Source organism: Carcharhinus amblyrhynchos, chromosome 8 (assembly GCF_965287045.1).
Source record: "Carcharhinus amblyrhynchos chromosome 8, sCarAmb.v2.hapA, whole genome shotgun sequence".
Taxonomy (NCBI): Eukaryota; Metazoa; Chordata; class Chondrichthyes; order Carcharhiniformes; family Carcharhinidae; genus Carcharhinus; species Carcharhinus amblyrhynchos.
Genome location: NC_137331.1, coordinates 33,236,818 through 33,525,175, shown reverse-complemented (window position 1 = coordinate 33,525,175; position 288,358 = coordinate 33,236,818). Strand labels below are relative to the sequence as shown.

At 43.9% G+C, this 288,358-nt stretch overlaps 3 protein-coding genes and 1 non-coding gene across 6 annotated transcripts; 1 reads left to right on the top strand and 3 right to left on the bottom strand.

Moving 5' to 3' along the window:
• Positions 1–16,966: 16,966 nt before the first annotated feature.
• LOC145346936 (uncharacterized) lies at positions 16,967–109,283 on the bottom strand. The gene is made up of 20 exons (XM_080194812.1): positions 109,269–109,283; positions 105,645–105,777; positions 98,887–99,071; positions 93,639–93,725; positions 90,860–91,010; positions 86,543–86,704; positions 83,086–83,195; positions 81,901–81,991; positions 74,393–74,421; positions 72,042–72,133; positions 71,096–71,210; positions 63,612–63,782; positions 60,904–60,974; positions 51,155–51,322; positions 42,667–42,785; positions 37,683–37,881; positions 34,653–34,854; positions 29,418–29,557; positions 23,966–24,126; positions 16,967–17,034 (listed from the first exon to the last, which is right to left on the bottom strand). The coding sequence occupies exons 1-20, from the start codon at positions 109,281–109,283 to the stop codon at positions 16,967–16,969; spliced, it is 2,469 nt and encodes an 822-aa protein (XP_080050938.1).
• Positions 109,284–137,258: 27,975 nt separating this feature from the next.
• trnag-gcc (transfer RNA glycine (anticodon GCC)) lies at positions 137,259–137,329 on the bottom strand. The gene has a single exon. It is a non-coding gene; the product is annotated as a tRNA-Gly (tRNA).
• Positions 137,330–155,273: 17,944 nt separating this feature from the next.
• sqlea (squalene epoxidase a) lies at positions 155,274–189,342 on the bottom strand. Of its 2 annotated transcripts, none has more exons than XM_080193853.1 (12): positions 189,205–189,342; positions 188,432–188,936; positions 184,449–184,704; positions 178,161–178,341; positions 176,897–176,993; positions 170,112–170,225; positions 166,319–166,490; positions 165,279–165,374; positions 163,054–163,196; positions 161,545–161,641; positions 160,167–160,254; positions 155,274–157,496 (listed from the first exon to the last, which is right to left on the bottom strand). In XM_080193853.1, the coding sequence occupies exons 2-12, from the start codon at positions 188,705–188,707 to the stop codon at positions 157,304–157,306; spliced, it is 1,713 nt and encodes a 570-aa protein (XP_080049979.1). In that variant the 5' UTR covers positions 188,708–188,936; positions 189,205–189,342; the 3' UTR covers positions 155,274–157,303. The 2 variants fall into 2 exon arrangements, with proteins under 2 accessions (XP_080049979.1, XP_080049980.1); XM_080193854.1 differs by having other exon boundaries at positions 189,243–189,342.
• A 17,217-nt stretch (positions 189,343–206,559) lies between these two features.
• Positions 206,560–288,140, top strand: washc5 (WASH complex subunit 5). Of its 2 annotated transcripts, XM_080193851.1 has the most exons (28): positions 206,560–207,079; positions 212,294–212,439; positions 213,143–213,227; positions 215,896–215,996; positions 218,670–218,862; positions 225,147–225,299; positions 226,920–227,033; positions 227,515–227,686; positions 230,558–230,685; positions 234,925–235,054; positions 237,081–237,193; positions 242,856–243,022; positions 246,529–246,604; positions 247,891–248,001; positions 251,434–251,574; positions 253,085–253,165; positions 254,982–255,083; positions 255,708–255,887; positions 261,336–261,460; positions 264,272–264,434; positions 269,285–269,387; positions 272,651–272,730; positions 276,951–277,054; positions 278,968–279,097; positions 280,564–280,660; positions 282,596–282,752; positions 283,832–283,919; positions 287,528–288,140. In XM_080193851.1, the coding sequence occupies exons 1-28, from the start codon at positions 206,894–206,896 to the stop codon at positions 287,582–287,584; spliced, it is 3,483 nt and encodes a 1,160-aa protein (XP_080049977.1). In that variant the 5' UTR covers positions 206,560–206,893; the 3' UTR covers positions 287,585–288,140. The 2 variants fall into 2 exon arrangements, with proteins under 2 accessions (XP_080049977.1, XP_080049978.1); XM_080193852.1 differs by lacking the exons at positions 206,560–207,079; positions 212,294–212,439; positions 213,143–213,227; positions 215,896–215,996; positions 218,670–218,862 and adding an exon at positions 223,841–224,042.
• The last annotated feature ends 218 nt before the right edge of the window (positions 288,141–288,358 follow it).

Sequence of the window (288,358 nt, the reverse complement as noted above, 5' to 3'; positions counted from 1 at the left end):
AGAATACATTTTAGAACTGTTTTTCTCTTGGTCAGACATCTGATTCCTTGATTTGCACTTCTGGCAGCAGAGGCTCCCTACAGCAGAGCAAGGATTCAGAATGGTACTCCAGCCAATTTTCCCATTAAAGTCACTTGAGGTCATCTATTTTGTCAATGCACAAAATTACGGGGATAGAGAAAGTGATAAACGTTGATGAAAAAATCAATGTGATTAAAACTACAAGTCTCAGTAAAACTGATGGTGTCACCACAAGCAATGACATCAGCAACATTGATGTCATCACTTATTCCTCTAGTTGGTAAAGGAAATGGATTTGGAAGTTCTTCTTAAAGGAGCTTTGGTGAGTCACTGTAGTGCATCTTGTAGATGGCACGTACTGCTGCCACTGTGCATTGGTGGTGGAGGGAGTGAACACTTAGGGTGGTGGATCGAATGCTAATTAAGCAGGTTATGTTGTCTTGGCTGGTGTTGAGCTTCTTGAGTTTGGAACTGCACTCACCCAAACAAGTGGAGAATATTCCGTCAGACTCTTGAACATTGATGTCGTCAATATTAAACTCTTTAAACAATAGATTGGAAAATTTACAATAGTCACAGTCGGACCTAAAGAACATACATGGTTTGCTGTAATTCAACAGGGAGGTTTATTCCATAGCTATGCATTCCCTAAGGCTCAGTGCAAAACTGAACATAACACCTGCGAACCTGGCCGATAATGTCACCAGTGTTCACATGCCTCACCTCTTAAAGGGATACTGTCCCAACATAACATACACTAACTGTAGCACATACTAACCCCTTCTCCATACTTTGAAACTTCCTCTTATGTAAACAACCCCATAGTTCCAAAAGCATCATGTATGTACAAACAGCAAAACTATTTACACAGACATGATACACATTCCATGAGATACACAAACATGATGCACATTTAATAAGAGTCCATTTAGTGGATGCCTGGTTCACACCAGCTCTTTTCTTATTTCTGGTTCAGAATTGTTTCCCACATTATGGATACTGGAAACTTTAGGTGAAGAGTGTTCATCCCGAGGGAGTGTACAGAAAGATTCTTTCACAGGGACAGTATCCTCAGTGACTGGATCCAGGAACAGTGTGCTGACCTCAGGTGGTAAGTCCAAGGCACCTTCCTGAGGCTCTGTGGTCACAGTTGGGAATGTGCTGGTAATGGTTGGTCAGCATGATTTTGCCACACAATCGAAATTGTGATTTCCTGGTCAGGACCATGTATAATATGGGACCTGTCTGGACCAGTTCAGTGGCAGCTACCCACATGTCAGTCACATTGTAGCTCTGGGCCAGTACTTGATCTCTTGATGGAAAGAGTGCCTCGTGGGTTTGTTTTCCTTCTTGACATCTGGCTTTATTGGCTCTTATTGACAGTCTGATGAGTTTCTTTGGGTAGCAAGAGGACAAATGTGGTCTGTGGCTTCCTTTTCACAGCAGAAATGCTAGTGAGTTTTGGGTGGAGGCATGAGGTGTCTTTCAGCCTGGAAGCTGTTGACCGTTGGTTGAGGGATGATAGAGCACTGCCTTAATATGCTGAAAGCCACTCTGTTTCATGTAGTCTGTAAAATCCTGCATGAGGAACTGAGAACCATTGTTGCTGACAGTCTGTTCAAGGTTACCGAACCTCACAAACATTTCATCTGTGGTCAGCTCAGCTGAAGTGGACTTCATTACTGCCATTACATCATAGAATCATAGAACCCTACAGTGCAGAAGCAGGCCCTTCGGCCCAATGAGTCTGCACCGACCACAATCCCACCCCAGCCTTATCCCCATATCTCTACACATTTACCCGCTAATCCCTCTAACCTCATCTCAGCTTCTGGGCATCAGTAGTTTCAGGAATAAGTGTAACTATCCCAGTATATACCTTCAATTTAATGGGTTGTCTGTCCAATTTGGGCACTACCCAAAATCTATGCACTTCGTCCTGGATTGCCAGGCTGTACAATTTAAATTCCTGATTGGGGGTGTTTGATTCACTGACTGCATCCGCATTTTCCTGTGGCCCACAGCATGGACTTTCTTCCTCAGTTTGATTTTTCTCTGACAGAGATTTTTCTACACTGCTCTGTTCCTCCAACTGGCCACAGCTATATGGCCAACTCACTTACAGTTCTTGCAATGGAGATCTCTGCACCAGCAGTCAGTTTCAGAATGTCCAGATCTGCTGCACCTGCTGCACTGGTTTCTTTTGTGTGGCCACCATTTTATGTACTCAAGTGCTAGCCCCTAGCTGTGCAACTTCTTTGGCTCCAATTCCATTGACACAGCAATTTCTAATGTGGCTTTAAAATTTAGATTTCTCTCAGTCAGTCGCCTTCATTGAATGTTTCATTTCATAGATTGCATAGAAGCCTATCTCTTAAGGTATCATCTGAAACATTTCCAAGCACAGTGTTCTGCGAGGCACTTAAGGGCCATGATAACTTGAGCCACAGATTCCCCTTCCAGTTGATTCCTTTTGTGGAATCTGGACTTCTCTGCAATTAGTAAGCATTTGGAGGCATAATGCTCCACCAAAGTACCAATTAATTCCTAGTTTTGTTTGTAGGTTTGTCTGATTTGACAATTATTTGAGGTGTGTAACAATGTCCTTCTTACATTCAAAATCTTCTTAAATTTGATAGTTTCTCTTTAGATTTGCCTCCTGAGAAAATTACAGGATCTTTCCTTTAATTTGTAACTCTGAATATGGAACTTGCCATCCTTTCTCTGACTCCATGCATGAGACTGCTCACTCAGGATAGTACATCGTGTGCTCTGCTGTCCAGGCACTCTAGATTTCTCCCATTTCAATTTTGTATTTTCTTGTTTAGGAGCAAAGGAATCCAACATCCTTCCCCTTCACTCTCTTTTCCCAGGTCTGAAGTCAAGTGCAGTTCTTTCCTTTTTCTCCCTTTTACCTCATCGCCAGTTATTCTCTACTGGGCAATTTACTTGGCTGCAGTCGGACCCAAAGAACATACAAACACATTATTTGCTGTTATTCTCTATTTTATTCAATAACTATGCAATCCATAAGGCTCAATACAAAACTGAACATAAAGCCCATGAACCTGGCTGATGATATCACCAGAGTTCTCATGATTCATTTGTTAAATTGACACTGTCCCAACAGAGCATACACCAGCTATAATGCATACTAAACATAAACAAACTCCAAATAATCAATTGAAAAACTAAGTAATTATTTGCAAATATAGATTAAAGTGGTAAATTTGGGTGAGACATCCCCATGTTTTATTTCTTTTTTTTATTTCTTCTTTTTATTTCTTCATGGCATGTGGGTGCCGCTGGCTGGACCAGCATTTATTGCCCATCCCCGAGGTCAACCACATAAGAGTCAACCACATAAACTTAAGAACATAAGAAATAGGAGCAGGAGTAGGCCATCTAGCCCCTCGAGCCTGCCCTGCCATTCAATAGGATCATGGCTGATCTGATAGTGGTTCAGTTCCACTTACCCGCCTGCTCCCCATAACCCTTAATTCCCTTATTGGTCAGAAATCTATCTACCTGTGACTTAAACACATTTTACGAGGTAGCCTCCACTGCTTCAATGGGCAATGAATTCCAAAGATTCACTACCCTCTGGGAGAAGAAGTTCCTCCTCAACTCTGTTCTAAATTGACTCCCCCTTATTTTGAAGCTGTGCCCTCTAGTTCTTGCTTCCTTTCTAAGTGGAAATAATCTCTCTGCTTCTACCCTGTCTAGCCCCTTCATTATCGTATATGTCTCTATAAGATCTCCCCTCAGCCTTCTAAACTCAACGAGTACAGGCCCAATCCACTCAATCTCTCCTCATCCAGATCGTCTATGTATATGGTAAACACTTGAGGCCCAAGCAGTGATCCCTGCAGCACGCCACTAGTCACCACTGCCAACCGGAAAAGCACCCATTTATTCCAACTCTCTGCTTCCTGTTAGATAGCCAATCCTCAATCCACGTTGACACTTTACCCCCAACTCCGTGTACCTTAATCTTATACAGCAACCTTTTGTAAGGCACCTTATCGAATGCCTTCTGGAAATCTAAAAACACCACATCCACCGGTTCCCCTCTGTCAACCGCACTTGTTACATCTTCATAAAAATCCAGTAAATTCATCAAACACGACTTTCCCTTCATGAATCCATGCTGCGTCTGCTTGATTGAACCATTCTTTTCCAGGTGTCCTGCTATTTCTTCTTTAATGATGGATTCCAGCATTTTCCCAACTACAGACATTAAGCTAACCAACCTGTAGTTATCTGCCTTTTGTCTACCTCCTTTTTTAAACAGTGGCGTCACATTAGCTGTTTTCCTATCAGCTGGCACTCTCCAGAGTCCAGCGAATTTTGATAAATTACAACTAACGCATCTGCTATTGCTTCTGCCATTTCTTTTAGTACCCTGGGATGTATTCCATCCGGGCTCGGGGACTTGTCTACCTTTAGTCCCATTAGCCTACCAAGCACTACTTCTTTAATAATAGTAATCGTTTTAAGGTCCTAGTCCCACAACCATCAATTTTCGGTAAGCTATTTGTGTCCTCTACTGTGAAGACTGACACAAAAAACTTGTTTAGGGCCTTGGCCATTTCCTCGTTTCCCATTATTGATTCCCCTTCTCGTCTTCTAAGGGTTCAACATTTACTTTAGCCACTCTTTTCCTTTTTATATATTTGTAAAAACTTTTACTATCAGTTTTTATATTTTGTGCGAGTTTAGTTTCATAATCTATCTTTCCTTTCTTTATCGCTTTCTTAGTAGTTCTTTGTTTTTTTTTAAAGCTTTCCCAATCTTCTAGTTCCCCACTAGTTTTGCCCACTCTGTACACATTGGTTTTTAATTTGATACTCTTTTTTATTTCCTTAGTTATCCACAGCTGGTTATCCCTTTTCTTACATTCCTTCTTTATCACTGGAATATAGTTCTGCTGAGTACTGAGAAAAATTTCCATAAAAATCCTCCACTGTTCCTCAGCTGTCCTACCAACTAGTCTGCACTCCCAGTCTACATTAGCCAATTCTGCCCTCATCCTTTTGTACTCCCCTTTGTTCAAGCAGAGGACACTGGTTTGGGACCCTACTTTCTCACCCTCCATCTGTATTAGAAATTCAACCATATTGTGATCACTCATTCCAAGAGGTTCCCTCACAAGAAGATCTTTAATTTTACCTGTCTCATTACAGAGGACCAGATCCAAGATAGCTCGCTCCCTCATAGGTCCTGTAACATATTGTTCGAGGAAACTATCCCGACAGCATTCTAAGAACTCTTCCTCAAGTCCACCATGTCCGACTTGAGTCAACCAATCAATATGCAGGTTATTATTGCTGTTCCATTTTTGCATGCATCCATTATTTGCTTGTTTATAGCCCGCCCCACCTCGAAGTTATTATTTGGGAGCCTATAGAACATGCCCACCAGTGACTTTCTCCCCTTACTATACTTACTGGGTAGCACAGTGGTTAGCACTGCTGCTTCATAGCTCCAGGGACTTGGGTTCGATTCCCGGCTCGGGTCACTGTCTGTGTGGAGTTTGCATATTCCCCTCATGTCTGCATGGGTTTCCTCTGGGTGCTCTGGTTTCATCCCACAGTCGAAAGATGTGTGGGTTAGGTTGATTGGCCACGCTAAAATTGCCCCTTAGTGTCCTAGGATGCATAGGTTAGATGGATTAGTGAGTAAATGTGTAGGGATATGGGGTAGGGCCTGTGTGGGATTGTGGTTGGTGCAGACTCAATGGGCCGAAGGGCCTCTTTCTGCACTGTAGGGTTCTATGATTCCTTATCTCCACCCACATCGATTCCACATTTTGCTCCTTAGAGCCTATATTGCCTCTCACTACCACCCTGATGTTATCCTTAATTAACAGACCTACCCCTTCTCCTTTTCCTTCCTGTCTATCCTTCCGAAATGTCTGATACCCCAGGATATTCAGATGCCAGTCCTGGTTGACCTGCAACCACATTTCTGTAATGGCCACTAGCTTATACTCATTTGTACTGATTTGTTCCATCAACTCATTCTCTTTGTTTCGAATGCTACATGCATTCAGGTAAAGTGTCTTTATGCTAGCCTTTATCTGGACCCGATTTATTAGTGCATTCTTTTGTTTGCATGCTCTGTCCCTACCTGTCGCAAACTGGTTATCCTTCCCCAGACCATCTCCCCGCGCTGCGTTGACCACCTCCCTTCTCGTGCTTGTCACCTTTTTTACTCTGCCTGAGGTTAGATTCCTGCCACCTTCTTTACTCTCTGTCCTATTACTTGGTCTGGAAACATTACTAACCTCTCCTGAGCCCTCGACTCCTTTTAACTAGTTGAATGTCCTCATCATTAACCTGTGCTCGTACCCTCTCCTTTACCTTTTGATTTTGTAATTCCCCATACCTTTGAACCCTCCCCCCCACTATTTAGTTTAAAGCCCTATCTACAGCCCTAGCTATACGATTTGCCAGGACTCTGGTCCCAGCACGATTCAGACGAAGACCATCCCATTTAACAGGTCCCATCATCCCCAGTACTGGTGCCAATGTCCCATGAATTCAAACCCATTCCTCCCACAATCTTTGAGCCACGCATTTTCCTCCTTAATCTTATTGACCCTGCTCCAATTTGCTCATGGCTCAGGTAGTAATCCAGAGATTACCACCTTGTTAGTTCTGCTTTTCAATTTAGCTCCTAGCTTTTCCTATTCCCTTTGCAGAACCTTTGTTCCTGTTCTACCTACGTTGTTGGCACCAACCTACCAACCACATTGCTGTGGATTTGGAGTCACATGTCAGCCTTCCCTAAAGAACATTAGTGAACCAGATGGGTTTTTACAACAATTCACAATAGCTTCATGGTCATCATTAGACCTTCAATCCCAGATTTTTATTGAATTCAAATTTTATCACTTGCCATGGTAGGATTCAAACTCAGGTCACCCATCATAATAGCTAGATTCCACAAGGAATCATGTACAAACTTTATCTCCACTATTTATGCAGCTCTTCCACTGAGGATTTGGTGAACACGAGGCCTCTTACAAATGTATCTCTGTTTCGTGGTGGTAGCTGCAGAAAGTTGAGGTAAGTGTGGGAGTTTGAGACGAAGGCTGTGATTTTTCCAAATTGTCCCATGCCAGCGGAAACATAAGAACATAAGAACATAAGAAATAGGAGCAGGAGTAGGCCATCCAGCCCTTCGAGCCTGCCCTGCCATTCAATAAGATAATGGCTGATCTGTCGTGGCTCAGTTCCACCTTCCTGCCCTCTCCCCATAACCCTTAATCCCCTCGCTTATCAAAAACCCATCAACCCCCATCTTAAAAATATTTAGTGAGGCAGCCTCCACCACCTCAAGGGGCAGAGAATTCCAGAGATTCACCACCCTTTGAGTGAAGAAGTTCCTCCTCAACTCCGTTCTAAACCGCCCCCCCTTTATCTCGAGGCTGTGCCCCCCAGTCCTACTGTCCTTTCTGAGCGGAAAGAGTCTCTCCACCTCTATCCTACCCATCCCATTCATCATCCTACATGTCTCAATGAGATCTCCCCTCATTCCTCTAAACTCTAACAAGTACAAGCCTAGTTTATTCAGCCTCTCCTCATAGCTCAACCCCCTCAACTCCGGTATCAGCCTAGTAAACCTCCTCTGCACTTCCCCCAAGGCCAAAATATCCCTGCATAAGTACGGCGACCAAAACTGCACACAGCACTCCAGCCGCGGCCCCACCAATGCCCTATACAGCCGCAGCAAGAATTATGCACAAAAACTTTAAAAAGATGCAGGAAAATCGCAGTACCAACAGCAATTTCCATACCTTTGTAAGGCATTCAAAATTTTAAGGGTAAAAAAGCAAGATTGATCAAAACAATTTAAGACATTTGATGAAGGACTTGGGGAGAGGGAACGCAGAGAGATGAGAGTTTATTTCTAAAATGCAGAAAACCATTATTATCTGGAATTCCTTGCAAATGGAGACAGATTCAATACTGACTCTCAAAAAACTGGATAAAAACTTGAAAAGGAAAGAAAATGCAGGGCTATGGACAAAGAGTGAGATTGTGTGACTAATTGGATAGTTCTTTCAAAATGCTGGCACAGGAAGGATAGGTTGAATGGCTTCCTATTGAGCTATAAGATTCTATGATTCCAATCTACGTGCATGGATCCCTGAAAGTTGGCACCCAGGTTGACAGGGTTGTTAAGAAGGTATACGGTGTGTTCACTGACGTTAGCAGCATCTATCAGCTGTGATTCTCCCACCTGAAAGCGGGCCACCATTTTAAAAGGGCAATCTGATCTCTGTGCTCAGTGACAGGCACCGCCCCCCCCCCAACAAAAAAATAGATGATGCCCCCACCTCCCCCCCCCCCCCCCAATGACCAGGGAGCACCAGCACTCCTCACCAAAGAGGGGGCATCCTTACCCCCCACCACCCACAAATAGTGGATAACCCACCTCCCCAATATAATGCAGACATGAGGGTGACCCAGTCCCCCAACTCAGTACTGCTTCCCCCTCAGACTTCTCCAATGCCCCCACAATCCCCTGCCCCTTTAGATGCCCCAGGAGGAAATAGACAGGTTTTTAATTAGTAATGGGTTGAAGGGTCTTGGAGAATGGGCAAGAAAGTGGAGTTGAGGCCACACTAGATCAGCCATGGTTATATTGAATAGCAGGGCAGGCTAGGGGGCTGAATTGCCTACTCCTGCTCCTAGCTCTTATGTTTTCATGTTATTTCCTCCTTTTCCCTAGCTGTCCCTCGGTGCGGACTGGATGGGTCAAACGGCCTCTTCTGCGCTGCATGATTCTATGACACAGCATGAAACTAGGGCTCAAAGCTGGGCCTTCCTAGAATGGTTCATTCATAACAAGTACATTTATCTATTGCAGGAACTGGGGAATTCAGAGATCTTCTATGTGAAACATCCATGTATGATATTAATATTTGTCTCCCTTATAACTTTCCTTAAAATGACTAAAGTCAATCCACTCTTCAAAGGTACTAACATACTATGAATCCAAGGTGATATAGACTTTATTGGTCAATAAATTAATTACATTTTGCACATTCTTTCATACAACAAAGTTGATTTCTATAATCACAAATGGAGATTAGCAAAATTTTGAAAGGGGAGGGGACCCAGGCAGAGGTAATAATACACATAGGGGAGGGGGACATAGGAAGGAAGAGTAGGGTAGATGTCCGTAGGCAATTTAGGGAGTTGGGGTCCAAACTGAAGAGCAGGACCTCCAGGGTGGCATTCTCTGGGTTGCTGCCTAGTACCAGCAGGGCTAGGAATGACAAGGTTATGCAGCTGAATGCATGGTTGAGGGATTGGTGTAGGGTAGAGGGCTTTACTTTTATAGACCACTGGGAGGTATTTATGAGAGAAGGGCAACTGTTCAGGAGGGGTGGGGAGAATTTGAATGGGAGGGGAACTAGTGTCTTAGCAGGGAGGTTAGCTGGTGTGTTTAGGAATGGTTTAAACTAGGGAGGGGGGGGTGGGGATGTGGCTGGGAGAGAGTTGGGTGAAAGGAAAATTATCAGGGAGAAGGAGGTTCCGAGGGACACTGGTGGGTTGAACTGTGTCTGTTTCAATGCGAGGAGTGTGACAGGAAAAACGGATGAGCTTAGGGCTTTGATGTTTGTGAGGAAGTTAGATGTGGTGGCTGTAACAGAGACATGGTTACGTGAAGGGCAGGACTGGCAGCTGAATGTTCCTGGGTATAAGTGTTTTAGGTGTGACAGAGGAGGGTTGAAGAGAGGTGGCGGGGAGGCACTGTTAGTAAAGGAGAACATCACAGTAGTGCAGAGGGAGGACAATATGGAGGAGTTAGGGATTGAGTCGCTGTGGGTGGAGTTGAGGAATAAAAAGGGAGAGATTACGATGCTAGGGGTATACGATAGGCCACCCAACAGCCCGAGGTCAGTGGAGGAAGGCATTTGCAGGGGCATTTTGGATAGGTGCAGGAAGAATAGGGTGGTTGTAGTGGGTGACTTTAATCTTCCTGGAGTGGATTGGAGGGAGCCTAGAGCTGGGGGTACGGAGGGAGAGGAGTTTGTAAAATGTGTTATGGAAGGGTCCCTAGAGCAGTATGTAACTAGCCTGACTAGGGAAGGGGCTTTACTGGATTTAGTGTTGGGTAATGAGCCGGGGCAGGTGGTTGTGGTTGAGGTTGAGGTAGGTGAACATGTGGCTAACAGTGACCACAAGTCCGTCTACTTTAGGATAAAAATGGAAAGGGATGAGTGCCGGCCAAACGGGAGGGTGCTGAACTGGGGGAAGGCGCGCTATAGCTGGATTAGGAGGGAGCTGAAGGACACTGATCGGGGGGGACTGTTAGCTGGCAAGTCCACTGTTGACAAGTGGGAGGCTTTTAAGGGCAAACTGAAAATGTTGCAGGAAAGGCATGTTCTGGTTAAGCGTAAGGATGGGAAAGGTAGGATTAGAGAGCTGTGGATTACAGGGGGTATCGAAGACTTGGTAAGGAAGAAGAGGGAGGTGTATGTTAGGTCGAAACAACTGGGTACGGAGAGTGCGCTGGAGGAATATAGAGAGAGTAGGAGGGAGCTAAAAAGGGGAGTTAGAAGGGCGAAGAGAGGGCATGAAATGGCTTTGGCTGATAGGATTAAGGAAAATCCAAAGGCATTTTATTCCTATATTAGGAGCAAGGGAGTAGTTAGAGGGAAAATTGGTCCTCTTAGGGACAGAAGTGGGGAGTTATGTATTGAGTCAGAGGGAATGGGGGAGATCCTGAATGAATACTTTGCGTCGGTATTCACGAAGGAGAGGAGTTCGGTGTCGTGCAGTGTCTTGGAGGGAGCTGTGGATCAGTGGCAGGAAATATCTATTACGAGGGAGGAAGTGCTAGGGCTTTTAGGTAGCGTAAGGACGGATAAAGCTCCGGGGCCTGATGGTATTTATCCCAGGCTGCTTAGGGAGGTGAAAGATGAAATTGCTGGGCCTCTGGCGCAAATCTTTGTCTCTTCTTTGGACACAGGTGAGGTCCCAGAAGACTGGAGGGTAGCTAATGTGGTACCGCTGTTTAAAAAAGGTAGTAGGGATAACTCTGGAAATTATATACCGGTGAGTTTGACATCGGTGGTAGGGAAATTAATGGAAAAAATACTTAGGGGTAGGATGTATGAGCATTTGGAGTGCTGCGATCTGATTAGGGATACGCAACATGGCTTTGTTACAGGGAGGTCTTGCCTTACGAATCTGGTAGAATTCTTTGAGGAGGTGACAAAAACGGTTGACGATGGGAGAGCCGTTGATGTCATCTATATGGATTTCAGTAAGGCGTTTGACAAAGTCCCTCATGGTAGGCTGGTAGAAAAGGTTAAGGCGCATGGGATACAAGGACAGGTAGCTAGGTGGATTGAGAACTGGCTGGGCAATAGGAGATAGAGGGTAGTTGTTGAGGGGACCTTTTCGGGCTGGAGGCCAGTGACCAGTGGTGTGCCGCAGGGCTCAGTACTGGGACCTCTCCTCTTTGTAGTATACATAACGACTTGGAAGAGAGCGTACGTGGTGTGATCAGCAAGTTTGCGGATGACACCAAGATGGCAGGATTGGCGGATAGTGAGATGGAATGTCAGGTGATACAGCAGGATATAGATAGGTTGGTACATTGGGCAGATAGGTGGCAGATGGAATTTAATCCTGACAAATGTGAGGTGATGCATTTTGGAAGGAGTAATGCAGAGAGGAGCTACGTGATAAAAGGTAGACCGATGAGGAGTATAGAAATACAGAGGGACCTGGGAGTGCAGGTTCACAAGTCTATGAAGGTTGCGACACAAGTGGAGAAGGTTGTGAGGAAAGCTTATGGAATGCTAGCCTTTATAGGAAGGGGTATAGAGTACAGGAGCTGCCGTCTAATGCTTCAGTTGTACAGAACGTTGGTTAGACCGCATTTGGAGTACTGCGTCCAGTTCTGGTCACCTTACTACCGGAAGGACGTGGAGACTCTGGAGAGGGTGCAGAGGAGGTTTACCAGGATGTTGCCTGGCATGGAAGGACTGAGTTACGAGAAAAGGTTGGAGAAACTGGGGCTTTTCTCCTTGGAAAGACGGAGATTGAGGGGAGACATGATAGAAGTATATAAGATACTGAAGGGAATAGATAGAGTCAATAGTGAGAGGCTGCTCCCTAGACTGGGTACAATTACGAGAGGTCATGATCTAAAGGTGAGGGGGGAGAAGTATAATTTGGATGTGAGAGGAAGGTTCTTCACGCAGAGGGTCGTGGGGGAATGGAATGCGCTACCGAGTAGGGTGGTGGAGGCAGGCACGTTGGACTTGTTTAAGGTTTACTTAGATAGACACATGAGCGAAACAAGGATGGAGGGTTATAGAGGGGGTATGAAATAGGGTCAGGGCCTCGGGAGACACCGGAATTGCAGACTTATATGTTAATGTTTTTGTCTTTTTATTCCACGGGTGGAGGTCCACCTTGTTGTCAAACAAGGGGCATGCACACGGTGGGTCATGCGTGGGCTGCTCTTGGAGGTTCCGGGAGTGGCCTAGTACTTCGTGTCGGTGTGTGTGCTTGATCCTGGACCGGTAGACGGGCGCCGCAACAGCTCAGTGACTAGCACTGCTAGCTGTGCAGATACATGGATTTGGGCCTGTGTCTGTGGGAGTTTGCGCATTCTCCTTGTGGTTGCGTGGGTTTCCTCCGGGCGCTCCGGTTTCCTCCCACACCCCAAAGATGTGCTGTTAGGCTGATTGGTATACCAAATTGACACTATTCTCCCCTGAATCTGGCTAAGTTAGGGGTTTCACTCGCATACACGCAGGGCAGGGTAGGTGTAGGAGGATGCGGCAGCGCGGGCTCATTGGGCCGAAGGGCCTCTTTCCTGTGCTGGGTTGTTCTTTGTTCTTAAAACAAAGTTTGGAGGCTTCAAGTGACATTGTACAAATCGCCTCACAGCATCTTACAAATAAACAACAACTTGCATTTACAGAGTGCCTTCAACAAAGTACAATGTCCCAAGATGCATACAAAAGTGTAATCAAAGAAAAAAATTCACGCTCAGCCAATAATGAAGATAGTAGAAAAGGTGAACAGAAGTTTGGCGAAAGAAGTAGATTTTAAAGAGCTTCTTGAAGGGAGAGATGAAAAGGTAGAGATGTTTATCATCTAGGCAGCTGAAGGCACAGCCATCAATGCACTCATGAAAATTGGCATGTGGAAGAGGCCGGCATATCTTTTTTTTTAAGTTAAGCATTTGGTTAATAATGATTTGCAATATCTAAAAATCTACTCACCTGGGAAGGCAACTTTATCCTAATTTCGCAGCCACTTTCCAATAGGTGATTTAATAATTGCAAGTTTTACACTAAGGAGGCCACAAGCGATGCAAATCAGTTCTGACTTTCATTTTTCTCAAGCATGGAATAAATATCCCAACGAAACATCCACAGTCTCTACTGTTTTGCGACTTCCCTCTCAACTGAACACACAGCAAGCTGAGTTTTATGGGTTCTTCTCAGGGTACCTCAATCGTCTTAACCCTAACAGGACTAAAGCCAAGCTACTCTTCAGAAGTAATGGCATGACAGGGCCATAAACAATCTTAATTTATAGACAAAATAATCATTGAGTTGATGAAAACCAAGGCTAGCAATCAAAGGAACACCAGTGAGATTATAATTTTGCCTTTCTGCTATGAAATCTGGGAATGTTTCATCGTGGGAGATCTCTTGGAACTTTCCGTGCTTGTAGTGTGGTATTATACAATTATCACTCTCACATCAAAGTGGTACTAATGGACAGAGCTCTCCTTGTGTAATAATACACAAAAAGGCAGACACTCTGTTGTGTGGTTTCCCTGAGGAAGTATGATTGGTGAGCAACATTTTTTAGACATTTTCATAGTGAGGCTTCTTCTGAGAAAACCATCTAATGTGTGGGACTCTTGAGTAACAGGAATTTTCATTTTCAACAAAAGAGCCTTGCACACTAAGTTCACACCCTCCTCTAAGAGCAGCTAATGGACAGGAATCAATGGCAAGAAATATTGGGAGGGGTGTAAAATGACTTGGTGATTCAATATTATTCGCTTTAGATTAACACATCAAGCCAAAGTTAGCATCAACCACTTTGGAAGCTGTAATTCTCTTGCAAAAATATGACTAATTATTTTGGTGTAGTGCGTGAGCGTAGTCCATAGCTTAAACTAGATCAAAGTCATGTACCTAAAATCAAAAGATGTTTATAAACCTGAAAAGGTAATAATAAAAGCTTAATGTGATAAATTATGATGCTGTGATTGGTATATCTTTTAAGATATCCTTTCATCCCTGAATACACTGGTGTCAACATTTGCATCCGTCCATCAGAAATAAAACGTTTCGTCTTGCAAAATGTCTCTATTTGTGTTGACAATAGCGCTTTTTCACCAGGCATCTTGTTCAGTTTCCACTTTAGATAGAATGTCACAATGCTCATTTCCCATCACATTGAGGAATTAATGGTGTACTTGCCAATGGATCTCTAGAAAAAGGAAAAAGATGCAGTCAGGCACATAAAAATGGAGTGTTACTTCAGGTGATATAAGGAGATACATTGACCTGCTTATAGAGGCAAGTGAGCATAAAATAAGATCAAGTCTAAATTATAATTTGATTACCTTACAGATAGTGCATGACGGATAATGGATTAAATATTATCCCTTCTTGCAGTGCGGTTTAACATTCTGCAGCACACTCAATAGTCATAAAATCTGCACTGCCAGTTAAACATATTAGAATATATATAAAATATAGATACATGGATAGGTAGGAAGATATATAGGGGGTGATTTTACTGGCTTGTCCTGCCAGTTGATCAGGCTGGCAAGCCAGTAAGAGAAAACCAACTTAAAATCTTGTTTCTCACTCTTTGCATTACTATCAGCATTGTGAAGCCAGAGTGAATAGTCTCATGCCCAGGAAGGATGTAAGGCTGATTTAAAAGTTAAAATCTGAATTTAAACATTATTGGCGAGACAGGGACAGAATCGTCCGGGCTCAGTTGCCTCAACTGCCTCACCGGTGGAAGTTCTCACCAGCGAGGAACACGTCTGGTCCCCAGCAATGGTGAGCTGATGTGATGGACTCACTAGTGGGACTGGAGGCCATTGAGACCCCCAGGTGGATGAGGTGGGGGGGGCAGTTCGCCTTGGGCAGTGCCAGACTGGTGCTGCCTGCCTGAGATCCTGGCAATGCTAGCCTGACACCCTGGCACTGCCCACCAGGCACACTAGCACTACTCACCGGGGACCACAAAGGGGCAGGCCTAAGGGAGGTAGGGGGGGATTGTGCACTCTGCAATTGTCTGGAGGGGGCAGAATGGAGGTGATGGTTCAGCCATGGGAGTGGGGAATGTGGCTGGCGATCAGCAGTGGGGAGATGGGGATTGGCTGGGTGGGAGGGTGGGGAACAGGTCAGTGATTGTCCGGGGGGGTTAGCAATTAGCCAAGGGGAGGAAGTACAATCAAGGGGTTGGGGATGTGATGTCTGGGAGAGTTGGCAGAATGAGATATCTCCCAATACATTTAACTGTGTATTCTTGTAAACAGCTAGTGCACTGGGAGATCGGCACATGTGCAGTGATGCCCTCTAGCTGTCAGAAGCCAGCTTCCCTGCAAGAACAGATTCCCTCCAATCCTCTTACTGGTACAAATCACACAATGCCTCATTTTTTGCAAAGCGGCATAAGATCATATCTAGGGGTTCACCCAAAAGTTGGTGGGATTCTCTCCTGTTTTCATGCTTGTTTGACAGTTAGAGTTGTTTTGGTAAGATTGCTCCCCTATTCTTTGGTCATTGTATGGTATTGGAGATTCTGAGCAGTGACAATCTTACCAGAGTTCAGGGCATTTTGTTGGCAACACTGACAGGTTCAGAATATTTTCCTTGATACAGGGAAACTTGGATTTTTTGATGGTGATGAACCAGAAACTTGGTTAAATCCTGGGTTAGGCCAAGGTTTGGAAACTGTGCAGCAACGGGGGGTGTTTCTGTGGACAGTGGGAGGCCGGTTTCTCTTTAGTGAACCAATGCTTTTATGCCCTCTTAGTTGAATGAAGTCAGCTAGCTCAATGGTGGGGTGGGGCTTGCAGTAATGGGACTCGCACCTTGTATCGTTTCCCCTGTTCTACATGCAGCCTGTGTATTAATTGTTTGGACTGGCAAATGTTCAATTGTTCCTTCATATATGTGTTTGTTGCGTCATGTTGCATTATGTAAGTAGATATACTCTGTGCCACTGAAAGCAAGAATGAGGCAGTTTGGTTGGCTGTGGGGGATTTCTGTCAGGAGCAGGACATGTAGACCCGGGTGAGATCTGGAGAACAGTTAAAACCATCAAAGAGATTCCAGACTGCATCCAAATGAAATGAAAGAGATGATATGATGAGAATAGATGCAATAGAGCATCTGTTTGGCTGCAGTCCTTCCTCTAGTTGGCTGTCACATTGGATAGAATTTGTGGAAACATTTCTTTGGGATATGGTCCCAGGAATGATAGAGGATTTTAGTTCAGTGCAGGCTTGGAGGACCGAAGGGCCTGTTTCTGTGCTGTAATTTTCTCTGTTCTTTGTTCTTTATTACAAGCATTCCCTACTGAAGTAGATGCCTTGGTCTTAGTGATTAGGGGCTGCACTTTCTACTAAAGCAGATTGCAGACTTTTAAGCACACATTAGCCCCAATTGTTGGAATACGCATGAATTTTTTAAAAAATCTGCAGAGTATTTACATTAGAGAGGGTATCATCTATGCTGTTCTGAACTCAGAAAGCTGGACCCTACACATGAGATCATGATGTTCAAATAGGAGGACAAGAGATTGTGATCTCTTGATGACATTTCAGTTGGATACTGGAGAATTGGCAGTCAACCACAATGCAACTCTATGCAGCTCAGTAGAACACAAAACAGTGCAAAACACCAAATAAACATCGGCTACCATTGGTCACCACGACCCTGGGTATCCCCTTGTGGCTGTTCAGATGAATGGCTCCCACTGGTGCCTAAAAGATTATTTAGAAGACAGAAAGGATAACAAGTCATTTTTATTGTTGGAGAAGATTAACAAACTGATTTGTAATATGCTGCAACTAGTGGTGAATATATTCTTAGGTACATAAAATACTCAATATTACTTTAATTACCCATCATCGCTGCAGCACAGTGTTTGAGATTGGATTAACAAAATCGGTGCTTAGACAATTAACTGTGCCTCCTAGTAAGTGGTAAGATTTGGGACTTTCATTTGTTGCCACACTAGCCTGGAATTCTTGCAAGACTTCCTCCAACTGCATTCCGTGGCTGGAATTCTCCAATTTTGCTCACCACTGCCAGTGAGAATGGAGAATTTGGCCCTCGACCAAACTCCAGTCACTGCAGCAGCCATGGATGAGGTTACAGAATTTCGGTTCTAACTTTGCTGAAAAAGTTGAAGAAACTGCATAAATTATCTCTTATGCTACTTCTCCTGGAATCCTGCTGGGAATATCCTGGAAGGTGGGCAGAAACCCCAAGGAAATTCCAGGCAAATTTTAGGCTGGGATTCAATCAGGCCAATGGGTATCTCACCCAGAAAACTGGCAAGGAATCTCCCTCAATTCCATGGCCAATGGAATCAAATGTCCTTCAGTCAACTTTATGGCCACTAATGAGCCTTCCCTGCGGTTGAAGTCTCTGGTGGTCAAAGCTCCGCTGCCATGAGCTGCAAATCAATCAAAGGCCAGCAGCAACTCATGCTGTCAGTGTCAGAATGATGACAACTGATGAAAATACACCCACCAGAGGCCAGCATCATTGTGGGACCCCAGACCAAAGGGGAGTAAAATCAGGATTGGGAATTTGGAGTATGGATCACAGGAGAAGGCAACAAGGGCAGTGAGGTAGCTTTCAATGGTCCCCTCCCTTTCCAATGCTGAGGTTTCTCAATGAGGCACAGAATACCTGACTTAGGGACCCCACCTGGAACCTGATGGCGAGCCCCACAGGGTTTGTTGGGCGCCTTTTGCGAGGGACAGGAAGTCCCCTGAACCATCAATAAATTGTTGTGGGCTCATGAATAATGGATGCCAATTGGCTCATCAATGAGCCTTATTGACATCCTGCCATTGACTGGGGTGATGGTGGCACAGTGGTATTGTCAATGGACTAATGATCCAGAGCAAGACCTGGGGACTTGAGTTCAAATCCCACCATGGCAGGTGATTAAATTTGACTTCACCCTCCTGCCAATTAATCCTGTCAACATTACAGTGTGAAACTGGGAGAAGTCAAAAGAATATCCAATTGAAGCTAATAGAAAAGCCGATGAGCTGTCAGTCAATAAATTCAGAGCAAAGTGCATATATAAAGCTGTTTCTGAATGGAAAGGTAACAGTCTGCAATGAGAGCTGCTATTGAATAGCGAAAGACAACAAAATGTGTGAATGGTGAGATAAAAGCAAATTACTGCAGATGCTGGAATTTGTAACAAAAACTGAAAATGCTGGAAAATATCAGCAAGTCTGACAGCCTCAGAAAAAATAGAGCTGACATTTTGAGTCTGGATGACCCTTTGTCAGGGCTAAGGGCAAAGAAAATCAGAAGAGATGTATAGTATGAGGGTGGGGAGGGCAAGGGGAATATAAATGAGGATGAAAAAGACAGAGAAAGGTACTAAAGTTCTCCATTAAGTGATCGGAATGTGTGTATATTGTTGCAAAGTTGAGTACAGTAATTGTAGATGTTTGTAAAATTTTAAAATTTTGGGAAAAAACATTGCATGCTACCTTTAAAAGGTACTTATTCTGTGTTTAGAAAGTTAAAAAAATGCAAATACAAGTATCCAAAATGAAACATTTATATTGAAAGACCAAGCAGCAGGGTTACCAAGGCAACTGCCTTTTAGGCTTTTAATTCTTTTTTTAATTCAGCCAATCAATTTGAAATAGACACTTAGATACCAATAACCTATTAAATTTAAATCTGGCAAAGTAGGACCAATCCTATTGTCGGGGATATTGATATGCCAGGTATAAAAAAAGGGAAGCAGTGGGACAAAAGCAGAGAGCAACTGCCAACTGCCAGAGTAACAGCTCTTAGTTCAGCTCTGAGCTCTAGAGACAGAGAGAGAAAGAGAACTGCTGGCTCTCATAGCCTCATTTATGTCTTAAGAGAAAGCACCATCTTAAAAGCAAAGGTACCAAAGAAGAAAAAACACAAGAATCAACAGAGAAGGCCCAGAATATTCTGAAAGACAAAACCTTGTTGTAATTTAGAAACTGTCTAAAATTCTTTTTTTTGTTATTGGGTGGGAATTGTATTTGAACAGCATTCCATTAGAATTATGTTTTCTTTGATTTGTTAATAGCTTAGTTAACTTGTTCACTGTTAGTTAGATAAATAAATTGTTATTTGTTGATTTAATGAGTGTGTCAGGGAGTTATTTTGATTTAACCACTGAGGGTTGCTAAAGCGCAGATTGTACCAACTCATAATCACTTTAATAGATTATAGGGCAAGGTACTCCTCTTTGAGTGGTTAGGTGTTAGTTCTCAGAGGTGGGGGGGGAGTCCATCTCCACTTTGTAACAATATATATGTGCTGAATATGTGTATGAACTACTGGCGAATGAGCAAAGCAATAACAATGCCTCAGAATTTCGCATGGTGTCATAATTGCTACTCATTGCATATGCACAATAGGCCCCTGTACAGAGGAAGTTCACCACCACAAAGGAGTAAATTTCAAACTGCTGTAGCAGCCGAAGATTGAGTGAGGTCCATTAATAGGGAAGTTTCAATCAATGAATGGGAATCAGAAAGCTATCAAATCAAATCTAGGGTTGTCAGGGCTGTCCACTCTCTCCTGTCCTGTTTGTGTGATATATGGAACCTTTTGCTAAGTCCGTCAGGAAGAATTCGGGCTTAAGAGGAGTGACGATTCCAGGAGCAGAGCCACTCATATCAAAGCCATGTAACATTGTCGCACTATAGACACACCTCCCCTACCGGAGAAATAACAGCAATATTCCATGGCATAAGGATGTGATTGCAGGAAGAGAAAGACTGTTTCTAACAAAAATATAGACAAAAGAAATTGTAACAAAAGTATGAAAATAAGAACAGAAAGTTTGACCTTGAGTGAGGGTTTGACTTATGTCGGCTCAGCTGGTCCAAGTATTATCTCTCAACACTCTGTAACCTAATTTCAGCTGCGAGCTATACTTCATCTTCATGTGCATCACTGCAGGACATTGTTTTTTTAGAAAAATAAATTTTATACTTTCTTTGGTCTGACTGATAGAACATCTACTCCAAGAGGGACAAAATTAGTATTTCAAGAGAACCAACAAAAAATAAGGCCATGATCGAAGGTGACAAGAAGACAGGGGAAAAGTAAGCTCTTAGCCATCTATTCCAATGGGGAAAAAAAAATACTTCAAAAAAAAGGACATAAAAAAGCCAGGGTTGAAGGGTGGCACAATGGTTAGCGCTGCTGCCTCACAGCGCCAGGGATCCGGGTTCAATTCCAGCTTCGGGTCATTGTTGGTCTGGAATTTGCACATTCCCCTTGTGTCTGCGTGGCTTTCTTCCCACAGCCTAAAGATGTGTGGGTTATGTTGATTGGCCATGCTAAATTGCCCCTAGCATCGGGGAGTTTAGCAGGGTAAATATGTGGGGTTACAGGAATAGAACCTGTGGTCAGTGCAGACTCAATGGGCTGAATGGCCTCCTTCTACACTGTAGGGATTCTATGATTCTAAGGTGACAAATAGAGAGAGGTAAAAACCAGCACTGTTATGGCTTTTGGTCAATAGACATCCCCAATCAATTTGTTCTCTCTATGGCCAGCAGCTCATGACTATTGATCTTCAGTATGATCTAGGAACACAAGAAATAGAAGCAGCCGTAGACCACATGGCCCATCAAACCTAATCAATACTGTCATGGCTGATCTTGGGCTTCAACTCCAATTTCCTTCCTGATTCCCATTTCCTTTGATTCTCAGAGAGACCAGAAGTATTCAATGTATTCAATGATGGAACATCTGCAACCTACTGGAGTAGAGAATTCCACAGATTCACAATGCTTTGAGTGAAGTCATCTCTCTTCCACTCTAAATGATCAGCCCACATCCTGAGACTGTACCTTAGTGTTTTAGATTCACTAATATCCCTATTAGGGTCCTTCAGGAATACAGGAAAGAGAGCAGGCAGTCTAGCCCTTGAACTGTTCCACTATTCAATGAGATAATTAATATGTGACTTATCTCCACATTTCCCCCTTTGCTCTAACAAAAATCCATCAATCTCAAATTTTAAAAATAACAAATTACCTTGCATCATTTGTCATTTGCAAAGAGTTCTAAACTTCTGCCACCCTTTCCATTAAAAAATACTTTGCTAATTTCAGTCCTAAAAGCTATCGTTCTACATTTTTAACTATGTCCCTAGTCCCGTATTCCTCAACTGGCTGAAATGATTTCTCCCAGTCTACCCTATCTGTTCCTCATAATATCTTGACATTTTACTATTTTCATCATTTGCTAACTGCATGGAACATCCTCATGTCAAAACCTACCATGACACCTACTGGTGCCAAAACTGATGCAGCAAAATGCTCCAAATAACCCCACAATACTTTTATAATAACATTTTTCTCATTGTGGGCATTCTATCTGTCATCTGCAATGTGACCATTGTGTTTGTTGACTTGCGCCACTCCAAATTCACTGGGCCCAATTTTACCATCACGTTTTCGGACGTGAAAACTTGGTGAAGTAGGGCGTGAGGCAATTAGCGCGATCCGCACTAGTTCCCCCTTTACCAAGGCCCGAAAATGGCCACGATTGGGACTGCACCCAATCCATTTGCATGCATTTAAATTGATTTAATAGGCTGCACACCCAACTTTACCAGCACTTCCCCCTTTATCACTGTGTTCATCTATCCAGAATCAGATGTACACCACAAAAGTCCAATTCGGGTGCTCCAATTAGCGAGGAGGTAAGTGCCAAGCGTCCAAAGGCTCTTTGCTTGAGATCAGTTGGGGAGGGGTGAGATGGGCTTGACAGCTCTTTGCTTGCGATCTGTGGGGGGTGGAGGGAGAGGGGTCCACTACCACTCTGCCTGAGATCAGTGAGGGGGGGGGGGGGGAGTCTGCTGCCGCACTGCCTGAGATCAGTGAAGGGAATGTGGGGGGAGGGGCCTGTGATCGGCCTGGATGGCGGGAGGGAGTGTGGGAATAAAAGGATCAGCAATGTTGTGGAGGTAGGGGGAGGCATTATCCGCCCAGGAGCAACGTGGCAGGGGAGCTGCATCCTATCATTTTTTTTGTCTGTGCATGCGCAGTTCAAGGCGCCGATTGGAGCTGCAGGATTTTGGGCATGTTAAGCCCCACCCACAGGCTTATGCAGCATGATTCGGAATCGCTGATATTTTTACAGGCAGAGTGTGTACGGGAGCGTCTGAAAATGGTCTAAAAGTCAGATCTGAAACACTCTCAGTTTCAAGTCCACCCAGCACTTAGAATTAAAATGGTAAAGTTGGATCCAGTTTTTTTCTCTCCTTGTGAACTTGTTATTTCTGCTTTGTTACATACATTTACTGTAATATGAAAAACTTTCTGCCTCACCTTTATTTTCTCCCCATTATTTTTAATCTAAAATAATTTTTACACATATTCCAGCAAAAGAAAATTGATTTAATAGGCTGCACACCCAACTTTACCGGCACTTCCCCCTTTATCACTGTGTTCATCTATCCAGAATCAGATGTACACCACAAAAGTCCAATGGCTGTCCAATTACCATGGCTGTTCCTCATCTGGCCACATGTTCTCCTAAAATATGTTTCATATCGCTGACATTTTAAAAAAGCAGAACCATGCAAACATACTCTAATATGCGTGCATAAGTCCAGTGGAAAGAAAAGACCAATTTTCAGGAGCTGGTGAATAGTTTGGTTTCTTTCTCCAAATAACCTTCAGCACCTTCAATATGTAAATATGCTGGAGTTAACAATCAGATTTCAAATCTTTTTCTCAATGCCGCAACAGGGAAGACAGAGAGACACACATGCATGCACAGATGCACAGAAGATGCAAAAAAAGAATTAGAATGACTTAAAGAGAATCGGAGCGTGAGGAAGACTCCATTGGAGAATGGAAAGAGGAAGCGAAAAACAATTGAAAGGAAAATGTCCAATGAGAAAGGGGACCCAGAAGAGCAAGTAAATGTGAAGAAGAGGGAGATGTGGATGAAGGGAACCCTTTAGAATTTGCTTGACTTGAGAGAATTTTTGTTGGTGCTTAGCAAACTAGTCAACTAACTCATCAGAATCAATACTATAGGATATCCACCAGTACATTGCCAAAAATCTTGTGTTCCTAGCCATGCTAAAGATCAACAATTTCCTTAGCAGTCTTCTTATTTTGTGATTCAGTTAACTATTATGGATGCCTTGGAGTTCCCCCTTAGTCCAAATAATACAATCTAAAGCCCAAATAAGGTTATGCAAAAGCAAAATATTGCAGATGCTGGAAACCTGAAATTAAAATCACAAGATATGGAAACACTCACAAGGTCCAGCAGTATTTGTGAATACAAACAAAATTAATGAACAGATAAAATAATGGGCAGGATCTTACGGCATTGCTCATCCCAAAACTGTAAAATCCCGCCTGAGGTCAATGGACCTTTCTGTGTTCCGCCCCTCGCCCGCTCCAATTCCTGTGGAGGACGGGGCACTAAAATTCCTGTTTTTTAAACTCTGTTTCTCTCTGCACAGACATTGCTGAATTGCTAAGTGTTTTCAAATAAGGTTATGGCTTGTGATCACCTCAGATGTCCCATTATTCACCCTAAAATCATTTAAACCCTGTATGTTTGGTAGTCAGAGCAATCATCGCTAATAAATGAACAGCATCTTTCTTTTCTATAATTGTATTAATTTATTACCAGGTGCAATGTGTCTTAGAATTTCATTAACTAAGTCTTGTGTTCTCTGCAATTCATTGGTGAGCTTTGAAGTAGCATTTTCCTGTTGCTGATAAAGGGCTGACACCTTCAACTGCAGGTTCATAATCTCTTCATGCATTGCTATATTTAGTGTTGTGCCTCTGAAAAAGAAAAGAAACATCATGGCTTTCTTTAAATTACACTGTTTCACTCAAAAGCAAGCCTATTTCCATGTACACGCAACAAAATAGATGAAGCATTGTATGTTAATGAGATAATCAAAAGTTAATGAGATGGTACAAAGTAAGTAAAATGGCGTATAAGTAATTGAATTAATGTAAAGTAAATGAGGTGATGGAACATAGATGAAGATACAACTTAAATAAAGTGTTGCAATTCAAATGAAGCACCGCAATGTTAATAATGTAACGTAAATTAGTTTGTGTAATGGTAATGAAGCCATATACTGCTAATGGGGTGACATCATGTAAATGAGGTAACCCAGTGTTAGGAAGCAGCGTAATGCAAATGAGTGTGTGCTGCAATTTGAACGTAAGGGAAAAACAGAGTTGTTTTCATGGTTTCTCTATAATGTGATGGACACTGGGCTTCTGGTCATGGGCTTGTTGAGTAGCTACTGTCTGTAAAAGTCACCAACGTTGTTCCCCAAGTAGTAATTTGCACAGATCTTCCCAAACATCAGAAACAAAGTCCTCAATATTCAATTTCCCCTGGAGGGCAAGCGATAGATGGGTTGGAATGCACAAGACTGATTATTAAGGATCATAAGTGCAAGGATTATGTCCACAACTTGTCGCAAGTGCACTTGGCAGGTACTGGGGTGTCCAAATATCCTGTGTGGATCCACCAGAAAGGATTCTTTCATTGCAGGTAATAAAATAAAACAAAATTTACTCCAACTTATAAATCAAAGGAAAAGGTTTAATAAAAAAAATTGTTACTCCAACACATGAGGTCTCGTCCTGGGCCATTCCAAACTCCCCACAATTCCCAACAGATTCTTATGTATACTGAGTCAGCTGGTCAGCTGACCACCGCATCATTTTGTCATCGGTTACATAGTTTACTGGGTCAGCTGACCCTTACAGCTTGTTACTATTGATCACACTACAACAAATCCAATGTTTTCATTGGTCACATTCTAACACCCTGCCAAAGAGAGATGGAGAACCTACTTAACATATTTAAACTGGGCATCCACACTCTAATTGGATGTCCAAATAAAAATTCACTGCTGCCTTGTAGCTTTCCCTGAGGTCTGAAAAACCAGCAGTGAAAGTGAGGCAGGGACTGCCAGCTCTATGAAGATAAAGTTTAAACTTTATTTATTATTGTCACAAGTAGGCTTACACTAACACTGCAATAAAGTTACTGTGAAAATCCTCTAGTCACCACACTCCAGTGCCTGTTTGGGTACACTGAGGGAGAATTTAGCATGGCCAATGCACATAACCAGCATAACTTTCAGACTGTGGGAGGAAACCGGAGCACTCGAAGGAAACTCACGCAGACACGGGGAGAACATGCAGACTCCGCACAGACAGTGACCCAAGCTGGGAATTGAACCTAAATTGCTGGCACTATGAGGCAGCATGTTACTCACTGCTTCACCGTGCTGCCTCAATCAGATCTATGTGTTTTATAGAACTCTTCGTGGCTCTCCCACTCAGCCTCTCAAGGCAGTCTTCAGCTTCCCCTTTGTGGCATCTCTGTCCTGTATACTGCTTGTCCTGCTTTCCAATTCCAATTACAGAATTGGATTCCAAAAAAAAATGGTACCTTGTAGAAAAGTTTGCACTAAATCCAACTATATAGGCAGAAATAACATTTATGTAGCATGTTTAACACAGAAAAAGATCCCAAAGCACTCCATATAGTTCTGGATAGGCTAAGCGAGTGGGCGAGGACCTGGCAGTTGGAGTATAATGTTAGCAAGTGTGAGGTTATCCACTTTGACAGAAATAATAGTAGGAGGGATTACTATTTAAAGGGCAAAAAGCTGCAGCATGCTACGGTGCAGAGGACCTGGGGGTCCTTGTGCATGAGTCGCAAAAACCCAGTCTGCAGGTGCAGCAGGTGATCAAGAAGGCGAATGGGATGCTGGCCTTTATAGCGAGGGGGATAGAATATAAAAGCAGGGAGGTCTTGCTGCAACTGTACAGGGCACTGGTGAGGCCGCAGCTGGAATACTGTGTGCAGTTTTGGTCGCCGCACTTGCGCAAGGATATATTGGCCTTGGAGGGAGTGCAGAGGAAGTTCACTAGGCTGATACCGGAGATGAGGGGGTTGGACTATGAAGAGAGACTAAATAGACTGGATCCGTACTCGTTGGAGTTTAGAAGGATGAGGGGGGATCATAAGATAATGAAGGGGATGGATAGGGTAGAGGTAGAGAGATTCTTCCCGCTTAGAAAGGATAGCAGGACTAGAGGGCACAGCCTCAAGATAAGGGGGGGTGCAGTTTAGATCAGAGTTGAGGAGGAACTTCTTCACTCAAAGGGTGGTGAATCTCTGGAACTCTCTGTCCGTTGAAGTGGTGGAGGCTACCTCGCTAAATATATTTAAGTCACGGGTAGATAGGTTTTTGATAGACAGGGGAATTAAGGGTTTTGGGGAGAAAGCGGGAAAGTGGAACTGATCCACTTCAGATCAGCCATGATCTTATTGAATGGTGGGGCAGGCTCAAAGGGCTAGATAGCCTACTCCTGCTCCTATTTCTGATGTTCTTATGTTCTTATAGGAATCCTGTCAAGCAAAAATTGACAAAGAATCATACAATGGGATATGACAACAAGCAACCAAAAGTTGGATCAAAGAGGTAGGTTTTAAGGAGCTTCTTGAAGAATGAGAGCAAGATAGAAAAGCAGAAATGTATAGGGAGGGAATTCCAGGGAATTCCATCTCAGCAACTAGCCACCAATGGTGGAGTCATTAAACTCAGTGATGCAGAAGAAGCCATTATTGGAGGAATACAGATATAATTTACAGCCATCAGCAAATGTAAAAATAAATACTTCACTAAAAGAAATAATTACGGACAACATTTTGTACACATAAGCCTCATCTGTCACAGTTAAATTGTCTGGTGGATCCTGCATTAATTTAATTGTTTAGAACATAAAAACATAAGAAATAGGAGCAGGAGTAGGCCATCTAGCCCTTCGAGCCTGCCCCGCCATTCAATAAGATCATGGCTGATCTGTCGCTGCTCAGTTCCACTTTCCCGCTTTCTCCCCATAACCCTTAATCCCCTCTCTTATCAAAAACCCATCAACCCGCTTCTTAAAAATATTTAGCGAGGCAGCCTCCACCACTTCAACGGGCAGAGAATTCCAGAGATTCACCACCCTTTGAGTGAAGAAGTTCCTCCTCAACTCCGTTCTAAACCGCCCCCCTTTTATCTTGAGGCTGAGCCCCCTAGTCCTACTGTCTTTTTTGAGCGGGAAGAGTCTCTCCACCTCTATCCTATCCATCCCATTCATCATCTTATACGTCTCAATGAGATCTCCCCTCATTCTTCTAAACTCTAACGAGTACAAGCCCAGTTTATTCAGCCTCTCCTCATAGCTCAACCCCCTCAACTCCGGTATCAGCCTAGTAAACCTCCTCTGCACTCCCTCCAAGGCCAAAATATCTTTGCGCAGGTGCGGCGCCCAAAACTGCACACAGTACTCCAGCTGCGGCCTCACCAATGCCCTATACAGCTGCAGCAAGACCTCCCTACTTTTATATTCAATCCCCCTCGCTATGAAGGCCAGCATCCCATTTGCCTTCCTGACCACCTGCTGCACCTGCAGGCTGGGTTTTTGCGACTCATGCACAAGGACCCCGAGGTCCCTCTGCACCGTCGCCTGCTGCAGTTTTTCGCCCTGTAAGTAATAGTCCTTCCTACCATTCTTCCTACCAAAGTGGACCACCTCACACTTGCCAACATTAAATTCCATTTGCCATTTCCTGGCCCATTCGCCCAGCCTATCTAGATCCTTCTGCAGACTCTCCACACCCTCCGCACAATTTGCCGTTCCCCCAATCTTGGTGTCATCAGCAAATTTCGACACCCTACACTCGGTTCCCTCCTCCAGATCATCTATATAAATGGTAAAAAGCTGAGGCCCCAGCACCGACCCCTGGGGCACTCCACTAGTCACCATCCACCAATCCGAATAGCACCCGTTGACCCCCACTCTCTGCCTCCTATTTGACAACCAATCCTCTATCCATGCTAACACCCTACCCCCAACTCCATGTCCCTCGACCTTCTGCAATAACCTCTTGTGAGGTACTTTGTCAAACGCCTTCTGAAAATCAAGAAAGACCACATCCACCGGCTCTCCTCTATCCACCGCCCTAGACACATCCTCATAGAACTCCAGTAAATTTGTCAGACACAACTTCCCTTTAATGAAACCGTGCTGCGTCTGCTCTATCAAGCAATTCCCTTCAAGATGCCTCGCAATTTCCTCCTTAATGACAGATTCTAACATTTTACCTACCACAGACGTTAAACTAACCGGCCTATAATTCCCCGCCTTTTGCCTGGCACCCTTCTTAAACAACGGCGTAACATTAGCTGTTTTCCAATCATCCGGCACTTCCCCAGAATCCAGCGACGTCTGGAAAATAACCACCAAGCATCCACTATCACCTCCGCCATTTCTTTCAGAACCCTCGGATGCATTCCATCCGGTCCTGGGGACTTGTCCACAATCAGCCCCTCCAGTCTGTCGAGCACCGCCTCTCTAGTAACAGTAATGTCATTAAGACCCTCCAGTCCTACCACCTTTCCATCGCTAACACCTGGCAAATTATTCATGTCCTCCTCCGTGAAGACAGAAACAAAAAAGTTATTCAATACCTTAGCCATATCCTCATCCCCTACCACTAGGTCCCCTTTCTCATCCTCTAAAGGACCAACATTCACCCTAGCCAGCCTCTTCCTTTTTATATATTTATAAAAACTCTTGCTATCCTTTTTTATATTAAGCGCTAGCCCAGCTTCATAGTTTCTCCTACCCTTCTTTATCAACTTCTTTGTCAATCTTTGTTGACATTTAAGCCTCTCCCAATCCTCTTCTCGCCCACTACTCTTAGCTACTCTAAATTCCTCCGCGTTTACCCTGATGTAGAATGATAAATTGTTTTCCAATATAACAACCGTGGCAGAGATTGGGTATGGCCAATAAAAAAAAACACAACAGAAAAATCGAGATGCCTGCAACTCTTTTAAATACAACAAAACATTAAAAACTGTCCTAATTATGCAATTATCATTTGAGCTTGTATGGATTAACTACAATCTAGACAATTTCTTGCTGCGTTGCTAGACAATAATATTTGATGTTAAATTCAAAACAGGCAAACACGAACTCAACAATTGTGCATTAACATGAGCAATATAGAAGAGGTTGAAAATATAGGACCAGTTACTTACTCTTCTGAATCATCATCTTGACTTTGGCTACGACTGTTGGCCCAAGATCTTCTGGAAAATTTGCTTCTTGGACTCTGCTCATAGTCAGCTCTCTCCCATTCTTCCACTTTTATTAAATTTGTGAGATTATCGATATCTTCCTGAGCAGGGACACATTTCAGAGTTTGAGTTCAAAATGAAAGAAATTTCTAGCAATCAATAATTGTGAGCAATTAACCTCAGATCAGTTTTGTTCTACTTAGAAAGAAAACATTGAAGATATTGGCTGGTGCAATGGATTAGAGTAGCCTTTCTCAGAAACAGAGACTGGTTGAGCAGTTTAGCAATCTAAGGTGGTGATCTTCACAGGTTGGGACTGAAGAACATTACTGGATCACATATATATCCTGCATTTAGTCATTGAATCAATTATGTGAGCGGTCAGTATTGTGACTGGGTGCCCAACATCAAAACCATTTCATGTTGTGGTACCAACATCCCATAACTTGCTAAGCACAAAGGTGGTGAAATTCAATATTGCTGCTAATGTAAAAGAAAATGAATTGATAGCCTGTTTTACATCCAGCTCGATTCTCCTACACACTGAAATCAATACAGCCAAATTTAAGGTAAAAAAATCTTGTTTTGGTACTTGTTAGAAAAATAACCCAACACTGATCACTGCTAGGTCAAGTATGCACTGTCCAGTGTACATTGTGCCCAACCTCTTAACGGCGCCAATATTTTTCATTTTCCTTATCAGCTTTCATAGCAACATAGAAGGTAGGAGCAGGAGGAGGCCATTTGGCCCTTTTAGCCTGCTCTGCAATTTATTACAATCATAGCTGATCATCCAACTCAATAGCCTAATCCTGCTTTTTCCCCGTAACCTTTGATCACATTTGACCCAAGTGCTATATCTAGTTGCCTCTTGAATGCATTCAATATTTTGGCATCAATTACTTCCTGTGGTAATGAATTCCACAGGCTCACCAGTCTTTGGGTGAAGAAATGTCTCCTCACCTCTGTCCTAAATGGAATCCTCAGACTGTGACCCCTGGTTCTTGACTCCCCCAATATCAGGAATATCCTCCCTGCATCTACCCTGTCTAGACCTGTTAGAATTTTATAAGTCTCTATGAGATCCCCATCATTCATCTGAACTCCAGTGAAAACAATCCTAATCTTGTCAATCTTTCCTCATACATTGTTTTGGCTTCTCAGTAAAATTGCCAAGCTAATACAAAATGGTAACAGTAATGTGATGTGGACCTGTGATCATTATGAACTTGGTTAGAACTAAGAATATCAAAATGATTTTGATGTTGAACCAAGGTCCAGCAAGACTCATTCTTTTTTACTAATCTCAAGCCAATTTATTTGCCTTCTTACCCTTTCCCTGAATTTTGTTCTGCTCCAAGAGCATATTTGCTTTTTAATTGGTACTCGGGAGCTGGGAATCATAGGAAAGACAAATATTATTTGCCCATCCCTTACAAGCTTGATATGCTGTTCGTTGGCCTTCATCCTTGAACTGCAGTGTGTGGTAATTTTTAAATTGAATTGCTTGAGAGGCCAACTGATAGGGCAGCTAAGAGTCAACTAGACAGCTACATATATAGGCCGGGCTGGAAAGTAATCCTACAGCTTCATGGTTACTTTTATCAGTGTTAGTTTTGAATCTCTAAGATTTTTAACAAGCCCATTCCAATTCTCAAACTGCTTATTTCAGATGAAATACATGTAAGCCCCTCAAATAAAGTCAATCTTCACTCCCTTAGGTAGTCAGTTTGGACTGAATGCAAATTTCAAAGGTCAATCTTGTTAACCCACTGCAGCATCAAATTACCCTTTACTCCCTTAGCGCCAGAGATTTGGATGGGCAGCAATATGTGAGGTGTGCCTAAGAGGGTTTTTGAAACAGTATGTGGATATTCTAATTCTGGGGGGCCTACTAGACCTGGTATTGGGGAATGAGCCTGGCCAGATGATCAAAGTTTCAGTGGGTGAGCATTTTGGAAATAGTGACCATAATTCGGTAAGTTTTTGGATACTTGCATAAGAACATAACATAAGAACATAAGAAATAGGAGCAGGAGTAGGCCATCTAGCCCTTCGAGCCTGCCCCGCCATTCAATAAGATCATGGTTGATCTGTCGTGGCTCAGTTCCACTTTCCCACCCTCTCCCCATAACCCTTAATCCCCTCGCTTATCAAAAACCCATCAACCCACGTCTTAAAAATATTTAGCGAGGCAGCCTCCACCACTTCAACGGGCAGAGAATTCCAGAGATTCACCACCCTTTGAGTGAAGAAGTTCCTCCTCAACTCCGTTCTAAACCACCCCCCCCTTTATCTTGAGGCTGTGCCCCCTAATCCTACTGTCCTTTCTGAGCGGGAAGAGTCTCTCCACCTCTATCCTATCCATCCCATTCATCATCTTATATGTCTCAATGAGATCTCCCCTCATTCTTCTAAACTCTAACGAGTACAAGCCTAGTTTATTCAGCCTCTCCTCATAGCTCAACCCCCTCAACTCCGGCATCAGCCTAGTAAACCTCCTCTGCACTCCCTCCAAGGCCAAAATATCCTTGCGTAAGTGCAGCGACCAAAACTGCACACAGTACTCCAGCTGCGGCCTCACCAGAGCCCTATACAGCTGCAGCAAGACCTCCCTACTTTTATATTCAATCCCCCTCGCTATGAAGGCCAGCATCCCATTAGCCTTCCTGACCACCTGCTGCACCTGCAGGCTGGGTTTTTGCGACTCATGCACAAGGACCCCGAGGTCCCTCTGCACCGTCGCCTGCTGCAGTTTTTCGCCCTGTAAGTAATAGTCCTTCCTACCATTCTTCCTACCAAAGTGGACCACCTCACACTTGCCAACATTAAATTCCATTTGCCATTTCCTGGCCCATTCGCCCAGCCTATCTAGATCCTTCTGCAGACTCTCCACACCCTCCGAGCAATTTGCCGTTCCACCAATCTTGCTGTCATCAGCAAATTTCGACACCTTACACTCGGTTCCCTCCTCCAGATCATTTATATAACGGATAAACATAAGAGAAGTCCTTGGATAAAGGTGTTATATTTAAGCGAAGGCCAACTATAACCAACATAGGCAAGAATTGGAGAGCGTGGATTGGGAGTGTCTGTTTGAGGGAATATGAAATCTGATGTGAGAGTCTTTTAAAGACCAGTTAATTAGAGTGCAGAACAGGCACGTTCCTGTGAAAATGAAGGTCAGGAATGGCAGGTATCGGGAATCTTGGATGACCTGGGAAATTGTCAACATGATCAAAAAAAAGGAAGTGAAGATAAGGTGTAGGCAACTAAAAATAGATAAAGCCCTTGAAGAATATAGAGAAAGTAGGAAAGAGTTCAAATGGAGTTAGGAGAGCTAAAAGAGGCATGAAATGTCTTTGGCCAGCAAGGTTAAGGAGAATCCAAGGCATTTTATATATATATAAGGAGCAAGAGGGTAGCTGGGATAAAGTTTATGGATGGAGCCAGAGGAAGTCAGTGAGGTCTTTATTGAATACTTTGCATCTGTATTCACGAAAGAGAGGGACATGGGGGATGTTGAGGTTAGGGAAGGGTGTGTGAATACTCTCTGGCAGGTAAGCATAATGAAGGAGAGAGTTTTGATTGTCTTGAAATGCATTAAGGTAGACATGTCCCCAGGGCTAGATGGGATCTAACGCAGGATACTGTAGGAGGCAAGAGAGAAAATAGCTCGGGTTGTAACAGATATCTCTGTATCCTCTTTGGCCACAGGTGAGAACTGGAGAATTGCCAACATTGCTTCTTTGTTTAAGAAATGAAACAGAGATAATCCAGGTAATTACAGGCTGATGAGCCTGATGTAAGTGGTGGGGAAGCTGTTGGAGAAGATAATGAAAGACAGGATTTATTTGCATTTAGAAGTGAATGGACTTGTTAGTGATAGCGTGGTTTTGTGCAGGGAAAGTCATGTCTTACCAACTTCATTGAATTTTTTGAGGAGGTAAGAAGAATGATTAATGACAGAAAAACATTGGATGATATCTACATAGACTTTAGTAAGACATTTGACAAGGTCCCTTATGGCAGGCTGGTACAAAAGGTAAAGTCTCATGGGATCCAGGGTATAGAACTAGCTTGGTTATAGATGACAGAGAGTAGAGGCAGAAGGATACTTTTCAGAATGAAGATCAGTAACTAGTGGTGTTCCACAGGGATCAGTGCTGGGACCTTTGTTGCTTGTAATATATATAAATGATCTGGAGGAAAAGGTAGGTGGTCTGATTAGTAAGTTTGCAGATGACACAAAAATTGGAGCAGTTGCAGATAGTGATGAGGATTGTCTAAAGATACAGCAGGGTATAGATAGATTGCAGGCTTGGGCAGAGAAATGGCAAATGGCATTTAATCAGGAAAAATGTGAAATGATGCATCGGAAGATCAAATTCAAGTGCAAATTATATAGTAAATTGCAGAACCCTTAGGAGCATTGATATACAGAGGGATCTGGGCGTATAGGTCCACAGATCCCTGAAAGTGACAACACAGCTGGATAAGGTGGTCACGAAGGCATGCAGCATACTTGCCTTCACTGGTTGCGACCCTGAGTATAAAAGTTGGCAAGTCATGTTACAGCCATGTAGAACTTTGGTTAAACCACATTTGGAATATTGCTTGCAGTTCTGGTCACCACTTACCAGAAGGATGTGGGCGCTTTGGAGAGGGTTCAAAGAAGGTTTACCGGATTGATGGTAGGTTTGGAAAATTTTAGGTATGAAGAGAGGTTGAATAAACTTGGATTGTTTTCAGTGAAAGATGGAGGCTGAGGGACGACCTGATTGAGGTCTGCAAAATATTGAGAAACATAGATAGGATGGATAGTCAGAGGTCAGAGGCTTTTCCCAGGGTGAAAATGTCAACTACAAGAGGGCACAAGTTCAAGGTCAGAGCGGAATGTTTAGGGGTGACGAGAGGGGAACGTTTTTCACACAGAGAGTGGTGGACGCCTAGAATATGCTGCCAGTGGAGGTGGCGGAAGCAGGCATGTCAGCAAAGTTCCAAGGTTTATTTTAATAGACGCATGAATAGGAGGCAAACAGAGGGATAGTAACCACGTATTGGTGCAGGCTTGGTGGGCCGAAGGGCCTGTTCCTGTGCTGCATTGTTCTTCGTTCAAATTTACAGTGCAGTTGTTTCAAATTTTTGATGCAGCTGATTTAACCAAATATAACTTCATCAGAAGATTCACACTACCTTTATTTGGATGGTGACTTTTTTGAGATCATCTTCTTGATCTACTGTCAGGTCATCGTCGAAGAATATTTCCAAAGGCGCACATGATTTATGAATAAATTCTTTAAAGGTATTCTTTCTGCTGTGACTGAGATGGTCTTCAAGGTATAGTACAATGCTAGCCTGCTGCATGGCTGCATTTGCATTTGCATTGTCATAAACTCTGAAAGAAGAAGCTTCAACAATTAACAAAGCATATCACAAACTTCAATTACAAATGTAGACATATAAGAAAACCTTGGATAGAAGACTTTACTTCTTCCACAGAACAAGTATACTGTATCATATCATGGACTGTATTTTAGCACCACTGATAAACCCCCCACGCTCCCCCCAACCACTGCCCTATCAATCCCTTGAGGAAAATTATTGATATTCACCATGCAGTTGGCATATATCTTTCCCTCTTCTTATTATGCCTCCTGGGCTGTTTTTTGTACCATATTGTGATGATGAACTGACTGCCTAATGGGGGTTCCCAAACTGTGTATTAGACCCCACAAATAATCAAGGTTGCGAGTTCCTTTCTCTCCCAAAACCATATTGTTCTCACAATGTATTCTGTTCTCTTAGCTCTCTCCCCTGCTGTGACAACTCCTCACAGCTCACACAACACCCCAGTGATACCCCTTCTACTCCCATTACATGCAACGTCTTCCCTGTGTCATACTCTCACAACATCCACACCCCTTCCCCAACACACCCACTCTCGCATCTGTACCCTCCCTGTCTGACCTCCCCCTACCCCTCTCCTGCCACTTATAGGCAAAAATTCTCAGAATGCTTCAATATTGCAATTTACTCTCACTATTTTTCTGGTAATTGACTTTCAGCCCTAAACCCTGAAGGTAATCAAACTTAGCATCTCATATGTCTATTCATCCCTCTATTTTTCAATCCTGCCCTCCAACAACAATGTATACAATGCTTTAAACATAATAAAACGTCTCCAAGGTATTTCACACAAGTATTATCAAACACAGAGAATCCGAAGAACACACCCACCAAGATATCCTACGGCATATTTAATTCATTAATGCATTCACTATAATCTTCAAACTCATTCAGAAACATTCCTCATATGTACATGTCCTCAAACCAATAATCATCAACCAGTGTAACAAAGAAGACAGTAAACATCACCTGGGGCAAAGTTAACAAATATTACTTCAGATCTTTTTCAAAAGAGCCAATTGCCACAGATGAAATAACACACTGTGCAATGCTTAGAAAATACTCATCTAATTTGCTAATTGATTTTGAAACTGTTGTCTTAATTTAAATGCATGTTTTACTTTTCCATTACCTATTCCTCAACAATTTGAAGTCCTGAATATTGTCCTCCCTCAATCCCCTTTACTCCACTGAAAAGGTCAACTCTTGAAGAATTATGAATTGCCTAGAGTGCTACGCTCGGAGCTTAACTCATTTTCCTTTGAAATCCATTGAAAACATCAATGCTCTTTTGAAGATAAGCTAAATCAGTTCTTGGCGGCTGTAATTATCCAAGGCTCCACAAGATTACAGATTATGCAGTCAGGGGAGAAAGTTGAACAGACAGCTTCATGAACTCAATTTATTCACATCTAAGATGTTGGGCAAGCAATGAGGCAGGAAGGCGGAGGATTTTCCCACAAATTCTGCAATCTGTATTGCACTAGCATTGCCCCCAAGATCTGTATCCGTAACTGCAAAAAAATTCAGTCAATGACCTAGCAAGGGAAGTCACATTAAATGCTATGGTTTTTTTTTGTTCTTGGGATTTGGGCATCACTGGCTGGGCCAACATTTATTGCCCATCCCTAATTGCCCTTGAATTGATTGCTTGTCTATTTCAGAGGGCATTTGAGAGTCAACCACATTTCTATGGATCTGGAATCACATGTACGCCAGACCAGGTAAGGACAGCAGATTTCCTTCCTTAAAGGACATTAGTAAAGCAGATGGATTTTTATTGACAGTTGACAATGGTTTCATGATCATCATTAGACTTTTGCTGCGGTGGGATTCGAATCCAGGCCCCCAGAGTATTACAAAAACAGAAAATGCTGGAAAATCGTAGCAGGTCTGACAGCATCTGTGGGGAGAGAATAGGCCTGACATTTCGAAACTAGATGGCCCTTCGTCAGAGCTGAGAGCAAAGAGAATCAGCAGAAATCAGCAAAGCGCAGTCTGGGTGACTGCTTTGCTGAATACCTTCTGTCTGTCTGCCTGCAAGCAGCACCCAGACCTTCCTGCTGCTTGCCACTTCAACACACGACCCTGCTCTCCTGTCCACATGTCTGTCCTTGGCCTTTTGCAACATTCCAACAAATCCCAACACAAACTGGAGGAACAGCACCTTATCTTCTGAATGGGCACTTCACAGCCTTCTGGACTGAACATTGAGTTCAACAACTTTAGAGCATGAAATCTCCCCTCCACCTTCATCCCATTTCCATTTATTTTATTTCATTTTGTTTCATCCTATTCATCCATTTTATCATCATTCTTTCTCACTTCCATTTTTCCACTTTCCATTCCAGCTCTCCTTTTTCTCCTCTTTCCCCCCTCTGCCCACCTTCAGGGCACACGCCTTACGCGATTCTTTAAAAATCTGTACCTCTGTTCCGTCATTCATCATTCTGATCACTAAATGGACACTTTTAGCACTGTTCTCAGCCTTCTGTATCCTCATTTACATTCCCTTTGTCCCATTCCACCACCCCTGCCTCCCCACCCTCATTGTATAAACCCTAGCTGATTCTCTTTGCTAACAGCTCTGATGAAGGGCCTTCTAGACTTGAAACGTTGGCTCTATTCCCTCCCCACAGATGCTGTCAGACCTGCTGAGATTTTACAGCATTTTCTGTTTCAGATTCCGGCATCCGCAGTATTTTGCTTTCCCCAGAGCATTATTACACTGCGTCTCTGGGTTACTAGTCCAGTGACGATACCACTACGCCACTGCCTCCCCCTAAAATGTCTTAAATAGTTTTTGTGAAGTCTTACCTTTGGAACGTGTCTGAAAGCAGTGCAATGAGGAGATTGATACAAAGAATGCTCGAAATCCCAAGGAATGTTCCACAGAGAAAGTAGGCCATTACTGGGTCCTTTGCGTACATGTCGTCAAACCGATAATCATCAACCAGTGTGATACGAAAGACAGTAAACATCATCTGGGGCAGAGTTGTCATATTTCTTACTAACCCTAGAAGCATGAAAATGATGGAAGATAATAGATCATACAATACAGCAAAGAAGGAGGCCATGTGGTTCATCAACTCCATGTCAGCTTTCTGCAAGACCAGCTCACTTAGTCTCACTCTCCCATCTTTTCCCTGCAACCTTACAAATTGTTTAACTTCAGCTAATTACCTAATTCTCTTTTGAAAGCAATGATTTAATCTGCCTCCACTTAGCTAATGAATTTGAGATCCGAACCTCTCCCTGCATAAAAAAAGTTTTTCCTCGTGTTGCTTATTTTGTCAGTTACCTTAAATTGGTGTCCTCTGGTTCTTGGATTCTTCCACCAATGGAAATAAACTCTCCTACCTACTCTTTCAGGACCCTTCATGATTTTGAACCATTTTATCAAATGTCTTAATATTGTCTTAATATTATCTTCCCCAAGGAAAACATCCCCAGCTTTTCCAATCTATCTACGTCATTTAAGTTTTTCATCCATGCTGCACTTTTTCCAATGTCTTCACATCCTTCCTAAAATGAGCTGCCTAGGACTGAACACAGTACTAAATTTATGGTGTTTTACAGATTTTTTTAAAATTCCTTGCTTTTTTACTAATGCTGAAACTTTGTTGGCAAGTCTCATAGGTGGCACTTTATCAAATGCTTTTTGGGGGCAGCACGGTGGCACAGTGGTCAGCACTGCTGCCTCACAGCGCTGGGGACCTGGATTTGATTCCAGGCTTCAGGTCACTGTCTGTGTGGAGTTTGCCCATTCTCCCCATGTCTGTGTGGGTTTCCTCCACGTGCTCTGGTTTCCGCCCTCAGTCCGAAAAATGTGCAAGTTAGGTTGATTGGCCTTGCTAAATTGATCCTAGTGTTAGGGGAATTAGCAGAGTAAATGTGTGGTGGCACAGTAGTTAGCGCTGCTGCTCACAATGCCATAGACCTAGGTTCGATTCCCACCTTCGGTCACTGTGGAGTCTGCATGTTCTCCCAGTGTTTGAATGGGTTTCTTCCGGGTGCTCCAGTTTCTTCCCACAGTCCAAAAGATGTGCTGGTTAGGTGCATTGGCCATGCTAAATTCTCCCTCAGTGTACCCAAACAGGTGTCGGAGTGTGGAGACTAGGGGATTTTCACAGTAACTTCATTGCAGTGTTAATGTCAGCCTACTTGTGACTAAAAAATAAATAAACCATGAAGGAAGTCCATGTACATCGTATCAACAGCATTGCTCTCATCAACCAGTTCTACAACCTCATCAAAAAAAATCAAACAAATTTTGGTTAAACACAATTTTCCCTTAACAAATCCATGCTACCTTCCCTTCATTTATCTATATTTATCCAAGTGACTTTTACTTTTGTCCAGAATTACTGGACAGAATTCTCCAATGGTCCTGCAAGTGTTAGAAGCGGGTGGCGTGGGAATTTGGCGGCAGTGCAAAAATCATGAACTTTCCATGCTATCTTCTGCTGGTGCCGCCATGGCGGATTGAGCAATCTACTAGAGGTCAGTGTGAAATTGACTTGCATTCTGCGAATGGGATGCATAAAAAGGCCTGACCAGAAGCCTTTCACCCACACCTGATTCTCCCTGATGGCAGCAGAAAAACATACCAAACACATCTGGAACAACGTGACATGCAAATGTCAGGAGTCACCTCAACAAGGCCTGGGGCTGCCTCCAGAGTTTGGAATGGAGGCTGTCAGCAATCCTGGAACCCAGTAAATCACAGCGCTGGTGGGAAGAGCATCTACACGTGGATCATTCAGAATGTTCCGAGAGATCCACCTCCTTTCTCAGGAGGTCCATCTTCCAGCCTCAGAGTGCTCCTGGAAATCCATCTTCAGTTTCGGGAGGTCAATCCTATTTCTTCGGTGGTGGGCCAGTTATGTTGGGAGCCTTTATAACATGGTACGATGGTAGACTATGCATCATCAGCCCTGCCCCACCACAGGACTTTCTCAGATGATAGAATTACACCTATTTTTTCAACACGTTTTCCCTCCACGTGTGGGGAGAGAAACAGAGTTAACGCTTCAGATCTATATGACACTTCCTAAGAGTCATGCAGACTTGAAATGTTAACTTTGTTTTTCTCTCCGCAGATGTGGCAGACCTGCTGAATTTTTGCAACATTACCATAAGACCATAAGATATAGGAGCAGAATTAGGCCATTCAGCCCATTGAGTCTGCTCTGCCATTCAATGATGGCTGATATGATTCTCATCCCTATTCTCCTGCCTTCTCCCCATAACCCTTGATTCCCTTATTAATCAAGAACTTATCTATCTCTGTCTTAAAGACACTCAATGGTCTGGCATCCACAGACTTCTGTGACAATGAGTTCCACAGATTCACCATTCTCTGGCTGAAGAAATTCCTCCTCGTCTCAGTTTTAAAGGAGCATCCCTTCACTCTGAGGTTGTGCCCTTGAGTTCTAGTCTCTCCCAGTGGTGGAAACATCTCCTCCACATCCACTCTATCCAGGCTCTCAGTTTTCCGTAAGTTTCAGTTAGATCCCCCTCATCCTTCTAAACTCCATTGAGTATAGACCCAGACTCCTCAATCTCTGCTCATATGACAGACCTTTCATTCCTGGGATCATTCTTGTGAACCTTCTCTGGACTCTCTCCAAGGCCAGCACATCCTTCCTTAAGTATAGGTCCCAAAACTGTTCACAATATTTCAAATGGTGTCTGTCTGACCAGAGCCTTATACAGCCTCAGCAGTGCATCCCTGCTCTTGTATTCTAGTCCTCTAGAAATGAATGCTAACATTGAATTTGCCTTCCTAACTGCCAACTGAACCCGCACGTTAACCTTAAAAGAAACCTGAACCAGGGCTCCCGAGTCCCTTTGTGCTTCAGATTTCTGAAACCTTTCCCCATTTAGAAAATAGTCTATGCCTCTATTCTTCCTATCAAAGTGCATAACCTCATGCTTTCCCACATTGTATTCCATCTGCTACTTCTTTGCTCACTGTTTTTATTATCACCATCTATGGTATTTTGCATTTATTATACTGATGTTAAGCTGACCAGCCTTTAGTTACTGGGTTTATTCTTACACCCTTTGTTAGCCCTTGTTCAGGGGTATAACATATGCAATTCTTCAGCACTCTGGCAATACCCCTGTACCTAAGGAGAATTGCAAGAGTATAGACAGTGCATCTACAATTACCATCTTTCTCAGTGTCCTTCAATGCATTCTTTTAAGTTTATGCTTTCATCCTGTCAAAGCTTTGACAAAGGGTCATCTGAGCTCAAAACATCAGCCCTTTTCTATTCTTTCAGATACTGCCAGACCTGCTGAGATTTTCCAGCATTTTCTCTTTTGTTTCAGATTCCAACATCCATAGTAATTTGCTTTTATCCAGTGAGCAACACAAATGGTCATTGACTTTGGCAGGACTTGAAGATCTGAGCTGCTCTGCTGCCACAAAACCTACTATGGCGGGTGGAGGGTGTGAGCGGTGTAGGTGCTGGGAAATCACTGCCAGTGATCTTGAAATCTGGAGTGGAATCATTAGCATGGTTGGGACAGCCACAGTGAACCTGCAATCAGGTGCCGACTCTCACCGAGACCCAGAACTTCGGACTGTTACCAACAATATAGTGAGGTCAAATGGGTCTTGATGGGATAGAGTTACCTTATGGATAATCCATTCTCTCCAGGATTGCTACCTGCTCTCATCAAGTTGGAGTCTCTATAAGACACATGATGGAATCCACATCTGTTCTCAGCAAGCATGGTTTCTTTCGGTTGTTGAGGTGGCAGACTGGGGAAACACTGAAACTCTCCAAGGTATGCTCCTTTGATGCAAAGAGGACCAAAAATAAACCCAACTCTCCCCAACCCCATCCCCATCTTCTACAATATACCCACACTATATCCTGCAGTCTGTAGCTACTCAAAGGGAAAGTGATGAAGGTGCTTGTTTTAGAAAACATGGCATTAGTCACAGTGAGCATGTACTGCCAACACACTGACATCTTCCCTCCTCTTATCTCATTCTGTAATCTACTGTCATCACACTACCTAGAGGCCGGTATTTTCATCACCACAGCCTGCCATGGGAATCAGAACGGGTGCAGGGCGGACCATGGATAGGTCCGTTGACTTCAGATGAGATTTTATGGTTTCAGAATGGGTGGTGTAAAATCCGGCCCATAGTGTTTGCAACACATTCATATTTTTTAATGCTGTTCCCCATCTGCTTGATGAGTCAAGACAGATTATTTAGCTTTCTGTCTACTGTCTTGAATATCAAATGAATCTCCCTGAATTCCCAAATGATCCGGCCAGATGAAACAGCTCCTGTCACTTCTATTCTTTGGGTTATCTTTACGTTTTGAAATAATTCCTACTTTGTAGGTGATTCATAATTCTGTAATCCTTAAAACATCAGCAGCTTTCAGTGTTCTGCTGATAAGGTTGAAATTCGTCTTTGAATGAGGAATAGGAGAACTTTATTTATGGCCCACTAACTCTATTGGCAGAAATCACTCCTTTTATAGCCACACACTCCTGAAATCTCATCAATAGTTCATTTTTATCGAGAAATATGGGAGTTTACTAATCTTTTGTCCAGAAGAGATGGGTGCGATTTTATAGCCTCGCTCATCTCTAAACTGTAAAATCCGGCCCAAAGTCAGCAGACCTTTCCATTGTCTACTCCTCTCCTGCTCCAATTCCTGTGGTGGGCGGTGCAGTAAAATTCTGGCCCATATAATGTCCTTTTGCCTCAACAAAATGCTGCAACTCAATTTCCGTCTATTGATCTGCAGGTAAACACAAGACTTACCACCAAATATGATCCAAAATGCACATGCAAAAGGAATGTAAAACTCTCCATAAAGAAAGAGGAATTTCAAGAGATCGATGATAATCTTCCCAAGCATTACAATGAACGGTCCCAGAGCCCTAAACGAGAAAAAAAATAACAATACTATACAAATAAATGAACAGAATAGGGAGGTGTTACAATTTGGTTGGGGCCACACACTGCTTGGATATTAAGAATCTAAATGTGATAAAGAAGTAAAGGAACCTAGGGGTATAGGTACACAAAACACCAGAAATAGTGATGCAGGTTAATAAGCCCAAAAGAAAGCAAGCCATGGGTGGGTCCATTTCTAGAGGGATAGACATGAAAAGCTGAGATGTTATATTAAATGTTACGATAATGTTTATGTCCATGTTAACGCTGGTCAGACCACACTTAGAATACCTTGTACAGTTCTGTTTCCATGCTGTAGAAGGGACGATGGAGCCAAGGATTTGGAAGGATGACAGCAGAAGTATTTGGTGAGGACATATTGATCTGCAATGGCTGAACTGAGCAGGTGTCTTTTTGTTTTGAAAGGGAAGCTAATTAGTAACCTGATGACCTTTAAATTTATGAAGGGATTTGATGAGGCAGATGTGGAGATGTTTCCACCTAAGGGCCATAAATATATGACACTCACTGAATTATTAATAAATTAATAATTGAAAATTCAGCAGAATCGTCCATAACAAAAGGTTTCTAAGAATGTGAAACATGCTACCACAAGGAATAGATGAGGTGAATAGCATAGATGCATTTAGAGGGGAGAAAGGATATATTGATACAGTTGGATGAAAAGTAGCTCTGTTGGCTTGTGTGGAGCATAATTTCCAGTAAAGATCAGTTCAGCTACAAAGAGACTCAATGCAATTTCATGTAACTTTTAAAATAGGAACTCTAAATATGATGCTCCTATTGTCAAAAATTATATTTACATAAAATATATACATGAAGAATGCCAAGAGGTTAGTGCCCAACTCTAATCTGCCATTCTGAGAGAGTGGGAATTCAGACTGCCTTTACAATCTAATGGAAAATATTCTTAAACTTTACTCCTTGAATCCTTGTTCTCAGACGGGGCAGAGTGACCGCATTTTCTTGTGGACCTGGGAGAAGCACCCTTTTTTTTGAGCAGCCTCATGTGATCCCTTTGAGGCTCACTGATTAGGTCTGATGCAGCAAGGTGAAGCATATATGGCACAAAACCTACCCGCTTCTATGTGAATTTCACATTCAGGACCCTACAAAAGGCACAGGACCTCAAACTACATACTTTGGGAGCCTGGTGCTTATTTAGGCAGGCACCTGGATAAGCCACCCAAGCCAATATGAGCACCTGGCACACTTTTGTTCTGATAAGCTGCAACAGATGGTAGTGCAAACTTTGGCGATCTAATACCCATTATAAAAGCACAAAATGCGTGGTTGTAAATTTAATTATTTCCTCTATTCTTATTAAACACAAACAACGCTCCAGGAGTTTAACTCTTTCTTATGTGTGTAGGGTGCTGGAACTCTCAAATAAAATCAGGAAATTGGGGGGATCACATGATGGAAGGAGGGGAATGGCTGCGTTTTCACGAGCTCTGGTGCTACTCATCTTTGAATCTGTTTTTTATCTTGATGTATGACCTATAATTATCTGATCATGATGTACATAATCCATGCTGCATTCCTGGAAGATCTTTGCTAGATTTTAGCAAAGGGAATTGAGCTAAATAAAGAAAATCCTCATTTGACCGAACAATAAGAGATGGCTGGGGTATTTCATTGGTGAGTGGGCGTGCGCTTCGGTGATGCTGTAGGCATTAAGGTGATAGCCGCCATTATGCGTGAAGTTGTGGATGACGGTCTCAGCTCCCCGGCACAGATTTGTGCTGCTCATATTGATGAATTGCAAGATATTCTAAAAAGAATGGATTGAGCAAGAAGAGAATCCTGTCAGTCGAGAGGGCAGTTCCCTGGTGAAGGTTCACCTCCAGTTCTTGGGAATCCTGCTACCTGGTATGTCGAACATCCTGGTTGATTTATGGAGATGGGGCTGGAAGGAGTATCTGTGTGGCCAGTCTCCCGCAGGGCAGTGGGAGGTGAATTCCTGGCCAAATTTTGAGATTCGGCTGACATGCCATGATTTGGTGGCTGGGCATTTCAAGTTCGATGGAGCACCTTATATCCAATCATCAAGGCCTAAGGTTGATCGAGACTGACCACCGGTCATACATTGTTTTATCCTAGGTGTTTGTCGAGAAAGGTTGGAGATGGATGCTCGTTGTGTCCTTACCACCTGCTGTGGCTGATGTTTTTCTTCTCCGGGGCTTTGGGATGATGATATGGTGAAGCTACAGAGGCTTCAGTGAAACCCTGGGTGGATCCTGGATGGTGCTCCATGGTCCTGTCATATCTCTGTCCTTTTCCAGCTCTGTGGATGGTCATGTTATTCTGTAGTTTATCACTAATCCTGAACCTTGTTCCCTTGTGGTTATACTTTTGCGATATTGTCCACTGTGTGAGATATAAGCACAGAGACATTTATCACCTTGTACTGTGAAAATCAGAATTGTCTAATTTTTATTTTGGATGGTATTCATCCACAGTGTGCTCCAACGGTGGAACAAGGGAGACCGTAGTCTCATGTGCATTATTCTTTGCATTCAATCTTGGTTTTGATCATTGGTAGCGGGGGAACAGGGTGGATAGGAGGGTCTGCCTGCCCAGCTTCGGCCCTGTGTCAAGTGCTAAATTTTGGGGTTCAGTGTTTGCAGTGTGGAGATATTTTCTTGTTTGGGGTTGTTTGTGGGTCCTCTTCTTTCTATTGGGGAACATATTGAGTAGGTTGTATGACGGGAGGATTGTGCGGTATTTACCTGTTGTTCTGTATGCTGTAATCCTTCCATTTACATCAAGGGACTGCAACTTTTAGAACCCTTCCCTTTATTTTTTAGGTAAGATGTGCAGCACCAAAGCAGGGTGGCTGATAGGTGGTTTGGTGTAAAGATGGCTGGTGTGGCCTTGTAAATCATTGTGGGTGAGGAAAATCCACATTAAAACTATTGGGTTCATGTATTTCTTTTGTATTTTTGTTATTTTAGGATTAAGGAATCCTTGCTTGTTTCCTACAAAAGTACAGGCAGATCATATATTTTGGCAAAGACTGGGTGCCTTTTTTTGTCACTGTCTTCTTTGGTGCTGTTAGAGTGAGGGAGTTATGCAGTGGTGCACACCCGGGAGTGGTTGGCTAATCCTTTGATACCTTCCCTTGTTAGGTTTGTCTTCTATTTTGAGTTGGCTGCATGGTCATGAGAGTGGTTACCTGATTACTAGGCTCATGGAATGTATAGTATCCTTTGTTAGGGTTTCCCTGATGAGGGGAAATGGGTCAAATGGTTCTCAGTGGAGTCTAAATGGCACTTCAGAGGTATCTGGAAACAGGGATGGTTTGTTTTGTTCAATGTTTAAGAGTAATGTGAGTATTCTTGGCTTGTTAGTCCTTATTCTGGTGTGTCGTTGAGTAGCTTAAGGCAATAGTGACTGTGTTTATTGGTCAGATGGAGGGTATGTTGAGTAGAGAAGTAGGTTGCCCTGTGCCAAGGCATCCCTTTTGGGGACTTTTGGACTGCTCTCCTTCTTGCGACTGGGTTTCTGGGGAAGTAGTACCCTGTTGGCTGCAAGGCCTGAGTTGGAGTCTGGGTGCTCTAGCTCAACGCTGTTGCTGTCTTCCTTTCGGTTGGAGGTTAGGCTGATTGAAGGAATAGGTTGCCTCCTCCAAGTGGTCTGATATGTAGACTTCCAGCCTGTCCACCTTCTTGAGGTTTGGGCTCCCCTAAGGGGTTGTATCCTGTTTATTGGGAGGTCATACTGTCCTGTTCCTGGCATCCTTCCTGTGAAAGTCTACACTAAAAGATCACGTCTGTCATCTATTGGATGAACCTGATGCTCCTGTCTCTTTGGGGCTTCCTTTCTTTATCCTGGTAGGCGAGGTGCTGATATAGGCTCTGATTTGTTACAGATAATCCTTGAAGGTTTCCCTTATCTTGTCAGGTAGACTCACATCTGTCCCTGAGATATCCTATGTCTTGATGATTCTTCTTCTCCTTTTTGGTAGAATTTCCCTGGTGGAAATGTTTTAAGTTTTCTGGTGATGGGGAACCTGATTGCTGCTTCTGATATGGTTGGAGAGGAGGGAGGTTTGTAGAGTTGCGAACCTAGGTGAGATGTAGGAACCCTTGGCTTACTGTTTCCTGTATACGAAAGCATACATTGTTATGCCATGTCTTACACTAATGGCATGTCTTACACTAATGTTCCCCCTTTTCTGGGTTATCCGTTCATTGCTTGAAGGTCCTGAGATGTTGAGTTATGTCCCAGTTGGTTGCATATCATTCCGTTAGGGATTCCATGTATATTTTTTTTACATTCATTTATCACCAGCATTTATTGCCCATCCGAGTTGCCCTTGAACTGAGTGGCTTGCTAGACCATTTCAGAGTGGCAGTTGAGAATCATTGCTGTGGGACTGGACTCACATGTAGGCCAGACCAGGCAAGGGTGGCAGATTTCCTTCCCTAAAGGACATTAGTGAACCAGTTGGGTTTTTTCTGACAATCATCATTGGTTTCATGGTCAAAAGTAGATTCTTAATTCCAGATACTTTTTAATTGAATTCAAATTTTACTGTCTGCTGTGACAGGATTTGAACCCAGATCCCCAGATGTTAGCTGAGATTCTGGATTAACAGTCTAGCAATAATATCACCAGGTCATCACCTTCTCACAGCCCATTGCCTTCCCATATTGTGTAGCTCTATCCCTGTTATCGTGTGGAGAAGGGCGTGCACCATGAGGCCATTTGCTTATGGTTTTATCATGTTTCCTGTATACGAAAGCATACGCTGCCATGCCACATTTTACACTGATGGCAGTATCCTGATGTTCTCCCTTTTCTGGGTTATCCTTTCATTGCTTGAAGGTCCTGGGATGTTGAATTATGCCCCATTTGGTTGCACATTACTCCATTAGAGATTCCATCTATTTTTTTTTACATTCATTTATCGCCAGCATTTACTGCCCATCCTGAGTTGCTCTTGAATTGAGTGGCTTGTTAGGCCATTTCAGAGGGGCAGTTGAGAGTCAACCACATTGCTATGGGTCTGGAGTCACATGTAGGCCAGACCGGGTAAGGATGGCAGATTTCCTGAGATCCTGAGATCCTATACTCTTTCTGGTATCCTTTCTTTATCCGTAAGAGAGGAGATGCCAACTACAACTATTGATAATATGAATCATTTGTATGAATATTCGCTTTTTTTTCATGTTTATGTGGAATGATTACTCTGTATTGTACTGGATTTTGAGGATCTGTTACATTCCATGGTAAAATGTAAAACTTTCAATAAAAACATTCTTAAAATTAAAACCAGGAACTGCTGGGAATATGAAACAGCTAACGAGTTGGGTCGACAACTTTTCGCATCTTCACTCAAGGGGTGGTGAGTCTCTGGAATTCTCTGCCCATTGAAGTGGTGGAGGCTGCCTCGCTAAATATTTTTAAGACGCGGGTTGATGGGTTTTTGATAAGAGAGGGGATTAAGGGTTATGGGGAGAGGGCGGGAATGTGGAACTGAGCCACGACAGATCAGCCATGATCTTATTGAATGGCGGGGCAGGCTCAAAGGGCTAGATGGCCTACTCCTGCTCCTATTTCTTATGTTCTTCACTCAGATGCTGGTGTAACAGCGATCTCAGGCAAACAACACTGGAGTTCTTTCTTTGCAATGATATCAGCACACAGATAATTGTACCAAACTTACACATTTGGCCTGAATTAAATTTTCATGATCAGCCATGCTGTCACATGGAGGTACTTTTCTGTCAGTGAAAGAAAAATATCAGACGATGCATCGCCTGGGATTGTTTTGGCATATCCATTACCTCCTGACTCAATGGCAGCAGCTGATGAAGGCCAGGGACAAGTCATGTTGCCGGGAACAGTACATGACAACAGATAAATTGCCCTGCTCCTTATTTAAAACCAATGATGCTTGCTATGGGATGGTTTAGAGGCACTGATAATGCCCCACTATCTTTTCAAAGTGTTCTAAATCATTCATGTATTGGAAAGCAACATAACAATTGCAAAGGCGACACTACGTAATTAAATCCCATCTAATTTCTCACATGCATTTTCCTGAGCCCGGGGGGGGTCGGGGGGAGAGAAAGTAAGAGCAGTAAATGTGAAAAAAAACACAATTTCTTATCAACATTGCCTTCACTCTGTGAATAATGTGGATGTAGTTTTTAATGGGCTGAATTTTATTGGGCACCATAATTCCTGCCTCCTACACTTCCACACTCCTGGTTATGATTCTGCTGGCTGCCTTGCAACAACTTATCGCTGGGAACAGGTGGGATTTTCTGCTCAGTCTCGGGAGGAAATCCCTGATTGGCTGACAGTGCTTTAATCCCATCTCCACTAGCTGGGAGTGGTGGCCGCTGCTGGGACTGCAGGTAAAGCCAAGAAAGAGAAGTGTTGACGTAATGATATGTCCAGGGTATCAATGGGACCAGTCTGGTAGATTTAAGCAAACAAGTTGAGGTATGGTTTTGAAAGGCCAGTGAGGAGGGTAGGGGTGGAGTAGCAACTTATTATGGGGTGGCACCGGGGGAGCTGTCTCAGATGGACCCAGGAGTTGACTGGAGAGGAGGTCCCAACACTGCTGTCCAAAACCAGCACCAGATTCTATAACTACGGCTGCTGCTGCACCTCCAATAGAACATGTGCCTCTTCCTGCTGTGGATAAAGTAGTGACTGAGGCAAGATGAAGTTCTTAAGTGGCCATTAATTGTGCACTTATGGTCCTCAATAGGCTCAAGGGTAGGCAGAGACCTGACATCTCTACTGCCAACAGATATGTCACAGTCCAATGGGTAGGCAGCAGAAAGTCCATGCATTGAATGTTTTGAGCCTTCCTGTCCTCAAATCTGTCAGCGGGAGGATGAAAAATCCAGCCCAGTGTTTTAGAGAATAATAGTCAATCCTGAAATTGAGCAGGAGAACCATCATAGTGGACTATGGGTATCGTTTTCATAGAATCTCTACTGTGCAGAAGGAGGCCATTCAGCCCATCGAGTCTGCACCAACCACAATCGCGTTCAGCCCCTATCCCAGTACCCCATGCATTTACCCTTGCTCGTCTCACTGACATTAAGGGTCAATTTAGCATCTGCACATCTTTGGACTGTGGGAGGAAACCGAAGCACCTGGAGGAAACCCACGCAGACAAGGTGAGAATGTGCAGGCTCCACACAGATAGTGACCCAAGCCAGGAATTGAAACCAGGTCCCTGGCACTGTGAGGCAGCAGTGCTAATCACTATGCCACTGTACCGCCCTAATAAACCGAATGAGAATAGAAGAAAATGTAATGCATGAATTTCACCTGCATTACTTAATGCATCATAAGAACATAAGAAATAGGAGCAGGATTAGGCCATCTAGCCCCTTGAGCCTGCCCCGCCATTCAATAAGATCATGGCTGATCTGAAGTGGCTCAGTTCCACTTTCCCGCTTTCTCCCCATAACCCTTAATCCCCTTGCCTACCAAAAACCTATCTACCCGTGTCTTAAATATATTTAGCGAGGTAGCCTCCACCACTTCAACAGGCAGAGAATTCCAGAGATTCACCACCCTTTGAGTGAAGAAGTTCCTCCTCAACTCCGTTCTAAACTGCCCCCCCTTATCTTGAGGCTGTGCCCTCTCGTCCTGCTGTCCTTTCTGAGCAGGAAGAACCTCTCAACCTCTACCCTATCTATCCCCTTCATCATCTTATACATCTCAATAAGATCCCCCCTCATCCTTCTAAACTCCAACAAGTACAAGCCCAGTCTATTCAGCCTCTCTTCATAGTCCAACCCCCTCAACTCCGGTATCAGCCTAGTGAACCCCCTCTGCACACCCTCCAAGGCCAAAATATCCTTGCGTAAGTGCAGCGACCAAAACTGCACACCGTACTCCAGCTGCGGCCTTACCAGTGCCCTGTACAGTTGCAGCAAGACCTCCCTACTTTTATATTCAATCCCCCTCGCTATGAAGGCCAGCATCCCATTTGCCTTCCTGATCACCTGCTGCACCTGTAGGCTAGGTTTTTGCGACTCATGCACAAGGACCCCCAGGTCCCTCTGCACCATAGCATGCTGCAGCTTTTTGCCGTTTAAATAGTAGTCCCTCCTACTATTATTCCTGCCAAAGTGGATAACCTCACCCTTGCCAACATTGTACTCCATCTGCCAGGTCCTTGCCCACTCACTTAGCCTATCTAGATCCCTCTGCAGACTTTCTACACCCTCTGCACAATGGAATTGTGGAATCATGGAAGGTGAATTGCAGTGTTGGAAGCAGGAACGGAAAGTATCATCACCGAGAGACATTTTCTATTTGAGGGAAAGTAACACATGGGTGAGCTGCATACCTGATAGCTCGGACATGCTTCATGAGCCGGAGCCAAAGGAATATGATGGTCACAGCAAATAGTCGAATATGCGCAACATGAATAAACTCACTGTCCATTGTCAGATCAGCAGCATGAGTTGCTATCAGAGCAAAAAGCAGCAGATAAACCATCCAGTCAAACAGATTCCTGGAAAAAAATGGCAACAGTCATGTTAATAATGTTAAGTATCAGCAAGGTGCTCAGCACCAGCAGACTAACAGTGCTGTGAGGAGGAACAGTTTGACCCAACAATGGGCAACATAGGCAAGCGAGTGGGCCTCATGAGTGGTCTTCCTTCATCTCAGGCTGCAAGACTGAAATCTGCCTTGTTCGCTAACTATGACCCTTGAATAAGATTGAATACATGTAATATGAGCTAAATATTTCATCATAAGTAATAGGAAATGCTTAATCATTCATATATTAATAAAACTGTCATCAGCTTCAAGTGGTGAGAACAAGATAAGTATTCATGCTTGACTGGCCACAGCGTGGCTCTCACAGCCAATGTTGTGTGGAATCAGCAAGCACTTAGAGTCATAGAATCATAAAGGTTTATAGTATGGAAACAGGCCCTTCGGCCCAACTTGTCCATGCCAAAAAATCAGTGTCAGGAGTGGCATGCACTTACCCTTGCTTTACATAAGAACATAAGAAATAGGAGCAGGAGTAGGCCATCTGGCCCTTCGAGCCTGCCCCGCCATTCAATAAGATCATGGCTGATCTGTCGTGGCTCAGTTCCACATTCCCGCCCTCTCCCCATAACCCTTAATCCCCTCTCTTATCAAAAACCCATCAACCCGCATCTTAAAAATATTTAGCGAGGCAGCCTCCACCACCTCAACGGGCAGAGAATTCCAGAGATTCACCACCCTTTGAGTGAAGAAGTTCCTCCTCAACTCTATTCTAAACCGCCCCCCCTTTATCTTGAGGCTGTGCCCCCTTAGTCCTACTGTCCTTTCTGAGCGGGAAGAGCCTCTCCACCTCTATCCTATCCATCCCATTCATTATCTTATACGTCTCAATGAGATCTCCCCTCATTCTTCTAAACTCTAACGAGTACAAGCCTAGTTCATTCAGCCTCTCCTCATAGCTCAACCCCCTCAACTCCGGTATCAGCCTAGTAAACCTCCTCTGCACTCCCTCCAAGGCCAAAATATCCTTGCGTAAGTACGGCGCCCAAAACTGCACACAGTACTCCAGCTGCGGTCTCACCAATGCCCTATACAGCCGCAGCAAGACCTCCCTACTTTTATATTCAATCCCCCTCGCTATGAAGGCCAGCATCCCATTTGCCTTCCTGACCACCTGCTGTACCTGCAAGCTGGGTTTTTGCGACTCATGCACAAGGACCCCGAGGTCCCTCTGCACTGCCGCCTGCTGCAGTTTTTCTCCACGTAAGTAATAATCCTTCCTACCATTATTCCTACCAAAGTGGACCACCTCACACTTGCCAACATTAAATTCCATTTGCCAGTTCCTGGCCCATTCGCCCAGCCTATCTAGATCCTTCTGCAGACGCTCCACACCCTCCGCGCAATTTGCCGTTCCACCAATCTTGGTGTCATCAGCAAATTTCGACACCATACACTCGGTTCCCTCCTCCAGATCATCTATATAAATGGTAAATAGCTGAGGCCCCAGCACCGACCCCTGGGGCACTCCACTAGTCACCAACCTCCAATCCGAATAGCACCCATTGACCCCCACTCTCTGCCTCCTATTTGACAACCAGTCCTCTATCCACGCTAACACCCTACCCCCAACTCCATGTCCCCTGACCTTCTGCAATAACCTCTTGTGAGGTACCTTGTCAAACGCCTTCTGAAAATCAAGAAAGACCACATCCACCGGCTCTCCTCTATCCACCGCCCTAGACACATCCTCATAGAACTCCAGTAAATTTGTCAGACACGACTTCCCCTGAACGAAACCGTGCTGCGTCTGCTCTATCAAGCAATTCCCCTCAAGATGCCTCGTAACAGACGTTAAGCTAAGCGGCCTATAATTCCCCGCCTTTTGCCTGGCACCCTTCTTAAACAACGGCGTAACATTAGCCACTTTCCAATCTTCCGGCACTTCCCCGGAATCCAGCGACGTCTGGAAAATAACCACCAAGGCATCCATTATCATCTCCGCCATTTCTTTCAGAACCCTCGGTTGCATTCCATCCGGTCCTGGGGACTTGTCCACAATCAGCTCCTCCAGTCTGTCGAGCACCGCCTCTCCAGTAACAGTAATGTCATTGAGACCCTCCAGTCCTACCACCTTTCCATCTCTAACACCCGGCAAATTATTCACGTCCTCCTCCGTGAAGACCGAAACAAAAAAGTTATTCAAGACCTCAGCCATTTCCCCATCCCCTACCACTAAGTCCCCTTTCTCATCCTCTAAGGGTCCAACGTTCACCCTAGCCAGCCTCTTCCTTTTTATATACTTATAAAAACTCTTGCTATCCTTTTTTATATTAAGCGCTAGCCCAGCTTCATAGTTTCTCCTACCCTTCTTTATCAATTTCTTTGTCAATCCTTGTTGGCATTTAAACCTCTCCCAATCCTCTTCTCGCCCACTACTCTTAGCTACTCTAAACGCCTCCGCTTTTAATTTAACACTTTCCTTCACCTCCTTCGTTATCCACGGCTTATTACTTCTCCTCCTACGGTCCTTTTTGACCATTGGAATAAATTTCTGCTGAGCACCAAGAAAGATCTTAAAAATCCTCCACTGCTCTTCAGCAGACCTACCTTCCAATGCGCTCCCCCAGTCCACATTCGCCAATTCTTCTCTCATCCTACCGTACTCCCCTCTGTTCAAACAAAGGACACGTGTCCGGGAACCCACTTTGTCCTCCTCCATCTGCACCAGAAACTCCACCATACAATGATCACTCTCCCCAAGAGGATCCTTCACCGCAAGGTCCCTGATTCTACCCGTCTCATTACATAGCACCAGATCCAAGATAGCTCGCTCCCTTGTCGGCTCCAACACACACTGTTCAAGGAAACTATCCCGGCAGCATTCCAAGAACTCCTCCTCGAGCCCACCGTGTCCAACATGGGTCGACCAATCAATATGCAGATTGAAATCCCCCATAATTACGGCCGTCCCATTCCTGCACGCCGCACTTATTTGCGTGTTAACAGCCCACCCCACCTCCAGATCATTTTTCAGGGGCCTATAGACGACACCCACCAGTGTCTTCCTCCCTTTGCTGTTCCTAATCTCTACCCACAACGATTCCACTTTCTGCTCCTTGGCTCCAATATCATCCCTTGCTAACACCCTGATACTATCCTTAATCAGCAGAGCTACAGCCCCCCCTTTTTCCTCCCGCCTATCCTTCCTAAACACTTGATACCCCTGGACATTCAGCTCCCAGTCCCTGTCACCTTGCAGCCACGTCTCTGTAATGGCCACCAGATCATATCCATTTGTGCTGATCTGCGCCACCAGCTCATCCACTTTATTCCGAATGCTTCGTGCATTCAGATAAAGAGCCTTCATCCCAGCCTTCACCTGGACCCTATTTGCCGGAACGCTACCAACCATACTCACGCCCCCTACTCCCTTTATTATTAGGACATCCTCAGCCTCTACCCTTACCTGTACCCTCTCCTTAACTTTAAGCCTCTTAATGCCACCTACCCTCGCACCCTCCCCCCCCAATTAGTTTAAAGCCCTGTCTACAGTCCTCTTTACACGATTCGCCAAGACTCTGGTCCCAGCACGGTTCAGACCCACCCCATCCCGCCCGAACAGGTCCCACTGACCCCAATACTGATGCCAGTGCCCCATAAATGCAAACCCATTCCTCCCACACCAATCCCTGAGCCACCCATTCACTTCCTTAATCCTGTCCACCCTACGCCCGTCTGCACTCAGTTCAGGCAGTAACCCAGAGATAACCACCTTGTCAGTTCTACTTTTTAATTCCATTCCCAGCTTCTCATACTCCCTCCCCAGATCCTCAGTTCTCATTTTGCCTACGTCGTTGGCACCCACATGTACCACTTACGTACCATTTACGTGCCTATCTCTTCAGTCACACTGGTAGGAAAAATCAGTGGAATGTGGCCACCCTGTGCATGTACAACGATCAACAGAATGTCTTGTGGGCTGCTCTCGGAATCCAGATGGTAGCATTTACAACTGGGACATAGGCTGAGAATATCGAAAAGTAGGCATAGATAGGCAGTAACCACCATCTGAATTAACAGATGGTAAGAGGATCCACAAGGGCTGTGACCACTACCTGGAAGGGTGGGCGAAAAGAGAACCCAGCGACAAAGACCACCATCTAGAAGAATAGGCAAAAGGAGAGCTTGCGGACAATAACCTCCACCTAGGAGAGCAGTGAAAAGAGGACATGAAGAATTTGTGGAATTCACTATCTCAGAGTACGGTGGACGCTTCTGGAAAACTTGGATAATATTCAGCAATCTCCTATCATTATTGTATGAATGCCAACTCTTCATAAATCTAATCTGATTACCCTGGATAATCACAGGAAGGATTTTCTCCAGAAATCTTAGACAACACTTTCAAATCAACACTCAAGAAAGAAATGCGTCTGTAAGAAGTTGCACTGCTCTCAATTCTTGCCTGGTTTCACGATGAAGGAAATATTCACCTCCCGAAGTGACTGTGGCAGCCGACCAAGCCAAATGAATGATTATACAAACCAATTAGTGGGTCGAATAACAGTCTTTGAATTCCTTTTAGAATTCACAGCCAAGATCATCAGGCCCAGGTTGAAGCACCATTGTGGCAGAGACCATCTCCTTCCCAGAGACCAGAGCATTCAAAGCTGTTCTCAGGTCCTCTGAAACAGAGAGAAGATCAGGAGAAGAGAAGAAATGCTCCATAAGTGCTGGAGCTTCCTTAGCTTGTTCTGATTGATACATATTGGCAGAGAAGCCTCGTTAATATCTTCTGCACTAATCCTACTATTTCCCTTAGAATCCACCACCAAAGCAATCGTCCTTGAGTCCAATTTCCTCCCAATAGGAAAAACCAAATATCTACTCAGTTATTCCCAAATTCATACAACTTCTGCCTAACAAACCTCAAATTCCTCTTCGCTCACTGGGTCAACAAGAGTCCAGTGTCACCCTAACTACACACATTTCCTTCAGCTTCGCGTGACAAGAATTCTTTTTCCTCTTTTTTTCTTCTCCAACTCAGCTAGTTGGACCTCCACCTGACCCTGCTGCGCCATCAACCCATGCCTCTTTCTGGCCACAAATGAGATGACTAAGCTATGAGCAAAGGCCTTGCAGGTCTCTCACAGAATAGAAGGGTTCACATCAGAAAGAGAATTAACTAAATAAAAAGTATCAAATTCAGCCTTAAAGTATGAAGTATTTATTGTCTTTAAGTAAACCTGCAACAAGTCTCCAGGACCTGGGCAGAGAGTGAGACCCCTTGGGTTGAAATTCTAAAAAGACTGGAGCACGGTCAGAGATCACAATACTAAAGGAAAGTTTATTTATTAGTCACAAGTAAGCCTTACATTAACACTGCAATGAAGTTACTGTGAAATTCCCCTATTGTACAACAGGCGACCAACTGCAGGATCATCTTTGGCACAAAAAAAATTGTCAATCATGGTGTGATACAGATGAGGGGTTGAAAAAAAATTATTTACTCTTGGGATGCATTCAGATGGCCCATCTCTTCGTAAGCCAAAGCCAATATTCTAGCCTGCTGCACAGGAGGGTTCGTTGTAACAGGGAACTTATCAATTGGTGAGTTAAGGTGCCAATTCAAATCATTGCCAATAAAGGAATAGTCAGAGGACAGTTCAGCAAAGATCTTAGGGACAAAGTCCAGGGAAAAATTTGGGGGACCATAAATATCCATTATCAACACATTCTCCCCTTATACCAGCCCCTTGACAACTACATACCTACCTGCTTTGTATTTCACACAGCTTTCCAAACTAAAAGGCAGGTTCTTATTAACGAACACTGTTACCCCTTGATTGCTTTTCAAGAAAGAGATTAAAAAAAAACCTGCCCCACCCACTCTAGGGTTTGAGGTGTCACCCAGATGAATTCCTTGCAATAGAGCTATGTCAACTTAAGAAAAGACAGACTCTTGTCAAAGGATGATGAAGCTCCCCATACATTCCAGGAACAAATCTTTATCGCAGCTACTGCCACTGCTGTACAACCACAAAAAATATAGAATACCAGCAGAGTTAAAATGGCAGTTAAACTGCCTTAGATTTTCACACCACACTTGAGTGTGCATCCAAGGAAACTTTCCATTCCCAAGCCGAATTGGGAACGAGACAATACAATGTCTCTTGCCAAGACATAAAGGGACGATTCTCCCCAAAAATTCAAAGTGTCGAATTCGCTGGAGAATTGGAGTAATTCATGTTATTTTTCTCAGTGGGAATTTAGAGAAGAATCTCCCAGTCTGCACACTACAGAGGCCACCAGCATGAATACCATTAGATTTCATGGGGCCTATTCCCATTGCAGAGGCTGGAATCAGTGGGCCTCTGCGCATGTGCAATGGCCCTGCACAGTCCGCCTGCAATTTTCTGGCCAGTTCAGTAACTGGTCAGCCCAGGACTCCCAGAGTGCTGCCCCCACAACCCCCCATTGCCCAATCGCAGCCCCACTATCCATTCGCAGGCCAGCCCCAAACCCCGCCCCCCTAATCCACCCGTCCTGGCCCGTCCCAATCTCCAGCCCTCCCCCAGCAGTGATGATCACTCCCCCACCCTTGTCAGACCCCCACAACTGACTAATCCCCCCCACAGCCTGCCCCGATCGCTGGGCTTCCACGAGCCCCAATCGGATCCCAATGCAGAGTGGCAGTGGGACTCCCCCCTATCCCACTGATCACCCCCTAGACCCTGCCCCAGTAGGCCCCGTCTCTTAGTACTGCCCTATGCCCAGTTGGCAATGCCAAGGTGTTACTGGGTACTTTGACCCTTGGGCAGTGCCAGGTGGCACAGGCTGTCACTGCCAGGGTGCCCATGCCCAGAGAGCATTATCCCTAGTCACCCAACCTCTTGGGGGGGACCCCAAGTGCCCCCCCTTCACTCCAGCGGGGTCGATCCGATAGTTCCCCAAAAATGGGGAATGAAACACTCTGGCGAGGTAGGAGATACACAGTAAAAAGTCTGACAACACCAGGTTTAAGTCCAACCAATTTATTTGATAGTAAACTCACTGGCTTTCAAGGTTAAGTTCTTCTTCAGGTGAATGGAGAGTTCTGGCCTCAGACAGAGCATATAATGCACAGACAGTTTACAGATTACTGATTAGAATGCGAATCTTTACACCTAACCTGCTGTTCAAGTCCTAAAGTGGCCGACAATGTGAGTGGAAGGAGCACTGAGCACAGGTTAAAGAGATGTGTATTGTCTCCAGACAGTACAGTAAGTGAGGTTTTGCAAACCCAGGCAAGTCACGGGGGTTACAGATAGTGCGACATGAACCCAAGATCCCTGTTGAGACCGTCCTCGTGTGCGGAACTTGGCTATCAGTCTCTGCGCAGCGACTCTGCGTTGTCGTGTGTCGTGAAGGCCGCCTTGGAGAACGCTTACTCGAAGGTCAGAGGCTGAATGCCCGTGGCCACTGAAGTGTTCGCCAACAGGAAGGCGAAGGTCTTGCCTGGTGATTGTCGAGCGATGTTCATTCATCCATTGTCATAGCGTCTGCATGGTCTCCCCAACATACGATGCTTCGGGACGTCCCTTCTTGCAACATATCAGGTAGACAACGTTGGCCGAGTTGCAAGAGTATTTACCGTGTACCTGGTGGATGGTACCCTCCCGTGTGAGGATGTCATCGATGTCAATGATCCGGCATGTCTTGCAGAGGTTGCTGTGGCAGGGTTGTGTGGTATTGTGGTCACTGTTCTCCTGAAGGCTGGGTAGTTTGCTGCGAACAATGGTCTGTTTGAAGTTGTTCGGTTGTCTGAAGGCAAGAAGTGGGGGTGTGGGGATGGCCCTGGCGAGATGTTCGTCTTCATCAATGATATGTTGAAGACTCCGGAGAAGATGTCGTAGCTTCTCCGCTCCGGGGAAGTACTGGATGACGAAGGGTACTCTGTCCACCGTGTCCCGTGTTTGTCTTCTGAGGAGGTCGGTGCAGTTTTTTGCTGTGGCGCATCGGAACTGTCGATCTATGAGTCGAGCGCCATATCCTGTTCTTATGAGGGCATCTTTCAGCGTTTGGAGGTGTCTGTCACGATCCTCCTCATCTGAGCAGATCCTGTGTATACGGAGGGCTTGTCCATAGGGGATGGCTTCTTTAACATGTTTAGGGTGGACGCTGGAGAAGTGGAGCATTGTGAGGTTGTCTGTGGGCTTGCTGAGGTGACCGTCCTTGTGAGGTGCTGAGGTGACTGTCCTTGATGGAGATGTGTGTGTGCAAGAATGCAACCGATTCTGGGGAATAGTCCATGGTGAGTCTGATAGTGGGGTGGAACTTGTTGACATTGTCATATAGTTGTTTCAGTGATTGTTCACCATGAGGCCAAAGGAAGAAAATGTCATCAATGTATCTAGCGTATAGCATCGGTTGAAGATTCTGTGCGGTGAAGAAGTCTAATCAGTAATCTGTAAACTGTCTGTGCTTTATATGCTCTGTCTGAGGCCAGAACTCTCCATTCACCTGAAGAAGAGCTTAACCTCGAAAGCTTGTGAGTTTACTATCAAATAAATCGGTTGGACTTAAACCTGGTGTTGTCAGATTTCTTACCGTGTTTACCCCAGTCCAACGCCGGCATATCCACATCAGGGATAGGAGATGCCAACAGGTTGGAGAATTTAGTCCCAGGCCCGCTAATAGCATCTAAATAGAATGTAAAATACTATTTGAATGCTGACCCCGCCTCCCAGCTGATCTCTGGTGCCACGCAGATACCACCAGAAATCCAAGCCTGGGAGTCGCAAGCGCATTTAATTTGTGAGTGCAGCGGGATGGAGAATCGTCCCATTGTCTGTCAGTACCCTAACATGAGTTAAGCAAGGATTCTATAACCCCTAAGCAACTGAGTTACAAAATATATGCAAGTTCATATGTTATCAGGGGGTTTTCTTCACTCAATGTGAGGACTTGTCAGGTCCTCCACACTAACTTCGTACTAAACCACTCATTCAGCTCCCTGCAATGGTGCTCTTCATTTTAATCCTAGTTGTAATAAAGGTTATCTGGTGAAAAAGTCCAGCAGGATTATATATACCAGGATTTCAAGACGAGAAAACAGAAAAAAAAACACATAGCTCTAATTACATCAGAGTCTGTATTTTACGACCTTGCTCAGGCATGTCTTTTGACAACCCAACAAGTAAACGAACTCAAATTAACTTAGGGACAAATTAAAAGGGGCAGCCCCCCAAGAAGGAAGGGGGGACAGCACAAACAGAAACCAAAGTTCAAAGAAAACTTAAAACACTAAATCAAAATGGGATTGTAAGGGTCTGTAACACACCCCAGCCCTGCTGTGCCCAGCAGGCGCGGAAAACCTTGCTCAGGCAAGGCTCGTAAAATCCCGGCAGAGGCCAGCAGAGAATTTTATTCTGCAAGCTGCGCTCTCCCCTACCCCCGAATTCGAGGACCGACGTGGTGATAAAAATCTAGCCCAGGTGTGGACCTTGATTGCCACTAATGGAGAGATAATCAGTAGTTGTTGGTAATCAGAGACCACACAACCCTTTCACATTGCAAACCGAAAAAAGGAGCTCTACTCAACAAGCTTACCAGAAATCTTTAAAATAGTTGGGATGCATTTCTTCCAGCCCAGACAGCTGTTTCTTTAGATAAGACTCCTCCTGTCAGCCAAAACAAATCAGCACAGGGTAATCAGTAGCTGTAAACAGACGTATCTAGTTGCAGTATTAAGAAAGAAATTAGTAGCATTATTAGATAATGTTCAGTTGTGAACATGAAATTTGGAGCAGCAAGTTTGTTTGTATAGCTTTGAAACTTTGGAATTCTTGACTCCACCGGCCTGTGGAAGCTTAATCATTGAACATCTTCAAGACAGAAATCAATCTTCAAAATTATGGCAATTAGGGTAAGATGTCACCCATTGCCATTTCCAACCTGCTTCTGCCCCATTTACACCAAGTGTGGGCCCTTATTGCCACTCATGGGAGACAGTCAATGGTTGATAGGGAATTGGAGATACATACTGCTAAACAACCCATTTGCATTGTAAACTGAAGGAAGGAGCTTTGCTCAACAGACTTCTGGAAACTGATGGCATCAAGGGATGTGGAGATAGTGCAGGAAAGTGGAACTGAAGTAGCTGATCAGCCATGATCTAATTGAATGGTGCAGCATGCTCAATGGGCTGTACAGCCTGCTCTTCCAGTGTACAAATGATCATTTTCTCCATCATTTTGGCTGTACCTCATACATGGACAGTAGCACCATTCAGGTCGTTTGCTGTGGAAGTGGGGAGGCACAGTGGTTAGCGTTGCTGCCTCACAGTTCCAGGGAATCGGATTCAATTCCAGCCTTGGGTGACTGTCTACGTGGAGTTTGCACATTCTCCCCGTGTCTGTGGGTGTTCTGGTTTTCTCCCACCATCCAAAGATGTGCAGGTTAGATGGATTGGCCATGCTAAATTGCCTCTTAGAGTCCCAAGATGTGTTGGTTTGATGGATTAGTTATGGGTAATGTTTGGGGCTGTGGGAATAGTAAAAAGTCTGACAACACCAGGTTTTAGTCCAACCGATTTATTTGATAATACTCACAAGCTTTCGAAGGGACTGCCTCTTCGTCAGGTGAATGGAGAGTTCTGGCCTCAGACAGAGCATATAAAGCACAGACAGTTTAGAGATTACTGATTAGAATGCGAATCCTTACACCTAACCTGCTGTTCAAGACCTGAAGTGGCTGACAATGTGAGTGGAAGGAGCACTGATCACAGGTTAAAGAGATGTGTATTGTCTCCAGACAGTACAGTAAGTGAGGTTTTGCAAACCCAGGCAAGTCACGGGGGTTACAGATAGTGCGACATGAACCCAAGATCCCTGTTGAGACCGTCCTCATGTGTGCGGAACTTGGCTATCAGTCTCTGTTCAGCGACTTTGCGCTGTCGTGTGTCATGAAGGCCGCCTTGGAGAATGCTTACCCGAAGGTCAGAGGCTGAATGCCCGTGACCACTGAAGTGTTCGCCAACAGGAAGGGAACAGTCTTGCCTGGTGATTGTCGAGCGATGTTCATTCATCCGTTGTTGTAGCGTCTGCATGGTCTCCCCAATGTACCATGCTTCGGGACATCCTTTCTTGCAACGTATCAGGTAGACAACGTTGGCCGAGTTGCAAGAGTATTTACCATGTACCTGGTGGATGGTATCCTCACGTGTGATGATGGTATCCATGTCGATGATCCGGCATGTCTTGCAGAGGTTGCTGTGGCAGGGTTGTGTGGAATTGTGGTCACTGTTCTCCTGAAGACTGGGTAGTTTGCTGCGAACAATGGTCTGTTTGAGGTTGTGTGGTTGTCTGAAGGCAAGAAGTGGGGGTGTGGGGATAGCCCTGGCGAGATGTTCGTCTTCGTCAATGATATGTTGAAGACTCCAGAGAGGGGAGATTGACTGCATGAGATGCTCAGTCAGAGAGTTGGTGCAGACTGAATGGGCTGAATGGTCTCTTTTGCACCATAGGGATTCTATGATCCTACCAAGTAACATTTCAAAGCTAATCGAAAACACCAAGTATTAAGATTTACAGATTAAGGGCAAGTATTGGCACAGTGGTTAGCACCGTTGCCTCACAACACCAGGGACCTGGGTTTGATTCCCGGCTTGGGTCAATGTCTGTGTGGAGTTTGCACATTCTCCCCATGTCTGCTTGTTTCCTCTGGGTGGTCTGGTTTCCTCCCATAATTCAAAGATGTGCTGGTGAGATGTATTGGCCATGTTAAATTCTCCCTCAGTGTCCCCGGACAGATGCCAGAGTGTGGCGACTAGAGGATTTTCATGGTAACTTCATTGCAGTGTTAATGTAAGCCTAGTTGTGACTAATAAATAAGCTTTACTTTAAAAAAGTATAGATTGCTACCTCTGGGACTCATTAGCACTTGGTCCAAATAAAATGTGTCATTGGCATTGCAGGAGTTAAATTGTGTAAAGAACAAAGAACAAAGAACAAAGAACAACCCAGCACGGGAAACAGGCCCTTCGGCCCAACGAGCCCGCGCCGCCGCATCACCCTACACCTATTCTACCCTGCATGTCTACGAATGGGACCCTACTCAGTCAGATTCAGGGAAGAAATAGTGTCAATTTGGTGGAAACCGATTAGCCTAAGAGCACATCTTTGTACTTTGTACTTAACACCTTACTCATTTTTTCATTGCCAAACAATTATTGAGAAAGACTGACAGAAATTTTGATTGCGCAGTTTGCCTTTTTAACATTTAACATTCTTTTTTCCTTGTACGGGCATTTTGCATACCTCAGGCCATCTTGGGTGGCACAGGTTAAGATCCTTCATTATTTCTTTGCTTCTCCAGTCCTTCCAGCGAGTAAAGTTTGTATTTGAAGAATGGATTTCTATAAATTCCTCAACAAGCTGATAGCCAGTGAGTCCAAGTGCTATGATCGCAATACATATTTTCCACCAGTCCTGCATTCATAGAACATAAGAGAAAGAAAATGCTTTCAAAAGGAACAAGAGATTAAGAATTTAGCACAGTCCTTCAACTATGACGTTCCACCCCATATTTTTATGATTTCAGAATTCACACATTGAATGCCGTGCTTGTACAATTCAATATCATGAATGTTTCCTCTGACATGTGACAAAGATGTGCATTCCAACAAACCTATTTTTTGGACTGCATAAACATTTTTATTTACCCAGCTTCCATCTTTTTTCATCTTATGCATTGGGTAGTCCTCCCATATGTTAACTCAATCTTCTTTGCATGTTGTAGTGATTTCCTGAGCAGTTTTAGAATTATTGTGCCTGACCATTTGAAGGAACTGAATTGACAAATGTTTATATGTACGCATATTTGAAATGATATTTTGACTGAAGTGGGTCCAGCTTCTGAGTGTACCTCCGCTATGGTCAGTTGAACTCTCTCCCGTTTATTCGGCTCAATAGATTTTCCATCCAGTTCTCTCAAAGAAGCACTTAACTGTAAGGTTAAAAACAATGGGTGGGATTTTCCGGCACGCTCACCCCAAAGCTGGAGAATCCCACCCAACGTCAATGGACCTTTGCGTGGTCCACCCCCCTGTCCGCTACCATTCCCATGGTGGGTGGGACAGGAGAACTCCGCCCAACATTTCAAAATCAAAGGAGAAAAAGGATGTCGGGAGAAAAGAACATCAATCAGAACTAGTTTTATTTGCGTGATTTCAAAAAAGTGTTATGAGCTCTTTGAATTTTCGATTGAAAATGAAGAAGGCCCAAGGCCTAGAGCGCCAAGGTTCAAAAAAAGCAGGAAAGTAGATGAGGATGAAATACATCTGAATTCCATAAAAAGCTGGCCATTTATTTTTATTTGTGGCCAGCACCAGAAAAGACTATGATGAAAACTGTCAGTTTGTCTTAAAAACTCAATTGATTCATGAATATTCTTCAGGAGACAGAAATCTGGCCTACACGGATGATCCCCTGTATGGGGATATTGTCTTATGAGGAAAGATTAAACAAGCTGGGACTCCACTCATTGGAGTTTGGAAGAATGAGAGGTGACCTAATTTTTTAAAATTCATTTACGGGATGTGGGCATCACTGGCTGGACCAGTATTTATTGCCCTTCTCTAACTGCCCTGAGAGTCAAAAGTGCTTTTGTGGCTCTAGCGGCACACATATGGATGGCAGATTTCCTTCCCTAAAGGATGTTAGTGAACCAGATGGGTTTTTATAACAATTGACAATGGTTTTCATGAGATTTTTGGTTCCAAATTTTTACTGAATTCAAATAATCACCATCTGCCCTGGTGGGATTTGAACCCAGGTCCACAGATGTTGGCTGTAATCTCTAGATTACTAATCCAGTGACAATGCCACTATGCCATCACCTCCACAGTGAAACATATAGAATTCTTAAAGGGGCTTGACAGAGTAAATGCTGAGAAGATGTTCCCCCTTATGGGAGAGTATAGAACCAGAGGGTATGATCTCAGAATAAAGGACATCAACTTAAAACTGAGATGAGGAGGAGTTTCTTCTCTCAGAGGATTATAAGTTTTTGCAACTTCTTACCACAGAGAGCTATGGGTCAGATCCTTGTGTATACTTAATGCTGAGGTAGACAGATCTTTGATCAATAAGGGAATCAAAGGTTACAGGAAAAGGGCAGGAAAGTGGACATGAGGAATTTTGAATCAGTCATGATCCTATTGAATGGCAGAGCAGACTCGAGGGACAGAACAGCCTACTCCTGTTCCGATTTCTTATGGTTTTAGTTTCCCTCGTTATAGTTGATTTTTGAAGTCTTCTGAGAAGGTCTAACAAGCCGTTCAATTGAAAAATAATAATAGAAAGTGGTCCACAATAACCATCGCACTACAGCTTGGAATGTGCAGTAAGTATGGTCTTGACAGTATTACTCATATGCCAAAGACTTTTAAAAAAAATAATGCCAGTATTAAAGTCTAAGGGTGGGATTTTATGACCTCACTCGGGCAAAATCGTGAAATCCTGCCCGAGGCCAACAGAGATTTCTGTTCCACAAGCCTCACCTGCCCTGATTCCAGAGCGGGTTAGATGGAAAATTCTGGCAGAAGGAACAAACTATTGAATGGGGTATTTGAAAGGGACGAATGAAAATAGGATACACCATGAAGACTACATTAATTCAAAAACGTAGCTCACCACTACTTTCATCCAGGCAACTAATGATGGGAAATAAACACTGGCCATGTCACCCACAATGAATAAGAAAATCTTACATTCAAAACAGCAGAACAAGTATGGTGATCCAGAACACATGGAGTAAAATACAGGCAGAAAAGAAAGGTTGCAATGGGTAGAAACTATTCTTTTGTATCCTGCCCAGATAGGCTAAATACACGTTTGTAGATCTACCCCAGTTCTGAGAGTAATACTTAAATATTCAGAAGGTGTATTTAGTTACCAAAGAATTTTTTTTTAAGCAGAAGTGGAGATGTGGGTGTTCCATTTGTGATAACAGACGTTGATGGAGCAAAAAATGGCAGCGAAAAATAAAGTGTGGAGACATGAAAGACATAGCAGGTGAATTGTAAAAGAAAAGAACTGTCTTTGAAGAATAGAAAAAGGATGGGATTTCTATACGTGACTGAAGATCATTAATGCAGTGAGTCAGCTACTGAATTACAGGAAGAATTAGAATGACATACACTGAAGGCAGAGACTCTGGAGAAAGTTGAGTAATGTGCAATGAATTACGTAGCAAAAATGGATCAGCCTATTGATTGGAATGCAGAGGAGAGCCCTGAGGACTCCAAATAGTTGATGTAAACTGAGTCAGGATAAGCCAACAACTCATCATTCATTCCTGTATGTTCTGCCCAAAAGCAGGTCCATGGCTCATTGTCTGCTAATCCTTCAGCCTGAACCATTTCCTTGGCAGCTCTCTTTCTATTGTCCTCCACTCTCAGGGCCAAGGCAGGGAGTTAGGGTCCCTCATGTACCTCGGCCAGAGCAATGATTGCACCTATGATCTTGGCATTGTTATCTAGCTAACTGAGCTAAACAGCATGCAAACCAACAGCTGTAGCCTGGCTATTGCAAAGGGAATTAGCTAGACATGAGCAATATACTCAGCTCTTTCAATGAAACTGATATTGTTTGTAAATTTTTTTTATTCATTCGCGGGACATGGATGTCACTGGCTGGCCAGCATTTATTGCCCATCCCTAGTTGTCCCTGGAGGGTAGTTGAGAGTCAACCACATTGCTGTGGTTTAAGAGTCACATGTAGATTAGACCAGATAAGAAGGACAGATTTCTTACCCTCAAGGACATTAGTGAATCAGATGGGTTTTTCCAACAATCAACAATGGTTTCATAGTCATCAGTAGATTCTTAATTCCAGATATTTTTTATTGAATTCAAATTCCACCATTTGTTGTGGTGGGATTCGAACCCAGGTCCCCAGAACATTAGCCGAGGGTCTGGATTAATAGTCCAGCGATAATACCATTAGGTCATTGCCTCCTCAGTGTTGAGTGAAAGTACAATTTTATCACACTGAACTCATGCAAACTCTAATCACTGACAGAGTTAGAATATTTCTGTGTGTCCAGCTGTTGCAATCTAATGTCTGAATTTCACACATGCCATCCCCATGAGGTCAATAAGCCTGAAAGCAGCTTTGATTTTTGCTTCTGGCCACGATGACAGCTGACACTCAGGGCAGGATTCTCTGGCCTAATGCACCCCAATTATGGAAATTCCTGCTCGAGCTCAATGGACCTTTAAATGGTCCGTCAAATTTTCTGTCACGTCTGCTATGATTCCTGTGGTGGTCAGGACAGGAAATTTCCAGCCACAATTTGACACTGACTATTCACTTAAGGGCAAGTTAGCATGAAATGTGACCAAACATCTGCTCAGTGCTGTTGGTAGAGTCAGGAGCTCATTGGGTCAGATGGGGACCCGCCAGGGGATTTAAATCGAGCAATGGCAGGTCCCCGAAGGCCGACAGGAATTGGTGAGGAACCTCAGGGAGCTGTCTAGATGAGAATCATCAATTTGACAGCAGTTGTGGCCTCAGTGCTGGATAGGCCAGGTTGGAGGCCAATGCTGGTGTGCACTCTGCTGTCCCCCTTCTTGAATAAGCACCTGTGCACAAGTGGAAAGCATTAAGTGCCAAGAAGGCATCCAGATGCCACGGGTTGGCAAGAGGAGGCCTTTCCACCAAATAAAGAAGACCTAAGTTGGCATCCTTTGTGTTGCTCAGCACTCAGAGTGACAGAAGGCACATATACCTGTGCCTGCTAAGGCTAAGGAAGATCAGACTGCTAGTTCTGGATTTACAGAAGGATCAGCAGCACAAATAGGCTGGGCACTTCAACCTGCTTCCTGGGATTTGAAGGGGAGGGTAGGCAGCCTGATTATGATGTTGCAGGTAGAGGGTGGGCTAATGAATGACCTTTTGTCCATACAGAAGAAGAGAGAAAATAAGGCCACCAAGTACAAGAACAGATGCTGGTATGGCCAACCTGCTCATTTTGAGCAAATGTGAGATGAATGCCCTAGAACTCATCAGGGCATCGGATCGCAGAGAGACAGGCATCTTGGAGATACGAGTCAAGTGGATAGATACGGGAGAGGGAGACACTGCAAACAACGTTGGGTCCTCCTATCTGAAAGATACATTCTAAACAACAGGCCCCAGGGATCCAACAATTACGGTGCCACCATGATGCTGCTGTCCATAGTCTCACCACACAAACACTCACTTTGTGCTGATTGATAGCACTGACAAATTGTATTCCTCTCTCCCATGCCCCATTCTCCAGAGGCACACAGAACCCCAAGGACCCTCCATTGACACCAGATGAGGAGTCACACACAGATTCACGCATGTCAGACCCTCTTTTGCCACCAGCCACCAGCTCTAATATAAGCACCTTGGTGGATTTCAGATGTTTGTGCACTGTGCTGACTGCACACTTGAATGAGTAAGGTGGAGGCAGAGAGTGCCCAGGGTGGTGGCTGTTAGAGAACTGCTGGCAACCAGGACGAAGCAGTCCCAGCAGATGGTTCAACATGGTGCTGTCCAAAGGGCAGCAGATGCTGGATGTCTAGCAGGACGTGTGAAGACCTGACAGAGATCCCAGATGGTGTGCGTGCCATGATCTCTGTCATGGAGGAGTTGCTGGGGAGCTTGAGTGCTGCGTTGATCCGAGCACTGAGTGTTCAGCCTGTTGTGTGGTGACTTTAATGGCGAGGCAGGAATGGAATCTAAGGACAGAATCATCACAGAAATTGGCAAAATCTGAGCAGCAATCATGGGGAGTCTCACACAGCTTGAGTAGGCACAATTGCATGACTGGTCTGACTCCAAGCATGTCAATTGAGTTCAAGCCGAACTGTTCCTGCTATAATTTTCCTTTAGCTTTGCCCTTGTCTACATCCCAAAGCTATAAGCCCATCCCTGGCCTCAAGATTGCAAAAACATTCAGTCTGTGTGGAATGCCGCCTTCACCTCCATTCACACCTCCTCTTCTTTGAAGCCTATGCCTCAGGCCTCAGGCTTCCCTTCCTTTTGCTATCTCTGTGCAGCCCTTTAAAAAATGGGTGTCTCAGGCTTACTTCCCTTCCTTCGCTCCAGCCCTTTAAAGAAGGCCATAGCCCTGTACTAGAAGATAGCTTTAAGTGTGCTACTGTTCAGACTTACCTATGACTGCCCCCCCCCCCCCCCTCACCTCCCCACCCTGACATGGAGACAGTCTGTGAGTGCTGCACCAGCTTGAGTCACTCATCTCTGAGCTCCTCTTGGTGTTCTGGTCTCCAGCTGCACGCCTTTTGAAACCAGCCATACATTGTGCTGTTCTGACATGGCACCACTTTGTTTGTCGTGGGGGTATGATTCTGGCATATGGACCCAATAATGAGATACTAATGTATTATAATAACCTTCCTGGCATTCAATGGTGGGAAACATGGCCTGCCACTGACAGGAGGAGGAGCCAGTCCCACCTTGCATTTACATTGCCAGGAAACACATTAAGGCTTCTGACGATATTTTTTGCTCACATTAGCAAACCTACCTGACATGAACGGGAACAGAAAATCCCGACCAAAGTTTCTTGATATTGCACTCGGATCTGCAAGTCCACACGCTGGCAGTGACCCCAGAAGGACATTGCTCGTGTGAGAGATGGCCCCTTGTCTCTGTAAGAAGTCTCACATTCACCTGATGAAGGGGCAGCACTCCAGAACCTTGTGATTTCAAATAAACCTGTTGGACTTGAACCTGGTGTTGTGAGACTTCTTACTGTGCCCATCCCAGTCCAACGCCGGCATCTCCACATCATGGCCCCTTGTCTCAGCCAGGTTCCTATCCACCCATAGTGAGCAGGGAGTTACGCCAGGGGAATGAGCCTACTATCTTTGTGGGCTCCTCTTGGGGGCTCCAGATAAAGGCAGCAGCTCCTCTGACCCTTGATCCATGACTCATATCTGACAAGTCCATGACGACTGAGGAATGTGTAGCCATGTCTCCACCGGACAGAGGACAGTTGCTGATGTGACAGAAGAGTCACAGGCTGCCTCCCATGCTGCTGGCAGCAAAATGGGAAGGAACTTAAAGTAGAACTTTAAGGCACATGGACACAAAGGGGTCTTTCACTGGTGTCATTACTTCTTTTCATCCTTGTAATGTTTGATTTCTGACTAACATTTAGCATGTTATTATGTCCATTTTTTTTACTGTGCATAATATACATGCATTGACTTTGTTTCAATGGCATCTGTATCCTTCATATTCTCCCACAGATGCATGGCACAACAATGGCCTTTGAGAGATGGCATGGCTGAAAACTTTATTACAGAGATTGTGAATCAATGTTGGAGGGGCGCTGGGATTGTCTTGTCAGGTTTTTTGTCAAAGAGGTGGTGACCTTGGCATGAGGTTGAAGCCATGCTATGGCAGCCTGCAGAAGATGCATTGAATTAAGAAAGTAAAAATATATAGTATGCCTGAGGACACCCACCAGAACTTAACTTGAACACGGTATTGAGGGTCCCACGTGCAATTTTGGAATGTGCACTACCGCCCAACTGGGTTACCAGAACAGCACTTGGAGCCCACCAGCAATACTGAAATCAGATCCCACCCTCAATATGGCTCTAGCCACTTGACAAAGAAATTAGGCAGGATATCATTCCCACTGTCCACTCAAAACTAAATCAATCCCATTTTCTTTAAACTGTGAAGGTTTGATTGTGAATTGATATATTTTGGAGTTGAAGTAGAGGCATTGTACTTACACCAGGAATGTCGTACTTTAATTTTTCAGCATACGACAGCGATGAAGTAAGTCCAAGAACAGTCCAGGACATAATGAAGCAGATATTTAGGATCAACATAATTGCAATCCCTCTCCTGGAAAATCAAACAAATTGTAAATTTCCTCCTACAGAGAGATTTAACATAAAATGCAGCTGACAAAAATAATGCACCAAAAATAACTCATTTATATGGCATCTTCAACATTGTTAACTGCTGCAAAACATTTTACATGACTAACACCAGTCCAAAGAATATTTGTCATGTTTTAAGGACTGTCTGCAGGAAAGAGAGATAGAGAGGCTTAGGAAGAGAATTCCATTGCTTGGGGTCCAGATAGCCGAGGGCATGAAGACCAAGAGTGGGTAAAGGAAGCAGGACTGTATAAGAAACCAGAATTAGAGAAATATTGAGTTCTTGGTGGGTTTTAGGACTGAAAGAAGTTAAAGAGATAGGGAGGGGTGGAGTCATGGAGAGATTTGAGAACAATAAGAACTTAAAGTCAAGACATTTATGGATCAAGAGCCACTGTATGACAAGAAGGCTAAGCAAAAGGAACCAGATGTGAGTGAGCTTTGGATGAACTAAATTTTGGAAGGAGGAAAGATGAGAGACTGTCTGGGAGATCATTGGAATAGTCAAACCTGGAGGTAATAAAAATATGGATGAACGTTTCAACAGCAGATGGACAGATTGGAGTGATATCAGAGGTGGACATGGGAAATCCTATGCTGGAGAGGAAATGGGGTTGGGATCTCAACATCAGGGTCAAATAGGATTGCCAGTGTAGCAAACAGTCTGATTCAGCCTGAGACAGTGGCCACGGAGGGCAATGTGAGGGATTGGGGCTTGTAGTGGGGGCTAAAGGCAATTACTTAATTCAAGGAAATTAAGGGCAAGGGTTTAATTGGAGGAAATTAACCTTACCTTCCAAAGCGTTTCCATTTAATGCGAATTAATTTTTGCACAACAGGATGCATGATAAGGTCCAACTGTCGATATTGAACTATCACTTCAAGCTGAATCATATTTGCAGGCAAAAGGAGAAAAGTAGTTTATTGCTCATTGAATGGCATTATCTTAGACTTATTTAGCTGCTTATTGTTGAGTGTCCAAGTTATGTCATATAGGATATAGAGTTAATGAAAGGTTGCAGAGAGCATTTACATGATACCAGAAATATGCGGATATCCATATTAGGGAAGTATTGACTAGAGGGGCCTCGTTTCATTTAGGAGAAAAAGATTCATAATAATATTCATAATATCTTAAAATTATGAAATATGTTGATAGAGTGGATGCAGAGAGAATGTTCCCTCTTGTGGGGAAGAGCAAAACTAGAGGCCTTCAAAATAAGACAGCCACTCAAGAAATTCAATAGGGAATTCAGAAGAAATTTATTTACAAAAGCGATGAGAATGTGGAATTCACTACCACAAGGAGGGGTTGAAGTATTGATGTATTTGAAAGGAGTTTAGACAAGCATTTGAAGGAATAAGGGATGGATGGTTACGATAGTAAATTTAGATGAGGAAAGATGGGAGGAGGCTCAGGTGGAGCATAAGCAACAACATGGACTAGTTGGGCCAAATGGCCTGGTTCTGTGCTGTATATTCTCTGTTCACTGCCTTTGCATTTCCTAAATGAGAGGGCAAACTTCTGCAATGATACTCTGTCACCAGAGATGCACAAGGACACTATTTATGATGCACTCATACAATATCATACAGTGGTACAAAACAGTATGCAATTTCGTGATAAAATTTTTGACTACATATCAAGTATCAAGGTACAAACTGACCCTGAAGCAGATTGAGCCTATCTCTTTCATGGATTCCCACTCCGTTACATTCCAATATTTGGTTTAATGTACACAATAATTGTCCCAACATTTCAGTCACAGTATAACTTGGTCTAAGCATTTCTCTATCATTTACCATTAGAAATCGTTCAGCATTCTGCCCACTCTGATGACCCAGCTAAGAACAAGAACTGATATTGTTCTAATCAGCAGGACATTGTCCTGTTATTGTGCAATCAACTGACAAAGATTTGAATCAAATTGACAGCACAGAAATAGGCCATCTGGCCCAACTCAAGCGCTGGAGTGTGGCGACTAAGGGATTTTCAAGTAACTTCATTGCAGTGTTAATGCAAACCTGCTTGTGACATTAATAAATAAACTTAAAACTTAAATTTAGACTGATATCTAAAGTCCATATGAGTCTGCAGCTTCCCATCTACTTGATTTTAGCCTTGCCTTGTCTTTCTATTCCCTTTTCTCTCATGCACTTGCCTAACTTCCTCTTGAAAGCATCTAAACTCTGTGCTTTGGATGCTTCCTGTGGGAGCAAGTTCCACATTCTAAGCATTTAAAAAGTCAATTCTAATCTTGAACGCTGAATGGTCATTTGTGGTGGACAGGAGGTTCGGTTTATTGTCGTTTTAAAAGTTACACAATAAAGTTTATTTCCACAGACTAACTTAGTTAAAATAATCTCCCCGATGCAGAAATTATATTCTGTGAACATGGCAATATTTTGTAGCCATACCTTCTCTTGAAATGTTTCGCGTTGGTGACTTCTTGGCTCAGAGATCGTTTTTTTTTAAAAAAAGGACTTTCAGAAAAATATATTTAATTAGATAATTAACGTGTGAAATTGAAAATAGTTACTGTAGTGAAATTGAAACTTGATGACTTAGAGTAAACATTTCAAATGTTCCACCCAAGCAGCATTCCTGAATTAATATTTCTGTTTACCATCTATTGGTCACTTGACATTTTAAGAATTAGTTTATAACTGATTTGATTTGGTTTGATCTGATTTAATATTGTCACATGTATTAGCATACAGTGAAAAGTATTATTTCTTGTGCGCTATACAGACAAAGCACACCGTTCAACTGATCTCTGATTAAAGAAACTGCAGTGCCAATTTAAACATGTAATAGAACTTTAAGGCATTCATCAATAATCCCAGTGAAAATGTAAAAGTGGCTCAGAATCACATTCTCAAAAGCAATTGGGGATGGGCAACAAATGCTGGCCATGCCAATGACACTCACAACCCATGAAAGAATATTAAAAAGATTAGGATCAGATCCAGTTAAGATTTGGACTGTTCTTAGTTCACAGATGTGAGCCAGTGATTGATTGTGAGATTTGAGAAGCCTCAAGTAACAATCGATCTCTGTTTAAACCATTTCAGTGAAAACGGAGGCTTTTCCCAGAGCCTTAGCTTAACTCTCCATTTATCAAAACTTGAGGTCATACTTACTAAGGACTTGGTACGACTGTTATCGGTCTCTGTTTCAAAGAAGATTGTGAAACATCACAGTGTTACTGAACAGCAAATACAAGTTTTGCAATCTATAGAAGTTACTCTAGCATATGATTAAACTAAACTGCAGTGTCTGTCCATCATTCTTCACATCCATTATAAACCAGCTTTGCTAAGCAAGAATTTTGGGCAACTTATAAAAAATGTATGAATTCTAAGACTGTCACTTCTTTTCATTACTCAAGTCGGTGGTTCATAACAGCAACCATGTGTAATGACTTCAAAGATAATCCAATTCAAAAGTTGTTACATTTTAAATGATGCCATTACAAAGTGAGTTTTGTTGGATCATTCCAGTGACATTCACAAAAAGGAAATTTAGAAAAAAATGTTAACCTTTTGGGTTTTGGAAAGTTTGTTGCTGTGCACCTGCTTGTACCTTCCCAAACCTGAGTAGAAAGGAGATGTTAAAGGCGTTAGGATTCTATAGGATGGAGGAGAGGAATCCATTGTGAGTACATTGGGCGACACAGTGGTTAACACCGCTGCCTCACAGCACCAGAGATCCAGATTTGATTCCCAGCTTGAGTGATTGTGCGGAGTTCTCCCTGTGTTTGTGTGGGTTTCCTCCAAATGCTCCGGTTACCTCCCACAGTCCGAAAGACAGGCTGGTTAGGTGGATTGGCCATGCTAAATTCTCCCTTGGTGTATCCGAATAGGTGTCGGAGTGTGGCAAGTAAGGGATTTCCAAAGTAACTTCATTGCAGTGTCAGTATGAACCTACTTGTGACACGAGTAAATACAACGCTTTAATATTGGGATCTGTCCACAGTTCTGCAAATCAGTCTAGAGGATCAGCTAATGACTCTCCTTTTTATTTGAGGGAACAGAAGACTCACTTTGTTGAATTTCAGAGCTAATTTGTGTTAACGATTGATATCAAGTTGCAATATACATATTACCAACGCCACCTTCATAATGGAAATGGCAACTATGTTATCATTTACACGTCTTGCACTTTTCGTGCCCTATGGCTTATTTCATTTTACTGGTGCTCCAGTACCTTGAAGTCATAGAGTCATAGAGGTTTACAGCATGAAAACAGGCCCAACTTGTTCATGCTGCCTTTTTTGTAACCCCTAAGCTAATCCCAATTTCCCACATTTGCCCCATATCCCTCTATACCCATCTGACCCATGTAACTGTCTAAATGCTTTTTAAAAGACAAAATTGTACCCACCTCTACTACTGCCTCTGGCAGCTTGTTCTAGACACTCACCACCCTCTGTGTGAAAATCTTCTGGACCCTTTTGTGTCTCTTCCCTAGTTTTAGACTCCCCTACCTTCAGAAAAAGATGTTGACTATCTAACTGATCTATGCCCCTCATTATTTGATAGACCTCGATAAGATCACCCTTCAGCCTCCTACGCTGTAGGTGTCCAAGTGAACTAGAAGTGAAACAGAAAAGCTTATTTTCAGAATTCCTTTTGTGTTGACATTTTTAAAAGGCTGCAAAATGAGTGATTCCCAACTAGGAGTTAACTTACTCTGTGGACCTGCTATGTCAGAACAAACCTGACCAGCAAGTATTATAGCAACCTTTCAAATTTTAATTAATTATTTTGCCTCCTCTAGAAATTTAAAATATCGAAGTCTGTGTGTTGAAAAAAATATTGTCTGCATCACAAAATATTTTTATTTTAAATTGTGCTTTCTTATATTAACATTTATATTGATCATAATTAACATTTAAATTGCTATTATTCCACAGGAATCAGAATGCCTGTTGAGTTCTTGCAATTCTGAACTACTTCTGTTTTATTCCCTGACTGATTAATTGGCTCATCCCCAACAGTTGCTATACTCCTTAATGCCTTAGCTGCCAGATTGCCCTCCATTACTGGGCCACCATTTTGCTTATTTTTGAGCCACGCTGGTGAATGCAAAATAATTATTTTACCTCGAGATATTACAAGCGAGCCTGGGTCTACATTGTTTACGTGGGCCATTGGGCAGTCAGCAACAAGAATGTCAAGTGAATCTCCCTTCTTAAAAGATGTTCAGGGCAAATGGGGTGCCCCCGAACCATTGGTGAGTGACATAAGAAAAAGCTTTTCTACACAGCACGTAGTTAAGATCTGGAATGCACTGCCCGAGAGTGTTTGAGGCAGATCCAATATGGCTTTCAGAAGGGAATTGAACAAGAGAAAGAGCTATGGGGAAATGGCATGAGCATGGAACCAGCTGGGTTGCTCTTGCAGAGTGCTAACACGGACACAATGTGGCAAACAGACTTCTTTTTGCCTGTAAACATGCTACAGCTGGGAATTAGTGTTGTTGTTATAATGTAACTAATCGCAAAGTGGTGTGGTGGCCAGCCGACCTGGTATAAATAGAAAGCAGATGGAAATTGTGGGGAGTTTTGTGGCCCAGGGCATAGCTCAAGTGATGGCATAATGAAGTTTCTTTATTAAACCTTTTTCTTAATTTACTTTGGGAGTGTTGCGGCAAGGATTTGTCAATGAGGAAATCCCCCTGCCACCATGAGGCCTCACTCAAACCCAATAAGAATTCCTGGCAGGCTTCTGGGGCCATGGGAGATGTATGTGGGTCTCATTACCTTCTCAAGCCACCATTAAGTTCCAGTGGAATCAGAGGTAATTGGTGTCAGTGGCTCATTAATAGGCTTGGTAGGTTGTTGTTGGTCCATTGTCATCAATGAGGACCTCAACACCATTAGTCATTTTGAGGCTAGATGCACTGTGTCCGAAGATGACTGACCAGGCTAATTTGGGCACTGAATGTCCTGGCACTTATTGGGCAGACTTGTGTAGGCACTGTAGTTGTTGCGCTGGTGGCTCTGGACTTACGCAGCTCGCGCTTAAGTTGTGCTTCAGCAATGCACCTTGCTTCGTAAACTTGACAGCCCTTGTGGATGAGGCAGTGCCAGGTAAAGCAGTTTTATGTCAGCGTTTCCCAGGTGGTCGTGTCTATGTCAGGCGACTTCAGGGAGGCTTTGAGTGTGTCTTTGTAATGTTTTTTCTGCCCTCCATGTGAGTGTCTTCCAGCAGAGAGTTCCCCAAAAAGGAGCTGCTTGAGTATGCACTCATCTGACATATGGATGACATGATCTGCCCACCGGGTCTGCGCTCTCATCAGCAGTGTGTGGACTGTTGGTAGATTTGCTCTAGAGAGAACTTCAGTGTCTGGTACTTTGTCTTGCCATCTGATGTGTATTATTTTGCGAAGACAAGTCATGTGGAAATGATTGAGCTGTCTTGCATGCTTTTGATACACAGTCCACGTTTCACAGGCATACAGGAGGATAGTGAGTACCACAGCACTGTAGACCTTCAGTTTTGTGGCTGGGCTGATTCCTCGACATTCCCATACAGTGGAGCGCAGTCTACCGAAAGTAGAACTTGCCTTTGCTATTCTGCAGTTAACTTCAGTATCAATAGTCACTGCTTCGGAGAGGGTGCTGCCAAGATAAGTGAACTGGTCCACTGCCTGTAGTTTCTGCCCTTTGAATGTGATTATGGGTTCTGTGTACGGTGCATGAGGAACAGGCTGGTGCATGACTTTGGTCTTTTTAATGTTAATGGCAAGTCCAAAGTTGTCACAAGCTGTGGAAAATTTGTCCATATTAACTTGCATCTCTGGCTCTGAGCCAGTATACAGGGTGCAGTCATCAGCAAAGAGGAAGTCTCTCAGAACAGTCTCCTTCACTTTGGTAATAGCTTGAAGTCTCCTCAGGTTGAAGAGTTTCCCATCCAGTCTGATTCCAGCAACACTGTCCTGCAAGACATCATTCAGCATGGCTGTGAACATCATGCTGAACAGTGTGAAAGCGAGCGCACAGCCCTGTTTGATGCCATTGGTGACTGGGAATGCCTCAGAGGATTCTCCGCCATCCAGTACTCTGGCCATCATGCCATCATGGAACTGGCATACCATCTGAATGAATTTGGAGGCGGGGGGGGGGGGGGGGGGGGGTGGGGGGGGGGCAGCCAAACTTTGACATGATCCTCCACAGGTCTTGTCGGCTGACAGTATCGAAGGCTTTCGCGAGGTCAGCAAAGGTTGCGTAGAGCTCGCAATTCTGCTCCTGACACTTCTCCTGAAGTTGGCGCGCAGCAAAAATCATGTCAATAGTCCCGCAATCTTTGTGGAAATGATTGAGCTGTCTTTCATGCTTTTGATACACAGTCCACGTTTCAAAGGCATACAGGAGGATAGTGAGTACCACGGCACTGTAGACCTTCAGTTTTGTTGCTGGGCTGATTCCTCGACATTCCCATACAGTGGAGCGCAGTCTACCGAAAGTAGAACTTGCCTTTGCTATTCTGCAGTTAACTTCTGTATCAGTAGTCACTGCTTCAGAGAGGGTGCTGCCAAGATAAATGAACTGGTCCACTGCCTGTAGTTTCTGCCCTTTGATTGTGATTATGGGTTCTGTGTACCGTGCATGAGGAACAGGCTGGTGCATGACTTTGGTCTTTTTAATGTTAACGGCAAGTCCAAAGTTGTCACAAGCTGTGGAAAATTTGTGACTCTGGAAGCAGGTCCAGCTCCAGATGAGTGACCAGCCATTTCTGGTCATGACAATAGGTCTGGTAGGTATCATTCTGTCAGCAGCTGGGATTCCTGTGTCAAGCCCTTCCAGCCCCCAACATAATTGGGGATAGTTTTCTTGATGAAATAGGATGGCAGGTACTTTCATCCATTTTTCCCAAACCCCCCTGTCAAATTGTCCACTCTGGAAATCTCAATAAAATTCTACCCTACAATTCCCTGATTCTAACTTATAAACCAAGGAAGATTCTTTGTCTGCGTAGTTCAGTTTACCACTGGACAAACTCTCAAAAGAATAAATAAACGAGTGGAATAAAATTAAATGAAAATTGTTAAATCTGGGGAGTCAAAATAAACATCTGCCGGAATATTACAGCCTCGCCCACTCCATAATCGGGACTGGCGAGGCTTGCAGAATGGCATTCTCTGTTGGCCTCAGGTAGGATTTTACAAGCCTCAGGCGAGCAAGGCGGTAAAATTCCACAGAATGTACCAGTCCTAGAAGGCACAACAATGGAAAGATCAAATTAGACTAGTCAAATGCAGAGCCACCTCACTCCATTAGGACACACTCAAATTCCACTTGTGAAGACAGTGGCACCAGCAAATTGACTTCCAAACTGATTCGGAAACAAAATTGACTCAAACAACAAACCGCATTGGAAAGATGAAGTGAGCAGAGATTAAAACAATGATTCACTGCTCACAAGTAGTAACACAAAGGGCCATTAACAAAGCTATAAAAAACTTGGAGATGCTGAATCTTCACTGAGAATCACCAGTTTATTTGCAGCTGTGATCAGCAAAGCCCTCCGTGCAAGAGCTGAGTGCATCTCAGTCAACACAAATCATTGGAAATCTCTGATGAAGTCACTGTGGAAATCTGAGTGCAACTTAGTGCATCCTTTCTTGGAACAAGTTATTGATCTGCTGAACAGGATTCTAAGAAGAGCAACAGAGCTGTTTCTGGGCAAGGACAACAGTTTTTTTTTATTCATTCATGGGACAATGGGCATCACTGGCTGGACCAGCATTTATTGCCCATCCCTACTTGCTCTTGGAGGACAGTTGAGAGCCAACACATTGCTGTGTGGCTGGAGTCATATGTAGGCCAGTTGAGGTAAGGATGGCAGATTTCCTTCCTTAAAGGACATTAGTGAACCAGATGGTTTTTCTGACAATTGAGAATGGTAGACAGAGGGGAACCAGTAGATGTGGTGTTTTTAGACTTCCAGAAGGTGTTTGGCAAGGTGCCTCACAAAAGGTTGCTGCAAAAGGTTAGGGTGCACGGAGTTGGAGGTAAGGTGTTAGCGTGAATAGAGGATTGGTTGTCTAATAGGAAGCAGACAGTTGGAATCAATGGGTGCTTTTCTGGTTGGCAGTTGGTAACTAGTGGAATGCCGCAGGGATCGGTGCTGGGGCCTCAACTGTTTACCATTTACATAGATGATCTGGAGGAGGGGGCTGAGTGTAGGGTAACAAAATTTGCTGATGACATGAAGATGAGTGGAAAAGCAAATTGCGTGGAAGGTGCAGAAAGTCTGCAGAGGGATCTGGATAGGCTGAGTGAGTAGGCGAGGACCTGGCAGATGGAATATAATGTCAGCAAATGTGAGGTTATCCACTTTGGTAGAAATAATAGTAGGAGGGATTATCATTTAAAACGTGAAAAGCTGCAGCATGCTATGGTGCAGAGGGACCTGGGGGTCCTTGTGCACGAATCGCAAAAACCCAGTCTGCAGGCGCAGCAGGTGATCAAGAAGGCGAATGGAATGTTGGCCTTTATAGCGAGGGGGATAGAATATAAAAGTAGGGAGGTCTTGCTGCAACTGTACAGGGCACTGGTGAGGCTGCAACTGGAGTACTGTGTGCAGTTTTGGTCGCTGCACTTGCGGAAGGATATATTGGCCTTGGAGGGAGTGCAGAGGAGGTTCACTAGGCTGATACCAGAGATGAGGGGGTTAGCCTATGAGGAGAGACTAAATAGACTGGGTCTGTACTCGTTGGAGTTTAGAAGGATGAGGGGGGATCTTATAGAGACATATAAGATAATGAAGGGGCTAGATTGGGTAGAGGTAGAGAGATTCTTCCCGCTTAGAAAGGATAGCAGAACTAGAGGGCACAGCCTCAAAATAAGAGGAGGGACAGTTTAGATCAGAGTTGAGGAGGAACTTCTTCACTCAAAGGGTGGTGAATCTGTGGAATTCTCTGCCCATTGAAGTGGTGGAGGCTACCTCGCTGAATATATTTAAGTCACGGGTAGATAGGTTTCTGATAGACAAGGGAATTAAGGGTTATGGGGAGAAAGTGGGAAAGTGGAACTGATCCACTTCAGATCAGCCATGATCTTGTTGAATGGCGGGGCAGGCTCGAAGGGCTAGATGGCCTACTCCTGCTCCTATTCCTTATGTTCTTATGTTCTTACGTTTCATGGTCATCAGTAGATTCTTAATTCCAGATTATTTTATTGAATTCAAATTCCACCAGCTGCTGTGGTGGGATTCAAACACGAGTCCCCAGAACATTAGCTGAGTTTCTGGATGAACAGTCTAGCAATAATATCAGTAGGCCATCGCCTCCACATTATGGTCTGTGTTGTTCATAAACAAGTTGTGAATGACCTGCCTGTTTTAAATAAGCGGTTTAAGCAGTTACCTCACCCACTTCAGCTAAACTTTAAAGAATTAAGGAGAGATAGGTTTGCAGCTGGAGCATACATTGGAGGCTTGTCATGTGACTCAAGCCCTGTTATATCTCAAGATTGGGCATTAATCTAACTTGTTCAACAAACAGATTCCCCTGATAATTGTGCAAGTCTTAGATCCAAAACATTTGCACATGGGTCTTCGGTGTTCAGCTGAGGCTCAGCCTATTTGTGCGAGTCAAACTGTAAAACAACACATTTATCCAAACAGATGAGTCAGCTCACCTGAAGGTTGGGGTATCAGAAGGTTCAGCATGAAGTATTGCTTTCGGTTAGCTCTATCCTTAATGATGAACTGATCCAAGGCTACATATGCCTAGGAGATTTAAGAAAAAGAAATACTTTATTCAATGTACATTCCGGAGATTATATAAAAGCCCTTCCAAACTTTGTCACCACCCCCCCCAACTCCTTTCCTTTCATGAAAGTGGCGTGTCACTTCAGAATACAACTCTGTGTGCGCTGGTAGCCTCTTAACAAAGAATCATTGAATCTCTACAGTGGAGAGGGAGACTGTTCGGCCCATCGAGCTTGCACCGACCACAATCCTACCCAGGCCATATCCCCGTAACCCCTCATATTTACCCTACTAATCCCCCTAACATCCCTCTAACACTAAAGGAGCTATTTAGCATGGCCAGTCAACCTAACCTGCATATTTTTGGACTGTGGGAGGAAATTGAAGCATCTGGACGAAACCCATGCAGATAAGGGGAGAATGTGCAGACTCCACACAGACAGTGACCCAAGCCAGGAGTTGAACCCAGGTCCCTGGTGCTGTGAGGCAGCAGTGCTAACCACTGTGCCACCGTGCCACTGGAAAGATGCCTTTCCTTTTTTGCTCTCATAGATTATGGCCATTAATTGGCTATTAAATGTGTATACATCTAGTAGCAACAAGACAAGTAGGAACATCAACACTAGCACACTCTCCCCTCCTCAACCTTTACATATACTCAGGCACTGCCCTGATTAACTAAGTTCCAGAAAAACTGCAGCCTCCCTGACCTCTAAGTCTCTGTGCCAAACCACATGGTGGCATCATCTAACAACAACTCACATTTATATAGCACTCCTCATGTGAAAGAAAGGACAGTTGCTGATCAGGAAGAAAAAGTGGGAAACGTAGTAGGAAAGAGCAGAAGCACGCTCCAAGTGAAGGAATTTTAGGAGATATTTGGAGGCACGAAGGCAGTGCTGGGGTGAATGGTTTGGGCGAGAATGGGGTGTAAAAGTGATAAGATGCGTGTCAGGCAGTGGAGTGGAGAAGGAGGGGAATGATTGGTGTCAGAGTGACAGATGCATGGGAGAGGTGCAGGTGTAGATCACTTGTAAACTGGAGCGGAATCATAGAACTGTATTAAGTCTTTTGCCATGTGGACATCAAAATTAATATTTCTATTTACTCACAAGTTGAGGCATGTTTGCAGCCATCAATGTCAGACATGATTGCCCTGTATTATCATGGACTCCTGCATCTGCTTGGAATTGCAGTAACAATCGAGCTGATTCCGATCGATCTGAGGAGGAACATCATAACAAAGAACAATTTGGTGACCTGCAGAAGCATAAAATGCTGCATCATATTTACAGTTTGATGCATCCCAGACCTTAGGACAATACAATGCTGGAAATCATGTTTTGATGGAAAGTCATTAACCTGCTATGTTAATTCTGTTTCTTTTGATTTTATTTGATTTATTATTGTCATATGTATTGGTATACAGTGAAAAGTGTTGTTTCTTGTGCACTATACAGACAAAGCATACCGTTCATAGAGAAGGAAAGGAGAGAGTGCAGAATGTAGTGTTATAGTCATAGCTAGGTTGTAGTGAAAGATCAACTTAATGCAGGGTAGGTCCACTCAGAAGTCTGATAGCAGCAGGAGAGAAGTTGTTCTTGAGTTGGTTGGCATGTGACCTCAGACTTTTGTATCTTTTTCCCAATAGAAGAAGATAGAAGAGAAAATGTCCGGGGTGCATGGGGTCTTTATGCTGGCTACTTTTCCGAATAGGTTTCTTTCACCAGAGATGCTACAAGACTTGCTTGGTATTCCCTGCATTTTCTGTTTATATCTCAGCATACTAGAGTTTGCGCGTTTTCAACAGCTGGGACTCTCATTTAAACTTACCTTAAATATTGGCTCCATTAATAATTATATTGCACTGAAGTGTCTATAGACGAAATGGTAACTAGTCACTGGACTAGTAATCCAGAGGCCCAGGCTGATGTTCTAGAGAACAGCTTCGCAGTAGCTGGTGGAATTCAAATTCAATTGATAAATCTGGAATTAAAAGCTAGTCTCAATAGTGACCATGAAAACTATGATCAACTGTTGTAAAAACTCACTGGGTTCATTAACGTCGTTAGAGAAGGAAATCTGCCGTCCCTACTTGGCCTACATGTGACTCCAGATCCACAGCAATATGGTTGATTCTAACTGTCCTCTGATATGACCTAGCAAGCCACTTAGTTAGAACATAGAACATTACAGTGCAGTATAGGCCCTTCGGTCCTTGATGTTGCACCGACCTGTGAAACCAATCTAAAGTGCATTGAATCTGCACTATTCCAATATCATCCAGATGTTTATCTAATGACCATGTAAATGTCCTTAATGTTGGCGAATCCACTACTGTTGCAGTCAGGGCATTCCATGCTCTTACTACTCTCTGAGTAAAGAACCTACCTCTGACATCTGTCCTATATCTATCACCCCTCAATTTAAAGCTATGTCCCCTCGTACTAGCCACCTCCATCCGAGGAAAAAGGTTCACCCTATCTAATCCTCACTTCAATGGCCTTTCCAATGACATCCACATTCCTTGAAAGAATATGCAGATCTTCATCACTTACAAACTAGGAAACTATTTACTTGTGATTCGATTTTTATGCTTGCATTTAGAATACACCAGGTGGAATCATAGAATCCCTACAATACAGAACGAGGCCATTTGGCCCATCGAGTCTGCACTAACCACAATACCACACAGGCCCTATCCCCATATCCCTACATATTTACCCACTAATCCCTCTAACCTACGCATCTCAGGACACCAAGGGCAATTTTTAGCATGGCCAATCAACCTAACCCGCACATCTTTGGACTGTGGAAGGAAACCGGAGCACCCGGAAGAAACCCACGCAAGCATAAGAAGACAGTAACCCAAGCTGGGAATCGAACCCAGGTCCCTGGAGCTGTGAAGCAGCAGTGCTAACCACTGTGCTACTGTACCTAATATATCAGGTATTATAATGTTTTCCATTTATTCACACACTGAATACCTGTGTAAATCGAGCAGTCTGTGTAATTGCACTTTCTTTATCACTGGCATCCCTATTGGCCTTTATCATATATGATGAAATCTACAAATAATAGGACACAACTGACCAAACACAATGGATTTGAACAGTTTGGGGAAATGGATTCATATGTGACAAGTAATGCAAGTAAGTCCAGGGTGGTGCAGTGAGCAGAGTAGGGTTAAGAATAATTGTAGGGGAATAATTGTAATTGTGAATGCAAAGTGAATGACAGTAAACTATGATGAATACAATGAATGCGAAGGTGAACAATTGTTGAAACCATGTGATACCAATAGAAAAGCAAACAAGATTTTCAGGTGTGGAGCCAAAGAGGTAGAACATTGAGCTTAGTTAGTTGCTTCTTAAGGCCTCATGATTTACAGCTGGTCTTCTTCTAATGTTGGAAAGTTTAAAGAACTATGTTCACTAATGGTAACTGTGCCATCAGTGAATAACACAAGTCCAGATTGCAGAGGTTATAGAGTCATAAAGATATGTAGCATGGAAACATGCCCTTCGACCCAACTTGTCCATGCCAGCCATTTCCTAAACTGAACTAGTCCCATTTGCCTGCATTTGGCCCATATCCCTCTAAACCTTTCCAATCCGTGTATCTGTTCACTAACATGACTTGCAATCTTCAGTGACAATGCATACAAACTGAAGTCCATCTGTTCTTGCAACTCCTTAAGAGTTTCTCCCTTTCTTTTGTACTGTCTTCCTATATTATTTTACGCTGTCTCCCCCTATCAGTACATTTCACAGAAAAAATGTAGGCTTTGATAGTATGTGATTGAGGTCTTTAAAATAATGGAATTGTTAAGATTCTGTCCATATGGATAGGCTAGAAAGGCAAGGCAAGTTGTAACCATAGAATCCCTGCAGTGCAGAAGAAGGCCATTTGGCCCATCAAGCCCCTACTGACAACAATCCAACCCAGGCCCCACACCCGCATTTAACTTGTCAATACCCCTAACGCTAAGGGTCAATTTATCATGGCCAATCCACCTAACCTGCACATCTTTGGACCGTGGGAGGAAACCGGAGCACCCAGAGGAAACCCTCACAGACATGGGGAGAATGTGCAAACTCCACACAGACAGTGACCCAAGGCCGGAATTAAGCCTGGGTCACTGGCGCTGTGAAACAGCAGTGCTAACCACTGTGCCACCATGCCGCCCATAGGGATCGCCAAATAAGCTACCAAAGCATTTGGTGAGATTAAATGATTGGATGCATATTTTCACAGAGTTGTTAACAGCATTTAGTGAGTGCACATTTGCAGCAAATAGTTAAAAGGGAGTTCGAGCAGTTTCTGCCTCTTGACCAATGCCCAGGCAGCAAATCACAGCACTGCAAAGTTCTGAACCTTCAGGTTAAATCACTGCTGTTGCATCATGTGAGAACCTGGAGCCTTGGACCAGACAAAGTTGATGAGAAACAAGATATTTTACCTGGCAAGTGTACATGGCCAACAGAACTCTGAGCATGTCCGCTGAGTACATAGGGAAAGATCATACCATATGTGACAATCTATTTTTAAAAAAATTAGGAATCTTACCAAGCTCTGTTGCAAGTTGCAAAGGGGTTCGCTGTTTATAGTCTCGTGCCTTCATGTTGGCATCATGTTTTAACAGACAGTGCAGAGAATTAGCAGCATCATACTTAGCTGCATAATGAACTGGTGTCTGCAGCATTCCAGATGTCTTCGCTTCAATGTCCGCTGAAAAAGGGAGGTAACAGTTGTACATAGTCTGTGATATTCAAGCTACTGCATTGTGACTATGTTTTCTGCTCACTTTACAAGTGGAATTTTCCCATAATTTGTCAGACAGTTGGCGTGTACCTCTTCAGATGCACAGCTGAAGTTTCAGACCAGATCTTCAGCCACTCTGACAAAAGATTGGGAGGGAGGGTGTGGTTTAACCCAACAATCTGGCAAGGTTGGGCCTGATAGAGCTGGCAAGGCCAGCTCCACAGACATCAGGGCGCCATCTCCTTTATTCATTTGTGACACATGGGCGTTGCTGGCTGGCCAGCATTTATTGCTCATCCCTAGTTGCCAGAGGGCAACTGAGAGTCAACCACGTTGCTGTGGCTCTGGAGTCACATGTAGGCCAGACCAGGTAAGGATGGCAGATTTCCTTCCCTAAAAGACATTAGTGAACCAGATGGGCTTTCCCAACAATGGTTTCATGATCATCAGTAGATTCTTAATTCCAGATTTTTTTAAATTGAATTCAACTTCTACTAACTGCCAAAGCAGGATTCAAACCCAGGTCCCCAGAACATTAGCTGAGTTTCTGGATTATTAGTCCAGCAATAATACCACTAGGCCATTACCTCCCTAGATACTATCTTTAAAGAGTTCCCCTATGAGCTCTGAAGTGAAACTCCCTTCACCCATAGACACGTAGGATCTCTCCACAAGGACTGGGGCAACCCCTCCACCACTACAAAGGTATCGGGAGTTCTCCCCTTCTCTCCTAATTGCACATATATCAGGGCACTCTTCTCCCATCCCTCTGTTGACCACACACTACAGGAACCCCCACCATGGAGCTCCCCAGGTAACCTGCTCATGGAGGTGCCCTCTGGCACAAGTTGGCACATCCAGATTGGCACTGCCAGAGCATTGTCAAGCTGCGCCAGGGGCAGTTCCAGGGTAGGCATGAAATGCCCCCTATGTATCACATTACTTTAGCATACTTCTCTCTACGTAGCAGAAAAGCCAGCATATTGGTGCAGCAGCTGAAAAATCACTGATTGATTTTTTACCCATGAACAACACAAAAATTGTCCTGGGCTTCATCACCTGCAAAACCGTACCACTAGACTGCCTGAACCTCACGTAATAAAACCCAAAGCATGCTGCAATCCATACATATCTGATAGAAACTCATCAATGGAACAGAACATGAGTCAGAGAATATAAAGGGTGATTGATTTGATAGTACGAATACGAATCTGCAGTTTGACACTGAAATAAGCATTGAAAAATTAATCAACTCTTGCATCAAATATGGGCCAGGTGCGGTTGTGAAATTATAAAACAGCAATTAAAATAAACAATATCTGTTGGATCAATTTCTGGCAAAGCTAATTATCCACTTGGAGATAATCCAAATTATTTTTGTTTTTTGTTTGACCTTCTATCGCATAATCCTGCATTGGTCCCTCTGGACAATACAGCATTCCCTAGAGGAGAGGTGCATGTGATGTAAGCCTATGACAGTGGGATGAAAAGAAAATTGGATCCAGTATGCAAAGGACTTCTTATTCACTCGGAGCCTGTTTTGCGCTCCGAGGACAAGTCAAGTCCGCCTTTCCACCCTTTAAGCAGCTGTCAGGGCTGAGGTCTGATGAACCGTTGTCTGAGGGTTGTATGAAACTATGAGCTGACTTTATACAATAACGCAAGGTCAACTGCCTTGCTGAATATCAGAGCATGTCCAGCACAGTGAAGAAGCTTGTTATCCACGGCAGCTTCTGTAAGCGTGGCGTGGTGGCACAGTAGTTTCCTCACAGCGCCAGGGGTCTGGTTTCGATTCCCGGCTTGGGTCACTATCTGTGTGGAGTTTGCACGTTCTCCCCGTGTCTGCATGGGTTTCCTCCCACACTCCACAAATATGTGGGTTAGGTGGATTGGCCATGCTAAATTGCCCCTTAGTGTCAGGGGGACTATTTTGTAAATGCATGGGGATAGGGCCTGCATGGGATTGTGGTCGATAGGCTGAAAGGCCTCCTTCTGCATTGTAGGATTCTATGATTCCATTCAATGATTCTGCCCTGCTGCCTCAGGGGTTGAAATAGTTTTAGCAAGACCAGGGTGCTGCTTTGAAAATCTGGCGTCCAAGAATTGCTGGGGGGAAGGCGAGGTCAATTCTGAAACAAGAGGTCATCGTTTCTTGAAGAGTAGTGTGAAGAAAGCAGAAAAAGATACACAAAGAAAGACTTGTATTTATGTAGCACTTTTCTCAACCATCTGTTGGCTGTAAAGGGGCTTGAGACAATGAGGTACTTCTGAAATGTAATGTAGGAAGTGCAACAACAAGTTTTGGGTGCAGCGAACTCTCAAAAACAATACTGTGATCATGATTACGATTCACAGGTCATACTGTGGGTTGGATAATCCATTTATTTGTGATATTGATTGAGGGACAAATGTTGACAAGGACTCTGAGGTAACTCCTGCTCCTCTTCAATATAGTGCCATGGGATAATTTACATCCACCCCAGCAAGAGGTTGGAGCCTCAATTTAATGTCTCACCTGAAAGATGACACAGTGCAGTAAGCCTCAGCACTGTGCTGCAGCATTAGTCTTGGACTTTTTGGCTCAAGTGAATGAATGTCTGATTCAGGTGAGGAAGATTGTCAATAATCTCTGAAAGATTGCCAAGGTAATGGCACTTTTCTTAATTTTACAGTGCTGCCTGACACTGGCAGCACTTCAGTGTAAACTGTGAAATTTTCTACATGGAGATGGCAGGATGGGTAAGGCCTTCACAATGTGTGAACAGCTGCAATTACTCTAAGCCAAGGACACTTTGAAATGAACAATGAAATGCTGGATAAACATGTCCCAACAGGTATACATATTCATGAGGGTGTGAATGAACAGTTACAGAGAGCTTTTAAGAGAGATCTGAGATATTCTCCTTTACTCAATGTCAGCTGTGGGTCAATTTGTAGCATGCTTGCCTCTGGGTCCGCAAGGTTATGGTTTCATAACAAAAACAGAAAATGCTGGAAAATCTCAGCAGGTCTGACAGCATCTGTGGAAAGAGAATAGAGCCAAAGTTAGAGTCCCTACAGTGCAGAAGGAGGCCATTTGGCTCACCAAGTCTGCACCAACCACAATCCCACCCAGGCCCTATCCCTGTACCCCTGTTAACTCCCTTGACACTAGGGTCAATTTGGCATGGCCAATTAATCAAATCTGCAATTCTTTGGAGTGCGGGAGGAAACCGGAGCACCCGGAGGAAACCCATGCAGACACGAGGAGAATGTGCAAACTCCACACAGACAGTGACCCAAGCCGGGAATCAAACCCGGGTCCCTGGCGCTGTGAAGCAGCAGTGCTAACCATTATGCTACCGTGCTGCCCGTGCTACATGCTACATGATGGAGCTGTTGTCCTTCAAAGATGTTAAATTGGGGGCCTGTCTGTTCCGTCAGATGGGCATGAAAGATCCCATGGGGCTATTTTGAAGAAGAGTAGAGGAGTTATCACTCATGGCTTGGTTGATATTTATGCCTCAAACAACATTGATGTGGAGATGCTGGCATTGGACTGGGGTGGGCACGGTAAGAAATCTCACAACACCAGGTTAAAGTCCAACAGGTTTATTTGGAATCATGAGCTTTTGGAGCACTACTCCTTCATCTGGGTGGCATGGTGGCACTGCTGCCTCACAGCACCAGGGACCCAGATTCAATTCCGGCCTTGGGTCACTGTCTGTGTTCAGTTTGCACATTCTCCCCATGTCAGCGTGGGTTTCTTCTAGATGCTCCTCTTTCCTCCCACAGTCCAAAGATGTACAAGTTTGGCCATGTTAAATTGATCCTAGGGTCAAGGGGATTAGCATAAATATTTGGGGTTGCAGAAATAGACCCTGGGTGGGATTGTGGTTGGTGCAGACCTGATGGGCCGAATGGCCTCCTTCTGCACTATGATTCTATGATTATCACACTGCTGTCCATGGGTGCTTCACATTTCCTGCATTCTAACAGGGACGACACTTCAAAGGTGCCTAATTGGCTTTCTGATGCCCGGTGGTCGTGGAAAGTGCTTTATACAAATACAAGTCTTTTGTTCTTTAGTAATCTTGTGCAGCACTGCTGTGGCATAGCTATTCATGCAAACATTTATCTTACCATTACAATCCAAGAGAAAGTCAACCATTTCAGGATAATTTATTGCTGCAGCCACATGCAGTGGAGTTACACCATAGTTATCAGGCATGTTTACATCAGCATTTCTCTCGATCAGAAACTTGGCAACATCAGGATGCCATGTGCGGGCTGCCTATTGACAGAAATATGGAATGAAGTTAGGATTTGGAGCAAGTGCCATTTTAATAACACTGAATGAGTCAACGTCCATGGCAATCTAAGTTTAAAGCTAATGATATGAGCAGTAGGTCTTTTCCTGTTACTATTGTAAGACTGTGAAGGCTTTAGTTTGATTCACGCTCTGAAATTTTAACATGATTTGAAAGAGTAATGTATTTTATTTAACACATGCCAGAATTTACCGCCTCGCCTGCCCGAGGCTTGTAAGATCCCTCCCGAGACCAATGGAGAATGCCATTCTGTGAGCCTTGTCCCTCCCGATTCTGGGGCAGGCATGCCAGTAACATTCCAGCCATAGAGTTAAATTCCATGCATTCATGGAATGCTATGCATGGCAGTGAAAGATGAGCACACATAGAGTTATAGAGATTTACAACATGGAAACAGGCCCTTCGGCCCAACTTGTCCATGCCGCTCCTTTTTTTAACCCCTAAGCTAGTTACAGTTGCCCGCATTTGGCCCATATCCCTCTATACTCATCATACCTATGTAACTGTCTAAACACTTTTTAAAAGACAACATTGTACCTGCCTCTACTACTACCTTTGGCAGCTCGTTCCAGACACTCACCACTCTCTGTGTGAAAACATTGCCCTTCCAGACCCTTTTGTACCTCTCCCCTCTCACTTAAACCTATGTCCTCTAGTTTTAGACTCCCCTACCTCTGGGAAAAGATATTGACATAGATCAACTAGATAGTCAATATCTTTTCCCACTGACCTATGCCCTTCACTATTTTATAGACCTCTTTAACGTCACTCCTAAGCCTTTTATGCTCCAGAGAACAAAGTCCCAATCTATCCAGCTTCCCCTTATGACTCAAACCATCAAGTCCTGGTAGCATCCTAGTAAATCTTTTCTGCACTCTTTCTAGTTTAATAATAATCTTTCTATGACCAGAACTGTACACAGTATTCCAAGTGTGGCCTTACCGATATCTTGTACAACTTCAACAAGACATATGGGGAGGATTTTCACCAAGTCAGGATGACTTGGGAATCCTCTAAACATGGGGGATGTGTCCCAATTCTGAGGTCCCTCTCCTCATCAGGGCAGCGCAGTGGTTAGCACTGCTGCCTCACAGCACCTGAGACCCAGGTTCAATTCCGGACTCGGGTCACTGCCTGTGTGGAGTTTACACATTCTTCCTGTGTCTGTGTGGGTTTCCTCTGGGTGCTCCAGTTTCCTCCCACGGTTAGATCGATTAGCCATGCTAAATTGACCCTAGTGCCATGGGGATTAGCAGGGTAAATGTGTGGGGTTACAGGAATAAGGCCAGGGTGGGATTGTGGTTGGTACAGACCCAATGGGCAGAATGGCCTCCTTCTGCACTGCATATGGCCCCCCATGGTGCCTATGCTGAATGATGACTCACTATAGACAGTGTAGAAGCAATGAACCATATAGTGACAGTAGGATATGTAAAAAAAATTGTTAAAAAGTAATTAATTCATTACTTTCCACTACGTTAAAAAAGTCATTTCGGGCCAGGGCAATGAAAGTGTTAATTGTCCAGACACAATAGCAGGAAGATCATGCCCTTTGACCGACCTAAATCTTCTTTTTTCAAACACACACTACTGTCACTATAGCATTCAATGTTTCTTTTAAGTGCATAGTGGGTCAGTGGGCATCTAAGTACCATAACTAGGCATAGGGGGGCATGAGAGAACATTGGGAAGATGAGTGGAATGCCATAGCTTGGCATAGGGGCCACAGTGGTGCGTGGAAGGGCCTAAAGTGGCGTAGGGGGCATAAGTGACCTTGAGGGGTGGATGGAGTGCATGAGTTGGTATGGATGGGGTATGTGGAGTGCGTGAGGAGTGAGAGCTAGAGAGCCTTTCTATTTTGATTTTAACTCAGGCAAAATCTCAGAGGACTGAGCGGAGCCTGTTAGACAATCCACCTCTTTACCCGGTAGTCTCTGTGGTCATCTCCGACCTCTTTCGTGGGTCAGCTGACAAAACTGGGCCCCACCCACCCTGGCGATGAAAATCCTGCCTTCTTGAGAACCTTTTCCTGAGGTGTGTGGAGCCAGGAATTTGCCCAACTTTGGCTACCTTCATTGTTGACAAAAATTCAGGCCACTGAATATTAGAACAAAGTCAAGATTGATGGAGCATACAAAAATGTACCTATTTAAAAATATTTCATTTAAATCGCATGCTATAGCTGACTGCAGAAGAGATTTGTTTAATGTGCTTACATGACTTATGAAGAAGAGGAAGCTATTTTTCTATATATACTTTAGATATATTTACTAGTCACAAATAGATTTTCCAAAATACTTTAGAAGGTCAATTTTACGTAATTATTATTAACTACATTTTAATGACAGTAGACAGGATTCTATGCTTTTTGTTTGCTATGGGAACTATTACTACACATAAATGATGTTAAATATCAATGAACAAATGACAGACAACATTTCTCTCAGGCAGAATTTAAATATATTAAATATTTATATCATGCAGGACTTGGTGGTCCAGTTAAAGATCTAATCAGAATCATTAAATATAACACATGACTCAAGGCAAAAATATTCTCTGTGAAGTTAATCATGCCATCAGGCTCACATTACCCCATGCAAAACACCCTGTCCATATCTGTCAGTAGCATTGATATCGGCTCCTTTTTCCAGCAATGTATTCAAGTACTCCAAATCAATCTAAAAACAAAAGGTTACAGATATTTCCTCATTCTAACATTGCAAATAATTAAACAGAGATAGAGGGGACAGAGCCTCAGCACGCAAAGACAAACATAACATGGACGAGTAGAGATGACATCAGGTGGGCCGATGTCTATGCCAAATCTGAATATTATCATTTCTCCACTTCTTTATCCATACTAATATTCTCAGCCTTTTGGCTAAGATCAGGTGTAGTTCTGTTGTCCTGCACTTGATTGAAGTCATGAGGGTATACTGAGACTTCATTTGAAGCAATTTTTTAAAGCGGCATCCAGGCCTTTTGGCTAAGATGCAAATGAGATCAAGCCTTGGAGGAGGTGCAATGCCTGCTCCAGTCAGCTTGGATCATGTAGATCAAGTCCAAAACAAGAAGTGGTGGGCCTTTCTTGTCAGCTTGGATTGGAAATGTCTCACTTACTGAGATTTTGAATTGACTTTGATTGGATTGAATTGGATATAAACAAACAAAAAATGTATTTATATAGCACTTTTAAAGTTGAGTTGTGTAAAAGTGCTTTACACAGTTAAAAGTACAGTGCCAGATGTTTTGCATCAGCTACATATAAGCAGCTGGTAGGGAAAAGCCCAATCTTCCTTTCAATCACCAATATATCAGCATCGTACAGGAACTGCTCACTTCCATATCAATAATCTCAGTTCCAACATGTCACTCAGGGGAGTTTCCTAGGCCCCATTATCTTCAGCTGTTTCATCAATGACCTTACTGTGATCATAAGGTCAGAAGTGGGGAAGTTTGCTAATGATTACACAATGTTCAGCATCATTCGTGACTTCTTAAAGGAGTTTGTGTCGATTTGCAGCAAGACCTAGACAATATAGAGTTATAGAGGCCTACAGCACAGGAAACGTCCTTTGGCCCATCCAGGCATGTGGCAAGTAATATTCATCCCACAAAAATGTCTGAGAATGCCCATTCCCACCAAGAGAGAGAATCTGACCACTGGTCCTTGCTATTCAGCCATTTTGTTTTTAATCCAATAATGCAACAGTAATGTCACTTAGAAGACTAATCTTCAGAATTGCAAATTCCTCCCTGTCACTGAGTACCCCACTATCAACATCCTGGGCATTGATACCATTGATCAGAAACTGAACAGGACTAGCCATATAAATACTATGGCTACAAGAGCAGGTCAGAGGCTTGGAATTTGACACCTGCTGAGTTCCTAAAGCCTGTCCACGCTCTTGCTTTTATGATGCGGGATGGCTGACATCATTGCTGTAAACTAACTTTATTACTAAGACATTTTCGGAACATGAATGCACAATTGCAGCCTTGTTGCAACTACTCGAATATGTGCTCTCTGACCTTCATCCCCAACATCAGGTAAACCCATGCAATACAGGGTGTACTGTATTGTATCTACTACTAGAATCCACCACCACAATCATCTTTTATCAAGACATCCACCATCTACAAGGTACAAGTCAGGCATGTGATGGAATATTCTCCACTTGCTGGGAGTGTCCATCCAGGACAAAGCAGCCTGCTTGAAAGGCTCCCCATCCACAAGCATTCATTCCCTCCCCCACTGCCATATAGTGACAGCACCGTCTCCAAGATATACTGCAGCAACTCACCAAGCCTCCTGAATCAGCACCTTCCCATGACTATTACCATGTAGAAGGACACATGGGCATACTACCTGCAAGTTCTCCTCCAAGCTCTACTCACCATCCTGACATGGAAATATATCACCGTTCCTTCACTGTCATTGGGTCAAAATCCTGCACCTCTCACCCTGACAGCACTGTGGGTGTACCTACACCATAGGGATTGCAGCTGTTCAAGAAGGCAGCTGACCACAAGGACAGTTAGGAATGGACAATAAATGTTGGCCTAATCAGCAATGCCTACAGTGTGAACAATAAAATACATAAAAGGTTGCTCAGACATTTGGACAGCATTTCCTCACTGCACAATTAAAATATCTTGATTTATCAATTATCATATAGGTCACTTGGTTTCCAAGGTAGCAAAATGCAGTCCAATCAAATCAGCTTGCTTGACAATGATAATTGTATACATAGGGAGGAATTTGCTACTCTGGAGACTAGTCTTCTTAGTGACATTAATGTTGCATTATTAGATTAAAATTAAAACATGCTTTACGAATGTATATATCCACAAATCCACATTATGTACATATGATCAGAAATTGATCTGTCTATTCATTGAAATGAATTCAATCTTTGGTTGGACTGGGCCATATTATCTCAGTTCCTGTCACAGAATAATTTTAGATTTTTCTTTCTGGTGTGAATCAGGAGTCTTGGATCACGCTGCATAATGCTTTTCCCACCAAATTACCAAGGAAACAAGAAAAGAATTATATTTAGAATCAGTGGTGGGGAAGACCTTCCTGACAATGCTGATGTTGTAAAGTTAACTAGGAATGCACAAATCCACCCAAAACATTGAATTATTTTGGGTCAGGCCTGCTGTTTTGAATAAAGGGAATCATAAGTGGCACCTCAGTGCAGAATAAAGAGCACAGTACACTAATATCTTTGTGGGGTTGCGGGGGTGGGTAGTGGTGGTGGTGTTGGGGGTGAGGGGGTGTGCACTAATATCTTTGCAGGGGGTGGGGGGATGTTGGGGGGCTGTGTTGGGCGGCAGGGGGGAACATGGAGGGGCTGATCTTTTTTTTATTCATTCATGGGCGTCACTGACTGGCCCATTTATAGCCCATCCCTGAGGGCATTTAAGACTCAACCCCACTGCTTCCCGAAAGTACATTAGTGAACCAGATGGGTTTTTATAACAATCAACAATGGTTCATGATCATCGTTAGATTGTTAATTCCAGATTTTTACTGAATTCACAGTTGACCATCTGCCATGATGAGATTTGAACCCAGGACCATCAGCGGATTATTTTAGGTTGCTGAGATTACTAGTCCAGTGACAATAATACCATGACACCATTGCCTCCCAGTGGCATTGGGAAGACACTGACTGGAGTAGCAGGGCAGAGCTCTGAGATTTGGTTTAGCTCAATTGTGTTGGTCTGGCCAATGCAAAGAAAGTACCATTTGTATAGGATCCACATAAAACTTGAGGGGCAATTTTGGAATAGCTGGCTGGGTGGGAAATGGACAGATTTGGTTCACTGCCTGCTTCACACACCACATGATTTTACTGTGTTTACTTCATGGCCAATTTAGCCTTTAAATTTGGGAGCCTCGTACCTCTTGAGTGGAACCTAACTTCCGACTCAATAGCAAGGGTTCCAACACTGATCCACTGCTGACACTCAGAATTGGGGATTTTATATTGGCTGTTTGCAGCTGGAATACGATCAAATGTCATTATCTGATACCTTATTTGAGTGCCTGAACATCAGCACTCTTGAAAGGCTATTCGGATTGGCGGATGGTGACTAGTGGAGTGCCCCAGGGGTCGGTGCTGGGGCCTCAGCTTTTTACCATTTATATAGATGATCTGGAGGAGGGAACCGAGTGTAGGGTGTCAAAATTTGCTGATGACACCAAGATTGGGGGAACGGCAAATTGTGCGGGGGGTGTGGAGAGTCTGCAGAAGGATCTAGATAGGCTGGGCGAATGGGCCAGGAAATGGCAAATGGAATTTAATGTTGGCAAGTGTGAGGTGGTCCACTTTGGTAGGAAGAATGGTAGGAAGGACTATTACTTACGGGGCGAAAAACTGCAGCAGGCGACGGTGCAGAGGGACCTCGGGGTCCTTGTGCATGAGTCGCAAAAACCCAGCTTGCAGGTGCAGCAGATGGTCAGGAAGGCGAATGGGATGCTGGCCTTCATAGCGAGGGGGATTGAATATAAAAGTAGGGAGGTCTTGCTGCAGCTGTATAGGGCATTGGTGAGGCCGCAGCTAGAGTACTGTGTGCAGTTTTGGGCGCCGCACCTGCACAAAGATATTTTGGCCTTGGAGGGAGTGCAGAGGAGGTTTACTAGGCTGATACCGGAGTTGAGGGGGTTGAGCTATGAGGAGAGGCTGAATAAACTGGGCTTGTACTCGTTAGAGTTTAGAAGAATGAGGGGAGATCTCATTGAGACGTATAAGATGATGAATGGGATGGATAGGATAGAGGTGGAGAAACTCTTCCCGCTCAAAAAAGACAGTAGGACTAGGGGGCATAGCCTCAAGATAAAAGGGGGGCGGTTTAGAACGGAGTTGAGGAGGAACTTCTTCACTCAAAGGGTGGTGAATCTCTGGAATTCTCTGCCCGTTGAAGTGGTGGAGGCTGCCTCGCTAAATATTTTTAAGACGCGGGTTGATGGGTTTTTGATAAGAGAGGGGATTGAGGGTTATGGGGAGAAAGCGGGAAAGTGGAACTGAGCAGCGACAGATCAGCCATGATCTTATTGAATGGCGGGGCAGGCTCGAAGGGCTAGATGGCCCACTTCTGCTCCTATTTCTTATGTTCTTATGTTCTCGCCAGGGCCAGTAACGAGAAAGGAGAATCACACCTGAGGCAGGGACCGGGACTGTCTAACCTCGCCTGCTTCTGGGATTCTCTGATCCTGCTATGAATGGAGATTCAGCTGAGTGCCAAATTCTCCATTCTTGCTGGCAGCAGCGGCAGGGTTTATGGCATCAGAGAAACCCAGCCCTTTGTCAGGATCTTCCCCTGGAGGTCCAGTGGGGCTTTCCTTCCTACATCTACTATCCAATGACAGCACTGAACTCACACAGGCTCTGCAGTACGTGTTCGTGTTACCTGTTGCCTATATCTGGAACCCAAAGATGTAGAGATGCCAGCGTTGGACTGGGGTAAACACAATAAGAAGTCTCACAACACCAGGTTAAAGTCCAACAGGTTTATTTGTAGCAAATGACATTAGCTTTTGGAACTGGCTATTCCGTCGTCAGGTGGATGGGACTTTAACATGGCGTTGTGAAACTTCTTACTGTGGAACCCAAAGAGTCAGAAGATCCCAAACCCAAAGAGCGCCACCTCTTGTTTGGTTTTACTTAAGCAAGTTCTATTCAGTTACTTTTGCAAGCATCTCGGGAAAGGGATCAGCAAAAAGAAGGTAATATTTTAACACTTGAGTTGCTTTTGAAAAAAAAAGCAGATTTGTTCTATAAGATTTTCCAACAAGTTATTTAAATGATTTTACATAGAACACATTACCTCGCTATTTTTGCCTCTCTTTGATGTTATGATAAAATACTGAAGGAAGTCTGTAGTGGGGGAGGTACTGGTACTGGTACTTTGGTCCTGATTGCTTGTTTCGGGAGGTTGATTCGGTATCGCCACTTGTTGTCCTGCATCTGTAAGCCTTTTCAAGCCAATGTAGGTGGCAGAATCTGTGGTCTCTGTTATCAAAATGGTGAGATTAGCAGATTATAATTTCTCACAGGTTATCATGATCACTTGATTTGCATCTACCTGATTTCGGTAATGCCAGACGACAAAATAATATCTGAAGAAACAAACTTTTGAGGCCACCTTAAATGAAATGGAAAACATATATTTCCATATGAGATGCAAAAGGAACTTAACTTGAAAGAAACAGGATACAGAAAACAAACATGAATGGGAGTATTCAAAGTTAAGCAAAAAATGTCAGTGAGATCGTAGATAGAGGCAGCAGCGATAGGAAATGTTTACAGGCCTGTTTATGCTCTGAAAGTCCTGGATACCATTTCAATGACCAAATAAGTCTTATAAATAACCAGGTGGGTGGAGATATTATAGAGCATCTGAAAAGAACATAAGAACATAAGAAATAGGAGCAGGAGTAGGCCATCCAGCCCTTCGAGCCTGCCCCGCCATTCAATAAGATCATGGCTGATCTGTCGCTGCTCAGTTCCACTTTCCCGCCCTCTCCCCATAACCCTTAATCCCCTCTCCTATCAAAAACCCATCAACCCGCGTCTTAAAAATATTTAGCGAGGCAGCCTCCACCACTTCAACGGGCAGAGAATTCCAGAGATTCACCACCCTTTGAGTGAAGAAGTTCCTCCTCAACTCCATTCTAAACCGCCCCCCTTTTATCTTGAGGCTGTGCCCCCTAGTCCTACTGTCTTTTTTGATTTGTAAGTTTGCAAAGTGGATTCTTCATAAAGACTGGGGACAAGTTTCATACCCGGCTATTTAAATGCAAGAGTTTATATGGAGACATTAGCAAAGTATGTAGAATCCTCACCACTTAGAATGGCTACACTTATAAACCAGCCTCCCATCCATTGACTCTACATTTCCTGCTGCCTCAGCAAAGCAGCCAGCATAATTAAGGACTCTACGCACCCCAAACATTCTCTCTTTCATCTTCTTCTATTGGGAAAAAGATACAAAAGTCTGAGGTCATGTACCAATCGACAGCTTCTTCCCTACTGCCATCAGACTTTTGAATGGACATATCTCCCATTAAGTTCATCTTTCTCTACACCCTAGCTATGACTCTAACACTACATTCTGCACTCTTGTTTCTTTCTCTATGAATGGTATGCTTTGTCTGTATAGCGTGCAAGAAATAATACTTTTCACTGTATGTTAATACATGTGACAATAATAAATCAAATCAAATCAAATTTAAAACAGGCATTTGCTAGCCATAAAGCAATAACTATTATAGCGTTAATGTCTATTTCAATAATTTCAAAGTTGTCAGTTGTAGTAAATTAAAAGTTGGGCAGTAACAGCTATTCTTACTCACTGCTCAGCACTGCTTTAAGGTTAACTGAATGCAAGAATAAACATAAGTGAGTAAATAAGTAAATAAAAGCCTGTTAATGTTGAATTAATGTTTGTGTACTTAAGGCCTCAAAAGCCTCTGCAAATTGTGTGGGATTATAGTTAGTACCGCAGAGTAAAGTGGATATAACTGAGCAAAATGTCAGATGGAATGTTCTTCTAATATCATAATCAGGCTGTCAAACTATACTAATCTTTGCATATAATGACCAACCGTGCATGATATTACATGTTATTAGTTTTGAGGAATGTGTTACTAATAAATTCATGGAAGGGGCATAAAGAGAGATATATCATCATCCACACACTGGCTGGGAACTTCATCTACCAACAGCCCGCGTTGGAAATTCCCACTGTTCATTGTATCCTGATCATCAAAATCCTGGGGACGATTCTCCCAAACAAATTCTGAGTGTTGAATTTGCATAAAACCCGGAGTAAGTCCTGCTGGCTTTTTCAGCGGAGGTTTCAAAATAAATCTCCCACACTCTGTGCAGAGAGCCTCAGCTGATCTGTCAGCACTGAGATTGGCCCATGTGCAGTAGCCCCACACTGCCAGCCTCCCGATCGCTGACTAGCTCAATTGCTGGCCAGCCCTGTGACCCCCGCATCACCATCCGTACGACCACCCCCCACACCACACCCCCCCCCCCCCCCACACACACACAGCCCGATTGCTGACCCCCCCCCCCCCCCAAACCCCAACCCCGACCTGTCCAGGCCACCAGGCCAGTCCTGTCCCCGGCCCACATCAAGGCACAAGCTTCTCCCACAGCCCTGATCTTCCGTTCCCCCCCCACCAACTGTCCTACCCATACTACAGCAGTCCTGACCCGCCCAGCAGGCTGATCCCCCGACTCCGAAGGCCAGCCCCAATGGCTAGCCGCCTTCCCTCTGTCACTCACCCCCGTTGATTGTCCCTCAGAGGCACTGATCCCCCATTAGGCCCTGCCCCCTTGACACAGCCCTATGTCTGATGGGCAGTGCCAAGGTGCCCCCTGGGCATTGGCACTTTGCCCCTTTGGCAGTGCCAGGGAGCCCAGGCTGGCATTGCCAAAGTGGCAGTGTCCAGGGAGCAGACCCCCACACTCAACCCTTTGGGGAGGCCTTGCTGGACCCCCTTCACTCCAGGAGGGCTAGGCTGCCAGCTCCCCCAAGTGGGGAGCTATTGTAAACTCCACTAGAGTGAAACACTCCTGGCAGGACCGGGAGAAAAGCTTGCGGGTCTAGTGACTTCAGTCACAGGCCTGCTAATGATATTTAAATTGTACGTAAATTAGATTTTAAATTATGCTGCTCCACGCCAATTTATAGCACAGAGCTGACAGTGCAGGAAATCTGGCTGCTGGAGACAATGGAGGCCATGGCGCCCAGCGGAGAGCCCACAAAACCGCTTCCGCTTGAGTCTCCCGGTCCTCTGTGCTACAAAAGCAGCGCAGCAGGCTGGGAGAATCCCCCCTCTCCTCCCATTTTCAAATTGCATGCTGGTGGGCATATGGTCCCAGACAAAGACCAAATTATCTCCATGACATACACTTCGAATTTCCCCCAGAAAGACAGATGAAACTCAAACTAATGTTTTAGAGGCTCCCCAATCACAGGAGTAGCTGAGGCCAGGGCATAGGCGAATGTTATTCTGATATTAGCTGAAGGACCAATGGACATGAAACTTAAACCAAACAATAACAGAAGAAATAGGAGCAGGAGAAGGCTATTGTACAAATCCACTCCGCCATTCAATGAGATAATGGCTGACATTCTAATTCAACATCATTTTCCTCACTATCTCTATATCCCTTGATGTTTTTAATATCTACAGTCTTGAACATGGAGTTGCCAAAAGCCAGTTTCTGTCACGTGATTATTTTTTTCAAGTAGACTTTTTCTTATTGTTCATTAGCAACTTAGATTTGACTTTCTGTTTATTTTAACTGATCTATTTTCATCTGGCATTGTGGTGCTTGCAATAAAATATCAAAGAAACAAACCAAACTTTTCCAGTGCTTGGGAAATTACTAGAGACTCAAGTATAACTTCAGCACCACAACTTAGTGGAGGAGTAACAGGTCTCAGCTGTAATAAAACAGGCATAGAAGGAGGAAGAACCCAAATAAATTTTGCACAGTCTGGGCATGAATGGAAAGCTCAGAAACGCAGGGGTCAGCTACAATATTACAATTCCTGCCTGGGCTCCTTCCTAACTGCTTTCCAGTAAGGTTTGAACCCATGACCTACTGAGCCAGTTACAATTAAGAAAACAAGAATGAAAGGAAAGTGAGAACTGAAGGTGGAGAATGACAAAAGTGGCTTAGTAGAGAGAGAACATAAGAAATTAATAACTGAGGGAGGAATAGATAGATTTGAAGAAGGATGTTCTTGCTCTCGAGGGAGTGCAGCAAAGATTTACTAGGCTGTTGGAAGGACTGATGTATGAGGAGAGATTGACTAGGTTAGGATTGTTTTCGCTGGAGTTCAGATGAATGAGGGGGGATCTCATAGACAGGATTAGGCAGGGTAGATGCAGGGCGGATGTTCCTGATGGCGGGGAAGTTCAGAACCAGGAGTCACAGTCTGAGGATTCAGGGTAGACCATTTAGGACGGAGATGAGGAGACATTTCTTCACCCAAAGAGTGGTGAGCCTGTGGAATTCATTACCACAAAAAGTAGTTCATGCCAAAACATTGAATATATTCAAGAGGCGGCTGGATATAGCACTTGGGGTGAATGGGATCGAAGATTATTGGGACAAAGCAGAATTAGGCCACTGAGTTGGACAATCAGCCATGATCATGATGAATGGCGGAGCAGGATCAAAGAGCCAATTGGCCTCCTCCTGCTCCTATCCTCTTTGTTTCTATAGACCCTCTAGCCTCTCAAGTATTCTCCACCATTCATGGCTGACCTTCTTCCTCAACTCAATTTTTCCATTTGTTTCTTATGTCTCCTGATTTTCTGAAACAGCAAAAATATACCTATCTTAGCCTTAAGCATATTCACTGGAGGCGCACAACTTTCTGGGGTAAAGAATTCCAAAGATTCACAATCCCCTGGGTGAAGAAATTTCTCCTCATCTCAGTCCTAAATGATGAAACCTTATTCTGACACTGTGCCCCCATGTTCTACAGGGAGAACAACCAATCTGCGTCAACCATGGCATGACTCTTCAGGATTGTATATGTTTCAATGAGATTCTAATTCTTCTAAAATTCATTGAGTACAGGTCCAATTTACTTAGCAGCTCACCATAGAATATCCCTCTCATCCCAGGAACCAATTAGTGAACCTTTGCTGTGTTGTTTCCAAAGCAAGTAAATCCTTCTTTGAATAGGAAGACCGAAACTGCATATAGTCTTCCAGATGTGCTTTCACCAGAGCCCAGTACAATTGCAGCAAGACTTCATGTTCTTTTACTCAAATTCCCATACAATAAAAGCCAATATGGTATTTGCCTTCCTAATTCTTTAATGTACTTTCAGGCTAATGTTGGTAATCCATGTACAGGTACACCCGAATCTCTCTGAACATCAATATCTAGAAATTTCATACCTTAGGAAGAATATATGATGTTTCTATTTTTACTGCCAAACCGACTAGCCTTACAATTTGTCATGTTATACTCCACCCACAAATTGAACCACACTCTCTTAATTTGTTTATATCTTTGTAACGTCTCTGTGTCCTCCTCACAACTTACATTCCCACCTACCTTTGTATCATTCATAAACCTGGGTATATTACTCTCAGCATCTTCATCTAAGTCCTTCATACAGTTTGCGAATAGCTGAAGCCCGATCCCTACGGCACTCCACTAGTTGCAACCTGGCAATTTGAAAATGGCCCATTTATCGCTATTCTCAGCTGCCTATTCATTTACCAACCTTCCAGCCATGCGCAGATATTACTGTATACCATCCCCACCCCATCCCCAAAACCCCAAGAAGCTTTCTCTCACATATTAACCTTTTGCACGGCATCTTATCGAATACCTTTTTTGGAAATCCAAGTTTATCACATCTACCAACTCCCCATTATCCACTCTGCGAGCTCCATCCTCAGAAAACTCTAATAAATTTGCTAAGTGACCAGTGAGGAGGGTTGACAGAAGTGGAAAGTTTGAGAGATAATCCCAATTGTCTTTTTTCACTATCTTATACTTAGCAGCATTTGAATGAACATGCACTGTTCCAACCCTATTGTCTCAACACCTTACCTATTGCATAGAGCCTAAAATTGCAGACTACTCCAGTTGCAGTTCTAAAGTCAATATAATTCAATATTATATTGGCCTCTGTAACTCAAGGTTCTGTTTTTCAACTTGTGTGAGCTTTAGCCCATCCCCTCCTAAAGTTCCTCTACTCTGTCAATCACCGTATCATCTGCCATTCAAAATTTACCTCTTCAATTCAAATGTACAGGTATATTACCTCGAATTAGCTTACATTTAATTCCCTCTGCTACCTTGTGTTAATTCTAATCAACTTCTGCCAAACAGCTTCTTTTGGCCCTTTGAAATATTCACTGTGTTTCATATTTTAGTGTCGGTTCAATTTCAGCCTCAGGTCACTGTGTGGAGTTTGCACGTTCTCCCCGTGACTGCATGGCTTTCCTCTGGGTGCTCTGGTTTCCTTCCACCGTCTAAAGATGTGCGAATTAGGTAGATTGGCCCTGATAAATTGCCTCTTAGTGTCAGGGGGATTTGGAGGGTAAATATGTGAAGTTAAGGAGATAGGACCTGGGTTGGATTGTTGTTGGTGTAGGCTCAATGGACCAAATGGTCACCTTCTGCACTGCAGATACAATGATAAGAATATCTAAGGTATTTGCAATTGCTTTGCCTATTTCCTCAAAGTGAAACCTACAAGTTTGTTGTTGAGTTTTCACTCCCACTTTAAATGTCTGGTAGTGAATAGGTGCTCATTTTATACCCCTGCCCGATTTTTATTTCCACTGAAAGACATTGGCAACACGAGGCTGATAAAGATACGTAAATATTTGCTTTCTTGAAATGTGTCATTTGTATGCCAGATATCATTCAGAAGGATTTTACCCAACAAACTGGTGGATGGACCTCTGCTGCCAGGCATCTCTAATAGTTCATTGTCAACACCACTGGTACCAGCTGCTTTCCCCCAACTTGCCCTGAAAATGAAATCAGCTGACTAGAAACTCAGTAAACTTAAGATTACCCTACCTAGCTCAGCATCTGTTTTAAATGGAATATGTTTATGTGCAACTCGTCTTTTTCGCTCATAGTCCTTCCACTTGTCTTCTACTTTGTCCTCATTCTCTGGTATGGTCACAACTGTGGTCTTTGTTTGTGCTTCCTGTAGGGAAATATTCAAAATGTGTTGAATATTTTTAGAACACAAATCATATGGATTCTTCTGCAAGGAATGATTTAACAAAAAGATAGCAATCAATAGTCAAACAAAGCTTTGATGTTATCAGTGGAAAATATCAGAGGACGTTGTGCCTATTTTTCACAGCAATGCTTCGCTTTATCACCAGTAATCTGTCCAATGAATCTCACACACACACACACACACACACACACACACACACACCACTTTACTGAATTATTTAAGTTCATAAGATATAGGAGCAGAATTAGGCCGTTTAGCCCATCAAGTCCACTCTGCCATTCAATCATGGCTAATATGCTCCTCATCCCCATTCTCCTTCCTTTTCCCCATAATCTTTCAACCCATTACCAATTAAAAATCCGTCTAACTCCTTCTTAAATTTATTCACAGTTCCAGCATCCACCGCACTTTGAATTCCACAGATTCACAACCCTGTGGGAGAAGTAGTTTTTCCTCAACTCTGTCTTAAATTTGCTACCTCTTATCCTAAGACTATGACCTCTCGTCCTAGACTGCCCCACAAGAGGAAGCATCCGCTCCACGTCTACATTATCCATACCTTTTATCATCTTGTATAACTCAGTTTGATCTCCCCTCATCCTTCTAAATTCCAGAGAATATAAGCCTAAACTGTTCAAACTCTCTTCATATGACAACCCCCTCATCTCTGGAATCAAGCTAGTGAACCTCCTAAATTTACGATTTACTGAAGGAACCCACCTAAGTTATGTTCATGTAGCACTTCCTTCTCCTGTGTCTATCAAAAAAAAAGTAATGCAACAATATTGGGGAACACCTTCACCTATAAGTTCTGCTGCGAATACACAACATCCTAACTTAGGCCTATATAAGTGTTCTCTTATTGTCACAGGATCAGTACCCTAGAATTCTCTATCTAACATCACCCTGACAATTCAAACAGACCTTCAGGCAATGGTTAAGTGCAATGGAAAATAAGGAGCAGAAATAAGACTTCCTGCGCAAGTTTTCATTAGAATTGAATTTACCGTGTAACTATTCAGAAAGCACAATCTAGCTAAAATAAAATGCCTCTGCTCATCCGATGATCATCCCAATTCTTGTTTTCAATCGGCCAAGAATAAGAGCAATACAACCTTTCCAATCCTACACTGGAAAATTCGAGCCATCTGCAATGTTGTCTAAATGATCATTTTGCGCTGAAATCCCACTGTGTACTGTTAATCATAAATGCTTTGCTGCGTTTAAAACAAACAGGTTAACAGCTTTGCTAATATCACACACAAATAAGTATCATATGAGCCCATTAACATGCTGATTATTAATGTCATACAGTGTTTTTTCAATTAATACGTGCATAGGATTTCTTTTACTGTCTGGCAATAAACCAGAGTTAAAATTAGCAACAGATAGAAAGCCACTTGAATGGAAATATTGTTTAGACCACAAGATAATTAAGGAAAATCATAGGCACCAAAGGCAAAGAATGAATCTGTGAAGCACCTAGAAATATTTTACTACATTTGTACCAAGCATTGGATTTAATTATTCATGGTGTCTGCCAATTTTCACATGAATGATGTAACCTACTTTGCAATCAATCCATATTTATCAACAATAGTCCTAATTGTAAAGGCAAAAGCCATTAAGTCAAACAACGATGTTGACACACAGAACATATTAATGACGCCCACTCAACTCATTGGGTGATTAAACCTGCCTAATTGTACTGGCCTGATTCTGTTTTATCTGCGTTATCATAAGCATATGTGACTCATCTGCCTGTTAATGTTAAGCCTCTGAAGTATGCAATGGAAAATTAATAAAAGCCTCCAGGACCTGTTAAGCTTCGTGATACAAGGGGAAAAAATAATCATAAGGTTCCATAAGATCCCTACAGTGCAGAACAAGAGCATTTGGCCCATTCAGTCTACACTGACCTTCTGAAAGAGCACTTTACAGCAAACGAAATCAAATCAACCAAGACACATTCCTCCATCCTCTCCCCATAATCCCGCACACTGATCATAGCCAATCCACCTAACTCAAACATCTTTGGACACTAAGGGACAATTTAGTTTGGCCAATCCACCTAACCTACACATCTTTGGACACTAAGGGACAATTTAGCATGGCCAATCCACCTAACCTGTACGTCTTTGGACACAGAAGGACAATTTAGCATGGCTAATCCATCTAACCTGCACATCTTTGGACACTAAGGAACAATTTAGCATGGCCAATCCACCTAACCTGCACATCTTTGGACAATAAGGGACAACTTAGCATGGCCATTCCACCTAATCTGCACATCTTTGGACAATAAGGGAAAATTTAGCATGGCCAATCCGCCCAACTTGCACATCTTTAGACTGTAAGGAGCAAACCAGAGGAAACCCATGCAGACGTGGGGAGAGAGCATAAACTCAACTCGGTCACCCAAGGTCAGAATTGATCCCGGACCCCTGGTGCTGTGAAGCAGAAGTGAGATGCCACAGTGTGGCAAGTAGGGGATTTTCACAGTAACTTCATTGCAGTGTTAATGTCAGCCTACTTGTGACACTAATAAATAAACTTAAAAAAACCTTAACCGTTGTGCCACCCATCCTGGTTATCAGTTAGACAATACTGAGGAGGAACTCCAACCAAAAATGGCAATCGGTATCCTGTTTACCTGATGTCTCTGACAGGTCAATCAACACAGATCCCGGATACACTATATCAGTTCCAAATCTGAGGTACTCTGCCCAACCAACGAGTACAACCCACTTTGTGATCACTCTCTGGGGTTAATTTTGATGCCTTCTGCCTTGTGTTAATGAGTTGATATCAGCGTCAAAACAAAATGCTATCTTTACTGCCCTGTTAGCATCTGTGATACAACCGCTTCACTCTGAAAGACGCTTAATGCGAACTGTCCAAAGCTGGCAATAAGCTCCTTATAATAAGGATATCAAAGTCCCATCAGGTAGATAGGGTACCGACTGCCATTTTTTGGTTGGAGATGATCAGAGCTTTCACACTTCCATGTGCGTTGGAAGCAAAAAAGCTGACTAAATGTAAGTGTTAATGTTTTTTTCATTTGTGGGACATGGGCGTTGCTGGCTGGCCAGCATTTATTGCCCATCCCTGTGGGCAGTTGAGAGTCAACCACATTGCTGTGGCTCTGGAGTCACATGTAGGCCAGACTGGTAAGGACAGCAGATTTCCTTCCCTAAAGGACATTAGTGAACCAGATGGGTTTTTCCAACAATTGACAAAGGTTTCATGGATATCAGTAGATTCTTAATTTCAGATATTTTTTCTTGAATTCAAATTCCACCAGCTGCCGTGGCAAGATTCAAACCTGGGTCCCAGAACATAAGCTGAGTTTCTGGATTAGTACTTTAGCAATAATACCACTTGGCCATTGCCTCCCTGTTCATTATGAAAAGAAGCTGGGCCGCCGCCACCCTACCCTCCCCACAACTTACCTGACTGAAGGTCATTCCAAATCAACTTTGAGAGCTCAATCTGGCAAATTGTTTGGTGTCTCTTGGTTGGCTGTCAAATTTAAATGAGACAGGGCCTCAAAATTGTCACCGGAATAAGTAGCCAATCAGTGTGTTCACCGATTGAATGGCCCTACATCAAACTTGATCTCTTTGTGTAAAATCTTGCTGATATTATCCTAAATTTTTCTAAAACCACCCTACCTGTCTATCTTTTCTGTGCAAGAGATGATATTTCCACTTGTAGGTGAGTCCAAGATGAAGGGTGAGAAATATTAGTCACTAATAAAGTCAATGAGGAATTCAGGAAAACCGTCTTTACTCAGAGAGTGTGGGAATGTGAAGTTCGCTTTTATGTTGAATAGTTGAGGTGAAATAGCATTAGTATATGTAAGGGAATCTAGTAAAAGTACATGAAGGTGAGAGGGAACAATGTTTCGTTGATAGGGTTAGATGTGGTAATGTGGAGAGGGTTCTTGTGGAACATAATACTGGCCTTGCATTGAGTGGCTTGTTTCTGTACTCTGAGTTTTATGTAATTCCATATAAACTTGGTCAGGTGTCTGGTACCACCCTCCCACCTCCATGTTTGTCCCATGCTCCTTTAATCAAGGAATCAAAAGATGTTTCTTCTAAATGCCAAATATTGTTTCATTTTACTTTGTAGCCTTTATTTTTCCTAGGCTGCATTCAAGTACCATCCTCTGTGGTAAATTGGAGCAATCGTTAATTTTGGAAATGTTCCTCGAGTTGCTTTTTTGACATGTTTAGCCTCTTTTCTCTGGCAGCTGTACTCAGAAAGTGTAGAAATCCAGCAACAACTGTCCCATCCTCAAAGGCCGTTGTCTCAAACCCTGAAGAGGCTGTTTGATGCCCAGAGGTTCCACTGCCAGGTTTAAATGAGGCTTTCTAGGGCCTCAAATTCACAGTAGGCTCTTGGCCACTGGAATTAGCAGCTCACCCAAAAATCAGAATTGACCGTACTGTGTCTTAAACATGGTGCACATTATTAAATCTTGGCTGATTACATCACACCAATGGTGGGTCTTGGAGGATCAGTAGGATCAGAAGTTAAGGTATCTGACATTTAGAAATAGAGCAGTTTTACTGTCTATCCATGTTGTCCGAAGAGTATACTGCATACTTCTCCTGATTGTGATTAAATAATGATACACATTGTAATAGACACAGCAAGGATTCCCCTTTTATTGGTGTGCTAACACTGGCGTGGGAGTTCAGCCTGACCATTTGATCCTTTTGCTGCTTTTTCCATCAGGGTCCTTGATTAGGTTTTCAGAGGAGCACTTCATTGGGTTAGTTCTGCTGTCATGAAGCATTCCATAGCTTGTCAGCTAATCAAAAAAGACATCTGACCTATCTGAAGCCACTATGACCTCCAGCGGAGATTGACGACCGATAGAGTTTCCAGATTCAGAGATCCATCAATGGTTTTACTGGAAGAGCTAGCAGGCAACAACAACTGGGGACAGAAGGCAGGGAGCTCTATAAGAGGGTAGTTCAAGCTGCATTCAGGAAGGTTTCAGCTCTCCAACCTCTGAAGAATTGCCACACGGTTCTTGAAAGTGTTCAATAACTGGGCAGCATATATCTAACATTTGCTGGATGACTGGTGAGTGAATGTAACTATGTCTAGTAGGTTAGACAATAAGCCATTAGACCATAAGATGTAGGAACAGAAGTAGGCCATTCAGCCTATCAACTCTGCTCCCCCATTCAATGAGATCATGATTAATCTGAAATGATAATCCTGCACTCCATTTTCCTGTCTTATCCCCATAACCCTTGATTTTCTTACAGTTTAAAAATCAATCTACCTCAGCCTCGAACATAGTTAATGGCCCAATCACTACAGCCTTCTGCAGTAAAGAATTCCACAAATTCATTACCTCTGGGAGAAGAAATTTTTCCTCATCCCTGTCTTAAATGGGTGACCCCTTACTCCGTGATCATCCCTCTAGTCTTAGACTCTCCCACAAGGGGAAACACCATCTCAGCATCTACCCTGTCAAGCTCCCTGGGAATCTGATATGTCTCAATAAGGTCTCCTCTCATTCTTCTCAATTATAATGAGCACATTCCCTCCATAGTCTGGATCAACATAGTGAACCTTCTCTCAACTGCCCCCAATGCCAGTATATCTTTCCTTAGATAAAGGGACTAAAAGAACTGGGATGGCATGATGGAACAGTGTTTAGCACTGCTGCCTCACAATGCTAAAGACCCAGGTTCGATTCCTGGCCTCAGATCACTGCCTTTGTAGAATTTGCACGTTCTCCCCATATCTGTGTGGGTTTCCTCAGGGTGCTCCAGTTTCCTCCCACAATCCAAAGATGTGTGGGCTAGGTGGATTGGCCATGCTAAATTGCCCATTAGTGTCAGGGAGACTAGCTAGGGTAAATGCCTGGGATTACGTGGATAGTTTCTGGTTGGGATTGTTGTTGGTGCAGCCACGATGGGCCGAATGACCTCCTGCTGCACAGTAGGATTCTATGATTCTTAAACTGTTCACAATATTCCAGGTGTGGTCTAACTGGTGCCTTGTATAGTTTTAGTAAGACTTCTCTATTTTTATACTCTATTCCCTTTGAAGTAAAGACCAACATTCCATTTGTCTTTCCTGTTACCTGCTGAACTTGCATGCTAGCTTTTTGTGATTTAGGCATGAGGATCCCCAAATTCCTCTGTGCTGCAATTTTTTGCAGTCATTCTCCATCTAAATAATATTCAGCTTCTTTATTCTTCCTACCAGAGTTCATAACTTCACTTTTTCCTACATTATATTCTGTCTGCCAAGTTTTTTGCATTCTCACTTCACGTGTTTATCTCCTTCTGTAGATTCTTTGAAGGGAATTTTCCATCCCACTCAACACGGGAATTGTAGCGAGCAGGAAGTGGATCATGCAAAGGTCCGTTAAACTCGGATTGGATTTTCTGGTTTTGGGTCAAGCCCAGCCAGGAAATCCCACCCTTTGTGTCAACCTCACTACCTGCCTCCCCACCCATCTTTGTGCCATCTAAAAACATGGCAACAGTATGTTTATTTCCTTCATCCAAGTCATCAAGGTACAATGTAAATAATTGTGGCCCCAGCACTGATTCCTGTGGCACTCCACTGGTCAAAGGTTGCCATCTGAAAATGCTCCTCTTAACCCAACTCTCTGTCTTCTATTAGTTATGATGTGGAGATGCCAGCATTGGTCTGGGGTAAGCACAGTTAGAAGTCACACAACACCCAGGTTAAAGTCCAACAGGTTTATTTGGTAACACAAGCCACAAGCTTTCGGAGCGCTGCTCCTTCATTAGGTGAGCGGGAGTTGTGTTCACAAATAGGGCATATAAAGACACAAACTCAATTTATAAGATTTTGTAAATTAAGTTTGTGTTTTTATATTCCCTGTTTGTGAACACAACTCCCACTCACCCAATGAAGGAGCAGTGCTCCGAAAACTTGTGAGTTGTGTTACCAAATAAACCTGTTGGACTTTAACCTGGTGTTGTGAGATTTCTTATATTTATTAGTTAGCCACTGTCAAGGCACTTTACGGGAGCATTATAGACAACATTTGACATCATGCCAAATGAGATGATTTTAGGACAGGTTAGCCAAAGAAGTACAGGTTTTAAGGAGCATCTTAAAGAAAGAGAGATAGAAGGGCAGAGAGACTTAGGGAAGTAATTCCAGAGCTTGGGCTGCACGGTTGCAATGGTGAAGTGATTAAAATCAGGGATGCAGGAGAGGCCAGACTTGGAGCAGTGTGAAAATCTCGGAGAGTTGTAGGGCTAAGGGGGTTACAGAGAAAGGAAAGCATAAGGCTGAGGGTGATAGGGCAGATTGGTGGCATAGCGGTTGGCACTGCTGCCTCACAATGCCAGGCATCCGGGTTCAATTCCCAACTTGCGTTACTGTCTGTGGGGAGTCTGCACGTTCCCCCACTGTCTGCGTGGGTTTTCTCCGGATGCTCCGGTTTCCTCCCACAGTCCAAAGACGTAATGGTTAGATGGATTGCCCATGCTAAATTTTCCCTCAGTGTACCCGAACAGGTGCCAAAGTGTGGCGACTAGGGGATTTTCACAGTAACTTCATTGCATTGTTGATGTAAGTCTACTTGTGACTAATAAATAAAAATAAATAAAATAGATTTAAAAATGAGGGTGAGAATTTTAAAATCAAGGTGTTGTTGGACCAGCTAGAGCCAATGTATGCCAGTGAGTGGAGGTCTTGGTTGTCAAAATGCAAAATTGCCATTGCTTCACCACTGTTTCCTGATTCATCTGGTCTCCTGACCTTTAAGCTGATCCCTCTGCGTCCATATGCAGAAAAACATAAACAAGCTCTTTATAAACAGGTTTATGATTTGGTAACATATATTGCACAGAGGAATTCTTCACAGAGAGCTCTTTTAATCTGTGTGCAAATTTAAAATAAAAATTGCTTTTAATAATCTGGGAAGGTCTATCATGTTCAGTGAAGGGCAAAGTGCTCTCCCACTGAAAATTACAATCTTAACGTTGTCTTCATTAAGGATCTTAAGCCTTTAAACCCATATTTCAGTAATTTAAAATGAAATCCTCAGTAGTCTATACTCTGGAGTGTGAGAATTTAAAAAAACATTTATGCAAACTGTCCTCCCATGACAAGTTTTAACTGATAATAGCATGGAACGTAAAGCTGCAATTAATCTTTTTCAACCTTAGACACTTGTGACAATTGTTCTCGTGAGTTCAACTTTTAGCATTTCTGCTCTTTGCAGCAGTGTGAAAACCTTGGAGAGTTGTAGGGCTAGAGGAGGTTACAGAATGAAAGCATAAATCCAGAACTAAAACTCCCTCACCAAATTTACAAAGATAAATTTATTTCAAAATCTTAATGGAATGGCATAATTTTGGAACACCTATCTTGCATAAAGGGGATATTGTGCAGGTCTTTTTTTAATACCATCTTTGTGCAAATCATAATGGGGGCATGGGGAGTGTGTAAGGCTGACTCTATATAAATATCTTCATAAACACATTGTTTTGTCATGCTGTTTGTTCTGCACAGTCCCGACATTTCATAAACACAGCTCACTACCGCAAAGCCTCCAGTAAGGGACAAGAATATGCCATTAACCCTCCCACTATACCTTTTAAGTCACTGAGTTTGAAATTTTTCCTGTATTACTTCATGATTAAGCATGGGACAGTGTCACATCATTACTGTGGTGATTGTCCCTTTAAGGGCAACACAGCAGAGTAAGGGTCACCTGGCCCAGGTGACCAATCAGGACTCAGTTTTGGGAATCACCCCACGGGAAGAATTCTCCTAGATGACAGTATTTTTGGATAAAGTACAAACTTTAAGTTCCTTATATCTAATCAATGACATTTCAAATTTAAATTCAATTTCGAGATAACAGTGGGGAAATCAGAACATTCCATCTCTTGGACAACACGCTGATATATTGACTTAATGAGATTAAAGATTTTGATTTCATCAGTGAAAAAAAGGGATGCATTTAACAATCTTCAAGAGTAGTGGTAAGTTTGCACTTTATCCAAAAATATCTAGGAAAATTCTTCCCCTGGAGTGATGCCTCAAATTGAGTCCTCATTGGTCACCCAGACCAAGTGATCCTTACTGTGCTGTGTTGCCCTTAAAAGGAGAATCACCACAGTAATGATGTGAAATTGTACCATGCTTAATCATGTGAAATAATACAGGAAATGTACTCTTATGCTAACTCACTAAAATACTTAGCTTGCACTATAGGGTTCTCCATATTTTGAGATGGACAATAAAATTCTTTGTTCTCTAACCATCACCTAACGATAAGAATTCAATCTTTTTTTTCAATCCTGTAGCATATTTGGCTGTTTGCAATATTAAGGAGGGATTATTTTCCGAATTGGAGGAATTTACCAGTTTTGTTAACTTCAATTTCACACAGAAAGCGAGCCCTCTCCCAAACTTCTTGGAATGTTGAAATGAGTAGATGACGTGGCTATGTGAAAGCTATTTTACTTCAACTACGAGCGCAGAACGGAAGAACCCGGGTTAAAATTTACTGACCTAGGGCTAGATTTTGATTTGCTGCACTGTCCTGAGTCTTGCATCATTGATCAATGAGCCCTTATAGAAATTGCCCGATTTTATTGAGACCTATATTAATGAACTGGTCTTGGGTATAAGCGGCATAATTTTGCAAATTAGAACTCATCATATAGTGGGAAAATAGGGGGACGGCACGGTGGCACAGTTGTTTGCACTGCTGCCTCACAGCACCAGGGGCTCAGGTTCGATTCCCAGCTTGGGTCACTGTGCGGAGTCTGCACGTTCTCCCCATGTCTGTATGAGTTTCCTCCGGATGCTCCAGTTTCCTCCCACAGTCCAAAAGACATGCTGGTTAGGTGCATCGGCCATGCTAAATTCTCCCTCAGTGTACCAGAACAGGTGCCAGAATGTGGCAACTAGGGGACTTTCACAGTAACTTAATTGCAGTGTTAATGTAAGCCTACTTGTGACTAATAAATAAACTTTACTTTAGACGGAGGATATAGACTGGTGAATTGGGCGGGCATATGGCAAGTGCAGTTTAACACAGAGAAGTACAAAGAGAACAAAGAACAGTGCAGTACAGGAACTGGCACTTTGGCCCACCAAACCTGTGCCAACACATGATGCCTTTATAAATGAAAGATCTTTTGCCTCTATGTGGTCCATATCTCTCTATTCCCTGCCTATTTATTTACCTGTCAAGATGCCTCCTAAACATTGCTATTCTATCTGCTTCTACCACCTCCTCCTGCAGCACATTCCAGGCATTTACCACCCTTTGTGTAAAAAAAAATTGCCTCTCTGATGTCCTTTAAATTTTCCCCTTTTTACCCTAAATCAATGTCCCCTAGTAATTGACATTTCTACCCTGGGAAAAAGACCTCGGGCAGGAATTTCCAGTCTTGCTTGAGTGAGGCTGTAAAATCCCATCCTCCACTATTCATTCTATTCATGCCTCTCATAATTTTGTAAGCTTCTATCAGGTTGCTCCTCAGCCTCTGACTTCATGTCTAAGCAAACCAAGTTCTCTTCTCATTGCTAATGCCCTCCATACAGGCAACATCCTGGTAAACCTTTTCTGTACCCTTTCCAAAGCCTCCACCTCCTCTGGTAGTGTGGCGACCAGAACTGTTTGCAGTATTCCAAGTGTGGCCTAACTAAAGCTCTATACAATTGCAACATGACTTGCCAAATTTTATACTCTATGCCCTGACCAATGAAGGTAAGCATGTCATATGCCTTCTTGACTGCCTTATCCACTTGTGTTGCCACTTACAGGGAACTGTGGACCTGTACGTCTAGATCCTCTCCATATTAATACCATTTGCTATACATTTCCTTCTTTCATCAGACCTTCCAAAATGCATCACCTCACATTTGTCTAGATTAAATTCCATTTGCCATATGAAGTGTGAAGTGTTGCATTTTAGTAAGAAAGGATTGGAGGGGCAATATAAACTAAATGGTAAAATATTAAAGGGAGTGCAGAAAGAGAGACACTTTGGGAGGGTATACATATACAGATTTTTGAAGGTGGCAGGAAAGTTAAGAAGGCTTTTACAAGACCAAACACAATCCTTAATTTTATAAATAGAGAACAAAAGCTAGAACAACATGTTAAATTTTTATAAATCATTGGTGGGTCGCCATTGGAGTGTTGTGTCCAATTCTAGGCATCGCATTTTAGGAAGGATGTCAGGACTTTCAAGAGGGTGCAGAAAAGAATTGCAAGGTGAGTACCGCAGAGGAAAGATCTCAGTTACATGGAGAGACTAGTGAAACCTGGGTTATTCTCCTTAGAACAGAAATGGTTCAGAGGATATTTAGTGGAGGTGTTCAAAATAATGAAGGATTCTGATAGAGTAAATAAGGGGAAACTATTTCCACTGGCAGATGGTTCAGCAACCAGGGAACACACAAGTATGGTAATTAACAAAAGAACAAAAAGTGAGAGGAGGAGAAATTTGTTTAATGCAGCAAGTTGTTCGGATCTGGAATAGAAAACCCGGACAGCGATAGAACAGAAAAGATAGAAAAGAGATAGAGAATCTGGTGAACTGGTGCAATGACAATAATCTCTCCCTCAATGTCAGTAAAATGAAGGAGTTAGTCATCAACTTCAGGAAGCATAGTGGAGGACGTGCCCCTGTCTACATCAACAGGGGGAGAAATGGAAATGGTCAAGATCTTCAAGTTTCTAGGTGTCCAGATCACCAACAATCTGTCCTGGTCCCTCTATGCTGATGCTATAGTTAAGAAAGTACACTATCGCCTCTACTTTCTCAGAGGGCTAATGAAATTTGGCATGTCTACTACGACGCTCACCAACTTTTACAGATGTACCATATAAAGCTTACTTTCTGGTTGTATTACAGCTTGGTCTGGCTCCTGTTCTGTCCAAGACCACAAGAAACTATAAAAGGTCATGAACAAAGCCCATGTCCATTACACAAACCAGCCTCCCATTTTTTGACACTGTCTAAGCAGTCAGCAAAATCAAGGATCCCATGCACCTCGGACATTCTCTCTTCCACCTTCTTCTTGGGAAAAAAGTACAAAAGACTGAGATCATGTACTAACTACCTCAGGAACAGCTTCTTCCCTGCTGCCATCAGACTTTTGAGTAGATCGACCTTATATTAAGTTGATCTTTCTCTACACCCTAGCTATGACTGTAACACTACATTCCGCACCCTCTCCTTTCCTTCTCTATAGATGGTACGCTTTGTCTGTATAGTGCGCAACGAACAATACTTTTCACTGTATACTAATACATCCAACAATAATAAATCAAATCTAGGAATGATGAAGAAAGTTGATTCAGTAATAATTTTCAAAAAAGACTTGAATAAACACTTGAAGGAGCAAAATTTCAGGATTATGGGGAAAATACAAGTGACCAGGACGAATTGGACAGCTTTTACAAAGAGCCAACACAAGCAACCTGGGTCACATAGCCTCCTTTTGTACTGTATCAATAAGAGCTAGGGAGTTTCCACTAAGGTAACTGTGGGGGTTTCACTTGAGATCAGAAGAAATAGAGTAACAATAATGTTGATGATTGAAGGATTAAGGTTACCTTGGCTCTAGACATCGCATGGAGATGCCAGCAATGGACTGGGGTAAGCACATGTGCTTATGTCTAGACATCAATCAGACATCCATGCACCAAAAAATTAACAGCTGTGCTGTCACTTCCGTCACTCTTGTCATGGTGTATGACTTCTCAGCCTTTTGTCTAACATCAAGTCTAATGTCCATCGGTTTGGGTGGATCTCACAACAAGCATTTGCTTTACCCCCTGGAGACGTGCACCTTTGTGATTGAGTAGACCTCAATGCTGTCTTCAGTCTAACGTGGTTTGCAATAGTTGACTTGAACCCTGTCAAACTGGTAGGAACAATCACTCAAGCACTAAGTCTAGGTAAGTGGAATACCATTAAAAAGTGACAGTGAAGAATGTGGAGGCTACAAAGGTTAACACTGGCCGCACCTCCTTTGTATAGCATGTATGATTGAAGTGCTGTGGATTTAAACCAGAGGAAATCTTCCATTGGCAGGATTTTCTCAGGAGCGGATTACTTCAGCTGTGTGGAGAGACTAGAGTAAGGAGGATTGCGACCCTTCGAGCAAAGGAGATTAAAGGGAGATTTGTTAGAAGCATTCAGAATTATAAAATGTATTGAAAGAACAGGAGAATCAGTTTCTACTGACAGGAGGGTTGGTAACCACAGGATAGAGATTTAAAATAATTGGCAAAAGTAAATAGAGGAGTGAAGAGGAGATTTTGTGACATGGCGATGTGTTATGATCTGGAAAGTGCTGCTCAAAATAGTGATGGGAAGAGATTGAATAGCAACTTCTAAAAGTGAAAAGAATTAACAACTGGGTTATAGGGAATGAACAGGAATGTGGACTGATTAGAGTTTTCGTTCCAAGTCCTGGCACAGGCAAAGATGGGTGGAATGGCCTCTCCTCATATGATTCTACATCACTGGTGTTTGTGTGTATGTATGCGGGGCTGTGAGTGTTTGTTATGTATATATGTATATATGTATTTTTGATACGTCAATAATATTTTGCTACAGTACTTGTAAATAACAGAAGCAATACTTCGTGATCAGACTTGCCCAGATTAGGACTCCATCTGCAATTAGCAGGCCCCATGAAGCAGAAGGGATTGACAAACCGCATGCCTTTTTCCTTAAATGATCTCCCCAGCTGGTTAACTGCTGAGGAAGCTGTTTGTCACTACAGGCATCCCAAACACACGTGAATCATAAAATACTACAGTACAGAAGAAGGCCATTCAGCCCATCGAGTCTGCACTAACAACAATCACACCCAGGCCCTAACCCCATAACCCCACATATTTACCCTACTAATCCTCCTGTCACTAGGGTCAATTTACCATGGCCGATCAACATAACCCGCACATCTTTGGAGTGTGGGAGGAAGCCGGGGCACCCGGAGGAATCCCACAGAGAAATGGGGTGAATGTGTAAACTTCACACGGATAGTGACCCAAGGCGGGGATTGAACCCTGGTCCCTGGTGCTATGAGGCAGCAGTGCTAACTACTGTGCCGCCATCAATGCTTATTATGCTGTGCGTCACTCATGACTTACATTTATTAGTATCACGAGTAGGCTTACATTAACACCGCAATGAAGTTATTGTAAAAATCTCCTAGTCACCACACTCCAGCAGCTTGTTCGAGTACACTGAGGGAGAATTTAGCATGGCCAATGCACGTAACAGCACGTCTTTCAGACTGTGGGAGGAAACTGGAGAACCTCGAGGAAACACACACAGACATGAGGAGTATGTGCAAACACCATACAGACAGTCACCTGAGACCGGAATCGAACCTGGACCCCTGGAGCTGAGAGGCAGTAGTGCTAACTACTGTGCCATTCTGCTGCCCACACTTGAACATCATGATTTCAGTTAAGGAAAAGGATGGAGACCTGGGTCAGGGCACTTAACGATAAACTTAGGAATATACCAGGCTTTGGGAAAGGTGAGGAGTGAAGGGTGCAGGTCGGGGGCAAGTGAGGAATGAAGGAGTTTGAGGGAAAACATTAAAAAGATTACCTGTGTTTTGTTGGAAATCGCTGATACATTCTCAATTGTCAGTGGCTGGATTTGGTTTGATTCCTTCAGTGACATTACACTTCTCACTGAAATAGGAAAACAGCACAAAGATGGTTCAAGACAGATGCATCAGGCATCTGAAGTCTGGGGAATCTTTCTTTCAGCCACTTAACCATCTAAACATCTCATTCAAACTGAATGGGTGATATATTCATTACAAACCACCAAGTTAGAAAAAGAGTTGTCTCAATCTTTGGGAATGTAGGAATTCAGACCAGTAGTAATAAAATCTTATATCTGAGGAATATATTTTGTCGAAAGAAATCTATTGCAATTACTTCAACATTCAAGCATGCATCTGTGACAAATCACATGAAGTAATTATCTATATTCTGACAGCTGTAGCATAATCTGAATATCTAACAAGTCTGAAGGAAGATCACCCACCTGCAGCTTTGACGATGCTCAATGTGAACTGAGCACTGCCTGCTCCTCCAGATGTTGTCAAGCTTACTTGACACATTCATGCTCCGCCCCTGGCAGGATGCAATCACTTTAAAAATATCTGTTGCCATAGAAACAGTGAGATATCTCATCTCCTCCTCAGCCTCAAAGTTAGGCAGGTGGAGGAATTGCACAGTCATTGTGTTCAGCCCCAAAGCCAGGTAGATAATGGAACTACAAGTCATTTCTCATAACATAGATTCCCTACAGTGTGGAAAGTGGCCATTCGGCCCATCAAGTCTCTGAGAGCCAATCATAACAGGCCCATCCCTCATCCTAAAACCATAACCCTACACATTTACGCATTAATCCCCTTGACCTACACATGTCGGGACACTAAGGGGCAGTTTAGCATGGCCAATCCACCAAACCCGCACATCGGGGAGACGATGGCCTAGTGCTGTTATTGCTAGATTATTAATCCAGAACGACTAGAGTAAGGAGGATTGCGCCCTTCGAGCAAAGGAGATTAAAGGGAGATTAAAGGGACCCAGGTTTGAATCCCACCACAGCAGATGGTGGAATTTGAATTCAATAAAAAAAATTGGAATTAAGAATCTACTGATGACCATGAAACCATTATTGATTGCCGGAAAAACCCATCTGGTTCACTAATGTCCTTTAGGGGAGGAAATCTACTGTCCTTACCTGGTCTGCCCTACATGTGGCTCCAGAGCCACAGCAATGTGGTTGACTCCCAACTGCCCTCCAAGGGCAACCAGGTTTGGGCAATAAATGCTGGCCAGTCAACTCCTATGTCCCACAAATGAATAAAAAATCTTTGGAGTGTGGGAGGAAACCTGAGCACCTGGAGGGAACCCACACAGGAATGGGAAGAATGTGTAAACTCCACACAGACAGTCAATCACCTGAGGCTGAAATCGAACCCAGGTCCCTGGCACTGTAAAGCAGCAATGCTAACCACTGTGCCACTGTTTCATTTATTCACAGTAGTTTATTGCAAAGTTACCAGCTTTGGTAACCCTGAATTCATTCTGAAATAAATGATTTTTGAGAAGTGATTTCAGGTCAAAGTGGCTGAAGGTCATATCCATTAAAAAAAATTCATGTATAAGCACAAAAATAGTTCATTACTTAACCAATTTTAAAAATATATTGGCAAAGATTTTGGGAGAAAACTTCTTCAAAAATTGAAAATGAATAAGAATTAACATCTTGTGATGACTTCAATCAGGCCATGGAGGTTGGCCTATGGGAATATGAATTCCCTGATTAAGGATCAATTGATGTGCCCAATCAGGGAATCTTTTCCTCATATTTAACCAGGCATTCCTCTGACACCACCCCCCCAGAGATTGACTGCTGACTGACAGCACTATGTGTACTGCTGTAGATAAAGCGATTTTGTTGAAGGGACTTCTGTCTCCAAAGACTTATTACACATCTATTGTATATGGAATATCGAAACCTAATATCAGCTTAAGAATCTTTTTTATTAAAAGAGATTACAGGATTTATATACCTTTAAAGTGTTTTAAATGTTTGTGTTTAGGCTTGATGCATAATGGTATTTTTAGAAGGTATTTTATGGTATTTTCAATTGTGCTACATTTTTGATCTTGGCCAAGGAGGGTTTGAGCTATTTTTGGGATAAATAGGATGGCATCAGCTGGGGAGGGCAGGTTACAGCAGCTGCCAGGCCTATACCTGAGCAACATGTCAATAACCTGTCTGTGAATAACTTGCCTTCTTAGACTTGTTCAATATAAAATGAAACATGTTTTTCACAAGTATTTGATCCCCAATAGCATTGGACATAGGGGACAGGATTTTTGTTGTGGGGCTGGGGTCCCAGAATTAGGAGCAAGCACAAGTCCTGAGCCTGCACTGTGTCGGAAATAGTTACCCAACATGATTTTCTAAGGATTAATCCAACAATGCCAGATTCTGCAAGCGTCAGTATGGGAAATAGATTTGGAATGGGAATCATCACAGTGATGGAAAGATAGGGTCACTGTGCTCTATAAAATATGGAATGGACAGGTGGGAATCGACAGAAACACCTGTCTGATAATGACAAAACATGACATAGCCAGCCATACAAAGACGTACAAGATTGCTTCCCTGCAATCTCACAGTGGAACAAACTATCCGACAAAATAGTCACAGCCCCCACCATTTGAAGTCTTCAAAATTCACCTTCAGATGATTTCCATTTGAGAATTTCATCATCAGGATTGCCATTTCAGTAGGTCATGCCTGGTTTAGCTAGCACTCCCTGTATTAATGTTGGCAAAATACAGATATTAGTCAGCGATACTGACGCATCTAAAGCGGAATGGCCAGCGAGCATGCATGCCTTCAAAGTACAGACAGCGGGCATTCTCCCTACCACTGGAGTGCCAATTGGAGGCCCTACAACACTGCGAGTGTGGTAGCCTACCAATATAAGCAAGGGGCAAAGAGGACGCCGCAATATGGTGATGCCCTCTCAGAACTTATAAAGTTTTGAAAAGGAGACAATGACACGGTTCCCTTGTGGAGGAAGAATCCTGGAGCCTTGGCCTCTGACCTGCCACGAGGAGGCCACCTTCTTTCATTTTAGCACTGCTGAACCAGTTTGGAAAATTCCAATAAGCACAGGAGAGTTAAGAGGGGAGAAACATTTAAACAGCTCATGAACTGAGTTTGTCATCCCTTGCTTGCAGGCAGGTAGTCATTGTGCCTTTGGCCTGGCTTTCTTGAGAATGGCCTGGAGGTAGGAGGATGCCAGCAAACCAAGACAATGCTCTCCCACAGCAATCTTTCAGTCGTCTCCGCACTGGATAGGGATCCAGGTTCGGTTCCCAGCTTGAGTTGCTGTCTATGTGGAGTTTGCAAATTCTCCCCTTGCCTGCATGGGAGTGCTCCAGTTTCCTCCCAAAGTCCAAAGGTGCGCAGGTTAGGTGGATTGGCCATGCTAAATTGCCACTTAGTGTTAGGGGGACTAGCTAGGGTGAATGCATGGGGTTATGGGGATAGAGCCTGGGCGGGAATGTGGTCGGTGTAGACTCGATGGCCTTTTTCTGCACTGTAGTGATTCTATGATCCTACCTACAGTCCCTACTCCATGGCCATTTAATAATCCAGCCCATGGAGTCAATTCTGAAGAACTAGTGCTTAGAGAGCAGGCAGTAAACAGGCCAGAGCGCACAGGTATAATCAAGGCCCAGTTAACAGTAACTTGGATCAAATTTCATCTATATTGCCTGACATTGGAAGATCTCAAAGGTGGTTAGGAGTCTCGCCTATCTATTAAAAATGACAAATAGGGTGGTGACAATTTGAAAGGAACTTTCCACCTTCAAAGTGACCACCTGCTTCAGGCAGCAAATGCCTTTTAATTTAACACATACCGTGCACATCCCAACTGGTCCCACAGCTGGTGGAGCATGAAGAGGAGCGGCCAAAGTAAATTTATAATTATTCTTTGTTGAGTCAATGTTTCCCCCAAAAGCTGCAAAAGTAACAATTGTTGCTGCTTAATGATGGTACCTACTACAATCCTGGAAGCAGATAGGTTTGAGTTGGGTGGAGCGAAGGAGTTTCCCTCCAGCAGAACCCCAGCAGTTGGGATATAATCAGTGGGATTTTTATTTAAGTGAGAGTGTGTCAACACAGTGGGAAGTTGCTTCACTTTGGTTAGGTGAATTGGTCATACTAAATTCTCCCTCAATGTACCTGAACAGTGCCAGAGTGTGCTGATTCGGGGATTTTCACAGTAACCTCATTGCAGTGATAATATAAGCCTACTTGTGACACTAATAAATAAACTTTCTGAGTAGCATTATCCACCTTGGATTCAATGTAAGCCATTGCCCTCTCAGACAGAGCCTCCGTCACCTCTAATGATGCATTGCTGTCAAGGCCATCCAGGAAGATGTGGACCTCAAAGAGAGAGAAGCCCTAGAATGGCACAAATTTTTGGAGAAGGAAGGCAAGATGGAGACTGAGGAAAATGGTCCCATGCTTTGCAGGGATGCCACGGTGGTAGACTCAGGTGTTGGAGGGCTCTCTGGGAAAGCATGAATGAGAAGATCTCTCTAATCCAGATATGTTTCATCTGAACAATACTCAGCTTGCAGGACATTGTTGTTATAGCAAGCATTCATTCATAACAAAACCTTTGAAATCCTTACAAAAGAAACAGGGCTACAATTCTCCCATTCTGCTACGCTAATTTTTTAGCACATTGGGCCTGGAGAATCCTGCAGCGGCCAATTCACAAGGTTTGTGTGAGCGTTTGCACCTTGCTTTCGTAAGGATTTCAAATATGAGAATCCAATAATCATTAACACTCTGAGAGCATGGGAGGTGGTCCATGAATAGGAAGGAAGATTTAATTTGACTTCCACTCTCTCTCTCTCCCACTCAGGGTAACCCAGGTTTCTCACCAGATCTTATGGAACATGGTTTTGCTATTTGGAACATTAGGGGAGTCCTTAGGCTGGCTGATATCTTTAGTGGTTCTCCATTGTTATCTTTGTACAACTGTGTCCGCAACATGACATCCTGAGATACTCCTTTTTCAGATACTTACAAATCAGGGACTTTATTCTTAAAAAGACATCTCTGCATCTTGATGGAAAAAAACTTGATACCTTCAGAAACAAAGCATTTGATCAACAAGTTTTATGACACATCATGTTCCAGATCCTGTGTGAATGTGCTCGGCACTGTGCAATCTTGGGATAGGGATCTCACAGTAAATATTGATGAGGAGACCTCGGACAGTATTTGGGAAAATGCCAGTATTATCAGTCTATAATAGAAAGGAGACCCAACTTAATATATTACACCATCTGCATATTAGCATAAGTCACAGGATAGGCACCACTATATCATCACTATGCCAAAAATGCAAATTGGTAAGAGGTGACTACACACATTGTGTTGGATCCTGTGTCAAAATTAAATCCTACTGGTTGAGCATACTTAAAGAACTTGAGAAAATATGTGCTATGGCCTTAGAGTTTGTACTAGATTCTGAGGCTCCCAAACAAAAAAATGGACATTGCCATAAAATTGGGAACATATCCAAATGGAATTCCTAATCTGTGTGCGCCAATCCAAATTGGATGCACTCTAGAAAGTATGGGGCTCCTATCTCAAATACGGGGAGGTGATGGCCTAGTGGTATTATCACTAGACTGTTAATCCAGAAACTCAGCTATTGTTGTGGGGATCCGGGTTCTAATCTTGCCACGGCAGATAGTGGAATTTGAATTCAATTAAAAAACCTGGAATTAGGAATCTGTTGATGACCATGAAACCATTGTCGATTGTTGGAAAAACCCATCCAGTTCACCAACGTTCTTTCTGGAAAGGAATCTATCATCCTTACCTGGCCTGGTATGCATGCAATTCCAGAGCCATAGCAATATGGTTAACTCTCAACTGCCCTCTGATCAAGGGCAGCTAAGGTTGGGCAATAAATCCTGGCAAACTAGTGATGCCCAGGTCCCACGAATGAATATAAAAAATTGCACGCAGGTTTTGTAATATCTAACTTACTCCCCACAAGGTTTTCCATAGGCTATGTAACACTGCCTCTAATGTATTATAAATGAGGGTGTTAAGCATTTTGCAATGTTTTGTAACTTTATCCTCTTTTGTCCGCATTCTGTTGCTTGTCCACTCTTACTTTTTTGTGCATGTGGAAGTCCCGAGTATACTAAATACACTGAACATAGTGAACCAACTGCATTCTATACATATGGAGGAATGGTCAAGCTGTCTTGAGGGTGTGTTATTTGTAAAAATGGGAAAACTCTTAATAAAAATATATTTAAAAGAAAACCTAAGTTGCTGGTGGAGGTGGGCTCTAATTGACATTGTGGGACTGCCCCTGGGATTTATTTTCCTATGTTGCATGCGATAGGACCCAGGAAGTTGGGGTTGAGGCCAGCACCTTCCATGCCATTTTCCTGCCTTTTGCCACGCTCTGCAAAATCAAAATGGGAAAACTCCACCCTTTGCCTCCTCTAAATTTTGGCACTCCCCTGGAAGTATAATATTGAAAAGAAACTGACACTGCACCATGGGGATCAACGTGGACAACCAGGATATATGTGCTAATAATTCAATTGCAGAATTTAAGCTGTAGTCTAGATTCGAACTTTTAAGGAGAAAATATGCTTTTTTTTGTGGATGGTCTCAACCTTGAAGTGAAACCACTTTTTTGGGCAGCCCGCATATACATGTTTCATATGTTGCTAACCCTTATGCCACAGGTAGATTTAAGTGTGGATAAAATAGGTTCTGGTGACAAACGCTCAGGTCCCAAGAGAGCTAACTCAACTTCATCAAGCCCTCCTTCCTCTCTTATTAGGAGTTTTAATGAATTTTCTAAGCGATACTCTAAGATCGAATTGTATGATGGTTATCTTGTGATCATTTATTCAGTGTTTTATTCATTTGTGAGACATGAACATTGCTAGCTGACCAGCATTTATTGCCCATCCCCAGTTGCCTGAGGGCAGTTGACAGTCTGTGGCTCTGGAGTCACCTGCAGGCCAGACTAGGTAAGGGTGGCAGATTTCCTTCCCTAAAGGACATTAGTGAATCAGAAGGATTTTTCTGACAATCAACAATGGTTTCATGGTCATCAGTGGACTCTTCAATTCCAGATTTTTTTATTGAATTCAAATTCCACCATCTGCTGTGGTGGGATTTGAACCTGAGTCCACAGAATGTTAGCTGAGTTTCTAGCGATAATACCACTCGGCCATTGTCTGCCCTGGAGTATCCCTATATATCTACCCTGATTGTATATACATAACAGTACACAGCACCCAGATGTGAAAACCTATTCCCTCAGCTCTGCTGCTGGAGATCCCAAGTGAGAGTTGTACGTAATTGGGAGAACTCTCTAGTGTCAAAGAGAGGGTTACTTGTACCATGTTTATGCAGTATTTTAAGTTACACTGTTCAATCTGTGGTCATTGATTCCCAATCTTCATTTTGTTTTTATCAGTCCAAACTTTCTACTCACCAACCAAAACATTGATGTGATGCTTCCAAGATGGAGTAACTTGGGGTGAGGGAGAGGGGGTGGGGGTGGGTAGGGGCAGGGAGCAATTTGTCTGCATACAGTGTAATAATGATTTGATCAAAAACTTAACCAAGAAACTGTTTGTTTTATTTGTCTCATCAACTTCACAAAGATCACAAAGAGAAAGAACGAGTGAAGGTTCATATCCAACTCATTTGACCCATCTTGCCATAGATCCGACAATGACCCATCACAGCGTCCAGTTAGTTACCTCTTGAGTGAATCTCAAGTGTTTTGACTCCACTACTATTCCTGGAAGTTGATTCCATTAATTGCACAAAGAAATGCTTTTAATTGTCAGTCCTGAATTTGACATTTGCCAATTTGAAATATGTCTGTTTGTCTTGTAGTCGTGGCTTTAATTTGAAATAATGCTCAGGAATGCTACCTATGTGCCACTATTGTTGGGGAATTGAACCCAGGGCCTTGGCGCAGTGAGGCAGCCGTACTAACCACTGTGCCACTCACTCCATTCCCCAATAGGAGCAGTGTTGGACCATTTGGCCTCTCGAACCTGCTCGGCCATTCAATATAATCATGACTGACCCTTTAACTCAACACCATACTCCTGTGCTCTCCCATACCCCTTGACACCTTTAGATTCCAGAAATCTATCTATTCTCTTCTTGAAAATATTCAGTGTCTTGGCCTCCACAGCTAGAGATTTGGGAACACAGGCCTTGCAATAGATGGAAAATACTGCAAAGCTGCAACAGATCTCAAGAAAGGTTAGCGGGGGCATGGCAGGGATTAAACTTCAAGCTCGGCATAAGTTAATTATTGAGCTCTAATATCTGGATCTTCAAAAATTTAAGATGAGAAATTCAAGATAAGAAAAGTCCCTCACTGAACAATCATGATTGTTCTACTTTCAAGATAAGGTGTCTATTTGTTAAACAGTTTGAATGTTGAACGTTGGATGTGCAGAAGGTTTTAAAAATGAACAAATGAACAATCAGTGCGGATGGGGATTCTCAATGCAATTTAGTCTGAACACATTTGTCAGTGATTTGTCTGTGATTTTGTATAAATAGTGTAACCAATTTGTGGCACAGTGGTTAGCACTACTGCCTCACAGCACCAAGGACACAGGTTCAATTCTGACCTCAGGTCATTGTCTGTATGGAGTCTGCACTTTCTTCCTGTGTCTGCGTGGGTTTTCTTTGGGTGCTCCAGTTTCCTCCCACACTCCAAAAATGTGCAGGTTAGGTTGATTGGCCATGCTAAATTGCACCTTATTGTCAGAGGAATTAGCAGAGTAAATGTCTTGGGTTACAGAAACAGAGCCAGGGTGGTACAGATCCGATGGACCGAATGGCCTCCTTCTGTATTGTAGGGATTCTATGATTCATTCTATGAACACTGCAAAACTTTCAATCCAACAGTATGTTGAATGTCCACTGTTGGACATTCTTCAGCCATTCCACTGCCGATTTCACAAAACAGTTTTCCTTCATTTTTAGAAGGTTTGTTGCTTTAAGACACAATGAGAAAATATTTCCTCTCTCGTTCTTGTAGGTATACAGTTGCCTTACTGGTGTAGATTACAATCGTGTCTACAATTTTAAAGTTATGTCTGTAATGTGCTTTGGGGTGATCTGAGATCATCAAGGTTGTGATACAAATGCAAGTTTTTTCAGAAGGAAATTCGAGCAGGGAGAGCTCTGTAATGGAGCCCAACTAAATTTCCACTCACTATTTTAATAAACCGTGAACAAGTGTTTCCATCACACTTTTCAATCTAACCCCAATTTAACACGTGTGGTTCCAGTCTGTGCAGAGGGACTTTTTCTAAGAGTCCACATTTCTGCAGTAATTGTAAACAATGGCAGTCACTAGATGATGAACGACTTTTTATTCCACCTGTGCTGCCCTGACAGATAAGGCAAGGGCCTCACCTTCCTCACATTGTCACTCTGTGTCCAATTAATTACCTCAATCTCTTTTCAATGCTACCTCACCCAACCTTCCAATCCTAGCAATGCAACGTGTCTCTGGGCTCCCGGCATCAAAGTCCAGGAGAGTCAGCGCGAAGGAGGACGGGTGGGGGGTATCTTGTGGGAAGCGTAGTCGGGGGAGGAGGTGGTGGGGCGTGAGGAGGTGTGACGCAGTGGAGGAATCCCAGTAGGGAGACAGTCAGGGAGTGAGTGGTTCCCCTGGGGGAAGGAGGGTGGTCAGGTGTGTGGGGTAGCCCCAGGGATGGGTGTGAGGCAGGGGGGTGAAATGGGGGAGACCCCAGGAGGAGGGGGGAAGGTCAGGGGGGTGGGGAGAATCCCATCAGAGAAGTGTTTAGGGGGATCCTGGGGGATCAGAGGGTCCATTGGCAGGGGTGGGGGAGTGGATGGGGGAGGTGGGGCAGGGGTGCGGGGTGTTGGTTGGTCTGTCTATGTGCAATAGTTTCCCAAATATTAAAAGTGGTTTAAACCCTTCTAACCTTTTCTGGGTAACTATTGATGGAACCTTGTCACAGCTATCCGAAGTTTGCAATTTAAATTGCATTTTCAGATGGTTCTCAATGCAGGGCAATTGCCTAAGGGAAGTTTACACGTCTGGGCAATTGCTGTGCAAATCTTAATTGTGAACTTCCAAAGAGTGAACCCCCCCCGCCCGCCCCACCAGTGCATCTTCAGGGTCCCTCCTCCTCCTCCATCACCCCACATCCCATTCCAACCTGGAGAGTTACAGCCCAATGGAGTTCAAACCATTTTGCAAACATTATTGTGGGATTAAAAAGTCTGCAAACAATGAAAAAAAAGTATTGATATGCTTATGTTAAAGTGTGCCTGAATTGCAAGGTTGCAAGCATTGGAAACTGTGACATTTTGTGCAGTAATTGTTGGGAAAACTTACCCATTATGTTAAATGACTTGTTTGCATTTTGGACTGAGGAGCAATAGCAAACTTTCCCTACAGAAAACAACCCGAGGATGGTGAAAACGCAACAGTGATTTAGGTAACAGAATTCAATTATTTGGTTTGATTTGATTCATCATTGTTACAAGTATTAGGATACAGTGAAAAGTATTATTTCTTGCACGTTATACAGACAAAGCATACCGTTCACAGAGAAGGAAAGGAGAGAGTGCAGAATGTAGTGTCACAGTCATAGCTAGGGTGTAGAGAAAGATCAATGTAATGGTAGGTCCATTCAAAAGTCTGATGACAGCAGGGAAGAAGTTGTTCTTTAGTCAATTAGTACATGACCTCAGACTTTTTTACCTTTTTCTTGACGGAAGAAGTTGGAAGAGAGGATGTCTGGGGTGCGTGGGGTCCTCAATTATGCTGGCTGCTTTCCTGAGGCAGTGGGAAGTGTAGACAGAGTCAATAGATGGGAGGCTGGTTTGAGTGATGGTGGATTGGACTACATTCATGACCTTTTGTAGTTTCTTGAGGTCTTGGTCAGAGCAGGAGCCATACCAAGCTGTGATACAACCAGAAAGAATGCTTTCTATGGTGCATCTGTAAAAGTTGGTGAGAGTCATAGCTGACATGCCAAATTGTCCCTGTAAATAAAGTTGATTACATGAAAGAAAATTTTCCAAAGTCGAATCAATGAGTTACTAGAATCAATCTGCTGATCAAAGATCCTGAAATGTCAACTGTGTTTGATACTACTTGAATGTTTCTAGCATTTCATTTTTATTCTCTTTTTCCAATGTGATGGGTGACCCCAGGAGTTTAGGGGAGTGGAGGAGAACCAATGGGGGCTAACTGGGGAGAGAGGGGTTCCCCTTGAGGGCTCAGGTATGTGGGGTAGCCCCATGAATGGGGTTGCTGGGGGGCAGTGGTAGTGGGTGCTGTGGGGATGGGGGGGGTGTGGGGAGTGATAAGGGTAGTCCAAAGATGTGCAAGTTAGGTAGATTGACCATTCTAAATTGCCCCTTAGTGTCCAAAGATGTGCAAGTTAGGTGGCTGATCAAGTTAAGTCGTCCCTTAGTGTCCTAAGAAGTGTAGGTTGGGAGGATTAGTGGGTAAATACATGGCGTTACAAGGATAAGGCCTGGGTAAGATACACTGTTGGAGGGTCAGTGCAGACTTGATGGGCCGAATGGCCTCTTTCTGCACTATAGGGATTCTATGGTTCTATGAGTACCTGCATTTTTTTTCTGTTTTTTGTCTCTGTATTAACCACCCTCTTCATAAGGACAGAGGGAAGGGTGTTTAAAGATTTAGACACTCTTTCTCATCTGGAAGGAGCAGGGGCATATTTGAGGATTGTGTTCCTGAAATATTGAAGCATGCAGTGAGAACCAAAAGATTGACCCTCAGTGACACATTCCTCCTCAGAGAGAGTAGTTGCCAGGGTGGGTGTGATCGTAACATGGCGAGAATCCAACTATGGATGGGGAAGAAGATGGCAAGGCTGAGTAAAAGGTACCAACGGTGCCAAAATACTGAATATATTCAAGAGGTGGCTAGATATAGCACTTGGGGTAAATGGGATCAAAGGTTATGGGGAGAAAGCAGGATTTGGCTATTGAGTTGGACGGTCAGCCATGATTGTAGTAAATGGTGGAGCTGGCTCAAAGGGCTGAATGGCCTCCTCCTGCTCCTATCTTCTATGTCTTTAAAGTTGTGGTAACCGGTACTGTTGATTTCTGCTACACAGTTTACAAGAGTGACGATGTCTCCCAGAAGCTGAAAATTGCTGTTGCCAATTGTTATGATATATCAGCAATCCCCTGATCGATTTCCGTCTGCAGCAACCATTCTTTTTCACTCCCATGAATGACAAGTATTTCACATTTTAGTAACAGCTTTCATTATCAGAACATGTCCCAATTACTGTGTTAGCACTTGCTAACCAGTTTGGCTTTTATCACCATTAAAGTGTTTGATGCTGGCTAGAATCCACAGCGTTGTTAGAATGTAGGATAAACAATAGCAGAACTCACCCTTGGATGAAACATGGTGGCCCCCGTTGGTGTATTGTCAAAGCAGTGTGAATGCAAGTACTGCAATTGCATAAATGGAGACCAAACAAGCCGAACAATGCCTCTACTTTCTCAGAAGACTAAGGAAATTTGATATGTCGGCTACGACTCTCACCAACTTTTACAGATGTTTGTATCACAGCTTGGTATGGCTCCTATTCTGACCAAAACAACAAAAAATTACAAAGGGTCGTGAATGTAGCCCAATCCATCACGCAAACCAGCCTCCCATCCTTTGACTCTGTCTACACTTTCTGCTGCCTTGGACATGCACCCCACACATACTGTATTCCACCTTCTTCTGTCAGGAAAAATGTTCAAAAGTCTGAATTCATGTACTGACTGACTCAAGAACAGCTTCTTCCCTGCTGCCATCAAACTTTTGAATGGACCTACCTCGCATTAAGTTGATCTTTCTCTACATCCTAGCTATAACTACATTCTGCACTCTCTCCTTTCCTTCTCTGTGAATGCTTTGTCTGTGTAGCGTGCAAGAAACAATGCTAATTGCTGTATACCAATACGTGTGACATTAATAAATAAATCAAATCAATTCAAACTTGGGAGCAGGTAAGGAAGGAGCCATTTGGACAGTTCCCTTGATTCTCCTTTTCTTTAAACTAGAAATTTTTTTTAATTTAAAGTCTGGGAAGGTTTTCCTTACAAGCCCTGTGGCATATTCTGGTACCAAGGGCAGTTAACATAAAGACTGTTTTATCTACCTTTCGAGATTGTCCCGGTATTGGAGATTAATCCCCAGGACACTTAGAACAATCTGGTTACTTTATAGGTGTGACTTTGAATCTCACTTCTGACATAGATTTGCTGCCATACCATACAGATTGGCTGGGCAGAGTGACCTGTTTCTATGCTGTGCATTGTATGTATTGGTGAAGTTCAAATGTAAAGGGCTGATGGGCGATACACAGCTAGGTTTCCCAGAGGGATTCTAAAATGCTTCTGCTAATAACAAACTGCAACAAAAATAATAACAGGAACAACTGTTAGCACTAGGGTGGCATGATGGCACAGTGGTTAGCACTGCTACCTCACAGCCCTAGTGACCCAGGTTCAATTCCACCTTCAGGTCACTGTTTATGCAGAGTCTGCATGTTTTCCCTGCGTCCATGTGGGTTTCCTCTGGCTGCTCCGGTTTCCTCCCACAGTCTAAAAGGTATGCTGGTTAAGTGCTAAATTTTCCTTCAGTGAACAAGTGATGGAGTGTGGTGACAAGGGAATTTTCACAGTAACTTCACTGCAGTGTTAATGTGAGCCTACCTGTAATACTAGTAAATAAATTTAAATTTAAAACCTGTTCAATGAAACAATTTGCTTTTTATAACTTCATGAAAAATTAATTTTGTATTTTAAAATGGTGAGAAGTAATCTGACATAATTATGGGATTTAATGTTAAGAAATACTTAAAGGCCAAAGCCAGAATTTGCCGATGTGTATCAATAGAATTTATTTAGTCCCTAATTGGGTGAGAGCCTTTGCTACGAGGAAGCTGTGTGAGCAGCATGAGTGGGTTCGGAAAGTATTTAATCTTCAGGAAGGCTTATGTTCTGGTAGGCAATAGATGGAGAATAATAAAGCTGTACTTTTGGGAATGGTGGCTTTGTTTGAATATTAAAATCCTTTTATAAGATTTGCATCACCAATCTTTCCTCTATTGGGTACCCAGAATGTGTGCCTAAGCTGTAAAAACTGAGTGCATGGAACACTTAGGATGCACTAAAGGAAAAACACAGGGCTGGTTTCTCTGGCCTTACTCGAGCCAGACCGGAAGTTCCCATCCGAGGTCAACAGACACTTCAAATCAAATCAAATAGACGATACCTTAGGGGCTAAAAAGAATGAAGAATGTGGGAAAATTAATAAAGTATTAATAAATTTTTGGAGAAACTTAAAGGCCTACAATTTGACAAATTTCCTGGACCTGATGGCCGATACCCAGGGGTTCTAAAAGAAGTAGCTATAGAGATAGTGAGTGCACTAGCTATGATTTTCCAAGTTCCTTAGATTCACTAGATTCAAAGTTGGCATTACTTTTCAAGAAAAGAGGAAGAGAGAAGACAGGGAACCTCAGGCCAGCTAACCTAATATCAATTGTTGGAAAACTGTTAGGATCTATTATCAAGAAAGTCTTAATTACACTTAGAAAAACATAGTATAACTATACCAAGTCAACATGGGATTCCCGGAATGGCAGGACTGACATATGAAGAGAGATTGGATCGACTGGACTCACTGGAATTTATAAGAATGAGATAGGATCTCGTAGAAACATATAAAATCCTGATGGGACTGGACAGGCTAGATGTAGGAAAAATGTTCCCAATGTTGGGTAAGTACAGAACTAGGGGTCAGAGTCTAAGAATAAGAGGTAAGCCATTCAGGACTGAGGTGAGAAAGAACTCAGAGAGTTGTGAACCTGTGGAATTCTCTACCACAACTGTTGGGGCCAGTTCGTTAAATATGTTCAAGAGGGAGATGGACATGGCTAAAGGGATCAAGGGGTATGGAGAGAAAGCAGGAGTGGGATACTGAGAGTGCATAATCGATCGGCCATGATCATACTGAATGCTGGTGCAGGCTTGAAGACCAAATGGCCTACGCCTGTACCTATATTTTGTTTCTATGTTTCTATGAGCACAGTAAGAAGTCCTGCAACACCAGATTAAAGTTCAACAGGTTTATTTGGAATCATGAGCTTCTGGAGCACCACTCCTTCATCAGATGAAGGAGACCTCTCTACTCACCTGATGAAGGAGCAGCACTCCGAAGCTCATGATTCCAAACAAACCTGTTCGATTTTAACCTGGTGTTGTGAGACTTCTTACCGTTCCCACCCCTGTCCAATACCAGAATCTCCATATTATATTTCTGTGAAATGCTGGTTGACGAATTCATTAGAGTTTTTTGAGGGGGTAACTAGTTGGGTAGATTAAAGGGAACCAGCAGATGTAGTATAGCTGGATTTCTAAAGGGCACTTGATAAGATACCACACAAAAGGTTAATAGGCAAAGTAATGGCTCATGGAGTTAGGTAATATTTTAGCATGAGGAGTGAATTGGTTAACCACTGGAAAGCACAGTGTGGGCATAAATGGGGCTTTTTCAACTTGGCAGGCAGTGGAGTGCTGAGTGGTGGTTTCCATTGGTCAGGTAATCTAAAACATGGAGGCACAATCTGAGGATATGGGCTGGTCGTTTAGGAGTCAGATGAGGAGAAATTTCTTTCCTCCTATCCCATAGGGTTGTAGATGCTCCATTGTTGAATACCTGAGATAGACAGGTACCTGGTCTCTCAGGGAATTAAGAAATATGAGGAGTAGGTGGGAAAATAAAGTTGAACCTCAAGGTCACTAATGGCTGTATTGAATGGTGGAGCAGGCTCAATGAGCCATTAACTTCATTGCCAAGCTGCAGTTTTTTAAGAACTATTGCCTCCCCAAGATGTACAACCACAATTGCGCTTGGGATTGCAAAAACAGGTCTGTTATCACTATGTCATTGTGGGATGGCACAGTGGCACAGTGGTTAGCACCCCTCAGCGTCCACATGAAGCCCCTTCAGAATTTTGTAAGCTTCTTTGAGCTCGCCTCTCATACTTCTAACCTCCAGGAATATAAGCCCAATTTACTTAGTCTCTCATCATAAAACAACTCCCTCATCCCAGGGACCAGTTTAGTGAACCTTAGCTGTACCACGTCCACTGTATCACCATCTCCTGTGCACATTATTCCAAATGCAGTCTCACCAAAATCCTGTAACAAGACTTCATTATTTTTGTATTGCAGTGCCCTTGCAATAAAGGTCAACGTGCCATTTGACTTCCTTGTAGTGCCAGGGACCTGGGTCTGACTGCCTGCTTGGGTCACTTTCTGTGTGGAGTCTGCACATTCTCCCCATGTCTGCGTAGGTTTCCTCCAGGTGCTCCTGTTTCCTCCCACAGTCCAAAGCGGTGTAGATTAAGTGGACTGGCCATGCTAAATTGCCCCTTAGTGTTAGGAGGACTAGCTGGGGTAAATGCATGAGGTTATGGTGGGATTGTGGTCGGTGTTGACTTGATGGGCCAAATGGCTTCCTTGTGCACTGTAATGATTCTATGTTATTTGCCTGCAAAATGCGTCTGATACCTAGTAAGTATGCACCGCCAATAGATGCAGCAACATGCCTCGCATTATGCTAGCAAAAACAAAACCTAAATCAATGCTTTTTTGTGTGGTGAGAGGCTAAGAAATAAAAGTAAATTTTGTGACTTATAGTAATCATTATAAAAAAATTTGCAGAACAGTCCACATTTTGCGAAAAAAAAACACAGTTGCATTGGCCGGGAATCGAACCCGGGCCTCCCGCGTGGCAGGCGAGAATGCTACCACTGAACCACCAATGCAAAGGATAGTCAAAGCTTTCCCTTCTTTACTCACATCAAGAATTTGACAGGAAATTAGGTTTACATCATATTGATTCAATGTTCTGATTCTTTGAATTTTGTTTTAATGCTGAACATCAAAACGGGCAAATTTTGCTTGCCTCTGCAGCACACTGCAATATTGCATTTTGTCTATGTATTTGGTCCAGTAAGGCTGTTGCATGAATTTATATTGACCGCACTAGGAGCTGGGCTGCATACAGCTGTAACCTGAGTCTGGAGGCCTCTTACCCAAGATGACGTGGCAAGCTCTCAGCTTTAGCGTGCAAACCACAATAAACATACAACTGCAGGCAGTTTACTGACAGCAAACAGTGCAAATGCTCCTTTTATTTTTACGCAGTGGACTGTATCGAGACTGGCTAGACTTATCCAGCACACTACCTCGAAAATAATGGGCTGGGTGATAGTCTAGGGTGGAACAGTTTGTGTGCATATTAACAATGATTTACAGAGCTTACTGAACTAAATGATCCCAATTCCTTTTGCGCAGGGGAATGGTTTGAATGAATTGACTTCTATTTTGAACACTTTAGCATTCAAATTGAGCTTCGAGGCAATATGCATTGAAGCAGATTTAAAAATCACAAATACATACACTGGCATTTGTTTTGTGAAATAGAATCCTGAAGGATCTTAAACCCAAAATGCAGAAAAACAACAGTGATCTTTTCAGCCAGTTTAAGTGAGATCTCTACATGAATTAAAATGCTAATAGATAAAATTAGGGAATAGTTACCATAATAAGTGCAACCTAAAAAAGGATCTATCTATCTATCAATCAATCAATCTATCTATCTCTATCTAAGCTATCTATCTAAGTTACCTATCTAACCAATTATCTAAGCTTTCTATCTGTCTGTTTATCTATAAAGCTTTCTCATATAATGCTTAAAAATATACAATTGTTTTGGTTAATTTTTTTGTCAGCCTACCATTCAATGAAACTCAAGTGCCTATCTTCTTTAGTTCATAGGTCGGGAACTCTGACATTAGTCCCTGGCCTGAATAATATGAAACATCCCAATTGCACATTGTGGCCATTTCACAGCCAGTGCTTGGACAAGAGGACTGAGATTCATCAAGAACCAGAGTTCCTGACCTACTGCCTAAAGAAGATAAAAACTTGAGTTTCATCACACTCCAAGTACACCCTCTTGGAGGTATAAGAGCCTCAAGCTGCCTATAGCAGTCATCCTCAGAGATTGGTGAAATGAAATGGAAACGGTCCGAAAAAGGCGAGCTCAGAAGTATTTCTGTGGGGCCAGGATAGCAGGAACACTCCTCTGGACACCATGAGTAGACTCTGATGCTTTGGGATTACTGCAATTTGCCCCTACCACATATTTGAACCCACCTGCCTGCCCACCAGCTCAGCTTCCAGACAACCCAAGTGGCACCGGCCTGGAACTAGTGGAATGTTTGCCCAAGGTCAATGTGCAAATGAGACTTCCTGGCGTTCAAAATGGCCTTCCAGGATCTTATCAACACTCCAGGATTGCCCCACGTCTCCAGGAATTAAAGAGTAATCTCCAATACATTAATGCAGAAAAATAAATCCATAGACTATAGCATGCCCTCTTGACCATCGCCTCATCCCCAGTTATGGAGATACTGGCATTGGACTAGGGTGTGCACAGTAAGAAGTTTCACAACACCAGGTTAAAATACAACAGGTTTATTTGGAATCATGAGCTTTCAGAGCATTGCTCCTTCATCAGGTAAGTGATTCACCTGCTGAAGGAAGTGCTCCAAAAGCTTGCAATTCCAAATAAACTGGTTGGTTATTTAACCTGGTGTTGTGAGACTTCTTACTGTGCTCAAGCCCAGTTGCCATTTGCCACTGGCAGGATCTTCAAGTCCTGCTGAAGTCTATGGCCATTCACGTTCCTTGCCCACCTCGGTGTCAGTAAATCCGCTATGGAGGCTTGCCTTCAGCAGGACTGGAAGATCCTGTTGGCAAGAAGGGCTGGAAAATTTTCATCTATGTGTGCACAAAAATTCACCCTATCAGTGGCAGGCAAACGACAAAAAGACCAGGACAACACACGTTGGAGGAAATAGTCTGAAGCATATTGAGATAAGCAAGGAATAAAGGGTGAATTTAACCTTTCCTGTCTGGCAGATGTTGGGTAGCTAAAAGCAAAGTGATTATTTGCTCACTCTACAAGTCACCCAGTTTCCACTGTCTGTCCTAACATATGGAATGAATTATCCTCCTAAAACAGAAGCAAGCTGACATCTGGTTACATCAGTAGCACCTTGGGCTGCATTTTAACATGAGCTTCATAGAATCCCAACAGTGCAGAAAGAGGCCATTCGGCCCATCGAGTCTGCATCAACCACAATCCCACCCAGGCCCTATCCCAGTAACATCACCTATTTACCCTATTAGTCCCCCTGACACGAAGTGGCAATTTAACATGGCCAATCAAACTAATCCACACACTTTTGGACTTGTGAGTAAAATCATGAAGTAGGAAGAAGAGGCCCAAAATTTTAAGTGGGAAACCTCCCTTTGATGATCTGAGAGGAAGTGACTGCCTCTCCCCCCCCCACCTACTGCCGGGGCTCAGCGTCCTCACCTCTCCAGCGTTCCCACAGGCATTGTGCAATGCTTCTCTCAGGAGTATTAATATCTTTTTGCTTTCACAGTACAGCAGTGAAGTGTCAGCCTGAATGGTGCACTCAAATCCCTGGTGAGGCCTGAAATCAGGATTAATCCCCTTACTGAGCTAAATTAACTAATCACAGCTGAGATTGGATTGCAGCACCTGTGCTGACCTTCTGATGTTTGGTGGAATGGGTCAATGGAACTGAGGCATCAGCTTGGCTCATTGTTCATGATCACCCTCTAGTGATCTTTGTAGGAAAGTGCATGCGTATGGGAGTTCATAGAATCTTAACAATGCAGAAGGAGGCCATTTGGCCCATCAAGTCCACACTGACTCTCCCTCCAACAAAGCATCCCATCCAGACCCTATCTCTGTAGCCCCACACATTTACCCTGCTAATACCCTCAACCTATGTATCTTGGGACATAAGGGACAACTTAGCGTGGCCAATCCACCTAACCTGCACATCTTTGGAGCGTGGGAGGAAACCAGAGGAAATCCATACACACACGGGGAGAACGTGTCCACATAGTCACCTCACCCAATGTCGGAATTGAACCCGGGTCCCTGGCACTGTGAAGCAGCAGTGCTAACCACTGTGCCACCCACAGTATGTGAGGACGGAACTAAATCCAGCGGTGATGCTCGATCCTCATGATCTCATGCAGTCAAATGGTTTGCTAGCACTCTGAGGGAAAAATTGGACATCTCCTGAAAGCGGGCACAGTGTTGTGCTGTCTAATCATTGATATTGCTGCTGCATTGTCTCCAAGTTGGAGACAGACTTCTGCAATGTCCTTGACAACAACAGCATGTTTGCTAACAGGCCTGTCAATGGAATAAGCATTTCTCTGTATATATTCATTAATTTTTTTTTGTACATCAGCAAATTCTCTGCAGAAGAACTTGTGTATAACACTACCCTCCAGGAAGCGAGCATCTACCTCACCCTTTTTCCTGGCTGGACTCATGCCCAGCAACTCATCGCATGCAGACCTCACCTCTGTGATGCCCTCTAGTGACTGTGCAGTGCCAGTATCTGAGTTGGTGTCTGTGAGTGTCAGGCCGAGTGACTATGTTTCTTGCTCTTCAGTCTCTTCTCCCTCAAGGCCTTCAGTCCCTCTCAGCACTGGCTAGCCAGGCAACAGTTCTTCGGTATCCGAAGCCATAATGGCTCAAGGGAGGGGAAAGGGGGCAAAGCAAGAGCTATTTGGTTGATAGGTTGAGGGAGCTGGGACTCTTCTCCCTGGAGAGGCGTAGGTTGAGAGGCAACCTGATAGAGGTTTATAAAATGTTGAGAGGAATAGATAGGGTGGATTCTCAGAGGCTATTTCCCCGGGTTGAAATGGTCGCTACGAGAGGACACAGATTTAAGGTGCAGGGAAGCAAGTACAGAGGTGATGTTAGGGTTAAGTTTTTCACTCAGAGGGTGGTGAGTGAATGGAATCGGCTGCTGTCAGTGGTGGTGGAGACGATCTTGCTGGGGTCTTTTAAAAGACTTCTGGATGAGTATATGGGATTTAATGGGATTGGAGGTTATAGAGAGGTCTATGGATTGGTAGGTATAGATGTGATCGGCTCAACTTGTGGGCCGAAGGGCCTGTTTGTGCTGTAGTGTTCTATGTTCTATGTTCTATGTACACCATCTGTTAATTGTAAATCATAATGCGTTGGGTGACGTGAGGTGTGAGAATGTGCAATAGGCAGCAATTTGTCTTTGTTTTTGATGGTTTAAGTACTGTTATCTCCAATATCCTCTCCTGCATGAAGATGAACAAATACAGATGTTCCTACCCCTCACTGGTTAGCTGCTACTGTCTGTCAGGCATAGGGAAATTAACAAGACCCAGTTGCCCAAAGTAAAGTGCAAAAGACCACTATTTACCATCTATTAAATATCAATGGCTTTTGACGATGTTACTGAAACTGGTTCTCTGATACTGAGGGACTAACATCTACCTCTTATTGAATATCAGTGACCATGTTTGAAACTGATTCTTTGATTTAAAAAACTCGGGCAGTCTGTCAAAATAACACCGACTACAGAAAAAGGTTGTGCTACATTGGCCTTTCCAAAACTGAGGTGCTTAAAAAGACTTTTTTTTAAAAAAGCCTCCAGCTTGATTCCAATGCTCCGAGTTGGATCTGTGGTTCATCAGATGAACAACCTTCACTTCAAAGAAATACTACGTCTAATCTGTGTTTGACCTCAGCCATCTGGACTCACCTGAAGTACAACTCCGGAGCCAGCAAACATTCCCTTCTTCACAGGATTATCAAAGATAAATGAACTGTTGAGTATCAGTTTGGTTTTAATACTAGTAGAAATGTACTATCCTCTGTAATTGTAAGAAGTCTCACAACATCAGGTTAAAGTCCAATAGGTTTACTTGGTAGCATGAGCTTTCCGAGCGCTGCTGCTTCATCAGGTGAGCGGAGATTTGGGTTCACAAGAAGGGCATATGTAGACACAGACTCAATTACAAGAGAATCCTTAATTGTAGCTTTCTTGAATGAGAGGTGACACGGTGGCATGGTGATTAGCACTGCTGCCTCACAGTGCCAAGGACCTGGGTTTGATTCCCAACTTGGGTCACTGTCTGTGTGGAGTTTGCATGTCTCCCCACCCCGCCCCCCCCCCAGCCCCGTGTCTGCATGGGTTTCCTCCAGATGCTTCGGTTTCCTCCCACAGTCCAAAGATGTGCTGGTTAGGTGGATTAGCCATGCTAAATTGTCCTTTAATGTCAGGGAGATTAGCAGAGCCTAGGTGAGATTGTTGTCAGTGCAGACTTGATGTGCCAAATGGCCTCCTTCTGCAGTGCCCAAAGATGTGTCGGTTAGGCTGATTGGCCATGCTAAATTGACCTTAGTTTCGGAGGATTAGCAGGACAAATGTGGAGTTATGGGAATAGGATGGGATTGTAGTGGGTGCAGGCTCAATGGGCCAAATGGCCTTCTTCTGTACTGTAGGGATTCTATGACTAACCTTTCTATGACACTCAACAGTGCATTCAGCACTGCTCTTTGTGACAATTATTATACTTAGCAGCCAACACAAAGTTTGCATGGTACCTGCATCACTTCGAATCGGTGCAGGAGAATCATGCACCTTGCACTCAATTTTTGAGGTGCATTCCAACTTTGCCCCCCTACATTTCAAATTAAACAATAAAACATGGAAGAAATGAAACAAAAAGTTTCAAGTATAATTCTACAGTAAGAATATTTATAAGTTGATCAATTTAACCAATTTTCAAACCGAACTTGCACGAAAATCTACCCTTGTGTTTTCTTGGTTTGCTTCCTCCACTTGCTTTTCAAAAAGATAAATTTCATTGTTGTACAATGCAGAATATAAATATAATGGCCCAAATCATTCCAGGCTGGGAGAAGTAGCTTCTCCTTATCCCTGTCTCTGTCTTGAATCTCCCCCCTCTTACTCTACAATTATGACCGCTTGTCCTAGACTGTTCTAGAAGGGAGAACATTTGATTAACATTTACTTTATCAATCCCATTGAGTATTTTATATATCTCAATCAAATCCCCCCTCATTCCAGTGCCGCTGAAAGTGAATGGAGTTTAGACTGGAACGCCAAGCTTTCCGTTCTTGCTTGCAACGGGTCGCGCCCATGATCTGGGAAGAAGTACAACAGATGTACAGGCCATCATCAGAGCTGAAGACATCGAAACATAGGAATATAGAAATTAGGAGCGAGAGCAGGCAATTCAGCCCCTCGAGCCCGCTCCGCATTTTATATGATCATAGCTGCTCCCCATCTCATCGTAACTCCACTTCCCTGCCTTTTCCCCATAGCCTTTTATCCCGCATTTGATCAAATATTTATCCGTCTTTTTCTTGAATCCACTGATTGATTCTGCGTCCACTGCACTCTGGGGAAGCGAGTTCCATAGATCTACAACCCTCTGTGAGAAGTAGCTTCTCCTTATCTCTGTCTTGAATCGCCCCCCTCTTACTCTACAGCTATGACTGCTTGTCCTAGACTGTTCTAGAAGGGAGAACATTTGGTTAACATTTACTTTATCAATCCCGTTGAGTATTTTATATACTTCAATCAAATGCTTTCTCATTCTTCAGTACTCCGGCGAGTACAAGTCCAACCTACTCAACCACTCCTCATACTATAGCCATTTCAAACCTGGGACCTCTTCTGAGCCGACTCCAATGGCACCACAACCTTCCTCAAAGAAGGTGACCGAAACTGAACACAGAAAGGACCATGATATCAAGTAGCGTTGGCATTATTACACTTGATAAAATATTGCACTTAGGTTCACTATTACTGTCCGGCATGGGCACATTATACTTCGGAGAAGAGTTACGCTCATGTTCAGTTTTGTTTTATTTAGTGGGCAACAAAATTATCCTTAGTACCTAAAACTGGACATTGATGTTACATTATCTCTGATTTATATGTGGTGTGAAAAATTACCTTGTTTTTTTAAAAAAAGAACCAGAAAAGGGATTTATTCTGATCTATAACTCAAGCCTAAGGCATTTCTTATTCTAGACAATAGGACATAGTAGAGTGCAGCAATGAAAATGATTTGTACAGGTATAGCAGACATGATTGGCATGGACAGGTAGGGCCGAAGGGCCTGCTTCTGTACTTTATTGCTTTATGATGCTATGGCCGGAATTTTAAGGCCTCATTGGTCCCGAAACTGTAACATCCCATTCAAGGTCAATGGACCTTTCCATTGTCCACCCCTCACCTGCTCTGATTACAGTGATGGGCGGGATGGTAAAATTCCGGTGTGTGTATCTAAGAGACAGCAGGAACTCAAGCCAATAATCAACATGACTCTGAGATCTGACCTTCCCATATGGAAATTTGAACTGTTTCAGCTGCTTTTATACGAAGTCATATTTCTGGCTGTTGTGATGCACTGGGAAGGAATTGGCCTTTACAGTGAAAGGGATTTAAAATACTTAGGTGAAGCCAGGCCACTACAGGAAACAATATTAATCTTATAGTGGAAGATGATTCAATGAAGTTTCTACACATCATATCAATAAGCTTTAAAGTGGCAATGCCCTCATGTATTACATGAAATTTTAGATCAAACAATGTGTTTAATATTTTTATTAGGATAATACAGAACCTACATATTGCAAAAAAGAGAGAAATATTGCTTTTCATCTTGAACTCATAGAATCCTACAGTGCAGAAGGAAGCCATTCAGCCCATTGAGTCTGCACTGACCACAATCCCACCCAGGTTCTATCCCCATAACCCCATGCATTCACCTAGCTAGCCCCCCCAACACTAAGGGGCAAGTTAGCACGGCCAATCCACCTAACCTGCACATCTTTGGATTGTGGGAGGAAACCAGAGCACCTGGAAGAAACTCACGCAGACACGGGGAGAACATGAAGATTCTACACAGACAGTGACGCAAACCAGGAATTGAACCCAGGTCCCTCGTTCTGTGAGGCAGCAATGCCGTCCACTGTGCCCCCATGCCACGCATTAACACAAATGAATGGCAAATTTCTAACAATGGAAACAGTTTATACTACAGGCTCCTATCTTTTCTCTTACAGATTAATGATTTCATTTTGCCCAGCTATCTGAATGGCCAGAAAATGTAGAAGCAGAATAATAATACTGTAGTTGAGTTGAAAAATCACAGTAAAAATCCACTACAGAATAGAAACCCCTACAGGTTATATGTGAAAATTGTTTTTGAACATTGAGAGTTCCCCAGAAGGGGGTGCACAATTCCTGGAGATATTGTAATACGAATTGATGCATGGAGTGGATGGAGCAATCCCCTATTCCAAAAATCAATTAAATATATGGTCCCAGACAAGGGATCAATCAGGGAGAATGTACAAACTCCACATAGATAGTGACCCAAATTGGGAATTGAATGCATGTCCCTGGCACTATGAGGCAGCAGTGCTAACCACTGTGTCACCGTGCTGCCCCTAAGTCCTATTTTGGGCGATTGTCTGTGTGGAATCTGCACATTCTCCCCATGTAGTGTGTGTTTCTCCGGATGCTCCAGTTTCCTCCCACAGTCCTAAGATGTGGAGGTTAGATGAATTAGCAATGCGTAAATGCATGGAGTTGTGGGGACAGGGTGGGGATGGGCCTGGATTAGATGCTCTGTCAGAGAATCAGAATGGACTCGTTACCATCCTCCTGTATGGTAGGGATTTTTTGGGGTAGCATGTTGGTTAGCGCAGCACCAGGGATCTAGGTTCAATTCCCAGCTTGGGTCACTGTGTGGAGTTTGCACGTTCTCCCTGTGTCTCCATGGGTTTCCTCCGGGTGCTCTGGTTTCCTCTGAAAGTTGTGCTGGTTAGGTGCATTGACCAAGCATGCCAAGGTGCCAAGCATGGTGACTAGGGGAATTTCACAGTAACTTCATTGCAGTGTTAATGTAATAATAATAAGAACATAATAAGAAATAGGAGCAGGAGTAGGCCATCTAGCCCTTTGAGCCTGCCCCGCCATTCAATAAGATCATGGCTGATCTGTCATGTCTCAGTTCCACATTCCCGCCCTCTCCCCATAACCCTTAATCCCCTCGCTTATCAAAAACCCATCAACCCGCGTCTTAAAAATATTTAGCGAGGCAGCCTCCACCACCTCAACGGGCAGAGAATTCCAGAGATTCACCATCCTTTGAGTGAACAAGTTCCTCCTCAACTCCGTTCTAAACCGTCCCCCCTTTATCTTGAGGCTGTGCCCCCTAGTCCTACTATCCTTTCTGAGCGGGAAGGGTCTCTCCACCTCTATCCTATCCATCCCATTCACCATCTTATATGTCTCAATGAGATCTCCCCTCATTCTTCTAAAGTCTAACGAGTACAAGCCTAGTTTATTCAGCCTCTCCTCATAGCTCAACCCCCTCAACTCCGGCATCAGCCTAGTAAACCTCCTCTGCACTCCCTCCAAGGCCAAAATATCCTTGCGTAAGTACGGCGACCAAAACTGCACACAGTACTCCAGCTGCGGCCTCACCAATGCCCTATACAGCCGCAGCAAGACCTCCCTACTTTTATATTCAATCCCCCTCGCTATGAAAGCCAGCATCCCATTAGTCTTCCTGACCACCTGCTGCACCTGCAGGCTGGGTTTTTGCGACTCATGCACAAGGACCCTGAGGTCCCTCTGCACCGTCACCTGCTGCAGTTTTTCGCCACGTAAGTAATAGTCCTTCCTACCATTATTCCTACCAAAGTGGACCACCTCGCCTTACTTGTGACTGGCAGCTGAATGTTCCTGGGCATAAGTGTTTTAGGTGTGACAGAGGAGGGTTAAAGAGAGGTGGAGGGGTGGCACTGTTAGTAAAGGAGAACATCACAGTAGTGCAGAGGGAGGACAATATGGAGGAGTTAGGGATTGAGTTGCTGTGGGTGGAGTTGAGGAATAAGAAGGGAGAGATTACGGTGCTAGGGGTATACTATAGGCCACCCAACAGCCCGAGGTCAGTGGAGGAAGCCATTTGCAGGGGCATTTTGGATAGGTGCAGGAAGAATAGGGTGGTTGTAGTGGGTGACTTTAATCTTCCTGGAGTGGATTGGAGGGGGCCTAGAGCTGGGGGTACAGAGGGAGAGGAGTTTGTAAAATGTGTCTTGGAAGGGTCCCTAGAGCAGTATGTAACTAGCCTGACTAGGGAAGGGGCTATACTGGATTTAGTGTTGGGTAATGAGCCGGGGCAGGTGGTTGAGGTTGAGGTAGGCGAACATGTGGCTAACAGTGACCACGAGTCCGTCTACTTTAGGATAAAAATGGAAAGGGATGAGTGCCGGCCAAACGGGAGGGTGCTGAACTGGGGGAAAGCGCGCTATAGCCGGATTAGGAGGGAGCTGAAGGACACTGATTGGGAGGGACTGTTAGCTGGCAAGTCCACGGTTGGCAAGTGGGAGGTTTTTAGGGGCAAAATGAAAATGTTGCAGGAAAGGCATGTTCCGGTTAAGTGTAAGGATGGGAAAGGTAGGATTAGAGAGCCATGGATTACAGGGGGTATCGAAGACTTGGTAAGGAAGAAGAGGGAGGCGTATGTTAGGTCGAAACAACTGGGTACAGAGAGTGCGCTGGAGGAATATAGAGAGAGTAGGAGGGAGCTAAAAAGGGGAGTTAGAAGGGCGTAGAGAGGGCATGAAATGGCTTTGGCTGATAGGATTAAGGAAAATCCAAAGGCATTTTATTCCTATATTAGGAGCAAGAGAGTAGTTAGAGGGAAAATTGGTCCTCTTAGGGACAAAGGTGGGGAGTTATGTATTGAGTCGGAGGGAATGGGGGAGATCCTGAATGAATACTTTGCGTCGGTATTCACGAAGGAGAGGGGTTCGGTGTCGTGCAGTGTCTTGGAGGGAGCTGTGGATCAGTGGCAGGAAATATCTATTACGAGGGAGGAAGTGCTAGGGCTTTTAGGTAGCGTAAGGACAGATAAAGCTCCGGGGCCTGATGGTATTTATCCCAGGCTGCTTAGGGAGGTGAAAGATGAAATTGCTGGGCCTCTGGCGCAAATCTTTGTCTCTTCTTTGGACACAGGTGAGGTCCCAGAAGACTGGAGGGTAGCTAATGTGGTACCGCTGTTTAAAAAAGGTAGTATGGATAACCCTGGAAATTATAGACCGGTGAGTTTGACATCGGTGGTAGGGAAATTAATGGAAAAAATACTTAGGGGTAGGATGTACGAGCATTTGGAACGTTGCGATCTGATTAGGGATACGCCACATGGCTTTGTTAGAGGGAGGTCTTGCCTTACGAATCTGGTAGAATTCTTTGAGGAGGTGACAAAAACGGTTGACGATGGGAGAGCCGTTGATGTCATCTATGTGGATTTCAGTAAGGCGTTTGACATAGTCCCTCATGGTAGGCTGGTAGAAAAGGTTAAGGCACAAGGGATACGAGGACAGGTAGCTAGGTGGATTGAGAACTGGCTGGGCAATAGGAGACAGAGGGTAGTTGTTGAGGGGACCTTTTCGGGCTGGAGGCCAGTGACCAGTGGTGTGCCGCAGGGCTCAGTACTGGGACCTCTCCTCTTTGTAGTATACATAAACGACTTGGAAGAGAGCGTATGTGGTGTGATCAGCAAGTTTGCGGATGACACCAAGATGGCAGGATTGGCGGATAGTGAGATGGAATGTCAGGTGATACAGCAGGATATAGATAGGTTGGTACATTGGGCAGATAGGTGGCAGATGGAATTTAATCCTGACAAATGCGAGGTGATGCATTTTGGAAGGAATAATGCAGAGAGGAGCTACGTGATAAAAAGTAGACCGATTAGGAGTATAGAAATACAGAGGGACCTGGGAGTGCAGGTTCACAAGCCTATGAAGGTTGCGACACAAGTGGAGAAGGTTGTGAGGAAAGCTTATGGAATGCTAGCCTTTATAGGAAGGGGTATAGAGTACAGGAGCTGCCGTCTAATGCTTCAGTTGTACAGAACGTTGGTTAGACCGCATTTGGAGTACTGCGTCCAGTTCTGGTCACCTTACTACCGGAAGGATGTGGAGACTCTGGAGAGGGTGCAGAGGAGGTTTACTAGGATGTTGCCTGGCATGGAAGGACTGAGTTACGAGAAAAGGTTTGAGAAACTGGGACTTTTCTCCTTGGAAAGACGGAGATTGAGGGGAGACATGATAGAGGTACATAAGATACTGAAGGGAATAGATAGAGTCAATAGTGATAGGCTGCTCCCTAGATTGGGTACAATTACGAGAGGTCATGATCTAAGGGTGAGGGGGGAGAAGTATAATTTGGATGTGAGAGGAAGGTTCTTCACGCAGAGGGTCATGGGGGTATGGAACGCGCTACCAAGTAGGGTGGTGGAGGCAGGCACGTTGGACTTGTTTAAGGTTTACTTAGATAGACACATGAGCGAAACAAGGATGGAGGGTTATAGTAGGGGGTATTAAATAGGGTCAGAGCCTCAGGAGACACCGGAAATGCAGACTTATATGTTAACGTTTTTGTCTTTTTATTCCGCAGGTGGAGGTCCACCTTGTTGTCAAACAAGGGGCATGCACACGGTGGGTCGTGCATGGGCTGCTCTTGGAGGTTCCGGGAGTGGCCTAGTACTTCGTGTCAGTGTGTGTGCTTGATCCTGGACCGGTAGACGGGCGCCGCAACAGCTCAGTGACTATCACTGCTAGCTGTGCAGATACATGGATTTGGGCCTGTGTCTGTGGGAGTTTGCACATTCTCCCTGTGGTTGCGTGGGTTTCCTCCGGGCGCTCTGGTTTCCTCCCACACCCCAAAGATGTGCTCTTAGGCTGATTGGTATACCAAATTGACGCTATTCTCCCCTGAATCTGGCTAAGTTAGGGGTTCCACTCGCATACATGCAGGGCAGGGTAGGTGTAGGAGGATGGGGTGGCGCGGGCTCGTTGGGCCGAAGGGCCTGTTTCCCGTGCTGGGTTGTTCTTTGTTCTTTGTTTGTAATAAGTAAACTTTAAAACTAATAAGATGCCACAAAGGGGGATTTTGTTTTGCAGTACTGGGCAGGGGGCGTGGAGGTGGCGGGATTCACAAGTGGAGACACTCACTGGAGAGAAATCGTGGGGGTGCAGATTTGCGAATGGAATTATAGGGTAGGAAATTCTGGGAGGTGAGCGGGGAGATTTGAACAGAGACTCAAGGGGATAGGAAACCGACAGGGATTAGTAGGACCAGGTTTGCAGGGGGCTGCTTAGGCGTGGGAATCACCAGGACAGAGTCGGTAGGGGGCTGGTTTGTGGAGAGGGGAGATTTGCAGGGGCAAAATGGGAGACAGAAAAGATAAAAGAAAGAGAAAGGAATGAGAAGTGTGAAGAAAGAGACAAGTTCCAAATGGAGGAGGGTGAATTTCCATGGATTTTCCTTGGTCTCTCACTGTAACTTCGAGGAATGATTGACTGAAGCCCTGCAAAATTAACAGCCAACTGGGAGAATCCCTCCAAAAGAAGCGAACACCAGTTAATGCTGGAAATGGAAACTTGACTGGTGCAGTGCAATTTTGTTGTTGGAGGTCAGAATACACGATATCAGTGGGAATCTGTCAATGACAGTGTGATAACTTGGCTTGTGCCAGAATTAAGGGAGGTGGTTCCTGACTGTGCATGAGAGATGTTAACTTTATTACATAGTATTATTAATATTATTTATTAATACAGAGCATTATTTCAAAATATATCTTTGGGTAAGATAAGGCAGCACGTTGGCACAGTGGTTAGCACTGCTGCCTCACAGCACCGGTGACCCAGGTTTAATTCTGGCCTTGAGTCACTGTCTGTGTGGAGTCTGCACGTTCTCCCTGTGTCTGCCTGGGTTTCCTCCCATAGTCCAAAAAATATGCAGGTTAGGTCGATCGGCCATTATAAATTGCCCCTTCATGTCAGGGGGATTAGCAGGGTAAGTATATGGGTTATGGGAATAGGGCCTGGATGGGATTGTGATTGGTGCAGGCTCGATGAGTCAAATGGCCTCCTTCTGTACTGTAGGGATTCTACGATTCTATATCAGGAAAAAAGCATGGGGAACATGAGCAAAAACAAAACAGTGATAGAGCATTTAATAACACCCCTTGGTAAAGACAGCAAAGACTACACAATAAGGTCCTGGATTCACAATGGGTATGGTTGGGAATGGCTGCCATCAGATTTTTGAATGCATTAAGTTGATCTTTCTCTACACCTTAGCTATGACTCTAACACTACATTCTGCACTCTTTCGTTTCCTTTTCTATGAGCAGTATGCTTTGTATAGCTTGCAAGAAACAATACTTTTCACTGCATGCTAATACATGTGACAATAATAAATCAAATCAAGTCTGGGAATAGCTGGAAAAAAGCCAAAGGCTCCTGCTTGCTATTGCTGTCCAGGAGACCTTATTGAAAGTGCGGGTATTTCGATGACTGGTGGCGACAGGTGAGTTCTGCTCTCATGCTCCCATGTGCTCCTCTGGCAGTCATGTTGAAGAGTGGTCCCTTTGGTAATCTACAGAACACCAGCAAGGGGTTCACCAGCTGATGTTGTCCTGGGCATTCGCCCACCATTCTAGCATAATGATGGCAGGAGAATGTAAATACCATTTTTATACCATTCTCTTGGGCCTCCTACAGAATTGCACTTACAGCAGGGACAAGAAGACAGGAGCTCAGCCCACTTGCAGAATCTCATTTCCAAATGCATTCTGGGAGGGGAAACGGTAAGCGGAAGATAAAACAGGAGGAACAAGGAATGAATAGTTGTCAACTGTACGCAGCTATTCAACAATGTGTTACAAGTATAATCACAGCTGCTAAACTGTGTTTGAAACACATTCATATCTATGATGTAAATAGGGGAGCTTTAGTCAGGTGTTGTGAATGTTTCTTGGCATCTATTTTTCCACCATGCAGGACTTTTATTCCAGATCTAAAAGCAGAAGAAAATTGAATTACAATCCATCTCTTGGTGGGCATTTGCAAACAGAAGAGTAAATTGTGAGGCTCTAAATCAGTGAAATTCCATTGGGGTTTTCCCAGTTCTCCTGGTGTAACTCAGCCAGGAAACTGGTGGAAATACAGCTCCTCTTACTTTTCCTGCACCACCCAGCACAGATGGTGAAAATGGAGGTTCAGAGACAGACACGGTATGCAGCACTTGCTTTCCATTGTCAGGAACCCAACCATCATAATCAAAGTATTCAGGTCTGATGGAACAAGCCACCAACTAGCTTTTCTGTTGCGAGGTTCTGCTGCCTGGACAGTTCTGGAGAAGTTCTGAACTAAGGCCCCTGTCAGGAGAGTCTCCAAGTGTGGAGGCAGTCTGCTACAAGTTCCATGACTGTTCCCTGCTACAGAACCAACTCCTGGAATCACTGGCAGAGGATGAAATGCAGGAATAGGACAATGAGGATGCTCAGGAAGAGCAAAGTGCCTAATCTTAACTAACTGTAAGAATCAAGACACCTTCAAAGCGTACAATCGTCTTGATCTTGTACTACCATCACTACAGCAGATTTTGGCTATTAAATCCCAGTAGGTGGGCATTGTTTGTCAAAGCTGGTATTCAGCCCATCTCAGTTCTCCTTGAGAAGGTAGTGATGGGCCTTTTCTTTCTTGAGTTGCTGAAGCATGTATGGTGAGGATGCTGATACATTAGGAGTTCCAAGATTTTGACTGAGTGTCGAAGAATCAATGTCAACATGTATCATTTAAATTTTGGAGGTGAAAGATTTTAAGTCAGGAAATGCAATGGCATCAGGTGTTACACAGTAGGTGTTAAACCCCAACCAAACAAACAAACAGATTTCACTATCAGTGAACAATCATTCAAACTTTCTGCCATCTGAAGATTTCCTCCTCTGTTGCGTAAATAAAGTTTATTTATTCATTAGTCACAAGTAAGTCTTACATTAACGCTGCAATGAAGTTACTGTGAAATTCTCCTAGTTGCCATAGTCCAGCACCTGTTCAGGTCAATGCACCTAATCAGTATGTCTTTCAGAATGTGGGAGGAAACTGGAGCACCCAGAGGAAACCCACACAGACACGGGGAGAACGTGCAAACTCCACACAGACAGTGACCCCAAACCGGGAATTGAACCTGGGTCCCTGGCACTGTGAAGCAGCAGTGCGAAGAACTGTGCTACTGTGCCACCCTCCCCCACCTCCCCCCAATATTCCAGCCAATTGCAAATCAGCTCTTACCCAAGAAGCTCTATTCCCACAAATTTGTGTACCTTCCTTATTGTAACTGTGATAACTCCCATTAGGTCCATGGGAAAGCCTGTCTAGCTGGAACTCATTGCCTGAGCCTTGTATAAAGCAGGCCCGGGACTGGTCTGCTGAACTTTAGACCAAGGCAGGGACCAGTGTATGCACACCATAGTAGTGGTTTTACTTTGTATTCTGTAATAAACTGTGTTCCTTTTTAATCAGGCTTCCTGAATCACTACAGCAACAAATGTCTGTGAAGCATTTTATCAAAGGCTTTCTGAAATTGACACATCGATTAAATCTCCTTTATCTAGTCATTCCAGCCCCGAATCTTCTTACAGACAGTTTTGTACTTGAGCTGGAAGTCTAGTAGAAAATAGTTAGCTGGAGCAGGCACAGAGACAGAACTTGGTGATTTTGGAGCTCCTCTCTGAAGATTACTGCCAGGCAATTCTTACTGAGGATGCTCAGAGATCCCATCCAACCCCCAGAGCTTAAAAAGACAGAGGAAGAGGGCTGCTGTCAAATATTAGGCTTCCTTCCTGAGGACTCAGTATACAGTAAACCACAGAAATATATATGTTTGTAATACTTGTGAATGGTGGAAGAGATTGGTTCCAGACCAGGGTAATGTTCTGCAATGCTCCACAGATTGTTGCATGAAGACTTTTAATTCAGGCTCTTAAAAGAAGGGGCCATTCCTGCCTGTCCTGTTGCATTTATATTAATCCCAGATGCTGTTTAAAGCTATTCCTATAGCTTCTCATTATCAGGCATCAAGGATGCACTATACTCATTCTCATATCCTCCTGCATTTATATCAACATTCTGACCCCAGAACCTCCAGGAGAGTCAGGATCTCCCTACAAAGATGTTTTATGATTCCTGCTGAGCCAGAGGTAGACGAAGGTCACATATTCAGACCCTCTGATTTTACAGGGTCATTGGGCGTAGTTTTCAATTCAGGGTCAGGAATCCAAACTTATATAATTTTGATCTCCCAATGTAAATATCCTTACTGGGCTGGTGTGCATTTCATGCCCAATTAGTGCCACTGAGCGATTAGTCCCATCCTGAGGAGGATGGGAGCTGCCTGCAGAGTGCCAGGAGCAAAGGCAGGTGGCAGCCATGATGGGGCCTGCCGTTATCTTACAGAAGAAGCGAGACAGCATGTGAGAGGGCCAGCAGCCTCACTGCGCACACAAGTGGCCAAATGAGAAGCAATCTGCAAGATTGCCCCAGGTCCCAAAATTTCTCAATTTAAAACAAGGATCCTTAACTTTTGCCCATTAGTGACAGCTGTGTGTTACTGCGCCACCAGGCTGTTCAGGTCTGGCAGTATAAAAATTACAGGTCACCTTTTCATCTTTCCCAGTTCATTTTCAAGTTCCTCAAGGAGTTTAATAGATTGGAGACCAGTGGATTCTCTGTTCCATCCCCGTCTCCCTCTCCCCCTGCAAACCCTTTGAAAACTGTGTTGTATTCCAGTATCAGCAGGATACAACAACACAAATGTCAAATCACGCCCACAGCAGGATCAAGACTGAGATAATTCCTGTGTGATACAGACTGCACTGGAGAGATGCGAATACAGAAAGAGACATATTCTCAGCACAATCTTTGGACAAATTATAAACCTTTTTATTAAATTGTCGAGTACTAATATAGAACATTCATAGAATTAATGGAAGAATAACTGAAGATAATGAACAAATAGAGCTAGGAAAATTCATTACTGCTTTTATAATTGTACATTATATACACTTTAAATATAGAACATAAATTTCAGATGCCAACATATGATCGGGGGGGTGTCATTAAAGGAGGATATGTGTCTTGTTTGGCACAAATTAAGTTTCATTTCCTTAGGGATGAAGGAATATAAAATAAATAAAGCAAATTAAATGTATTGAATCCTGCCGACTGCACCAAGTTTGTTTCATCAGCTCTCAATGTGATGGCAGCACTTTATAAATTTGGACACAAGTAACATCCAATGGTTACAAATCGCTACTGCAAATAATTTCCACTCAAAAATATATACATATAAAATTAGGAAAAATATAGGAAGTGGGCAGTCATTTTGTAGAGGGGACTTGGAAAACCCACCATAGAATCACAGAATCCCTACACTGCAGAATGAGATCATTCGGCCCACTGAGGCTGCACCGGAAACAATCCCAACCAGACCCTATCCCCATTACCTTCTTTTACCCTGCTAATCCTCCCTGACATGAAGGGGTAATTTAGCATGGCCAATCAAACTAACTCACAAATCTTTGGACTGTGGGAGGAAACTGGAGCACCCAGAGGAAACCTACGCTGACACGGGAAGAATGTGCAAACTCCACACAGTCACCCAAAGCTGTAATTGAACCCAGGTCCCTGGCACTGTGAGACACAGTAAGTAGTCTCACAACACCAGGTTAATGTTCAACAGATTTATTTGGTAGCACAAGCCACAAGCTTTTGGTGTGCTGCTCCTTCATCAGGTGCTAACCACTGTGCCACCCCACTGAAGATTTGGGTCTTTTTTCTCTCCTTATGTTAGATCACAGCTAGTTTCTGCCTTTTCACCTTCTTGTTTCAGTTGACAGTAACATTTGGTCACTATTGATCTAATGTTCCTTGCTGCTGGAATCTTATTGCCATCGGTTTTGCAGTACCTCTGGAGGCCAGTTTAATATAAAGAGCCATGGCTAACAAACTATCTGTGGACTAATGAAACTCACCCACAACACTAGGTTCGAATGACATCCGCAATTCAAATTCTGGTGCCTACATGAGAGCAATATCCAGTGACATGAACCATCAATGTGGTCTTACTCCTGTCCCCCTTTTCAAAAAAAAGACCATATTGCCTCCAAAAAATGATCAGTTTCTGAGATATGATTTGATGATATGGGAATGTTTTTTGCAGTAATGAAATCATCAGGCAAATCCAAATCTTAATTACTACAAGTAACATCTTACTTAAATGCAGTCACGTAAAGATAATAATTGAATCTCCCATTCGCTTTAACAAAGGAAAGCATGCCTTCAGTAGAGGATAGTGGTTGAATTTCTGCAGGGGTGCCTCAATCACGGGGTCATTGCAACTCTTTCTCCCAAGTCACAGTGAATGATGAGAAGAACCCCTGTGGAAATGCCCCCAGTGTTGAAGACAATAGCGAGAATGAATTGACCAAATCCCTTGCTTGTCCCCCCGACAATTCCCAAGCTCGGGGAGCAATTAAAGCTTGGGAACACACATTCTTCAAATGCTTTAGGTACACTTTTGAGTTTCAACAATTAAACAGACAACAAGAAGCGCTTCATTAACAGCAGTGTGACGAGCCCATTGCCACAAGCCATCATCAACGCTGTTTAAAACCTGTGTCCAACTTGCACTGCATGACAAAAGCCATTTTATGCGTACACCATAATCACGGGCTTGTTAAGTATATTGCAGTTACATGGTTGGATCACAAGTCTACAAAGTGTGAGACTGACAGTCACCCTGCTACTCAATTGGCCACAGGAGGGGTCTTGACTGTTTCGATAACAGTATTCATTCTTCAGACACGACAATGAGGTAAATGTCCAACTATTGCAAAGGCTCAGTGTGAGTTTCTCTTCTTCGTCACCGTTTATCGTTTTCACATGTCGTTCAGTAAACAAGATATTTAATTTCGGAATAAATGAGAGGAAAAATAACTGAGCATGCCCGATAGACAATGACACTCCCATTCACCAAGGCCCGTGGTTTCAGGTACCATGGCTCTCTCTTGAACGAGAAATAGATTGCGTAGAGTGCCACCGCAAAAAAGTGTCTAATCAGAGTCATTGGTTCGGGAGAAAGCCTAACAGAAAGAAAGGTAGCAATTAGTCACGGGTAAGAACTGGTTCAGGTAACGTTGTCAATGTCTTCTTCAACAGAGAGTGAAGGTTGTGGTGTAATCCCTGCAATGGTACAATATTCTGAGTCACATTTCCATCTTGAGATACCTTCTGTCTGGTAAAGTTAGTTTATGAGGTGGAGATGTCAGCGTCGGGCTGGGGTGGGCACAGTATGAAGTCTCACAACACCAGGTTATAGTCCAACAGGTTTATTTGCAATCAGGAGCTTCCTTCATCCTCCACTCACCTGATGAAGAAGCAGTGTTCCGAAAGCTCGTGATTCCAAATAAATCTGCTGGACTTTAACCTGGTGTTGTGAGACTTCTTAAAGTTAGTTTAGTTTAGTTTATTTTATTCGTGTCACAGGTAGGCTTACATTAATACTGCAATGAAGTTACTGTGAAAATCTGCTAGTCGCCACACTCCGGCGCCTGTTTGGGTACACTGAGGGAGAATTTAGCACGGCCAACGCATCTAACCTGCATGTCTTCCGGACTGTGGGAGAAAACTGGAGCACCTGGGGGAAACCCATGCAGACACCAGGAGAATGTGCAGACTCCACACAGACAGTGACCCAAGCCTGGAATTGAACTCAGGTCCCTGGCGCGTGAGGCAGCAGTGCTAACCACTGTACCACTGTGCCCTTACGTCCATATCAATAACATTGCATAGCTTTGGGGGATGAAAGTTATGTACTCTGATCTGTTTCTTCCCAGTTGTTAATCTTGATGATAACCTTACTGTTTGGTCTCGTGGGACTGGAGCCCTGACACAAAAGGTCCATTTTTTTTTTATTATACAGTGCAGGAAGAAGCCATTTGGCCCATCGAGCCTGCATTGATCACAATCCCACCCAGGCCCTATTCCCATAAACCCATGCATTTATACCAGCTAGTCCCCCTGACACTAAGGGGCAATCTAGCACGGCCAATCCACCTAACCCGCACATCTTTGGACTGTGGGAGGAAACCGGAGCACCTGGAGAAGCACATGAGAGAATGTGCAAACTCTGCACAGACAGTGACCCGAGCCGGGAATTGAACCCAGGTCCCTGGCACAGTGGGGCAGCAGGGCTAACTGTTGTGCCACCATGTTGAGGTGGTGCAGGCTTCTCCCAATTCTCCCAATGTTCTGTGAAGATACTGACTGGAGACCAGGTAGCTCCTCGAGGGAGACAGAAAGAGTTGTCACTTTGTCACTCTGTTCTAGATGACTCACCTGCTGAATTAGAGATATGGGGTGCAACAGGAAATGGAGAAATCACAAGCTTCACTAACTCATCCACCTTCAGGTTTTACTTCTGAAGCTGGAGATCCACAGGGATCAGGGTTGGCCGGTATTGCAGCTGTTGAGTTTGAGGGACAGTGATCTTCGCCCGGTTATTCAACTGGCTGGTGCAGAGTGGGTGGCGGGGAGAGGCACAGTGGTGCAGAGACAGACAATCACATCTGGGCCTACCAGATCTGAGCCGAACCCAAACAGGAGCTGGAGTGTAGCGACTAGGGGATTTTCACAGTAACTTCACTGCAGTGTGAATGTAAGCGAATGTGTGAATGTACTTGTGACACTAATAAATAAACTAAACTAAACCAGCACCAATAACTCGATGGTGCAACATGACTGGCTGATTTCAAAAGAACTGCAGAGGCCCCTGACATGTTCCATTCGTTACAAACACTGAAACCAACAGTAGTGTTCACATTTCTGCAGTCTATTCAAGAGAAAGACTCTGAATGCAGGATTGCTGAAACTGCATCAGGTAATTTCTGCTGTCCATACCAATAGTGTGATTTGGCTAAACATGTATAAAGTTGAGGGTGGAGTTCAATGTTGCCCACGTGAGGTGAGTTTGGAGGTGGTCTCCCCCCAACCCCCCATATCTTTGGAGGTGTGGGAGAATACAAAGTATTCAACTAGCATGGTGGTGGTGGTGGGGCGGCTTGCCATCTGGGGAAGCACCGAGTCAGTCAATCTTCTTGGGTTTGCCCAGAACCTTTTGAAAGCTAAGGATGTCCTTTGTTCAAAAGCACGCTGTGCCCAATAGAGGAACCTGACACGGGAAAAGGGAAAGTAGGGAAGGGAGGCAGGCTGCAGGAAGACCTTGCTCTCATCACTCTCCCCCAACCCTATTTGGTGGCCCCACCTCCCTGTTTAATAGTCTTGGTGCAATACCAGCAGTGACCACAGGGCTCCCAGTGGCGCTGCTGTTTCTGCAGGGCTCCCAGCCTCTTGATTCCCAGGGGCAATGCAAAGATTAAAGCTGGGATTCTCTGACCTCGCCCATGGCTGGGATTCTCTGGTTCTGCTGCAGTTCATGGAGGTTTGGCTGAGTGCCAAATTCTCCCTTCTCACTGGCAGCAGTAGCAGCTCTCAGAATTTGAGTCTAAATGTTCCCAGTGAAGCTGGGAGCCCTGTGGCAGGGTTCCCGCTGCTAATAACAGACTGCATTAGGTTGGGGCACCCAGGGATCCCAGTCAATGGGAGTGGCACCAGATCTGGATGACTAATCATCTGCTGATCATGTTAAATTCTTCCCCGAGTTGGAATAATCGTGATTTTTCAGCCTTTGTTAAGAGAAAGCCATCTGCAGAGATTTCTTCAAAAGGCAAATAATTTTCAGCATTTGGACTTACACAGATAACAGTCCCACTGGTCCCGTCACACACTGTCCACCCAGTTGGAAATAATGGAAGCATGCCTTTCGGAGTTGATGGAGCGAATCTGGAATTAAATAATGAACCTTACGTAGATTTTTGTTTATATTAATAATGTTCAGTATTTTATATAAGTATTGACATCTATTTCTATTAGAAAAATTAAAATCAAACATAGAAACATAGAAGATAGGTGCAGGAGGAGGCCATTTGGCCCTTCAAGCCTGCTCTGCCATTCATCACGATCATGGCTGATCGTCCAACTCAATGGACTAATCTTGCTTTCTCCCCATAACCTTTGGTCCCGTTTGCCACAAGTGCTATATCCAGCCACCTCTTGAATACATTCAATGTTCTGGCACACTGCCAAGTATGTGAGATTATTATTGCAACCAAATTAAATTTTTGATACCATTCAACAAACATGCAATGCAATTTCTGCATTAATTCTGGTTGCAATGAAAAATGAGAAGGCACATGGGATGAGCAACAACTACTTGCATTTATAGAGCATTTTTCACTGGAGCATCCTAATACAAATCCTGACACCAATCTTAATAATACTAGGGCAGTTGACCAAGGTTTGGTCAAAGGTGACGTTTTTAAGAAAAGTGTTAAAGGAGGATAAGAGAGGCAGACAAGTGAAGAGGTTTAGTAGGAGGAATTCCAGAGCTGGAGACCCAGGTAGCTAAGGCACAACCATCATTATTAGTGGAGAATTTTTAAAAATTCATTCATGGGACATGAGTGTCACTGGCTGGACAGCATTTATTGCCCATCCCTAGTTGCCGTTGGAGGGCAGTTGAGAGTCAACTACATTGCTGTGGCTCTGGAGTCACAGCAATGTAGGCCAGACCAGGTAAGGATGGCCGATTTCCCTCCCTAAAGGACACTAGTGAACCAGATGGGGTTTTCCAACAATCGACAATGGTTTCATGGTCACCAGGAGATTCTTAATTCCAAATAATTTTTATTTAATTCAAATTCCACCATCTGCTGAGGTGGGATTTGAACCTGGGTCCGCAGAACATTAGCTGAGTTTCTGGATTAATAGTTTAGCGATAATACCACTAGGGCACTGCCTCTCCGAAATCGGGGATGCTCAAGAGGCCGGAAGATCGGGGATGGTGGAGATTACAGATATAGGGAATCGGAGGGATTTGAAAAGAAGGATGAAAATTGTAAAATCGAGGCCACAAAAGGTGCAAGCTTGATGAGCCAAATGGCCTCCTTCTGCATTGTTGGGATTCTATGGTTCTAAGACACATTTGAGTGAAGGAAAGTCAAACCCCCACTTTGCCTGCTGGAGAGAAAACATATTTGAGAGAGTCTCCTGCTTCATGGAATATGAGCTTACCATCTGTAGCAGCAAATAGTTCATACAGAGCTTGAGCCAGAACATTTACCACAAAGGAATGGGACTTCTTCCTTGCCCAGTGAAATTTCTTCTTAGCCTGCAAAAAGTCACAACAGAGTGCGTAAAATTTCTTTCCAAACAGCTTTCCAAACTATGGGCTCATTGCAAACCAATGTGCCAGAAACCTTGGAGCACACCCGCAACTGGAATTCTCCAGTCATGCTGCAATAAATGGAGTTTTGGCTGAGTGCCAAATTCCCCATTCCCAGCAAGATGGTCAGATGGTCACAGACGAGTGTGGAGAATCCAGTCCTTGGTGTCCAATTAAGTTTAAGTTTATTTATTCATGTCACAAGTAGGCTTACATTAACACTGCAATGAAGTTACTGTGAAAATCCTCTAGTCGCCACACTCCAGTGCCTGTTCGGGTACACTGAGGGAGAATTTAGCATGGCCAATGCACCTAACCAACATGTGTTTCTGACTGTGGGAGGAAACCAGAGCACCTGGAGGAAACCCACACGGACACATAAAGAACGTGCAAACTCCACACAGACAGTGACCCAAACCACAAATCAGACTGGGATCCCTGGTGCTCTGAGACAGCAGTGTTAACCCCTGTGCCCACTTGTTAAGTGTATGTTTAGGCATATCTATCACGGTGTGGCATATCATACAGCATGGCTGGGTTTTCCCTCTCTCATTCATCGCAGGCGAGCAGAAAATATCACAAGAGAGAAGAGCAAAGTCATGTTTTCCATTGATGCAAAAGCTTGACATGATTGCCTCCTCCCCCTGTCAGTGACTGACCACACTTCCTGATGTCAGGAAAATCAATATAATACATTTGTATGTCATTATCAGGCCTGCACGCCGGAATCTGCCCCATCTACCCCCCACAAAAAATCCATCAATGGCGGCACAATGGCAGAATGCCGTGACGCGCACCTGCTCTCCAAAAACATGCACCTGATGGGCAGACTTTGCAGGGGAGCTCAGGTGAGTGCAGCGCTCAGCGGGGAGAAGGTCCTGACAGCACCCCTATCCCCCGGTGCTACTCACCTGAGGAGGTGATGGCTGAGTGGTATTATTGCTAGACTATTAATCCAGAAACTCAGCTAACGTTCAAGGGATCTAGGTTTGAATCCCGCCACAGCAGATGGCAGAATTTCAATTCAATAAAAAAGAAATCTGCAACAAAGAATCTACTGGTGATCATGAAACCACTGCCAATTGTCGGGAAAACCCATCTGGTTCACTAATGTCCTTTAGGGAAGGAAATCTGCCGTCTTTACCTGGTCTGGCCTACATGCGACTCCAGAACCACAGCAATGTGGTTGACTGTCAACTGCCCTCAGGCAACTAGGGATGGGCAATAAATGCTGGCTAGCTTGTGACATCCATGTCCCGCAATAAAAACAAAACCAGAATCACAGTAGATCAGAGGAATCCCTGTGGAAAATCAAGTCTCAACTTCCTGAATTATGTGTGGTAGAGAAGATGTCTCACCTTTAGCACTGCTTCATTATCACAGAGGTCCGGAATTTCACACAGCAGACTTTTCCATATCCTCACATCGTTCAACACTACGCTCATCCCACCCCCTGTGAGAGGATGACGCATGTTATACGCATCACCCAAAAGGAGCACACCTGGATAAAAGATGTAACAACCATTGTATTACAGCAAGTTCACCCAAAATGTGTTTTGCTCTTCCTCCGCTGGTCATTATACTGGAATACCTGGAGACAAGTCACATTTCCGTAGTTTAGGTTTCATTCACAATCAGACCAGAAAATGCTGGTAAATCTCAGTAGCATTTGTAGAGTTTGTGAAAAGGGTCTTCCAGTCTCAAAACATTGGCTCTATTCTCTTTCCACAGAGGTTGTCAGACCTGCTGAGATTTTCCAGCATTTTCTGTTTTTGTTTCAAATTTGAGGATCTGCTTTTATGATAGGTTTCATTAACTTGGTTCAGAAAGTGATGGCTAGACACATGTCCTGTGTATCGAGTGCTGTGGGTTTTGGGGGGACCTTTTAACAGAGTAATCATAGAATGATAGCATTTCTAAGGTACAGAAGAGTCCATTCAGCCCACTGAGTCTGCGTCGACTCCCTGACAGTGTATCTTACCCAAGCCCTCTCCCCCATTCTATCTCCACAACCCTCACACATTTCCCAAAGATGGATTTGAACCTTGGAGCTGTAAGGCAGCAGTGAAACCCTAGATGAAAATCTAACTCACAACACCTTCTGACCTAGGGGTTTAGGGCCCTTATGTCCGTTGTAAGTGCTTGATAGGAATATTTATCTGAGCTTTGCTTTGATGTCACCTCCGCTGCCTTTTTAAAATTGATTTAGTGTCACAAGTAAACTTACAGTAACACTGGAATGAAATTGTGAAAATTCCCTAGTCGCCTCACTCCGATGCCTTTTTGGGCACCCTGATGGAGAATTTAGCATGGCCAATACACCTAACCAGCTCATCTTTCGGACTGGAGGAGGAAACCGGAGCACCCGGTGAAAAGGCACGCAGACACAATGCGACTCTGCACAGACAGTGACTCAAACCGGGAAACGAACCAGGTTCCTTGGTGCTGTGAGGCAGCAGTGCTAACCACTGTGCTACTGTGCTGCCCACATGTGCTGACATGCAATATATTCAATGGTACTCTGCAGAAAATAAATGTTACTAAATATTGAATTGAAATTGTACCCATTTTTTCCCACAAGGCTGATTAAAATGACTGACAGATTCCAGATTGCTTTTATATTGAATGATTACTATGGATAAAGTTATCACTGAACACAAAAGCATTTCTTATCTAAACTGTGCTTGAAGCAATACCTTTATAGTAGCCTTTTATTTTGAAATATGGCTGAACAAATATCTGGGTCCTCTGCACCACAACAACTTAATTACATCTTAAATACTTCTTTAAGAATTAAAATCTTTCTTATATACACTGTGGCATGGTGGCACAGTAGTTAGTGCTGCTGCCTCATAGTGCCAGGGACCTGAGTTTGGTTCCAGCCGATGGTCACTGTCTGTGTGGAATTCACACGTTCTCTCCATGTCTGTGTTGGTTTCTTCCTGGTGCTCCGGTTTCCTTGCACTAAGATATGCAGGTTAGATGGATTAGTCGTGATAAAAGCCTGGTGTTATGGGGTAGGATGGAAGGGAGGGCCTGGGTGGGATGCTCTTTCAGGGAGTTCAGTAAGAATTCTCATAACATTAGGTTAAAGTCCAACAGGCTTATCTGGAGTCACGAGCTTTCAGAGCACTGCTTATTGTGTCCACCCCAGCTCAATGCCAGCTTGTCTAATTCATGGCTTTCAGGGAGTTGATGCAGACTTGATGGGCCGGATGGCCTCTTTCTGCACTGTAGGAATTCCATGGTTAACATCTGAACAGAGCGTAGAGAAGATGGCGAGAATGACATCAACAACTGACAGAGGTAACCTGATTTTACTTCTGTCTAAATGAATAGAAGCTAAAAGAGGTGACATCCCTTTGGATTTGACATGATCCTCCCAGTCCGGTCTTCTTCCTACACTGCTCTATACCCAGACCATGATGAGCACCAGGTGGTAAAGACAAAAAGGATTTGAGATAAAGACAAAAATATCCTATCTGGCTTTATACAAGTTTATAAACTATATGGATATGTGAATGGCATGACAAATAAGGATATGGATTTGCTAAGTTAAACCCTGCTTATTAAAAGGCTTTACCTGGCTTATTCACTGGTGATGGTGGGAGGAAGCTTGCTGGCATGGTGCGTAGGCGATCATTCTGGACTGAGAGTAGGAATGGTTCTTTTATGTGCTCTGTTGAAAAGTTTGACAACAATAAAAACAACTTCAGGAATCTCAGCTAAACTCACATCTCACTGGTATTTATTGGCTTGTCGTTCTGATCACAGCTACTATTACACATCACATACTTCGCAGGTAAGTGGATTCATAGCAACATAAGCACTGGTACATTAAGATAAAACACAACCACACTATTAAGTACACGGTACTATTTTATGCAAGGTTTTGAGGCAAGTTTTAATGAAATTTAAACCTGGCTAATTGGGGTAATTTTCCTGACATTGCACTCTTACCAAGCGCCTCATCCACTTTCCCCACAACAGTCACAGTAATTCAGAACAACTTCATTGGCTATGAAGCACTTTGTGTGAAGTTCAGAGATTGTGTAAGGGGCTATGTAAATGCAGACCCTTCCTTTGTGACAGGAATTCGGATGTGTGCTTTCCATTATTTTATGGAGGAAGTATAATTGTGTGGAAAGTGTGCTAACGTTCTGCCAAGTGTACTCAATGGCCATGTTGCTGTTAAATGTGGGATTTTTGTAGAATTTCCATGTTCTGCTTTGACAACTCTGGGATATCCTGACAGTGAGGTTAAGAAGCCCATTGATAGAGACCTGGGATGGAGTCACCAATTTACACCCTCAGTCATGGGTAATGTAAGGCCCAGGGTGGACCAGGAGCACTGGAGGGAAAATCAAGAAATTCAGGCTGGAATTTTACCACAGGAATCGGAATGATCAAGGGGCAGACCATGGAACCAATTACGGTCTCAGGCGATTGTGTGGAGTTTGCACGTTCTGCCCGTGTCTGTGTGGGTTTCCTCCGGGTGCTCTGGTTTCCTCCCACATTCCAACAATTCCGTTGACCTTGGGAGGGATTTTATGGTTTCAGGACAAGTGAGGCTGTAAAATACCACCCTCAAACTCTCAGAAGGAAAGAGACATGCAGTTGTACCTGGAAGCTGTGGATAGATTTTCTCAATCATATAATCTTTAAGATGTCTTGGCATTTCTCCTCTAATGTCCACTAAGACTCGTGTTTCGTGAGATGAAATTTGATAAATAAGAATCGGACTTGGATTGGCAAGGACAAGTTCAGCATGGTTCAGCTTGAATTGTGGTGAGTCCTGCAGTCAAAAACACAGACATTAAATAGTAACTATTAGCGTTATTTTTTTAAATTAGTTCATTTTTAAAGAGTGCATTGATATGGAATTTGATCTCTTTCATCATCTGCACCTTTTATTAAGAAAATTAAACAATTGCAACAGATTACATGAGCCTCCATAAAGCAAATCCAACTATGAGAGAATAACTTTCCAAACACTATTTATTCCAACTCTGAGTTGAATCCTGAATAGGCAAACCTAGTCAATTGAATACAACCATTCAAGATTCTGAACATTTCTTGCTTAAATTAAGTCCTAGTGACAAGTAGCAAGGACTGATTAGGGGCTTTGTGAGTGGAAAATCCTGTTTCACAAATTTGATTGAGTTTTTTGAAGGGGTTACCCAGAAGGTAGATGAGGGCGGTGCAGATGATGTTGTCTGCATGGACTTTAGCAAAGCCTTTGACAAGGTACCATATGGTACATTGTTGCATAAGGTTAAATCTCACGGGATCCATGGTGAGGTATCTAAATGGATATAAAATTGGCCTGATGACAGAACCAGAGGGTGGTTATTGAGGGTTGTTTTTTCAAACTGGAGGCCTGTGACCAGCAGTGAGCCTCAGGGATCAGTGCTGGGTACATTGTTATTTGTCATTTATATTAATGATTTGGATGAGAATATAGGAGAGATGGTTAGTAAGTCTGCAGATGATATTAAGATTGGCGGCATAGATTGGACACTGAAGAATGTTGTCTCAGACTACAATGGGATCTTGATCAATTGGGCCAATGGGCTAACGAATGGCAGATGGAGTTTAATTTAGATAAATGTGAGGTGATGCATTTTGGTAGATTGAACTGGGGCAGGATTTACTCAGTTAATGGTCAGACACTGGGGACAGTGGACAGTTCTGGTCACCCTACTATAGAAAGGATATTATTAAACTAGAAAGAGTGCAGAAGAGATTTACTAGGATGCTACTGGGACTTGATGGTTTGAGTTATAAGGAGAGGCTGGATAGACTGGAACCTTTTCCTCTGCCACGTAGAAGGCTGAGGGGTGATCTTATCGAGGTTTATTAAATAAGAAGGTGCATAGATCAGCTAGATAGTCAATATCTTTCCCCAAAGGTAGGGGAATCTAAAACTAGAGGCATAGATTTAAGGTGAGAAGGGAGAGATACAAAAGTGTCCAGAGGGGTAATTTTTTTTACACAGACGGTGATGCATGTCGGGAACAAGCTGCCAGAGGTAGTAGTAGAGATGGATACAATTTTAAAAAGCATTTAGACAGTTACATGGGCACGATGGGTATAGAGGGATATGGGCCAAATGCAGGCAATTGGGACTAGCTTCTGGGTTTAAAATAAAAGTGTGGCATGGACAAGTTGGGCCGAAGGGCCTGTTTCCATGCTGTAAACGTCTATCACTCTGTGACTGTGACTTGGTCGTAGACAATTCCCACAGCAATATGTGGGGTTGATTTCACACTGGAGAGCTCTGGCACTATAGTTTCAGATTATATTAATTCAGTCTCCTCACGAAATTTGATTGGTTTCTCTACATCAGCAGGCTGAATAACCCCGTATCTTCCATGATCTAATTCACAATCAACGTTGTTTTAAAAGACTAAGTGATCCACAAACTAGTACAAAGGTCAGCATGAAATTCACTGGGTTCCTTTGCCATCGGAAGGGTGAGACTTGCGACTGCCGATCCTTCTGCCTGTTGAGGATGGAGGGTAGGTTTTCTGTCTTTACCCATCTGGATGGAATGCCACAAGAAAATCTGATGGGGAAGGTTTTGTCTTTTTGGCAGAACTTGCCAGATAGTCCTTCCATAGCACAGTGGTACAGTGGTTAGCGCTGCTGCCTCACAGCACCAGGGACCAGGGTTTAATCCCAGCCTCGGGTTACTGTCTCTGTGGAGTTTGCACATTCTCCCTGTGGTCTGCGTGAGTTTTCTCTGGGTGCTCTGGTTTCTCCCACATTCCAAAGATGTGCGGGTTAGATTGATTGGCCATGCTAAATTGATCCTTATTGTCAGAGTAGATATATGGGGTTACAGGGATAGGGTCCGGGTGGGATTGTGGTCAGTGCAGACTCAAATGGCCAAATGGCCTCCTTCTGCACTGTAGGGATTCTATGAACATTCTGCAAGAAGCAGTCAAAGCTGTGTTAGGTTTTCAGTTCTGCAGTACAGCAATGCCACATTCAAGGCCCATGCAGCAAAGATAAAAATCCCACCTACTGTCATTTTAATGGTTGATGCAGATGGCTCATATCTAAGGAGATGCAATAGAGACATGTCGTCCTGAGTACCTGAGAGAAAATGGGGAGCAACACCGTGTCACTCCAATTGGGAAAGTCAATGGCCCTTATTAGGTTGAAGGTGAGATGGTCATGATCATTCTTATCTTCTATTTTCCCAAGGGAAACTACAGCCTGCACCTGGTTCCTTCTGCATTGCACTGCAAGACCCACTTTTGAATCCATGTCTGCTCCCAGCTGATTGAAGGGTGATGGAATAGTAACAGGTGGACAGGTGAATATAGCAGGAAAGTGCCAACTAAGGACATCTTGTGAGTTTGGAGCAGTAACCTGACAGAGGCAAGTCTGGGCATGTGGTGGTTGATCATTTACTGACTCTGTATAAGAGAATGACCCTCAGAGCAAGGAAAAAAAGCCTACAACCTGGGAGCCATCGTTACAACAGGAAGATACTGAACTCAGAGCTCAGAGAAGATATCTACATCGAGTGACTAAAGTCTGGCTAACCCCCTCACCAGTGCGGATAACACCTTGATCTCAGTAATGAGTCTGAGTCAACTCTGCACTATAGTTTCACAAATCATGACTCTGAATAGAGTTGTACTAAATTTAGATGTCTTTATTGTGTCGACCAAAGCCAGTTCAGTAGGGTCTAGGCCAAGAGAACTCCAAGAGTAGCCAGAAAATACTCCTTGTCTTGACCCCAAAGCCAGCTGCAGAGGTCATGGACAGGCAGAGGAGTCACCCAACCCCTTCATTGAGCTGTGATGTTTCTGGGTCAGAAACTTGAATGATTAGAAAAGATTGTGCTAGTTAGCTATGTTTAAAAACATGTCAATTTTCTGGGCTGTAGACTTTGCCTTTGGTGAGAGATTGGAGAAAGGCTTCTTATACAATTTATCCAGGATTTGCACTAATCTTTAGGATTTAGGAAGGATGCTCAGGAGCAATTTTACAGCAGTTGTTTTACTAATCCATACAGCGATAATGATTTAATTTTAAAAAAACACTGACAAGGCAAGACACAGCCCCATAAATATCGACTATCAGCACTTCGACTCCATTTACCAGGTGGTCTAATCACAGATACTTCTCAATATGACAACTTGCAATCCTGCTGAGCTGCAGAAGATGGAAGCTAAAGGATATTTTCTGCTAGCCACTAATATCAATGTATAAAACCCATTTTGGAATAGCGCCACCTTTTCACTCACGTTGCTAACCAGTGAATATATATCCAAAGGTTATTGAGGTTAGGAAGTTGATGCTGAATAAAACGTATGGAAACAGAATTAACTGTGTGCAATTCAAGCTAGATGCAGTACGCAGACAATATGCACTGCAATGCACGTTTTAACAGACTTACCTTCATAATACACCCTACAAAATGCGATGAAACATTGACTTTGCTCTTCACCAGGCTTTTCCTGAATTTAGAGAAGTGCCCATCAGCAACCACAGTCAATGGACAACAGAGTTCCTGCAATTAAAAAAATATTTCAGGCTGGTTATGTTCTAATACGTGAAACTCTCAATGGGATGAGATACCATGTTTCAGGGTGACAGCCTTACTATCATTTTTACAGCACACTGATGTTTGTGCAAATTCAGAACATATCAGGAATTGAATCTGAGATCATTCCGGCTTCATTTATTCATTAAAATATAAAGGATAATCTGCAAGTAATTTAATACCTCAATAAGGATTTTGTAAAGTGGTGCTTGGATTATGTTCATGGCCAGAACATTTTAAAAGGTTTGATGCATTGCAATTGTGACTTTGAGTGAGGATTAGGCAGTTTATCGACAGCTGAATAGAATATAAATACTGTAAAGTTTATTTATTAGTCACAAGTAGGCTTACATTAACACTGTAATCCCCTGGTCACCACACTCCAGCGCCTGTTCAAGTACTACACTGAGGGAGAATTTAGTATGGCCAATGCACCTAACCAGCACATCTTTTGGATGGAGGAAGGAAACTGGAGCAAGCGCACACAAACACGGTGAGAATGTGCAGACCTCACACAGTCAGTGATCCAAGCCAGGAATCGAACCTGGGTCCCCGGTGCTGTGAGGCAGCAGTGCTAACCACTGTGCCATCCAATATGTAGCATATTGCAGAAGTAGGTTTACATCAAAACCTTTCTTGGGTCTGTATCAACTACAAAAAAGGTAAAATCAGCAAAGTAGAAATCCTGTAACAAAATGCTAACTGCACTCCACACCATTTGAGGCAATTCTTTGACTGACATTCTGAGATATTTAATCAAAGATGTTTGATCAGTATCACAGGTAGTTTCTTGATATTAAATGTCTCAATCTACCAGTCAAGGATTTAACTTACTTTGTACACCATTAAGAACATAAGAAATAGGAGCAGGAGTAGGCCATCTAGCCCTTCGAGCCTGCCCCGCCATTCAATAAGATCATGGCTGATCTGTCGTGTCTCAGTTCCACTTTCCCGCCCTCTCCCCATAACCCTTAATCCCCTTGCCTATCAAAAACCTATCAACCCGCATCTTAAATATATTTAGCGAGGCAGCCTCCACCACTTCAACGGGCAGAGAATTCCAGAGATTCACCACCCTTTGAGTGAAGAAGTTCCTCCTCAACTCCGTTCTAAACCGCCCCCCTTTTATCTTGAGGCTGTGCCCTCTAGTCCTACTGTCCTTTCTGAGCGGGAAGAGCCTCTCCACCTCTATCCTATCCATCCCATTCATCATCAATGAGATCTCCCCTCATTCTTCTAAACTCTAACGAGTACAAGCCTAGTTTATTCAGCCTCTCCTCATAGTTCAACCCCCTCAACTCCGGTATCAGCCTAGTAAACCTCCTCTGCACTCCCTCCAAGGCCAAAATATCCTTGCGTAAGTGCGGCGACCAAAACTGCACACAGTACTCCAGCTGCGACCTCACCAGTGTCCTATACAGTTGCAGCAAGACCTCCCTACTTTTATATTCAATCCCCCTCGCTATGAAGGCCAGCATCCCATTTGCCTTCCTGACCACCTGCTGCACCTGTAGGCTGGGTTTTTGCGACTCATGCACAAGGACCCCAAGGTCCCTCTGCACCGTCGCATGCTGCAGTTTTTCGCCATGTAAGTAATAGTCCTTCCTACCATTATTCCTACCAAAGTGGACAACCTCACATTTGCCAACATTAAATTCCATTTGCTATTTCCTGGCCCATTCGCCCAGCCTATCTAGATCCTTCTGCAGACTCTCCATACCCTCAGCACAATTTGCCGTTCCACCAATCTTGGTGTCATCAGCAAATTTCGACACCATACACTCGGTTCCCTCCTCCAGATCATCTATATAAATGGTAAATAGCTGAGGCCCCAGCACCGACCCCTGGGGCACTCCACTAGTCACCAACCGCCAATCCGAATAGCACCCATTGACCCCCACTCTCTGCCTCCTATTTGACAGCCAATCCTCTATCCACGCTAACACCCTACCCCCAACTCCATGCCTCCTGACCTTCTGTAATAACCTCTTGTGAGGCACCTTGTCAAACGCCTTCTGAAAATCAAGAAAGACCACATCCACCGGCTCTCCTCTATCCACCGCCCTAGACACATCCTCATAGAACTCCAATAAATTCGTCAGACACGACTTCCCCTTAACGAAACCGTGCTGCGTCTGCTCTATCAAACAATTCTCCTCAAGATGCCTCGCTATTTTCTCCTTGATCACGGATTCTAACATTTTACCTACAACAGACGTTAAACTAACCGGCCTATAATTCCCTGCCTTTTGCCTGCCACCCTTCTTAAACAACGGCGTAATATTTGCCGTTTTCCAATTTTCCAGCACTTCCCCAGAATCCAGCGACGTTTGGAAAATAATCACCAAGGCATCCACTATCACCTCCGCCATTTCTTTCAGAACCCTTGGATGCATTCCATCCGGTCCTGGGGACTTGTCCACAATCAGTCCCTCCAGTCTGTCGCGCACCGCCTCGCTAGTAACAATAATGTCATTCAGGCCCTCCACTCCTACCATCTTTCCATTGCTAACACCTGGCAAATTATTCATGTCCTCCTCCGTGAAGACCGAAACAAAAAAGTTATTCAAGGCCTCAGCCATTTCCTCATCCCCTACCACTAAGTCCCCCCTCTCATCCTCTAAGGGTCCAACGTTCACCCTAGCCAGCCTCTTCCTTTTTATATGTTTATAAAAACTCTTGCTATCCTTTTTTATATTAAGCGCTAGCCCAGCTTCATAGTTTATCCTACCCTTCTTTATCAACTTCTTTGTCATTCTTTGTTGACATTTAAACCTCTCCCAATCCTCTTCTCGCCCACTACTCTTAGCTACTCTAAACGCATCCGCTTTTAATTTAACACTTTCCTTTACCCCCTTCGTTATCCACGGCTAATTGTCTCTCCTCCTACGATCCTTTTTAACCATCGGAATAAATTTCTGCTGAGCACCAAGAAAGATCTCCTGAAAGATCCTCCACTGTTCCTCAGCAGACCTACCTTCCAATGGGCTCCCCCAATCAACATTCGCCAATTCCTCTCTCATCCTACCGTACTCCCCTCTGTTCAAACAAAGGACACATGTCCGGGAACCCACTTTCTCCTCCTCCATCTGCATCAGAAACTCCACCATACAATGATCATTCTTCCCAAGAGGATCCTTCACCACAAGGTCCCTAATTCTACCCACCTCATTACATAACACCAGATCCAAGATAGCTCGCTCCCTCGTCGGCTCCAACACACACTGTTCGAGGAAACTATCCCGGCAGCATTCCAAGAACTCCTCCTCAAGCCCACCGCGTCCCACATAGGTCAACCAATCAATATGTAGATTGAAATCCCCCATAATTATCGCCGTTCCATTCCTGCATGCCGCATTTATTTGCGCGTTAACAGCCCACCCCACCTCCAGATCATTATTTGGGGGCCTATAAACGACACCCACCAGCGTCTTCCTCCCTTTGCTGTTCCTAATCTCCACCCACAACGATTCCACTTTCTGCTCTTTGGTTCCTATATCATCCCTTACTACCACCCTGATGCTATCCTTAATCAGCAGAGCTACGCGCCCCCCCCCACTTTTTCCTCCCGCCTATCCTTCCTAAACACTTGATACCCCTGGACATTCAGCTCCCAGTCCCTGTCACCTTGCAGCCACGTCTCTGTAATGGCCACCAGATCATATCCATTTGTGCTGATCTGCGCCACCAGCTCATCCACTTTATTCCAAATGCTTCATGCATTCAGATAAAGTGCCTTCATCCCAGCCTTCACCTGTACCCTACTTGCCAGAACGCCACCAACCATACTCACGCCCCCTACTCCCTTTATTATTGGGACATCCTTGGCCCCTTCCCTTACCTGCACCCTCTCCTTTACTTTAGACCCCATAATGTCACCTACCCTCGCACCCTCCCCCCCTCCAATTAGTTTAAAGCCCTATCTACAGTCCTATTTACACGATTAGCCAGGACTCTGGTCCCAGCACGGTTCAGACCAACCCCATCCCACCTGAACAGGTCCCACCTACCCCAATACTGATGCCAATGCCCCATAAATTCAAACCCATTCCTCCCACACCAATCCCTGAGCCACCCGTTCACTTCCTTAATCTTATCAACCTTACGCCCGTCTGCACTCGGTTCAGGCAGTAGTCCAGAGATAACCACCTTGTCAGTTCTACTTTTTAATTCCATTCCCAGCTTTTCATACTCCCTCCCCAGATCCTCAGTTCGCATTTTGCCTACATCGTTGGCACCCACATGTACTACAACGACCGGATTCTCACCCTCCCACTCCAGGTTCCTCTGCAGCCCAGATGCGACATCCTGGACCCGAGCACCAGGCAGACAACACACCCTTCTGTGCACTTTGTCATTGTGACAAAGGACAGTGTCAATACCCTTAACCACACTATCCCCAATTACTACTACGTTTCTTTTCACCTTCTCTTTGTCTATGTCCTGTGTCTGCACATTAACTCAGAATAATACTTTGAGTGAAAGGCTATCAAACTGAAAGAGTCACCCTCTTTCTATCTCCAGAGATGCTTAGTTCATATTTCAGTATAATACTTAACCTGCAAAAGCAGGTTTGAAACCAATTCAGAATAACCTCCCTAACTGGGCAGAATTTTAACTTTAAAACGGGCCAGGAGTTAAAGATCAAAATTTGTTTCCTGAACCAAACCTGCCCACTTTTGGCTTTAACTTTTGTAATATAGTTCTTTTAGATGTCTCAATGATGTGATTCTGAGACTTGTACATTTAAACATGATTTGTTTATTGTTAGTCTTTAACTATTTAAAGATCCCAGGTTACTGTCACGGAGGCAAGCTGCTTCCAGAGTGTTCTCTCTAAGTTTCTTACCTGGTGACTCCATAGGTCATACCACGGGTGATGCTGTTTTCCAATCTCATGTTAACCCATGCTCTGCCAAGCATCTTTACATTACAATAACATGAACACAATCTCACAACAACTGATGCTAGAAGTTGGCTGAGTGACCCACCCGATCCAAGCAAATTTTAAACTTTTAACGTTGTCAGTTGGGTTTCCCCCAAGAGTGGAGAAACCTGTCAGCTTACTCAAGGCAAGAGCTTGGCGGATTCAGAGGTTAAATGGTTCCTGAATCCAGACATCCACCTGAGGATCCTTCACAATTGCTCACTCTCCAACTACCTTCTCTTCAAGGGTCCTGCCAGGCTGCAACTTCTCTATCACTAGGCCAAACACCACATGGTCCCAATCCCTCTACTATCATCAGATCCTGAACCCTCCGCCCTACCAAGGATTCAAGAGTTCTCCACCTTCTCCTCACTCAAAGACTTTGATTCTCCCAACTCATGCCCCAATTTCTATCTGTCAACCTGAGGCCTCCGATTCCTCACCCTCCCCTCCATCCCTGGCCCCGATAATCTCCAAGGCCTAGAACTAGCTCCTCTTTCAGCCATCAGATCCCTCCGGCTTCACGATACTATGACCTTCTCTTCAGGTTCAGCAGCCCTCCCTATCGACCACCTTCTTCCTACCCACCCCGGGTCAATCACCCCTCATCACGCAATTGCTATTAATCCACAACTCCTGCCCCTCCATCCCTGGCACAAAATATGCCTGCTGCTGTGACCATCAGAGATTGGCACCCTGCTTGTGGAGGCTCAGCCTCCAGCCAATCAGGCTGGGTCACATGGTAGAGAAGACATTACCGAGGTCAGAAACTACACAGTATGTTGGGACAGCCAAATAGGGTGGCACGGTGGCACAGTGGTTAGCACCGTTGTGTCCCGGTGCCAGGGACCCAGCTTCAATTCCCAGCCTGGGTCACTGTCTATGTGGAGTCTGCATGTTCTTCCCATGTCTGTGTGGTTTCCCCCAGGTTCTCCGGTTTCCTCCCACAGTCCAAAAGATGTGCATTGGCCGTGCTAAATTCTCCCTCAGTGTACCTTCACAGGCGCCTGAGTGTGGTGACTGGGGGATTTTCACAATTATTTCATTATGGTGTTAATGTAAGTCTACTTGTGGCACTAATAAATAAACTTAAACTTTAAATAAAACGAATGCCCACTGAGCCTCTGGATCTGGTCTATTCAAGGTAGGGATTTATTTTCAGGCCCTGTCCAAGATGAGACCAAAATAAGCCCTCGCTAAGATTTTGTGTGAGATTTGCTAGTTCCTGCTGTGCTTCTACAGGGGCGTGGAGGATGGGGGAATAGCGGGTGAGGCGGGGTGTTGCGGGGGGTGGGGGTGGGGTTTGGCTGGTGCTTAATGTGACAACTTCAGGGTTAGGGGAGCTTCCCTACTCCTGCGGGCCCCAGAGGACATACCTTTGACTAGCAACTGGAGCAACATGAAGAAGCCTGAAATATTTTCCAACAAATTGGTAATAAATCTTATAATGAAACCAATTTAGAAGTAGCCCAGATGTGTGCACAGATTGGGCATGAGTCATCCCATGACTAAATTTGTCATCCAATTGCATCCAATCTCCCACCCAAAAAGCAAAGGGTGCAACACACAACACTTCCCATTCCTCTGAATTGGGATTCTTCTTTCAAACTGGAAAAAAGTGTTTGGGGCTCCTGTGTCCAGCACTGCGATCCATTGTGTTAATTGTACAATGTCACTTCAGATGAATAGTTTGTAAGGTATTTTTTACAAACCTTTACATCTCCACTTTCTTTCTCTCGGTACTGAACTCCTGTAACTTTGCCGTCTTCTTCTAGTAGGTGTGTCACGGTTCCTTCAATGAGTCTTACACTAGAGTACAACAATGGAGAAATTAGTTCATTCTTCTGTCTAAATCAAAATTCAGCAAGATAAATTAGAATCATTGCATTCTTACATAAAGCTGCACAAAATGTTGAAATTGCTACAGATTATCTCCAGGATTTCTCAGTCTCTGCTTAGTACTGTATCTCATTGATGTAGGGGGGCTAATTGGGCTAAAGAACACATAATCATGGGTTTAAGAACACTAACCACAATACTGACTTTAGAATGAATGATCTTGGACTATGGGAACATAAGCCAGGGCTATTGCCATAGAAGACAGTTCTGTATGATTAACAAATATTTCTCATTTTAAACATGTATTTTGAATTTATAAGATGGATGTGTTTTGCTTTTAGTGACATTTTGTGAAACTTCAGTCAATGACAAAATACATCAGGCCCTTGTGGGAGAGGTAAGGAACAAAAGGTCCACTGCGGAACAGTTATGTCATCAGCAGTGTTGGGAGCAATGCCAATGCCAGCTTTATGAATAGAGTCATACAACTCCGAGTTGATAATGCAGGTGGTGAGTGGACGTAATTAATGCTCAGGTCAGACGAGAGTCATGTAGGTTCAATTTGGTAGGAATCATTCCCCCATTTCACTGTCCAGCATCCATTGTTGCTGGGCAACAGAAGGAAGGTAACATCTGTAATTACTGATAAATGAAATCCCATGAGATCAGGATCTGTATTGTTATTGGCTGGAGTTAATGACAGGATGATTATTGACTGATTTGTATTAAAGTTTCTTGGATAATGCCCACCAGAAAGGTGGGCAACATGATTTTGGGGATGTATAATTCCATATATGCCTTCACAGGGACATTGTTGTTCAGAGTGATATTGGGCTGCCTGCATTCTATACCAGGGTTTCCTCATATCATTCTCCCATTCAATTGCGTGGTTAACTAAAGTCACGTTTTAAAAATTAGTACACTGCATTCCGTGAGTCTCTGTATTAGCTTAAGTATTAATACATAGCCTTGAGAGAAAAACCCTCCATCTACACTCCTCATGGATGTTCCAATGGAACATTCAAAGCCCAGCCAGGAAAGTGTGTACATTTTTTTAAAACTGATTGGTCCTAACAATTGATACAATAAAATTTGAAGACATTCTATACCAATGATGCCTCAATGGGGAATGCTTACTTGGGTTCTGCTTTGGCTGCATTTCTGAGACCCATGATAAACCGTCCATGATGAAATGCTGTTCCATATTGTACTTGGCTGTTTTCATCCAGAGGATAAGGGATTTCCACCTCTGTCTTGCTCTCCAAGTCATGTATGATATAACCATTTATGATGTGGGCATCAAGGCCTTCAACGGCACCTTGTTGAGGAGAGAAGAGAGGCAAAGCACACAAGGTGTAGAACATTAGAGGGGAAAATGGCTAGGATAATTCCAAAACTTAAAACCTTTGTATGGGTAAGTTGAAGAAACCATTTACTTTTCTACCGGAGAAAGGACAATTGAGAAGCAGCATTGTTCAAGCTGCTAAAATGGTGCAACCACAAGAGGCAGCATAAGTTTTGTTCTGGCTAAAATGGTAGTTTTGGAATTGGAGGACATTGATTCAGGATGGGCATGTCTGAAAGGAGTATAGACCTTTTGTTGATTCATGTGTGACATGAACTCTGGCAGGCCATTGATTGAATTTACAAGGCATTGATTTAGGCACAGGTTAGTTAAGGGAACATTCGCCAAAATAATTCATTATGTGACAAGAGTATACAGAATTTGCTGTTTCTGCTTTTTCAATCACCTTTGTTGGAAATACTGGATTGAGTTAGGTCGAAGCCATGATAATACAGTAGAGCCTGGTATGGATATACTGTTGAGGCTGTATAAGGCTCTGGTCAGACCCCATTTGGAATATTGTGAGCAGTTTTGGGCCATATACCTAAGGAAGAATGTGCTGGCCTAGGGCTGGGGAATGCAGAGGAGGTTCACAAGAATGATCCCAGGAATGAAGGGTTTGTCATATGAGGAACGGTTGAGGAGTCTAGATCTATACTTGATGGAGTTTAGAAGGATGGCAGGGGTGGCAGGGGGGAAATCTAATTGAAGCTTACAGAATACTGAGAGGCCTAGGTGGATTGGACATGGAAATGATGTTTCCACTAGTGGGAAAGACTAGAACTCGAGGGCACAACTTCAGAGTGAAGGGACACTCCTTTAAAACTGAGATGAGGAGGAATTTCTTCAGCCAGAGGGTGGTGGATCTGTGAAACTCATTGCCACAGAGGGCTGTGGATGCTAGGTCATTGAGTATCTTTAATACAGAGACAGATAGATCCGTGATCAATAAAAAGATCAAGAGTAATGGGGAGAAGGCAGGAGAACAGGGATGAGAATCATATTGGCTATGATTGAATGGTGGAGCAAACTCAATGGGCTGAATGGCCTAATTCTGCTCTGATGTCTTATGGACTTATAGTAACAGGATGTGGCTGGCAGGGTGGTAGTGGGGGTGGAGCTGCGGCAGTAGGTTCAGGGGGTGCTGATTGGTCTCCTTTATGAATGTTTTCTTATATTCTTATATTTCAACATCTTTGTATTTTCTGAACATGTTTACATTTTTAAAAATTACTTTAGTTTATTTCCAGTAAAAATAACAAGAGATTTTGTACAATAGCAATGAACTGAGCCCACATACTTTTTACCTAATTCATCCTACTTTGCAGAGTCTAAACACTGGCTGGAATTCTCCGACCTCGCCATGCCTCGGATTCTCCAGTCCCACTGCTGTGAGTGGAGATTTGGCTGAGCACCAAATTCTCCATCCTCACTGGCAATGACAACAGGGCATGTGAGACCAGAGAATTCTGACCTATATGTTTCTGTAAAACTGTAGTAGTCCCAGATAGGTGTGGGGGGAAGGCAGATGTTTAGATGTTGACTGAAGTGCCATGGTGCACCAACACAGGAGCTCTGCCTCAGACACAGTTTGGACTCTTTGTTTTGTTTCACTGGCAATGGTCCCTACTAACACTTACCCAGTTAATGGTAGGGCATTGAGGAGAGTAATAGAATAAAGAGATCTAGGGGTACAGGTTCGCAGCTCCTTGAAAGTGGAATCACAGGTGGACAGAGTGGTGAAGAAGGCATGCAAAATGCTTGGTTTAATTGGTCAGAATACTGAATGCAGGAGTTGGGATATTTTGTTGAAGTTGTACAAGATATTGGTAAGGCCACACTTGGAATACTAAGTACAGTTCTGGTCATTCTATTATAAAAAAGATATTATTAAGCTAGAAAAAGTGCAGAAAAGGGTGCAATCAGGACTTGGTGATTTGAGTTATAAGGAGAGGCTGCATTGCCTGGGACTTTTTTTCCCTGGAGCTTAGCAGACTTAGTGATGATCTTACAGAGGTCTATAAAATAATGAGGGGCATAGATAAGGTAGATAGTCAACATCTTTTCTCAAATGGTAAGGGGGTCTAAAACTAGAGGGCACAGGTTTAAGGTGAGAGGGGAGAGATACAAAAGGGTCCAGAGGGGCAATTTTTTCACACAAAGGGTGGTGAGTGTCTGGAACAAACTGCCAGAGGTAGTAGTAGAGGCAGGTACAACTTTGTCTTCCAAAAAGCATTTATTTAGACAGTTACATAGGTAAGATAAGTGTAGAGGGATATGGGCCAAACGCGGGCAATTGGGGTCTAGCTTTGCAGTTAAAAGAGAAAAGGATGGCATGGACAAGTTGGGCCAAAGGGCCTGTTTCCATTCTGTAAACCTCTATGACTCTACGACACCATTGTGGATACTTGCAGTGTGTTCACCTCCCAAGACATTAGCTATGTTAGGTAAGTGAAGGGGGGGAGGGATGCTGGAGTTGTGGGGTGTTCCCAGGTTCCCAGGAGATTGTATGATCTAGTTGCTAAGGCACAAAGACTTCATCAGCTCTGGATGGACCACTTTTTGTTTTTTATTGTTCATTCTCATGTATCTGTAAAGGAAAGAAATGAATACTGAATCTCTACAAAACTGGAAGCAGATGGCTTTCAGAGTAGATGAATCAACATCTGAAAAAGAGGTGGGTTAATGTTTTGTTTCTAATGCGTCACAAGAATTCCTCCAGGCATGCTGGTCAACCCACTCTCCATCTCCAGTCTTTTATTTTTAACTTTAAATTTTAACAGCGTCTCGAATGTCTAATCTTTTAAAGAGGCAAAGAAAATTAACATAAGAACATAACATAAGAACATAAGAACATAAGAAATAGGAGCAGGAGTAGGCCATCTAGCCCTTCGAGCCTGCCCCGCCAGTCAATAAGATCATGGCTGATCTGTCGCTGCTCAGTTCCACTTTCCCGCTTTCTCCCCATAACCCTTAATCCCCTCTCTTATCAAAAACCCATCAACCCGCGTCTTAAAAATATTTAGTGAGGCAGCCTCCACCACTTCAACGGGCAGAGAATTCCAGAGATTCACCACCCTTTGAGTGAAGAAGTTCCTCCTCAACTCCGTTCTAAACCGCCCCCCTTTTATCTTGAGCCTGTGCCCCCTAGTCCTACTATCCTTTCTGAGCGGGAAGAGTCTCTCCACCTCTATCCTATCCATCCCATTCATCATCTTATATGTCTCAATGAGATCTCCCCTCATTCTTCTAAACTCTAACGAGTACAAGCCCAGTTTATTCAGCCTCTCCTCATAGCTCAACCCCCTCAACTCCGGTATCAGCCTAGTAAACCTCCTCTGCACTCCCTCCAAGGCCAAAATATCTTTGCGCAGGTGCGGCGCCCAAAACTGCACACAGTACTCCAGCTGCGGCCTCACCAATGCCCTATACAGCTGCAGCAAGGCCTCCCTACTTTTATATTCAATCCCCCTCACTATGAAGGCCAGCATCCCATTAGCCTTCCTGACCACCTGCTGCACCTGCAAGCTGGGTTTTTGCGACTCATGCACAAGGACCCCGAGGTCCCTCTGCACCGTCGCCTGCTGCAGTTTTTCGCCCCGTAAGTAATAGTCCTTCTTACCATTCTTCCTACCAAAGTGGACTACCTCACACTTGCCAACATTAAATTCCATTTGCCATTTCCTGGCCCATTCGCCCAGCCTATCTAGATCCTTCTGCTGTTAACGCGCAAATAAGTGCGGCGTGCAGGAATGGGACGGCCGTAGTTATGGGGGATTTCAATCTGCATATTGATTGGTCGACCCATGTTGGACGCGGGGGGCTCGAGGAAGAGTTCTTGGAATGCTGCTGGGATAGTTTCCTCGAATAGTGTGTGTTGGAGCCGACGAGGGAGCGAGCTATCTTGGATCTGGTGCTATGTAATGAGGCGGGTAGAATTAAGGACCTTGTGGTGAAGGATCCTCTTGGGGAGAGTGATCATTGTATGGTGGAGTTTCTGGTGCAGATGGAGGAGGAGAAAGTGGGTTCCCGGACACGCGTCCTCTGTTTGAATAGAGTGGAGTACGGTAGGATGAGAGAAGAATTGGCGAATGTGGACTGGGGGAGCGCGTTGGAGGGAGGGTCTGTTGAGGAGCAGTGGAGGATCTTTAAGGAGATCTTTCTTGGTGCTCAGCGGAAATTTATTCCGATGGTCAAAAAGGATAGTAGGAAGAGAGGTAATAAGCCGTGGATAACGAAGGAGGTGAAGGAAAGTGTTAAATTAAAAGCGGAGGAATTTAGAGTAGCTAAGAGTAGTGGGCGAGAAGAGGATTGGGAGAGGTTTAAATGTCAACAAAGATTGACAAAGAAGTTGATAAAGAAGGGTAGGAGAAACTATGAAGCTGGGCTAGCGCTTAATATAAAAAAGGATAGCAAGAGTTTTTATAAATATATAAAAAGGAAGAGGCTGGCTAGGGTGAATGTTGGTCCTTTAGAGGATGAGAAAGGGGACCTAGTGGTAGGGGATGGGGATATGGCTAAGGTATTGAATAACTTTTTTGTTTCTGTCTTCACGGAGGAGGACGTGAATAATTTGCCGGGTGTTAGAGATGGAAAGGTGGTAGGACTGGAGGGTCTTAATGACATTACTGTTACTAGAGAGGCGGTGCTCGACAGACTGGAGGGACTGATTGTGGACAAGTCCCCAGGACCGGATGGAATGCATCCGAGGGTTCTGAAAGAAATGGTGGAGGTGATAGTGGATGCCTTGGTGGTTATTTTCCAGACGTCGCTGGATTCCGGGGAAGTGCCGGATGATTGGAAAACGGCTAATGTTACGCCGTTGTTTAAGAAGGGTGCCAGGCAAAAGGCGGGGAATTATAGGCCGGTTAGTTTAACGTCTGTGGTGGGTAAAATGTTAGAATCTGTCATTAAGGAGGAAATTGCGAGGCATCTTGAAGGGAATTGCTTGATAGAGCAGACGCAGCACGGTTTCATTAAAGGGAAGTCGTGTCTGACAAATTTACTGGAGTTCTATGAGGATGTGTCTAGGGCGGTGGATAGAGGAGAGCCGGTGGATGTGGTCTTTCTAGATTTTCAGAAGGCGTTTGACAAAGTACCTCACAAGAGGTTATTGCAGAAGGCCGAGGGACATGGAGTTGGGGGTAGGGTGTTAGCGTGGATAGAGGATTGGCTGTCAAATAGGAGGCAGAGAGTGGGGGTCAACGGGTGCTATTCGGATTGGCGGATGGTGACTAGTGGAGTGCCCCAGGGGTCGGTGCTGGGGCCTCAGCTTTTTACCATTTATATAGATGATCTGGAGGAGGGAACCGAGTGTAGGGTGTCGAAATTTGCTGATGACACCAAGATTGGGGGAACGGCAAATTGTGCGGAGGGTGTGGAAGAAAATTAAGCATTCAAATCATTATTCTTTTCAGGGTGAAATGTTCCACTACCCTAATGGTTTAGTTTTCTTTTAGATATTCATGGGATGAATGCAACATTGGCAAAACCAGCATTAGTTGTCCAATCCTAGTTGCCATTGACAAGCTGATAAGCTGCCTTACCTGAACCACTGTGGCAGTCTTTGATACAATTGAGTGCCTTACTACGCCATCTCAGTGGGAACTTAATGGTCAACCACATAGCTGTGGGTTTGGAGACACACGCAGGCCAGACAGATGAAGGAAGTCAGGTTCCCTTCCCTAAAGAGCGTGATTGAACCATTCTTACAATAGTAAGTGCCTGCTCACCATTACTGATATTACCTTCTTTATTCCAGATGTATTAAATTAACTCAATTGAAATTCCCCCAGTAGCTGAGGTGAATCTGGATTATGAGCCTAAACCTCTAGATTATTCATTGACCATAAAACCATATGACACAGGAGCTGAATTAGACCACTCAGCCCATTGACTCTACCCCACCATTCAATCATGGCTGATATTTTTCTCATCCCCATTCTCCTGCCTTTTCCACATAACCCCTGATCCCTTATTGATCAAGACCAGCATAACCACTTTGCCACCGGACCAGGATTTGATGATGGATTGCTATTCCAGGTTAATGCAACATTAGTCCTGGTTGCCTTTTTTCGTACCTTCAAGCCCAAGCTCCTTCAGTGCACGATATCCCCCAGGCTGTAACAACTCTCCAACGATTCTGTCTGGTTCCTTCAGGTTTCTCTCAATCACGGTCACGTTCCTTCCATCTCTTGCTAGGACAGCAGCCAATGCAGAGCCCAGGACCCCAGAGCCTACAATGATGACCTCTGGGTCAGATTGGGAAAAAATCCTGGCGCCAGAGGAATTTTCTGTCTGAACAGACTCTGAGAAACTGATCTTCCTTTTCTTGGGCTGCACCAAGACAGAAGGAATGAGAAATCTTCAAATTTTATTTATTGTTCTTGAAATTCCACAGGGCTTTCTCCTAATTTCTTGCTGCATCTTTGGCTGTAACAGAAACACCAGAGAAATGGCATAAAGGCTAAAAATTACCACTTACCCCATTTCTCTTGGTGATTTCTCTTCAATTGTGGCCAGAATTTAGAAGGAAGCTCGTGAGGTATTTCACAATTGCCGCATTCACAGAAGTTGTGACAACAACAACTTGCATTTATATTGTGCCTTTCACTCAGTAAAATGTCCCATGAAGTAAAATGTTACTGATGCCTTCTCCAAAACCATTGTTATCAAAGTTACGGCCAAGATTCGAGACTATGCATGTAGGGAATTACAAGTTATGCCCATTGCCTTGTATTACAATGTGTTGGTAAAGCATTCTGCTATTCTATCATTCAGTGTTGTCTCTCAAAATCACAACAATGGTATCATATGTAATTGCAGCTATATTTCTTAAGTTGTCAGAAAATATTTTCTGTTTTTTGGAGATGCCATTATCCAGATCGGATTGGAATCCTCGCAATGGGGATCAAAAACTGACTGCCCTCTCTGTGCCCGTGTGCACTTGCTATTTCAATTGACTATTTCATCTTGGCCCTGTGGTTAGCACTGCTGCCTCACAGCACCAGGGTCCCGGGCTCAATTCCCAGCTTGGGTCAATGTCTCTGCAGAGTCTGCATATTCTCCGTGTCTGCACGGTTTCCTCCCACAGTCCGAAAGTCTTAGTTGTTGGCCATGTTAAATTCTCCCTCAGTGTACCCGAACAGGCGCCGGAGTTGGCAACAAGGGTATTTTCACGGTAACTTCACTGCAGTGTTAATGTAAGGCCTCTTGTGACACTAATAAATAAACTTCTAAATTTAAAATTTAAACTTTTAAATATCATTGGGGACCTCGCAACAATTCAGATTATAAATGCACGGTACAGAAATCTAAAGAGTGGGAAAATCCCAAACTACAGTCTGCTGAATGAACTTAGCTCGAGTGAACTGAGTGTGCCTTAGTGTCCCGAAGCTAGGTGGAGGAGAAGTTTACATTTATTATTCCCCATCACTATCCATGGCTCCTGCTAGTAAGCACAAATGTACACAAATTACTTGAGAATAGGATCAGGTTCAGGTATGATTTCTCCCCAAGATTAAATAAGCTGGCTCTCACTTTGTAAACCCACATTCTGGTGAATGGCTACTTAACACAGGAGGACTAACATTTGTAATGTCGGTCGTAGCCTGGTGTGGCAGAAAGGGCTGATGATTGTAATGTCAGTTGTAGCTACTGGTCTCTGTGTCAGAAGATTATGGGTTCATGCCCTCCCTCTGCAATTTGAGCCTCCAAACAAAAGCGAGGCTGACACTTCAGTGCAATACTGACGGAATGCTGCACTGACAGAGGTGCCTGCTGTCCTGTAGATGGTATGTTTGGACAGCACGGTGGCACAGTGGTTAGCACTGCTGCCTCACAGCGCCAAGACCCAGTTTCAATTCCAGCCTCAGGTGGCTCCACTCAGGTGTGGAATTTGCACATTCTCCCCATGTCTGCATGGGTTTCCTCCGGGTGCTCCGGTTTCCTCCCACAGTCCAAAGATGTGCAGGTTAGGTTGATTGGTCATGTTAAATTAACCCTAGTATCAGAGGGATTAGCAGAGAAAATATGAGGGGTTGTGGGAATAGGGGGTGGATGGGACTGTGCTTGGTGCAAACTTGATGGGCTGAATGGCCGCCTTCTGCACTGTAGGGAATCTATTCTGTTAAACCGAGGCCCTATCCACTCTCTCAGGTGGATGCAGGAGATCCTGTGGCACAATGCCACAGAATGGTTGAGCAGTCCTCCTTGGTGTCCATGCCAATAGTTATCCCTCAATCAATGTCACCAAAACAGATTATAAATCATTTAGTCTTTTGTGGGAGCTTGCTGTGCATAAATTGGTCACCACTTTTGCGACAGTGGCTATAGTTTAAAACTACTTCATTGGCCGTGAAGTACTTTGGGAGGCAGGGAGGGAACTGAGGAAAAATAATACATCAATGTAAATCTTTAATCTTTTTATCCGCCATGAGACAACAACTTGAGAAGCGGAAGAGAGACATTTAAGAGAAAGATTAAAAATAAAATCACTATTTAACACTGAGAACTTTTAACAAATATTTAAAATATTCTTTATATTTGAGAGGTGACCACATTTGAACTGAGGTTTTGTGTGGCTCAGATTAAACTCTGCAATGCAGCCTTGCTTATTTCATGCGAGCAAGCTGGTATGCGGACAGAAATGTATTGTTGCATACCACGCTGATGATTTCCAGTGTGATGCGAGAAGCATTCTGACTCAGGCGGTACTCCATTTTGTGCAAGTTGAAATGTGAACAAAGATGTGCCGTTGTTACATTCCACAAGAGGAGCGGTACACAGTATAAAATGACAGAATGCTTCGGTGATGTTTAAGTGATTCTACTGGTGAGAGTTCAGCCCACATGAACATTATCTCAACTTTAACCCCTTCCAGAAAGATCATCCGTCTGCCCATTGTTTTAGGCTCTAACGTCATCATTATGTTTTTGAGCACAGTCAAAATCCTGGTTAGCAGTTTCCAATTTGGCAAAAGAATAATTTGTTTCTGGGTTGCACCTTCACCTGTCCAGTGATGGTCAGGGCTTTCTGGCCTGTTATCTCTTTGCTGTCTCTCTTCCCCACCTTGTCTGTACTCCCAGCCTCCCCCCCCCCCCGCCACCCCGCATTCTTTTAATCAAGAACTTGCTCCTTAAAATCTTCACTTCCTTCATCACTTTTTTTTAAAAAAACAAATCTCCAAACCTCTCTTTGATCAATCTTTCTCTGACAATGCAAACAATCTCCCCCTTTTACCTCCTCTTCATTCCCCTCATTTATGAAGCATTTTGTGGCCTATTTTACAGTTTAAAAAAGCGATATAAATGCAAGTTTTTATGCTTTAATCCACTTTGTAACACAGTGTTATAATTCAACATATACATGAAATTAAATATATACAATATTGTATTAAAATAATAATGCGTTCATATTTATCTCAGTACCCCTGACTTTTATACTAAACTGTCTCAGCTGCCAGTTAATTGCTGCCTCTGAATATCAATTAATAATTAACAAGGCCGCAGTAAATCTAACTGTCATGTCTGGGCCGCTGTTTGTTACCAATGGATAAATAAACCCAACATTCTGGTCATTACAAAAAATATTATGCCAAATCCAGTTTAAACGTTTGTATCTTTGGCCAGATTAACCTAAAAAAAATCTAGATAAATAATTTTAAGGCTCATTCTCCACTCGCTCTGATGAGCACGATATATTATTTTTAATGATTTTACATTCCAAACGTTATCCTCTTTTTAAACTGTTCTTCGAACTTTGCGAGCACACTACCATTCTTTCAAGTCATTTTCATCTTTCAAAGGCCACACAGATAGAGAGGACATCAAAATTAAATTTCCCCAAACACATTTGTTTCAGATCTAAATTAAACTGGTTTCCTGTACCAACGTATTGTACCGCAATTGGTTATTAAGTTAAGAGCTACAATAGTTTCAGTCGGAATTTTAGAACATATTTTAGCAATGGCGACATAATTAATAATAATAATGTACCATATCAATAATAATTCATGCCCCCCACCCCCTCCTTGTAATAAGAACACTGGTTGTTCTGTGCCTACCTTGCCTTGCTCAGTATTACTCGATTCTGTTAGCCTGCTGAAGAAGGAGCTTGCCAAGGGCAGGGCTGAGAGGAGCTGGGAGATGAACCCCAGGTCTGAAGGTTGCTTTTTGCCTTTCCCTTGACCGTACCTGTATCGATAGGACAGGATCAACCCTAGGGAGAAAAAGATCAAGAATGCCCCGAGCAGCTCCTTGTTAGCGTAGCTCACGCTCAGTAAGTCATCGCACTTCTTATAGACATAGGTAAAAGTCGCAATTCCCAGGAAAGTCCACATTTTATTAGAGCCGGATCTCACCCCGTCAAATTTAACTGAACGCCAGCAAATGTTCCAGAAAAGTCCAAATGGGTATTTTTCTCAAAGCAAGCCTACAGCATAAACATAAAATTAAATTCTGTTTTGACCAATTTCTTAGCACATTCCTTCACCTAGGTCTTCAGAAGCGTTCACTTTGATTTTTCTAGCCTGTATCTGACCTTCTGTCAGCTTTATTCTCGACTGGTCACTGCGGGAGGAAAAGAGAAACATAATCCAGATAGACAGGACAAATGCAATTCTTTCACAGTTCAACAATAATCCTATTAAGATAAAGCTCTGAACTTTGCTCAGTCCGGGTCTGTCAGCAATGTCTGACTTGTTACAGAATTACTCTTCGTAAAAAATCCTCTGATTATCTTTTATGAAGTAAATATTATTAAGCGTAATCGAATATTGGGACATCAAATACGTTACAGCAGGATGAACATTTTAAAGCAGAAATCATTTGCAGTAACCTGTTCTTTGTGTCAGTTGCATTGTATGTTTCACCCACCCCCCAGGAATGTCTTTCCCCGAGTGAAGAACGTGAGTGTGCCGGGCTTGCTGATGCTGCATTGACTGGTACAGGAGTCTTTGCTCCCTGTGCTGCTGGATCAGCTGGGGGGGATGTAACAAAAGATGTGAATGAAGTAGCGAGTGATTGTCCCCGCCCTCTCTTCCGCGTCCGCGGCCAATCAGTGAGCGGCGTGCGGGTGAGCAGAGCTCACGCTATCGGAAGGCTGGCCAATCGGAGGGCGGCGCGAGGGAGCCCCGCTTCTCCCGTCTCCTAGCACGATGTGATGTCACAAAGGGGGGAAGCGGCAACATCAGCAGCAGCATCCTCATCCCCAGGTCCCATTCAAACCAGCTCCACAACGCATTGTGAAAACCCAATATACAGCAGCAGCATCCTCATTCCCAGGTCCCATTCAAACCCAGCTCCGCAACTGCATTGTGAAAACCCTGCTCCAGCATCCTCATCCCCAGGCCCCCTTCAAACCCAGCTTCATAATTGCATTGTGAAAACCCAATATACAGCAGCACAACAGTCAGTCAGGAACACCAGTAGCTCATTCTGCCCTTTCCCATATAAAGCCAATCTTTCCCCTCATCCTATCTGTCACTGCAATGCTATATTCTGCACCCTATCCTTACCTTCTCCCCAATGGCCGCAAACCATCCATTGATTCTGTATACACTTCCCACTACCTCAATGAAGCAGCCAGCATAATTAAGGACCTCACACACCCCAGACATTCTATCTTCCACCTTCTTCCGTCTGGAAAAAGATACAAAAGTCTGGGGTGACAAACCAACTAATTCAAGAACAGCTTCTTCCCTGATGCAGTAAAACTTCAGAATAGGCCTACCTCGCACTAAGTTGATTGTTTTCTACACCCTAGCTATGACTGTAACACTACATTCTGCACTCTCTCCCTTCCTTCTCTATGTACAGTATGCTCTGTACAGTATGCAAGAAACAATACTTTTCACTGTATATTAATACATGTGACATTAATAAATCAAATCAATTGGTCATGCAAAATTCTCCCTCAGTGTACCCGAACAGGTGCCAGAATATGGCAACAACGGGATTTTCACAGTAACTTCATTGCAGTGTTAAAGTAAGTCTGTTTGTGATGAATAAATAAACTTTTACTTTAACAATAGGACAGTCCTGCCATCCCAGAAACAGGGAGGACACATATTTAGGGTGCTGGGGAGTAGGTACAAAGGAGATGTCAGGGGTAAGTTTTTCACTCAGAGGGTGGTGGGTGTGTGGAATCGGCTGCTGGCAGTGGTGGTGGAGGTGGATTCGATAGGGTCTTTTAAGAGACTTTTGGATAAGTACATGGAACTTAGTAAGATAGAGAGTTATAGGTAAGCCTACTAGGTAGAAACATGTTCGGCGCAATTTGTGGGCCGAAGAGCCTGTTTTGTGCTGTAGTTTTTTTTATGTTTCTATGTTTTTTCTCTGCTTCTAAGTCTGGTGAACCTTTGTCACGCTTCCTAAATGGCAATAATATCCTTCCTAAGGTAAGCAAAGCAAAACTGCACTCACTACTACCAGGTGCTGTGTAATCAAGGTTCCATACAATGGAAACAAGACTTCACTGCTCCTATTACTCAAACTGTCTTGTGATAAAGGTTAGCATACCTTTAGCCTTCCTAATTTCCTGCTGCACCTGCATGTTAACCTTCAATGATGCTTTGGGATTGTGTTCCCTGTTTTCTCATTGATAACCCCCTCTGTCAGCCCCCTGCCAAAGTATCGAGAAGGAGTTAATGTTGAAGCCAATGTGTCACTCCTTCCTGCATTGCTTGCAACATGTGTGCTATTCTCCCCTCTGCACTCATTGTGTCACACTCTCTCCTGCACACTTAGTTATCCAGACTTTACGCTGGAGGTGAGGATCCAACTTAATCTTCTGTCAAAATGGGGGTGAGTCTACACCCGCTTTGCCAGCTCACCTCTCAGCCAATTAACAGCTGTTGGCCAAACAACCATAGAATCCCTACAGTGTAATAAGAGGCTATTTGGCCCATTGGGTCTGCACTGACTCTGAAAGAGCATCCAACCCAGGCACTCCCTCTATCCTATCCCTATAACCCATGCATTTTACCATGGCTAATCCACCTAACCTCCACATCTTTGGACGCGAAGGGCAATTTGGCATAGCCATTAATCAGCTTGAGCTGAGCCAGGATGTTAGGTGGTGACAAGAGGGCCAAAGTGCCAGTGTGCTCAAGGTAGCAGAGGAGGGAAAATGAAGGGATAATCAGAGTTTTGTGGGGCCGCCAATGGATACAGGGAACCAGTAAAGGAATTACTTCCTTCCCCCTCCCCACACTCCCACCATCTGCTTACTGCCAGTCCAAGTGGATCACCAGGCTGCATACTTGGCACCTCCCTCCCTGCACAAAGATTTTACCCATAGCAGCAAGCGAGGGGAGGGAAGGGGGGGGTGGGAGAAATGGGACTTTAAGTCGTAAATTGTAGTGGGGGTGGGTAGAAATTGGGAACAGTGTCCATGGCATAGCTCACCAATGTTACTCCCCCTTTATCTGCCAAACCCCTTCATGGGTGACCATAATACCCAGCCATTGTCATTCACCCTCTACTCTGCATTGTGTACTATGACCATCTCTGCACCCATTGTTTGCCACCCATCCCTGTGCAGCCAGGCCCTCTGCACCCAAATGTGTGACACCTTCCCCTCTGCACCCAGAATCTGCCTTTTCCTACCTTCCTGACACTACCTCAATTTTAATAATTGCTATTTGAGGTCCCAGGTCCTGGGAAACCTGAGGCCAGAGCTGCTGAATCAAAAGAATCAGTATTTTCACAGCGCAGTTCGAGGGCTTGGTGGAGCAGGAGTGGTCACCCAACCTTGCCCCTTCTAGGAAGCCTTCAGCCTTTCCCCTCTATCCCTTCAATAGGAGCTTCTCTCCCCATTGCTTCATTGCAGACTTCCCATCCCCCAAGCACTGATATCCACTCTATGGCATGATTATAGCTGTATCACCCCCATATCCTAGCCAATGTTGTTATTCATCCTTTCCCTCCACACTCCCTCTTGCCATGGACATCACCAAGGGTCAGTACCTGCCACCTACTGCTGCTGGCCTTCCCAACAGCCATCCAACCCATCTTCCAATTGTACAGCTGTCTGGTGGGAAATGGAAGTGTAGAAATAATGATGAGGTCCTACCTTTGAATTGGGCAGGACCTCCATTTCCACGGTCTCACATGTCTCCTGATCATTTCCATCCTCTCCTGACCCTTTGCGCCTATCATCAACATTAGGAATATTGAGTGCAGAATCTATGGTGGCACACACAACAACAACTTGCATGTATATATCACCTTAAACATAATTAAATGTCCTAATGTGCTTCAAAGGATCATTATTAAATAAAATTTGTTACCGAAACACTTAAATTGAGATCATAGCAAAGGATCAAAAGTTTCAAGAAAGAAGTAGGCTTTAAGAAGTGTTTGGAAGAATGGAAGAGGAGTAGGGAAATATAGAAAGGGTATTCTAGAGCTTAGGGTCTTGGCAGCCGAAAGGAAGGCCACCAGCAATGAAAATTAGGATGCACAAGAGGTTAGAATGCTCATATCTCAGAGGGTTAGGGGACTGGTGGAGATTACAAAGATAGGGAGTGACCAAGGCATAGAGGGATTTGAAAATAAGAATGAAACATTTAAAATCCAGGTGTTCCTTCATCTGGAGCCCATGTAGGTCAATGAAAGGTGATGGGTGAGCAGGAGTCGGTGTGTGTAGAGGACATTAGCAGCAGAGTTTCGGATGACCTCAAGTTTACAGAGAGTAGATTGTGAGAGACCAGAATTATTAAACCTAGAGGCAGGGATGAAGGTTTCAACAGTGGATAAGCCGAGGCAGAACAGATATTACGGAAGTAGAAATAGGTGGTCTTAGCAACTACACAAACATGTTGTCAGAAGCTCACCTTACGATGCCAAGTTTGCAAACCCATCTGGTTAACATCAGATTATTTCCCAGGGAATGAGATGGAGTTAGTGTTTAGAGAATGGAGTATGTACTGGGGACAGAAAACAATAGCTTTGGTCTTCCCAATAATTTTGCGCCGGAAAACTCTGCTCATCACATTTTGAACATTGGGCAAAGAGTATGATGGACAGTGAAGGAGTTGAGAGAGATAATGTTGAGCTAGAACTGTGTGCCACCCCATGTACAGGTGAAAAATGATCAACAATTTTCTATCCCCTCTCCTCCTGCACCTCCCTCCACGATAATGTCTGTTGCCGGCAGGACTAGAAAATCCTGGCCTTAGTCGAGGACATTGGTTTCAAAGAGGGACATAGAAAAGGAGCAAGAGACAGAGAGGCTTAGAGAGGGAATTCCAAAACTTACAGCCCAGGCAGCTGAAGGCACAGCTGCCAGTGGTGAGGCAACTAAAGCTGTGCATGTGGGAGAGTAAAAAGTCTGACAACACCAGGTTTTAGTCCAACCGTTTTATTTGATAATACTCACAAGCTTTCGAGGGGACTGCCTCTTCGTCAGGTGAATGGAGAGTTCTGGCCTCAGACAGAGCATATAAAGCACAGACAGTTTAGAGATTACTGATTAAAATGCGAATCCTTACACCTAACCTGCTGTTCAAGACCTGAAGTGGCTGACAATGTGAGTGGAAGGAGCACTGATCACAGGTTACAGAGATGTGTATTGTCTCCAGACAGTACAGTAAGTGAGGTTTTGCAAACCCAGGCAAGTCACGGGGGTTACAGATAGTGCGACATGAACCCAAGATCCCTGTTGAGACCGTCCTCATGTGTGCGGAACTGAGGATGGTCTCAACAGGGATCTTGGGTTCATGTTGCACTATCTGTAACCCCCGTGACTTGCCTGGGTTTGCAAAACCTCACTTACTGTACTGTCTGGAGACAATACACATCTCTGTAACCTGTGATCAGTGCTCCTTCCACTCACATTGTCAGCCACTTCAGGTCTTGAACAGCAGGTTAGGTGTAAGGATTCGCATTTTAATCAGTAATCTTTAAACTGTCTGTGCTTTATATGCTCTGTCTGAGGCCAGAACTCTCCATTCACCTGACGAAGAGGCAGTCCCCTTGAAAGCTTGTGAGTATTATCAAATAAAACGGTTGGACTAAAACCTGGTGTTGTCAGACTTTTTACTGTGTTTACGCCAGTCCAACGCTGGCATTCCCACATCATGTGGGAGAGGTCAGATTTATTTTCATTTACAGGAATATGGGCATCGCTGGATGGGTCCAGCATTTATTGCCCATCCCTAATTGCCCTCCATTTCAGAGGGCATTTGAGAGTCAACCACATTGCTGTGGATCTGGAGTCAGCTGTAGGCCAGACGAGGTAAGGACAGCTGATTTCATTTCCCCAAAGGAATGGGTGGATGTAGTAGGGAAATTGTCTAGGACATGGGTGGATTTGAAAACAAGACTGAGAGTTTTAAAATAGAACCATTTTCAAAGACAGCAAAGTGTAAGCATGAGCTATAATTTGCTATTGTCAAATATTCTATATGCAGGCCTCTACAATCAGTCTCCGTAGGTCTAGGGACCTGTTGGAAAATTGAGTTAGTATTTTCACTTACACTTGTTGACTTGATAAGGTTGCCGTGGGGCAGCACGGCAGCACAGTGATTAGCACTGCTGCCTCACAGTGCTCGGGACCTGGGTTCAACTCCCAGCTTGGGTCACTGTCTGAGTGGAGTTCGCATGTTCTCAGCAATGATTTCAGTAACTTTAGATTTTGACCTTTCTCCTCCATCTTAAACCCTGCCTTTCTTCTCTTTATCTTTAACATCCCGTACACGTATTCTCTCAATGCAAAACATCCCTTCCCCTGTCACACACCAGGTCACGTGTCTGCATGGGTTTCCCCCAGGGGCTCCGGCTTCCTCCCACAGTCCAAAAGACATGCTGGTTAGACGCGTTGGCCATGCTAAATTCTCCCTCAGTGTACCGGAGCATGCACCAGAGTGTGGCGACTAGCGGATTTCCACAGTAACTTCATTGCACTGTTAATGCAAGCCTACTTGTGACTAATAAAAAAACTTTAACTTTAAAAACGTTTGAGAATTGTGCTCAGAACAATTGTGAGCACCTCACAAAAAACACATTTTAAAAATTTTAACTGATACTATTGACTTATGGTCTTGAATGAAATACAAATAGATGGACATCTGAAAAGAAATCCAACACTTGAAAATGTATCTTCCAGTTGGGCATGTTGCAGCCCTTGGGACTCAGCACTGATTTCAGTAACTTTAGATTTCTCCCCCATCTTAAACCCCACCTTTCTTCTTTTTCTCTAAAACATCCTATACATGTATTTTCTCAATGCAAAACACCCCTTCCCCCACCACACACCAGGCCACCTGTCTTTTGTTCTTCAAGTTGCTACTTTTTGTTGCAGTTTCTACATTCTCCCTCCTTTCCGTTGTGATGGACACAAAACTCTGCTTCTCTCCTGATAGATGGTGCCAGACTCGCTTGAGATTTTCCAGCATCCTCTCTTCTTGTTTCAGATTCCAGCATCCGCAGTATTTTGCTTACCTTACCTGAGAATACATACAGGATTATACTGCGAGATACCATTCAACCTGTGAAGGTTGCAGATGCGGTTTAATCTTTTTCCCAGTAAACCTTTAGAAAAATCAGGAGCCGCTCTGAGGAAGCACAGGAAATTTCTTGTTTGCCTCTTGTTTGCCCTTTACATGTGGGACAAAATATATCAGTGAGAACTCATTACAGATGGTGTTTAAGCTTGGAAGCAAGGAACTTCTACTTTTATTTTTACAAATGGGCGGACTGAGTAATTCGCAAGACACAGATGCTGAGATGTGTTTAGTGCAGTAACTTAAGGTGGCTCAATGTGGCAAGTAACAAACTAGAGAATTTATCAATTGAGAAGGACTATATAAATGAAGCATTTAACAGCACAATGATACAGGTTTATTGCTAACATTGCCCTGACTCCAAACACCCTCGCTCCCAGTAGGCCCAGGTTCGCACGCTCACTCTCCATTGGTTCCAGCTTGGTCATGTAGCCTGCGAAGTATCACCCATTAAAGGGGCCAAATTTCCACATGTGGCAGTGTGGCCCCTTTAATGGGCAATCCTTCTCTTTCTGCATTACAAATCTCCCTCTGTTCATCTGACCTCCCAATCTCTTCAATATTTTATTGTGTCACATGTTTGTGCCGGGACACATTCCCTTAAAGGATGGGAACAAGACAGCAGGAACAATGAAGACATTTAGAAAAATATAGTGTTACTAATAGCTCTCAACATGAAAATATAATTAATGTATTTAAAATAATATGGAGGGACAAGAGTCTGTAAACTGGTTCCAATTTTGTACATAACTACTAAAATAAAGTTAATATTTAGAGTAATTGGCATTGTTATACATAACACAAAATGATATAAACAATACAATACACTGTTCAAATCATGGAATTACACATGGCAGAAATAAGGGTGCTGATCCTAAGTTTGTGACAAGTTGGGAGGGGTGATGGGTACAGTCGATGGTATATGGGAAACTTGGAAGTGACTTCCATGTATCTGTTGGCAGCGGGAATGATGAGGATCCACGTGATACAATCCAAGGGACAAGAAGCAAGTGGAAGGAGTTTGGAGTCGGGAACAAGAGGGAGGCAAATGTCAGAAGAGTCACCAGAGAAGCAAAGGCTGTGCATCATATTACGGCGCAGCACAGTGGCACAGTAGTTAGCACTGCTGCCTCACAGCACCAGGGGTCCAGGTTCAATTCCAGCCTCAGGTCATTATCTGTGTGGAGTTTGCAGATTCTCCCCATGTCTGCATGGGTTTCTTCCAGGTGGTCTGGTTTCCTCCACAGTCCAAAGATGTGTGGGTTAGGTTGATTGGCCATGATAAATTGACCCTAGTTTCAGGGGGATTTGAAGGGTGAATGAAGTTTACGGGAACAGGGCCTTGGTGAGATTATGGTCAGTACAGATTTGATGGGCCAAATGGCCTCCTTCTGTACTGTATGAGTCTACTGCTGTCTCCCTGGGTGTGCTGCTGGGGCCGTTGAGGAGTAGAAGAAAGATACTGTTCCCTCACAGTGAGAGGAAGAAGCCTGCAGCGGAGATCATGGAGGCCTGCTTGAACGGTGTACAGAAAGTCAGCAGCAGGAGTGTGGTGCCACCCTTCTGAATTCAGAGTAGGGAATGGTTAGTGATCCAAGTAGATGAGTAAGGGTGAGAACAATGATACAGTCAATTAAATCCTGACATGTTCATCACCCCACCCACTCACTCTGCTGTGTCAAGCCTACTCCACCACTCCTCCCAGCCAATTACTTCGCAGATACACCCATCCTCTCCATTTAAGGCACTTCCTCATAGCTCCATCTTCCCTCCATTACCCCACTCATCATCATCCTTATGGAACATTGTGCCTCTCCCTCATAGCCACTCTCACTGAATGTAGTCCTTCCATTGGGTGAACACTTGCCATTACATTCACTCATTGGTCTGTCCTTCACAATTGTGGGATCCTTTGTATGGTTTGCTTCAGTTAAAAGACTTCATTTTAAGGTATTTCTCCTGGTGTAACTAACGGTGATAAGCTTTAAAGCTAACTTGGTCACATTTTAAAACTGGGCTGGGAATTCTGTGATGAGCTTAGAAATTAACTGCATTTGAAGATGCAATGTTAGCAGAAATGGTTCTTTTCATAAGAACAGTTACAACTGCAAATTGTTTTTGAAAGTTATAGACACTGCTTGTACTTGGTAATTTCCTAACACAGATAAGAACTCATATATTGTGGAAACAGTCATCAGTTTAATTCAGTTGAGTCCTGTGCAAGTTTTGGATCAAGTCTGTATCAGGACCAATTTTTGGACCCTCTCCTTCTCTCTCTCTCCAGTAAATCAGTCTCTTTAGCTTTCTGTAAATGCTAATTTTAAATGATGCTCAATAAAAGCAGTTCCATACCAGTTTTATCTCTGTCTATTCTAATAGATGAACAGACTCTATAATCTTCTTGCAGAAGACATCACAGAATATGTTGGAGAAGCAGGGAACTGGAGGGGTCCCTCTGTAGGTCACAACCACTGAGGAGGAGACACTGAGAAAAAGTAGAGGTTCAGGGTCACTGGCCATTAGATATGGAGTGGCAATGTTAAATAAAGGTACCCGAATTTCTAATTGCACTTGGTTATGTTGACTTGGTTTCAACTACAAAATATGATCTTCGTAATGATAACTTGTAATATTCTTATTTCACTCAGACCTGTTGGACTTTAACCTGATATTGTGAGACTTCTTATTCTTTTATCTCCTACAGGATCTCCCACTGTGCAGTAGAATGAGGACATGCTCATGGTGATGGCTGATTGCTTATCTAATTGTTCTGTCTTAGTTGTGTGTGGGGGGGGAGCGGTTGAAAGTGGCAAGAGCGGCCATTGTATATTCCGGTGGTGAAACCTAAGTGAATCTTGCACTCATAAAGGCATCCCTAGCATCCAGATAGCAATGTAAGCAGCTGAGGGCACATTGATGGGGGCGGCATGGTGGCACAGTGGTTAGCATTGCTGCCTCACAACGTCAGGTTCAATTCCCGGCTTGGGTCACTATCTGTGCGAAGATGTTCTCCTGTCTCTGCGTGGGTTTCCTCCAGGTGTTCCGGGTTCCTCCCACAGTCTAAAAGACGTGCTGGTTAGGTGTATTGGCCATGCTAAATTTTCCCTCAGTGTACCCAAATGGCTGCCAGAGTGAGGCGACTCGAAAATGTTCACAGTAACTTCATTGCAGTGTTAATGACATATTTATTAGTGTCATTTATTGTGACACTAATAAACAAACTTTAAACTTAAACCTCATCATTCTTCTCCAACTCTTCTTCAAACTGCCCTTCAAATAATCTGAGGGGAACCTGCACTTTGCGCCTTCTTAACTTGCTTCTCAGATGTTGTGCCAAGCACAGCAAAGCATGACTATTCTCATACTCTGACTGGTACATATTGAAAACTGCCTCCAGGTCAGTTGAAGCACTGGAAACCTTCTGCCAATGACTTGTTCAAAGACTCATCTAGTTGTGATGTGGCATTCATATGGCACTATTGGACTTCCATGATTAGGTCTCTGTTGGGTGTCACAAGGTAAAAGTGCAATGACTATCCCTTATCAATGAGCAGCCAACCCTTAAGTCTGCCATTGGGTCCAAAGACATCAGGCAGCTTGAGCTACTGCAGAACCGGACCATCATGGCAGTAACCTAAGCTGGGAATCCTGCTCACACCTATATTAAGATCTTTATGTTAAGTTGATTTTTCTCTACATCCTAGCTATGACTATATTCTGCACCCTCTCCTTTCATTGTTCCCTGTGTACTTTATGAATGGTATGTTTTGTCTATATAGTGCACAAGGAACAATACTTTTCATTGTATATTAATACACTTACTGTATTTATTTTAACTAATAAATAATTTATTACTTGTGTCATGAGTAGGCTTACATTAACACTGCAATGAAGTTACTGTGAAAATCCCCTTGTCGCCATTCTCCAGCACCCATTCTGAGAAATAATTTACCATAGCCATTGCACCTAACCAGCAAGTCTTTCAAACTGTGGAAGGAAGTCGAAGCACCCGGAGGAAACCCACGCAGACACGGGGAGAATGTGCAGACTCTGCACAGGACAATGACCCAAAGTTGGAATTGAACCCAAGTCCCTGCGCTGTGAGACAGCACTGCTAATCGTCCATCCACATGTGACAATAATAAATCAAATCAAAATTATGTGGCTGCATACCAACTATGCATTGATGGGATGGAAGGCCTTGCTGTTGACAAACACTCCTGTTTGTCCTAGGATACTGGATTGTCATCTCCAGGTCATTGGTGGTGCCCTGCACCTTTGGGAAACTAGCCAGAACTGCCTGCTCATTCTGAGCGGTATCGGAGCAGGCCAAAAGCTGACATACTTGTCAATTCTCCTAATCAACTCACCAGCAATGTCTTGTGCCTTTGTGCAATGGCCAAACTGGAAATACCTGCACGCAGAGCGCTGGAAGGCTGCTGAAGCAAAAACAGTGAGGGAAATGGCAGCCACTGTGCGAACATGATATGCAGGCAGCATACTTCTTCTCAGAGGCTTTGGAGGTCTGGCACCATCTGATATGGCACTCTGAGACATCGCTGTTCAGACATATCAAGCAAATTGAGCTTTTGCTCATGGATCCTATTTTTCATGGATCACCCTTCTGCTGATTCTACTCTCCTGTGCCACTACAGGTCTGTGATCAGCCAACAGTTGGTACTATTGCTCTTGCCATTGCTGGTCACCATTGAACACAGAACAGTACAACACAGGAACAGGCCCTTCGGCACACGATGTTGTGCTAAACATGATGCTAAATCAAACTAAACCCTTCTGCCTGCCCTTGGGCAATATTCCCTTGTCCTTGTATATTCCTGTGCCTATCTAAAAGCTCCTTATAAGCTCCTAACGTATATACCTCAACCACCTTCCCTGGCAGTGCATTCCAGACCCCATCTCAGTGTATAAAAATGTATCGTTCATATCTCCTTTGAACTTTCCCCCCTCACCTTAAGTGCATGCACCCTAGTATTAGACATTCCAACTCTGGGAAAAAGATTCTGGCTGTCAACCCTCTCATAATTTTATAGACTTCTATCAGGTCTCCCTTCAGCCTCTGCTGCTCCAGAGAAAATAACCCTAGTTTGTCCAGTCTATCCTTATGGCTCATACCCTGTAATCCAGGCAGCATCCTGGTAAACCTCTTCTGCATCTTCTCCAAACCCTCTACATCCTTCCTTTCATGTGACAACCAGAATTGAACTCAATTATCTGAGTGTGGCCGAACCAAAATTTTAAAGAACTGCAACATGATGTTCTGACCATTGTATTCAATGTCCTGACCAATAAAGGCAAGCATGCCATGCACCTTCTTTATCACCCTATCCTCTTCTGAAATCCAATCTAAAGCAGCATAAGATGCACCTATCCAGATGTGATACAGCAAGCCTTGACGGTGGAGTAAATGACCTCTCAATGAAAATATTGTGAACAAATCTTTTCCCACTGGCAGCTAAGAAAACATCTTTGATTACTGAGAATATATGAACGTATTTACCCAAGATTGATTCAGCACCTTCAATTGCCTCCTTGTACTTAGTTTGGCTTCGCCAGCGATTTCACAGTAAAACCAAGGTTAAATTGAAAATAGCGCTGAAAGATCACTTTAACTGAACCTATATTAATTGGAAATCCTGAGGAGGGGAGGGGGGGGTGGGTGTTGCAGCACACGCAGCCTAATGCACTGGAGTGAAATGGGAAAGTTGGTTGGCTTCCCCAAGGGCTGTCAATTTCACCTGTATCCAAACACATGTGGTCTTGCAGATTAAAATCTAACCCAATGTTTTTACATTTCCAGTGACAGAAGTATCACCAGTGATGGAAACTACCTCCTGTTGTTCATCCTCCAAAAGTGCATGTGTGGGTAATTCATGTGAGAACATGGTCTGACCCTATTGGTCAAACTTGGATTTGCTCTCACACTGTTGGGATTTCAAATCAAATGACTTCATTGTTTCTAATCAGTTTTCTTTTTGCTTTCACTAAAGTGTCACAAAGGAAAGCATATTGTGCAATAATATAAATCATTTTTCAGAAAACACCCAATGGTGCAATTACTTTCTCTGCTGATGTCCTAAGTCAGTATCCGACAAGCATGTTGTACCAATGTTCAGAACATTCAAGGAACCTTTTCATGCAGGTATGTACTGCACGAAAAGATCAGCCATGATCTACTGAATGGAGGAGCAAGCTTGAGGTGTCAGACGCCCTACTCCTACTCCTAATTCTTATGATGCCAAATCAAGCTAAACCCTTCTGCCTGCCCTTGGCCAATATTCCTCTATTCTTTGCATATTCATGTGCCTATCTAAAAGCTCCTTATACTCTCCTATCTTATCTATCTCCACCACCACCCGACAGTGCGTTCCAGACACCCATCACTCTCAGGGTTTAAAAATGTGTCCCTCACATCCCCTTTGAACTTTCCCCCTCTCCCCTCAAACTCTTGGCCCCAATTATTAGACATTTCAACTCTGGGAAAAAGATTCTGACTGTCAACCCTATCTATGCCTCTCATAATTTTATAGACTTCTATCAGGAGTCCCTTCAGCCTCCACTGCTCCAGAGAAATTAACCCTAGTTTGTCCAGACTATAGAGTTGAAACTGTCCTGGTACAGTGATGTGCAAAGACAGCACCCAGTCTAGCTCTAACTGTGCTCATTTTGTTAGTGTTAGTTGGGTGCTTGGTACCTTTCTTTTAGGGAAGGGAAATCTCACCCTGGGTTCCTGATCCTGATCATTACCCAGTGATCCCTGTATGGAAATTGGATGTGAACAAGAGTGGGAGACAGTGTCTCTGTCATTGGTTGCTTGGCCAAGATCACACATAATTAATAGCCACATGTGATGACACATTGGTAGCCTATGTCACAGTGGTTAGCACTGCTGTCTCACAGCGCCAGGGACCTGGGTTTGATTCCTGGCTTCAGCCAGGGTCTGTGTAGAATTTGCATGTTCTCCCGTGTCTGTGTGTGTTTCTTCTGGGTACTCCAGTTTCCTCCCACAGTCTGAAGACGTGCTGGTTCGGTGCATTGACCCAAACAGGCGCTGGAGTGTGGTGACTAGGGGAATTTCACAGTAACTTCATTGCAGTGTTAATGTAACCCTTACTTGTGACTAATAAATAAACTTTAAAAGCTTTACCTTAAACTTGTTGCTGGCAACTGTTAATATCTTCAGGACTGAAAAGATAAAGTCAGGGAGATAAACAGGTAACTTCTGTGATCATCATGATTCTTACTATGGTTATGACAATATCCTGGATACCATGATTTCCAAAACAATTGGAGGTGACTTTGATGGCACTGAAAATACAGATTTTTAAAATATATTTCCTCATGGGATATGGATGTTCCTGGCAAGGCCAACATTTATTGCCCATTCCTAATTGCTCTTGAGAAGGTGGTAGTGAGCTGCCTTCTTGAACTGCTGCAGTCCCTGTGATGTAACTACATGCACAGTGCTGTTAGGAAGGGCATTGCAGGATTTTGACCCGGTGACAGTAAAGGAGTGGTGATCTAGTTCCTAGTCAGGATGCTGTGTGGCTTGGAGGTGAATCTCCACATGGTGGTGTTCCCATGCAACTACTGCCCTTCTTCTTGTAGGTCACTTGTTTAGAAGGTGCTGTCAAAGGGGCCTTGGTGAGTTGCTGAGATATCAACAATCAACCTGCTGGTGTACCTAAGTGTAAGGGATCCCTTCCCTTAAATATGCAAATGTCATATTTGACCTCAAGATGAGCTTCTGACCACATATTCATACCATCACTAAGACTGTCTATTTCCACCTCCCTGACTTTGCCTGACTTGTCTTTGTCTCAACTCATTTGTTGCTGAAACGCTCATTTGTGTCTCTGTTACCTCTAGACTTGATTACTGCAATGAAATCCTGGCTGGTCTCCCACATTCTATCCTCTGTAAGCTTGGCACCACCCAAAACTCTGCTGCTCTTGTCATAAGTTGCACCAAATCCCATTCATTTATCATCCATGTATGCATATTGGCTCCCATTCAAACAACATCTTAGTTTTAAAATTTTCGTCCTTGTTTTCAAATCCCTCTATGGCCTTGCCTCTCTGTCATTTTCTGCTTTCTCAGAACTCCCAGGATTTCCATGCTGATCGGAACTGAGGGTCTGGACCACCCATGGTGTTAGTTGCTCCACCATCGGTGGCTGCACCTTCAGTTGACTAGGCCTTAAGTTCTGGAATTCCTTCCCTACACCCATGTGACACAGTGGTTAGCACTACGGCCTCACTGCGCCAGCAACCCGTGTTCAATTCTGGCCTCAGGTCACTGTCTGTGTGGAGTCTGCATGTTCTTCCCTTGTCCGCATGGGTTTCCTCTGGGTGCTCCAGTTTCCTCCCACACTCCAAAGATGTACGGGTTAAGTTGATTGGCCGTGCTACATTGCTGTTTAGTTTCAGGGGGATTAGTAGGGTAATAATGTGGGGTTACAAGGATAGGAGCTGGGTGGGACTGTTGTTGGTGTTAAGTCAATGGGCCGAATGACCTCATTTGCACTGTATTAATTCTATGATTCTATAACCCCTCTTTCTACCTCACCTTCTGCCTTTAAAATACTCCTTAAACCCTGCCTCTTTGACCAAACATTTGGTCATCTGGCCTAATACCTGCTTATTTGGTGTTATAGTTTGTTTTATAATGCTGCTGTGAAGTACTTTGATACATGAATTACTTTTCAGGTGCTAACTAAATGTAAGTTGTTGCTGTCTCCAGCCATTCTGGATGCCTGACACTCCAGAGTTTCAATAATTTCCATTGTAGGTACATTGAAGAAATGGCCATTTTGCCCCATTGTTCTGTGTTGGTGTTTCTGCTCCATATTAGCCTTGTCCTCCATCTTTTCTAGGCTACTCAGCCTCTTGAGACTGTTCCGCTACTCATAAGATCATGGCTGATCTTTTCTAATACCAAGAGCTTAATTTTTTAAATAAAAATTATTCCTTTCTCAAAGTTACACAGCCAACGTGAAGAATGGACAGGGCAAGCCCTTAATCCATCTCCTTGCTTGCCCCAAAAACCAATTCAAGTTCAAATTCAATCCAATTTATGGTCTTCACAAGAGACATACAAGATCCAAGATGACAAGAACTGCTTAAATCACAAAGCCTGCAGAACGACTTCTCTTTATGTCGTAGGCACATAACCAGTTAAGATGCAAGTACATGAAAGGACCTGTCACCTTTCTGCCGCCTGTGTCAAGTTTTATGAAGCTGTTGGCCATATTTTGTTAGTTTTCTAGTTTGCTGTGCATGCCTGTAAATAGACTGAAGTGCAGCATTTTACATGCACAATTCTCAGAAGGCTAAGGAAATTCGACCTGTCCATTATGATTCTTGCCGATTTTTACATATGCACCATAGAAAGCATCTTTTCCTAATGTATCACAGCTTGCTATGACTCCTGCTTTGCCCAAGATCACAAGAAACTACAAAGGGTTGTGAATGTAGTTCAGTCTTTCATGCAAACTAGCCTCCCATCCATTGACTCTGTCTACATTTCCCGCTGCCTCGGGAAAGCAGCCAGCATAATCAACGACCCTAGGCACCCCGAACATTCTCCCTTCCACTGGAATAAAGATACAAAAGTTTGAAAACACATACCAACAGACTCAAGGACAGCTTCTTCCCTACTGCCATCAGACTTTTAAATGGTCCTATCATATATTAAGCTGATCTTTCTCTTCACCCTACCTGTAACTGCAACATTATGTTCTTCACCCTATACTTTCCTTCTCCCCTATGTACTCCATGAATGGATGTTTTGCCTGTATAGTACTCAAGAAACAATACTTTTCACTGTATCCCAATATATGTGACAATAATAAATCAAATCAAAAAGCTGTGGAACTGGAGTAACTGATTGGGGAAGGGAGAGGGGAGTTGCTGTTTCAGAGGGTCTGAATAAGACTGTTGGCATTGACGTGAGTGACAGAGCTGTCCTAATTACTGAATCTCCCTCAGTCTCTTTTACTTCCCTCTCTGAGGTGGCATGGTAGCACAGTGGTTAGCACTGCTGCCTCACAGCGCCAGGGACCCAGGTTCAGTTCTGGCCTTGGGTGACGCCGAGTGGTGTTTGCACATTCTCCCCATGTCTGCGTGGGTTTCCTCTGGGTGCTCCTCCCACACTCCAAAGATGTGTGGGTTACTTTGATCGGCTATGCTAAATTGACTCTAGTGTCAGAGGGAACTGGCTAGGGTAAATGCATGGGGTGATGGGGATAGGACCTGGGTGGGATTGTGGTCGATACAGACACAATGGGCTGGATGGCCCATTGAAGGGATTCTATGATTCTGGAAAAATAAAATGAAGGTGAGCACAGAACTCAAAACACAGTTTGCATTGGCAACTAAGAGGATTTTGCTTGAGAAGAACTGCAACTGTGACTTGGTACTGTCTTAAAAACAAATAAAATTCTCTCAGAAGGGTAAGACTCATTCTGGAAACCTCTGAGGGAAGGGGGTCGCTACAGCTTTAATTTTGATGAGTTGGGCCTCCTGACAGAAAAAAATAGAAGGGAGGGAGAAGGAACTTTGTTGACAGTGTGTTTCAGGAAATGCAAAAACCCAGAGTGGGCAGGACTTGCTCAACATCACTGGAGCACGCCTGCTGGTCACATGCTGGGTTGACAGGAAGGAAATCATATGATTAACATGGAAGAACTGGTCTGAAGAGTGTGTGTTGAATCCTGCTGAAGATACACGAGCAATAAGCACAGCCTTGAGAAACTCCTCCTTTCTCTTTTCCACAGGTTTGCAACCTTGGCGAAAGATGCAGGCAGAGTGAGTGTATCCCCGGGGCTGCCTCTGCTACATTTGTCTACATTGTTTCTGTGCGGGTTTAGAGCCTGAGCAGATCGAAAGGGGCAAAGCGACACTGGAGCATGAACACCGGCTCGCTGCAATACAGATCCAGCGCTAGTGTCTAAGCTGCTGCCCTCCCTTCCCCTGGCCCTGGCTGCTGAGTCCCTAAACCATGGTGGACTTCCTGGCGGAGAACAACCTCTGCGGCCAGGCAATTCTCAGGATCGTGTCCCGCGGCAACGCCATCATAGCAGAACTTTTGAGGTTGTCGGAGTTCGTCCCCAGCGTCTACAGGCTTCGAGACAAGGCCGAACAGCAGAAGTATGGAGACATCATCTGCGACTTCAGCTACTTCAAGGTGAGGACTGTTGGGTTTTGAGTGCTCTGGGAGGGGAAGAAACATGTCCTCATGCAGTAAGCGCTGGATATCAACCAGGTTAAAGGTTCATGGCAGTGCTCTTCCTGTGATATTTACCCACCAATTTAGTACTTTGCACAGTTGTCTCTTATCAGGTTTTCTGATGTTAGTCGACCCTCACTGACCTCCCCTCACCATCCATGAGCCCCCACCCCCAGCAATGACAGATCACTAAAATGTATCAAAATACAAAGGGCAAAGATAAACGTTGAGCTGTGGTCAATTAAAATTCTGTACCATTATCATTTCCTTCACCCCTATACACTCTATGAATGGTATGTTTTGTCTATAGCTTGCTTAGAGACAAAACTTTTCACTGTATCCCAATATACATGACAATAATCAATTCAGTGTAAAGTAAGATTTGATTTTGGTTTATATTTTTTCATCATATGAGGACCTATTAAACAATCTTGTGTGTTCCCTGCCACAAACTTGACTTCCTCTTGTCACCATTTTTTGGCTATGCTTTTCCGTGCCTGTACCCTTTTAAATGACCACAGGACCATTTCCCATTCAGTTGTAAAGCTTTTTAAAAGAACAGATGCAACTTGCACTTATATAGCGTTTTTCGTGACCTCAGGGTGCCTCAAAATGTTTTACAGCCAATGAAGTATTTGTGAAGTTTCAACACTGTTGAAATATCAGAAATATAGCAGCCAACTTGTGTACAGCAAGAGCAGAGAAGTATGACCAGATAACTGTTTTACCTGTGGTGGTTGAAAGGGGTTGGTTAGCTCAGTTGGCTGGACAACTGGTTAGTGATGCAGAGCGATGCCACCAGCATGAGTTCAATTCCCAACTGAGGCTATTCATGAAGGCCCTGCCTCTCTGGGATTGTGGGGATGGGGCCTGGGTGGGATTGTTGTTGGTGCAGACTCGATAGGCCGAGTGGCCTCCTTCTGCAGTGTAGGGTTTCTATGATTCTCAACCTTGCCTCTCACCTGAGGTGCAGTAATCCTCAGGTTAATTCACCACCAGTTACATAATCGCTGGAGCAGCCTATGGTCATCTGAGGTTTACCTTACCTTTAAATATTGTTTAGAAAGCCCCTGCTCCTCTTCAACGAAATGGCAGGGGATCTTTCACGTGACTATTTGGGCATTTTTGATTATATGAAAAATAAATATTTTCTTTCCTCATGTCTTTTCACTCCGTTGCTGCCATGTGTAGTAAAAATAATTAAGCTCAGTAATAACCTGTGGGCAGTGCCACAGCTAAGTTATTAGGGATCTTAAAAAAAGACTTGTATCTGTATAGAACTTTTCACAACCACCGAACATTTCAACTAAAATAATGGGCTGTATTTACAGTTTTCAGATAGCTAAATAAATGATTATGATTGGATCAGGAAAGATGCTTCACTATTAGAAGCTGTTTCTAATTTTTACTTTTTTTTACATAGAAATTTGACATTCGTCAAGACGTAAAAGTAGCTTTCTGGGGCTAGTGAGTGTATTTAGTAATATTTACGAAGTTAGCACATTGTTTAAAAACCCAGTTACTCCTCATTCAATCAGTGTTTTTAGAGAAAGACAAATAATATAGGAGTGGAAGTTAGAACATAAGAACATAAGAACATAAGAAATAGGAGCAGGAGTAGGCCATCTGGCCCTTCGAGCCTGCCCCGCCATTCAATAAGATCATGGCTGATCTGTCGTGGCTCAGTTCCACTTTCCCGCCCTCTCCCCATAACCCTTAATCCCCTCTCTTATCAAAAACCCATCAACCCGCTTCTTAAAAATATTTAGCGAGGCAGCCTCCACCACTTCAACGGGCAGAGAATTCCAGAGATTCACCACCCTTTGAGTGAAGAAGTTCCTCCTCAACTCCGTTCTGAACTGCCCCCCCTTTATCTTGAGGCTGTGCCCCCTAGTCCTACTGTCTTTTTTGAGCGGGAAGAGTCTTTCCACCTCTATCCTATCCATCCCATTCATCATCTTATACGTCTCAATGAGATCTCCCCTCATTCTTCTAAACTCTAACGAGTACAAGCCTAGTTTATTCAGCCTCTCCTCATAGCTCAACTGCACGAATGAGGAACAGGTATAGGCAACTTGGCTCCTTTAAAATTAATTTATGGGATGTAGGCATCATTGACTTGGTCAGCATTTTTGTCCATCTCTAGTTGCCCTTGGGAAGGTGGTGGTGAGCATCCTTTTGGAACTGCTGTGTTCTCTAAGGTGTAGGTACACACCAACGCTGTTAGGGAGGGAGTTCCAGGATTTTGGCCCAGTGATAGTGAAGGAACGGTGATATATCTCCAAGTCAGGATGGGGCGTGGCTTGGAGAGGAATCTCTAGGTGGTGGTGTTCCCAGGTATCTGCTGCTCTTGTTCTTCTAGATGGTAGCAGTTATGGGTTTGGAAGTTGCTATCTAAGGAGCCTTGGTGAGTTCCTGTTGTGCATCTTGTAGACGGTAAACACAGCTGTCATTGTTTGTTGGTGGTGAAGGGAGTGAATGTTTGTAGAAGGTGTACCAATCGAGCCGCTGCTTTGCCCTGCATGGTCATAAAATCATAGAGGTTCATAGCATGGAAACAAGCCCTTTGGCCCAACTTGTCCATGCTGCCCTTTTTTATTAAAACCCTTTAAGCTAATCCCAATTTCCTGCAATTTACCCACCTTAAATGTGAGCCTCAATGGCCTGTAGTTCCCAGGCTTTCCCCTCAGCCCTTTGTTTAAAAAGGCACAACATTTGCCACTCTCCAATCTTCAGGCACCTCACCCGTGACAATCCATGATTCAAATATCTCGGCTAGGAGACCCGCAATTTCCTCCCTAGCCTCCCACAATGTCCTAGGATACGCTTCATCAGGTCCTGGGGATTCATCTACCTTGATGCGCTTTAAGACTTCCAGCATCTCCTTCTCTGTAATATGTACACTCCTGAAGACATCACTATTTATTTCCCCAAGTCCCCTAACATCCATGCTTTTCTCAACAGTAAACACTGATGAGAAATATTCATTTAGGATCTCACCCATCTCTTGTGGATCTGCACATAGATGACCTTGTTGATCCTTAAGAGGCCCTACTCTCCCCCTTGTTACTCTTTTGCCCTTTATGTATTTGTAGAAGCTTTTGTTGAGCTTCTTGAGTGTTGTTGGAGCTGCACCCATCCAGACAAGTGGGGAGTATTCCATTACACTCCTGATGGTGCCTGTTCTGCTATTCAATTATGGTTGATCTAATGGTAACTTCATCTCCACATTCCCACCTACTCCCAATAGCCTTTCATCCCCCTTGTTATCAAGAATCCAGCTGGCTCTGCCTTAAAATTATTCAAAGACTCTGCTTCCATCACCTTTTGTGGAAGGGAGTTCCTAAGACTGACTGCCCTCTGAGAGAAAATAATTTTTCTCATCTCTGTCTTAAATGGACAACCCCTTATTTTTAAAGAGTCTCCTCTAGTTCTAGATTCTTCCACAAGAGGAAGCATCATCTCTGTAAGACCCCTCAGGATCTTATATGTTTGAATCAAATTGCCTCTTATTCTTCTAAACTCCAGCAGGTACAAGCCTAGCCAGTCCAACTGGTCTTCATATGACAATCCTCCCATTCAAGATATTAAGTCTTGCGAACCTTCTCTGAATTTCTTGCAGCAAATTTATATCCTTCCTTAAATAAGGAGACAAATACTGTATACAATACCTCAGATGTGGTCTCATAATAGGCCTGAAAAACTGATGCACAACTGCCTGACTCTTACAGAGCTAACGTTTCAAGTCTGGATATCCTTCATCAAAGCACTGATGAAGGGTCATCCAGACACAAAACATTGACTCTGTTTTCTCTCCACAGATGCTGTCAGACCTGCTGAGATTTTTCAGCATTTTCTGTTTTTGTTTCAGATTCCAGCATCTGCAGTATTTTGCTTTTATTCTCCCTACTTTTGTATTCAATTCCCCTTGCGATAAATGATATTAGCCTTTCTAACTACTTGCAGCACCTGATGCTAACCTTTTGTGATTCATGTACTCAGACACCTGGATCCCTCTACATCTCAGAGCTAAATAATCCCTCACCATTTGTATAATTTTTCCTGCCAAAATGGATAATTTCACATTTTCTCACATTATGTTCCGATTGCCTTATTTGTGTCCACTTTGGTAATCCCTATCCCTTTGTAACCTCCTTAAGTCCTCTTAGAACTCATAGAACCCTCCAGTGCAGAAAGAGGCCCTTCAGCCCATCGAGTCTGCACCAAACACAATCCCACCCAGGCCCTACACCCATATGCCTACATATTATAGCCACTAATCCCTCTAACCTATGCATCCCTGGACATTAAGGCACAATTTCTTAGCATGGCCAATCAACCTAACCCGCACATCTTTCAGAATTTACTTTCCTACCTTTCTTTATGTCATCAGCAAATTTTGCAAACATACCTCCTATTCCTTAATCCTAATTATTTATATAAAATGTGACAAGTTGAGGCACAACATTGCTCCCTGTGGCATACCACTCATTACATCTTGCCAACCAGAAAAATACCCATTTATGCCTACTCTTTCCTGTTAGGTAGCCAGTTTTCTTTCCATGCCAATCTGTTACCTCCGACACCATCAGCTTTTATTTTCCCCAATAACATTTGATATGGCATCTTATCAAATGCCTCTTGAAATTTAAGTACAGTACATCCACTGTTTTTAGCCAAAAGTTATGATCTTCCTTCAAGGAACTCCAATAAATTGGTTAAACCTAATTTCTCTTTTATATCAATTCACTGTTTAGGGGTTGCAGTGCACATGCCCTTGGAACAGCGCAGAATCATTGATAGCAACCTCTCACTTTCCACGTTATTCTAAGCATATGTGGACCCCCAAAGTGGCTGTTTGTTTTGATGGAGTTATGATGGCAAATGCTGACAATATTGTTGTCCTTTATCGCAAAATTGGGGACTATGTATAAGCAGGCTCTCAAATTTATTTTGCCAGTCGGTAGTGGGATTCCCATCCTCCCATGTTGGGAATGCTTTTGGGAAACATTAGCAACATTGAAATGCAGGAATAATCAAGGAGAACCATCTTGGTTTGCTGTTATTCTCTGATAATTGATTAAGTTATTTAATCACAGTTGATGAGTAGATAAATATATCTTTTCAAGGAAAGGCTCTCCTGTCTTAACAATAAAATGGATCTCGTTTTAGGGCCCGGAATACTATGAAGGCAAGTTGGAGTCTAAACCAGAGCTGCAGGATCTGGATGAAGAATTCCGTGAAAACCACATTGAAATATTGACAAGGTTCTATCTTGCCTTTGAAAGTGTTCACAAATACATATTTGATCTCAACAGGTAAAAATGTGTATATGTCTGCTGTTACTAATGGACTCTTTAATTAGTGAGTGATGTTTGGATACCCAGATTGATTTAAAATATTTGAGAGATGAAAAAAATTATAGTTTTCCTGCATGAAAATTTGCCATAATGAAATCAATTGCATCAAAAGAGTGCTATCAAAATCCTATGATATTAATGACAAATTTCCCTTTTATTCAAATTCTAATTTTCATTTCTGTGGTCCCTACGTTTGATGCTGCACAAATGTACATCTATTAAAAGATTTCATGTTGCCCAAATCTCTTAGCAACGGTTAATGAAAAACTAATTCCCAGCAGTGGCGGCCTGGCATGGTTGTTAGTAATACTGCCTCACAATGCCAGGGACCCAAGTTCGATTCTTGACTCGGGTCACTGCCTGTGTGGAGTTTGCATGTTCTCCCCGTGTCAGTGTGGGTTTCCTGTGGGAGCTCTGGTTTCCTCCCACAGTCTAAAAAACGTGCTGGTTAAGCGCATTGGCCATGCTAAATTCTCCCACAGTGTACCTGAACACGCATCAGAGTGTGACGACTAGAGGATTTTCACAGTATGTTCACTGCAGTGTTAATGTAAGCCTACGTATGATGTGAATAAGTAAACTTAAAACTCAGCTTTAGTTGCTGAATTAGATTTGTCATTGATGTGTCACTGAATTCTGCTTTTCTGATGGATTACTTCAGATTCCTTGACGATCTCAATGAAGGTGTTTACATTCAGCAGACTCTTGAAACAGTGCTCCTAAATGAAGATGGGAAGCAACTACTTGTAAGTTGGTGTAAGAACTTAAGACTTAGGAGCAGAAGTAGGCCAACCGGCCCATCGAGCCTCCTCCGCCATCCAATGAGATTTTGACTGACCTGATATAATCCTCAACTCCACTTTCCCACCTTATCCCTGCAATCCTTGGATTCCCTTACAGATTAACTATCTGTCTATTTTGGCCTTGAACCCAGCCTGTACAGACCTCTGCGGTAAAGAATTCCACAGATTCACTACCCTCTGAGAGAAGGAATTCTTCCTCATCTCTGTCTTAAATGAGTGACTCCTTGCAAAGACATTAGTGTTTTGCTTGAAGGAGAACGAAACAGAGTGAGACACAATTGCCTTGCAGTGTTTTGCTGCACTATGTTAGAGGGCACTGTTTTAAAATTAGGGGTCACCCTGTTAGGACCGAGGTGAGGAGAATTTTTTTCTGGGGATTGTGCTACTTTGGAATGTTTGCCTCTGAAGGTGATGGAGGTGGATAGATTCCTGTTAGGCAAGGGAATTGAGGGTTATTGGGAGTAGATAGGAACATAGAACTTGAAATACAAGCAGATTAACCACGCTCCTATCAAATGGTGGAATAGGCTGGCAGGGCCGAATAACCAACTTCTGTTCTTATTTTGTATGTATGGTAAAGGCACTACATAAATGCAAATAGTGAACTATGCCATTCATGACTAAAATCCAATTCATCAGTATTACAGGAAATGTTTTAGCCATCTCAATCCAGAACATGGAACCATGTTATAGAACTGTGGTGAATAGTTAGAACTGTGGCACAGTGGTTAGCACTGCAGCTCACTGCGCCGGGGACCTGAGTTCAATTCCAACCTTGCGTCACTGTCTGTGTGGAGTTTGCACATTCTCCCTGTGTCTGTGTGCGTTTCCTCCGGGTGCTCCGGTTTCCTCCCACAATCCAAAGACGTATGGGATATGTTAATGCTAAATTGCCCCTTAGTGACAGGGGGACTAGCAGGGTAAAATATGTAGAGTCATTGGGATAGGGTGGGATTGTTGTCAGTGCAGGCTCAATGGGCTGAGTGGCCTCCTCCTGCACTGTAGGAATTCTATGAACTACCCATAATTTAATACCTGATTTGTATTATGACCTAAACCATACTCTGAGATCACTATTTACATTGGTTGTCTTCTGATTTATGAAGCAACATCTTTTTGTTTGGTAAACACTTCTGAAACAAGAGATGGGGAAAATGACAGCTTGTTCCTAATCACCGTTTTGGTGCTGGGTTCCAATCTCTGAGCTATTTCTCCACTCGCCCAGCAAACCTGAAGTCACGGTAAAGTCAAGCGAAATGAAGTAAATAAGAAGCCTACACATTCCTGGTCTAGATTTCAGGTTGTCCCTTTTAATGGGCTGTAATTTTGCCAATCATTCACAGGAAGTACAAATGTAATTGGAAAGTGTATGCGCAGGATTTATGGCTGGTGAGGCTACTGTTTGGTTAGTATGCGAGCTGAAATTATAGAATCCCTATGGTAGAGGAGGAGGCCATTTGGCCCATTGAGCCTGCATCGACCACAATCCCACCCCTATCTCTGCAACCCCAAGTATTTTACACACTAATCCTCCTGACACTAAGGGGGAATTTATCATGGCCAATCAACCTAACCTGTACATCTTTAGATTGTGGGAGGAAACCAGAGCATCTGGAGGAAACCCACGCAGACATGGGTGCCGGGATTTTACTGCCTTGCCCACCTGAGGTTTATAAGATCACACCCGAGGCCAACGGAAAATGCCGTTCTGCGAGCTGTGCTCGTCCTGATTCTGGGGTGGGTGTGGCAGTAAAATTCCAGCTGCGGAGAATGTGCAAGTTCCATACACAGTGACCCAAGCTGGGAATTGAACCTGGGTCCCTGGCGCTGTGAGGCAGTAGTGCTAACCACTGTACCCTCTGCCACTCCCGTGCCACCGTGCTGTCTCTATTGATCCAGAGTTGAGGGGTTAATGTTTGTTGTTCGAATAGAGCTTCACTTAATGTGCTTCACTTCATATTCCTGGTAGTTAACCAGGAAATAAATGTAGGGGAATAACCCATTCCTCAAGACAGGCATCATTCATCTTGATGAACCAAACCAATCACCAGAAGGTACATGTATACAAAGTGAGAAGTGGGAAAATGGATTATAGTACATTTTAAATCATGATTCTTTGACATGCACCCTATCATGGTAGATGGGTATACCTTTAGTAGGATAACAAAGAGCAAAGTGATGAGGCTTACGGGATGCAATCAAGACTTCCCCTGGCATCAGTATTTGTTTTATTATCAGTTTTCATGTATAATCACGAAAGTCAAGTGCGTCACCTCCCAGTTATAATAAAAATCCTTGTGTTATTACCTAGTTGCTGGGAGCCATAAATGCTTCCTTATGTTTTATTTCTTTTCCCATTTTCCTCATCATTCTACCCAGAAGTGGGAGTATGTTGGGCCCATCGTGAGTGTGAATCTACTTTTGACTTAATGGGCAATCTTATCTCGTGTTTGATTTGATCTCATTCCCAAGCTGTTGCTCTAAATTTCTTAAGCAAAAGCTTGGAAAAGTGCCATTTGTTGTGTTCTTACAGTCTTAATAAATTTGTTACAATGATCATCTATTTTTATTTGATTTCTTTCTTTCCTTGTTTCCTGTTACCATCATTCAGTGTGAAGCCTTATATTTGTATGGAGTCATGCTGCTTGTTATTGACCACAAGATTGAAGGAGAGGTTCGAGAAAGAATGCTGGTTTCCTACTACAGATACAGGTACCATGCACTGTATGAATGCTGAATATCAACATCCTGGGGTTACCGTTGACAGAAACTGAGCTGAACTAGTCATATAAATACAGTGGCTACCAGAGCAGATTCGGAGGCTAGGAACACTGTGGCAAGTAATTCACCTCCTGATTTCCCCAAAAACCGTTCACCATCTACAAGGCACAAGTCAGGAGTGTGATGGAGTACTCCCCTCTTGCCTGGATTAATGCTACTTGATTTGATTTGTGATTATCACATGTATTAGTATGCAGTGCAAAGTATTGTTTCTTGCACGCTATACAGACAAAACATACCGCATATAGAGAAGGAAAGGAGAGAGTGCAGAATGTAGAGTTACAGTCAAAGCTAGGGTGTAGAGAAAGATCAACTTGATGCAAGGTAGGTCCATTCAAAAAATCTGATGGCAGTAGGGAAGAAGCTGTTCTTGAATCAGTTGGTACGTGTCCTCAGATTTTTGTATCTTCTTCCCAATGGAAGAAGGTAGAAGAGAGAACATCCGGGATGTGTGGGATCCTTGATTATGCTGGCTGCTTTTCTGAGGCAGTGATAAGTGTAGACAGAGTCAGTGGTGGGAGGTTGGTTTGAATATTGGACTGGGTTTCGTTCACAACCTTTTGTAGTTTCTTGTGGTCTTGGGCAGAGCAGGAACCATACCAAGCTATGATACATCCAGAAAGAATACTGCATTTGTAAAAGTTGATGAGAGTTGTAGCAGACATGCCAGAGTTCCTTAGTCTCCTGAGAAAGTAGAGGCATTGGTGGGCTTTCTTAACTATAGCGTTGGCACGAAGGGACCAGGACAGTTGTTGGTGAGCTGGACACCTAAAACCTTGAAGCTTTCGACCATTCCTATTTCATCCCCATTGATGTGGAGAGGGCATGTCAAAGAACAAAGAACAACGCAGCACAGGAAACAGGCCCTTCGGCCCAACGAGCCTGTGCTGCCATTTTAACATTGAGTCCCCCCTCCACCCATGACCTATGTCTCTGCTTATGGCATTCCACATTGAGGGAAGACTAATTTAGGGGCAATTTGTAACACTAATCAGCCTAACAGCACATCTTTGGGGTGTGGGAGGAAACCAGAGCACCCGGAGAAAACCCACGCAAGCACGGGGAGAATGCGCAAACTCCTGCAGACACTGGCCCAAATCCATGTATCTGCACAGCAAACAGTGATAGTCACTGAGCTGTCATGTTGCCCAGCATCTGGTCCAGTTTAAGTGTACACTATCGACATGAAGTACTAGGCTACTCTCAAAACAACCAAGAGCAGCCCTCGTACAACCCATCGCGTGTATGCCCCTTGTTGGACAACAAGGCAGACCGAAGCACCTGTGGATTAAAAGAGAAAAACATCAATACCATGCACATCCTTGTACAAACATTTAAGGGAATCCCCAGAAGCTCAAAAGTAAAACAAGTGAGCCAGAAAATATGTTGGAAGGTCCATAGGAATCAGTTGATTCCCAGGGACATCCCAAGGCTCCTGAACTTTAGTTAAAACAGTCTGCTATATCCCTCCATCTCCATCCTGCTCATGTGCCTGTCTAAGTAACTCTTAAACAACTCCAGCATGCCTGCCTCCACCACCTTGCTTGGCAGAGCATTCCATACCCCCACTACCCTCTGTGAAAAACCTCCCTCTAACATCCGATTTATACCTCGCCCCCCTCACCCTAAGCTCGTGGCCGATTGTAATGTGCGTTTCCAATCTAGGAAAAAAGCTTACCACTGTTTACTCTGTCTATACCCTTCATAATCTTATATATCTGTATTAGATCTCCCCTCCATTATGCTTCCTGAAGTTGATGACTAGCTTCTTTGTTTTGTTGACATCGAGGGAGAGATTATTGTTGCACCAGTTCACCAGATTCACTATCTCTTTCCTGTACTCCGTCTCGTCATTGAGAATGCAACAACATTCAAGAAGCTTGATATTATCCAGAACAAAGCAGCCCGCTTGACTGGAACTTCTTCCACAAACGTTCACTTCCTCCACCACTGACTGATGTGGCAACAGTCTGTAACATCTACAGTCTGCACTGCAGAAACTCACCAAGGCTACTTAGAAAGCACTTTCCAAACCCATGACCACAACTATCTGAAAGGACAAGGGTAGCAGACAGATGGGAACATCACCACTTGGAAGTTCCCCTCTAAGCCACTCACCATCCTGACGTGGAAATATATCACAGTTCCTCCACCTTTGCAAATCAAAATCCTGGAGTTTTCTCCCTAAAAGTGTTGTGGATTTACCTACATCACAGGGACTGCAGTGGTTCAAGAGGGCAGCTTACCACCACCTTCTCGAGGGCAGTTTGGGATGGGCAATAAATTCTGACCTAACCAGCGAAGCCCACATCCCATAAATGAATAAAAATTAAATAAATCATCAGAGAAGCCAGCTGAGAAATTTTCTATGGATTGTATTCAAGGCAAGTAAGTCAGACATTTCCACATGTCATATTAACCCTCGCCCAAAGATATGTGCATCTTGTTAAAGGAGCCTTAAGTTCCAAATGCTTCAATTGTAAAAATATTCCTACTGGTGAGCTGAAGGTGTTTGAAATTATTTTGTCTCTCTCTTGCTGGCATTTACAAACTTTGGTTTTCAGTCCTTACTGTTAAAGGATAACGTTCATGTGTCTTTCACAGTGCTGCTCGATCTTCTTCTGACTCCAATCTAGACGATATTTGCAAACTGGTGCGTAGCACGGGGTATTCGCCTGTGGCAGGGGCAAAGAAACCCTTAAACTACCCAGAGAGCTACTTCCAGCGAGTGCCAATTAGCAAGACGTTCATTTCCATGGTGGTCGGTCGGCTACGATCAGATGATATTTACAACCAGGTGAGACGTGTACATTCCACTTACCCAGGATAAATATCACTTGGGATTTTCCTGTCCTGCCTGCCATGGGAATCGTAGCAGGTGGGACATGGACCATCAAAGGTACAAGCAAAATATTGCAGATGCTGGAATCTGAAACAAAAACAAAAAGTGCTGGAAAATCTCGCAGGTCTGACAGCATCCGTGGGGAAGGAATTGAGCCAACATTTCGAGTCTGGATGAACCTTCATCAGAGCTCTGTGATTTTCCAGCCACGCTCACCCCAATGCTGAAAAGTCCTGCCTGAGGTCAACATACCTTTGCATGGAACAAAAACAGAAAATACTGGAAAACCTCAGCAGGTCTGACAGCATCTGTGAGGAGAGAATAGAGTGAACGTTTCAAATCTGGATGATTTTCCGGCGTTGGGGTAAGCGTGGCCGTAAAATCCCGCCCATCTTCAAACATTATATTATTTACGACTAAAATTGTGAGGGACACGTCACCATTACTGAGATGCAGTCGAATTGGAAAACTTAACAATTTTCTGGTTACTCTGGGATATTGTGCACACCAAGTCAAACAACACCCAACAAACATACACCTCTTTGTAGATTTGCACAAAAAACAAGTATGCACATGTTATGCTGGGTTTTGCAGCATTTTAACACCTGTTGTGACTTGGTCCTTTGAAATGGTGGGTTAAAACTGTGGATTCCCAATCCTGGAACCTTCTGGAGAGAGAGAGAGAGAGCGAGTGAGAGATTTTGGGGTCTGACAGCGAGAGGCCGTTTCCGTTTTCTGCATGCTCTGTTACTTGTCTTTCAGCTCACGTCCAACCCTTGTTGCTCTCTGTGATGCCTTGCCTTTATCTTATGGCTTGTTGTCTTCTTGCCTCCTGGGCCTTTTTCTTATATATTGTATGTTATTATCAGTGTTAGTTTTTCTTGTGTGGGGTGGTGCATGGGGGGTTACCACAGTGTGGCAGAGGAGAGGGGTTAGGTGGAGGGGTGGGAGGGGGAGAGAAAGAACAAAGGAAAACAGGGTGATGGTCTGCTTCTGTTGTATTTTAGTCAGCACGCCACTGCAGAGAGAGAGTGAGAGACAGAGACACTGCCTGCCTCCACCAACTTCTAGCCAGCAACTCTCAGACAGCAGAATTTCCAACTCAGGGAAACAAGAAACAATGCTTTCTGTCTCAAGCCCAAACTGAGCAAAATGAAACTAAAACCTTGATCTTTTCTGTGGGGAAACAAACTGTCTTCCCAGACATCACCTGACCTGTCAAACATTTCCAGACTAGGCCCCACTCAGCAATCCCAAAGGATCATTAAAACCCCAGGACATTGCGTTAGCCCAGCTTAAAATAAACATGTGGTCCATTATATTCCTTCAACAATTAGAAGCCTCTGCTTCCAGATGTTTCGGCAACAATGAAATACCAGGACCTGTTTGAAAAACTTAGAGAAACGTAATTAGAATACATTTCTAAAAGGCACAGTACCGTCACAGTATGTACACATTTATATATTGGGAAGTCGAGCAGACATTTCTTCTGTGTCATTTCAAGCATTGCACTTGAATTTCTGGTTTGCCTTTATCTTAAAAAGAGCTTTTCTAGAAAACACAATATTGAAAGTATTCGGTATTCTTAATTAAAAGTTCCTTCTCAATATAAAGGTTTCACAATATCACAGGCGTATGTTTACAGAACTATTAAGCACACAACAGCTATTAGAGGCAATAATTAAATACATGCTTGGCAAAACCTTGCAACCTCACCAGACAATACAGAAGCTTCGAGTTTGAAGTCTTCAAGGCTGATCAGATCTCTGCAAATTGAGTTTTCTCCTAGCATCCATCATTTTATACTTTACAAAAAAATTAAGCCAGTTATATTTTCATTTTTCGTGTCCTTTAGCTTTACACATACTGATTGATCTGTTAATCAAATCTTTGGGCTGAAGACAGTTCAGGAAATTCATGAACCATCAAAAGCCTCAGTGAGGGTGTCATTTATCCATCACTCTGGGCTGTATTCCTTTTTGCAGATGTAGCCTTTCACGTTGCCTTAGCGTGCAGCTGTTTTATGTCTGATAAATACAATCCTTTCCTGCCAATTTCACCTCTGCAGCCTAAAGATGTCACATTTCCCCCACGTCCCTGTGAAGCTAAAAGCTGAAAAGTCTACGAAATGCTGCTTTGTCTTCACAGTCACTCCTGCACCTTTGAATTCTCAAGATCTTCTTACAGGATTTGTATATATCAAAGTGATTATTAAATTGCTGATCCTGGAGAGGGGTCATTAATGAACCTACTGCAAAAGCGCCAGAGTAAAAAAAAACACCCAAAATTCTGGAACTTCCCTTGAACAAATTCTGGAAGTCCTTTTGAATTTGATTTGATTTATTATTGTCACATGTGTTAACATACAGTGAAAAGTATTGTTTCTTGCATGTGATACAGACAAAGCATACCAATCATAGAGAAGGAAACAAGAACGCAGAATGTAGCATTACAGTCATAGCTAGAGCGTAAAGAAAGATCAATTTAATACGAGATAGGCCCATTCAAAAGTCTGATGGCAGCAGGGAAGAAGCTGTTCTTGAGGCAGTTAGTACATGACCTCAGACTTTTGTATCTTTTTCCCAATGGGAGAAGGTGGAAGAGAGAATGACCAGGGTATGTGGGATCCTTACTTAAGCTGGCTGCTTTTATGAGGCAGCGGGAAGTGTAGACAGAGTCAATGGATGGGAGGCTGGTTTGCGTGATGGATTGGGCGACATTGATGACCTTTTGTAGTTCCTTACGGTCTTGGGCAGAGCAGGAGCCATACCAAGCTGTGATACAACCAGAAGGAATGCTTTCTATGGTACATCTGTAAAAGTAAAACTTTTAGGAGTGTTGGTGTGGCTCCTCTTTACCAGGTACAAATGGATGCGCTGATCTGTGTAGTGTATGGAGAGGGATATGCTACTTACCTATTTTCAGCTCTTGTGTGAAAATTGCAGCTTACAAATATTGGTTACCAGTGGAGCAGTTAATGTGCCCCACCTTGCCCTCCCAATTTCTTCTTAACTGCAGTCCCCCAAAATTTGCAGGTGAAAAACAATTTGTTGCTAATTAGGAATCAGCATCGCTGTGCTTTGCATAGTCTGTTCTCCCTCTCATTCTTAAAATGTGCATCATCTGTCTTATCATGATTGACACCCGAGGTCCCTTGTGAGACTGAGTGGTCACTGAACTTTACAGAATTCCGAAACCCCCAGAGTAACATCTGGTGTACAGATACTGAATACCAATGAACCGTTTCCAATGTGTTTCCAGTGGATCTCACAATGTGCCATCGGTATTTTAGGGTGGCACAGTCGTTAATGCTGCTGCGTCACAGAGCCAGGGACCTGGGTTCAATTCCCAGCTTGGGTGACTGTCTTACTGGAGTCTGCGTGTTCTCTCTGTATTTGCATGGGTTTCATCCAGATGCTGCGGTTTCCTCTCACAGTCTGAAAGATGCACAGGTTAGGTGCATTGGCTGTGCTAAATTCTCCCTCAGTGTACGCCGGAATGTGGTGACTAGTGGATTTTCACAGTAACTTCATTGCAATATTAATGTAAGCCTACTTGTGACATTAATAAATAAGCTTTAATCTTTTAGCCTGAAGTATACTCTTAACAGGGTGTAATTGTTCTGCATTATTAAGATCACTAGTCTCTTGGTGTGCTTGCTGCTTTCGAGCCTCAGGTTAATCAGTTAATTCGCTGTTCAGGAATGAATAGTTTGAAAGCTTTTGGGTTGCAGCTCTGGACTGGGATATTTTAAGATGGTAGCAGAGTCAGCTAGAGTATGTCTGAATTATAGACATACCATTTTAATACACTCAAGAAAATTCAATAGACTAATGTGCAGTATTTTAAGACAAGAATTTGACTTTATACCATGCAAATCATGTTAAGGGCAGTAACTCTGCCTTGGTCCCAGGCTGGAGGCATATCCCAATTCACAATAATAGGTCCCTTTTTAATTGCTGGTGATTCGAGGTCTGCAAGAAACATTTAGTTTTCCTTTCTGTGGGCCTCTTTGATTTTATCTTTCCCCTTCCCTGGTTAATGTTTGGGACCTGTTTACAGGAAGTCTTGCTTCAGGTCTTGATGGATTCTGCCGAATCCTTACTGCGTGAATTGTGGAGTTCCGAGAGTCTCCCAGCACTCTGCTAGTCAGATTTCCTTGATTCAGATGAAGTGGGCAAAAGATGTGTGCAGTTGTTTCTCAGGTGCCAGAAAAGGGCAACATGAAGAACATTGGGTTGAATTCTGATGGAGCCAGCATCCAACTTACTATCTTGCACGTGGGCCAAAAATATGTGGGAATTCTGTAACGGCCTAATTGAAATTTTAGACCCAAGGGAAGACTTTCTACTAATATGTATCTGTATAAAACTACATCTGATCCCTTAAAACTATTAAGGGACTATTTAAATACATTCATAAGAAAACATTGGGTGAGTACTTCCCATTCTCCCAATAATGGCAGTAACCAAGCAGAATCCTTGTGAGGTCTGGTTTTCTCTGCGAAAGAAGAAGACAGAACAGATGAGACTTTTGGGAGATCTAAGGAACAAGGAGTTTGCAACTTGGAAGCCAGATCTGGAAGACTTAGGCTGAATGGAATGATTTTCAAAAGGACGCTGGAAGTTTTGACCAAGCGCAGCAGGCAGAGTTGAGTCCATTGAAAATCCACGATAAACTTGGGACTTGTTCTTGTAATGCTGCCCACATCTGGCAGAAGTAGAGGGCATTGCGAAAGAGGCCATATGAGGTAGTTGGACTGTGTGAATTACTTGAGTACCTTTTCGTTAGCTTGGTCTATTAATTGCCTAGAATGAATGACACGTTGATTTTTATTGCAGGAAAAGAATAAAATGTGAAAACTTGTCTTTCAGTAATTTCCATGGGTCAGAACTTCTATGGCAGAACTTTTGCTGGTTATCAGGAAGAAGTACAAAGAGAAGCCCAACAGCTGCAAAAGCAGTATTGAAGACTTTGAAAACTGTGGAGATCAATAACCTTTTAAAAGGAGATGAATTTCCCAGTGATCCATGGAAAGGACTGAAAGATTTCACATTTTAGACTTTTGCTGTAATAAAATCACTTCAACACGTGTCAGACATTCCAGGCAATTAACAGATCAAACAAAAGAAAAGGTACTTTCACATTAACTAATTCACAGTCAGACTACCTCTTATGACCCCTGTACTTGCCTTATATGTCTGGCAGATGTCTGCAGTGTTACAAGTACAAATCCCAAGTTAATCATGGATTTTCAATAGATTCAACTCTGCCTGCTGTATTTGGTCAAAACTTCCAGCTTCCTTTTGAAAATCATTCCATTCAGCCTGGGTCTTCTAGATCTGGCTTCTACTTGCAAGGCCCATCTTTGCAACTTCTTGTTCCTTAAATCTCCCAAATGTCCCATCTGTTCTGCCTGAGAAAACAAGATCTCTCAAGCATTCTGCTTGGTTGCTAACGCACAATAATCATTCCCTGCTCTTCATGGCAGTAGCTCCATTGTCTCTCCAAACAACAGTAACATTAATTATGTTCAACAGTGAGATTGACAGATTTCTAGTCAATAAAGGAATCAACGACTGTGGGGATAAGGTGAAAAAGTGGAGTTGAGGATTATCACATCAGATCAGTTATGGCCTCATTGCATGGCGCAGCATACTCGATGAACTGAAATTTCCACTTCTGCTCCTATATCTTATGCTCTTATTCTTTGTCTCTCTCATGTCTCACAATACAACTGTCTTTTTACTGTGGAAAGGTGTGGAAATGGTCACTTGATATTTTGCAAGGTTTTTGTTTGAGTTTCTTCCCTATGGTGGCCAGATCACATTGCCTCTCTGGGTGGAGATTTTTAGTATGGTCTCACTTTCCTTTTAACCAGAAATTTCTGTTTCACCTTAAGTGAAAGGAGACATTCTAAAACATACTTTGTAAAGCCCAGCATTCGTAGCAACTGATAAACTGGAATCGTAGAATTCCTACGGTGCAGGAGGTCAGTCAGTCCATTGAGCCTGCACTGACAACAATCCCACCCTACCCTATCCCCGTAACCACACACATTTACCCTGCTAATCTCCCTGATACTAAGGGCCAATCAGCCTAACCCACACATCTTTGGAGTGTGGGAGGAAACGGAGCAACTGAAGGAAACCCTTTGAAACTGAATCATTTGATGATGTTAAATGTTAACCGTTAACTTGTAAGTTTTGTCTTCAATCTTATGAATTTTTTTATACTAGGTGTCAGCCTACCCACTGCCAGAACACCGCAGCATAGCCCTCGCTACTCAGGCTGCCATGCTCTATGTCATCCTCTACTTTGAACCATCCATTCTTCACACCCAACAAGCCAAGATGAGGGAGATAGTAGATAAATACTTTCCAGACAACTGGGTAAGTGAGTGTGAAATGAATTCCAAAACTCTACCTACAGATTTGATTAAATTTAACGGATTTTTAAAAAGAACCTGTAATGACTTCAATCAGGCCATTGAGGTTGGCCTACTGGAATATGAACTCCCTGATTAAGGATCCAATTGATGGGCCAGTCAGGGAGTCTATTCCTTGTCTTTAACCAGGAGTGTCGGTTCCTCTGGCACTCCCTAAAGTAGACTGCTGATCGATAGCTCTCTGTGTACTGCTGTAATAGATTGTAAATAGATTTTTGTGATGGGACTTCTGCCTCCGAAGACTTATTACAGAACCATTGCATAAAAGCTTAGCTGTGAACTGCTTATTTGTACTACGCAGATTAATTGATCAATTTTAAAAAAAACTTAAAATATCCCAATGGAGTGACTGACTGAAATCATAAAATCATCAAGTCAGTTTTGAATTTTTTTTCTCATGGTCAGATTTGGGCTCATGGTATTCAATGAGTTTTCTGAGGATCTCGTTGAACCTTCTCCTGCCTCATTTCCTCTAAAACATTGCATGGCACTGTAGTGGCTAACATATCATAGAATCATAGAATCTCTACAGTGCAGAAAGAGGCCATTGGGACCATCAAGTCTGCACCGACAACAATCCCACCCAGGCCCTATCCCTCCATATTTACCCGCTAATCCCACTAACCTACGCATCCTGGGACACTAAGGGGCAATTTAGCATGGCCAATCAACCTAATGTGCACATCTTTGGACTGTGGGAGGAAACCAGAGCACCCGGAGGAAACCCATGCAGACACAAGGAGAATGTGCAAACTCCACACAGACAGTGACCCAAGCTGGGAATTGAACCCAGGTCCCCAGAGCTGTGAAGCAGCAGTGCTAATCACTGTGCTGCTGTGCTGTGAAACAAAATTTGTTTGAAGAAAGAAAGGTTTACATTGATTTTGTGTCTTTCAGAACTTCAGATTTCCCATAACATCTTCCAGCCAATTGAATCAAACAATTATACAGTGCAGAAGAGGTCCCTCAGCCCATCGCGTCTGTACCGGCATGCAAGAAACACCTGACCTTCCACCTAATCCCATTTGCCAGCACATGGTCCATAGCCCTGAATGCTATGATGTGCCAAGTGTCATCCAGGTACTTTTTAAAGGATGTGAGGCAATCTGCCTCTACCACTCTCCCAGGCAGTGCATTCCAGGCAGTCACCACGCTCTGGGTGAAAAAAAAGTTTTTCCTCACATCCCCCCTAAACCTCCTGCCCCTCACCTTGAATTTGTGTCCCCTCGTGACTGACCCTTCAACTAAGAGGAACAGCTGCTTCCTATGCACTATGTCCACGCCCTGCTTGTACACCTCGATAAGGCGTGCACACACCCACACACACACACCCCCCCGGTCTTCTCTGCTCCAATGAGAACAACTCAAGCTTATCTAACCTTTCTTCACAACTGAGATGTTCCATCCCAGACAGCATCCCAGTGAATCACCTCTGCACCTCCTCCAGTGCAATCGCATCTCTCTGATAGGCATGTTTAAAAGTTCGGTCACCTTGAGACAACATGATGTCTTTGCAAGGGTAAGATGTTTGAACAAGAACTGAGCAGTTTGATTTTTTTTTCAGGTGATCAGCATTTACATGGGGATCACCGTCAACCTTATTGAGGCCTGGGAACCGTACAAAGCTGCAAAGACAGCCCTGAATTATACGCTAGAACAGTCGAACGTCAGAGAGCAGGTATGATCTCCTGCAGGGTGGGTCCTTTCCCAAGTGGTAACACATGCCTGGGTATTTAGAATGTTTATTTTCTTGCCCTGCATAAAAGGCACTGGGTGTGTTAATTGACCTTGGCAGTAATATGTGACAGCCACTATCCAATCAGCACCTTGTTTTGCAATCTTTGATCTCTGTTAGAAAAGAGAATCAGACAAGTGGAAAACGGAAAGACTGAATTTGCTGGTCACCGTTTTGCCTCATCGCTAAAAACTTTGATTTTTTTATTTGATTTATTATTGTCACATGTATTAGTATACAGTGAGAAGTATTGCTTCTTGCGTGCAATACAGACAAAGCATACCGTTCATAGAGAAGGAAAGGAGAGAGGGTAGAATGTGGTGTTACAGTCATAGACAGGGTGTAGAGTTACTTTTTTGGTTTGAAGAAGTATGCATTATACCTGTGTGCGATGCCAGTATTGACAAGGCTTCTTCTTTGGCAGGCAAGTCGATATGGTACGAGTGTTGAGCGGCTGCGTCGACAGGTGCAGCAGTTTCTGAAGGAAGGATTCTTGAGGGAAGAGTATGTCCTGGACCACATCCCTAAACTATTAAACTGCCTGCGAGACTGTAATGTGACCATTCGTTGGTTAATGCTTCACACTGCAGAATCGGGTAAATGTGAGAGAACACGTTCAAAGCCAAGGCCGGTCGAGAGCTAAATAATTGTTTTTGGACCATTATGAGAAGTGCGTTATATACACTGCCCAACACCTATCTGGTTTATTTCCTAATGGCTAAGTGTGGAAATCCCTCAGAAAAATGCTTGGAGGAGAAAAAATACATTGAAGGAACATCACAAGACAAAAAGGGGCCTTTAGGAAAATTCATAAATGTGATAAACATTGTCTGACAAAATATTATGGACAACATGGTGGCACAGTGGCTAGCACTACCGCTTCGCAGCGCCAGGGACCTGTGTTCAATTCCAGCCTCGGGTCACTGTCTGTGTGGACTTTGCATATTCTCCCTGTGTCTGCGTGGGTTTCCTCCTGGGTGCTTCAGTTTCCTCCCACACTCCAAAGTGTGCAGGTTAGGTAGATTGGCCATGCTAAATTGCCCCATAGTGTCAGGGGGAATAACAGGGAAAATACGTGGGGTTGATGGGAAAGGGCTTGGGTGGGATTGATGGTCAGTGCAGACTTGATGGGCTGAATGGCGTCCTTCTGCACTGTAGGATTCTATGATTGTACAATATAAATTAATATTGAGGTCTTTAGTTTTCCTCTTTTTGGAAGAGCATAAATCATTTTTTATTTAATGTAATTGTTAACACTATGTCAATTTTTTTGTGTATATCAGGATCATAGAATGGCTGCAGCACAGAATGAGGCCATTCAGCCTGCCAGGCCTATCCTAGCTGTCTGCAATAGGCTAGGGCCATTTCCTGTCTTTTTTCCTTGTAGCCTTACAAATTTCTCGGGTTCTGAATTCAGTGAGAAATCTTTAATTTCACATTTGTCCCCAACAGCAGCATGTCTAAGTCTTTGAGGTTCTAGCTATCATGAGGAACTTGAATGACTTTTGTGTTGTCACCTTGCTTGTTGAGAGAAGCTTGATACACTGTGACTCCAATTGATTACAGTTTCTAGTGTGTAGCCCGATCTGCTGTGTAAGCCCTGCCATTCTGTCCATGTGCAGATCTGGCCTTTGGACGTCATAACGCAAACACTATTGTGTGTTGACCTAGGCTTGACTGGGGGCAGTCAAGAAACCCCAGTTTAAAAAAAATACAACTTTGGTTTCCCTGGGTATCAGTTTAGGAAAGATTCATGTTTAACGTGCTGGTTGTGGGACCCCACTCCTTGAAAGTAGAAGATCGAAAATGAAAGAAGTTCGGTCAAGGCTGACAAAAACAGTTTCGTAAAGAACATTGCAGCCAATATAGAGAAAATACTCTGTCTCCTCATTATAGTGTTGATTCACACGGGGCTTTATGAAACCCTAGTAATCACACAATACTAGTGCAGAAGAGGCCCTTTGGTCCATTCAGTCTGCACTAACACATGAAAGGCCCTGACTTGCCCACCTAATCCCACTTACCAACAATTGGCCCATAGCCTTAAGGCATGCTAAGTACTCATCCAGGTACTTCTTAAAGGATGTGAGGCAACCTGCCTTCGCCACTCTCCCAGGCAGCACATTCCAGACTGTCACCACCCTTGGGGTAAAAAGGTTTTGCATCAAATCTACCCTTAATCTCCCACCCTTCACATCGTTCCCCTCGTGACTGACTCTTTGACTAAGGGCCACCGCTGCTCCCTATGCATCCTGTTCATGCCCCTCATAATCTTGAACACCTCAATCAGGCCATCCATCAGTCCTCTCTGCTCCAGAGAAAACAACCCTAGCCTATCCAGCCTCGCTTTATGAAAAAACATTTTTGTAACCTACTTTGTGAATCAGTTCATCTTGATGACTTCAGTTCTCAAATAATGCAAAGCGGTCACAGTTTTATTTCTCTATGCATTGCACTGAGCCATTGTTTTCAGTCAATGTTTTCTTATTATGCACGGGATGTGGGCACCCCTGGCGAGCCAAGCCTTTATTACTCAGTCCTAATTGCCTTCGAGAAGATGGTGGCAGTGAACTGTCTCCGTGAACCATCGCAGTCCATGTGACAAAGGTACTCTCACGGTAGCGTAGATAGTTCCAAGATTTTGACTCAGTGATGCTGAAGGAACAGTTGTATAGTTCCAAGTCAGGTTGGCGCATGCCCAGAGTAGAATTTGTAGGCGGTGATGTTTGCATGCATGTGCTGCCGCTTGTCCTTCTAGATGATGGTCACAGGTATGGGAGGTGCAATTTGAAAGAATCTTGGAGAGAGGCTGCAGTGCATCTTGTAGATGGTGGACATTGTATGTTGGTGGTGGAGGGAGTGAATGCTTAAGGTGGTGGGAGCTGTTTAGTCCAAGAAAGTTTTGAGCCTTTTGAATGATATTGTTGGAGCTTCACTTGTCTAGGTAAGTGGGAAGTGTTCCATCACATTCCTGTCGTGCGCTTTTAAGATGGGGGGGACAGACTTTAGGGAGTCTGGAAATGAGTTACTGCCACAAGATTCCCAGCTTCTGACTTGCTCTTGTAGCCACAGTATTCATACAGAAACATAGAAACTAGAAGCAGAAGTAGGCCATTCGGCCCTTTGAGCCATTCATCTTGAACATGGCTGATCATCAAATTCAATTTCCTGATTTTCCCCCTTCCTCCCATATCTCATCATCCCTTTGGCCCCAAAAGCTACATCTAATTTCTTCTTGAAATCAGATAACATTTTGGCCTCAACTACATTTGATGGTAGTGAATTCCACACATTCACCACCCTCTGGGTGAAGAAATTTCTCCTGGATCAGTTAAGTTTCTAGTCAGTTGTCACTCCCAGGTTATTAATGGTGGGGATTTGACATTGGTAATGCTGTTGAATGTCAAAACCAGATGGTTAGACTTTTTTGCCTGAATACATTTCTGTTTTCCTTTTTTTTCCTACAGTGTATGATCCAAACAACAAACGTTTGCGTCAGATTAAGGATCAGGTTTTCATCGACTCAAAATACAATCCCAAAACCCTTTTCCAGCTTTTGTTGGACAGTGCTCAGTTTGAGTTTGTTTTGAAGGAGGTATGCTACTTTTGTTTTTCTTGATTTTTGTTTCCATAAATAATAACACTCCGGAACTTGCTAGGAGTGCATTAAAGGATTAGCTGATAAAGAGTAGCTGTTTTCTCGTGAGAGAGTGGAGAACAAGGGAGAATTGTTTAACTTCTGTCAGTCGTGAAGGAGGAGACCAGGAGTCAATCTTTTCTCAGTTTTGGATTTAGATTTATTCCCAATGTGAAATGTTACAAGTGTACAGCTCCTAACTTTACAACAACCAACCACCAGTGTCAGTAAGTGTCCCTTTATGCTAATTGGATTTAATTTCCCCCTGCATCTAGAATGGGATTTGAACTCTTGTCTCAGGAATGAATATTTGCCTGGGTCTCTCTTCAATGCATTCAAATGAACAAAATAACTTATTAACAACCCCTTTTAAAGGGGGTTCTCAACTAAAACAAAATCTAGAAAGGAATTTTTTCAAATGAAACTAACATTCCTGGGGCTGATGATATATTCCAGCCTTTGTGCAGTGTCTGTTTATACTCTTTTCTGTTAACCAATAAAACAAATTAACTAATTAACAAGTTGATAGCTCCTTGAAGGAGCAAGTGTCTACATGTACACAATGTCATGTTCTCATAAGTGGACCACTCCTCTCCTGTATACACTTAATTTTATACAATTAACAAGATTAACCTTAAAATCAGGACTAGGCCATTCAGAGGTGATGCTTTGTCACACAAAGGGTAATGGAAATCTGGAACTCTTTTTCCCAGATTGATAGATTTTTTGGGCAAGGATGGTAATGATGACAGAACCATCTAGGATGGCACAGTGGCTAGTGCTCGGAGTCCAGATTCGATTCTAGCCTTGGGTGACCGACTGTGTGGAATCTGCACGTTCTCCCTGTGTCAGTGCAGGTGCTCCTGTTTCCTCCCACAGTCCAAGGATGTGCGGATTAAGTTGATTGGGAAAGGTAAATTATCCTTTAGTGTCCTAAAATGTATAGGTTAAATGGATTAGCCATGGAAATATGTAGGTTTATAGGGATAGGGTGGAGGAGAGGGCCTGGTACGAAATTCTATCAGTCGGTGCAGACCTGATGGGCTGAATGGCCTCTGCAGTGTAGGGATTCTGTGATCAACCAAATGATTGAATTAAATGATGGAATTGGCTTGTGAATCCAAATGGCCGCCTCCTGATCCAATATCCTGACTAGCTTTGACCATCTGAATAATGGTGAGCAGTTGTGAATGGAATGCAGAGGATGCAAAGCTAAATGCACTTTGTCAGGACATTGAGTTCTTGAGGAAATTCAGTGTAAACCCAATTTCTGCCACTACTTTTGGTGAAGTTATGGCAAGGCCAAGGGAATTCTTCATTGAAATCAATCTTAACTGTCCCTTTTTCTCCTGTTGCTTGTCATATATCCAAAGGATCTATTCTGTCCACACAGAATAAAATTTTTGTATTCATTGAGTGCCTCTGGGGAAATATTGACACTTCAATATACTGAGCATTTAATTTCCATTTTGCCATTCCCTTTCTGTCGTGTGATCAATGCTTTTACTAAGATTTATTGGTGCTTTCCGTGTTCTGTAATTGGCAACATTAGACATTTTATCAGATGTGATTTAGATGCTTACCATCTTGAAATTGTATTATCTCTTTTTTTTATGACTGGTTGGGATCCTTTAAAAAACAGAAATGTAGGTACTGTACAGGATTAATTCCACAAAACTGATTTTAAAAAGGAAACACAATTGTTTTAAAATGTGAGGCATCTTGTGCACTTTGGATCAATTGATAGGAATCCCACCGCTGAGTTGGAAGATTGTGCAAGTCCCACTTCAGGGCTTGAGTACATAATTTATGATAACACTCCAATGCAGCACTATGGGAGTGCTGCAGTGTTGGAGATGCCATTCTGAGTTGTCCACCTGATGACCTGTCTATTTGTTGTCTAGATTCAGATAGCCACCAGCACAATTTGAGGAAGAACAAAGCGACTCCTTGGGACTGGGCCAACCTCCCAAATAGGGGTAACATGGCCATTCATTTTCTGGCTGTTAATGGGATTGTGTATGGAACTGGCTGTCATGTTTACTGTCAAAGCAATGAAAAAGGTTACTCTATACGTAAGCAGTTTAAAATGTCCTGAGATAAAGTGCTGTATTTGTAAACTTATTCGCTTTTGTTTCATACACTATATGATTTCTCTAGGACTTCCTGTAACCCCCTCTGCCTTCTCACAGTTATGCTGTACAGTTTGGAATATGTTCCAATATGTATGGAATAAGATGTCCAGCTTGGCAGTTTTGCTTTAGGTTAAAGTAAAAAAATTTCTTTCTATTTTGCACTTTTTCTCTGATCTCATTGACCCCCTTACAACCCTACATAAAACAGGAGTAAGCCATTTGGGCATTCTGTCCTGTTCACTTAGATTATGGCTGATTTGTGCTTTAACATCATTTGCCCACGTTTCTCCATACCATTTGGTACACCTTTGCTAAACAAAGATCTTTCAATCACTGTCTTGAAAATGCAATTGTCCTGGCGTCCACCACTTTTAGAGGAAACAAGTTCTAAATCTCCATAGCCCTTCATTTAAAGAAAATGCTCATGTGTTTAATTCCTAAATGGCTAGGTTTGAACTTTTTAAATTGTGCTGCCTTCTTCTGCATTCCCTTACCAGAGGAAATGGATTCCCTGTATTGGCTTGATTGAATCCCCTCTATCATTATTAATTTGATTCTCAATTTTCTAAACTCCAGGAAAGAAAGACCACATTTATGTGACTGGTCCTTATAATCTGACCCCCTAAACCCTGGTATAATTTTCAATCTGGATTATATCACAGCCCATTGAGGTACGGCGCCCAAAACAGCGCAGCACTTCATATGAAGTCCAACTATTGCTCCTTGCAGTTCCTCGTTTTTGTATTCCAATCTTCTTGGGTTAAAGATCATCTTTCCATTCACCTTTTTGATCATTTTTTGCACCTCTACACCTACTTTTGGTGGTTTATGAATCTGGGACATGCAAATGGGCGGCACTGTGGGACAGTGGTTAGCACTGCTGCCTCATATTGACCCAGGTTCAGTTCTGGCCTCGGGTCACTGTCTGAGTGGAGTTTGTACGTTCTCCCCGTGTCTGCATGGGTTTCTTCCAGGTGCTCTGGTTTCCTCCCACAGTCCAAGGATGTGCAGGTTAGATTGATTGGTCACGCTAAATTGCCCCTTAGTGTCAGGGGATTGGCAGGTACGGTTGCGGGGATAGGACCTGGATGGTATTGTGTTTGGTGCAGACTCAATGGGCCAAATAGCTTCCTTCTGCACTGTAGGGATTCTATGATTCTTTGAAATCTTTAAATTCATAGATTTTAGTCTCTCACCATTAAGAAAATATTCTGATGTCTTCCTTAGATCCGAAGTGCATGTCCTACGACTGTCCAAGTTGAGGCTCCGTTGGTTATGGTTTTGTTTACTTGTTTAATTTGTTCAGGCCACTTTGTAACTTCTTGCTCCCATCTATTTACTATTCCCCATTAATTTAGAAATTTGGATATAGAACCTTCTGTTCCTTCACCCAAGCAATTTAATAAATAAAATGTATTTAGTGAAAAGCTGAGGCCTCGGTTCAGATCCCTAGGGGCACTGCTACTCACATTATGTCAGTCAACTAGCATTCCCTTTCCCCATTTCTCTGACCAGTTACCAACTGGTGTTACAAGGTTATACTCAATTATTTGCACTTTTCGTCTCTTGCCAATGGCGCAAAACTTAGTCAACTCTTTCTTCTGGAAGTCCATATAGACGGCACGGTGGCACAGTGGTTCACAGTGCTGCCTCACAGCCCCAGGGACTCGGGTTTGATTCCCAGCTTGGATCACTGTCTGTGTGGAGTTTGCATGTTCTCCCCATTCTGCGTGTGTTTCCCTCTGGGTGCTCCGGTTTCCTCCCACAGTCCAAAGATGTGTAGGTTAGGTGGGATTGGCCATGCTAAATTGCCCCTTGGTGTCAAAGGGACTAGCTAGGGTAAATGCATGGGGTTATGGGGAGAGGGCCTGGGTGGGATTGTGGTGGGTGCAGACTTCATGGGCCAAATGGCCTCCTTCTGCACTGTAGGAATCTATGAATACAATATGTCTATCGTACCATCCTGGCCAATTGTATTCCTTAATGGTCATGCCAGTTTCCCTTTTGTTTTTGTGGTACTAAATCTTTTATTCAGTGACACATCTTTCATTTATTGTTCCAGATGTTTAAGCAAATGCTGTCAGAAAAACAAGCCAAGTGGGAAAGCTATCAGAAAGAAGGGTCTGAGAGAATGACTGAACTGGCTGAGGTGTTTTCTGGAGTAAAGCCTCTCACCCGAGTGGAAAAAAATGGTAGGTGCTTAACTTTCAGATTGCATCATGGATGTGTGAAATATCCAGCCACATTCTCTCAGTACAAAAGCAAATTACTGCGGCTGCAGGAATCTGAAACAAGAACAGAAAATGCTGAAAAGTCTCAGCAGGTCTGACACCATCTGTAGAGAAAGAATAGAGCCAACATTTCGAGGCAGAGTGACCCTTTGTCAGAGCTAATGTTCTGTTAGTGTCAGTTTTGCGATTCGTTTTAGTCGAGGTTTAGCTGAAATATTCAATCTCTCTGCCAAATACGAAGAAAACAATGATGTTGCCTTGCACTGGTGATGAGTGTTGTTATCTGTTCACTTCATTAGGTAAATTCAGATCTTCATTCAGCAGAGGCTGGGCTACTCTCTTGTCATATGTCATTGAACTAAGATAGAAATATGGATTTTCCCTCATCCTCACCATTTCTGCTTCTCTTCCCCAGTCGTTCATTCTGTCTTGGTTGCGTTCTCGCTCACCATCTCGTGTGCTCCCTCTGGGTCGCGCGCTCCCTTTCACCCTCTGGGTCGCGCGCTCCCTTTCACCCTCTGGGTCGCGCGCTCCCTTTCACCCTCTGGGTCGCGCGCTCCCTTTCACCCTCTGGGTCGCGCACACTCTCGCTTCCTTTCTCCCTCTGGGGTAGGGGCGCTCTATCAGCCTCTAGGGTGCTCTATTTCTGCATTATAATTGGAATGTTATTAAGGTTTTAAAAAAATTAGTTTCCATATCATGTTGTTATCAGGCAGTATATTTTAATTAAAAATGCCTTCAATAGGCAGTGAAGTTACTCAGTAGCGAGATGTTCAATTGCCTATCGAATTGCCAGTGTTGACACATTACCATGTGATGGTACTGGAAACACAAATAGGAGCGTGGCTGGGTTATTCAGCTTTCCAAGCCTATTCTTCCATTCAGTAAGATTGTGGCTAATTGTGTGCTCAACTGTCTGCCCATCCACTCCTACCTCTACTCACCACCATAACCCTGGACTCCCTTGTCATTCAGAAAATCTATCTATCTCAGCCTTGAATATATTCAATGACCCGGCCTCCACTGCTCTCTGGGGAGGAGAATTCCACAGATTAATGTCCCCTGAGAAAAAGAAAATAACTTTATCTCAGTCCTTACCTCTCATTTTTAAACTGCGTACCTTAGTTGTAGACTTCCTCACAAGGGGAGGCATCCTCCCAGCACCCACCCTGTCAAGTTCCTTCAGGATCCAGAATGTGACTAATAAGATCACCTCCCATTCTTCTGATTTCCAGTGGTTATTGGCCCAACCTGGGCTGTGTATTTTTCTATATCAAAGCAAATTACTGTGGATGCTGGAATCTGAAACCAAAAGAGAAAATGCTGGAAAATCTCAGCAGGTCTGGCAGCATCTGTAAGGAGAGAAAAGAGTTGGTGATTTGAGTCCAGATGACCCTTTGTCAAAGCTAAAAGGCATAGAAAGTAGGAGATACTTAGACTGGAGGATGAGGGAATGAAAAATGAGTCATAGCCACAGAAACCAGGGGCAAGGCTGCTAATGCAGTCCATAGAAAGAATAAAGGGTGTGAATGGTCAAACAGCGGAGAGGCTGAAATCAGAGGGTAAACTGTGATGGATGAAAATGTTGGGGGTGGGGGCAGGGAGAAGGGTAGGAGAGAGATTAAATTGAGAAAAGTGGGAAGGGGGAAGCAGAGGGAAATAAAAGGTAAGGAAAGGGGATAAAATAGGGGGAAAGAGTTGGGGGTGGGGGGAAGAAGAATAAAGAGTGTGTATTCTTCAATTTGCTTCTGCCCAAAGGGAAAGCTGGTGGTCAATTTAACCCCATACGTGCCAGTGGCTGGTTTAGTCTTGTCCTGTCTTGGGAGTCGATCCCTTCCCTCTCACCTGCTGGAGCTCTGTGACGCATGCAGATCAGAGAGGGAGAAGATTTGAATGGCTGTGATATGTGGTGGGTGTTTGCGTTTGGCGATGCAGCATAATCGATATCCTCTCAAACTCCTTTGGTTTTTGTTATTTTGCATGTCAGAGAACCTGCAGGCCTGGTTCAGGGAGATTTCGAAGCAGATTTCCTCCTTGAATTACGAAGATTCCACTGCAGCTGGCAGGAAGACGGTGCAGTTAATCCAGGCTTTGGAAGAGGTGAGATCAGTCAGGACTTTGAACAAAAATTAAGTCTATGAGTTTGAACGGAAATCTAGTGAGGCGTCTTAAAATGCTATTGGTCGGGGAATTGGCTGGGTAATAGTGCCTTGACAGTACCAATCTTTCACTACCATATTGGCATTGGCGTACCAGGTTGGCAGTGCCAATGGGAGACTGGAAAGAGAGGTCTTGATTTGGGTGGGGAGTGGTTCTCCTGAAAAGGGGTCATTGGCGGGCGGCTGAGGGAGAGGGAACATGGTGGGGCTCCAGAAGGGAAGGGTCTCCTGAGGTTGCAGGATGGATGGGGGTGGGGGAACTTTTGGCAATGCCACAGGTGGGTACTGCTCACTTGCAAGGAGGATGGTGCTCACACCAGTGAGTGGGGGGCAGGGAGGCCTGGTACCATGAAATGGGTGGGGAGGGGTGGTGGTCTTAATTGGCAAGTGGGGGGGTGGGATATGTATGGTTGACTGGAGATTGGGGTGCACTTTAAAAAGGGTGCCCTGATCTCTGAGTAGCTGGCCTTCTTTGGATCCCCACTCCAAAAACTATTCTAAGTATGAGAGAATTCAGTAAGAATCTCTCTAGGCTCAAAACCGTTTCTCAGTGGGGCTGAATTGCAAACTTCAGCCGGGAGCCTCACCTGTCTTCCTTCTGGGGACAGCACTTAGTCTTTAGGAGAACTTCAGCCTTTGTCTTTCTCACAAGGATGTCCAATCTCCATATGAGATCTCCCTTGGGAATTCTCTCCAAAAAATCTCCCACTTGGGATGGATGCAGCTGTGACACACCTCACAGGATTCCAGTTCCATCTTCTGAGATTCCTTTCTCCTGGATCTCCGACCACACTCAAGCTTCCCCTTCCAAGCACAATTTTGGATCCTTGCTGCTCCCAAGGTGTACTTCTGTACCGACAGCTCAGAATTATCTTTGTCTTTGTCGATCCTTCGTACCTGTTTAGAACTGTTCATGGGGTGGCCCAGTGGCTAGCACTGTTGCCTCACAGCTCCAGGGACCTGGGTTCGATTCCTGGCTTGGGTCACTGTGTGGAGATTACTCGTTCTCCCCGTGTCTGCATGGGTTTCCTCCAAAGGCCAAATATGTGCAGGTTAGGTGCATTGACTGTGCTAAATTGCCCCTTCGTGTCGCGGAATGAGTAGATTATTGGAAGTAGCAGGGTAAATGGGGTTATGGGGATAGGGCCTGGGTGGGATTGTTGTCGGTGCAGACTCGATGGGCCAAATGGCCTCCTTCTGCACTGTAGGATTCTATGATTCTCTGCTGCAGCTTGCTTTAATTGGAGGCAGTTTCTCATGTTCCTAACTCTGGCATCTGGTCCTTTCCCCTGTTTCTGGTAGCTTACATCTGGGGTGTGTTTCTATCCAACTAAAATCTGATTTCAACTCACTGTTCACTGATCAGGTGACCTACCAAAACATTCCAACAAGCCTTGTTATGACCTAGGTAAGAATCAATGTCACAAGCATTGGAACATCTTGTACCTTTAATGTTCCAATCTCAGCGCCTGGGACATAATGATCAGTGGATTTCGCAACACTCTTTAAAACATCTCCAAGGGAAGAGAAAGGGGAGATTTTTTTTTCAGAGAAGTGCTAATGACCAACTCAGTTACAGTACTACAACACATCTGACTTATTTCATAAAATTATTTCAGCTGCTGAGAAGATGAGACAAAAGTTTTCAAATCCTGTTTTCTAAATGGTCTCACACATGTACTTGTTGTTGTAAGTTGACAAATTTATATAAAGTGCTATCAAGTAATCCAAATTCTACTGCTCGATTATAGAATCCCGTTCGGCCCATCGAGCCTGCGCCAACATGAATCCCACCCAGGATTCATGCTGTGGGGTTGCAGGAATGGGATCCCCCCCATTCCCGCGACCCCACATATTTATGCTGCTAGTTTCCCCCCCCCCAACACTGAAGGGCAATTTAGCATGGCCAGTCCACCTAATCCACACATCTTTGAACTGGGAGAAAACGAAGCACCTGGAGGAAACCCACGCAAACATGGAGAGAATGTATAAACCCTGCACAGACGGTAACCCAAAGCTGGAATTGAAGCCGGGTACCTGGCGCTGTGAGGCAGCATGCTAACCGCTTGTGAGAAACGCAGCTCACAGTCAAACAATTTAGTCGAGTCAAGTTCCGAAGGAGCAAGATATTTTATTTAACGTTCTTGCAAGACCAGGTGTCCAAAAGATAGGCACACCTTACATCGAGTTTAAGCAGGCTTTTTATACTATTTCTACAAGCATGTTAATCAATTACACAATACATTGTTCTCCCCTAATTGGTGGTCCCTATCCCATTTGTGTTGTCATTCCCCTATTGGCTCAAGGTGCCCCTAGCCACAGGTTGTGCTGTATTTTGGCTCATGTCCCAAGCCCCTCTGCTCCCCTCTAACCATATTTTCCTGTTATTGCAAGAGTGCATATTGTAGGGTTGTTTCAATATCCTTACTTGATTAGTTCTCATGAGATTCATCTGTCTTATCAATGTTCCCTGGAGAACTGTTAACAAGGCCAGTTCAGACCGACTGTATCCAGTCTTCTGCTAACTTAATTGCTGATGTCCCTACCATCTCAGTGACCTTTATCCCCCTGTAGTTAGAAAATATACTCAGTTGCAGAAACAACATATCTTGTTTCACAATCTGGACATTTTACATTCCTACAAGATGTGACGTGCATGCCTTACTTCACACTGCACGTCTGGTGTTATCCCGACACAATAGGCAGTTTCTTAGTCCTTGACTATAGTTCTGTCTAGCCTCAGCAACTTTCATACCCTATATTAGTGATTAAAACCACAGTTGTTTACATAATGTGGGTTGGCAATATGCCGAATCGTAGGTTTCTGTCCTGCTTAGTTTGTTCTCATGAGATAACATTCATTCCCCCTCATCCTTGCCCCATCCTGTGTTGTTTAAACTATGTCTGTTTGCTGTTGTATAGTTACAAGATCCTAGTTCTATTTCTTCAGTCATAATTTTATGTTTTCCACATTTTATATTCATCTCTAACAATGAACTGGGAGAAAACGAAGCACCTGGAGGAAACCCACGCAAACACGGAGAGAATGTATAAACCCTGCACAGACAGTGACCCACAGCTGGAATTAAAGCCGGGTACCTGGCGCTGTGAGGCAGCATGCTAACCACTGTGCCACCCTTTGACACCACTGCCACAATCTTTGCAATATTGCAAGGCAGCTGCTCACATCTCACACTTGTGGTTTCAACCTGGTATTTGTGCAGGAATTGGGGCTGGCAGGTAGTGGGGAAGAGTCTGAAGAAAGTTACTCTCATTCCACAACTATTTTCTGCCTCTTTTATATTACATCTAAGCCCAAATGTTCGGCATGTCAATAGCAGCCCAAAACCCATCAAGGCCAAGGATTTGAAGGTTCTGCTAAATTTTAATTGCATGATCCCATTAACCTTGTTTGATCCAATTTACCTTCTGGCAGCTGGCTAATCTGACAGGACAGCCAGATGTCAGGTGTGAAAACCAGTGACAGGAAGCAGGTACCTTTGGGAACAGTCTCCATTAATCAGGAAGTGGATAGGCTAAAAATTTGAACATATGGGGGTCCAAAGCAAGGCAGATGTAAGGGATGGCCTGAGTGACTGAAAGATTTCTTAAGGTACAATGGATAATATGTCTGCTCATCCTGGCCTACAGAAAAGGCACTTAAACTGTGGAACTGCTACCCTTTCCACATTGGATTTCCCAAGTCTTGGAAAATCCATGTGGTAGCAATTAAAATTAAATTGGGCTCCCATTGTGCTATTGGATCCCAATTTACATATGTGAATGACATTTTGTGTCTCCCCATGATGGGACACTTGATGACTCAAATGCAGGTCGTGTTTTTTTTTGGGAGGGATGGGGTGCCATATTACACATTAAAAACATGTTTACCATCCATTGTGGGGAAGTGTTGGAGGGGAATTAATATTGAAGTTATAGTATCAAAGGTAGTGTCACCTGCCTTATGCACACAGCTACAGGGAGTGCCCATAGATCTCTGAAGGTAGAAAGGCAGGTTAAGGTGATGAAAAAGGCATATGCCATATTTGCCTTTATTAATTGGGGTATAGATTACAAAAGCAGAGAGGCCATGATGGAGTTGTATAGCGTTTTGGTGAGGCCACAGCTGGAGTATTGTGTGCAGTTCTGGTCGCCACATTATTTCACTGGAGGGGACGCAGAGGAGATTTACCAGATGCTGCCTGGGATGGAACATTAAAGTTATATAGAGAGGTTGGATAGGCTTGGGCGGTATTCTCTGGAACAGAGAAGACTGAGGGGCGACCTGATTGAGATGCTCAAGATTTAGGGGCGTGTACAGAGTGCATAAGGAACAGCTGAGTGAAAAGGCAATTATGAGGGGATATAAGTTAAAAGTGAGGGGTGGGAGGTTTAGGGGGGATTTGAGGAAAAACTCTTTTTTACCCAGAGGGTGGTGACAGCCTGGAATGCGCTGCCTGGGAGGGTAGTGGAGGCAGGATGCCTCACATACTTCAGAAAGCACCTGGATGAGTACTTGGCACGCCATAACACTCAAGGCTATGGGCCGAATGCTGGCAGGTGGGATTAGCTGGGCAGATCTGGATCTTTCATGCGTCGGTGCAGATATGATGGGCTGAAGGATCTCTTCTGCACTGTCGTATTCTGTCATTTAAGCTTGAATGTGAGCACTAGCTAAGCTCCTTGCTAAAAGTGTTTCAGAACGGTTAAATTGACATACATAAATTGAAAAATTAATCTGTAACTGGACTCATGTCGAATGCAACTTTACCTGTCTATTGGTCATGAATATTTGCTACCCTGGTACCGTGCAAATCATAGAGTCAAAATCAATATGGATTTCTCTCGCATTCTTTTTCAAACAATGCAGAAGTATACTGGTTATTTATAAAAGGCCTCTCTATAGCAAAGTCAGTTCTCAAATTAGTTGCTGTGATGATCAGCATAAGAAAATATGTGAATTTGGAATATTCAACCTAGCCCCTGAAGATCTTCATCCATTTTCAAAGAATAAAGAAAATTACAGCACAGGAACAGGCTCCAAGCCTGCACCGACCATGCCGTCCATCTGAACTAAAATCCCCTACCTTCCGGGGACCATGTCCCTTTATTCCCATCCTACTCATGTATTTGTCAAGATGCCCCTCAAAAGTCACTACCGTGTCCGCTTCCACTACCTCCCCCGGCAGCAAGTTCCAGGCACCCACCACCCTCTGTGTAAAAAAAAAAACTTGCCTCGTACATCTCCTTTAAATCTTACCCCTTGTAGCTTGAACCTATGCCCCTTAGTAATTGACTCTTCCCCTCTGGGAAAAGCTTCAAGCTTCCAAGATTAATCATCCTCTTTGTCTCTCAGCTAAGATGAAAGTTTTCTTTTTTAAAAAAAAGATGCTGCAATTTTAGTGGCATCCTCAGAAACCAGACACGTTGTAAATATAAGTAGATTTTAAATTAATCCTTTTAAGGATGCGAAGTTATATAAATGCATGCCTGATGATAGAATCAGAGGCATGGCTGAGATATTAGCATTCTTGAGAGTTAACTTTTAGATAGCTCTTGCCTGTATGATGCTAATGCTAATAACTTGTAATTTCTTGAAACAGGTCCAAGAATTTCATCAGTTGGAATCAAATTTGCAGATCTGCCAGTTCCTGGCGGACACCCGCAAGTTTCTCCATCAGATGATTCGCACCATCAACATTAAAGAGGAGGTCCTCATCACCATGCAGATTATAGGCGACTTGTCATATGCCTGGCAGCTTATTGACAGGTAAGGATCATTCTAAGATCACGAGGGAGATGCTGAAATCCTGACATTTTAAGTGTTACAAGTTTATGTAAAACTCCAAAGGTTACCCTCAAATCGCAGTGGGTAGGGAAAAAGTGTCTGAAAGGATCAAGAACAAGAGAGGTCGGATTTAAGCTAATTTGCAAAAGAAGCAATGGCGACAGGAGGAAAAACCTTTTTCGGCAGTGAGTAGCTAGAATCTGGAATACATTGCTGGAGAGTATGGTAGAGACAGGATTAATCGAGGCATTCAAAATGCAATTGAACCATTAACTTGAAATGGGGAGGAGGTGAGGCAGGGGGAGGAGGTGAGGCAGTGGTAGCAGGTGAATTGTTCTTTCAGAGAGCCAGTGCAGGCACGATGGGTTGAATGGCCTTCTGCTCTATAGCAGTCCTGTAATTGTGTAAAAATCCTCAGTTGGATTAAAGGCATCTGGGATATCCTCAGTTGCTAGATCTGAACAGGTTAAGCCCATTCTGCCTCTCCAGTGGATAGTCTGCCTAGGTGAAGCTGCAGCTTGAGTGTTGAATACCTTTTCCTGCTGACATAGTCCGTTGATACCTCATGCTCACCATTGTGTGCTCTGCTGTGCCTGAAGCAATGTCTGCTGGAGTGCGTTCGAATTATCTTAAGGGAACTGGTGAGGTTATGCACTTGTGATATGGGTCATGGTATCAACCCCACCATCCAGTGCAACAGAGTCTGGAGAACCTGCCAAAAAAATGACCAAATAAACTATTAGGGTAATTAAAATGATCTCTTTTTCACTTTTTCTTTCTTTTCCAAAGTGTGCGAAAGCTTTCAGTTTGTCTTCGTTTTGGGTCTTAGCCCAACGGGCTGTTGCGCTCTTCGTATAGTTGGCACGTTGTCAGTCATTTCAGATTCACAGAATGCTTACAGGGCGAAAGCAGGCCATTCGGCCCCCATCAGATCTGCACTGCCTCACTGAAAGAGCATTCTGAATCACCCTTGTTTGATTAGTATTTCCCAGGACTGTGTGAGAGCTGATAGGCCCCGTTTCAGTGGGTGCTGCACAGATTTGAGCTTACCGATTTGTGGCTGCCAATTCAAAGTTGGCCAACTGTATCACCTGCTTAACTGCACCCAATTCTGTACAAAACTCTGACGAAGGGTCATCTGGACGTGAAACGCTGGCTATATTCTCTCCCCACAGATGCTGTCAGACCTGCTGAGATTTTCCAGTATTTTCTATTTTTGTTTCAGATTCCAGTATCTGCAGTATTTTGCTTTTGTCTGTAGATTCAACACGTTCAATTAAGCAGCATGTGTTCCCTGTTGTGCTTCTATGTTGCTGACCACCAAACCGGGGAGGTTGTGTCCTGTTCTTGCTGCAGAATCAATTTTAAGAACGTAGAACGTTACAGCACAGCACAGGCCCTTCGGCCCTCAATTTTGTGCCATCTCATTGTTGTTTCCTTTTGTCTCAGTTTTTTTCCTGGCACCTTCTTTCTCCCTCCCTCTGCCCTGCCCCCAACCCGACCATGACAAAGGCCAAACAACATTTTAAAATCAATTTTCAAATCTTAACAAAGCTTGAAATTGTTGTCACCTTTATCTTTGTCACAAAACATAATTAGGGTTGGGAAAATGCAATTCGTTCCACAAAACAACTTTAGCCGAATGGGCAGAACTAACCAGGTAAGTTTAACAACTTGAAATACCCCAACTGTAGTGACTTTGCCAGTGTTAACTTTTGAATAGGCCTCTCATCTGTGCAGCCGTGCGGTAACCCAGAGACTCCTGTGCTGACCAAGCACAACTTGGCCGTTTTTAAGTAATTGTGTGTATTTATTATTGTAGAAATGCTGACAAGGGCTACAACTACAACAACTTATTATAGAGATCTTCAGCAACAGTTACACACCATGCCTATAGTCACGCTGGTGAGATATCCCTTGCAATCGCTATGTTACTTCTGGTGTACAGGCCATGGCTATAGATACATAGAATCATAGAATCCCTACAGTGCAGAAAGAGGCCATTTGGCTCCTTGAGCCAGCGCTGACAACAATCTCACCCAGGCCCTATCCTATGTAGTTACCCTGCTAAACCCCTTAACACTAAGGTGCAATGTTAGTGTAGCCAATCAATCTAATTTTTGAACTGCGGGAGGAAACCGGAGCACCTGGAGGAAACCCACACTGACAAAGGGAGAACGTGCAAACTCCATGCAGATAGTCACCCAAGGCAGGGATTGAACCTGGGTCCCTGGTGCTGTGAGGCAGCTGTGCTAACCACTGTGCCACCATGATACCGGGACCATACTGGCCCTGTAACATCTAAAGGTCTTGTGCACTTAAGTGAAGAGACCGGAAACCTTATAACCTTTTAAAAAAAAATTTGGATGAGCCCTTGATATACTGTAATATTCAAGGATATGGGACAAGTGTAGGAAAATATTTACCAGAAATATTGGTAAATATTGTTGGTGCAGACTCACTGAGCTGAAGGTTCTTTTCTGCACCATATGACTCTGTGGATGGGGTTTTCCAGCCACACTTGTCCCAAAATCATAAAATCCCACCCGGAATCAACAGATATGGTCCGTGTTCTGCCCGTTACTGTTCCTGTGGGACGAGATGGGAAGACCCCGCCCTTTGACAATAAAAGAAAATTATACAGGTTGTGTGTTTGTGTTTTTGATAATGGGAAAGTGGAGAAGATATTCTGAATTCCTTGTGTACTGTCAAATGTCTTCACATCGTAGTTACGATGTGAAGATACACTACAAGTTCCAGACAAAATGTGAAACTTCAGTAGTGTCTGTCAGAATTGTTCGAAGCTCCAAAGCTGAAAAGATTGAATTCAAAATAATGAATTGTTTCAGTCAAAGGCTGAGTTTCATGAATTTAACTCCTTAAAATTGTTTCTGTTCATGTAGTAGGTTTCGCCATGAAGGTAAGTTTTGTCTCATAGAGACAGAAACATAGAAGATAGGAGCTGGAGGAGGCTATTTGGCCCTTCAGGCCTTCATCACGATCATGGCTGATTGTCCACCTCAACAGCCTAAACCTGCTTTTTTTCCCATAACCTTTGATCCCATTTGCCCAAGTGCTATATCTAACCGTCTCTTGAATACGTTCAATGTTATGGCATCAACTACTTCCCATGATAATGAATTCCATAGGGTCACCACTCTTTGGGTGAAGAAATACCTCACCTCCATCTACCCCGAATCCTGAGACTGGGACCCCTGGTTCTGGGCTCCCCCACCATTGGAAACATCCTCCCTGTATCTACCCTGTCTGGTCCTGTTAGAATTTTATAAGTCTCTATGAGATCCCGCCTCATTCGCCTGAGCTCCAGCAAAAACAATCCTAACATGGTCACTCTCTCCTCATACATCCCAGAATCAGCCTGGTAAACCTTTTTCATGTTGTGTCATTTATTTACATCCTTCAAGATGTGCATTGCTGCAGTAAGCCTGTATCTTGGCTATGATTAATGCATTGTTCCTTATCCACAGCTACACAACCATCATGCAGGAAGGTATCAGAGTCAGCCCTTTCATGGTAACTAAACTTAAGGCAACATTTTTAAAGGTGAGTGGAGAGGAGTCAAAGCAGTAGAGAACCAGGTATGGTCAAATTATTGAACTGATGGAATTGCAAGTTGAACAAGTGTGTTATTGATTGGTAATAATCTTGTCTGAAAATAGTTGGCGCTACATTTCTCTGACAGCGACACCAGGAAGCCTCATTCTGTGTCATGATGCTGCCAACAATCATGGGAATGATAAAAATTTGATTAAGACCACATGAAATAGGAACAGGAGCAGGCCATTTATCCCCTCGAGCCTGCTCTGCCATTCATGGCTTATCCAGCATTTCTCATGTCCACTGTCCTGCCCTTTCCCCCTTTTAATTTTAACTAAAAGCTGCACCCTGTCCTGTCCTTTTTATTTAATTTCCCTGTCTTTTGTACCAGGCAACAGCAGAGAAAATGAACAGGTTGCCTGCATCCATATTTCTGCTGTTTATCCAAATATTGAGGGGAAGGATTTATGCTTGGGTTCTTTCCTTGGTTACTGGTACAAAGCAGTTAACGCCTGAAGTGAACCTTTGGCTAGCCAATGTGGCTGGGTTTGACATTCCATGGTATGGTGTACACACCTTTGTCTTAGCATTGTACTGCACGGATCATTCATATTACTAAACGTTGTGCTTGAATATTATACTGTTTGAATGTTATATTTGGATATTATTCAATGCTTCCTTTTGTAGCCAGTATCATTCTGGGCATTCCACAGCCAATATTTCCTCACTAAAATCAGGTGCCCAGAACAGAATGCAGTACCAACATAACCTCCACCCTTCTGTGTTCTTGCCCTCCTGAGATAAAGAACAATAGTCCATTTGACTTTTTATTCCCTTTGGTACCTGCCTGTGAACGTTTGATACTTCCTCAATGTGGATCCCCAAATCGCTTTGCTCCTTAACAGTTCTGAATTTCTTAACAATAATTCTGATTTATTTTTCTTGCCAAAGTGGATGGCTGCACACTTGTCTCACCAAGTTCCCGTCTGCTACAGTTTTATCCATATAGTTAATCAATCATTGTTCATTTAGAACCATCTATTCCCAGCTACACCACCTACTGTACCCCCTCCTTGTTGGCAACATTAGATTCCTTCATCTAAGGTCCATTGCCATCCACATGGACATCTAGGGATGGGCAATAAATGTTGGTCATGCCAATGATGCCAGCATCCCAAGAATGATTTTTTTTTTAAGAAAGCTTTTAAAACTGAAATGAATAAATGTTGTCTGAAATTCTATGATTTAATAAGGTTTTATTATTGGTGACTAATTTTGTTCTGTTATTTCAGTTGGCATCAGCTCTTGATCTTCCATTGATGCGAATAAACCAAGCCAATAGTCCAGACCTCCTGAGTGTGTCCCAGTATTATTCCGGAGAGCTTGTGGCCTATGTTAGAAAGGTGAGTCTTGTGAGCTTGAATGAATGACCACTTTGAAGTATTCCATTAGGTCAGTTAGCACTTTGGATACAGATCTATACATTTCTATTTCCCTCTAAACTTCTTCCACCACTGAGATCCTCTCATCCGTATTCAGCCCTTCTGTTTTGGTGGCACAGTGGTTAGCACTGTTGCCTCACAGTGCCCAGGGACCTGGGTTCAATTCCCGGCTTGGATCACTGTCTGTGTGGAGTTTGCACATTCTCCCTGTCTCTGCGTGGGTTTTCTCTGGGTGCTCCGGGTTTGTCCCACATTCCAAAGATGTGCGGGTTAGGTGGATTGGCCACGTTAAATTGCCTTTTAATGTCAGGGAATCAGCAGGGTAAATATGTAGGGTTACGGAAATAAGGCCTGGGTGGGATTGTGGTTGGTGCAGATAAGATGGGTTGATTGGCCTCCTTCTGCACTTTAGGATTCTATGTCTCGCCCTCTCCGATGGTATCTACTGTGATTTTATTCAACAACCAACCTGAATTCAGCCACTTCCTATTACCTTCACTGCAGTTCTACTTGTCTTTCTCTTCAGACCCGCCCTTCCTCCCTCCATTCCTCACCTCGAATTTGTCACAATAACTCACAGCCGTTGGTAATGCTCATCTTTTCCATCGATGCTTTTGTATCCATCTCTGCACTCTTCAACTCTGGGATCGTTGAAATGACCGTATCTGGTCTCACTGGCCTAGCCATCCATTATCAGACCTGGCTCCATCACACGAAGGCCTAGTTCTCTCAGCTGTAACAGGATACCACTTGATAGTCTTTCTGGACAGTGAAGTTGACTGCAGGCTCCTTTTACCATCATCAATCTCATGTTCTCACTCCCTCAGCTCCAACAATACCTGCAAGGATCTGTTGGATTTCGTTTGTTGGCGATTCACCACTAGGTCAGCTCCAATGTCAGAACTTTCCCTCCTACTTCAGCCCTTTATCTTTCTCTCTCTCTTTTTCTCCACCATGCACTCACCTACTTCACCTTAATAGAGATCTGCCTGCTGCTCCCTCATTAACATTCTCTTTCAAGTCCTTACTCCTCACTTTTCCTTCCTGGCTCCCACATTATCTTATAAATAGTTCCAAGAAGGCATCAGTTTTGATTTCTGACTCAGATTCCATACCACGCTGCTTCCATTTCCTTCCTCGATGGGCTGAATTGCCTCTTTCTGTGCTGTAAATTTTCAATGGATGGGGAACCAAACTGTCTTCAGACCTTGTAATCCTATTGGACCCTAGGTTGGAAGCTCCACCTTCTCTCCATCACAAAGATCCTGATCATTCAGCTCAGAAATCTCCAGCCTTTCATTGTCCCATCCACTGCTGAGATCCTAATTCATGGTTTAGTCATCTTGCCTCTTGACCCTCGATCCTGCCAACAAAGCTCAACTTTTACCTCATTCAAAACTTTGCTGCCCATAACCTGTTCCACACCCATTCAAGATTGGCTGCCATCCACATTGTTGCTGTCCCACGTTCTCATGTTTAAGTCCTGATCTCAGTTTGATGCACTTCATGGCCTTACCCTTCTGTTATAATCTCTTCAACCTCTACAACTCATTCCTCTGCCCAACCCATACCCCAGCTTATTGATGATCCATAAACTCCCTCTCCTTGTCCCACTTATTGACAACTGTGTTTTCAACCACTTAGACCCCCTCCCGCCCCCGCCGCCATGTCCACAGATGTACAGGTTAGATGGATTGACCAATCTAAATTACCCCTTAGTCCAAGGTGCGTAGGTTAAATGGATTAGCCATGGTAAATGTTTGGGGTTACGGGAATAGGGTGGGGAAGAGGACCTGGATAAGCTACTCTGTCAGAGAGTCGATGCAGACTTGGTGGGCCAAATGGCCTCCTTCTGCACTGCAGAGATTCTATGATGTGATTGTGGAAATCTGGGCCCAAACATTTTCTACATTTAAAGCTCCCTCTTTGACCAAGATTTTTGCCATCCTACCTCGCATGTATCCTTTGTTTCAGTGCCCATTTTCCTCAAGCCATTGGTGAAACATCTTGAGAAATTTGCTTGAGGGGTTATAGGAATTCAAGCTGCTTTGATTTTGTTAGTTCAGTGAATGCTTTATCCTAACACAGATTCACAAACTGTTACCGTGCAGAAAGAGACGTCAGCTCTCCAAATAAGCAATTCAACTAATGCCATTTTTAAAAACTTATTCTTTCATGCAATGTGGCTATTGCTGGTAAAAGCCAGCATTTATTGCCCATCTCTAATTGCCTTTGGCATCCTAGGCCCTTTTGGAGGACAGTTAAGAGTTAACCAGATTGCCATGGGTCTGTGCTCAAAGGTAGGCCAGAGCAGATAAGGACAGCAAATTTTCTTCCCTAAAGGCCAGATGGCTTTTTACAACAATCGATGATAGTTTCATGGTTAGCATTACTGAAACAAGTTTATAAATTGAATTTAAACTACAAAGCTGCCATGGTGGGAATCACCTGCTTTCTGCCTGGGCATTCTTCCTTTTCAGATAACAACCTCATTCCCTTCTGAATGCTTAGACTGAACCTGCCTCTGTCACACTCTCAGGCATTCCACACCCTAACCACCAACTCCGTGAGCTAGTTCTTTCTTATGATGCTTTTGCTTATCCTTTGCTGTTTACTTTAAATCTGTGCCCTCTTGTCTTTGACCCATTCAGGAATGAGAACCTTGTGTCCCTATCCAATCTGACCAGACCCATCATGATTTTGAATACCTCTATCAGATCCCCTCTCAGCCTTCCCCAAAGAAAACGGTCGATATTTCTTCCATATGTCTAAAATTCCTCATCTCTGGAACCGTTCATTGAATCCTACAGTGCAGAAGGAGGCTATTCAGCCCATCGAGTCTGCACTGACCACTATCCCACCCCCATAACTCCGTACATTTACCCTAGCTAGTCCTCCTGACACTAAGGCAATTTAGCATGGCCAATCCACCTAACCCACACATCTTTGGACTGTGGGAGAAAGATTCTCGTGAATCTTTTTTGCACAATCTCCAACGTCTTCACATCTTTCTTAAAGTGTGACATCCAGAATTGTACACAATGCTCCAACTGAGGTTTAACTAGTCCACAGTTTGAAAGACTTGCTGGTTAGGTGCATTAGCCGTGCTAAATTCTTCCTCGGTGTACCCGAACAGGCACTGGAATGTGGCGACTAGGGGATTTTCACAGTAACTTCATTGTAGTGTTAGTGTCACAAGCCTCCACATAGACAGTGACCCAAGGCCAGGATTAAACCTGGGTCCTTGGCGCTGTGAGGCAGCAGTGTTAACCACTGTGCTACCGAGCTACCTCACCATGCTGACTTGTCACTGTCCAACATTACAGGTGGCACTGGAAAGCATAAAGTATTATTTTAAAAAAACAACAGTCCTTTTTTTTTGTGGTGTTGTAGGTTTTGCAGATTATTCCTGAGAGTATGTTTACATCCTTGGCGAAGATTATCAAGCTCCAAACGCACAACATTATGGAAGTTCCAACGCGACTGGATAAAGACAAGCTGAAGGACTATGCCCAGCTTGGTTCAAGATATGAGGTGAGGGCACAGTGGATCGTGGATGGGCCAGAGAATACAATAACATAAGAACATAAGAAATAGGAGCAGGAGTAGGCCATCTAGCCCTTCGAGCCTGCCCCGCCATTCAATAAGATCATGGCTGATCTGAAGTGGCTCAGTTCCACTTTCCCACTTTCTCCCCATAACCTTTAATCCCCTGTCTATCAGAAATCTATCTACCCGTGACTTAAATATATTTAGCGAGGTAGCCTCCACCACTTCAACGGGCAAAGAATTCCAGAGATTCACCACCCTTTGAGTGAAGAAGTTCCTCCTCAACTCCGATCTAAACTGCTCCCCCCCCCCCCCCCCCCCCCCCCCACCACCCCATCTTGAGGCTGTGCCCTCTAGTCCTGCTATCCTTTCTAAGCGGGAAGAATCTCTCTACCTCTACCCTATCCATCCCTTTCATTTTCTTATATGTCTCTATAAGATCCCCCCTCATCCTTCTAAACTCCAACGAGTACAGACCCAGTCTATTTAGTCTCTCTTCATAGTCTAACCCCCTCATCTCCAGTATCAGCCTAGTGAACCTCCTGTGCACACCCTCCAAGGCCAAAATATCCTTGCGCAAGTGCGGCGACCAAAACCGCACACAGTACTCCAGCTGCGGCCTCACCAGTACCCTGTACAGTTGCAGCAAGACCTCCCTACTTTTATATTCTATTCCTCCTGCTATAAAAGGCCAGCATTCCATTCGCTGCCTTGATCACCTGCTGCACCTGCAGACTGGGTTTTTGCGACTCGTGCACAAGGACCCCCAGGTCCCTCTGCACCGTAGCGTGCTGCAGCTTTTTGCCCTTTTAATAGTAATCCCTCCTACTATAACCATTGGGCTTGACGGAACAGAATCAGGGGCAGGGTGCTTACTGACTTTGTGTGGACACCGTGGGTATCACTCCAGGAAGGTGGTCTGCATTCAGAAGGGTGGAGGCCATTATGTGCTGTTGGTACAAGCACAGCAGTTAATGCAGTTTTCCTTTGAGGTGGCCTTTGCTATTTTGCCTCATGCATTTTTAAGAACTAATTAAAGGGGCTCAATCTTTATCAAGTGTTGCCTTTTTTTTGCTCCACTACTTTTTTTTATTCATTCGTGGGACATGGATGTCCCTGGCTGGCCAGCATTTATTGCCCTTGAGAAGGTGGTGGTGAGCTGCCTTCTTGAATTGCTGCAGTCCATGTTTCTGTGGGTTGACCCACAGATTTGCAGGTACTCTTATGTTGACACTGTGATGCATTGCTTTTCCCTACTCCTCCCTGAAAGAATAATTGGTCAATTTTTCATGTGTCTTTAAAAGAAAAGAACGTATCTATGTTTCATTTACCGAAGACTCTCAGTTTGGCACTGAAATCTTGGTCCAGACAATGGGCTAGGCTCCTGGGGTGGTGAATAATGCGACAGGCTGGTATGTCGAAAGATCAAAAGAGCATTAAATGATTATCATTGATTTAACAGTTCTCTTTTCTTTTGAATCCTCTTCACTTGAAGGTTGCAAGGCTTACTCACGCTATATCAATTTTTACTGAAGGCATTCTCATGATGAAGACTACCCTTGTTGGCATCATCAAGGCAAGTGAGGCTATTTGGAGCAATATTTGTGTCGTATCAGAGATTTGAGGTTACTTTACGTTTGGGTTTTTCAAATATCCATACTGTTTATGGCTTCAGCTATTGCATGCATTTGTCTTTGCATCTGATGGTCTTTGCTGGCGAGGTATGACGGTTTTAAATACTTAAGCCAATTACTACAGGGTACGTTCTGGGGCTATTCTTTGACTCAGTATCTATGCAGTTGGATTGTGCAACATTAGTGGAAAGTGGACATTTCATAGAATCATAGAATTCCTACAGTGCAGAAGGAGGCCATTCAGCCCATTGAGTCAACACCAACCACAATCCCACCCAGGCACTTTCCCCATAACCCCATGCATTTACCCTAGCTAGTTTCCCAGATACTAAGGGAAAATTTAGCATGGCCAATCCACCTAACCCGCATATCTTTGGACTGTGGGAGGAAACTGGAGCAGCGGAGGAAACCCATGCAGACACAGAGAGAATGTGCAGACTCCACACAGACAGTGACCCGAAGCTGGTATTAAACCTGCATCCCTGGCGCTGTGAGGCAGCAGTGCTAACCAGTGTGCCACTGTAAGAAATGGTTGAAAAAAAAGTAATTATCTGCTTTCTCAGAATGAACTTGGATTCTGTTTCAGTTCTGCTTTGCAGTCCCTCGTTGTGCTGATCCATAAGATTGCTATGTTTTGTGGTGGAGAGAATTCAGCTAAGAATACCCCACGCTGCTGTCAATTTTGTCAAATGGTTCTTTTCCCTTTGTCGTCTTATTGTGGGAAGATGTGCTCTGCCTGACTGTAAGATGGATCCACAGACTTTTGACTGTAAGATGCCATATTCACAATAGCACATCATACTGGATGAAATACTTTCTAACTTGCTTTTAAAAATGCTTTCCTCATAGTTTGAGGATAAGGGGTAAACTTTTTAGGACTACAGTGAGGAGAAATTTCTCCACCCAGCGGGTGTTGAAAGTGTGGGATTCACTCCCACAGAATGTGGTTGAGGCCAAAATGTTGTCTGAATTCACAAAGAAATTGGACCTAGCTCTAGGAGCTAAAGGGGTCAAGGGATATGGGAGGAAGGGGGGATCGGGATATTGAATTCGATGATCAGCCACGATCAAAATGAATGGTGGAGCAGGCTTGAAGGGCTGAATGGCCACCTTCTGCTTTTAGTTTCTATGTTTTGATGTAATCTTGATGCATTCACAGAGATGCTGTTTTAAGAACATTCAGCAATGTAAAGATTAAAATGTGGCAATGCCGTGTCTCTGTTAAAGTAGTTAATCATAGGGTGATACTGAAGCAAGCTTGATTGTGCTGTGTCACTTATTGGTTTCATTGCAAGTTCCTGATCACCGGTGCTGAGCAGAGGTCAAGTGCTTTGTTACAGGGATTGCAAGCGGGTGGTGTGATTTGCAAAGCACTTTCCATGCCCTTCTTAACAACCTTCTACAGCTGTGATGAGCAATCCAGGCTAGTGAGTGGGCCACAAGATTGAAATCAAGCTTGTTACTAACCATGGCTCCATGAATAAGATTAAATATACTTAATACACGCTGAATATTTTAAAACGAGTTATAGAAAATGCTTCAATCATTTATGTAGTAATAGAACTGTCATCAGCTTGGGGAGGAGGGTGGGCAGCGGAGTGTGGCATAATGGTTAGCACTGCTGCCTCACAGCACCGGGGACCCAAGTTCAATTCTGGTCTCGGGTCACTGTCTGTGTGGAGTCTGCACATTCTCCCCGTGTCTGCTTTCCTTTAGCTTTAATAATCCTTTCCTCTGTGTGCTTATTTTTAAAATTAGGTGGATCCTAAGCAGTTGTTAGAAGATGGGATTCGGAAGGAGTTGGTCAGAAGGGTTGCCCTTGCTCTTCACAAGGGCCTGATCTTCAACCCGAAAGCCAAGGTGAGAGGATATGACAGTTTTGGTAAAATACCATTTCTTCATGCTTCATGTTTTTGGTCATGGGTTTGAAGGATTTTTTAAAAAAAAGATCTGGTGTAGATGAGTGACGTGGAAGGAAAACTATAGCAAGGAATGAGGGCCCCAATCTCCACTGAGCCTCACTGTCTCATTAGTCAGTAACCTGATGGCAGAGTTACCTCACACCAAAAGTCATGTGGCACTGGATTTAAATATATGTGGGTTGCGTGGTTATAGGAGACACATCGCACGTTGTCTTGCGTGGGTCTGTAAAGAGTAAATTCAAGTTGGCTGGAAATAACAAAGCTGAGAAAAGGAAAAGGGGCACAAGTCCCTTTGGGATTGAGATTATCACTTACTGCCCTTGTGTATCATGATACGATTCGGTGAATCTTTTTCATTTTGGAAGGCTGTCCACCTACCCCTGATGTGCACAAACCTTAGGTTGCATTCTGAATTTCTCATTATTCAGATTGTCGGACTTTTAAGTGTACAGGACGTAAGAATTTGCTAACAGCCTGGCTGTGAAGTGTTGTTAATTGTGCTGATTTATAGTGACCCAGTGTGTTTCAAAAGTTTCAAACACTTGGCACTTCTTTAACACAGACGAGCGAATTGATGCCCAAACTGAAAGAAATGGCTGCTACGATGGATGGATTCTACCGTTCCTTTGAATACATCCAAGATTACGTCAGCATTTATGGGCTGAAGATATGGCAGGAGGAGGTATCTCGAATAATCAACTACAACGTGGAGCAAGAGTGCAATAATTTCCTGAGGACCAAGGTAATTCTCAGAGGAAAATGTAGACTAGTGCAACTGTTCTATCACTTTTATGATGGAGATAGTTTGGTTTCTTCTGTGCTCGCTATTTTCCCTGCCATGTTAGGCCCTTCATGTGTGCAACTGTTGTTACTGGTGCACTCATCTGAAAGTAACAGTTATGTATGTCTTATCCTATTCCACCCCCACCCCCAAAAATGAGTTGTTGAAGGACAAGGTGAATGGTTAAAGATTTTTCCCCAGCAGAGGGGGAGTCCAAAACTAGAGGGCATAGGTTTAAGGTGAGAGGGGAAAGATTTAAAAGGGATGTGTAGGGAATTTTTTCTCCCACAGAGTGGCATGTATGGAATGAGCTGCCAGAGGAGGTGGTAGAATTAATGGGTACAATGACAACATTTGAAATACGCTTGGACATGTATGTGATGGGAAAAGTTTAGAGGGAGATGGGATATAGTCCAAACACAGGTAAATGAGACCAGTTAAGATTGGGAAACCTGGTTGGCATGGCTGAGTTGAGCCGAAGGGTCTGTTTCCACATTGTATATTTCTATGGCCAATATTTTACGACGTCGCTCGGACAAGGCTCGTAAAATCCCACCCGAGGCCCACCCGGAGAATTCGCTTCTGCGAGCCTTACCTGATTCTGGGGTGGAGTCCTGGTAAAATTCCTAATGGAGCTGATCTTTACTTGGTTTTAGAGTGAAACATTACAAGACATATTCTTCCTAACTCAACTGCTCAATAAGTGTCTCTTTATTAATGCTCATAATTAATATACAAATAACATGGGTGGAATTTTACACTGATGAGATTTTCCACCTTTGCCAAAGGCAATTGACAACCCCCCGACCCCTGACCTCTGATTTTGTCTCACTACATGCTCAATTGAAATTTTGAATGAAGTTTTCAAAACATATCGTAAATTTGATAGAGTGCTTAAAGATATGGGTATAGTAGATGGCTAATGAGAAACATGATGTGCCCAGTATAGCATGTTTGGGAGGGAAAAGGACACTTGGAACCTATAGTTCCCAAAGCTTCTCTTCAATGAGGTTTTCCTTGAATCATTTTGAGGTCTGCTGCAGACTAATTGAGAGAGATTAATTACTCTGACCAGGCCATCATGTGAGCACTAGGATGGTAAAAGAGAAAGTAGATAGATGGAGCTTGGTCTTATTTGTCTGATAATTCTTGCATTCCTATACACTTAAGGCCATTTTGATTCTTGCAAGTTTTGAAAAAATAATCTTTTTGCTGGAAACCTGTAATAACTTTGTTCTTGTGTTGATGCAAAATGGTTTCAACTTCATGCTTTTTAAACAATTATTCTTTCATGGGATGTGGGCATCTAAAGTAAAGTAAAAAGTAAAATTTACTTATTTACATTAACACTGCAATGAAGTTACTGTGAAAATCCCCTAGTTGCCACACTGCGGCATTTGTTCAGGTACACGGAGGGGGTACTTAGCACAGCAAGTGCACCTAACCTTTGAAGGAAACCGGAGTACCTAGAGGAAATCCATGCAGACACGGGGAGAATGTGCAAACTCTGCACAGGTGCTGACACAAGCCGGGAATCGAACCCAGATCCCTAATGCTGTGAAGCAGCAGTGCTGCCCCCTATGGCAAGGCCAGCATTTGTTGGTCCTTTAGAGGATGAGAAAGGGGAGCTAGTGGTAGGGGATGGGGATATGGCTAAGGTATTGAATAACTTTTTTGTTTCTGTCTTCACGGAGGAGGACGTGAATAATTTGCCGGGTGTTAGCGATGGAAAGGTGGTAGGACTGGAGGGTCTTAATGACATTACTGTTACTAGAGAGGTGGTGCTCGACAGACTGGAGGGGCTGATTGTGGACAAGTCCCCAGGACCGGATGGAATGCATCCGAGGGTTCTGAAAGAAATGGCGGAGGTTATAGTGGATGCCTTGGTGGTTATTTTCCAGACGTCGCTGGATTCCGGGGAAGTGCCGGAAGATTGGAAAACGGCTAATGTTACGCCGTTGTTTAAGAAGGGTGCCAGGCAAAAGGCGGGGAATTATAGGCCGGTTAGTTTAACGTCTGTGGTAGGTAAAATGTTGGAATCCGTCATTAAGGAGGAAATTGCGAGGCATCTTGAAGGGAATTGCTTGATAGGGCGGACGCAACACGGTTTCATTAAAGGGAAGTCGTGTCTGACAAATTTACTGGAGTTCTATGAGGATGTGTCTAGGGCAGTGGATAGAGGAGAGCCGGTGGATGTGGTCTTTCTGGATTTTCAGAAGGCGTTTGACAAGGTACCTCACAAGAGGTTATTGCAGAAGGTCAGGGGACATGGAGTTGGGGGTAGGGTGTTAGCGTGGATAGAGGATTGGTTGTCAAATAGGAGGCAGAGAGTGGGGGTCAATGGGTGCTATTCGGATTGGCGGTTGGTGACTAGTGGGGTGCCCCAGGGGTCGGTGCTGGGGCCTCAGCTATTTACCATTTATATAGATGATCTGGAGGAGGGAACCGAGTGCAGGGTGTCGAAATTTGCTGATGACACCAAGATTGGGGGAAAGGCAAATTGTGCGGAGGGTGTGGAGAGTCTGCAGAAGGATCTAGATAGGCTGGGCGAATGGGCCAGGAAATGGCAAATGGAATTTAATGTTGGCAAGTGTGAGGTGGTCCACTTTGGTAGGAAGAATGGTAGGAAGGACTATTACTTACGTGGCGAAAAACTGCAGCAGGCGACAGTGCAGAGGGACCTCGGGGTCCTTGTGCATGAGTCGCAAAAACCCAGCTTGCAGGTGCAGCAGGTGGTCAGGAAGGCGAATGGGATGCTGGCCTTCATAGCGAGGGGGATTGAATATAAAAGTAGGGAGGTCTTGCTGCAGCTGTATAGGGCATTGGTGAGGCCGCAGCTGGAGTACTGTGTGCAGTTTTGGGCGCCGCACCTGCGCAAGGATATTTTGGCCCTGGAGGGAGTGCAGAGGAGGTTTACTAGGCTGATACCGGAGTTGAGGGGATTGAGCTATGAGGAGAGGCTGAATAAACTAGGCTTGTACTCGTTAGAGTTTAGAAGAATGAGGGGAGATCTCATTGAGACGTATAAGATGATGAATGGGATGGATAGGATAGAGGTGGAGAGACTCTTCCCGCTCAAAAAAGACAGTAGGACTAGGGGGCACAGCCTCAAGATAAAGGGGAGGCGGTTTAGAACGGAGTTGAGGAGGAACTTCTTCACTCAAAGGGTGGTGAATCTCTGGAATTCTCTGCCCGTTGAAGTGGTGGAGGCTGCCTCGCTAAATATTTTTAAGAAGCAGGTTGATGGGTTCTTGATAAGAGAGGGGATTAAGGGTTATGGGGAGAGGGCGGGAAAGTGGAACTGAGCCATGACAGATCAGCCATGATCTTATTGAATGGCGGGGCAGGCTCGAAGGGCTAGATGGCCTACTCCTGCTCCTATTTCTTATGTTCTTATCCCTAATGGTCCTTGAGCTGAGTGATGTGATTGGTCATTTCAGACAGTTAAGGCTCAACCACATTATTGTTTTTAAATTCCACCAGATGTCTTTGGGATTTGAAGCCGTTCCTTCAGCGCATTAGCCTGTGCCTCTGGATTACTGGCCTAGTGCCATTGCCATTTCACCACCACCTCTCCAGTTGCAATACGTCCAAATTCCTGGAAACCAAATGATCTGAGATCCTGATTAAATTTCCCCACAAAGATGTCTCGCATTCCGTTCACACTGGAAGCAGAGTCACTTTAACCTGAGGCTTTCTAAGGCTTTGGTCAGACCGCATTGGGAATATTGCGAGCAATTTTGGGCCCCATATCTAAGGAAGGGTGTGCTGACCCTGGAGAGGGTCCAGAGGAGGTTCGCGAGAATGATCCCAAGATGGAAAGCTAATGAGGAGCGTTTGAGGACTCTGGGTCTGTATTCGATGGAGGTTAGAAGGATGAGGAGGGATCTCATTGAAACTTACGGAATGCTGAAAACCTGGATAGAGTGGACGTGGGGAAGATGTTTCCACTAGTAGGAGAGACTTGGATCAGAGGGCCTAAGAGTAAAGGGACAACCTTTAAAACTGAGATGCGGAGGAATTTCTTCAGCCAGAATCTGGTGAATCTGTGGAATTCATTATCACAGAAGGCTGTGGAGGCCAGGTCATTGAGTGTATTTAAGATGAAGATAGTAAGAAGTCTCACAACACCAGGTTAAAGTCCAGCAGGTTTATTTGGAATCGCAAGCTTTTGGAGCACTGGTCTTTCATCAGATGTTGAGAGACTTCTTATTTTACCCACCCTTGTCCAATGCTGGCATCTCCACATCAAAGATAGAAATAGATAGGTTCTTGACTGGTAAGGGGATCAAAGGTTACGGGCGGAAGTCAGGAGAATGGGGTTGAGAAACTTTCAGCCATTGAATGGTAGAACAGACTCGAAGGGCCAAATGGTCTAATTCTGCTCCTATATCTTACAGTCTAACCTGGTCGAATTTACAGTTGAAAATTCCAGGCACTTCATAAACTTATTTTCAGTCTTTAGGATCTTGTGTGGGAAATTGAAAATGCTTCCCTAAGTTTGAGCTTTAACCCTTGAGGAGTGGAGCTCTGTGCATACCCCAGCGCTCAGCTTAATTTTCATTGACCCTGGTGTGGTGCATCGTGAGGGATTTAACTCCAGTCCTTTGCTTAGACATGCCTAAATGATGTGTGACCTAAGACATGGAGAAATAAAGGAAAGTTGGGAATGCTGGAAAGTCAGTGGAAATAAGGAAATGCTGGTACCTCAAGCAGTTGTGCCTGCCTCTGAAAGAAAATGATAGATTAACATTAATACTGAACAGGGAGATTCGAAGCACAAAATTTCTGTGGTAACTCTGGGAGAGGTTATATTCTGAGGGAAAACACATTTTCCAAAATGTGCTCTGGGATTTTATCAATTAAAATTGACTTGGACCTTTGAACTTCCAAACCCCCTGGATTAGAATCATTGAATCCCTCCCGTACTGAAGGAGGCCATTTGGCCCATCAAACCTGCACCGACAACATTCCCACCCAAGCCCTATCCCTGTAACTGCACTTATTTATTCTGCCTATCTTCCTGATGTTAGGGGGCAACCTGGCATGGCCATCAACTTAACCCATACATCTGTGGACTGTGGGAGGAAACCCATGCAGACACAAAGAGAACGTGTAAACTCCACACAGACAGTGACCCAAGGCCGAGATCGAACCTGGGTCCCTGGCACTTTGAGACAGCAGTGCTAACCAGTGCACCACCGTATCTTGAACTGTTTTAAATTTTCAAATCAGTTTTTCACTTGGTTTTCTGCTTTGGACCCTGTTGTCCATATATTGAATTAAAACATTTTTGAAATGCCCCCGGGAGTTCTGACTGAACCTTAGTTGCTGAATCAGGTGAAGGGCGTGGCTTTGATTTGGAGATGTTCGTTTTTGGTTAATGAGGATGTTTTTATTTCCATGTAGATTCTGGACTGGCAGAGCATGTATCAGTCCACTCACATTCCCATTCCCAAATTCCAACCAGTCGATGAATCTGTGACGTTCATTGGTCGGCTTTGCAGCGAGATCCTCAGGATCACCGATCCCAAGTGAGTATTTTATGTTTTCTTGTCCCATGGTAATGGTATTCTCTGAGCACTTCTTTGTTTTTTTGATGGTCAGAATAATAATCAAATGATGACTGGGAGTTGGGAACCTAGGCACTTTGGAACAAGCAGAATGACTAAATTGCGGTTGAACTCCCAGTTCAGGGTTTACCACCACACCCCATCTTTGATTTGATTTGATTTATTATTGTCACACGTATTGGTATACAGTGAAAAGTATTGTTTCTTGTGCGCTATACAGAAAAAGCATACCATTCATAGAGAAGGAAAGGAGGGAGTACAGAACGTAGATTTATGGTCGTAGCTAGGGTGTAGAGAAAGATCAATTTAATGCGAGGTAGGTCCATTCAAAAGTCAGCAGTAGGGAAGAAGCTGTTCTTGAATTGGTTGGGTACGTGACCTCAGACGTTTGTATCTTTTTCCCGATGGAAGAAGGTGGAAAAGAGAATGTCTGCGGTGTGGGGGTCCTTAATTGCACTGGGTGCTTTTCTGAGGCAGCGGGAAATGTAGACAGAATCAGTGAATGGGAGGCTGGTTTGCGTGATGGATTGGACTTCATTTACGACCTTTTGTAGTATCTCTTCCCTCGTCACCCCCTAAACTATGGAGTGTTCTGACCTAGCCATGGTCTTCCAAGTTGAGTGTAGGAGAAATTGTAGTGTGTGTCCAACCTAAGCCTCTTGCCCACTTCCTTCCTCCCTCCCTCTCTCTCTCTTTTCCCACAACCTCACTGGATAATGCCTTGACTCTATTGAGCAATTCCAGGCAGCACTATGGATAAGATTAGTAGGCCTGAAGTGAGGTATAAAACAATGGCTGATAAAATACAGTGATTCTCTGTTACGTTACAGCATCATGCTTCTTTCACTTAACCCCACATAACTTCACCACCTGTGTAACGTGCAACACAGATGTGTGTGGGTGGATGGGATGTGGTGATAACAATTTTCTATTTTTCTCTTGGCCTAGGTAGTCAAAAGACCACCTCCTTCCGGGGCAAGGTTGGAAAGAGAGAGAGAGAGACCCTGGTACCACTTTCCCTAGCTCTCCAAAGGTTTACGATTTAAATTAGATCAGCACTGACATCTCAGTCTCTTTCTGATCAATAGCAGTGACCCATTACCCTGAGCATCTCTGCAAAGACCATCCCACAGTTTGAGTGGCTTCACTCTGTTGAACAGCATAGATTAACTGTCAGCTGTGTCTGGGTTGGCAGCACTCTGGCCCCCGAGTTCAAATCCCACTCCAGGGCTTGAGTACAAAACATTCCAATGCAGCACTGAGCAAGTGACGCGTTGTTGGAGCTTCCGGCTGAATGTTCCGCATGTTCATGCCGGCAGGATTTTCCCATCCCACCATGGTGAATGGAAATTTGGCTGGGCACCAAATTCCCGGACCTTGCCGCTGTGGCAGTGTGGCATAAATGGCCAGTAAGATCGCACCCGCCATCTTTCAGCTGTGAGGTTAAACCGAGGCCCCATCCTGTCTGTTCAGAGGGATGAAAAAGAACCTAGCGCACTATTTTGAAGAAGAGTAATAGTGATCGCTGGTCAAGATTTCCTCCAATGTTCTTCCTCTGCCCCTGCCTGTCCTTGTCTTTGGAGATTTGCTTGACATCCACTCGGTGGCTTTCTTTCCTGCAGTCGTCAATGTACAATGAGTCTCGATCCCATCACTCTGAAGCCTCTGTGCCACATTTTAACATCACATTTCCCATTCTGGTGACTCTCCGAAATGACTGAGTCTGATCTACCTTCTGAAGTGGGACAGTGTTCTCTTCAGTTGTACCGAGATGCTGTGGTTTGGTAAGCAGGCCCATGCCACATATTTCAGGAATTAATGGATGGGCAGGAAATGCCCACACCCGAGAATGAACTTTAAAAAAGTGAGCTCAGCATGCCTCGCGTAAATCCAACTGGTGCCATCTTTCAGAAGATCTGAATTTACATTGTTCACAACTATCAGACATTTTCAAAGCACTCCTCAACCAATGAAAAACTTTCAAAGTATAATCACTGTTGTGATATCAGAAAACACAGCAGCTAAATTATGTACAGCAAGCTCCTACAAACAGCAAAACACTCTGATTTTGTGATGTTGGTTAAGGGAAGAATGTTGACCAGTGGGTATCAGTGATCACCCTGTTGCTCTTCTTTGAAATAGCATGCAGGGTTCTATCCCTCAGAGCAGGCAGGTTGGAGCCTTGATTTAACCTCACAGCTGACTCGAATGGCCTAATAGTCATCTCCAGCTTCTGTTTCTTGTGCTCTTTTTCTCATTAACACCAGATCAGTGTGACCCTCGGTGGTATCTGTATGGCCGAGCAGTTGGGTGCAGCACAGTGAACGATGTAACCAGCAGAAACTCCTCACAAAGTGGCCAGCTTTTTGCATGAGGACTGCTTTTGGCAAATTGACTTTTAAAACAGGATAAAAGATCACACAGGAAGTGGCTCTGGGTATGGCTCGTGCTTTGCATTCTTTGACCTTTTCTATGATTTCAGTCGATTCCACCCAGTTGACGCTGATATCAGAGCAGGACATGTGGAACTCCACGGGTGGGATTCTCCGATCTCTGTTCCTGCCCTGCTGCCAGTGAGAACAGGGAATTTGGTACTCGGTCAAAACTCCACTCACTGCAGCGGCGCCGACCGGAGAATCCCAGCCACAAACAAGGACGGGAGGTTTTCGGCGCAGGCCTCCCTACTCTTACTTGCGCCATTTTCTAAACACTGATTTCATCCCCCCCTCCTAAAGTGCAGAAAGGCAATCATTTCCTTTGATTTCTTTTCAGAGTAACCTGTTACATTGATCAGATAAACACATGGTATGACATGAAGACTCACCAAGAAGTGACCAACAAACAGCTCTTCTCTGAAATCCAAAACTCTTTAGGTACGTTTGGACTTAATGGGCTGGACAGGCTGCTTTGCTTCATGATTGTAAAGGAGCTCCAGGTAAGATAGTCTTATTATAAATTTGATATTTCGCATTCTTATTTGAACTCTCGTACTTGCATCAGTGCTTAGTTTGAATTTTCTTAAATCTTTGTGTATTTTTCCTGCAGCCTGCACGTAGAACAATGATTCTCTATTTTTATTTCTTCCCTGGGTTTCTTGCTGTCTGGACATTGTCAACATGATGTACTCTGTAGCATTCAGGGATTGAGGGGGCAGTTTTTCTCCCTGCGTGTGCACCCACTTTCAACTCCTCTTCAATTTTTTTTTGATTTGTTCCTGGGATGTGGGCCTTGCTGGCTGGGCTGGCATTTACTGCCCAATTGCAAGGGCATTTAAGAGTCAACCACATTGCTGTGGCCCTGGAGTCACATGTAGGCCAGGCCAGGCAAAGACGGCAGACTTCCTCCCCTAAAGGACATTAGTGAACCAGATGGATTTTCATGACAATTGACAATGGTTTCATCGTTGGACATTTTAATTCCAGATTTTTAAAATTAAATGCAAATTTCACCAATTATCTCAATAGGATTTGAATCCAGGTCACCTGAGCGTTATCTGGGGGTTTCTGGATTAGTAGTCCAGTGATAATATCATTATGCCACTGCCTCCTCATAGTACTCCCCAAACAATTCTGATCTACTCATGGCTAATTTTCATACGAATACCATGCAAGGTAACCAGGCCGGTTAGATGGTGAACATGTGGTTCAGAATAACTCCAGCATGGGTTCGATTCCCATCCAGCTGACACTACCTTGGGATCTGTCTCCTCACCTGTCCCATGCTTGATGCAGAATGGTGTCCCTCAAGCTAAATAATCAATTGTTTCTGTCTAATGGGGAGAGATGCCAATGACCCCATGTTGTGGCTAATTATTACCCACCCTCTTATCGTAGAGTTACCTACTTAAGACTGCTACACTGAAGAGGGACATGAGTGTCATAGTTCATGCAAAGTTGAAAGTCGATGTCCGTTGTTGCAGGGCTGGAGGGAAAGCTAATAGCGTGTTACAATGTGATGTTATAGGATGGTTCACACACCCAGGTCACGTTGGGTACATCACTGCCTTGGGAAATGTCCAGAGGAAGGTAGCCGGGATGTCATGTAGCCTTTGGGCTTGAAATAACCCTGATGTGTTCTTGGAAAAAGCAATTTATTTTTCCTGCAATGTTTAATTGCTGACTTCAATGGTATTTAATTGAGGTTTTGAAAATGGAATAGATTTTGTTTGGTTATTTGAACTAGGACTGAGGGGAGGGCACCAGTTAAAAATTATGAAAATACAATGGGTGACTTTAACCTCGGTAGAAACCAGTTGAACAGGCAGGAAACGCTCCTGCCAGTGTACCACTCCCTTCCTGCAGTTTGTGATTTTAACCTGCTCAGCAGGTGAGAGAAGGCAAACAGTATCCCTCTGTAAATGTGCAGCGAGAGGGCTCCGATTGATGTCAACTTCCTGACAGGTTTTCGGAAATGGGGGAAGGGGGTATGCAAATTGCCCGGGCCTTGTGCTACTGAGGTCAGGGTTTTGTCTCTTGCCTGAGTGACCCTTCTCCCAGCTCACCTGATTACCAACCCAAGTCCTGTAGACTTCGGAGAGACGCTGGAAAATTAATTATTTTGGCAGGGAGTTATCAACTATTGCAATAGATTGTTGGAATGTCCAGGAAGGAGGGCTTTGCTAAAAGCCTTGCAAAGGAATCATAGAATTGTACATTGCAGAAGGAGGCCATGTGGCCCATCAATCTGCACCGACCACAATCCTCCCCCCCCCCCCCCCCCCCCCCCCGCCCCCAACTATCCCCAAAACCCCTGTGCATTTATCCTAGCTATTCCTCCTGACACTAAGGGGGCAATTTAGCATGGCCAATCCACCTAACCCGCACATCTTTGGAGTGTGGGAAAAACCGGAGCACCCGGAGGGAACCCACACAGACGTGGGTAGAATGTGCAAACTCGACACAGATGGTGACCCAAGCCAGAGTCAAACCCGGGTCCCTGGTGCTATGAGGTGGCAGTGCTAACCACTGTGCCATTCTAGGATGCTAGACATGTTCCTGAAGACACATCTCGAATTACAGAGCTAGGTGTATTCATGGTAACTAGGGATAGCAGTTTCTGCAAAATCCTGTGGAATTTGTCTCGATTGACTTTAGGAGTCGGGGAGGAATTTCTCTTTTGTTTTATCCCCCTAAGCTTTTTCTAAGTTGTTTCTCTGCCTGTCTCTGGAGATGGTGTAATGGGGTGGTACCTATGTGCTGCTCCATGGATGGGACTGTCTTCATCTGTTCACAGACTCACAGACTGGGAAAGCAATATCAATCCTGAAGGCAAGACTTTACGTTGATTTAGGATGGGGTGGCAGATTTCTCTGGCCATTATTTATTGAAAAATTCTCTATACCCAAAAGTTTTGATACAAATAATGAATCCTTTCCATTCAGTGCTCTTATAAAAAGTTTATTTATTGATGTCACAAGCAGGCTTACATTAACACTACAATGAAGTTACTGTGAAAATCCCCTAGTTGCCACACTCTCGCACCTGTTTGAGCACACTGAGGGAGAGTTTAGCATGACCAGTGCACCTAACCAGCACGGCTTTCGGACTGAGAGGAAACTAGAATACCCGGAGGAAACCCATGCAGACAAAGAACAACACAGCACGGGAAACAGGCCCTCGGCCCAACGAGCCCGCGCCGCCGTCCTACTATCTCAGTGACCTATTCATGATTTTAGTCTACGCCTAACGTGCGAGGATCAGGGAGGTCCAATTTAGGGACAATTTTAGTACCCAATCAATCAGCCTAAAAGCACATCTTTGGGGGATGTGGGAGGAAACCGGAGCACCCGGAGGAAACCCACGCAACCACGGGGAGAACGTGCAAACTCCCACAGACACAGGCCCAAATCCATGTGTCCGCACAGCAACAGAGATAGTCTCTGAGCTGTCATGTTGCCCTCGAGATGGTCCAGTTTAAGCACACTAACGACATGAAGCAATAGGCAACTCCCGAAGCAACATCCAAGAGCAGCCCACCACAACCTGCCGCCTGCATGCCCCTTGCTGACTTAAATGCCTGTGGAGACAAAAAAATTCATTATTAAACAGGCAAAGACTAACATTCCTGAGGCAAAACGTATTCCCAAGCCTACAATGTTCAGTAAGGCCTACTATATCCCCCTATATGTAGCCCGCTCATATGGCTGTCTAAGTGACTCTTAAACAACCCTAGCGTGCCTGCTTCCACCACCTTACTCGGCAGTGCATTCCACACCCCCACTACCCTTTGCGTGAAAAACTGCCCTCTAATATTTGTCTTATACCTAGCCCCCCTCACCCTAAGCCCGTGACCCCTCGTTCTATCCATTTCTTGTAGCGGAAAAAGCTTACCACCATTTACTCTATCTATCCCCTTCATAATCTTATAAACCTCTATTAGATCCCCCCTCAGCCGACGTCTCTCAAGGGAAAACAGCCCAAGTTCATCCAATCTTTCCTCGTAAGACAGCCCTTCCATACCAGGCAACATCCTGGTAAATCTCCTCTGCACTCTCTCCAGGATCTCTACATCCTTCCGGTAGTACGGCGACCAGAACTGGACGCAGTACTCCAAGTGAGGCCTAACCAACGTTCTATACAACTGCAACATCAGACTCCTACTCTTATATTCTATACCTCTTCCTATGAAGGCTAACATACCATACGCTTTCCTCATCACATTCTGCACCTGTACCGACACCTTCAGGGACTTATGCACTTGCACCCCCAGGTCTCTCTGCGTATCTATACTCCGGATAGTTCTACCTTTTATCGTATAACTCCCCTCCACATTATTCCGGCCAAAGTGCATCACCTCGCATTTCTCCGGATTAAATTCCATTTGCCATCTATCTGCCCAATCTACCAGCCTGTCTATGTCCTGTTGCATTGCCAGGCACTGCTCCTCAGTACCCGCCAATCCAACCATCTTGGTGTCATCAGCAAATTTGCTGATCACACCACCTACCCCCTCTTCCAAGTCATTAATATATACCACAAATAGAAGAGGTCCAAGTACCGAGCCCTGCGGCACACCACTGGTGACAGGCCTCCAATTGGAAAAGGAGCCTTCCACTACTACTCGCTGTCTCCTCCTCCCAAGCCAGTTCTCCACCCATCTACATACCTGGCCTTGTATCCCATGAGCCTTCACCTTTTCTATCAGCCTACCATGAGGGACCTTGTCAAACGCCTTACTGAAATCCATATAGACAACATCAACGGCTTGTCCTTCGTCAACCGTTTTTGTCACCTCTTCAAAAAATTCCACTAGATTCGTAAGGCATGACCTCCCTGTAACGAAGCCATGGGGAGAATGTGCAAACCCAGGTCTCTGGCATTGTGACGTAGCAGTGCTAAACACTGTGCTACCCGTGCCGCCAAGGAGGAGGAAGCAGTGGAAACCAATGACTTAGTGCAAGGCAGTAGGAGACCTTATGGTAGCGCCTCTCCCTCTGGACCAGAAGCTCCAGTTTCAAATACAATGCTGGGACTTGTTGGCCAGAAAAGGAGCTTTCAACACAGAACAATGAATGGGCTGACTACTAGCTTGGAAATCCTTCCGCCAGTTCCCCCAGTATTCCCCAAAAGGTAAAAAAACAGCATTAGTGTGAAGATATGCTAAACAAGCAAACAACACTACAAGATAATTTTTTTTATAAACTAAATAATCTTTTGATTATTTAATGCAAAATTACCGTCCAGCCACTTAGTTTAAGACTTTGCAGCGTGTTGTGAAGCGGGCAGAATCCACTATTGCCAGATTATTGATACCAGTCTTGAGGGAAAGAATTACTTTGCTTTCTAGATTTTCCTCGATATGCTTCATCGAAATGTGCTGAGGGACAAGTCTGTGATGGACACAATTAAACCCTTCCAGGTTCATGTGAATCCAGTGAAAGGAATCGTAGGTAAGTCATTTAGACAAGGAATGAATTCTGAGAGTGTATTCAATGGCAAGTTCGGACATTATCTTTTCTAAACAATTTTACAACATTTGTTAGTGATTTGTTAGTAATTTATTAGAAGTGTATGTCACATGAAAAATAATTTGGAAAGCCACAGATAAGGAATTGTTAAAGAGAAAAGTTAATTCTCAAGATCAAAGATTTTGTGAAGATTTAAAATTTTATTATGTTAATTGGGTCAGAATTTCACTCATTTTCTGTTTCTCTATAAATGCTAATATTTCATATTTGTCGAAGCTCAAAAGCCTGTTGGTTTAAAGCTTAGTTTCTTACTTTCCAAAACATGCAAGTAAAGATCATACATAAGAGGGTATTAAATTCAAGTAATTACTATCCACACTCCCCCCCACCCCAAACACACACACACACATACACACTCTCATTCTCTCTCTCTCTCTCTCTCACACTCACACACACACACACACACACACACACACACACACACACACACACACACACATACACACACTCTCATTCTCTCTCTCTCTCTTTCTTTCTCTCTCCCCCTCTCTCTCTCTCTCTCTCTCACACACGCATGCACGCACGCACACACGCACACGCACACACACAGTGTGGGCCTGATTTTACCATCAAGTTGGTAAAAACTCGGTAAAGTCGAGCATGAAGTGAATAGCGCGATCAGTGCCCTCCTCTGTGCTGGTTCCCTCTTTGCCGAGGCCCGAAAATGGCCGCAATTGGGACCGTGCATGCATTTAAATTGACTTAATGGGCCGCACGCCCAACTTTACCAGCACCTCCCCCTTTACCACCGCATTTGCCCGTCCGGAATCAGCGCGAAACAGACATGCTCCACAAAAGTCCAATTTGGGCGCTCCAGTTAGTGAGAAGGTATGTGCCAAGTGTCCAATGACTCTCTGCTTGAGATCGATGTGGGGTCCACTGCCACTCTGCCTGAGATCGAAGGGGGGTCCACTGAGCTCAGTGAGAGGGAAGGGGGGAGGGGCCCACGATCAGTCAGGGTGGTGGGGGAATCGGGGAATAAGGGGGTCAGTAATATTGTGGGGGTGGGACAATGTCTGTGGGGGCCTTTCGAAGGCATTATCCAGCCCGGGAGGAACCACATTCTATCACATTTTTTCTCTGCGCATGCACAGTTGGAGGCTCCGATCAGAGCTGCTGGATTTCTGGCACATTAAGACCCTCCCACAGGCTTTTGCAACGCGATTCGGAATTGACTTTTTTCAGGCAGAGTGCGTATGGAGGTGCCTGTGAACAGGTCTAAAAGTCGGATCTGAAACACTCCCAGTTTCAAGTCCGTTCAAACCTTAGAATCAAAATGGTAAAGTAGGGCCCTGTGTATCTCTGACTTGTTGAAAGCGTGAGTGGCAAACTTTGCACATTTCACAAGCACGCTGCCTAAAGAAGGTCTCAGGTCTTATTAAGCTACCTCTTCAAATAAGAAACAGCAAGAGTGAGAAGAACCATAATTAAACTGACCCTAATATATAGAGCTGTTCTGAAAGTTCACCTTGTAATGTCTTATCCAAGTATTAATTGGACATACTTGGCCTGGATTTGATGCAGACGTGTGCTTATCACGCGCACCATGTTCCTGACTCCCACAATGTGGCTTTGTACTGTCTTCATTCACGGTTCTGTATACTGGAGCCTGAGTGTTGGTCATTTTCCTTAAGTTCATTTTGAAGAAGCTGCATCATCAGATTGCCTCAGCTAAGATGAACTTGAATAGAAAGATGCAGTCTTCAACACTGTGTCGCAAGGACTTTAAGGGATTGTGACTTGCCAAATGACTACTTGCATTGGTTGGATTCACAACATAATGGGTAAAGACAGCTGTTTTCTGAGCTGGGATCATTGTCTTTAGAAGACAGGAGGCTGATAGTTGGCTTGACAGAGATGTTGACAGTTTGGATGGCACAGTCATTAGCACTGCTGCCTCTCAGCGCCAGGGACCTGGGTTCAATTCTGGCCTTGGGTCACTATTTGTGTGGAGTCTGCACGTTCTCCCTGTAGCTGCGTGGGTTTCCTCCGGGTGCTCCGGTTTCCAAAAATGTGCAGGTTAGCTGGATTGGCCATGATAAATTGACCCATGGTGTCGGGGATTATCAGGTGGGATTATGGAGATAGGGCCTGGGTGGGATTGTTGTTGTTGGTGTAGGCTTGACAGGCTGAATGGCCTTCTTCTGCACTGTAGGGGTTCTATGATGGGGTGACATGTAGCCCACTTTATGTGGGAGACCAAAACTAGGGGTCATAAATTGTAAAATAGTTGCCAAGAATGCAGGAGAAATCTTCAGAACATTCTACCCTTGCTTGGTGGAGTGGATAAGGCAAATAGCATTGATGTGTTTGAGGGAGAACTTGATGATGGCAAAAGGAATTGAAGGAGACATTGATGGGGAGAAGTTGGGTGTGAGGGGGGAATTGTGTGGAGCATAAACACCAATATAGATGAGCCAGTCGACCTGCTTCTGTGCTGTAGATTCTATGCTCCAAAAAAAACCAGGTACGTAGAAAAAGACATTCGGCCCTTTGTTCCTCAAAGAGCTGTTAGCTTCGTCTTAGTCTTGTCTCTCCTGTTCTTTGCCATTTCAATGTTTCTTTGCCTAGTATTTATCCATTCCCCTTTAAAAGTTATTGTTGATTTTACTTCCAGCATTGGTTCTGGCCATTATTATAGCAAATATAACAATTCTTCCTAAATCTTATGTTCTTGTGCTGGCGATCTTAAGCCATCTGGTTGCTGACTCCACTGCATCCAATACAATGCTGCAAGCAAAGGTTAGGTGGTGAGATGTGCTGGGACAGTTGGTGGAAAAAGCCCTTTACAATGAGCACAAGGAAATGGGTCTGAGTGGTAGCAGCTAATTTCCGTGTGCCTGTGTTGCATTTTCTGGTGCTCTGCTGGACATCTTTGCAGATGCACTTCAGGAGTAAAATGATTCCATTACGCTGTCCCCGTAAATTTTGCTCCCCTGCTGGCTCCTCGCAGCAGCTATCGCTGTACTTGTGAAGAGTCAGTCAGGTTTCTTTTTTGCTTTGGAATGGTGAGGGACCATGGTGATTCTCTCTTGGGGATGGGGGAAAGAGTAGTGGGAGTATGTAATAAATGTGGAAGAAAATGACAAGGGGAGGGGGACGGTGGGGATGGGAGGGAAGTAATGTGTAAACTTTAATTTTTGGATGTCTGACTGTACTTTACTCTTCCATTCCACAAACATTAGCGAATTCCAGCAAGGTGTATTCTGCAGCCGTGACAAAAACTCAGAAGATCTGGTCATCTTACCAGGATTCCATTCTAAAGGTAATTGCTTTGTGTTTGCACGTGATTGTTTAAGTTGGGTTTTCTGCTGCATTTTGTTCTGTGTTTCTGGATCCTTTTATTTTGCAATTAATACATGTTGCACAATGTCTTCTTACTTTGTTGGTAATGTGAGGTTGTTGGGGTAGCATTGTGCTTTGACACATTGAGAGTTAATGATCTCACTGTCCTCCCCAAGTTGGCTTTCTTGACTCCATCTCTGGCAAAGTCAATGAAGGTGCAAATATTTCCTACTGGGATTTTTTTATTCAATACATGGCAGCTAAATTGTCCAGACGATGATTTACAAATCTCCTTAAACATCTGGCCTTGCTGGATGTCTTGGAACTGGCCATTCCATCATTCTCACTCACAGGAAGGATCGTGCCAAAGGAAAGTTTAGCATTTCCAGTAAATGTAAAAACATCACCTGGACCTTTTTTCTTGAGAGTCGCCCCTAGAAGTGAGGTAAAGGTGCTTAAAGCTTCAAGATATTTTCATTCCATTCAGTTATTGATTTGGTTAATCAGTTTGCCTTGAATCCAGTGGACATAATGAGACACGCAACTTTTGAGGCCTTCCTCAACAGGTGAGAGAACGGATACTTTGCACTTGTAAGCTCAACTATTCTCTGAACTAGCTGCAGTGTGTTGCATAAAAGTCAAGTTTTTACATGGAGAAATGGATTTTCTTTTACTATCAGCACAGGGGTTTGAACTGCTGCCTCACAACACCAGGGACACAAATTCATTTCTGGCCTTGGGTTACTGTCTGTGTGGAGTTTGCACATTCTCTCTGTGTCTGCGTGAGTTTCCTCTGGGTGCCCTGGTTTCCTCCCACAGTCCAATGATGTGCAAGGTTAGGTTGAGTGGCCGTAATGAATTGGCTCTTAGTGTCAGGGGGACTAGGAGGGTAAATAAATAGGGTTACAGGGATAGGGTCGGGGGGGTGGTAATAATGGTCAGTGCAGACTCGATGGGCTGAATGGCCTCCTGTACTGGGATTCTATGATTCTGTGCAATATGGAAAGGCTGAGGAAATGATCAGAGTGAGTTGTCGCACAACATACTGGTTTCAAACACATTGCTATTTCCATGACTTCAGGACATTCCATTGGCACTGTGCAGATAATTAAATACTTTTGAATAAAAGCAAAAATCTATGGAGGCTGAAAATCTGAAATTAAAAACAGAAAATGTTGAAAATGATCAGCAGACTAGGCGCTGTAGCGTGAGAAACAGAATTTCTATTTAATGAAAAATGTGTCACTGTTTCGCATTCCATAAAACCTGCAACTTCCTTTCAAGCAACACAACAGGTACACCTTGTTCATAGAATTATATAATCCCTACAGTACAGAAGGAGGCCATTTGGCCCATTGACTCTGCACCAACTACAATTCTACTTAGGCCCTATTCCTACAACCCCATGCATTTACTCTGCTAATCTCCCTGACACTACAGGTCAATTTAGCATGGTCAATCAACCTAACCTGCACACCTTTGGACTGTGGGATGAAACTGGAGCACCTGGAGGAAACCCACGCAGACACAACAAGAATGTGCAAACTCCACACAGACAATGACTTGAGGCTAAAATTGAACTCAGGTCTCTGTGGCGCTGTGAAGCAGCTGTGCTAACCACATAGACTGCAGTCGTTCGAGAAGGCAGCTTACCACTACCTTCTCAAGGGCAATTAGGGATGGGCAAATAAAAATTGCTGGTCTAACCAGTAACACCCATGTTCTGTGAAAGAATTTAAAAAAAAATGCTACCTAAGCTGCTGAGTTTTTCCAGCATTTTCTGTTCTTTCATTCAGTCCGGGGATTGAGCGTGTAAGCATTTGAGGGTTGCAGTCACGACTCTGCCCACCCCACCGGCTGTTGCGGGTCCTATCTTGATTTTATGAGAATAGTTGCCTTCAAGCTGTAAGACGATGATTCAGTTTTGAATCAATCAAAATATCAGAGCATGCAAAACTTAGTACTAAATCATTGCATTAGAAGACACTACTTCATTCACTCAGGGTGTTGGGAGTCATGCCAGATGTAGGCTGTAAATTTGCAGCCCATCTTGTTAATCAGCAATGCATTGTCACAAACCGTCAAAGTGACAGTGGTGAACCTTTATGCCGTTCACCCAACCTTGAGCCACCTGAGTGACAGATATCAATCAATTCACAGCGTGCTACTGCATCAGAAAATCCAGTCCAATGTGTTGGTACAGGTGTGTGTGGCTTGGATGAGTAGGATTTATGCCATATATAAAGTCGTTGAGTCATGGACAAGTGTCATCAAGTCTCAGAGGTTTACAGCATGGAAACAGGCCCTTTGGACCAACTTGTGCATGCCACCCAATTTTTATACTAAGCTAGTCACAATTACTCATGTTTGGCCCATACTCCTCTATATACCATCTTGCCCATGTAACTGTCTAAATACTTTTTAAAAGACAAAATTGTACTCGCCTCTATTACTACCTCTGGCAGCTTGTTCCAGACCCCCACCACCCTCTGTGTGAAAAAAATGCCCCTCTGGACCCTTCTGTATCTCCCCCCTCTCACTTTAAACCTATGTCCTCTAGTTTTAGAATCCCCTAGCTTTGGGAGAAAATTTTGGTTATCTACCTTGTCAATGCACCTCATTATTTTATAGACCTCTATAAGATCACCCCTCAGCCTCCTCCGCTCCAGAGAAATAAATCCCAGTCTGTTCAGCCTCTCCTTATAACTCAAACCATCAAGTCTCAGTAGCATCTTAGTAAATCTTTTCTGCACTCTTTCTAGTTTAATATCCTTTTTATAATAGTGATCAGGACTGTGCACAGTATGTAGAACTGAGCCATGACAGATCAGCCATGATCTTACTGAATGGTGGGGCAGGCTCGAAGGGCTAGATGGCCTACTCCTGCTCCTATTTCTTATGTTCTTATGTTTGTTTGTGTGATCAGGTAGGATGGTGAATTATGGAAACAGCAGTTTCTTTCGAGCACTGTTTTTGTGCAACACTGAATGTTTAACATGGGGCTTGATTTTAACTCGAATCAAAATCCGCTCACTTGGACAGGGCTGGAATTTTCTATCTCTGCCCACTGGCAGGATCTTCCAGACCTGCCAGAGCCAACGGACATTTGAATGATGTGCCACAGCTGGCGTGGGGAAACCTGCCACAGGAGGGCCTGAAAATTCTGTCTTGACTTAAACTCAGTGCGGTGGCAAAGATAGCCCAACATTGGCTGGTGTGGAATCTTCCAGTCCCACTGCTGTCAAAGGGATTTCCGGTTGGTCGCGCCCTCCGCTGTTAGTAGAACTGGAAAATCCACCGGTGGGAATGGCTGGAAAATCCCACTCAATAGAAAATGTTTTAAAGCTTGGTTTACACATCATAAAGTGACCGAATTACTATCACATTTGCCAATGGTGAATTTAGAAATGAAAAGAATTTTAAAAACCCTGATTTTTTAAGTTTATTTATTGGTGTCACAAGTAGGCTTACATTAACACTGCAATGAAGTTACTGTGAAAAATCCCCTAGTCGCCATACTCCGGCACCTGTTTGGGTACACTGAGGGAGAATTTAGCATGGCCAGTGCACCTAATCAGTACATCTTTTGGACTGTGGGAGGAAACCAGAGCACCCGGAGGAAACCCATGCAGACATGGAGAGAACATACAAACTCTGCGCAGTCATCCAAGCTCAAGCATGGTGGCTCAGTGGTTAACACTGCTGCCTTACAGTGCCAGGGACCTGAGTTTGCTTCCCGGCTTGGGTCACTGTCGTGTGGAGCTTGCATGTTCTCCCTGTGTCTGCATGGGTTTCTTCAGAGTGCTCTGGTTTCCTCCCACACACTAGATGTGCTGGTTAGGTGCATTGGCTACGCTAAATTCTCCCTCGGTGTACCCGAACAGGCACCAGAGTGTGGTGACTAGAGGATTTTCACAGTAACTCATTGCAGTGTTAATGTGAGCCTGCTTGTGACTAATAAATGACTGAACTTCAAAGCTGGGATTCAAACCCAGGTGTCTGGCGCTATGAGGCAGCAGTGCTAACCACTGTGCCGCCCTTAGTGGATCCTATGTAGTGGATTGGAAGAATTTTAAAACTATTTGTGATACCTATTGCTAAGTTAATGAGTGCTCATCCGATAGTCAATTGCTGTCTTGAACCATTTTGTTATTAACTTACAGAATTATCCTTTATTGTTTGCTTCTTTTCAATGTGTAGGTAGGACAGATGCAGATATTAAGACAGCAGATTGCCAACGAATTGAGTTATTCGTGCAAGTTTGACTCGAAGCACCTTGCAGCAGCCTTGGAAAATCTCAACCAGTAAGAACACTTGTCAATCTTTGTATGACGAGCAGGAGAACAAAGCTTAAAAACAGTCCCTTACATGCAACCTGCACCTGACAATGGTGCCTACAGCATTCAGTGGTTCTCCTGCTTGTTAACGGGGAGAGGAGCTGTATTATTAAGCACCATTACTCAACGGTACTTAGAGGTTGAGTTATTTCTTGGTGTTAAGGTTAATGTTTGGATTTTTATTTTCGGTTACCTTGACTGAGCTCTGGTTTCAGCTGTTCCACAGAGCTTGTCTGGAGCAGGCATTTCAGAGCCAATGTAATGCTTTTGGAATCTATTTACTATTGTTAATATAGGAATGGGAGTGGGCCAATTATTTAGATCCTCCTGCCTGTTTTGTTACTGAATGTCCTAACTCCACACTCCCACTTTCACCCATTAATATCTTTGGCTAACGAAGTCTCACAATTTCAGACTTTAAATTTGCAAATGATCTACCGTCAATTATTATTTGCATAGGGAGTTTAAACTTCTGCTGTCCTTTCCTCGTATAAGTGTTTCCGGATTTTGCTCCGGAAAGGTTTGGGCCAAATTGGACGACAGTCATTGTTCAGTTGGCCGTACCCGCGTCTCCCAAGTTAACATCCACTCCAGGGGTTAAGCACAAAAAAAATTCATGGATGGCACTCCAATGGAGCACTGGGGCAGTGCTGCACTGTTGGAGGTACTGCCTTTCAGATAAGATGTTAAACTCGGGCCCCCAACGTGCCTACTCGGGTGGGTACAAGAGAACCCAGGCCACCATTGTGAAGAAGAGCAGGGGAAGTCGGGCCCCCAGTGACTTCACCAATATTTATCCCTAAATCAACATCATAAAAACAGATTATCTGGTAATTATCCCATTTCTATTTCTGGGAGATTGCTGTGCACAAATTGGCTGTGGCATTTCCCACATTACAGCAGTGGGTGCATTTTGAAGAGGACTTTCTTTGCTGTAAAGCACTTTGAGACTCCTTGTGGTTGTGAAGGATGTAATATAAATGCAAGTCCGTCTCTTTTTTAGACTTATGTCCCCTCATCCTAGCCTGTCCAACCAGTCAAAATAGTTTCTCTCTCTACTCTTATCTGTCCGCTTTCACATCTTGACAGCTTCAATCAAAACTTTCCTCAGTCTTCTGAGCTTCAGGGAATATAACCCTTGTTTGTGCAATCTCTCCTCGTAGGTGAATCCAACCAATTCAGTCACAGGCAGGTCCCACAAACAGCAGCAGGATATATCACGACTAGTCTATTTCGCCAGCTTCTTTGCAGGATGAATGTTGGCTTGGTGATTCGGAAAATTCCTTGTTTCTGCTTGAATGTTGCCATGGGATACTTCATGTCCACTTGAACTGAGAGTAAGGGGTTTGATTCAACCCTGTATCTGAAAGGAAAACAGTATTAAATTATATACGCTTGCAATAGAAATTGTAAGGGCACGATCTTACTGGCTGTTCAAGCCCTGCTCCTGCTGCAGCGAGGATGGAAAATTTACGCTCAGCCAAATCTCCATTCACTGCAGCGGGACTGGAGAATCCTGTTCATGTCACAGTATCTGTAACCCCCACGACTTGCATCGGCTTGCAAAATCTCAGTAACTGTCCTAGCTGAAGACAATGCACATCTCATTAACCTGTGCTTAACCCTCTCTCCACTCACATTGTCTGTACCTTTAAGACTTGATTACCTGTAAAGACTTGCATTCCAACCGTTATTTTGTAAATTGAGTTTGTGTCTTTATATGCCCTGATTGTGAGCAGAACTCCCACTTACTTGATGAAGGGGCAGCGCTCCAAAGACTAGTGGCTTGTGCTACCAAATAAACCTGTTGGACTTTAACCTGGTGTTGTGAGACTTCTTACTATCCTTCTGTAACATGGGTGATTATATTTTCTCTTCAGGTCGCTGTTAGCTGATGTTGAAGCGCATTATCAGGACCCTACATTACCGTACCCAAAAGATGATAACACACTGCTTTATGAAATCACAGCTTACATGGAGGCTGCTGGCATTCACAACCCCCTTAGTAAGGTGAGTTTAGTGGTGGGGTGGGGGGCAGGGGGGTAATACTTCATATGAGTCTCTAACTAATCATGCTAGTCAATATCTTTTCCCGAAGGTAGGGGAGTCTAAAACTAGAGGACATAGGTTTAAGGTGAGAGGGGAGAGATACAAAAGAGTCCAGAGGGGCAATTTTTTTCACACAGAGGGTAGTGAGTATCTGCAACAAGCTGCCGGAGATAGTAGTAGAGGTGGGTACAATTTTGTCTTTCAAAAAGCATTTAGACAATTACATGGGTAAGATGGGTATAGAGGGATATGGGCCAAAGGCAGGGAATTGGGATTAGGTTACTCGTCCAGAAAAAGGGGTGGCATGGATAAGTTGGGCTGAAGGGCCTGTTTCCATACTGTAAACCTCTATGACTTTTTGCAAAGCCTGAGCTAAGCTGCTAGATGGAAATTTAGAGTTCACGATACGCAGGTTCCATCCTGAAATGTTATCCTCTGTAGTTTAACCTGTGCCAGTTGGGTTACTCATGAGCATACTGCACTGTGTTTCTGTTTCTGGGTAAGCTTGCTTGTTTTGTTTAAAATCATCTTAAAAACGTTAGTTATTCTGTTTTACTGCCTGGACTTTCACTCGTTCATGCTTTCCTCGCATGTTGCTGACAGCTGACTTTATGACATCTATTCATCTGTGCCAGCTTTTGATGCCGTCCTCTCTTCATTTCCTTTCCCTGTGTTTGCAACTCCCCCACCCCGTCCCACAACTCTGCCCATCCCTGCCTCATCGCCCTGCCAGCTGCTGCCCTCCAGTTGGTAACTGGCACTAGCAGAGTCCAGAGGCACCAGTCAGCCAAATCACCATTCTCCTAAATAACCCTGGAGAACGAATGGCAGACAATTGTGCCACTGTGGGACTCTGCCGTGTCGCTCTGGGTTGGAATTACTTGTCATAGAATAGAATCCCTACAGTGCAGAAGAGACCATTCGGCCCGTCAAGTTTGCACCACTCTCTGACAGAGGATCTTAGCCAGGCCCTCTGGCCTCCCCTATTCCTGTAGCTCTGCACGTTTACCATGGCTAATGACTTTAACCTACACATCTTAGGGGCACAAAGGAGCAATTTAGCTTGGACAATCCACCTAACCTCCACGTCTTTGGACTGTAGGAGAAAACCAGAGCATCCACAGGAAACCCATGCAGAAACGGGGAGAGCATTCAGACTCTACGCAGGGAATGACCAAGCCAGGAATCGAGCCTGGGTCCCTGGCGCTGTGAGGCAGCAATGCCAACCACTGTGATAGTGCTATTCAGTCCCTTCACCAAAGGGCATTAGCCAGTCTAAGGCCAACACGGTTTGGTCACAGTGGGATTTGAACTCTTGAGTTCTGGTACCATGGCCTTAAGTGGGGAAAGCTGTTGCATGAGATGTGACTCTCTCGCCCTCATTGAGATGAGTTGTATTTTTATTGACTCTCTATTTTTCTTTTTAGATATACATTACCACAAAGCGGCTGCCGTATTTCCCTGTGGTGAACTTTCTGTTTCTGGTTTCTCAGCTGCCAAAAGTGCAGTATGTTAAGAACCAAGGTAACACATTTTTATAAAAGGCACAATGTTTTGCTGCCAGTGTATTGAACTCTCTCTATATAATTGAGAACAGGATGCTTTTGATTACTGATTTTTAAATGTCTGTCGCTTGTTCCTTCTCTGATTTACTGCTTTTATTATCTGCTGTCTCCTCCAGATGTGTGAGTGTTTAAGTCCTGATAAGACTGATCTGAAATTGCTGCAAGTTTCCTAGGGGAGAGCTGTTGAGTGGCAGATTTAGTGTTGTTTCCGCTCCCCCCCCCATAATGGGCAGTGCTCCATCTTGTGGCGAGGCTGAGAATTCTCAGTCCTCCTCTCTGGGGGTAGATGGGGTGGGCATCTGAAGCTGTAGGCAATCTGCTGGAATCAGAATGTCAGTGCACAGAACCAGGGAATGTGGCCTGTTGAAGGATATGCTTGTATTTAATACCACACAAGAAACCCCGTGGCATGGTGGTTAGCACTGCTGCCTCACGGCACCAGCGGGCTGGGTTCGATTCCCAGCTTGGCTCACTGTCTGTGCAGAGTCCGCACTTTCTCCCCGTGTCTGTGAGGGTTTCCTCTGGGTGCTCTGCTTTCCTCCCACAGTCCAAAAGATGTGCTGGTTAGGTGCATTGGCTGTGCTAAATTCTCCCACAGTGTCTCCGAGTAGGCGCCAGAGTGTGTTCACTAGGGGATTTTCACAGTAACTTCATTGCAGTGTTAATGTAAGCCTACTTGTGACACTCGTAAATGAGCTTTAAACTGGCTAAGCTCACTCTTCTGCTTGCTGCCCTATGCTGCTCAAATTTCAAGCAGAAAGTGGTCCTGTGCACATAAGATCCCCCATTCCACTGATATTTTTAAAAGCTAATTCATGGGATTGGATGTCGCTGGCTAGTCTGACATTCATTGTTTGTTCCTAATTGTCCTTGAGAAGATGGTAGTGAGCTGCCGCCTTGAACTGCTGGGGCGGCAGGGTGACACAGCGGTTAGCACTACTGCCTCACAGCGCCAGGGACCTGGGCTCAATTCTGGCCTTGGATGAGTGTCTGTGTGTGTGGAGTCTGTACATTCTCCCTGTGTCTGGGTGGGTTTCCTCCGGGTGCTCCGGTTTCCTCCCAGAGTCCAAAGATGTGCAGGTGAGGTGGATTGCCCATGCTAAATTGACCTTTAGGGCCCAATTTTACCATTGCGTCGTGCCCTAAAATGGGCGCGAAAACATGGTAAAAGTCGGGTGTGAAGCCATTAACGTGATCCGTGCCCACATCTGCACAGATTGTCACTTTACCGAAACCTGGGAATGGCGGTGATTCGATTCGCGCCCAAAATGGGCACAACAACAATTTAAATGTATTTGCATGCATTTAAATTGAGCGATCTGACACGGGCGCACTTTCTCCAATTTTTTTCCAACTGCGCATGAGCAGTTCAGAGCTCCGAACATTCTGGTCACGCTAAGCCCTGCCCACAGCGTGAATGGGACTGGAGATGGCTGGGTGCGTATGGGGGTGCCTGAAAGTGGATTTCTAAATCGGATCTGCATTAGGCACTTAGAATGAAAATTGTAAAATCAGGCCCTTAATGACACAGGATGTGTAGGTTAGGGGGATAAGGCAGGTTGGCTGGGATCCTGTATTGGAGAGTCGGTGCAAGCTTGATGGGCCGAATGGTCTCCTCCTTCTGTTGGAATTCTAGTCTATGATTGTATGCTGCGAGTGGTGTAGGTACAGCCATGGTGCTGTTTGGGAATCCCCGTTACTTGCTGTGAGGATCATTGACGTGAATCCAGAGAACACAGTCACTCTGACGCACTGGGTTCCAGCATCTGCTAATGGTGCCGGGAAACAGTGGGTCTTGTGTCTGGGAAGGAAAAGCATGCATTTCCAAGTCTCAAATCATGCAAAATGTGAGGGTGGCCTGACGTGTTTGCTTTGTGTTGTGACTTGTCTGCAGGAATGGTGTGTAAGAAATCTACAGATCCCACAGATTGGCCCCCTCTGGTGGTCGGACTGGTAACTCTGCTCAAGCAGTTTCACTCTCGTTACACTGAGCATTTCCTGGCCTTAATCGGACAGTTTGTTCGTTCCACCGTGGAGCAATGCACCACCAGGTAAGGATTGTCTTTGGGAAGAGGGGGGATGGGAGGTGGGAAGAGGGGGGATGGGAGGCGTGTGGAGAAGGGATGGGAGGCGTGTGGGGAGGGGATGGGAGGCGTGTGGGGAGGGGATGGGAGGCGTGTGGGGAGGGGATGGGAGGCGTGTGGGGAGGGGATGGGAGGCGTGTGGGGAGAGGATGGGAGGCGTGTGGGGAGGGGATGGGAGGCGTGTGGGGAGGGGATGGGAGGCGTGTGGGGAGGGGATGGGAGGCGTGTGGGGAGGGGATGGGGGGCGTGTGGGGAGGGGATGGGGGGCGTGTGGGGAGGGGATGGGGGGCGTGTGGGGAGGGGATGGGGGGCGTGTGGGGAGGGGATGGGGGGCGTGTGGGGAGGGGATGGGAGGCGTGTGGGGAGGGGATGGGAGGCGTGTGGGGAGGGGATGGGAGGCGTGTGGGGAGGGGATGGGAGGCGTGTGGGGAGGGGATGGGAGGCGTGTGGGGAGGGGATGGGAGGCGTGTGGGGAGGGGATGGGGATAGGGGGGTGTGAGTGGAAGTTTTACTTGCTGAACCGTTTTATTAAATGGGCGGCACAGTGGTTAGCACTGCTGTCTCATGGCATCAGGGACCTGGGTTCGATTCCCAGTTTGGGTCACTGTCTATATGGAGTTTGCACACTCTCCCTGTGTCTGCGTGGGTTTCCTCTGGGTGCTTCGGTTTCCTCCCACAGTCCAAAGATGTGCAGGTTAGTTGGATTGGCCACGCTGAATTGTCCCTTAGTGTCAGGGGGACTAATTTGGGTAAACGCATGGAGTTACGGGGATAGGGCCTCGGTGGGTCTGTGCAGACTCGATTGGCCTAATGACCTCCTGCAGAGTGAAATTCTAATGGTTGGAATTCTGATTTTTTTTTCCCCTTCAGGACACAGAGGCCAAAACAATTTTAAAAATTTGCAGAATTTGGCCTCAAGCTGACAGTTCTGCATTTTATTCCAGTGATTTTTGAAATGTGTGATATATTAACTTTCAACTCAATGATACATTTAAACACATCAGTGATACATTTTAACACATTATTTTTCCCTTTTTCTTATTTAGTCAGAAAATTCCGGAAATGCCTGCGGATGCTGTGGCTGCCTTGATGTTCTTGGAAAATTATGTTTATTACGCAAAATTATCCAGAAAGGTAGAGAAAGGTTCATTAACATGAATAATCCAACCTACCTGGAAGAAGTTATGCTTCCCAGAAATAAGATAATGCTCTTTTAGTTGCAGATTTCTTAAACTGTTCTTCTGAATTCTAAGGAATATAGGTCAAGAGTACTCAATCTCTCCCCCTTGCACAGATCTTAACCCTGTGCAGAACAAATGATTGCAAGTTAACAGCTTTTGATTCCCATCTCTTCTGGGGCAGCAAGGTGGCACAGTGGTTAGCACTGTTGCCTCACAGCGCCAGGGATCCAGATTCAATTCGGACCTCGGGCGACTGTGCTGGGTTTCCTCCCATAGTCCAAAGATGTGTAGGTTAGGTGGATTGGCCATGGTAAAATGCGTGGGGTTACTGGGCTGCAGTGGAGAAGTGGGCCTGGGTAAGAAAAATGCCTTTTCAGAGTTGATACAGACTTGATGGGCTGAACGGCCGCCTCCTGCACTGCAGGGATTCTATGGTTCAGATTTTACGCAACTGGGCAAAATTCGTGTCTACCTCATTGTGTCTCATCCACAAGATCGATTCACTTGAAGAAACTTCTTTGCCTTAATTTGGTCTCCCCTTTCCAAGTACAACCCTTATAGAAACATAGAGCGGGGATTTTCCAGTCCCGCTGAAGTTAGTGGAGGTCAAAATGGCTCACGCATCTGCTGTGGCGGGTACAGGGGAGGGGCAGCAGGGGAGTGGGGAGGGACAGCAGGGGATTGGGGGGGGACAGCGGGGGAATAGGAGGGTACAGAAATCCTAGCCTTGCAAAATTTGAACCACTTCAACTCCAGACCGCGCACCATTCGGAGTTGGAACAATATCGCTGTTCCTTTAGTGTCGCTTGGGCAAAGTTCTGGACCTGTAACATCCCCACCCCCCACCACCTCTCCAGTAGCATTGTAAGCGCATCTACACCACGTAGACAGCAGTGATCCAGGAAGGTGCTTCACCATCATGTACTCCAGGCCCTTGGGGATGGACAATAAATGCAAGTCTTGTTGGCATGCCCCGATCCCATGAAAGAATTTAAGAGGAAAAGCGAAACTGGTTCCAATAAGTTGTTTCTCTTAACTGGTCTAGTTCTCACTGAGTGATGGAAAATGAGTTGCAACCAATTTAACAATCTGCAGGAGAGCAACAACTAGCGCGCAGGATAATATAAGAGCTAACCTGAACAGAATCTAAAGGCAGAATGTTCCGGATGCTGGAAATCTGAAATAAAAAATAAAGTGCTGAATAAAAATAAGCAGGCGGCAAAAGAAATGGGATTAAGGTTTCAGGCCGATGACCTTTCATTGGAAGTGGGGAAAGTTATAGCCGGGATGGGTTTTGATCAATAGCTGGACAGGAGGATAAGTCTGCGATAGAGTAGAAAAGGCAGAGAGATTTTATGACAGAAGATTTACAAGGTCAAAGGATTTAGTAACAGGGCAAGAAAAGAAACAAATAATATATGTGCCTAGAGCAGGTGTGACTCTGCCTAAAAAGAAAAAAATCCAAATGTGCAGAGAAAAGGATACAAAATAGGGGGACCGAGTTTATGATTTGAGATTGTCAAACTGGGTGTTGTGTCAACAAGGCTCTAAAACATCTCATTGAAAGCTGAGGTGCTCATAAAATCATAAAATTCTACAGTGCAGGAAGAGGCCATTCAGTCCATTGAGTCTGCACCAACCACAATCCAACCCATGCTCTATTCCTGTAACCCCACATATTTAACCTGCTAATCCCCCTGACACAGGGGTCAATTTAGCATGTCCAATCAGCCTTACCCACACACTTTTGGGGAATGTGGGAGGAAACCCACCCAGACATGGGGAGAACATGCAAGCTCCACACAGACAGTGACCTGAGTTGGTAATCGAACCCAGGTCCCTGGTGCTATGAGGCAGCAGTGCCACCGTGCCACTGTATTCCTGGAGATCATGTTGAGTCTCGCTGGAAAAGTCCGTCAGGCCGAGGACAGAGACATCAGCATGAGAGCAAGATGGGGAATTAAAATGGAATCTTGGGGTCAAGCCTGTGGATAGAGCAGAGGTGTTCTGCAAAACGGTCACCCAGTTTGTATTTGACCCAATGTAGAGGAGACCTCATTGTTAGTCGCAAATGTAGTGGGCTAGATTGAGAGAAGTACAAGCCAATTGCTATTTCACCTGGAAAGACTGGGGCCTTGGACAGTGAGGAGATAAAAGGGTAGGTGTTACAACCTTTACATGGGAAAGTGCCATGGGAATGGGACGGGGTGTTGGAGAATGACTAAGAGAAGTGGATCAGGGTATCACATAGGGACCAACTCCATCAGAATGCTGAAATGCAAGGGGAAGGTTTGGCGGCTTTTGATTTGATTTATTATTGTCACATTTATTAGTATACAGTGTATTTAGACCATGTGGTGTTTCTTGTGAGCTATACAGACAAAGCATAGTGTTCATAGAGAAGGAAAGGAGAGTGCAGAATGTGGTCTTACAGTCACATCTAGGCTGTAGAGAAATGTCAACTTAGTGCAAGGTAGGTCCATTCAAAAGTCTAATGGCAGCAAGGAAGAAGTGTTCTTGAGTTGGTTGGAATGCGTCCTTAGACTTTTGTTACTTTTTCCTGTTGGAAGAAGGTGGAAGAGATAAGTCTGGGGTAAATGGGGTGCTTAATTATGCTGGCTGTTTTTCCGAGGCAGCGGGAAGTCTAGGCAGAGTCAATGGTTGGGAGGCTGGTTTGAATGATGGACAGGGCTACATTCACAGTCTTTTGTAGTTTCTTGTGGTCTTGGTCAGAGCAGGAGCCAAACCAAGCTGTGATACAATCCCAAAGAATGCGTTCTATGGTGCAGCTGTAAATGTTGGTAAGATTCATAGCTGACATGCCAAATTCCCTTGGTCTTCTGAGAAAGTAGAGGTGTTGTTGGGCTTTCTTAACTATAGTGTCGGCATGCGGGGACCAGAACAACTTCTTGGTGATCTGGACACCTGGCGTAGCAGTGGTAGTGGAAAATGATCCATTGAATACAGACGCTGGTGGGGTGGGAAGTGAGGACAATGGGAATCCAATTGTGATTCTGAGAGGAAGGGGAAGGAACAAGAGCAGAAGTGTGGGAAATGTGGCAGATGTATATGAGGGCCCGATGAACCATGGTGCAGGACGTGGGGTTGGGGCTGCAATCCTTGATTTGGGAAGAAAGAAACGGCGCGGTGGTTAATGCTGCTGCCTCTCAGCGTCGGGGACCCAGGTTCGATTCCTGGCACAGTTAACTGTCTGCATGCAGTCTACACATTCTCCCCATGTCTGTGTGGGTTTTCTCCTGGTGCTCTAGTTCCATTCCACAGTCCAAAAATGTGTAGTTAGGTTGATGGGCCATGCTAAATTGCCCCTTAATGTCAGGGGAATGGCTAGCATAAATGCATGGGATTATGGGGATAGGGTCTGGGTAGAACTGTACATAGCTTGGGCCAAATGGCCGCCTCCTGTAGCAATTCTATGTTAGACATGTTAGAAGTGTGGCCGCTTGCTACTCAGGCTATCCTTGCTTCATTATTGTGGTTGGTCCTGATGTGTAGCCAGCAGTTCATCAAAAGAATTGACTGACATTGTTCTCCCCTTGTTAGGTTGTGGAGGCACATGTTCCTAGTTTCATCTTTGATGAGTTCAGGACCATCCTATAACGATTTCCAAGATGAAGATACTTGTCTGCAGTGAGATGAAGTGGAGTGTGTGCTGATGCCCGGGAAATGCTGGAATTTTTGGCTAACGTGAATAAGTGTGTCTCAAGCAGGGTGAAATTCGTCCTGCTGAGAATTTTACCGAGAAAACATGGTGCGAATACGACGAGGCATTCTCATTTTCCACACACAAATGACTTGGTAACATTATCTGCTGAAGCCTCTTTTTCAAGAAGAGAAACCAGACAGCTCCAAGCTATGTACAACTGAAATTCTTAAGAATTGTAAAAGAAAAGTGTTTACTTGAAATATTAACAAAAAAAAATCATGGCTGTAACGTATTGCATTTGAGTGAGCCATAAATTATGCAAAATTAATGTTTTTGCTTAAAACATAATTTGTATTCTATTCAGAACTGGAATTTCAAGCAAAATTGAATGAATTGCTTTGTTTAGGAAGGATAAAAGTTGACCTTCCTTCAAACAGAAAACATTTTTACACTAGAAATGCAGGTGATTTTTGACTGTACAGCTGACCATTAAAATTTCTTTCTGACTATGATGTGTAGTTTGCTGCTTGGTTTTCCAAGTCAATCTTGTAATACAAATTGAATACTGCCCCACAGGCACTGCCCAGTTAATGGTAGAAGTCAATGTTGACATGAGGAAATACTTTTTCACGCAGCGAGTGCTGAGGGAGGGGGCTGAAATGAGGAGGAATTCCTTCAGCTGGAAGGTGTTGAATCTGTGGAACTCAATGCCACAAAGGGCTGTGGGG

Excerpts from the sequence above, each read along its gene's own strand:
- LOC145346936 (XM_080194812.1), bottom strand. Across the intron at positions 81,992-83,085 it reads CTGCAAACATGCCTCAACTT|GCATATGTAGCCTTGGATCA; the intron begins GTGAGTAAATAG and ends TAAATCTCCTAG. Across the intron at positions 17,035-23,965 it reads TCTAAGACACATTGCACCTG|GCACCAGTGGGAGCCATTCA; the intron begins GTAATAAATTAA and ends ATAATCTTTTAG.
- sqlea (XM_080193853.1), bottom strand. The coding sequence starts at position 188,707 with ATGTGGACTTTCCTGGGAATTGCGACTTTTACCTATGTCTATAAGAAG. Across the intron at positions 178,342-184,448 it reads GAAGGAGCTTGGGCTTGAAG|GTGCCGTTGAAGGCCTTGAT; the intron begins GTACGAAAAAAG and ends CTCCTCAACAAG. Across the intron at positions 161,642-163,053 it reads ATAATGAAGCAGTGCTAAAG|GCTAAGAAGAAATTTCACTG; the intron begins GTGAGACATCTT and ends GACTTTTTGCAG.
- washc5 (XM_080193851.1), top strand. The coding sequence starts at position 206,894 with ATGGTGGACTTCCTGGCGGAGAACAACCTCTGCGGCCAGGCAATTCTC. Across the intron at positions 212,440-213,142 it reads TACATATTTGATCTCAACAG|ATTCCTTGACGATCTCAATG; the intron begins GTAAAAATGTGT and ends GGATTACTTCAG. Across the intron at positions 227,034-227,514 it reads AGTCGAACGTCAGAGAGCAG|GCAAGTCGATATGGTACGAG; the intron begins GTATGATCTCCT and ends CTTCTTTGGCAG.